Raw genomic sequence first — 241,867 nt, 5'->3', positions numbered from 1 at the left:
TATGGTTGGTCTTGTTTTAAAGAAGACATTTGCCAGATTATTGTTGAAGTGAAGTATTATGAAATTATGAAAGTGAAAGAGGAAAAAAGTTATAGAAGTTTGAGTTTATGAAAATGAACAATGTAAAAATATAATTATTTATATTTTATATAAAATATATATATATTACAAAATATATTTTACTCTAAAACGGCAAGAAAATGTAAGCAAAAAATTTGTGTTCCAAATTTTAGGTTGATATCTCAAAAAATGAGCTTTCAGTAAGATTTTATTTGGGCGCAGTACCAACATTTTTCACTAGATGGACAGCCAAGCTTCATTACAGAAGAAAAATAAACTACCGTGTGCACAGTTTTACAAAACTAGGCACAGTTTACCAATCTGTCCACATGGATGTAAATTGACAATCTGTACCCACAGTTTAAAACTATCCGTCCCCATGGACTGTAAAACCGTGCACACAGTTTATTTATTTTTCTCTTCCCGGAACCTAGGGGGGAAAGCTAGGAAAAAGCTCTTTCCTATAGAAAAAGCTATTTTACTGTCTATGAGAAAAAGTCGCTTGTTTTGGGCTTGTTTTCACGGGCCTGGTTGCTTATTTGTCTCGCGAGATCTGGCAACACTGAGATGGATACCATTCTTACATTTACACATCAAACACTCTTGAATCAGGACAATAAGTTGTGTTTAGAACCTTTAGATGTGTAAGGTGGCAATTTCTTTTGACAATAAATGATAGAAGGAGACAATATAAAAATATAGCTTGCTGCACCAAATGTGCAGGCTAGCAAAGTTAGTTAATTGAATTCAAGTTTTTTGTCAAATTTTGGCGCATATAATCATGTAAGGTAATACTAGGGGAGATTTTAAGGTTTTCAGTATTACATTAGCACACAACTATTATCCAACATTATAAATGTTCAGATGAAGAACGATGTTGCCAGAGTGGTTTGTTTTACAGCCTATTTGTTTAAAATCCACGCAAAATTATATAATAAACACCCAAATAAATCTATAATTAACAATACAAATTAATTCATAACTACTACATTTTGGCTCATCACAATTTTTCAATATGAAATAAAACAATTAATATGTATAATTAATGTAATAAGTAATGATATCATAACTTATTGACTGATTCATATATGAATTAATATAATGTTAGACCATATTTCTTGTCTAATTATTTTCTAAAATGTCATTAACAATATTAACTTCTCGTTTATTGAACTGTATAAAATGAATATCACATAAGTAGTTGATATAGGGTGGGTTATGTCAAAAATGATTTATGGCCCCCTTGATTGATGGTTTTGACAACTGTCTATGACAGGATATGAGGATGGGGAGGGGTTTATGACTATCAGGTGGTTTGTGTGACCTTTTGGCCATGCTTGGTTCCGGTGTGTTTATGATGTGTGTTTACAACCCTGCAATCTGCTTTGTGTGACTGTTAGGAATGTTTTTTTAGAAAAAGTTTTTATTATATCAGGAAAATGTTCACAGAACGCTGAAATTATGAACAGAGGATCCACGGATATGATTTTCTGATGGATCGGCATCGTCTGTGGGAGAGAATGAAACAAATGAGTTTAAAGAAATAGCATTGATGACAAATAAAGCTTATAAAATAAGACGTCATTATATATTTTAAAGCAAGTTTTAATCATGTGTTGAACTTAAAGGTATTGTAGGTAGGATTTTTATAAAAAACTTTTTTCCAAATTTGTTTAAACTTTCTGTATATATCAATGCATAATTAAAATGTAAGTACTCTGAAAAAGAAAGTATAAAAATCGAGTGTCTGTAGACCTCTCACGACTGTTTTAAAGACAGCTCATTATTCCATTCACTCCACCCCCTCCCTTCTGGGCTCCTTCCAAAGCCACGCCCCAAAAACACATGAACGCGCGACTCCGACCGCTGAGCTGAAGACGCATTATTTACCTGAGACGAGCGGAGAGGAAGGAGCGCAGTGCATGTAGTGACATCATGTCAGAATCCCATGTAATAAAAAAATCTAACTTTATCATTATGCAGATAAACAAATAAGATGTATTTTAGTACTCACTATCAAGCTAGCATATTGATATTGGTAAAGTTTAAAATATATATTTATTGATTCGCTAACGAGCTAGTTATCTATAAGGCAAAGCTAAAAACAGGTTGCATGATACACGTTTTTACATTGCCATCATTTACACTGTGATGAAGATGAATTTCGTGTATGATTCATTACATATATGGTGTTCTGCATGTAAGAGTTTCCATGATGAAAGCATTGTTGACTCTGATGAGGACTACACTCTAGAGACAAGTACCGCATCGTCAGCTCGAGGACAGATCCGGGGTCGAGGGCGAAGCAGAGGAGGTCGTGCAAGAGGCCGTGCAACTAGGGTCCGAGGAAGTAGAGGCCGAGGACGGGGTGGTCGAAGTGCAGGGCAAGGTGCACTTCTTGGACAAGAGGACCTGCGTCGAGTTTTGCATCTTCAAGCTCAAACAAGGGCATGTGAACAGGTATATATGATCTGGAGTGTAATGTGCACACAAGTCATCTCAGAGAACAATAAAGCTATATAAAAATAAAATAAAAAATTGAATCATGTTGACAAATGTTCTGTGTAATTACACCAATATTTAAATTTTTTGATATATTTTGTGATTATATATTCCATTGCAGGCCAGAATTCGAGGACTGAGCCTGGAACAAGCACATCAAGTCCTGGAGCTCTGCCTGACGCGAGACCCAAGTCTTACGTTTGATGTTCTGGAAAGGATGTCAGAAAATGCTCCTCCACCAGGCCCTCTTGTGTCAGGGCAACCCCCTTGGTGTGTCTGCCAGCGGTGCAGAGGAATGGCCACATTTGTAGAACAAAAGTGCTGTGGACAACATCCCGATTATTGTATTTCCATACTGCCACACATGGAAGCCTACATTTTGGAAGAGGGAGTTTTGCCAGACGCTTTGCCAGACGTATCTGGAATGACATTCGTGCATTGACTGATAATCCAGAACCAGGACTGAGTAATAGGCAGTTCCGTCATGCAGCATACAGGCAATTTGTAGTGTGGCAGTATGGAGCATTGGGACAGGGTCACAGAGTCGTGATACCAAGTTGCTGCGTCTGGAAGATACGCGATCGTTATCCTGATCCACTGCAACAGTACAGAGGTTTTATTCCTAGTAGATACTAAGAGTCTAGAGTGCTTTAGAAATCTATTGTGTGGATGAATACATGTACATAGTTTCTGTGTTTTACATTCTACAATATTAAAATATTGGTATGTTTTTGTTTGGTACACTATTTTCTTCTTTTATTTTTAAATATTTTTTTTTACTGAAAATGTGTTATTTCTGCAATAACGACAACCAAATGTAGAATGTCACTTTTTTATTTCTGTATTACTAAACCTAGAAACTATATCACAAATATAAAAAAACATTAACACAATCAAAAACAACAATATAAATGAATAAAGACATTGTGTTTCCAGAGGTATCTTGACTGGTAGACGGGTCAGACTTGGGACGTAGCATCACATCAGCTATGGTCCTGTGGAGATTATTCATTGTTTCGGCAGCGATTGACCTATACAAAGAATATAATAATTATCTCTCTGACATGATTACCACATTTCAAAATCAAACACAGTGCTGTTAAATATTATAACGTTATATATCTAATCTATTATGGGAGAAGAGTTTTATTTGATTGTGTGTTTATCTTGGCCAGAAATGATAGTTATTATACCCAATATTTTTATTTATTTAGTTTGCCGAAATCATATTTAGTACTACATTTGTCTTGGATGAAAAAGTCACCCACGTGATATTTGGATTGTATCATGACTTTTATATAACCACTTTAGATTCTAATAAAAGTTTCTGAGTTTCATATGTTACAGTTAAAATTGTGTTATATGTATTGTTGAAATTTAAATTCACATTTGAATTTTTTTCAATAAATCCATATAGCTCATAAAATAGCTGGTACTACTAGAGGTACCAGTATTTAAATAACTCACCTAACCCTCTGCTGACTTGAATTTGCAATAGCTCCTGTGTTGATGGAGCAGGTGCACCAGACAGTACGCCATGTTGACGGGGATCATCAGGTCTCCAGTAAAATGTCTTTCACATAGTTGATTTGACCATTTAAAATATAGAACTATATAAAGTAGCTTATGTACCTGAAATTCAGATACTTGGGGACGACCTTCAGCCAGCGTTCATCGAGAATAATTTCAGCCAGTCTGTCATGTGCCACTGAACCACTCTCAATCAATTCTTTATCTCTGTTGTCCAGCAAGGGGCCATGTTACACTCACCAAGAGCCCACGTGTGTTCTCCTGTGACATGGTGCAGGATTCCCACCCACATTTCCTGTGGTAAAACATTTACAACCTGATTGCAAATTCTAATTGCATAAACAAGTCACAACAAGATTTTACACAAACAGCATGACATTTTTTTATTTTTAGATTTAAAAAGTGATGGACTAAAGTAGGGCTGGGCGATATATCGCACGATATTGTTATGCGCATCTCGTCAGTAAAGCCGGTTCCTTGATTAGTAGTAAATCGCCTTCACCTGCTTTCAGATGGAAGATATGATGCAGATATGAGTGTTAAATTAACACTCAAGAGTGTTAAAGTTAATGAGATAATTAAGTGATTAATTTAGAGATGATTGAGCATTATTGAAGACACCTGATGATAACAAGCAGAATCACTGAAGGAGAAAATCTAAAATTGTAAGCCACCGTTATGGTGATCAGTGTTTGCTTTAGTTGGGCTCTTGACCCTTATACTTTCCATTTAAATTTTGTTTGTCTGTTGTTATTGATTTATAACAGTCAAATGAACAAAGAAAAGTGTGATCAGATGGTGTTGGTTATGTTTTGGCATAATCATGCTGTGATCTGAAAAATGAAACTTATTGCGATAGTTTGGTTTGACTTGTTAGCAATAGTTTTGTGATTCTACAGCATATGATAATCAGTAGTTTTCTTATAATTATAAATATTTAGTAAACATTGTTCTGATCAAAACACTTTCAAATTAATTTATTTAGAAACACAGACATCAATAATCAGCCTGTGAATCTCCACAATGGTGACAATAATAATGCATGTTGCAGTGGCTGCCACCAATCACAACTCATTAATGGCTCCCATCATGCATTGCGGTATGAATAAATTATGATCTGAATTGTCTATGTAATTTACTTTTCCTAATTGAATATTCTGCTCGTCACCATTGTTGAGATGCATAGACTGAATCTTGACGTCTGTGTGTGCCTAAAAGAAAGATTTTTTTTAAAACAGATTGTAAGAAAGCCTTGATATTATAGCTAAAATTCTGGATATTTATGCAGAATCACAGTTATGCTGTAACCAACAACATAAATCACAAACAAAGTTCAAATGATGATTGTGATAACATAACCAACAATAATTAGATCACTTTTTTTCTTTGTTCATATGGCAGTTATAACTCAGAAACAACAGCCAAACAAAATCTATAGTTAATAATATAAGGGTCAAGAGCCCAACTAAAGTAAACAATGATCGCCATAACGGTGGCTTACAATTTGAGATTTTCTCCTTCAGTGATTCTTCAGGTGTCTTCAATAATGCTCAATCATCACTAAATTAATCACTTAATTATCTCATTAATTTCAACACTCTTGAGTGGACTCATATACACTCCCAGGGGTGTTAATTTAACACTGGAGTTTTTGCTGTGTACAAAGAGCCGTAGTTAACTGACAAGCTGACCCATATCGCATTAATTATGGCTGGCGATACGTCCGCGATATTAATGCGATATGGCTCAGCTTGTCAGTGAACTACGGCTCTTTGTAGTAAATGCCGCTCCATCTGAAAGCAGGTGAAGGTGATTTACTACTAATCAAGGAACCGGCTTTACTGACGAGATGCGCATAACAATATGATGCGATATATCGCCCAGCCCTAGACTAAAGCATTATATATAACCCAAATAATATATATAAAAGAATTAATATTTGCAGGTCTTTAAAATCTTTTTACATTTCAGTTTTTGATGTTGCATCTTTACTAATAATTCTATATCACTGTTTTCTTGTTTTTGTATTTATTTATGACAACATAAAATCAAAATGGCTAATGAAAGTGGTGATGCATCAAGTACAACAGCAATATATAGCCTATATATATATATTAGAGGTGGGCATAGATTAATTTTTTAATCTAGATTAATCTCACTGTAATCTTGGAATTAATCTAGATTGATCAAGATTAAAATGGCTCATTTGAATTCTGCCGAAGGCATTCAGAATATGTGTGCTACCCATAATGACTAAAAGTAAGTCTTTGAGAATAGTTCACCTCGCGTAGGGATGTGAATTTCTGCCAAAAATGCCATTCGACAATAGAGGAGCAAAAGTCGAATATCGGTCAAAAAAAATTATAAAATAAATAAATAAAACGCACAATTACAATGACAGAAAGGGAGGCCAATTTCATCTTTAGCGATTTGTCATCAAACAAACTGTTTATTAATTGAACAAGTAACATGTTTTCGTCGTTTTTTTTTTTTTTTTTTTACATAGTAGGCTATTTAGAAGAAGAAAAAAACAATAAGCACGACGTAGCTACAGTCCGTTCTTGCATCGCCAAACCAGATGCTCGTTAGATCAAAAAATAATGTCATATGTCATAATGATTTTATGTGAACCTGCCTTTACCGGCAATAGCCTCCTCCTTTTTAAACAAATTAGTTTCAATCAATGTAAACTATTCGTGTGACTATGCCCCTGCGCAATACACACACATTACCGCGGGATGGCGGGTGTTCATTTCATAAACTGTACACAATGGTAACGTTAGCTTATTTAACCTGTTAACCTTTGCCAGTGCGCCGACGCTCTGAAGCGTTTTTTTTGTAGCCTATAAATTAATGTATATGTCCAAAATACGGATAATGTCATACTTTTTAGTAGTGCTATCGTGGCGTGATAATCTGTTTGGTTGTAAAATGTATTACCTGAATGAAATGAAATGGAATGTATCGTCCTGTGGAATCATTCATTCACAGACAGCATACGAAGATGTTCAACTAATAAAGATCTTCATCGCTGGCAAAAATATGATGCATTTGCGGATTTTATTTTCACTAGACTAAACTGTAGATCCACTGCCACTTCATCCAACGCTCTTGATGTTCTTAAATCTTCCTGTTACGAATCCGAGTCGAGTGTGAATTGAACGCGCTTCAGATGATTCAGTGCGTGAGGAACTGAACAGATCATTCAGACTGATTCGCGAACCGATTTAGACAGATCTGCCAACTTGTTTGATGAAGTCTTTGAACAGAATCGAATCAAAAGAGTGATTCATTTGTAAATTGAGCATCGCTCATGCTCATACAAAGATACAGCGCGCTTGGAATAAACTCATTTAACAACATGTAATTGCATTAAAATAAAGTAACGAGAGGAACGTCGCCCAACGTAACATGTAAAAGTATACACCTTGTGTCCCTGACAGGAAATACCCTGCAGCGCGATCTGTGACAGTAGGCGCGGCGTCAATTATGTCAAATATACTAGGCTACACATGGAATTGCGCGAAAATATAACGATATTCGAAAAAGCTATTTTATGATCCCAACCCAACTTTGAGAATAGATTAACGGCGATATTTATTTTATCGCCCGATAAGAGTCTCACGTTAACGCAGCACGTTAACGCCGATAACGGCCCACCACTGATATATATATATATATTATATATTATTATATGTACAATATTTTCTGTTATCTAGCTCTCTCAAAAAAATTATTTCTTGGGAAATAAAAAATATGTTACATAAATATTCATTGTATTTATTTTTATAAATCGTTTTTTTTATAAACAAGCTATTTTTTCCAATAACATCAAAACACATAATTTTGAGGAGAGAAAAGCTTAATGTTTATATTTATTTAATTGTTAAATTATATTCCTTTTCTTTCCTGGTGTAATCATTCATGTGTCAGAGGGTTCATAAAAGCAACATGTTTATTCTGGCATCTTGCAGTAACTGTATGAATAACTGAGGTGCATAAATGATGAATATAATGAAGCTCATTCCTCCTCTGAGATCTGCTTCAGCAGAAATCTAGAAAAGAAAATCATCATCATTAAACACATCACTGAGGGATCTTACAGCGCTTCTCCTGGATTCACTCAAGACTCACCGTTTTCCACTTGTCTTTGCATCACTTCTTCTTCAGGAGTTTGAGACCAGCTCAGAGTCACATTGGTGATTCCTCTCACAGCCAGCGCTGACGTCAACTGTAGTGAACACTCATTAATATCATATTAATGCATCAGAACAGGATAAGAGACTCACATCACACTCTCACCTCTTTAAGCACTTGATCCGCTACTGTCGGGTCGGTCAGATCAACGCTGGAGTTCAACGCTAGCTTCATGAACGATCGTTTATATAATCTAAAGAAACACAAACATTCAAAAATTGTATCAAACAAACACAAGAATCAGTCACACATACTTAATATTTATTATGATTATTGACTAAAACCCATATTAAAAAATTCAAATTAAGGTATGTACTGGGAGACTTTTAAAATGCTGTGACATTAGGGAAATTTCGTGTGCAAAAATGTTCAAGGTTAGTAGCATCAATAGCAATTTGCTGATTAATCTGGACCGAACAATCGGTTATCGGCAAAAGTCCATACCGCTAGTTATTCCGTGTTGGTGTGTTGCTGGAGCGGCTGGGAAGTGTGTGCTGTCGTTATACAGAGCGAGAGCGGCCACTAGAGGCCAAATAAAACCATCACTGACGCCTCGTGGAGTTTGTTTTGACACGTGAGGCTGTGCGCTGCATAGAGCGGGACACTTCAGATGTGGATTTACAGTTTTTTACAATCGCTATGACAATTTTTTCAATACTTTTAACAAATTTCTTAAACTCTTAACACAGTTAGCACTACATCCGTCTGTGTAAGCTATACTATTAACACATTTCTTGTTGCTTTAACACAAAATGCATACAATTAAATAAAAAACAAATGCTTGAACTTCTTTTAGAAGTTAAAACAAATCACACACAACTTCTTTTGTGTGTGATCACCTGTCTCATATACTTCCACCTCACACACCGACAGATTGTCCCACTTTGCAAGAATCGTGACGTACCGTCCCTCCAGTTTACCGCAAGAGTAGGTGATGGTGAAGGCTGCTTGATCACTTGAGATCACGGTACATCTACAGGACCACACACACACACACACAACACACACACACACACACACACACACACACACACACACACACACACACACACACACACACACACACACACACACACACACACACACACATACACAACCAATATCACCAATGATCTATTCCTTCACACTAGTTGCCAGTATTTTTTTATAAATAAAAAAGGTGAAAAACTGCTACTTCCACTGATAATCTGAAGTGTGCATACAATGGACACTTTACTATCCCATGAGGCCATGGGAGGTGATTTATGAATGGCAGTGAAGTGACTGACGCTGGTAGGTCACATGATAATGACATCATGAAGGATGTAGGATTGCATTCATACACACATTCTTTAGCGCTTACAATTTAAATAAGTACATACTCATGATAGTATGCGATTTCGGACACAGCCTTCGTCTTTACACTTGAGTCACTGAATCATTCATTCAAATCAATTTTAAAAAATGAATCAAAATTAAAAAAATAAATAAATAAACAGGCAATTAACATTATATCAGAACCTCAAGTAAATTACATGTTTAGTTTAATTTTTACTCCAGTGCAATGTTTCTCTCATGGTAATTTGAATGAATTCATGCATTTGTGAGTTAACTATGGTACCACTTTATATCTCTAATCCACTTCAAATATTCTACTGACTATAAGTAACTTTGGAAGTACATGTCATATTTTCTACTAGTCATAACCCTAACCTTATAGTCTACTAATACTCTAATGAGAGTTAGTTGTAAAGTTACTTATATACAGGTGGAGGGTTTCTGAAAGCACACTGATGCAACAGCAACCAATCAGCTGCTTTGTGCATGTAGATGTGAAGGACCTATCAGACAGCGCCATCTAGAGTTTCATGCCATAACTTGGTATTTTCTAGAATGTCTAAAGGGGACCATCGAAATAAAGTGTAACATCTGAAGCGCCTCACTTGAAATCTCCATAGATCTGCAGAGAGTTTCCAAAAAAAAGCTGGATTTGTCTCATTGTTCCTGGAAAGCTGTCGTCTCTGTAAGTGACAACCACGATGCTTGGAAGATACGCTGATCGGAGATCCAGCCTCCACCACGGGTTTTCCTCCCAACGGGTTGCGGCACAAGAACTAGAAGATGTAGAGAAGTCCTTCCCGCCATCGTTGGCGAGGTCCGCAGACTTAGCGCCGCTTGTCGTCGACTGTGTGGCAGTTCCTCTTCGTGCAAGATTCTCTGGAAAAGGCAAATTAATTTGATGTGGAGACAGTCAGGGAACTTTCAATAAAAATAGCTTTAAATGCCAGTGGATCTTAAGGTGATTTTTTTTGTGTATTTGAAAACCTCAATTCTGCCCAAAACAAGCTAAACAGTTGCTGCGAAAAGTTGCTCTACCTTTAGCGCAATCTGCCTGTTCCTGAACAGAAAACAGCCCTGCATGCACAAAAGATTGGCTATTATATAACAGAGCAATAACATAACAAACAATCAGATGTAAAGAGGCAAATGAGCATCCAAATGACATTAGATTTGTTTTGTAAAGCAGTGAATGAGCAATGAATCATGCACTGATGCACAAAAGTCAAAGTGCAATATGCAAATTAGGCCTTCTACAAACTAAAGTACTTGATGGGTGTAAATAGTGGGGGTTTTCTTATTCTAATAAAAAATACATTTATGCACACAGATAAACGTATTTATAAAAATTATTGAATGAGATCATTTTAATTAGCCTATAGTTTATAAAACTTTCATATCTTCTGGAACACCATACAAATCTGATGATTTTAGTATAGAAAAGAATCCTAAGGAAGTCAATGGGCCCATCAACTGTTTGTTTACCGACATTCTTCAAAATATCTTCTTTTGTTTCGACAAAGTTTAAATTTTTGGTTGAACTTTCCCTTTGAGGCCTGTTTACCTCAAGATAACCATACAGATAACAATATTGTACTGTTTTATTCTAAGCAATGCTCGAGCTCGTTACAGCATGATGGATTCTGATTGGCTTGTTTTTATCATTCATCAGCTAAAAAACGTTCTGAAAGTGTGTCCAAAGATATGTGCTGCGTCCCAATTCGCATACTATCCGTCCTAAATAGTATTCGAAATTAGAATTAGTCCGTCCCAAATCGTAGTATGTTGAAATGAGTGTCCCAAAGATACCCGGATGGTCTACTTTTTCCGGTCAGAATCCGAAGTGCAGATCGATGCGCACTCTAACGGCTGATATTGCCCACAACCCATCGCGCGTTGGACGAGGATTCGATTAGAACTACAAACACGAGTGAAAGGTGTTGAAAAACTACAGACATGGAGGACGCGCGAGTCCGGTGGTTATGTAGAAAGGTTTAGATAAAGGGGTTTGAGTGGGTAATTATCAGTATCTAACATGACGAAAAATTATTTATTCAATGTTGTCTACATTATATTGCATCTGCAGCAGCATTGTGAACTTTTGTAAAGATACGTTTAGCCATTAACTTTTAAATGCATCATTACATTCAAATTGCAAACACATGAGGAGAGTCACCGCATTAATGACCCACGGCTGCAGACCAAGGTGCCACAACATTTCTGTCCGAAACGGTAGGAAATTAAATTAGATTGAATGGAGGATTTTAACTGTGACAAGATGACTGACAGGGCAGTTTACGGTGGCTGGACGCGACAGAGCTGTCCGTTAAAGATGATGTGATAGTATGTCCCAAAGCTTGCCTACTCTTTTGCTACACACTCAAAAGTATGTACTTTTTCTTCACAAAAAGAGAACATACTTTTAGGTCGTAGTATAAGTAGGCGAATTGGGACGCAGCCATGGTTTCTATGTGCCGTTATAGTTGTGGTGCGGACTCTGGTATTTTATATTTTGAACGTTTTTTTTTAAAAAAAAACTAACGTTGTTATCGTTATAATTATCGTCCATCGTGTGAACAGGTCTTCTTTTACTGTTATTAATGAAAGTCTTACCTTACCCAATAATAACAGCCAGCACACGATGATCCCCTTCATCTCACAGAGAAGTCCTTATAAATATGTACTGTGTTGCTCTGTAATGTTGGGACAAAAGACAAAAAAAGTGAAATATGACAAATACTAATGTCATGGAGCCTAGAGGAACATTACTGTAAAATCTCAGTCTCAGTTTCCTGACAGACAGTAATGAGCGAGGGCCATCTGGAAGTGTTTCACAGGTCAGCTAAGTCAAACATTTCATTGCTTTTCATTTTGAACACATTAAAAACTTGTAAAACTTTCTGCAATTCAAGACATGGAACAACAACAACTATGAGAAAACAATCAGAGGACGAAGTTTCTTAATTGTATATTTATTTACAAGGCAATTTAATGTAATTTAATTATTAAAACTGGCTTAATAGTTTGTTATTATTAATAAAGGCATTTTTATTTTATGGTTTTGTTTTTATTGAAGTTTTTTTTAATCAGTTACTTTTGTTAATATCTGCAGTCATATTTGTTTTTATTATAAAAATGAAGTGAACTAACCTGTCCTGTCCTGTCCAGTGAAATCCGTACGTTGATGATGGAGTGGTTTTACAGTCAGTTTGAAATGTGGATGATTCCCGAAGGAGACTTATGTACTTTCTCTCCGTGTGACGTCACGAGGCAGGGAAATTTGGGCTGGGAGTTGGATTGAGAGTTTCTGTTCTGAGAGATACCAAATCCATAATGATTACAGATCCTAAATAAAATAATACACAGGAATATTGTAAATATATATATATATATATATATATATATATATATATATATATATATATATATATTGTTCATAGTTACGATTTACAAATTGGCCAATATATTGGAATAAAACTAAATGTTACAAATATTTAAATGAATTTTTGAGTTTTGCATGTGAAATCATTTAGGAAACTTTGCAAAGCTTTAACATGTTTGTTCTATTTGCATGTGCATAAATGAGTAATGTGACTTGTATATACTTTAATGCAAGACAAAGTGTCGAGACGCTGTGAAGTGAGCAGCCAAATTAGTCAGAACAGAAGCGGAATTAAAACACCACACTGTAAAATCTAATTTGTTAGACTTTCTTAAAAAAAAGCATGAAAAACGATTGCCTTAAAAACCAAGTAAAGTGAAATAGGAATAGGCAACCCACATGGAAAGAAACTATATGGGGATATATGCGCATATATGAAACCTATATGCAGTTTATATGCACATATATGCTACATATATACAGCATATATGCACATATATGCTAAATTATATGCTGCATATATGCGTATATATGGCACATATAGGCAAAACTGAGGTGCATATATGTGCATATACAGGCCATATAGGTCTCCTGTATTGCTTCTTTATATCCACATATAAGCCCTATATGTGCATACATGTCTCCTAGCTCATAGCAGGATCTGGTCATTTTTTAGCTCATACCTCACTTTGGCAACTGTCATACATGATGCCTAGCTCATATTTTCTATTATCAAGGCAATAAGAACTAACTAAAAAAAGAAATTATGCAAGAACTGTATGTGCAAACATGTGAAATTGGTATCACACGTAATTGGCATGTTATGGAATTTAATTATGGCAATTAAGTGAGAGGAGATGGAAAGCTATGGGAAAGCCATTTACAAGGTCAATTCTTTCTTGTATGAAGATAGTGGAAAAGAAGGAAATAACAAAATGGTTTGTCGTTTTTTTATTTTGTCAATCAAGCCCTTTTTCCAATTTCAGGTCACTTCCAGATTCACATTACAGCTCATAGGCCTACACATCCACACATTCACCGTTACATCCACCAAATGCAATGCAAAATGCAATGTTTTCTGTATTGTCTTAATGCAGTTTCTAGATGAATATGGCTGACAGGTCATTACAGTCTAAATGTAGCAACAACAAAAAAGAAAAAAAAAGAACATAGAACATACATTCAAGTAATCATCATCATCATAATCATCCCATCTATCTGAGCATTTCACTGTGGTTAATGAATTTGAAGACACGCATGTATTTTAGTCTGTAAAGTTTTTAAAAAATCGAAAAGCCCAAAGATCTGTATCTCTGCTAAATGAATTTAAAGGGTTAGTTCACCCAAAAATGAAAATTAAGTCATTAATTACTCACCCCCATGCTGTACCAACCCCGTAAGACCTTCGTTCATCTTCGGAACACAAATGAAGATATTTTTGATTAAATCTGAGAGGTGGATCACTGCTACATAGGCTGCCAGAGGGAATGAAACTTGACGGCCCAGAAAGTCATTAAAGAAAATGTTTAAATATTCCATGTGCCTACAGTGGCTCAACTATAAGTTTATCAAGCGACGAGACTACTTTTTTCCCGAAAAAAAAAAACATAATAACGACTTTATTCGACTATTCCTTTTCTTCCTTGTGGGCCTGAGACGAGAGTTCAAGAGATTTCCACGACGCATGCGCGAGAACTGAGAAGAGGACGTTCTTCTTCTAATACTTCTTGTTCAGTTCTCGCGCATGCGTCGTGGAAATCTCTTGAACTCTCGTCTCAGGCCCACAAGGAATGAAAAGGAATAGTCGAATAAAGTCGTTATTATGTTTTTTTTTTTCGGGAAAAAAGTAGTCTCGTCGCTTGATAAACTTATAGTTGAGCCACTGTAGGCACATGGATTATTTAAACATGTTCTTTAATGACTTTCTGGGCCGTCAAGTTTCATTCCCTCTGGCAGCCTATGGAGGAGTGATCCAGCTCTCAGATTTAATCAAAAATATCTTCATTTGTGTTCCGAAGATGAACGAAGGTCTTACGGGGTTGGTACAGCATGGGGGTGAGTAATTAATGACTTAATTTTCATTTTTGGGTGAACTAACCCTTTAATATGTTTGCGATGCCATTTATCTTTTCTTTTCTTTTCTTTTCTTTTTGTCCAAATTATTGTTGTTTCAAGTTATACTTATCAAATGTGAAAATGTGTAAAAGAAATGTGTCAAGAACTTGATATCAAACTCTGTAATTTTGAAAATTAAAAAAAAAAATCTCCACTCTGCTGCTACCATGGCTGCTAAAGCGCCGCGTAGTTGATGAATCATGACGTCACCCGCCTGACGTTTGACGATTCGCGCCGAAAGATATCGGCTGGGAGTGAAAATGGCGATGGAGCGTTGGAGATCTGCTATGTCCTACTTATCATCAATCGTAAGTATTCCTAATTTTAATATTTATTAGCAGGGTTTTTTTCTGGAGATGGATATTGCGGTGGCAGAGAAGTATAAACTTAGAAATTGTATGGGCTGAAAGTTTAACACGTGTTTGGCAAAATAAATGCTATTTTGTTAGCTGGTAGTGTGGGTGCTCATATAGCCGTTGATAAGATTCAAATTAGAATTATATTTATTTGTCTCTTTCTGGAGGAATTCGTAGAGGGTTCACAAAAGTCATGGCCTAGAGAATACAGTTCATGAGTACACACACTTCTCTGCCTTCAACGGCTCAAGAAGGCAATCGGCTCTAGAAAAAAACCCTGGGGAATTTGAATTTGGGAGAAATATATATATGTTTTAATTGCGTTCACAAACAGGTTTCCTCTGCAGAGCCTTATGAATGGGCTTTGGAGGGTTGTAGCTTGCGTTCACAGCTGCAGGAAATGTCTTTCGAAGAGTAACGTTAGAGTTGCTGGGTGCTATTTTGATTAAGTGATTGTAATTTATTTTTTATTTTTATATATAACCTCTTTCTAGAAATCCCTCAAATGAAAAGTGACCTCGCCATTATTGCTCAAAAGGTAAGTTCCTCTGTTTTTCATTGCTTTTTAAAATTGTTTCTCAAGCAGATCTATAGAGACTTGTGATGTTGGGCTGATTGATAGTATTACTAATTTGATGTATTTGCACTTTAATTTATTGAAGAGAATAACTATATTTTTCTTCTATGAACAAGACTGGAAGGAGTCCTGTGGAGGATCTAGATTCCCCCTTCTCGACTTTTGGAGAAGTGCAACCGGTGAGTAACCCCCTTGCATTTGTATTTATTTATTTAGTTTACTTGTTACTCAAACAGAGCTATATGGATTTTTATGATGTTTGGCTGATTACTTTTGCATGTAACTTTAATTTATTGACATGTTTGATGTTTTCCAAGCCCCCCCTGTAAATAAGAATCTATAGTGGCTTGCTTGGATGAATAAAAATTGTTGTGGAGTTTTACTAAGTTTCTTTCTTCTCTAATACCCCTTTTCCACCAACAAGAACCGGGTGCTGGTTCAGAGCCAGAGCCAAAGCTGGTTCAGAGTGGGTTCGACTGACGAGCTTAATAAGAACCGATTTGCCTTTCCACCGGCTAGAGAGCCACAACAGAGCCAGATCTTACGTCACTGTATACGTCTCATGTTGCCCAGCAACGCTAGTGCGGTAGCGCCAAACAGTACGCCAGGCTTGTTCGAGATGCATCGGCTTCTCGCAGATCGATCTCCGCATGACATCAAAACACTGCGATAGCGATCTAAAAGCACAAGGAGTCGTATGTTCTCCAAACACTCCCGCAGCTCCGATCGGTCCGCGCCGCTCCGATGCATCTCGAACAAGCCATCAACAATAACGGACGTTGCAATACTATGTATGCTCATGGGTTTACAAAATACATCGGAGTCCAACGCGTTTGTGCAGCTCGCCGTAACTTACATAGACGGATATTTATAATCGAGCTGCTATTAGCTCGACTAGCTGCTATTTAAAAATGGCGGTCACAAGTTTCTATTCGTCTTGTTGGTCACGGTAACCCCGCCCCCAGCCCCTGACGCATGTGGTTCTTACTTGGCTCTGTTCTAGACCAGCAATGATTTGGTGCTACTTAAGAACCACTTTTCCTGGTTCGGAGCTGGTGCTTTGCGTGTGGAAAACCAAAGAACCGAATTGAAACTAGGCTCTGGCTCCGAACCAGCACCAGCTCTGCCTTGGTGGAAAAGGGTTATAAGACTCCAGAGAGGAGACCGAGCCATTTAAAGAGAGTCCCATGGTGACTGAGTGCTTTCGAGAGACACCACAGGTGTGTGTAACCCTTTTATACCTCAGATTTTTCTGTACTTATTTTACTTAAGGCTCCAACTGAGCTATAGGGATTTTTATGTTGGGATAGTTAGTGGTAATATGTAATTTACTTGCCCCATATGCATAAAATTGTTGAAGTTTTACAATTGTTGAGTTTAACAATGTTTTTCTTCTCTAACAAGACTGCAGCAACAGCTGAGACATCAGCGAAAACACAGGTGAGTAACATTATTTAGTAAGGATGGGTATAAACTGTGTGTTTGTAGGAGCCAATTAGTGTTATACGAGACAATCATCCTTTCCTCCTGCACCCCTTCGCTCCTCTCCACCCACTGTCTTTTCTCCTTCCCTACTCTCCATCCAACCTCCTCCTCCCTATTATTATTATTATTAACTATTGGGAAGCTAAAAATAAGAATCAATATGAAACATAAAAACCTTTCTAAAAGTTGCCAATAAATTAATATTGTGATGTGAAATTATTTTTCAGATTGAAGTTATAAAGGGCTCTGGGGTGTTTTGCCAGGCCTTGCCACCTCTGCTACTGCCATGGTGTGGAATCTGCTGCTGGGCACCTTTTGATTTGGAGACTTTGCTAAAAAGCAACCTGAATGGTACAAAACATGTTCCTAATCTCTTCTGTCCTTGAAAAAAAAAAATAAACAAGTCAGTCATATTCTGTGGAATAAATTATGTTTGTGTGCGGGCATACCATTGCTTTTTTACTTGCCATTTTTGTATTTCCTTGCACCTCAAATAAAAGTGATGTGTATATAAAAAATAATCTCTTGTTTTCACCACCTTCATTTTACCCCCCTTTCATAATAATTTTGAAATATTACTTTAAGGTGGGAAGCCAACCAGAGGGGATGGGGAGCAGCTGGTCGCCCTTGACCAGATTAAAAAGGCAGCCATTATTGGTGAGTAAATGCATAATGCGTTGAGAAGGGAAAACAAACCTTTTAAGACTTTATAAGTTCACTACTTTAACCATAGCCTACTTGTATCAATGTTTATTAGGTATCAATGGAGACTGTATTAGATAGGGCACCCATTATTGTTACTGTATCTGCTTGTAACCTATAATACTAATTCATTGCTTGCTCATTTCTTGATCCTACCTTTCCTTTTCTAAAGCCACATTTCTGAATTTTTCCTATCCATGAATTTTCTCTGCTTTGGATGCACATGATTGACCGTGTGACTGTTAACAATGCAGTCCCCATGACGGACGTGCATATGAAAGAACGATGCCGCTAGAAAAAAGGGGGGGGTGATGTTTCCAATCAGAATTTCTTTCAGATTTAGCAGAATCCAATCAGAATCTTCCAATTGACGTGTTTACATGACGCATTTTTTATTATGATCAGCCCTTTATCCAAAATATGTGTCCAATCGCAGCTGTACTGTAAGCACTTTGGGTTCCTGATGAAGCACTATATTATTATTATTATACTGTCTTATTATTTTTGTCTTCTCTAGATGCTACATTGAAGAAGTGGCCGGCAGCCAGCCGAGGACAGATAGGCACATCTATCAATTCGAAGCTCACAGAGCTGAGAAGATCAACAAGATAAATTGGGTTTTTTTCTGTTCAGTTTTTTGTCTTATTTTTGTTCTTGTAATATTTGATTGTTCTTAAGTAAATAAATAATTAAAATTTCTACATCTTGGGCTATTATTTATGTTGCCTAGTAGCTATGGATTTTAATAATTATACTAATATATAGGTAACATATAGCTGCATATATGCACCTATATAGGTACATATATGCACATATATATATGCACCTATATAGGTACATATATGCAGCTATATATGCACATATATAGGTACATATATGCACCTATATAGGTACATATATGCACCTATATAGGTACATATATGCACCTATATAGGTACATATATGCACCTATATAGGTACATATATGCACATATATAGGTACATATATGCACCTATATATGTGTACATATATGCACGTATATATGTGTACATATATGCACGTATATATGTACAAATATATGTACATATATGCACATATAATATAGGAAAACGGCCAATTTTATATATGTCACATATATTAAAATCCTATATCAAAACCTATATTAAAACATATATGTTTATATAGGTTTTTTCCATGTGGGAAGGCAAGGCAAGTTTGTTTATATAGCACCAAACACAATGGTAATTCAAAATGCTTTACATACAAGAAATTAAAATAATCAAAAGAAATAAGAATAATTAAAGGTGCAAAACGCAAGTCTCTGAGTTTTTGCAGAACTACGCCCCCTCTGGCGACAAGCGAAACTGCAACCATAGTTGTGCACGCTCATGGACCACACGCACACGCACGCATGCACGAGCACGAGCTGTTCATAACTAAAGGAGCATCTGCCGCACAGATCTTTGGTGTACAGCCAAAATGTCTTCAGTGGTAATAAAGTTATAAATCTGCAAGTCATTTCAAAAATATGGAAGGAAAGACATTTGAGTAAATTACTCTTATGTGTGAGGGGAAAACGGGGGTAGTAGAAAACTTTGTTTATGTTTTTACTGTATCCACCTATGATTGTATTGTTATGAAAACACGTTCATGAACAATATAATTGATTACTTCGCAAAAGCTCAAAATAATAATCATACCATACACAGTTGGTCAACAACGTTCACTCAAATGTCTCAAGGTAATAACGTTAAACAATCAAATGTCACCATGACGTTTTCATAAAAGCCAAACAGGCTAATCCGCCGAAGACTTGCGGGATTCAGCCTGTTATTGATCTGCTAAGTAGAATATTCCAATAACAATACATCCTTTTTCTGTTATAATTTACTCAAAATTTCTGTCTAATTATCGGTCATTTTTTCAGCATGTTATATCACACTCAAGAATCTTGAACTGTTTTGCTAATCACTAAACTACATGTAGCGCTGATTTATTTAGTAGATATTTTGACAGGGACAATACACACTGACAAACATTAATGTGAAATGTGTCAATACTTTATTTAGTAAATAGTTAGTCTGCTAAACAGTATGAGTAAAGTAAAAATATTTACCCCTTTACCATTGCATTTCCCTTCCTGCAATGATCAGAATAAAACATGTATTTTATCACAATACCAAAATATTTTACGTTTTCCTCGTTTTGATAGAATACGAGCTCCCACATACCTCATATATACTACATACAAAATGTACCACATTCACGGGAACAATTTACTATTTTTACCGAAAAATACAATATAGCCAATGCAACGGCGTTCTTCCTTGTTGGTCAATGACATGAACACCTTAGCATGTTAGCAATGGACACAAGGCTAACGTTACCGGTAGGACATACACAAAAACATAGTTAGCATCTTTTATTGGATATGTTTTATGTTTCATGTTGTACTATTCTTCCGAATACAATTCCTAGTTTATGAAACTGTTCACTAACAATGGTAGTAAAACCAATTCTGATTGTACATGTATCTAGCTTACGCTAAAGCATTACACATTTTACGCATCGTCATTTGTTGTCATACATAGATTGCCCGTATCAAACATTAGAGACTGGGCTATATCTTACCGTTTTATCAAGAAAAAAGCCAACTGAGGATCCCGTTTGAGACCAAGAGCAGACCGGAGATCTCTCCATTTGTTGAATGCCTTCCCGAGGTAGACTCTCGTCTTACTCCGACGCCTGTCTGACTCCAATTTGGACCTTTTGGTGGCACTAGACGACAATTTTCTTTTCTTTACTTTACGTGGAGTTTGCGTTGGGGTTTGGAATGGACTACAAGCCGGTCTCTTTGAATCCATCTTCTACCTTTGACGCACGAGTTGTCTTCGCTGATGCGGAGAATGGCGGCGCCGGCGAAAACACAAACCTGCGAGACATAGCCTGGTGAGCGTGAACGCGCATGACGTCACGCCCAGTCTCAAATTCGAACCCGAATCCCTCTTATTTATTTTACTGTACAGGATTATAGAGGCAATTGCAGTGATCAGAGAAGGGCTCATTCAGTCCATCAGGCAATTGTTTATGCATGTATGGGTTAGAAAACGTGTATTTTTAACATGAATTGTTGCGCAATGCACCTTTAAAACAGTTTAGAATAAAAAAGTAAAATAAAATACAGTACAGGACAGTCGGACGCACAGTGGCACAGTGCTCATTCAGTAAATGCACAGATAAACAGATGTGTTTTGAGTCTGGATTTGACTGTAATGTAGGAGCACATCTGATCTCTTCTGGAAGCTGGTTCTAGCATGATAGCTAAAAGCAGACTCGCCATGCTTAGAGTGAACCCTTGGTGTTTCTAGCCGATGTGATCCTAATGATCTGAGTGATCTGTTGGGTTTATATTCACTGAGCATATCTGCAATATAGGCCACTGAATGATTTATTTACCACTAATAATACTTTAAAATCAATCCTAAATGTAACTGGCAGCCAGTGTAAAGACCTGAGGACTGGTGTGATGTGTTCATATGTTCTGGTTCTGCTCAGCGTTCTGTATGAGCTGCAACTGTCTTATGGTGTTTTTGGGAAGGCCAGTGAGAAGTCCATTACAATAATCCACCCTACTGGTGATGAAAGCATGCACAAGTTTCTCTAAGTCTTGACTGGAAACAAAGCATCTAATTCTTGCAATATTTTTCAGGTGATAATATGCTGATTTGGTTATTGCTTTCACATGACTACTGAAACTAAGGTCTGACTCTAGAGACACACCCAGATTCCTGACTTGATTTTTAGTTGTTTGACCCCTAGACTGAAGGTATGCGTTCACCTTGAGAACTTCATCTTTGTTTCCAAACGCAATGACTTCAGTTTTGTCTTTGTTTAACTGAAGAAAGTTTTGGCACATCCAATTGTTTACTTCATCAATGCATTGGCAAAGGGAGTCAATGGGGCTGTAATCGTTGGGCGATAGGGATAAGTAGAGCTGTGTGTCGTCTGCATAGCTATGGTAAGCGATTTGGTTCCTTCTCATTATTTGGCTCATTGGGAGCATGTACAGGTTGAATAGGAGTGGCGCAAGAATTGAGCCTTGAGGGACTCCGCATGTCATGGATGTCCATTCAGACTTATGGTCTCCTATACTCACATAATAACCTCTGCCTCCTAAGTATGACCTGAACCATTTTAGGACTATCCCAGAAAGCCCGACCCAGTTTTCCAGCCTGTCAAGAAGTATCTTGTGATCGACAGTGTCAAATGCAGCACTGAGGTCGAGTAGTACCAGCACTGATAATTTGCCTGTATCAGTATTTAAGCGAATATCATTTATTATCTTTATGACTGTCTCTGTACTGTGATGCGGTCGGAAACCAGATTGAAAATGGTCAAAGTATCCATTCGAGCTTAAGAATTTGTTCAGCTGATTGAAGACAACTTTTTCAATGATCTTGCCTATGAAAGGAAGATTTGAGATCGGTCTATAGTTGTTTAATATGGTCTTATCCAGATTGCTCTTTTTCAGGAGGGGCTTGACAACTGCAGTTTTCAGGGAGGTCGGAAAACTCCCAGAGAGAAGTGAGGCATTTACCACTTCTAGGAGATCTGCTTCTAAGCTGTGTAACACATTTTTGAAGAAAGATGTGGGAAGTGCATCAAGGGCGCAGGTTGATGTTTTAAGGTGCTGTACGGTTTCTTCAAAATTTTGCCGTCAATTTCTTCAAAATCAGACATAGTGACTAATTACTAAGGTTGTGGTCTGATCTGCCCCCCCCCCCCCCTTATTAAAAATACTTACAAATGATAAGTTTTTAATAAACTAAACAAAAAATTATCTTATAGTCTCTCCAAAACTTCAACAAGCAAATTATGACTTAAACTGTATTATAAATTGTTCATACAAATGCTACAAAGAACGTTCAATGATATTTCTACCATCCTACATAGTTGCATTGTACAAATACATTTTGTCTGACCATGTAACTTGTAGTATATACATTACAATTACTACCACCACTACTATTATTACTAATCTATTAGGCTGCTACAAGGCTAAGGGGGTTTCGGGGGTATGCCCCCCGTAAGAACATTTTGTGTATTTTAATGGTAAATTCATCAATCTGATGCACTTTGAGAGTTCAAAATGAAAAGCTCCAACCCATATTCAGTGTGCAAATTGAACAAAGAAAAATTCAAACCTCTTTTAGTTACAGTGTCTGTCTACATTACACTACTACATAATAATAGTTATAATATTAATCCCATGACAGCCATAGGCTATATTTTAAAACAAATGCACTGAAAAATAAAGGAAACTTTCATAATTAATTTTGTTCCTTGGAAGTAACCCAGCGCCGCCAATTAAACAAAACAAAACAAAACAAATGGGCCGATGTATGAGTTTTATGGGCCACTAAGACAAAAAAATAAAAAAGACAAAAAAAAGTATGACGTATCAGCCCAAAAAGCACATCGGCCCACCGGGAATCTCTACCATCCTGGGGGAAAATAATTCGCTCCCGGTAGTCCCGATGGCCAGCATGCCTGTGCACAATACTAAGTAAATTTATTTCGTTTGACACCTTAAGATGAGCCTTAAGACTGATATGAGAAGACTTACCTCTATACTGGGCTTTCTTTTTATCTTTTTGCTTTCTCCGTTTTCGTCCCTGTGCACCAGAGGGTTTCGATCAACGCGCCAGCAGCACTTGCCTAAGGCGCCAGCACTTGCCAGCACTTGCCTAAGGTGCCAGCACTTGCCTAACGCACCAGCACTTGCCAGCACTTGCCTAACGTAACGTAACGTAACGTTCGCCTATAGCAATCGCCGGCCCTGGTTATAATTGTTGTGTTTTGTATGCTGAATGTTGAAGTCTGTGTGTGACTCAAGCATGGTCAATTACATGATATTATCACAAATATAGAGGGATTATATCGACCCAATTAAAAGTTTCACAAGGTGTTCATCACAATTCAACATGAAAAATAGTCTAGCTAATGACTTCGTAAGAAGCTATAGCCTATCACCTTTTAAAAAGCAACCTATTTATTAATTCCCTTCCTTTGAAATCAAATAACTGTGATTTCTTGTTGCGTCTCTGCATCAAAAGAAAGAAAATTACAGTAATATAAATGAAGTTTCAATTGCCCAAACAATGGACACTGATCACCATAATGGGGAGTTGAAACTAAAACATTTTAGGAAAATCAACATCAATTTATGAAGTCAGCCTATGTGATGTTTTCTTTACTTTTTCAATTTTATTGACAATTCAACATTCAAGATGACTTTGGGAAATGAGTGAATGCAACTAGAGAAAGAGAACTGCATAAGTGGAACGTTTTTATTCTGAAACGTTTAGTTGCATGCTTGGCTAATGCTTTTCAAACAGTATGTTTTAAAAAGTTGCTACTTGTTTCAGAACGTTCAGAGAACATTCAAAAGTAATGTTCTCATAATATTTCCAAATGATAAAGGGAATGTTCCCCTAATGTTTTCGCATAACCAATACACATTTTAAAACATTCAGAAATAAAATTTTCATGGGAACGCTAGCAAAATATTGTCAGAACACGTGTTGGTCAGCTAGAGTTACGACTCGTGATGGTTCAGTCACCGGTTCTGTGGGTTTGATGTCTGATCGCATTTATGTGTTGAATGAGCACAACGTCCTGGTTGCGTATGCAACCCACCGTTCCCTGAAGGAGGGAACGGAGGACGTAGTCGACGCGACTGAAATGGGATCACGCTAGGGAGCCTATCATCTTCGAGTACTATTGAACGAGCCAATGTAATTGGCGTGCGTGATTCGCATCACACACTCCGCCCCCGCGGCGCGGGTATAAATACGGAAGTGGATGCACGCACTAGTTGCTTTTCGCTGAGGAGCCGAGAGTAACCCGGGGTCAGCGGTGGTCCAGCGGTAGTGGCAAGGGGACTACGTCCTCCGTTCCCTCCTTCAGGGAACGGTGGGTTGCATACGCAACCAGGACGTTCCCTTTCAGTCGATAACGTCGGACGTAGTCGACGCGACTGAAATGGGATCAACCATTGAACACGCCACTAACGCTGCCACCTTCCAGTGCCTAAACCAAAGCCTCCTGATGCCCCCGCAAACTTAAGGCGGGGAAGGACAGGGCTTAGGCCAGGGAAGTCACTGCTGTTCCTACAGGACCACTGGGAAAGCGTTCCCCGTACGTTGGAAGGAAGGGACGCTGCGGAAGCCACATCCAACCCAGAGGGAGGTAATGTGGAGAATACACATATGAACTGGGCGGAAACCGGGCAGTCTAACATATGGAATGTCACTGGGGTGGCTCCAGCCTAAGACGGGGGGAGACACACCGGACAGTGACGGCAGAGAGACTCTGCCGAGGGAAGACATGGGCTCACCGCAGGGAGCCGTATCGTGGAAGAATACACATATGGGGTCACCGAAGGGACCGCAACATATGGACCCAGCCTAACACAGGTTCCACACTGCTTACGAGTGGTAGGCCTAACACCAGACGTTCCGCACGTCCGACGTCGGAGGGGTGTGGAGGAACTCAACAGGGTTCAATTTTAAGGGAACTCAACTGGAGTAGAAAGGCGCACGTATCCAGTCCATAGGAGGGGAATGGCGCAGCAAGCCGACACTTGAACCGGGCTCACGGTGAAACTGGCTTCATGAGAAGGGAGCCCACGGGAAGCAGCGGTTCAACCAGGTGTCGTCCAGCCCCCAACTCTAGAATCTGTTTAGCAAAGTATATCGTCAACGCCCAGGCGGAGCACTTTACACTCATCATAGAGGAGCTCAACACCTAAGTGGACATGTTGCATCTCGGATCTTTACCGAAATGAAGGCAAGCACTAAGTGCAACTTTGCATGGAAACAGCCTTCCCTCTCTGCTGAATTCCAACAGATATTTGAAGAGCTGGTCTGAGGTCTATGACTTGCATTCTGTACACGTCCAAGCGAACGGACAGAGAAGCCAGGGCTGGATCTGCCTCCTCCAGGGCAGCGCTTGCAGGCTCACCACCTGCTCCTATTACGGGAGAGGTAGGAACCTTGGGCACAATCCGAGCCGGGGTCTCAGCTTGTGAGAGTTAGCCGGCCCAGACTCCAGGCACAATACGTTGACCGAAAGCGAGCAAGTCCCTACCCTCTAGTAGAGACCACGCGAGCAGGAGAACTGATATAACAGAATTTTTAACTCACTACCTGCAGTGGCTCAGGGGCGGTCTCTGCAGTGCAGTCGCACCAGGGACAAGGCCCAAGAGGATAAAGAGGGACACAAGGATCTACAAGACCTTGCTCCTCAGGAACCTGACGACCAGAACGTGCTTCTGCATACTTCTGCAACACGATGAGCGTCGTTTAAACACCGAGGCAACATCATTTTGAGGGTGATTTAGGAAAACAGCCTACTGCAACCCATTTTGCAGGAAAGAGAGCACTGAAGTGATCGAAAGCTTTCAGGATCTCCTCAGGAGAGAAGACGCACTCAACGACTAGGTTCCACTTCTAAAGGCGTAAGCACGCTACCCAATTCTAGGGGGTGCTCGCAGAAGTGATGGTAACTATCACATGTTCTTGTGATAGCCACCTGAACCTCCGCGTTCAGATGTAAGACCGCCCGGAATCTCCGGGGGAAGAACGCGTGTGCCATCGTGCCCCGTCCCCGAAAGAGTTTCCAGGGGAAGTCAGGAAGGCTGTTGAAGGGAACCAGGTCTAGTTGGGCCAATAAGGGGCAACTATGAAGACCTGTTCCTCTCCTGACATGGCACGTAGGTGCAAGTGACGGGCGCAAAAGACAGGAGCATTGCTCAACACAACATGTGAAGATCACTGGGCTTCAGGAGCATTTTCTGCTCAGCACTTGGGTGTGACAAGTTCACTGAGCTTCAGGAGCATTCCTGCTCAACACCTGAGTGTGATAAACTTACCGAGCTTCAGGAGCATTTCTGCTCAACACTTGAGTACGAAGAACCTCACTGAGCGACAGGAGCATTTCTGCTCAGCACTTGAGTGTGACAAGTTCACTGAACTTCAGGAGCATTCCTGCTCAACACCTGAGTGTGATAAACTCACTGAGTTTCAGGAGCATTTCTGCTCAACACTTGAGTGCGAAGAATTTCACTGAACGACAGGAGCATTTCTGCTCAGCACTTGAGTGTGACAAGTTCACTGAGCTTCAGGAGCATTACTGCTCAACACCTGAGTGTGATAAACTCACTGAGCTTCAGGAGCATTTCTGCTCAACACTTGAGTGCGAGGAACTTCACTGAGCACCAGGAGCATTTCTGCTCAACATGAAGAGTGATGATTTCACTGACTTGCAGGCGCAAGGCGACCATAAGTCGCAGTCACTTTTAGAAGGCTCACTGGGGCTAAACGTATTTCTGCGGGCCCCTGGGGCAGCTGAGTCCCAGTGTTTGTCCAAGGGTAGTCCGCTCGGTTTACCCAAACACTGGCGGAAAAATAAAACCGGGGGGGCAACTGAGCGGCCCCGGAATGGTCATGACCCAGCCGGACCCAGGGGATGGAGTCTCCACTTGCCCTGGCTATAACTGTCGTGAGGCTCGATGGCGGCACGATTGAGTAAGCGGGAGGAGTGGAACAAGGCGCCCTCAGAAGCGTCTGACTCCAAGGAGGAGGTGACGGGTGAGTTTGTGACATGCAGGGGAAGCTTGCGCAACGGTCGCAATGTCTAACAACTCGAGGCACGAATGCCCGTGTAGTCGGGGGTCGCCCAGGCCCCCGTTAAAACAGGCCCTTTGTACATGGCCCCTCTGTTGAAGAGGGTTTGGCAGCAGACCGGGATGAACTATAGTCACACAGGGTGAGCTGCTCTGCCACGGTCACCTCGGGACTCGATCGTGAAGCTAGCGCTGAAGCGGTCACATATGGAGGGAGCCAAAGGCTACGACTACCATATACCCCAGGAGCCTCTGAAAGTTCTTTCAGTGGGACCCTTTCTCACTTCAACACCAGCTGAACACATTCTCATTGGAGAGACATGTTGGACCGAGTACCTCTCCAAAACTAGAAAAGAGATACTCAGCCCGTGGGCGAGATTACTCTCTTCCAGTTGACCTGAAGACCCAACGGGCTCTGGAGCACTCGAGGGGAAGGACACTGTACTGACACTCCACCCTTAGACGCAACACACAGGATGGCCTGCGGTGCGGGAGGTGGCCTGCGGTGCGGGAGATCTGAAGCACATGTCTTTCAGGTCAAAGCTGCAGACCAATCTTGGGCCAAGATGGTCACGACCCACCACCTAGTAGCACGAAGAACGAGTTTACAACTGGCCTTCGTACCGGCTGGAGGAGCGGCTATATCAAATCCTTCGCCAGCAGGATAAGATAAGCACGCACAAGTCAGGAGCACTGCTCAACACTCGGTGTGATGAATATCACTGAATTTTCAGGAGCACGTCTGCTCAACACCTAATGTGATGACTATCACTGACTTGAGCGGGGTAGCCGAGCCTGAGGTGGGGCAGCAAAGTAGAGAGAGTGGTGTTAGTGTGCTGTGCAACACTTACCTGTCTCCACAAGCGGCAGGGGGCGCGTGAGAAGGCGGATGACCGGGTCCTCGAACGCACCAAGCTGCCTGCTGGCGACCAAGGGGGAGCTGAGGGGTGTAAGGCTATACAGGGTCACACCCGCCAGACTGGCCCTCTTGGGACCCAGGAACAGATGAAATTGCTCTCTCTTTGAAGCGTGGGTACCGCTTGCTCCGCTTTTTTTTTTTTTTTTTTTAGGGAGCCAGCGGCGGAACAGACACACACACAAACAAAGGCTCCACCCGGCCCTCACCCGGGGGGAGGGAGTGATCGTGCCACTCCAAGAGCATCTCATCCATTCATGGGCGGCCCGCTCCGGAATGCTTTCGCTGTCGCTTGCCACCTGGCTTGGCAGCGCCTGGAGCGGGCTGGGCGTCTCTACTGCGGCCGGCTCCCTGCTGAGGCCTGGGTGGAGGCTGCTGCGGAGGGCCAGCAGGAGCGGCGGCCGGAGAACGCCCACGGCGACGAGCAGGCGGAGGAGCTGCCACCGGCGGCGGGTGGAGGCAGCAGCTGGCCACCGGGGCAGGATGTGCCGGATGACCTCCGTCTGCGCTTGAGCGGCAGAGAACTGTTTGATGCAGTTCTCCACCGCGTCGCCGACCAGCCCAACCTGGGAAATTGGGGAGACCAGGAACCGAACCTTGTCCGCATCCGCCATACCAACCAGGCTGAGCCAACGAAGGCGCTACTGGACCACCAAGGTGGACATCGCCAGACCGATCACGCACGCTACGACGCCCGTACCCCGGAGGGTGAGGTCGGATGCAGTGCGGTGCTCACCTATGAGCGCACGGTCTGGATTACCCTCGTGCATGCCATGGGTGCCCTAGCCTGCAGCAACGCCATGGCACGCAAGAGGAAGGGGCTTGCCCACAGGCTTTGTAAGCTCTGCCCGTCGGAACGGACGAAACTCACAGGCCTTAGGGGGGAGACGAGGATCCCCCCAAAAGGCAGCGGCCGCCGGACACAGGTGCACCTGTGTCGACAGACCGCTCCAATGGAGGGACACCTCGCAACCCTTCACCGTTCCTCCATCAAGGGTAATGAGGGGGAAAAGCTATTCAGGCAGTTTCTGGCAGAGAAAGATGCTGTTCACCACCTGATAAGCTCTCCATGCATTTCGGGAAAGAAAGGCACTGGGGCGGCGAGCTGAGAACCAGCGCGGCCCGCCCCAAGATACCAAACTCCAGATTCCAACCGAGACTGAACGGGACACGGTGGAGGTTCCACTCGAGCCCGGCAGCCTCGGCGGCCCGTTTCAGCATAGCTGATAATTCTGGATCCGGCTCGGGCAACATTGAACTCCCGGAGGGAGACAATGCAGCCGAGTCATCATCTCTAGAAGTCAGCTCACCCTCCGATGCTGCAATCGGCGTCCTGTCCTCCAGGGGAGCCCCGAGTGAAACCGCTGGCCCACCCATTACAGATGGACCAGCAGACAACACAGGAGGCTCCAGTGGTTGCAGTGGAAGGGAGGAGTGAGGAGCCCACAGGGAATGGTTACCGGGCGGGACATCCAACACTATCCTCCGGTCACCCATCCCACACAGCACCCGAGGGTGGGGCATGGTAATGGGGACTCGCTCTCCGCGAACGAAGGCGAGTCTCGCCCTCAACACTGCGACAGTCATGTTCCCACAGTGAAAACACGAGCTGTCCACAAAAGCTGTCTCAGCGTGCTGTAAGCCAAACACGTGACACAACAGTTGTGACCATCAGAGAGAGACAGGGAACGACCGCACCCAGAAACGCACGGGCGGAATGACATCTTGAAAAAGACGCAAACGCACCCGTGTTGCTCTTTCAGAAAATAGGACCGTCACCAGTGCCGGAGCACACAGGGGAATGACCGCGGCAACACTGAACAGAGAACTGAAACAGTGAAGCACTCACTTTTCCGCCCTCTAACCAGCCATCAACACACACAAACATTTAGAAATTTGTTGCTGTTAAAACAGCAGTTGAGAGCTCAAAGCTCGCGATCACCGCTGCACTCGCGCTGTAGAACACCAGCACTGGGAGAGTCTTCCTGAAGAACACCGACACACTCGCTCGTTGTAGACAACAGCACTCTCAGAGACATCAAACGATCGGCTCCGAAGCGAAAGTTAACTAGTGCGTGCATCCACTTCCGTATTTATACCCGCGCCGCGGGGGCGGAGTGTGTGATGCGAATCACGCACGCCAATTACATTGGCTCGTTCAATAGTACTCGAAGATGATAGGCTCCCTAGCGTGATCCCATTTCAGTCGCGTCGACTACGTCCGACGTTATCGACTGAAAGGGAACTGTTAAATATTGGCAGCGGTTTTACTTTAACAAACACTGAGAAATATAGACTAGTTCCTCATTATTAGTTTGTAAGAGTGACTGAGACGGACAGACATTGGTTTGTTGCTGGGAAATTCAAAGAAACACAGATGTGACACGAGGACAAGGGAAAAGACTTTTGTTTTATTCTGCTCTTCAAGACAATATTAAAAGTGACACTGCATCACCCATCTAAGGATATTATATTTGACACACTATTAACACTAGATATTATATTGTGCTGATTTTGTATGATTGACCTGTAGATGATAACAGCTGTCACATGTAGAGTCTGGTAAAGTGGATAGAAATCTACAATAAATATATATTTACTTGTGTTTAGTTTCCAACTAATCCAAACAGCAAACAGCTTTATGCTGGTTTAAGAAATATTTCATATATTTCATATATAATATCAGGAATGACCTCATGGAATCTATTTCACCTAAAAGACTTTCTGCATATGCATATGTTTCCCCAAAACCATGCGTCTTACACATCAACAATAAAGACGAGCACAGTGACACAATTCTATGGCGAAATTATACATAAAACAGATAATTACACAGTTGAGTGACTGCATGAGCTATTTATAAAGATAAGGACAAATGCCTGATCCAATTGTGATATTAAGCAAAGACAAGAGTTTTGCCAAACGACAAGACAAATATATAATGAAAAACACACCAAGGCAAAAGATTATATATATATATATATAAATTACTTCATCTTTGTTTAAGCCCTATTAAACTATCTGATGCATGTCTAGTAAAGATGTAACATCACAAACTGAAATGTTTTTCATATATATATATATATTTATTATTATTATTATTATATTTACCATATTTTCTGTTATCTAGCTCTCTCAAAATACTTAAATTCTTGAGAAATATGGGAGAAAATCTTTTAATGTTAGTGTTAAATAAATATTCAGTGTATTTATTTATATATTTTTTTAATTATTAACAAGCTATTTTTTCCAATAACATGAAAATATATAATTTTGAGTAGAGAAACCCTTAATCTTTATAATTAGCGTATTATATATTAATAATTAAAATGATTATATAAAAAATCTAAATGTTTTTTTGGGGGAAATATAAGAAAATGTTTCTATAAGATCAAAATACATTATTTTAGTGAGAGAAAAGCTTGATTTCCTTTTCTTTCCTGGTGTAATCATTCATGTGTCAGAGGGTTCATAAAAGCAACATGTTTATTCTGGCATCTTGCAGTAACTGTATGAATAACTGAGGTGCATAAATGATGAATATAATGAAGCTCATTCCTCCTCTGAGATCTGCTTCAGCAGAAATCTAGAAATGAAAATCATCACCATTAAACACATCTCTGAGGGATCTTACAGCGCTTCTCCTGGATTCACTCAAGACTCACCGTTTTCCACTTGTCTTTGCATCACTTCTTCTTCAGGAGTTTGAGACCAGCTCAGAGTCACATTGGTGATTCCTCTCACAGCCAGCGCTGACGTCAACTGTAGTGAACACTCATTAATATCATATTAATGCATCAGAACAGGATAAGAGACTCACATCACACTCTCACCTCTTTAAGCACTTGATCCGCTACTGTCGGGTCGGTCAGATCGACGCTGGAGTTCAACGCTAGCTTCATGAACGATCGTTTATATAATCTAAAGAAACACAAACATTTTAATAACTGCATCAAACGCAGAGTTTCAGACACACATACTCATTCTTTTTTTGTAATTACTGACTAAAACATTAAAACATTTTATTCATCTGGATTCAGCTTTATTATTGTTTCTGAAAAGGAAAATAAAAATGGGCTAATTGGAAAAAAAACAAAGTTAGATTTTCATATCCCCAAAATTAAATGGTCACATATATATTTATTTTACATAGTAACCACAATCTGTATTCGTGTACAAATGTCAAGCATCTATGCAGGAGCCTTATACAGTCGTGCTCAAAAGTTGACATATCCTTTGCAGAATCTGCACAATGTTAATTATTTAAACAAAATAAGAGGGATAATACAAAATGCACGTGCTGCCCTGAATAAGATATTTTACATAAAAGATGTCTTCATATAGTCCACAAGACAAAAAGAATAGCTGAATTTATGACAATGTATAAACTTTTAAACAGGATGAAGATGTTAAAATTTTTCTTATTTTGTTTAAATTTCATATTTTTTTTATTTAGTTCTGCCCTTCGGAAGATAGAGAAGATACTTACATGTCTCCTGGAAGACAATTTAAGTACAATTTACCTTGATCTTCAAATTCATTAATGCATCGTGTTTTTTTCTTCTGGAGCATCAGTGAATGTTTGAACCTTTTGTAATACTCGCTCCTCAGTTGTCCTCAGTGTGAAAAGATGGATCTCAAAATCATACGGTCACTGCTGGAAAGGGTTCAAATATGCAAAAGATGCTGGAAAACCAAAGAATTTGTGGGACCTGGAGAATTTTTCTGAAGAATGTTGGGTAGTGTAACTGCTCAGGACAAACAAGGGACTCAAAAGATTGTTCAAGTAAAGACACACATTATTAAGAATCAAGGGTATGTAAACTTTTGAATGGGGTCATTTTTATAAATTCAGCCTTTTTTTAACTATATGTAAAGATCTTTCATGTAAAATATCTTATTCAGGACAGCGCTAAATAAAAAATAGCATGCATTTTGTATGATCCCTCTAACTTTGTTGAAATAACATTATGCAGATTCTGCAAGGGGTGTGTAAACTTTTGAGCATGACTATAAAAAAAGTTCTAATGATTCTCGAACACCAACAGCTGTATGATTGATGATCACCTGACTCGTATACTTCCACCTCGCACACCGGGAGGTAGTTCCACCATCCACGAAGGACGACGTTTACGTAGCGTCCACCATCCAGATCACCGCAGGAGTAGGTGACGCTGCTGGTTGCTGGATCAACGGAGATCACGGCACATCTGCAGGATCACACATGCAAATTCAATCAGTCTTTTACTTTACATGATTTACATTAACGAAAACTAACTATGTATAAAATTGCATGTAGGCCCTTTCTTTATGAAAACAAAGGGTTTAATTAAATGATTACGAGAGATAATAACCATCTCCACTGTCATTCGAGTGACATTTCCAACTTAAATTGTTATAAATCTTAAATATTTTAAAGCACAGATTAAAGTTTGGTCTCTTTTTAAAGAGGACACTAAACAGATTATTATACACAGCAAAATCTCCAGAGTTAAATTAACTCTGTTCAGAGTACATATGGTCCCACTATACAGAGTGTTGAAGTAACTTTAAATCATTGTTAAAGTTAATGGGATAATTATGTGATTAAGTAAGAGATGATTGAGCTTTAATGATGAACACCTGCTGTTAACAAGCGGAATCACTGTAAGAAAGAGAAACACAATAAATACCACTAACTTCCAGCCACAGTCTTAGATTAAATCAACTGAAGAGAAAAGACGACATTAAATCTGTGAAGATCTCAGCAGAGGAGGATTAAACAACTCCACAAACATCATTACCAGCTTCACTTATTATTAAACAGTTGACCTTATTTCTGTTATATGTCTACAGAAGTTCTTTGTGAAAATGAACAGAGGTTTATATGTTGATGTTTAATCGAAAATGTTTGGTCACCATTACCTTTAGTTGGTCAGTTTGACTCATGGCTTTTAATGTCAGTTTGAGTTTACCAAAACACATAATTTGTTACAAAGAAAGCCAAAAACAAAGATAAGAGAGGGAGATAGGCATAGAGTCACACACTGCCATCCATGACCTCTTGGGACCCAGAGATAGAGGAAGCTGCTTTTCTACTGGGAATTTATGTACCGTTGGCTGTCACACCAGTGGCGGAACAGAAATTGACTCAACAAAAGATTCTCCTCCGGGGGTAGAGCGTCTCCGAGATGTGAGATGGGAGCGTTGAGAAAGTGTGCTTTGTCGACATATCGCACCCCTACAAGGTTTAGCCAGGGGGAACTACTGGTCCACCAAATTCGACATCTTCCAGCCGAGTTCCTACATCACCTCGGCTCAGAACTACCCTCGTGCAAATGAGTGCTTTGGCCTTAGTAGACTTGCAGGGTGCCATCGCATCCAGTATTTCCATTACTTTTGTTTGATTTGTTCATTGCACACAGCTGAAAGTCTGTACATTTTGCCAATAAACCTGACTTGCAATAGGGGTTGAATAATTTTGAAATTTACCCGGGTAAGTGGATAAACTCAACTTTCTGTTGCACATTAATGCATTTGGCAGGTGCTTTTATGCAAAGCGACTTTCAAGGTCCACATTTACATTCTTATCAATTCTTGCTTTCCCTGGGAATTGAACCCATGACCTTGGCATTGCAAGCGTCAACGCTCTATTGTTTGAGCTTTTTGAAATATTGGTATTTCATTATACTTGGAACGGCACATTTCTGCTTCGAGATATGTATATTATATATCGCTTTTTTCACCTTTTTTCACCTTTGTTGCCATTGCCTTTTGGCTTGCTTAGTTGAGGACATTAAATTTAACATTAACTTTAAAATTCAACAATATTATTGATCTGCCTGCATTGACACCATTATATGAGAACTGAACTGAGCTGGACGATGACATCACAGTTTTCTCCGGAGCTGCTATATATAGAAATGAACTAAATGACTTAATAACTTTTAAAAACTAAATTAAACATCACTGGACTTAAAGGGATAGTTCGGCCAAAAAGGATATTTAACCCATGCATTACTCACCCTCAAGCCGTTCGAGATGCATATGTCAATCTTGTTTCAGACGAACACATTTTCAGTTATTTTAGAAAATGTCTTAGACCCTTCAGTGGATATAACGTGAAGCAATGGGGTCCACTTCCTTCAAGTCCCAAACTTTGCATATATCCTTCACAAAAGTAATCCAGGGGGATAAACGAAGGCCTTCTGAGGGTAATCCGTGCGGTTTTGTCGTAAAAATATACATATTTAAAACTTTATAAATGAAAATATCTGATTTCCGGCAACGATCGATGCGCGTTCACGGGTGATGGAAGTCGGCGTACGAGGTAGGACGTAGCGTAGGAACCGTCGTGACGTAGAACGAACGCGCCTGTGCAGCCAGAGAGCAGAGCAAAACAGTTTTGTGCTCTCTGGCTGCGCAGGCGCGTTCCTACGCTACGTCCTACCTCGTACGCCGACTTCCATCACCCGTGAATGCGCGTCGATCGTTGCCGGATCGTTTATCCCCCTGGATTACTTTTGTGAAGGATATATGCACATTTTGGGACTTGAAGGAGGTGGACCCCGTTGCTTCACATTATATCCACTGAAGGGTCTAAGACATTTTCTAAAATAACTGAAAATGTGTTCGTCTGAAACAAGATTGACATATGCATCTCGAACAGCTTGAGGGTGAGTAATGCATGGGTTAAATATCATTTTTGGCCAAACTATCCCTTTGAAGCTGGATTGTGACTCTATTTTCTTCTGGTAACAAACTTTGTTGCATTATTTTCCTGTTATCTCTGTAAAGCTGCTTTGAAACACTCTGTATTGTAAAAAGCGCTATATAAATAAATGTGACTTGACTTGACTTCGAGGTCTTGATTGTGGCATTTCTTTGTTGTTTAGAATCCAGTATTCCCATAATTATTTTGCCTTTTATGAGTTTAATAAAGAACCCTATCTCGTCTTCTGTCCAAACATACCGTGGAATCTACGTCATGTGACTGTAAACGCGAAAAAACCTTTTCCATTGCAGTTTTGCGAAAAATTCCTTTTTCGTATTGCCTGAAAAACCACCTCATTTGAGCGTAAAAACCTTTTTACGATATATAGGAGTTTTTGTGTTTCCATTGGGCGTATATTTAATTCGCAAGTTCAATTTGTGCAATTTGAAGGGTAATGGAAACGGAGCTACTGAAATCTACTGAAGCGATAAAAATAGAGCAAATCACCTTTTGAAATTAACTTGGCGCTTCAAATAATTGTATCGATTACATCGTTACACCAGTAGGTGGCAACAAGCAACTGTTAAAAAAATTATATTTCCATTGAATTCATTCCCCAGGAGTACGTTTATAGACTACATCACTCGCGACTGACCTGGGATTGTCATTTCCGTTGTCCCGCAGAGAGTTTCCGAAGTGAATTTCAACATCTTTCCATCTATCAAGACAGCAATCTTCTCTGTAAGTGACGACCACAGTGTTCACTCGATATGAAGCCTGGAGATCCAGCCTCCACCACGGGTATTGCCCCAAACTGGTTACGGCACAAGAGCTAGAAAGTGTAGAGAAATCCTTCACACCGTCAATGGCGAGGTCCGCTGACTTAACATCGGATGTCATCGCATAGTATGTCGTGAACTGAGCAACAGTTCCTCTTGGCGCCAGATTCTCTGGAAAAAGCAAATTAATTTGATGTGGAGAGAGGAAATTTCATTAAAAATTATCTTAAGATGCAAATGATGTGTAAGTGCAGCTATAACTATAATTTGGGTACAATGTTGTAGACACGGCTAAATCTGACAAAACTCATTTGTAAAAACGATATAAAAATGAATTGAACAATATTGTTGTTGTTGTTATAAAAGTACATAGCATTTATTTAGGTACTATTGCATGTCTGTGCATTTTAAAGCCCTAATTTTGGCCAAAAACAAAGTAAGAGTTGCCCTACCTTGAGCGCCACCTGCATACTCCTGAACACAAACCAGCCCTGTGTGAAAAATAAGCTTTCTTAATGACGGATCAATATAAAAAACAGTCAGATGTAAAGAGGCAAATGAGCAACTTTAGATTTGTTTTGTAAAGCAGCAATGAATCATGCTCTGATGCACAAAAGTCAAACAGAAATACTTGATGAATGTAAACTTGACTTTCTTAATTATAAAAAATAATAATAAGCTCAGATAAATGTCTTTATAAAAATGTAGTTTATACAACTTTTATATCTTCAGTATCACTGCATTGTTTTGACTCTTAAAGGGGTCCTATCATGCTTTTTCACTTATTCAACTTTAGTTAATCTGTAATGTTGCTGTTTGATCTTAAAAAAAGATCTGCAATGTCACAAAGCTCAAGGTCCAGTCCAAAGGGAGATATTTTAATATTTATTAATATTTAATATTTTATAGTAATGGAACGAACGACTCGTTTGGGCTATAACAGGTTTTTCTTTCCGGATCTTATGAATTCACAATGTAACTAATGTAAATAATCCCGGGGACGAGGCCTGGTGGAGCTGCATTAGTGTAGACAGTGTTGTTTTCACCCCGTGTCCAAAACTCATTTATTTGTCCTTCCTAAGGTTCATGAAAATTTATTTTAAACACTGTTCCTGAACATTATAACCCCAATGTTTATCTGTATGCTGCACATTTAACAGCTTCCATAACCCAGAGGTGGAAAGTAACTAATTACAAATACTTTCGTTACAGTACTTCAGTACATTTTTCCATTTTTTCTACTTTCTTGAGTACAATTATATTGTGGTACTTTTACTTTTACTTGAGTTGAATAAAAAGAAAGTATTCAACTTTACAACATTTCTTTTTCACCAAAAGCTTAATTTCTTTGATCGGACCTCTCACTTACCCTTCTTTGATTTTGCCTTTCTTAAAAAAAACATACTTTTCAAAATTAGCAATAACACAATTGCTCTTGGTGACAGGTATAGCCAACGCATTCTCATCCTTTGGCGTCATATAGGTGACGCCATATGACATTTCGTCGAAATCTTACGCACATGGCATCCTTTAGCGTCAATATAACACGCACTGTTATGGGTAGGTTTAGGTCTGGGGTAGAGTACGGTTATGACGCCTTGGGATCTGCGTCTCATATTCACGCTAAACGATGCCATGTGCGTCGGATTTAGACGAGCGTCACCTGTATGACGCCTTGGGTTCTGCGTCTCATATTGATGCTAAACGATGCCATGTGCGTAAGATTTCAACGAAATGTACAAAGCGTCACATGTATGACGCCGAAGGATGAGAACGGGCTGGTATAGCTAGTATGTTTGCTAAGCATAGTGTCAAACACAACAATTTATGAGATTAATATGTTTTGCTCCAAAATCCCTATACATGTCAGTCGAAATATCGTTTGAAATATCTTCTGTGGTCCCATGTTGCTGTGTGAATAATAATGTGTTTTTTGAACAATCAAACATGAAAGCATATTCTAGTACACCCAGAAAACACTTAGTAAAAGGGCGTAATAGGACTGCTTTAAGTTCATTAACTATAACGATAACTATATCAGCGTCCACACCTGCGCATAATATCGTTCCGTTTATTCTAAGCGCTCAGTTCTGTGTCTGTCACTTTAAATGCTGGACCTCATTAAAGCAGGATGGATTCTGATTGGCTGTCACTGTTTTTATCATTCATCAGTTAGAAAAAATAGTTTCCAATGATATCATTCCTCTGTGCTGTTATCGTTATAGTTGTGGTCCGGACTCTGCTATTCTTTTATATTGAAAACGATGTTTTTAATCTATAGTCTTTATCGTTATAGTTATTGTCCTTGTTGTGACAGGTCTTCTTTTACTGTTATTAATGAAAGTCTTACGTTACCCAATAATGTCAGCCAGCACACGATGATCCCCATCATCTCACAGAGAAGTCCTTATATTGCTCTGTAATTTGGGACAAAAGGTAAAGATGTGAAATATGACCAGTACAGATCACTTACAAATTGTAGTCCGTTACTGATTACAAATCACATGACAAAAATTTTAGTTAGTAACGTAACGGAGTAATGTATTATGACTACTTTTGATCTAACTCATTCATCAGATTTGAATAGAATTCTTCTGTACCATACGGATATGAAAATACATAGAGAAAGACAATATATTTCATTCTTTATTATCAGAAAAGACATTTATTTTCAAAACTGGAAGACTTTTCCAACTATGAGCGGTAGGCTTTATTTTATTTTTAAAGAAATTTGTCTGATTGATATGTAGCCTAATAAACAAAAAAATACCTGTAATCTGATTATGTGCATTTAAAAATGTAATATATTGATATAAATACCAATTACAAGTTCTTCATTTTTGGAATCTGATCATATAATCCATATTTGATTATGCAGCATTGATTATGACAAAGATTGATAATGTCATGGAGCCTAGAGGAACATTACTGTAAAATCTCAGTCTCAGACAGACAGTAATGAGCGAGGGCCATCTGGAAGTGTTTTACATGTCAGTTAAGTCAAACATTTCATTGATTTTCATTTTGAACACATTAAAAACATGTAAAATACACTATGAGACTGAACCCATCTGACAGACATTTTGGGACAAAGTTTCTTAATTGCATTTTTATTTTAGAAAAATAACAGTTGCATTGATAAATGCTTGTTTATTTTATGGTTTTAATCAGTAACTGTTGTCACTAATATCTGCAGTCATATTTGTTTTTATTAAAAATGAAGCAAACTAACCTGTCCTGTCCTGTGAAATCCGTACGTTGATGATGGAGTGGTTTTACAGTCCGTTTGAAATCTGTGGATGATTCCCGAAGGAGACTGATGTACTTTCTCTCCGTGTGACGTCACGAGGGCTGGGGGTCGGATTGAGAGTTTCTGTTCTGAGAGACTCGATTACAGATCAAACAGGGATCGGTTTCTGTACCAGACAGATCAAATAAAATAAAATACTGCAATTATAATGATTTACAATGATATTTTGAAATTAAGAAAAAAAATTAAAATATGTAAAGTGATTTTTGAGTTTTGCTTGTGAAATCGTTTAGGAAAATGTACAAAGCTTTAACATACTTGTTCCATTTGCATGTGGATGAATGAGTTCTGTGACTTGTTTGTACTTTACCTCAAGCATCTGAACACAAGACTATGTGTTGAGAAGTGAGCAGATCAAGTAGTCAGAACTCAGAATATAAAAATATAAACACCAGCATTCTCAGAAATGGCAAGATTCTCTGAACAAACGTTCTTCCACTATAGAATGTTTGTTCAAAGTTATCTGGTTTTTAATAAAGTTATCAAAATGTTACCACATCATTCATGGAGAGTTTTTATTCTGAAACATTTTAGATGGGTGTTTGTCTAGCATTTTTTAAATGTTACTACTTGTTTCAGAGCGTTCAGAGAACATTCAAAGAGTAACATTCACAAAATGTCAGAAGAATTATCAAATGGAACGTTCCCTTAACATTTGCATAACCCAAATTATCAGTATTATTTTTTTAACTGGATGTTTTGAATGTTCAGAGAACATTAAGTTTTCATGGAAATGTTGTCAGAACACGTGTTGGTCAGCTGGAGTTACGACTCGTGATGCTTCAGTCACCGGTTCTGTGGGTTTGATGTCTGATCGCATTTATGTGTTGAATGAGCAGAACTGTTAAATATTGGCAGCGGTTTTACTTTAAAAAACACTGAGAAATATAGACTAGTTCCTCATTATTAGTTTGTAAGAGTGACTGAGACGGACAGACATTGGTTTGTTGCTGGGAAATTCAAAGAAACACAGATGTGACACGAGGAAAAGGGAAAAGACTTTTGTTTTATTCTGCTCTTCAAGACAATATTAAAAGTGACACTGCATCACCCATCTAAGGATATTATATTTGACACACTATTAACACTAGATATTATATTGTGATGATTTTGTATGATTGACCTGTAGATGATAACAGCTGTCACATGTAGAGTCTGGTAAAGTGGATAGAAATCTACAATAAATATATATTTACTTGTGTTTAGTTTCCAACTAATCCAAAGAGCAAACAGCTTTATGCTGGTTTAAGAAATATTTTTTCCATCAGGAATGACCTCATGGAATCTATTTCAGCAAAACAACTTGCTGCATATGCATATGTTTCCCCAAAACCATGCGTCTTACACATCAACAATAAAGACGAGCACAGTGACACAATTCATGGCAATTCCTTACTGTTCAATGTTTTGGCGAATTGGTGGTTATGTTTAGGGGTTGTGCTTCATGATCACTTTTTCATACAATTCACATTGTACAAATTAATTCAAAATCGACACCTCATAAAATAGTTCTTTTTTTCCTGTGAGATACAGCGGTTATTCAACCTGAACTCAAGGGAAAACGTAAATATGCGACAAGGTGGCGATTTTGTGTGAATTTATATGAATTCATGTGAATCGCTCTATCCCAAACACTTTTCAACTTCGTCATAATAACGTCATGATTCTGACATTTATCAATTTCAACTTCTAATTAGTATGTCATAATTTCGACTTGTCCATTTTGACTGTCATAATTTCGACTTTTGTCAATTTCAACTTTGGCTAATTTACTTTTTATGTAAATATTTGCTGTCATAATTTCGACTTTTTCCAATTTCAACTTAGTATGACATAATTTTGACTTTTTAAGTTTTGTTCAAAGGTTTTAACATTTTCTTAAAGGGACTTGTGCATTACAGTGAATGTTTCTGGCTTTGTGTCGATGAAAATTACCCAGAGGACAAAGTAATAATCCAGTGTTATCAAGATTTCCATCCTAAGAATGAAAATCGGACAAAGAAATGATAGATTATGTAATTTGTGTCTATAGGTATGTGTGTTCGGCTCGAGTGTACAAAGTTACATCGCCAACTACTTGCATAATACAGCGTTATTAGTCGTTTTCGTGGATCCGTGTGAATGGGGATCGTTTTGATTACGTTTTCATCTGTACGAAGAAAAAATGTTTCCATTTTTAGCACATCGTTGTCGTGTAAAAGTACCCTAAGAATATCATATTTTTGGAGACAGATTTGGAAAAGCTAATGCAATGCTGTGAACTACAGTGTATATGTTTATCATAATTCACATGTGCAATTATGCACTTAGCAGATGCTTTTATCCAAAGCCATTGCAAAGGAGGAACATTGCAAGACATTTCTCCGAGACGAGAATTTTCATTGATATTTTCATTTGTTAAGCAATGCCAGATTTAGTAAAACTAACCGAGGCAAACAACAGAAAAGATCCGTAGATATTTGGGTAAATATTTATGCATGCCAAAAATTGCATGCAAATGCAGAATAAAATAGTAAAGAGAACTAACTTGCAATTATCTATATGATTAGACAATGCATGTAAGCAAATGCATCTATTATCTTAATAATAATAATAATAATAACGATATAAACCCGATGGCCCCTCAGGCTGATTTTACAGTTCTTCATCATGAGCTCTAGGCCTGTAGTTTGTCCTGCTTTCCACTCCATCTGGATCAGCTCGATCATTGATCATTTCCCTGTTGTTTTGTGTGTATTTGAATGATGTAAATCAGAGCTGGAGCTGCACAGGAGTCCAGCGTCATGAGACTCTCAATGAGGGTCCTAATTATGTGAGCATCCTTCCAAAAACTCCAACAGAAACTAACAGAAGATCGGATCTGACTTATATAGAGTTAAAAACATTTCACAATGTTTCTCGATCCACAGCCTTGCAACATTTCTCTTGGCCAATCAGATCGTAGTGATAGGGAAAGGCTTGGTTTGGAGTGATGACATACGAGATGGAAATACTGTAATGCAACTGCATGCACACAGACACTTGGTTGGGTTTTCATGTTTTATGGGGACATTTCATTGACATAATAATTTTTATACTGTACAAACTGTTTCATTTTCTGAGAGTGCAAACATGACGTTGAACCAACATCACTTTGAAACATTGAAAAAATGTTGAAATTTCATTCGAAAAATCAATGGTAATGGCATTTAATCAACCTTAATTGTGGGTGGAAAGTGATGTTGATTCAGTGCAACTAACGTTGACACATTAACATTGATTTAACATTGTTTCAATGGTTGCTTGCTATCGGGGCTGTTATCCTCACTATGCCACTATTTAATATTGTAAAAAAAAACTGTATTATTATGATATCCTAGTGGAGGATAAGCGCCACACTGTGGTGGTTTATTATTAAGGCTGCAAGTAAAGCATGAATGACTCTACAGTCTTTCTGTGATTTAAATATCTACAATCACAATCACATGCAAAGGTTTTACCAGTTTTCAGTATTCAGGTTAAACATTATATTCCATATGTTCTTTCTCCATAAAGGTAATATCTCTGTAGGATTTCTTTAAATAAATACAAATTTTAAGAAATCTAAGTAGTGGATACAAATTCAGGTAACAGCAAGGGATGATCATTTTCGATATGTGGAAAGAGAAACACCTGATGATTGGTTTTTGTGTGTGTGTGTGTGTGTGTGTGTGTGTGTGTGTGTGTGTGTGTGTGTGTGTGTGTGTGTGTGTGTGTGTGTGTGTGTGTTTATAAGCTCACCTGTGCCGCACTCCTGTTCCACCTCACTTCTCTGTATCGGCCCTTCATATAATCACAGGGGAAAGTCAATGTTTCCACCTGCTGGAGGACTTGATGCACAACAATAGAATGAGTGAGAATGCATGCCTAATGCATGACAAATCGGACTTTGCTCTTTGTAGGGATGTCTCAAATGTACAGTAGTCTCTTCAGTTCAAAATGACAATAATCCTATCTTCTTATGAATTGTAGTTGAAAGCATTTGTATGTTATGCATTAGAATCAGTGGCATGCAGTGGTGTTGAAATTGGAAGAAATAATCCTCACAGATTTTTAAAAATGTTTTTTCATATATATACAGTATATGTATGATTTTTATTTTTATTTTTTATTTTACCAGGAAGGTCCCATTGAGATACAATATCTCTTCTACCAGGGAGTCCTGGTCAAGATAGGCAGCACAAACAAAAATACAAAGTAATATGACACAACATAACTACCAAACAAGAGTACCCATATCTGAGAAGCAATATTAATCCTAATCAGCTGTTAAAACATTTACACCGTTCTTTAAAAACAGACTTTAAAAGGGTATTAAATGAAGCAAAAGATGGTAAATATTTCATGTTTGATATACCCTGAAGTTCATTCAATACATAAGGAGCGTAATTAGAAAAGGCTGATCTGCATAACTCTGTATGGAAATTTGGAATCGTAAGTAAAAGTTTGACTGTTGATCTGGTATTATAAATACTACTTTCAAAGTATTTAAAGACGCATGCATATATATTATATCACCATAGTCCAATACTGACAAAAAGGTACTTTCCACTAATCGTTTTCGAGCAACAAAGGAAAAACATTTTTTCAAGCGAAAATAAAACCCTAATCTTGGTCTCAATTTCTTTAAAAGATTATCAATATGAGTATCAAAAGTAAATGTATCATCCAGCCAGATTCCAAGATATTAATAGGATGCAACCCTCTCAAGCCGAGTACCTACAATAGTTGTAATCATAAAATACTTTAATGATAATCTGGAGCGGGTAAAAATCATATATTTAGTTTTTTTAGTATTCATTACTAATTTTAAATGATCAAGAGAAATCTTAAATTAATTAAAAGCATTCTGTAAAGAGTCCATTGCCACTTTTATAGATGAAGAGATTGAATAGATAATAGTATCATCTGCATAAAAGTGTACTTTTACTGTCTCTAATCCTACGCCTAATTCATTTCTATAGATGGGAAATAAAATTGGTCCCAAGATTGATCCTTGAGGAACACCTCTCTTCACTATTAATGGGTCAGAAATATAATTATCTATGGACACACGTTGAATTCTTCCAGTCAGATAATTTGAAAACCACTTTAAAACTTTACTACTAAAACCTACGCATTTAAGCCTCTGCAATAGTAGAGCGTGATCCACAGAATCAAATGCTTTGTATAAATCAATAAAAAGTGCAACACATGATTTTTTATTATCCAATCCAGTAATAATGTCGTTAGTGACTGACTTTGTGGCAGTTATAGTACTATGTCCTTGTCTGCTATCAGGTTCGCAGATATTTTTAAAAAATAAGGCTCTATGTGATCAGGACAGCTGACTTTTTACAATCAAGAGTTAACAGAGCTTTACAAACCTAAGATGGAGAAATGGGAAGAAAATTAAAATGATTTCTATTATAACTTAAGGGAATAGCCATTTTTCATTATGATCCACATGAAGATCTAATTGAGTTGTAGAGCTTAGTCCTGCATTATTAAAATATAAATTGAAAGCTTCTGCTATATCATGTTTATCATTAATTTCTTCATATTTGACCTTTAGTAAATTAGGAGCTGCAGGAACAGGCATAGACCCAATTGATGATTTGATCAGCTTCCAAAATCTACTAGGATCATTAAAATGTGTATTTATCATGTTAAGGTAATACTCACTTTTTGCATTTTTGATAATTTTAGTACAATTGTTTCTTAGTGCCCTATATTGTTCCCAGTCACTAGCTAGTTAGTTTTGCCTTAGCCCAAGCAATATTTCTATCTCTAATGGAAGAAGAGATTCAATTATTAAACCATGGATTATCTTTATGACGCACTCTCAATGTTCTTACAGGTGCATGCTTATTAATTAAGGTTAAAAAACTTGTTTGAAAATACTTCCATGCCAGATCAACATCAGCCATTTCACTGACACAGAACACCTCACTATTGTACAGGTCATGTAAAAAGGCTTGCTCATTAAAATGTTTATAATTTCTTCTAAAAATGAATTTGGGTATATATTTACGAAGTTTACAATTTCTAACACAGGCTATTGTACAGTGATCACTAACATCATTATTAAATATTCCAACTGAAGAATACTTCTGTGGAGAATTTGTAAGTATAACGTCAAGCAATGTGGACTTTTCCATGTGTTTTAAATTCAATCGGGTTGGATAGTTGATTAATTGCGAAACATTTAGGCCATCACATATGACCTTAAAAGCGTTTGAAGTTTTCGATAACCAGTCCCAATTTAGGTCTCCCAGTAATACAAAGTCATTGTCTGAGAACATTTTAATATAGTCCGACAGCAGTGTTAAAGCTTCGTAAGATGCCGATGGTGGACGATAGCATCCCATTACTGTAAAATCCACACCGTTGGGGAGATGTAACTTAACTACAGACAATTTAAAACACTTTGGTTTACTGATCGAGTCGATTCAAGTGCAGTTCAATGACATTTTGACATAGATCGCAACTCCCTCTCCTTTACTAGTGCGATCTGTCCTGTAAATGTTGTATCCATCCATGTTAATCATATTGTTTGTAACTGATGATTTTAGCCAAGTTTCTAACAAAACCATGATATCACAATCTGTCGTATTTGCCCAGACACGAACTGCATCAACTTGATTAATTAAACTGCGCACATTTAGATGAATAAACCTCAGTCCACTGCTGTTTTTAAGATCTTCTGGGGTTTCAAGTTGTGCCAGTTCAGGGCCTGGATTGGGGTGGATGTTACCTGATTGAAGAAGCAGAAGAATCAATAAGGGTTTCTTAACTGGAGCTAATCTCCGTCCTTGTCTGCAAGCAGCCGAAGATACAAACTGCCACACGCTCGTTGTTCCTCTACACCACTGCACGTGCTGCAACCGGCGATCATCCAATTGACACAGTACCGCAGAATGCGTTGCTGTAATCCAATGGTTTGATTCAAGTGGAGCCACATCCGAATGGAAAAAATCCACCATTACAAGGCGCAATAATCCACATCAAAGCACCCAGTCCATCGATATCCTCCAATCTGTCTGCCATTTGCGAAGACAGCACGATGCTACCCCATAGGCAGAGCACCCCGATTGGCCACAAGGTACTGAGATTGTTTATTTTATTTTCTTATATATTGTTGTTGTTGTTGTTGATAATGTTGTATCAAATCTTAGGTAGCCCCGCCTTCAAATAGCCCAAATTCACCATAAATTCATAAAACAAACTAAACAAGATAATCACAAAAACACAAGAAAAAGAAAAATATGAAACACATGTTCCGCCATCTTGATAACACTTTATAATAACTGCACGCAATTAATCATTAGTTAAGCATTAGTAAACAGTTAATCCATCATTTATAAAGCATTAGACATTAACAAGAAGTTAAAAATACAGTTATAAATGCTTAATTATTGATTTATAAGCAAATCTATAATGTGTTTAATAATTGTATTTTCATACTTTATTAATGATCAATTTATCATTTCTAAATGAAGTATTGCATTATTTACAAACCAGATATTTGGGAGTTTTCAGTTGTTCAAGATCTATTTAAATGTATATTTATACATCTTAAATATTTATATGTTCTGTATTACTGTGTTGTGTTTGTTTCATGTTTCTGTTTAGATAAATGAGCCTTTAAATCTCCTTCGTAAATTCTTTACAAGGCATAACTAGTCCTCACTTTATTTACTAAGAAGTCTAATTTCAAATATAATTTGTTTGAAGTGTTGGTGCTTAATGTAACAATATCTAGCGTAAATGATAAATCACATTTGAGATTTGTGCTGGATACTGTATACAGACCACCATACAGACTTTATCAAATAATTTGCTGACTTTCTATCAGAGTTAGTACTGGCTGCAGATAAAGTCCTAATGAAAAAGATGCATTGGGATTGGCATTTAAATATATTATTAACTCTATTGGAGTTAGACAACACGTGTCAGGACCTACTCATTGTTGTAATCATACACTAGATCTAATATTATCACATGGAATCAATGTTGATGCCGTTGAAATTCTGCAGCAGAGAGATGACATCTCAGATCATTATCTAGTCTCGTGTAAACTTCATTTAGCCAAGGCTGCAAAGTAGGGATGGCCCGATACCGATACTGGCATCGGAGATCGGGTCGATACTGTCCTCATATACTCGTACTCATAATAATTTGCTGATACCACGCCCCGATACCACGTACATTTTTCGAAACGAAACTGGCCGCCGCGAGTGCTTTGTCGAGGTGAACGTAGGCATAGGGACGTGCACTCCCAACGGAATAGAGTGCGGCGTGGCACTAGATCTGATGGCCGAGTGTGGGCGCGGGCAGTAATGCACTCACTCTGTGTGTGTGGGTTGCGGGAGGATAAAACGATTCGCGGGACTCCCGCAAACTTGAAATATCTATGAATGAAAGATATTAAAAATAATAGATTTTATTATTATCTGTTGCAGAAAAGCAAGAATAACAACTAAAACAAAATAGAAACGATTTACAGGCCAGAGTTTCTATTCATAACATTTTTGCAGCGTTGAGCGATGTAGCCAATCACAGTCATGATGATTTCTTGAACGCAAAGATAGACTCCTGTCACCGCTCAAAACTTTTTTGTTCAGTGCTGAATTCTGTATGCTGGCAAATCCTCTAATTATAACAGTGTGTGGATATTATGAAAGATTCATTGTGCAGTCAGCTTCATTGATAATAACAGAGATGTGTGAGATCGCTATGAACTGTCAGCTTTTTAGGAATTAGGCTATTAAGGGAGTGCACTTTGCGCGCATTCAGTCATTCGAGACCAGTAACTGCTTGCTTTTATGTTAAATTAACAGTGGTTTGTGTGTTAATACATTTATTATTTTACTCATTATTATTTATTTTTAGACTTGTTAAAACAAGCAGAGAAGAAAATAAAAACAGTCTTCTAACCTGTGTTCTAAAATAGTCTTCTGTCTTCTTTTCTGGGAGCCTATAGTTACTTTTGCGGTAGAAATATCGATATCGGTACTCGGTATCGGCAAGTACACACATGTAAATACTCGTACTCGTATCGGTTTGAAAAAAATGGTATCGGGCCATCCCTACTGCAAAGTCGACTCCGTGTTACAAGTATGTTAGACCTATCACTTCTGCCACTAAAGATTGCTTTTTAAATAATCTTCCTGATCAGTTTCATCATCTCAGCATCCCAGTTAGCTTAGAAGAACTCGATATTGCGACAGAAACCTTTAACTCTCTTTTTTCCAGCACTTTAGACACAGTTGTTCCTTTGCTCTTAAAGAAGATTAAAGAAAATAGTCCAATGCCATGATACAACGAGCACACTCAGGCCCTTAAGAGAGCAGCCAGAAAAATGGAGCACAACTGGAAGAAAACAAAACTAGAGGTATTTCGCATTTCATGGACAGAGAGCACATTTGCATAAAGAGAGGCCTTAAAAACTGCTAGATCTGCTTATTATTCAACCCTATTAGAAGAAAATAAACAAAACCCTAGGTATGTATTTGAAACAGTGGCTAAACTAACAAAAAATGAAGCTTCAAGCCCAAATGTTTCCAAGCAGCACAGCAGTAATGACTTTATGAACTCCTTTACTTACAAGATTGATAATATCAGGGAGAAAATTATAACTATGCAACTGTATACTACATTATTGCATCAGACAGTGCAGTGTAGTCTCCTTGACGAAAAATTTGATTCATGCATTGCTATAAGGAGAGGGTGAATTTTATAAATTTGTTAAATCATCTCAATCGACAACATGTATGTTAGACCCTATACCAACTAAACTACTGAAAGAGATGCTTCCAGAGGTCATAGATTAATCTTTGTCATTAGGATAAGTACCAAAAACATTTAAGCTGGCCATGATTAAATCACAGGCTATGATTAAACCGCTTGTTATGATAGAACTGAGACAGCTCTCATCAGAGTCACAAATTATTTGCTCTTATCATCCGATCGTGGTTGTATCTCTCTATAAAGGCCTCATTATGCTTCTGCGTCAACTCCACGGCGTAGCTACGCCGTCACTCCTACGGCGTCGTGGCCGTTTTATGGTTCTGCGTCAGGTTGCATTGCATCGCGGTGCATCTGACCAATCACAGTCCTTGTGGTCTGCGTCGCCTCGAAGCGTAGTTAAAGATTTTTGGAGGTGCACGTCGAGCGATGGCGGAGGGGTCGGAGAGGGGTTCGTGGCGTCGCAGAGGGGTCTGCGGGGGTACGCCGTCGATTCGACGCAGAAGCACACTTTAGTATTACTCGATCTTAGTGCTGCATTTGACACTATCGACCACAACATTCTTTTAAATGGACTCGAAAATTATGTTGGCATTATTGGAATTGCACTAGCATTAAATCATACTTATCTGACCATTATCAGTTTGTAGCAGTAAATGAAAAGATGTCTTATAGATCAAAAGTTCAGTATTGTGTACCACAAGGCTCAGTACTAGGACCGTTGCTGTTCACTCTGTACATACTACCCTTAGGAGATATCATTAGGAAGCATGGCATTAGTTTTCACTGTTATGCTGATGATACTCAGCTCTATATTTCTTCAAGCCATGACCAAACTTATCAATCCACAAAATTAACGGAATGCATAGCTGATATAAAAGAAGTGGATGACTAGCAATTTCCTACTACTTAATTCTGAAAAAACTGAGATTCTAATTATTGGACAGGAAATAACCTAGAATACTGTCTAACACTTGATGGCTGCTCTGTCAAGTCTTCGTCATCGCTTAGAAACCTCTGTGCGTGTGTGTGTGTGGGTGGGGGGGATGGTGGTGCTCTTTGATACCAATCTTTCATTTGAAAGTCACGTGTCTAGTATCTGTAAAACCCCATTTTTTCATCTTAAAAATATATCTAAATTACGTCATATGCTCTCAATGAAAAATGCAGAACAATTAGTTAATGCGTTGGGGATTTCGTGGGACAGGTACAGCATGAAAGAGGGGGTTTTGGGCTCAGTTTAGCTCCTCCTAAATGGCACAAGGCAGGCCCAGCTCAAAGGAGGAAGCTGGTAGTCAACGAGGTGCGAAAGCAGGAGGAGAGGATGAGATGTATAAAGGCCATTTCCCAGACCAAGCAGGGAGAGTGGATGAGATGAGAGAGTGTGGAACAACGCAAAATGGGCTGGCAAGACCTTTGGTCAATGGAAGAGAGTAGGATCAGTTTCCTTATTAGGTCAACATATTATGTTCTCCCATCACCTTAGAAACATTGCTAAGCTACGCAACATGCTATCTGTTTCTGATGCAGAAAAGTTAGTTCATACTTTCATGACCTCGAGACTAGATTACTGTAATGCTTTATTAGCTGGCTGTCCTACATCCTCAATTAACAAGCTACAGTTAGTGCAAAATGCAGCTGCTAGAGTTCTTACTAGATCAAGAAAATATGATCATATAACACCTATTTTATCATCTCTACACTGGTTACCTATTAAGTTACGTATCAATTACAAAGTATTCCTACTGACCTATAAAGCCCTAAATGGTTTAGCTCCTGTGTATTTAACAGACCTTCTATCGCCATACAATCCATCGCGCTCTTTAAGATCACTAAATTCGAGGCTTCTGGTCATTCCTAGGATATCTAAGTCCACTAAAGGAGGGAGGGCGTTCTCGCATTTAGCTCCTAAACTCTGGAATAGCCTTCCTGATATTGTACGAGCCTCAGACTCGCTGTCCCAGTTTAAAACTAGATTAAAGACGCATCTCTTTAACCAAGCATTCACTTAATGCTTAACCTTTGATACTGCTGAATCGGTTCGAATGCATTAACATTATGAACATCAGCTATGCTAATTATTTCCCATCTGCCTTTCTGCTGTTATCTCGGGACGCTAGTCCCGAGGTAAATAGCGTTCGTCAGCTCCAGTTTGTATCCAGCCTCTCACGGAGACTTCAGATGCCCCAACGCCTGTGAAGAGACGACTCGACGCCTGTGAAGAGACGACTCAAAGCCGGCGATATGTTATGCCATAAATTAATACTTGATTAACTAACTGTATTTTTCTATGTACATTTCCGAAATGCAATTTCTGTAAAGCTGCTTTGAGACAATGTGTATTGTGAAAAGCGCTATACAAATAAATTTGAATTGAATTGAATTGAATTGAATTGAATTGAATTGAATTGAATTGAATTGAATTGAATCACCGCAAAACCTAAACCTCTGGGTAGGAGAGGATCCCTCTCGTCCTTTGTGTTCATCACCTGCCACACTAAGGCACATTTTGACAGGATGTAAGGTGGCTCTTAGCCAAGGTCGGTTTACTTGGCACCATGACCAAGTATTGCGATGTTTGGCTTTAGCATTGGAAGGCAAGCGTAGTATGACCAATAAGTTGCCGCCTGTTCTAGCAAAACATTACACGCAGAAGACAATATTCCTCCGCCCAGGCGAGCAACCACCAAGAAAAGGTGCTAACACCAATTCTCGCCCAGGACAACTGGAAGCTGCTAGGGACTGGAAGATGCTGGCTGATCTTGATCAACGGCTTATTTTTCCACCGGAGATTGGCACCACTAACCTACGACCAGATATTGTTTTGTGGTCTGGATCAGCACGCATTGTTCAACTGATAGAGTTAACAGTGCCATGGGAGGATGCGGTAGATGAGGCATATGAGAGGAAGAAACTGCGGTATGCTCATCTGGCCACTGAAGCAGAACAGCGAGGATGGAGAGTCCAGGTTTATCCAGTGGAAGTGGGTTGTCGAGGTTTTGTGGCACACTCTACAACCCGGTTCCTCAGAGACGTCGGATTCAGTGGCCAAGAGTTGCGTCGCACAGTAAATAACTTATCTGAAGCGGCAGAAAGGAGCAGCAACTGGCTGTGGTTGAGACGGAAAGATTCTAGCTGGCTGTGTACAGGCCGCCATGCTACGGTTCGTAGAATTCTTGAAAACTTGAAGAGTCTGTTGGTTTATTTGTATAGGTTGTATGGTATTTACAGTCATTAGGTTCCTGTGTATATTGCGTGAATGACGGGTGGTTGGGCAGATATTGTGTTTTGCGGTAGGTGGTATGCCATACGGAACCATTGCCACTGAAACTGCATATTAACGCACCAGTGGGGCTCGACAGCCTTAGTCAAGCGGGTTGGCGCGTATGGTTGTGTTGCGGAGAGATTGTGAGATTGTGGTTAGGTCTCAGCAGCAGGAGGGATGTAGAGGTCAGTAAGCTGGGCTGAGTTGAGCAGGGGACGGAGGGGGGTGACTCTGGGACGCCAGAGTCACTGTCGAGCCCTCTTGAGGTGTCGTGGGCTAGTCGACGAAACACTGAGGACGGAAGGTCCCCACTTGAAGACCCTAGAGATTTCCCCTACTCAGCTCAATCCAGACGGTTGTCATGGGGGGACCGCACTGTGGCTGCAGCCGTTGTGTGTGCTGACGCGTGTTAACACTAGACAGAAGGAGATTTACATCACCATATGGAAAGAAGCGTAAATGTATGGAGAAGCATAGGTTACTGTAAAGCTATGTCTTAGTTGGTGCTTATATTGGCAAAAGCCGAGTACAAATCAGCATGAAGTTTTAACATCTACTCTCGTGTAATGGAAATCATGGCATCTAGGCTAGATTATTATAATGCTCTACTGGGTGGTTGCCCTGCACGTTTTATTTTTATTTTTTATATATAATAAAAAAACATCAGACAAGGCACAAATGAGGCAACATTAACCAAAAAAAAAACACACAAAAAAGAACACAACAACAACAACAACAAAAGAGAAAATACAAAAAGAAAAGATTAAGGGAGATACAAATTTAAGACGGTTAGAAAATTTACTTTATCAAATCAAGTCATGTGGTACTATATTTATAGAATTCAAAAAAAGGTTTCCAGATAATTCACCCTTGCTTTCATTGAATATGTGATCTTCTCCAAGGGTACACAGCTTCAAATCTCCGACAACCACAATCCAATTGGCACATCAGTGTCTGCTTTCCATTTCAAACCAATACTTTTTTTTAGCTATAATAAACAACATTTCAGTAAGCTTAATAGCTTGTCTGTTTCGGAGGCTAGAGTTGGTAAAATTGTCTTATAAACACACCTCTGGATCCATTGGAAAATCAATTCCATGAATCTGTCATATAATATCACATATTTGCACCCAAAACACCTTAACTTTAGGACACAACCAGATGGAATGCAAAACTGTCCCTTCTTCTGTATCTACATGTAATGTAATCTACATGGAGTGTAGTAGAGCTGGTGTAAAAAAACGAAACTGAATTAATCTATACCTAGAATTCAAGGTTGAGGTGACCCCATCTTTACATAATTGACCCCACAGGTCCCCATCTATTCTTACCCCCAAATCCTGCTCCCATCTCCTTCTGGATTTATCTGGGTCATCTAAAGGCTGATTTGAGATCAGAGCTTCATATATTCTAGAGATTGTTTTATATAGTGGTTTTTCAGAATAACAGAGTTGCTCAATAAATGTCAAATCCGGTATCTTAGGACAGGTTTTTGCTTTGACTCTTAAACAATCTCGTAATTGCAGATAACTAAAGAATTCTTATTACTAAAATTTTATCCATGTTTTAACTGTTCAAATGACATTAAAACATCACCATCAAAGCAATGCTCCAACAGTGTAATTCGTTTATCTGCCCATATCTTCAAATTTTTGTTTTGATGACACATTGGTAGCAATCTGTTCCCCCAAACTCCCCCATAAAGGTGTTTTAGGGAAAGAAAATTACCCTGTCCCAGCAGAGACCGCAGTTTATACCAAGTCTGAACTGAATGAATAATCATGGGATTGTTAGTTCTTGTGTTGATCAGTTTTTCATCCCATGTATGTAAAATATTGGCAGGACAATCTTCTTTTATCTCAGATTTCTCCATATTCAGCCAAGAGGGTATTGGCAAACATCTGAGCTAAGTACCTGGATATGGCTGCCTAATAATACATCTTAAAATTGGGAAGTCTCAGTCCTCCTTGCTTATAATCTAAAGCCAGTTTATCAAGGCTGACCGTAGGGGTTTTATGATGCCAAATAAATTATCTTATTAACCTATTAAGAGAAGTGAAAAATTAATTACGGATAAATATTGGAAGAGATTGAAACATGTATACAAATTTAATTAATTAAATTAATTGTGAATCATTAAAATTTAATTAAAATTAATTAATTTAATAAAAAGATTTTTTAATAAAAAGATTAATTTTAACGGCATTTATTCTACTAAGTAATGTGAGGAGTAGATCCATCCAATTGGTTAAATCTCTACCCACCTTCTCTAAAAGACTAACCAAATTAAGTTTATAGAGATTTTTTAAGTTACCATCTACCTGAATACCCATATATTTAATTCCAGTAGGAAAGCACTTAAAGGAAAAACCGTCAAGTGCAATATAGTCGAACCCTGATAATGGCAAAATGACACTTTTGTCAATATTAACTTTATATCCAGAGTAAGTGCTATACAATTGTAACACATTCTGTAGATTAGACAAAGAGTCCATGGGGTCGGTAAGAAATAAAAGAATATCATCGGCAAACAATGATATTTTATGCATTTCAGGGCCGATTCCAAAGCCCGATTCGAAAGTTGCATCTAATACGCTTATTTCACCCAGCCGCCATTTTGAAATCGAAAGTGAGGCTCCGGTGGGAAGAACCCCGGAAGTAAAGATAAACAACAATGCCTTGGACTACCAACCTGAAGCTGCTGCCGCGATTTACACTATTGGATGTTAATATCCAATATAGGATGTGTATATAGTTCGTTCCTGCTTCTTTTTTTACTTTCTGAAATATATATATATATATATATATATATATATATATATATATATATAAATTTATAAATTAATTTAACTGTATATAGTCTAAAGTATGAAAGTCAAGTATGTACAGTTTTAGAATAACTCATTTCAACATTAAACACAACAATACACGGTTTTCTTCCCACCGGAGCCTCGCTTTCGATTTCAAAATAACGGTATATAAATACAAATTATTCTTATTCTAGAGTGGGGTCTAAGATGTCATCTCTGGAAACCCAAGAGCGTTTCTTAGGGCCTTAACCTTCCTAGTCCACCAGATATTCTGCCGCCATATTGTCGGGAGTCCAGAATTTCGCTGACAGTGTAGATGGTGCCATCGTCCATGAGCGGCAGAAGGGGTTCCTCCATGGGATCCAACTCTGTGGAGTAAGAAACAGAGGAGTGATGAGGTTTTGGAAATGAGACATGGAAGGTGGAGTGAATGCTATAGTGAGCAGGGACTTGCAGTTCGTATGTGACTGGCTCTTTCGTCATCCTTCGTCAAGTAAACCTTAGGTATCTGGGACTCAATTTTCTGCAGGGCAGGCACAGCTTCATGTCCATCGTTGAGAGCCACACCATCAGCCAGTGCTGGTCTTCAGGTAGTATCCGGAGGAGAGGCTCACGGTCACACAGTCAATATATTATTTTATGTGAATGAGTGAGCTGGATGATTTTCACATCGTTTTGAAGCAATAATACTAGGCTATAAGATCCAGTTCTCAAAAGTCTTGTGAAGAAGATTTTGTCATGAAAATATTTTAATTTACAGAAATAAGAACAAATGGCAGGGCATGTCTCAAAGCATCTCCAGGGCCCAGAAAACACCTCAGACACCAGACGGTTCAATATAAAATTAACGGTCAGCACATGGTGGCAAGGTACTGTCTTAAGGAGTGGGACACTGAAACATTCATTCAACTGATTTATTCAAACGGCTGATTCATTAAGGAATGAAGCACATTAACGACTTCAGAAATGGGTCGTTGAATCACTCAAACGATTTGTTCAAATCACAGATTCATTCATTACCAAAATGCCGTTGCTCGATGAAACAACTGTTCTGCTTTGGCTTTGTTTGGAACTATTTTCATTGGCAAAAGAGAGCAAAAACCGACAATATATTTACAATATTGTGTTTAAAACCAACTCAAAATGAAGTCACTTCATTTTGTATTGTATTGTTGTATTAAAATCAATATCACAGTTAAAATTGTGCTGATATTCGGGGGAACAGCGCACTCTTGTTCACTGTCACAGACACCGTATCTGCACTTCATTCCCCATAATCCTTCCTGGCACTCACCTGCACGTAATTACTATCACACACACACACACACTCACACACCTGCACTGCATCTCCCTCATCTACAGTTCTGCTACTTAGGCCCTGTTTACACGAGAACGATTCTGGGTGAAAACGTTAAAATATTTTATCGGATGTGCCTTTCGTTTACACGGCGACGGCGTTTTGGAGGCTTAAAAACGCAAAAAAGTGAAACCACCCTCCAGAGTGGAAATCTTAAAAACAATCCACCGTCGTGTTCCCATCTAAACAGTAAAAACACCAATCTGCTCACTGTGGCTCTCGTCGCGTACGTGTTTACGTCACAGGCATGTGCCATTACAGGAAAATAACCCCAATATGTCGGATTATTTCCATACGTCGGACCTTCAAGTTGCCATTGCAGCTCTGATAAACGTACAATAGTCTTTTCAGCAGTTGTACAAAATATTCTCAGATATTGGTGTTGTTGTGTCGCAGTGCTTCACATTGCCACCTAGCTGCCTGGAGTGCATACTACATCGAATTTCACACACTTTTGCGTCATCATATGCACGTGGATTTCCCCCCGATAACGCTCGTCTAAACGCAGAATAAAAAGTGATAACGCAGCGCCACTTTTGCGTTTTCTCTTCAGATCGTTTCCGTGTAAACATAGCCTGAAGCACACACCTCGCACCAGTTCAGCGTCAGATCTTGTTTATAGACATAGTTTGGGCTAGTGTGAGTTCTCTCCAATGTTATACTCCAACGATTATTCTCCTACAAGTTTCTCAGGCATCTGATCCCATCAGTTCATCAAATAATTGATTTTAAGGTTCTTTTATTAGTTTATAAAACACTGCACAATCTGGCACCTCTATTCATTTCAGACTGTCTGTCGAGATATGACCCGAATCATAGTTTTAAGATCCTCTAGTGCTAGCCTTCTGGCACATTATACAAAAAATCATAAACGATCTGGTGGTACTTCTTTTAGCCACTATGCTCCAAAAATGTGGAATTGTCTGCCAGATGAAGTAAAAGAGGCTACTATCATTTATATTTTTAAAAAGCTGGTTAAAACATATTTTTTCATTCAATAAAACTCAGTTTTATGTTCTATTTTACCTACTAATTTTTTTATTAGTACATGTATTACTATCTCTGTTTGTTGACAATACACAATTACACAAGGTGTTTTATAGTTCTTAGATATGTGAATAACAGTAACAGGGAAGCAAGTAGAAGTCCTTTAAGAGTCTTTACATTGTAAACACATAATTATAAAGAAATGTAGAATCAGATTCATTGTCTTTAATGAATGTGAATTTAAGGAATTGAAGAAAGTCTTGATTTCCCGAGTGTTAATTTGCTTTACTGCAACGACCTGCAAATAAAACATTTGCTTATTACATCTCTTAACAATTTAATAATCATTCCTACTTGTGCAGCTTATTTTATAAGTCATTATAAGACTCACGTTTATCATTGTTCACCTTCTGGATAACCCGTTTAGGAGTTTGAGACCATCCAAGTGTCACATTTGTGAATCCTCTATCAGCAAGAGCAGATCCCAACTGAAAATAACATTCATACTAAAATTAGTACCAGTTGCATAAACCGCTTAGATTAATCTTACAAGATAGTCATACATTTTTTCCTTCAATAACTTTTTGAAGGCAGCTACATTTGGCCTCAGAATATGATGATATATGCTCAAATCTCAAACTAACTTTATCACATCGCTTTAATCCCATTCAACCTTCATGATCACTGTAAACTACCATTAGATCTATAAGGTTGAATTGGTTTCTTTCTCTCACCGGTTTCAGAACTTTTTCTCTCATTGAAGGGTCAGTCAAATCATTGATGGAGTTGAACTGCATTCTTACAAATGTCCTTTTTAAACAGGGACCTGAACAAAGATACATTCATGCATGTAAATATATGAATTAGTTGACTTTGTGTTCATTAAAACTTCTCACTGTGTCTTGTGGACAAAAAATATAATGATGTTTCACCTTCTCCATAAACCTCCAGCTCACAGAGAGTGAGTGTCTTCATGTCTCCAGGAATGATCAGATTCACAAAACGTCCGTCCATCCCACCACAGGAGTAATTGTAGGACTCGCCAGCTGGAATAGCAGGAATAACAGCACATCTACAGACAGAGAGAGAAACTGATGAAGGAGATAGTGTGTTGAGTCTTCGCATTTCTCTCATGTTCATTCAACCTCAAGAGTCTCACATGGGATTGTTGTTGCCGTTGTTCTCCAAAGAGTTCCCGATGCGAATCTCCGCTCCGTTTATTCGTTCTGCACAGCAGTCGTTTCTGTTAGTGACGACCACTCTACTAACTCTGTAAATCTGTTTCAGATCCAGCCTCCACCACGGATTAGTCTCATTAAGGGTTGAGGAGCATCCCGTGTACAACTGCTGGAGACCTCGATTACCATCAATGGCCTTTACAGCAAACCAGTGCCCAGATGTTGACGACTGTGTAGCGGCGCCATCTACTGCCAGATTTCCTAGAGAATAAATAAAAACTTGTCTTGACTTTTTTTGACTTCAACTTTTGTCTTTGTCTTTGAGTGAGCTAAGTTGAAAAGAAAAGCCTTTCCTTTTCTTCCGAGCTTATCAAAACTTCTATCTCTGCTGCAAATATACGTGATATATATATCTTTATATCAGTCATTAAATGCAAAGCTTCCGCAAAGAAAAACAATTCCTGGCATGCAGTGGCGGGTGGTGGGTAAAAGGCAGACAAAAGTTTAGCTGCTTTAAAATGTCCGTGTTAAAAGAGCACGTTCGGCCGTTTAGTGAAGCTGATTGTTCTATAGCCTATATCCAATTTAGGCATGAGGTCTTCCTTCATTTTTAATTTGTAGCTGTTGTTTGAATGGTAGTTTAGTTAATTTGTTTGCAATCAAAAATTCAATATCTCTACTCTCGATTGTTACATCAGCGGAAGCAGTTCAAACTAATATCAAGTAATTTACGTCTCTACCATGTTACTTTTCTAAACACTCATAATCGCTGAAAGTGAAATACTTGATGGTGATTTGCTAATTATTTTAGCAACGAAGGCACAAGTATCCGGCTATGGATTTGCCTCCCCCTCCTTTTCTCTATTCCCTCAGATTTTCATTTCGCAGCTTTGGCACATTCAGGGAAGAAGCTTGAGGTGGTTTCACTTACAGTGGTGAAATTACAATCAAGAAATACACATTCTGAGACATAACCTTAATAACTGGGAATTGTATTAGATTAAATCATCCTTCGGCCATTTTCACCTCAAACTTTTGGCTAGGCTGGCCTCCCTTCCCTCCCCCGACGAGCCGCCACTGGCTTTGAGCCAAGACGAGTCCAAACAAGACGGACATTTAAAAGAAAATGTTCAGTCGTACCACTTATTTCAGAGTTTTTCAGCAAAAAAAAAAAAAAAAATGACGGCGATGTGAAATAGAGTTTAGAAGAAATCCTTTAAATTCTTACCGGTTTATTAGCATGTCCAAAACAGTCATTCAGGCAACAAAAAGAACGTCCTGGTTGCGTATGCAACCCACCGTTCCCTGAAGGAGGGAACGGAGGACGTAGTCGACGCGACTGAAATGGGATCACGCTAGGGAGCCTGTCTTCTTCGAGTACTATTGAACGAGCCAATGTAATTGGCGTGCGTGATTCGCATCACACACTCCGCCCCCGCGGCGCGGGTATAAATACGGAAGTGGATGCACGCACTAGTTGCTTTTCGCTGAGGAGCCGAGAGTAACCCGGGGTCAGCGGTGGTCCAGCGGTAGTGGCAAGGGGACTACGTCCTCCGTTCCCTCCTTCAGGGAACGGTGGGTTGCATACGCAACCAGGACGTTCCCTTTCAGTCGATAACGTCGGACGTAGTCGACGCGACTGAAATGGGATCAACCATTGAACACGCCACTAACGCTGCCACCTTCCAGTGCCTAAACCAAAGCCTCCTGATGCCCCCGCAAACTTAAGGCGGGGAAGGACAGGGCTTAGGCCAGGGAAGTCACTGCTGTTCCTACAGGACCACTGGGAAAGCGTTCCCCGTACGTTGGAAGGAAGGGACGCTGCGGAAGCCACATCCAACCCAGAGGGAGGTAATGTGGAGAATACACATATGAACAGGGCGGAAACCGGGCAGTCTAACATATGGAATGTCACTGGGGTGGCTCCAGCCTAAGACGGGGGGAGACACACCGGACAGTGACGGCAGAGAGACTCTGCCGAGGGAAGACACGGGCTCACCGCAGGGAGCCGTATCGTGGAAGAATACACATATGGGGTCACCGAAGGGACCGCAACATATGGACCCAGCCTAACACAGGTTCCACACTGCTTACGAGTGGTAGGCCTAACACCAGACGTTCCGCACGTCCGACGTCGGAGGGGTGTGGAGGAACTCAACAGGGTTCAATTTTAAGGGAACTCAACTGGAGTAGAAAGGCGCACGTATCCAGTCCATAGGAGGGGAATGGCGCAGCAAGCCGACACTTGAACCGGGCTCACGGTGAAACTGGCTTCATGAGAAGGGAGCCCACGGGAAGCACCGGTTCAACCAGGTGTCGTCCAGCCCCCAACTCTAGAATCTGTTTAGCAAAGTATATCGTCAACGCCCAGGCGGAGCACTTTACACTCATCATAGAGGAGCTCAACACCTAAGTGGACATGTTGCATCTCGGATCTTTGCCGAAATGAAGGCAAGCACTAAGTGCAACTTTGCATGGAAACAGCCTTCCCTCTCTGCTGAATTCCAACAGATATTTGAAGAGCTGGTCTGAGATCTATGACTTGCATTCTGTACACGTCCAAGCGAACGGACAGAGAAGCCAGGGCTGGATCTGCCTCCTCCAGGGCAGCGCTTGCAGGCTCACCACCTGCTCCTATTACGGGAGAGGTAGGAACCTTGGGCACAATCCGAGCCGGGGTCTCAGCTTGTGAGAGTTAGCCGGCCCAGACTCCAGGCACAATACGTTGACCGAAAGCGAGCAAGTCCCTACCCTCTAGTAGAGACCACGCGAGCAGGAGAACTGATATAACAGAATTTTTAACTCACTACCTGCAGTGGCTCAGGGGCGGTCTCTGCAGTGCAGTCGCACCAGGGACAAGGCCCAAGAGGATAAAGAGGGACACAAGGATTTACAAGACCTTGCTCCTCAGGAACCTGACGACCAGAACGTGCTTCTGCATACTTCTGCAACACGATGAGAGTCGTTTAAACACCGAGGCAACATCATTTTGAGGGTGATTTAGGAAAACAGCCTACTGCAACCCATTTTGCAGGAAAGAGAGCACTGAAGTGATCGAAAGCTTTCAGGATCTCCTCAGGAGAGAAGACGCACTCAACGACTAGGTTTCACTTCTAAAGGCGTAAGCACGCTACCCAATTCTAGGGGGTGCTCGCAGAAGTGATGGTAACTATCACATGTTCTTGTGATAGCCACCTGAACCTCCGCGTTCAGATGTAAGACCGCCCGGAATCTCCGGGGGAAGAACGCGTGTGCCATCGTGCCCCGTCCCCGAAAGAGTTTCCAGGGGAAGTCAGGAAGGCTGTTGAAGGGAACCAGGTCTAGTTGGGCCAATAAGGGGCAACTATGAAGACCTGTTCCTCTCCTGACATGGCACGTAGGTGCAAGTGACGGGCGCAAAAGACAGGAGCATTGCTCAACACAACATGTGAAGATCACTGGGCTTCAGGAGCATTTTCTGCTCAGCACTTGGGTGTGACAAGTTCACTGAGCTTCAGGAGCATTCCTGCTCAACACCTGAGTGTGATAAACTCACCGAGCTTCAGGAGCATTTCTGCTCAACACTTGAGTACGAAGAACCTCACTGAGCGACAGGAGCATTTCTGCTCAGCACTTGAGTGTGACAAGTTCACTGAGCTTCAGGAGCATTCCTGCTCAACGCCTGAGTGTGATAAACTCACTGAGCTTCAGGAGCATTTCTGCTCAACACTTGAGTGCGAGGAACTTCACTGAGCACCAGGAGCATTTCTGCTCAGCACTGCGTGTGATGAATTCACTGAGCTACCTGTGATGGACTCACTGAGCTACAGGAGCATTGCTGCTCAACACCTGAGTGCGATGAACTTCACTGAGTTTCAGGAGCAATTCTGCTCAACATGAAGAGTGATGATTTCACTGACTTGCAGGCGCAAGGCGACCATGAGTCGCAGTCACTTTTAGAAGGCTCACTGGGGTTAAACGCATTTCTGCGGGCCCCTGGGGCCGCTGAGTCCCAGTGTTTGTCCAAGGGTAGTCCGCTCGGTTTACCCAAACACTGGCGGAAAAATAAAACCGGGGGGGCAACTGAGCGGCCCCGGAATGGTCATGACCCAGCCGGACCCAGGGGATGGAGTCTCCACTTGCCCTGGCTATAACTGTCGTGAGGCTCGATGGCGGCACGATTGAGTAAGCGGGAGGAGTGGAATAAGGCGCCCTCAGAAGCGTCTGACTCCAAGGAGGAGGTGACGGGTGAGTTTGTGACATGCAGGGGAAGCTTGCGCAACGGTCGCAATGTCTAACAACTCGAGGCACGAATGCCCGTGTAGTCGGGGGTCGCCCAGGCCCCCGTTAAAACACGCCCTTTGTACATGGCCGCTCTGTTGAAGAGGGTTTGGCAGCAGACCGGGATGAACTATAGTCACACAGGGTGAGCTGCTCTGCCACGGTCACCTCGGGACTCGATCGTGAAGCTAGCGCTGAAGCGGTCACATATGGAGGGAGCCAAAGGCTGCGACTACCATATACCCCAGGTATATGACCCTTTCTCACTTCAACACCAGCTGAACACATTCTCATTGGAGAGACATGTTGGACCGAGTACCTCTCCAAAACTAGAAAAGAGATACTCAGCCCGTGGGCGAGATTACTCTCTTCCAGTTGACCTGAAGACCCAACGGGCTCTGGAGCACTCGAGGGGAAGGACACTGTACCGATACTCCACCCTTAGACGCAACACACAGGATGGCCTGCGGTGCGGGAGGTAGAGATCTGAAGCACATGTCTTTCAGGTCAAAGCTGCAGACCAATCTTGGGCCAAGATGGTCACGACCCACCACCTAGTAGCACGAAGAACGAGTTTACAACTGGCCTTCGTACCGGCTGGAGGAGCGGCTATATCAAATCCTTCGCCAGCAGGATAAGATAAGCACGCACAAGTCAGGAGCACTGCTCAACACTCGGTGTGATGAATATCACTGAATTTTCAGGAGCACGTCTGCTCAACACCTAATGCGATGACTATCACTGACTTGAGCGGGGTAGCCGAGCCTGAGGTGGGGCAGCAAAGTAGAGAGAGTGGTGTTAGTGTGCTGTGCAACACTTACCTGTCTCCACAAGCGGCAGGGGGCGCGTGAGAAGGCGGATGACCGGGTCCTCGAACGCACCAAGCTGCCTGCTGGCGACCAAGGGGGAGCTGAGGGGTGTAAGGCTATACAGGGTCACACCCGCCAGACTGGCCCTCTTGGGACCCAGGAACAGATGAAATTGCTCTCTCTTTGAAGTGTGGGTACCGCTTGCTCCGCTTTTTTTTTTTTTTTTTTTTAGGGAGCCAGCGGCGGAACAGACACACACACAAACAAAGGCTCCACCCGGCCCTCACCCGGGGGGAGGGAGTGATCGTGCCACTCCAAGAGCATCTCATCCATTCCTGGGCGGCCCGCTCCGGAATGCTTTCGCTGTCGCTTGCCACCTGGCTTGGCAGCGCCTGGAGCGGGCTGGGCGTCTCTACTGCGGCCGGCTCCCTGCTGAGGCCTGGGTGGAGGCTGCTGCGGAGGGCCAGCAGGAGCGGTGGCCGGAGAACGCCCACGGCGACGAGCAGGCGGAGGTGCTGCCACCGGTGGCGGGTGGAGGCAGCAGCTGGCCACCGGGGCAGGATGTGCCGGATGACCTCCGTCTGCGCTTGAGCGGCAGAGAACTGTTTGATGCAGTTCTCCACCGCGTCGCCGACCAGCCCAACCTGGGAAATTGGGGAGACCAGGAACCGAACCTTGTCCGCATCCGCCATACCAACCAGGCTGAGCCAACGAAGGCGCTACTGGACCACCAAGGTGGACATCGCCAGACCGATCACGCACGCTACGACACCCGTACCCCGGAGGGTGAGGTCGGATGCAGTGCGGTGCTCACCTATGAGCGCACGGTCTGGATTACCCTCGTGCATGCCATGGGTGCCCTAGCCTGCAGCAACGCCATGGCACGCAAGAGGAAGGGGCTTGCCCACAGGCTTTGTAAGCTCTGCCCGTCGGAACGGACGAAACTCACAGGCCTTAGGGGGGAGACGAGGATCCCCCCAAAAGGCAGCGGCCGCCGGACACAGGTGCACCTGTGTCGACAGACCGCTCCAATGGAGGGACACCTCGCAACCCTTCACCGTTCCTCCATCAAGGGTAATGAGGGGGAAAAGCTATTCAGGCAGTTTCTGGCAGAGAAAGATGCTGTTCACCACCTGATAAGCTCTCCATGCATTTCGGGAAAGAAAGGCACTGGGGCGGCGAGCTGAGAACCAGCGCGGCCCGCCCCAAGATACCAAACTCCAGATTCCAACCGAGACTGAACGGGACACGGTGGAGGTTCCACTCGAGCCCGGCAGCCTCGGCGGCCCGTTTCAGCATAGCTGATAATTCTGGATCCGGCTCGGGCAACATTGAACTCCCGGAGGGAGACAATGCAGCCGAGTCATCATCTCTAGAAGTCAGCTCACCCTCCGATGCTGCAATCGGCGTCCTGTCCTCCAGGGGAGCCCCGAGTGAAACCGCTGGCCCACCCATTACAGATGGACCAGCAGACAACACAGGAGGCTCCAGTGGTTGCAGTGGAAGGGAGGAGTGAGGAGCCCACAGGGAATGGTTACCGGGCGGGACATCCAACACTATCCTCCGGTCACCCATCCCACACAGCACCCGAGGGTGGGGCATGGTAATGGGGACTCGCTCTCCGCGAACGAAGGCGAGTCTCGCCCTCAACACTGCGACAGTCATGTTCCCACAGTGAAAACATGAGCTGTCCACAAAAGCTGTCTCAGCGTGCTGTAAGCCAAACACGTGACACAACAGTTGTGACCATCAGAGAGAGACAGGGAACGACCGCACCCAGAAACGCACGGGCGGAATGACATCTTGAAAAAGACGCAAACGCACCCGTGTTGCTCTTTCAGAAAATAGGACCGTCACCAGTGCCGGAGCACACAGGGGAATGACCGCGGCAACACTGAACAGAGAACTGAAACAGTGAAGCACTCACTTTTCCGCCCTCTAACCAGCCATCAACACACACAAACATTTAGAAATTTCTTGCTGTTAAAACAGCAGTTGAGAGCTCAAAGCTCGCGATCACCGCTGCACTCGCGCTGTAGAACACCAGCACTGGGAGAGTCTTCCTGAAGAACACCGACACACTCGCTCGTTGTAGACAACAGCACTCTCAGAGACATCAAACGATCGGCTCCGAAGCGAAAGGCAACTAGTGCGTGCATCCACTTCCGTATTTATACCCGCGCCGCGGGGGCGGAGTGTGTGATGCGAATCACGCACGCCAATTACATTGGCTCGTTCAATAGTACTCGAAGAAGACAGGCTCCCTAGCGTGATCCCATTTCAGTCGCGTCGACTACGTCCGACGTTATCGACTGAAAGGGAACACTATGACAATATATCCGTAGGCCTACTCAAGTCCTCTGGTTTCATTTAAAAACAAAGAAAGACATGAAAGAATCGCCGGATGAGTGATTATTATACAGTGCTGCTACTGAAATTGGTAATGTCTTGATTGACCAATCAAGTTCAAGCATTTCAGAGAGCTGTGGAATACAAAAATTATTTATTACTTTCAATATTGAAAAGTGCTATACAACAATGAATTACCTGCCAAATACCCATAGACTCCAGCTTCAGATATACTAAGAATCTTCTGATCTCCAGGAATGTGGACAATCACATAACGTCCCTTCATCCCGCCGCATGAGTAAGTGCCCGTGGCACTGGCCGCAAGACTAGAAATTACAGCACATCTAGAGAGATAATCAGTTATTAGTTTCTGTTCATCTGCAGACACATTAATCAAAACAATCAAAGGAAGACTCACATGGTGTTGCTGTAAATGCCAAGGAAGTTCCCGACGCGAATCACAGCCCCGTTTATCCTGTTAGCATTGCTGATTCTGTTAGTGATAGTCACTCTGTTCACGCTGTAAACCTTCAGTAGATCCACTCTCCACCACGGGTCGGTCTCTGCGTTAGTGTGAGTCCAGCTGTTGATCGAACCATCAATGGCAAATTCAGGGAAAGAGTCTGCATAAATCGATGACTGAGTAGTTTTGCCCCAAAGTGCTGCATTCTCTGGAAAAGTTTTCAAAGACAAGGCAAAATTTTTGTCAAACAGAAAAAAAACAAAGGTTCAAAAAAATTATTGGTACATACCTTCTTGTCCATTTGCCCTTTCCACAATCAATACAAACCCTGGAATCGAGATTCAAGTAAGTATCAGAGAACCAGAATTTGTTGAATCACATTCAGATTTGTAGTTAATTTTCTTTGATATTGTCACTAACACAATATAGTCTGAATGATAATGGAAACATAAAACATTGATCTGTATAATGACCATGTTGGAGGAAACTACTGACAGAATAATAATAATAATAATAATAATAATAATAATAATAATATACTGCAACCAGCAAAATATTGTAATCTAAACTAAAGATTAGGAATTAGGAACCATTACCAAATATGCTTGACAAACACAGACAAAGACCGTCAGACCATTTACATTTCATAAATATTTATATATGCAAATATTTACCATTTACATAAGATTTGTTTGGTAAAGTAGGTAAAAAGAATAATAATCTGAGAAAAACTATCCCAGAGATCCACAAGCAAAACCTTAATCTATACCACCGTTGAACATTTGTTTAAAGAAACTGATACTTTTATTCATCACTGAGGCATTAAATTGATCCAAAGTGACAGTAAAGACATTTATAATGTTACAAAAGATTCCATTTCAAATTAATGCTGTTCTTTTGAACTTTCTATTCATCAAAGAATCCTGAAAAATAAAATGTATCACGATTTCCACAAACATATAACTGTTTTCAACATTAATAATAATCATAAATGTTGCTTGATCATCAAATCATCATATTAGAATGATTTCTGAAGGATTATGTGACACTGAAGACTGGAGTAATGATGCAGAAAACTTTGATCACAAGAGTAAATTACTCTTTACTATATATATATTCACATGGAACACTTTTAAAAAATATATATAATACTTCATTACTGGTTAAAAATGGCTTCAATATAGTCAAGCATGAATGTATGAAACAACAACTAATCTAGAATATTTCGATTTTTTTTTTTTGGCAAGAAATTTCAATACTATATGCTATAAATCCACAGTAGAGAGATGAGTGCAAACTAAACTACAAACACAGCAACATTCTGAACACAGCAGGAAATTGTAGAAACCGCAGAAAATAGTAGTGTGAATCTAGTAAAATAGCAGATCATGTATGTTGTACTTTACCCAGCGAGATCCACAGGGACTTCAAGAGCTTCTTCATGGTTGATTAAAGGCGTATGTCTTTCTTTAGTGATGGAGAGAGAGAGAGCGAAACTCGTTTTAGGTAGGACAATGCGCATCACATGATCATCCGTGTCTCTCCTCCCTTCTGTCACACTCGCCTGTCTTCAAGCAAATACTATTTATGTTTCATTAGTTAAGATTAGTTAACTACCTTAGTTAACATGAACTAAGAATGAACAATACTTCTACAGCATTTATTCATTTTAGTTCATATTAATTTCAACATTTACTAATACATTATTAAAATCAAAGGTTGTATTGTTAACATTAGTTAATGCACTGAAGTAATATAGTAACAACTGTATTGATCACTGTTAGTTAATGTTAGTTAATACATTAACTAATGTTAACTAATGAACCTTATTGTAAAGTGTTACCACCTTGTCCTAATGTCTGTTGAATCAATGTGATTTTTCTGCCATTGTTATTGTGTGCATCTTTATTTCATGTAGGATTCATGAACCTGTGTAAAGAACTGCACACACATATTGTGTTCAGCACAGATTTTCAGTGTGTTAGACCTGTTAGTTTACACAGACCTACTGGTTTCAAAAACACAGATAAACAAATAAGTGTCAAAGCAGCAGCTGCAGACTAAACCACCGATGCTTAAAGGTGATCATGTGTTCCCTTTCGTTGTCACTCCGAGTTCAACTTCGAGTATTACAAAACGAGCCAATGGCAAAAAAATGCCATGGGTCTGCGGAATTTGCATAGCGTATCTCCGCCCCACCTCGTGGGTATAAAATGAGGACGCCGGCAACATGCAGATATGTTTTCTCTTCGGAGCCAAGTTAATTCTTCACTCCACAAGCCATCTCTGAACTGTCAGCTTCTTACAAACGAGCGAGATTCTCTGGTGTTGATGTGACGGCGATCTCGCGGCGAGTGCGCGCTTCCTGCTTATCTGTGCAGTGGTTTGCCAGTGAGTGTGTTTCTCCCCGGGTGCTTCAACACTGTCAGAGTTTCTTTTCTCTCACAAAAGAGCTCGAACACGGCACGTCTTTTTAAGACACGCCCGTGCATTTCTGGTGGCGGTTGACTCATTTCCGATTTTGATGGGCACATTCTCTGCTCTGCGTGTTTGGGCTTGATCACGCTAGAGCAGCGTTTGTGGATGACTCACGTTCTCCCCGCGGGAACGTGACCATCGCGTTATTACGGTCGAGACTCAATGATCTCGTTTGAGAGAGAGTCCCCTCATCCACACCCCGATCTAACACTCTCCACGTGAAGTGCTACTTCGGCTGGTGGCCAGGGTGACCTGAGGGTGTTGGTGTGGAACAAGGCGCCGACTATCCTTCTGTGCCCCACGACCCCTCTTCATTGATGCAACCCGTGAACGATCATGTGACGCCTGCGGGACCGTCTTCGGACCCCCCACGGGTTTCCTTTGACGTTCCAGAATCGGATCTGTTGTCCATCGCAGCATCACAGGGCGGGCAAGAATCTTCAGGAAGTGAAGATTTGACAGTGCTGCCACTTTCGGGTGTGCATATGGCATTTGTCGAGTCACATCCGGAGATGACGGCCATGCTTTCCCTGGTCGCTGCGAGCATCGGACTAGGGTGGAAACCTCCACACTGTCCTGAGCGCTCGCTGCTGTACGATTGGTTTTGGGGTGGCCCCTGACTCTCGTCGCCGTTAACCCCAATACCTTTGTTCCTGGATGTGGATCAGGAGATCTCGAAATCCTCGAAGACCCCCATGTCTTCCAGCGATCTCTCGTTGATCTCCTCCGCCCTTCCTTCCCATGGCCGCTGCTCATGGGTACACTGGGGTCCCCCGGTTGAACGCTCTGTTGTGATACTAAAATAACTGTGTCCTCAGAGTGCTTCTTCTCGGCGCGATCCTAAGCACCCGTCCGAAGCCTGTAGTTTTTCGTCTACACTTGTGGCGAAATACTATAGCGCCCAGGACAGGCAGCCGCCTCACTGCATGCCATGGCCATTCTCCTGGTCTTCCTGGCCCTGTTGTTCATGGACATGCAGGAGGGCAGGACTGACCCAGGGCTCTTCATTGAGCTGAGCGCCGCCACTGACCTTGCTCCTCGAGCGACGAAAGTGGCCGCACGCTCCCTGGGTCAGGTGATGTACACCATTCAAGCCTGTGGCTAACCTCTTCGATGTGCAGGATGTCCGGCGGTCCCTTCTGCCCGACACCCTCATATCCCAAGTCAGCCCTTCGGCGGTGCGGTTCAGGGCTGTACAACAGTTCTCAACCGCCCATGAGCACCCCTCGTCCTCCTCTGTCCCAGAGCCGGTTGACAGTGCGCGCCGTCGCCGGGCCGTGCCGCTCACATCCGCCTCTGTTGCCAGCCCCCTGGCAGAGCCGACCCCCGGGGAACATTCATCCTTCCCTGGTCTCCTCTGTCAGGGCGCGGTTAATGACTGTGCCCCCACACCGGGCCGCTATGCCGTCCACGTCTGGGCCAGTCATTCCGCCTTGCTGCACCACCGGTGGGAAGTCTGTGGTTCATATCACCCCGCTGGTACAGTTCTTGGGAGCCTGGCTAGAGCTTTCCAACCTGTCCCGCTGGGTCGCACGGACAATCAGGCTCGGCTACGCGATTCAGTTTGCTCCACTATGGTCACTGGCAATGCCCCTATCATGAGAGTGGAGGTTACTACCCTCCTGGCGAAGGGTGCGATCGAGACTGTCCCTCCAGCCGAAATGAGGTCCGGCTTCTACAGCCCGTACTTTGTCCCGAAGAAAACCGTTGGGTTACGGCCAATCCTGGACCTGCGCGTTCTGAACCGCTCCCTTCACAGGCTGCCGTTCAAGATGCTCACGGCCAAACGCATTTTCGAATGTGTGCGGCGGCCCCAGCATTGGTTTGCAGCAATCGACCTGAAGGACGCCTACTTTCATGTCTCCATTCTCCCTCGACACAGACCGTTCCTACGGTTTGCTTTCGAGGGGCAGGCATATCAGTATGTGGTTCTCCCATTTGGGCTAGCCCTGTCTCCTCGCGTCTTCACGAAGGTCGTCAAGGCATCCCTTGTTCCCCTACGGGAACACGGGGTTCGCATTCTGAACTATCTCGATGACTGGCTGATCCTAGCTCACTCTAGAGACCAGGGTTGCGAACACAGGGACCTAGTGCTCCGGCACCTAGCCCGTCTGGGCCTTCGGGTCAACTTGGAAAAGAGCAAACTTTGCCCCGTGCAGAGTATCTCGTTTTCTCAGTATGGAAATCGACTCGGTCGCCATGTAAAAGGCACAGCTTGCGAGTGCGCGCGCAGTCACTGCTGACTTGCCTGAGACAGTTCGAGGGCAAGAGTGCGGTTCCACTGAAACCTTTCAGAGGCTCCTGGGGTATATGGCATCTGCAGCCGCGGCAACGCCGCTCGGATTGCTTCATATGAGACCGCTTCAGCTTTGGCTTCGCGACCGAGTCCCGAGGTGGGCATGGCAACACGAGTACCAGTTACTCCGACCTGCCATCAGACCTTCACCCCGTGGTCGAACCTCAGTTTTTCTACGGGCCGGAGTGCCCCTTGGAACGAGCTTCTCAGCATGTTGTCGTAACGACAGATGCCTCCACCACGGGCTGGGGCGCCATGTGCAATGGACGTGCTGCCACGGGATCCTGGACAGGACCCCACCACCTTCTGCACGTCAATTGCCTTGAGTTGCTGGCTGTACGTCTTGCTCTGCGCCGCTTCCGGGCCGTGCTCAAGAATCAACACGTACTAGTCCATTCAGACAATACCGCCACTGTAGCGTACATCAACCATCAAGGTGGTCTACGCTATCGTCGTATGTCGGGGACGCACAGATAGATCTGTTTGCCTCTCACGACTCAACCCATTGCGCCCTGTATTATTCCCTGACCGAGGGCACGCTCGGCACGGATGCACTGGCGCACAGCTGGCCACGGGGCCGCAAATATGCGTTTCCCCCAGTGAGCCTTCTTGCGCAGACCCTGCAAGCGCTGCCCCTGGAGGAGGCAGACCAGCCTTGGCACTGCTCTGTCCACTGACCACTGTCCACTCTGTTTCCCTGACAGGACGCAGTGTTTCAGGACCTCAGACCAGCTCTTTGTCTGTTATGGTGGGAAGCTGAAGGAAAAGGCTCTCTCCAAGCAAAGGTTGTCTCACTGGATAGTGGACGCCATTGCTTTGGCATACCAGCAGCAAGGTCGACCGTGCCCCCTTGGTGTGACTGCCCACTCCACCCGGAGTGTGACATCCTCTTGGGCTCTAGCGCATGGCGCCTCGCTAACAGACATCTGCAGAGCTGCAGGCTGGGGGACACCGAACACATTCGCCAGATTCTACAATCTCCGAGAGGAGCCAGTGTCCTCTCATGTACACACTTCAACCAGCTAGTACTGGACCCGCTCAGGTGTCTTCGCTTGCTCGCCATTCCACTCCACGGACTGGATACGTGCGATATTCTCCTCAGGTGAGCTTCCCCGAAAGTCCTGAGTTCCTCCAGCACTCCTGATGTTGGCGCCAGTGTCTATTGCCTGCGCGTCGGCTAGGTGCCCCCCGTGTGCATGGTCCCTCCTCCGAGCGACCCCCACATGTGTATTTCCACTGTAAGCCTCTCTGAGCATGTGTCTTTCCCTTGGCAAGCCACCTTGCCACCCCTGGGGTTGAAATATTCCACCTGAGGCTGGACACCCCAGTGTTCTCCATATGCATTCCTCCGGGTCATATGTGTATTTTCTAAGCCCCCCATCTGGGTTGCCAATAATTGCATATTTCCTCTAAGCTATGGGATATGCTCCCCAGTGTACCTTGGTATTCCTGTGCTAAATAGGAGTCCTTTGTCCGTGCCAGTCTCACGACAGGGATCTCAGATTTACGCAGGGCACTGGAAGACAGCCGAGAAGGTGGCGTGATTAGACTGGTAACCCCATTCGTCGTCATCCGAGGGAACTCGGAACAGTGCTTGCTTATTTATCCCAGAAATGAAATAGGGACTTGTTTTGTAATTTAAAAAGGTCTTCAACGTGTTAAAATATATAGGGGTCATTGAAGCCAATAGTTTAAGGGGCCATTTCTTTGTTAAAGTCTTATTTTCCAGTGTAAAGACTCTGGGGCGGATCTAATCTGTGGGGAATTTGCATATCATAATTAATAATTGGTAATTAATAATTATTCATACATGTTTGGATTAGATCAGTCTTACATGTTAAGGGATGATATGTCATTTTACCTGCATGCATGTCAGTGTATCCTTGCACTTAACCACAAGTTGATTGCAATTAACTACACGGACCACGTCTTACAAAACAGGCTAAATTAATTAGCTCAATTGTCAGACTAATATTTGTGGGACTCCACAATATCATCTTACTTTATAGGATTTCAGGAAAAGCAATTCTGTGGCCACAAGAATTGGGTTTCCTGCCCTATAAACACATACTCTTTAAAGTATCTTTAATTTGTAAGCTTGTTGCTATAAGATCTTTTGGCACTTAAGGGACTTGAAAATGAGCCAAAAGGCAGTACATCAATCAGATGAATATAATGAATTTAATAAGGCAGAACTACTTATGTATTTACTACGGTTACATGGGATATATGTATTTACAAACATAATAAACAACAATACACGATAAGGCATCGATGAACGAGAAATGCATAGAGTGTGGACAATGGAAACACGTGTGAGAGGGGAAGAGGAAGAGAGAGAGAGAGAGAGAGAGCATTGGCAACATTCCCCCTGACAGTCCCCTGTCTGTAACAACACGAAAACATCATCTTAATGCTTCTTAGAAGCTCTATAAAGAGATATACTTAAGTTTCTGGGTCTCTCTGTGTCGCGGCATTCCTGCGCGTGCGTGAGCGGAGTCCTTTAGGAAGCGTCACTGGGTGCTGCTTGGCGCGCGTGTTGAACGGAGTTTCCAAGTCTTTGGGGTAACATTACCAAAGGAAAATAGTTCGGCTAAGTTCGTTTCACTTTGTGGAAGTGAACAGAGTCGACTACGGAAAACAAAACTTTGACTAACAAAGAAAAGAAATAAAGATCTCTACGGGGAAATCACGCGGAGTTAACGTCACATCTTCGCATGGCTGGTGAAGAAGCGTGTGTGCGTCTCTCGCCACGTGGTCACGTGCGCGTGTTTCTCCTTCAAAACGAGCGCGCGCTCGTTTAAAGGTCCCTTGTAGATGGATTTGCTGAAGAGATATGTCACGCGGTGTTATTTTCACTCGTCGATTGGAATTAAACACGGAGACTTATCTAAGACTGAAAAACACAAACTAAACTAGAAACAAATAAAAGAAAGGCGAAGAGCTCGCCCGGAGGCGAGACTTTTACATTATGACAGTCGAAGTAACAGAGCACGAGCGGAGGGGGGAAGCGTCATTTATCACCTTGGAGAAATCCGGCCTCTTCCTGTTGACTTGGCCAATTAGAGGGTTGGAATTTCACAGGCGGGACTTTGGTTTTTATTGCTCTTTGTCTAGGAGAGAGACATTTGAAACCCTAATTTCGTCGGTGTTTAAGAGCAGAATCTTCACAATTCTTATAAGACTAATGTGTCACAAGTTTAGCAAAATGTAATGTCAATTAACAAATGGGGAATGAAGATTGGAGTTTATCGAGACCAAACTTGCCACAAATGGATTTGGTTAAACATTAGTTGGCAAAGTTTAAAACATTATCGCATTAGAGTTGTCGAGAAACATAGACCAAACCACAAAAAGGCAACTCATGAAATAGGGAACTTAGATACATTGTTCATACAATTCTCAAGTGGATATATAATAGCATATATATATATATGAATACAGGATTCATTTCTCCTCCTTGGTTAGAATTCAGAGAGAGCCACAGTTCTGTGAACATTCCTTTGGGTCGTAAACGCTGTTATCTAAGAACACCAGTGATGTTAGTTTTGGTCTCTTTTCACTCCAAAGATGGAAAACATAGTAAACTATATTTTACTGGATATTACTGTACGTATTCTGATTGATCACACCGAAAGCATTCTGGAGGTGTCCAGAACTATGTGTACAAGTTATGGTAATAGACAGTTATATTTAAAATGCATAATGAAGGTATTTATAATTCACCTTAAGCTATGATAAAATCATAGTCATTCCAATGTGACATGGGCAAATGGACACACAAAAAAAAACACATCGAATATATCTGGTTAAATGTCTTTTAAAGAAAAGAAGTTCCTTTTCGCTTTGGAATCCACTTCCTTTGGGACATTCCGATCAGTCATAAAATGTCTTGTAAGCGGACACCACGCTCTGTCCTGAGTGTGGTCTTCACTGGTGGGGGAATTTGTGTGTGTGTGTGTGTGTGTGTGTGTGTGTGTGTGTGTGTGTGTGTGTCTGTGTGTGTGTGTGTGTGTGTGTGTGTGTGTGTGTGTGTGTGTGTGTGTGTGTGTGTGTGTGTGTGTGTGTGTGTGTGTGTGTGTGTGTGTGTGTGTGTGTTTGGGTTAATTTACATTCAGAGATTTTTGGTCTTTAGCAGAATGTATTTAGTTATTCAGATTCACCCACTTAGCCCAGTCCTTACAGTATGATTTAGACGATGAGTGGGACCACTGACGTTTTGCATGAAAAACTACTGGTATGGCAGCATTATACAGTCATTTTTGCAGATCTGTGTGAACAGGGATCGTTTTCACAACATTGTCGACTGTTTTTGATACATTGTTGCCGTGTAAACACACCCTCAGTTTCCCCTGTCTGTTTGTTACCATAGTTACAGATTGATTTGAGTATTCAATTTAGGTGCTCCTCATTTAGTTACCCTTGTTTGCTCACTCTATTATACTCACAGTCCTGGTTCACCCTTGGCTCTGGTATTAGTCGTGTTTAGTCACAGTCACTCCAGTCCACTCCAGAGTCTGCTCCCAAACATTCATATGTACAGTAAATTGATGTCTAACGTATACTGAATTTATGTATACTGTAAACTATTATATATAGGCATATGTGATATGATTAATATATATTGTAATAAATATTGGAGAACAATTGAATATGAAGTCTTCTGATAAATCTTCTGCTGACAAACCTTCTTCTGAAAACTCTCCAGAAACTGTATATATTAAAGACTGGCTGAATGCATTGGCCCTCATTTATCATTCTTGCGTAGAAACGGGCGTATATGTTGGCGTAAGATTATGCTTACACTCCTCTCACCGCCTGATTTATGAAGCTGTGCGTACCTTTGAAATCCAGGTGTACGCAATACCTGCCCTTGATAAATGCCGCGTCTGAAAACGATCGTCATTAGAATAACAGGCCCCTATATATACAAGTATCCGCTTCCCCCACGCCCTCATTTTACGCCATGGACACACGGAAGACGGCAAAGAGGAGACACTTCTCTGGAGATCGAGACCATCACCATCATGAAAAATTATTATTAAATCAAACAACAATATTGTTGATGATAAATTCAAAGTTAATTGTATTTTTTTTTCAAAACGCTATAAATCCATCAATTTTTTGTCTAAAAAAACAACAACAAAAACAACGAGAAGAGAACATGCAAAATATAATCAGGGACTCATACTATAAATTAATATAAATTAAATAAGTGCAACTGCATGAAATAAATAAAAGTCAAACAAGTGCAACTGCATGAAATAAATAAAAGCCAAACAAAATAAATAGTAAAATAAATTAAATAGTAAAAATAAAATAAATATTTCCAATGTCACGTTCCAATATTGTCCACCACATAAAAAAAATAATTTAAAAATAACACACAAATACAGTCCTTAAATACAACAATGTTAAAATTACATTCAAATCATTTAGTAACACATTTAGTCTAATAGTAATTCGTGCCAAACTTGAAAAAAGTAATGATAACAATATTCAGGCCTACTATTAGGCTAGGTGTTGTAGCCATTAACTAAGTGCATTTAGTTTCATATTTGTTAAAAAATAACAATGTTATTTTTTCCCCATCTATGTTGATTATGAAAAGTGAACATAGGCTAAGATTAGGGATGCACGATATATCGACCATATATCGATATCGGCCGATAAATGGTATTTTTTGATGTTATCGTTATCGATCCGATAAGAAAATTTGGCCGATATATCAAAGCCGATAGATAATAGATTATTTACTTCAGTTGAGAGATGCCGCTGTTCGCCATGATGGTTCTGAATGATTGGATTCACTTCGAAAAGGAAGATACAGTTCAGTGCAACATGTGCAGCACAAATCTGTCACATAGGCTTCATAACACTATAATAAAAACGCCTGTAAAAGAATGTTGTGAATTCTTGTTCGCCAGTGTTTCAGCGCGACGAGCGCGTTGTGGTGGAAAGAGCGCATCTATGGAGTTAAGCCTTCATGACAAGCATAGTCAAGTTCTCTTGAGCATTCGCAGCATTCTGTGCCATTGTAAGTTGTAATATGTTTATTTTGTGTATATATATCTGTATTATTATATATATTATATATTATCCTATATTATTAATCTAATAATAGATTTTTTTAATAAAGAAAGTTGCCCATAGGAGTGTAAAATTTATTTTAAAAGTTAAGGAATCTTACACTGGTTCAAACTAGGCTGTACTGTATTGTATATGTTTGATTTATGTTAAAAGTGTTTGAGACAAGGCTTTTAATGGTGAGCCTTTTGTTTATGTATACAGGCTATCAAAGTATATACATTTTTTTAATTTAGATTTATCGCCCAATATATCGGTTATCGGCTTTCAAATGTAAAGAATTATCGGTTATCGGTATCGGCCAAAATGTTCATATCGGTGCATCCCTAGCTAAGATAGGATGCGCAATATATCGGGAGACATGCCCAGACATGATTTTGGCCACTTAATTAAGTTTTGTTTTGTAGAAAGCCTTTCTTTAAAGTGAATTTCGTTTTGTATAAATTGTATCTTAATTTTAATATTTTTTTCATCAACCAATTGCATGGATTTAATAAATAAGAAGCAAATAGCAGACAATATAATCATGAGTCATGACATGGAGGCACGGGCGCGGTCCCTTGCATTGCACGTGAACTGGAGCGCATCTCATCACAAATTAACCGAAACTCAGTATATGCCTCACAGACATGAGAAATATATCTATAAAGAAAGCTTGAAATGTCTTTAAACGAAACAATTATAAACAAAAAGAAATAGGCTAGTCTCTCTATAGGCGCGTTCACTACGGAGATGGTGATCATCAATTTCATCTTTGCAGACACAACACTAGTTTATTAATAGAAATAAAATACAAATTTATTTTTAAAAATTGCGTTTATTGCGTTTTGGAAAAGAGCTCCACATATCTTTTAGTTTGTCAGTGCGTTTTGTGGTGTTAGGAATTGTTTTTCGCCGCATTTCCGCACTAACTCAAAACGTGCGTACATGTACACCACCTCCTGACCTGGCGTAGGATTTGAGGTGCCGTACGCCAACGTCCATATTGATAAATATCAAAATTAACGTGGTTTTGGTTGTACTCCAGGTGTACGCTGGTGTACGCTGGAAATTTGGTGTAGGCACTTTTGATAAATGAGTGCCATTGAGTGTATCAGATAAAGATAACTTAGAAATAAGACATGTTAATGTCACAGACAAGGTTAAGATTTCTATGGACGATCTTATAGTTGAACACCTCAAGAGAGACAACGGGAAGAGAACTCGCAAGGCGGAGAGGAAGGAGAGAAAGGCGCTAGAGAAGATCCTCCACTAAGGCTCAACTTCCTCGAGACCAACTGAGTCATCGTGCACAGCAGTTAATAAAGATTATCAAACAAGCTGAAAGATTAAATGAGAAGATAATATACATTGCAAACAGTATTCTGTTAAAATGGTGACTATGTTTCAGGTATTACGGTGGCATATAGGTCTGCATATTTCACAACTTATCTTTAATAACCATATATTTCATTAAGTGATATAATGCTAATGATCTTATCGTCTAAGATGGCGCCGCTCAATGGCGACTCGGTACTACTCTCTGTTTTGTTTGTTTGTTTGGTGTTGTTCTGTACGTTCCTAGAACCCAGCCTCAGCATTGTACAGTATGACAGATATGCATTACTTCATGTTCGGGATAGCATGCCTGTTTTTTTACCCGATCTACCGCCGGATTTCCAACAACATAAGGAGCGGCTTAAACAATGTTGGAAGACTCGGAAGCGGGGTGTGAGGGGTGGCGCTCTTGTCCGGCTTAGGCGTCGCATCTACCGCCCAGCTCTACCAAGCCTGATTCTTTCCAATGTCCGCTCCCTGTCGAACAAAATGGATGAACTTTCTATGCTCATTCGCACACAGAGAGACTTTAAGGACGCCGCCGCTATCTGCCTGTCTGAGACTTGGTTGGTTGAAAGTTTCCTGGACTCCATGTTACAACTAGCCGGTTTTTCTCTTCACCGTGCAGACCGCACTGCGTGTTCACAAAAACTACGTGGAGGTGGAGTTGGCTGCTACATCAATAGCAACTGGTGTTCGGACTGCAAAAACTTGTCACAAACCTGCTCTCCAGAGTTGGAGTCTCTTACTGTGATGTGTAAGCCCTTCTACTTGCCTCGTGAGTTTTCTTCTGTTGTCCTGATGGTTATTTATATTCCCCCGGACGCCTCTGCTCCGGCGGCTCTGCAGCAACTTGTGTATAATATCACGGAGGTAGAAAACAATAATCCTGACGCTGCTATGTTTGTGCTGGGAGATTTCAACCATGTCTCCTTGAGGAAAGCACTCCCCCAATACAAACCCCAAATCCAGATCGCTACTAGGAAGGATAAAACACTGGATTAATGCTACTCTCCTATTCCTGAGGCATATCATGCTGTGGCCAGGGCCCCTTTGGGTGAGTCCGACCACAACACTATCTTCCTTATTCCAAAATATCGCCAGAGACTTAAAGTGGCAAAACCAACTGTCAAACTTTTTAGGAAATGGTCCCCACAAGCCATAGACACATTACAGGACTGCTTAGACTCCACGGTATGGAGTAACTTTTGGTCTGATGGTCAGGATATTAACATCTTTACTGATACCGTCACATCCTATATTCAATTCTGTGAGGATGTTTGTATTCCTGTAAGAGCTGTTTATGTCTTTAATAATAGTAAGCCCTGGTTTAATAATGAAGTGAGAGTGCTATGTAAGAAAAAACAGGCTGCTTTTAAGAGTGGTGATATGGTTCAATACAAATTACTGAAGTATGAATTTCGGCGAGCTGTGTTGAAATCCAAGGCTTCCTATAAAGCTAAGCTTGGAAATAAATTGCATGCAAATGACATTAAAGGTGTTTGGCGTGGGCTGCAGGGCATTACTGATTATAAAATCAAACACCATGCTGCAGTTAGTGACCCCTCTTTTTCTGGGAGGCTTAATGACTTCTACTGTCGCTTTGACAGTGGAAGTCACCTGCCTCCCCCCTGCTATAGAGAGCAGGGGGACCCTCCACCCACTATCTCTGAGCACGAGGTTAGAATCTTGCTCCGCCAGCAGAATATCAGGAAGGCGGCGGGGCCTGATGGCGTAATGACTGCTACTTTAAGACACTGTGCTGATCAATTAACATCTGTCCTCACTTTTATCTTTAACTGGTCTCTTCAAATTGGTATTGTGCCTGCTTGTTTTAAATCTGCTGTGATCATCCCAGTTCCAAAGAAAAATAGAATCTCGTGTCTTAATGATTATAGGCCTGTGGCCTTAACTTCTGTCATTATGAAAGTGTTTGAGCGTCTGATATGTAAACACCTATCCAGTATTTCACTTGACCCCCACCAATTTGGTTATAGAGCAAATAGGAGTGTTGATGACGCAGTTTCACTTTGTTTGCACTCTATTCTTCAACATCTGGAGTCTAAATCTATATATGCACGTGTCCTCTTTGTGGACTTTAGCTCTGCGTTCAACACCATCGTTCCTGTGAAGTTGATTAACACTTTACAGGAGCTAGGTGTTAGAACATCACTTTGCAAATGGATTTTCAACTTTTTATGCGATAGGAAGCAGGTGGTTAAAATGGGTGATTACGTCTCACAGTCAAGGTTTTTGAACACTGGCGCCCCACAGGGCTGCGGCCTTTCCCCACTTTTGTATTCTTTATACACACAATTCTGTCAGTCACACAGCAGTTCAGTTTTGTTGTTTAAGTTTGCTGACGATATTTCTGTAGTTGATCTTATTACTAGTGGAGATGAGTCTGACTACCGTAGAGAAGTGGAGGGGCTGGTTAAATGGTGCAAAGGCTTTAACTTGACACTTAACATCTCAAAAACCAAGGAACTTGTGGTGGATTTTAGAAGGTCCCCTAGTCCCCCCCCTATGCTCTCCATAAATGGGGTGGAGGTGGAGAGGGTCACTTCCTTCCAGTTCCTTGGTACCACAATCCAGGAATCCTTATCATGGGAGCTCAATACTAATATTAAGATCAGTAAAGCTCATCAGCGAATCCACTTTCTGCAGCAGCTCAAAAAGTTTGGAGTCAGCCGAGTTGCCATGACTCACTTTTATAGGTCAACTATTGAAAGCGTCCTTACTTTTTCCATGCTTGTCTGGTTTGGTCATACAACCGCTCAGGACAAAACTAGGATGGAAAGAGTAGTACGCAGAGCATCCAAAATCATAGGCTGTAGCCTCCCTTCACTTTCTTCACTCTTCTCCACTAGAATAATCAGAAAAGCTAAAAACATCATAGCGGACCACTCTCACCCTGCTCACTATCTCTTTAATCTCCTCCCATCAGGTAGAAGATATAGGAGCATTAAGACTTCCACATCACGTTTCAGAGACAGCACTTTCCCTCTGGCTATCAGATATCTGAATTTGCACTGACTGCTAGCATCATCTTATTAACTGTATGCACTGTGCACTTTCTTTGCCGTGGGGTATTGTCTTTTTGAATGTCTGTAGGGTTCTGGTCTAATGTCTTATTGTTGCTGGGGATTGTTGGTGTACATTGTTGGTGTACTTATGATGTCTGCCCTTTTGGTTATTTATGTCTGAGAGTTGTACCAAGACAAATTCCTATCAACTTGTTGACATGGCAATAAATTATTGAATTGAATTGCTAAAATAACAATCAACTTCACCTTCCATCCATTCTCCAAACCACTTGTCTCATAGAGTTATGGGGATGCTCGCTGTATCCCAGCATCTCGGGCTGAAGGCAGAAACACACCCTGGATGGATGGCCAGACCATCCCAGTACTAACACTCACAGACATACGCACATAAGGGCAATATAGTGTCTCCAATTCACCTATGGTGCATGTCTTTGGATTATAAGTGCCTTATAAGTGGCCTGTACAAGAAACATGGCCAATGATCATATATAGCTGGTGAGCAGGGTCATACTTACAAAGACAAAACCAGCCTGATCTCATGAAAGTGCTATCTATAACACAAATTATTTTTATCATGCAATTTATACGCAAAAAAGAGTTTTCATGTGCATATGATACGCACTTTATGGAGTGTAATAGGTACTTTATGGAGTGTAATACGTACATACCCCAAACCACTATACCTTCCCAAGCAGTTTACAGTGCATATCATATGCACGTAAAAACTATTTTTTGCGTATAAATTGCACGATTCGTGCTATAGATACGCATTTTTGATTGTGCTGACAAAACACGACACTAAAGTAATGCAGTTAATATTAAAGCAAAATAAGTTAAAGTACACAAATTGGCTAATGTACATTACTGATATTTTTTTATAAACAATACTATTTAAATAAAATATAATCACATGTGAAGTTTATCACAGACACTTCTGAAAATGTCCTTTTGTGGTTTTTCTATGTAAATTTTATGGTGCTTCGTAGTTTTTACTTATTAAAAACCATAAATTTGACAGTGTTTTACAGCAAAATGACATAGCGATGTTAAACCATATACATGTTCTCCAACATTTTTTTTTTCTTCAGCTATTTGTGTTTGGAGCTCCGTCGAATTGATTCATAAATCCTTGATTTTCTTCTTTACCACTCATTTATAAACAAGCACTTTCTATTTTTATAGCATGTGAATTTATCTTCGATACTTTTCCTTATAAAAACAATCGGATTGCTTTGATTTCGCTACTTAGATCCAACTTTTTGAATCTCCGCTACTAGCTTTTAGCCCGCTAGCATCGCACGCGTGGCCTCTCGCCTATTGATCATCTCATTTCCACCTGTTTCACTGAAAGGATACGGGTTATATCCAGGATTTCAGTCCTAAATTAGTAGTGATATTGGTAGTATCACTACTAAATTTACTGTTCATCTGTTATAATGGCAAATATATCAGATGTGTGTCTAACGTTACCTCTGAGTGCAGGTGAGGACACATTCAAGCTGCATTCGGTGCTGTTGGAGCTGGAGTCCGTGGAGAAGCAGATCCGTGGTCTGCTAGAGAGGCAAGCCGTGCTGCGAGATCGGCGTCCAGCGCTTGAAACATCACGTGCCGATGCTCACAAATCAATGGTTAGTAACTTTTTGACTCCGACCTCGTCTACTCCGTGTGCTTCTCTGCACAGGACGCAAGCACCCAGGACACGATCATCCCTGGCTTCATTAACTCCGGCACCGACACAACACCATGGACCCTGGGTGATCCCACAGCGGAAGACACGAGCCAGGACCAGAGCAAGAACCTCTCCGCCCCTCCCGGTCTTCGAGATCTCCACCCGGAACCGCTTCTCCCCTCTTCGCGAGTCGGAACGCGACGACGCCGTGATCATCGGCAGTTCCATCGTCCGTCATGTCCGTGTTACCTCAGGTAAGGGTAAGGTGCGCACTCACTGCTTTCCTGGTGCTCGTGTTCTAGATGTCGCTGCACAGGTTCCAGAGATCCTGAACGGTGACGAGCGCGTCGGAGCTGTTGTGCTGCACGCGGGAGTGAACGACATCAGGCTGCGGCAGACGGAGGTTCTGAAGAAGGGCTACAGGAGCCTGATCAAGACGGCACGCAGCACATCGCCTGAAGCAACGATCATCGTGTCTGGACCGCTTCCCACGTACCGACAAGGACAGGAAAGGTTCAGTAGATTATTTCCACTAAATGAATGGTTAATGTCATTGTGTCACAGAAATGTCACAGAAACTGCTCTTTGTAAATAATTGGCATCTGTTCTGGGAGTGACCTAGGCTCTACCAGGCTGATGGCCTGCACCCCAGCAGAATGGGAGCGGCTGTTCTGTCGGACAACATCTCCAAGACGTTACACACCATATGACTAGTAAGTCAAAGTCCAAATCACAGTCTTTGCTGTCCCAACTTAATTGATATAAGTAGTGTAGAACATTATATTGAAACTGTGTCTATTCCTCGTTTAGTGAGGCCAAACAATAAATCTACTGTAGGATTTAGGAAAAATCTTATTGTAATTAAACCAGAAAATCTCAATATCAGTGAACAAAAACAATTTCTAAAGCTAGGTCTTCTAAACATTAGATCGCTCACACCTAAGGCGGTTATTGTAAATGAAATGGTCACAGGTAATAGTTTCGATGTATTCTGCCTTACTGAAACCTGGCTTAAACCAAATGATTATTTCGGTCTAAATGAGTCCACTCCACCAGGATACTGTTATAAGCATGAGCCCCTTCTGATCGGTCGTGGCGGAGGTGTTGCAACAATCTATAATGTTACTCAGAAAACAGGTCACACGTTTAATTCATTTGAAGTACTTGTGCTACATTTACATTTATTCATTTAGCTGACGCTTTTATCCAAAGCGACTTACAATTTCTATAATTTCAGGTAGCACGCCTCTGGGGGTTAATGTCTTGCTCAGGGACACATTGGTGTCTCACAGTGGATTCGAACCCGGGTCTCTCAGACCAAAGGCATGTGTCTTATCCACTGCGCCATCACCACCCCAATGTTAAATGTTACGCTCTTAGATGTAAGAAAGAAATCCCTATTATCTCTAGCCTTGGCTACTGTATATAGACCTCCAGGGCCCTATGCTGATTTCCTAAAAGATTTTGCATACATACTCTCAGATCTATTGGTCAATGTCGATAAAGCAATAATTGTTGGAGATTTTAACATACATGTAGATAACACAAATGATGCGTTAGGGGCTGCGTTTACAGATCTATTAAACTCCTTTGGGGTCAAGCAAAACGTCAGTGGTCCCACTCATCGTCTAAATCATACTGTAAGGACTGGGCTAAGTGGGTGAATCTGAATAACTAAATACATTCTGCTAAAGACCAAAAATCTCTGAATGTAAATTAACCCAAACACACACACACACACACACACACACACACACACAAATTCCCCCACCAGTGAAGACCACACTCAGGACAGAGCGTGGTGTCCGCTTACAAGACATTTTATGACTGATCGGAATGTCCCAAAGGAAGTGGATTCCAAAGCGAAAAGGAACTTCTTTTCTTTAAAAGACATTTAACCAGATATATTCGATGTGTTTTTTTTTGTGTGTCCATTTGCCCATGTCACATTGGAATGACTATGATTTTATCATAGCTTAAGGTGAATTATAAATACCTTCATTATGCATTTTAAATATAACTGTCTATTACCATAACTTGTACACATAGTTCTGGACACCTCCAGAATGCTTTCGGTGTGATCAATCAGAATACGTACAGTAATATCCAGTAAAATATAGTTTACTATGTTTTCCATCTTTGGAGTGAAAAGAGACCAAAACTAACATCACTGGTGTTCTTAGATAACAGCGTTTACGACCCAAAGGAATGTTCACAGAACTGTGGCTCTCTCTGAATTCTAACCAAGGAGGAGAAATGAATCCTGTATTCATATATATATATATATGCTATTATATATCCACTTGAGAATTGTATGAACAATGTATCTAAGTTCCCTATTTCATGAGTTGCCTTTTTGTGGTTTGGTCTATGTTTCTCGACAACTCTAATGCGATAATGTTTTAAACTTTGCCAACTAATGTTCAACCAAATCCATTTGTGGCAAGTTTGGTCTCGATAAACTCCAATCTTCATTCCCCATTTGTTAATTGACATTACATTTTGCTAAACTTGTGACACATTAGTATTATAAGAATTGTGAAGATTCTGCTCTTAAACACCGATGAAATTAGGGTTTCACATGTCTCTCTCTTAGACAAAGAGCAATAAAAACCAAAGTCCCGCCTGTGAAATTTCAACCCTCTAATTGGCCAAGTCAACAGGAAGAGGCCGGATTTCTCCAAGGTGATAAATGACGCTTCCCCCCTCCGCTCGCTCTGTTACTTCGCCTGTCTTTGTGTCATAATGTAAGGTCTCGCCTCCGGGCGAGCTCTCTGCCTTTCTTTTATTTGTTTCTAGTTTAGTTTGTGTTTTTCAGTCTTAGATAAGTCTCCGTGTTTAATTCCAATCGACGAGTGAAAAGAACACCGCGTGACATATCTCTTCAGCAAATCCATCTACAAGGGACCTTTAAACGAGCGCGCGCTCGTTTTGAAGGAGAAACACGCGCACGTGACCACGTGGCGAGAGACGCACACACGCTTCTTCACCAGCCATGCGAAGATGTGACATTAACTCCGCGTGATTTCCCCGTAGAGATCTTTATTTCTTTTCTTTGTTAGTCAAAGTTTTGTTTTCCGTAGTCGACTCTGTTCACTTCCACAAAGTGAAACGAACTTAGCCGAACTATTTTCCTTTGGTAATGTTACCCCAAAGACTTGGAAACTCCGTTCAACACGCGCGCCAAGCAGCACCCAGTGACGCTTCCTAAAGGACTCCGCTCACGCACGCGCAGGAATGCCGCGACACAGAGAGACCCAGAAACTTAAGTATATCTCTTTATAGAGCTTCTAAGAAGCATTAAGATGATGTTTTCGTGTTGTCACAGGCAGGGGACTGTCAGGGGAATGTTGCCAATGCTCTCTCTCTCTTTCTCTCTCTCTCTCTCTCTCTTCCTCTTCCCCTCTCACAAATGTTTCCATTGTCCACACTCTATGCATTTCTCGTTCATCGATGCCTTATCGTGTATTGTTGTTTATTATGTTTGTAAATACATATATCCCATGTAACCGTAGTAAATACATAAGTAGTTCTGCCTTATTAAATTCATTATATTCATCTGATTGATGTACTGCCTTTTTGCTCATTTTTAAGTCCCTTAAGTGCCAAAAGATCTTATAGCAACAAGCTTACAAATTAAAGATACTTTAAAGAGTATGTGTTTATAGGGCAGGAAACCCAATTCTTGTGGCCACAGAATTGCTTTTCCTGAAATCCTATAAAGTAAGATGATATTGTGGAGTCCCACAAATATTAGTCTGACAATTGAGCTAATTAATTTAGCCTGTTTTGTAAGACATGGTCCGTGTAGTTAATTGCAATCAACTTGTGGTTAAGTGCAAGGATACACAGACATGCATGCAGGTAAAATGACATATCATCCCTTATCGGGAGTTTTATTAACATGTAAGACTGATCTAATCCAAACATGTATGAATAATTATTAATTACCAATTATTAATTATGATATGCAAATTCCCCACGGATTAGATCCGCCCCAGAGTCTTTACATAATTGGTGGAGAATAATGCGGGCACATTTTAAACTTGTTTTTGAGCAATTCAGTTTCAATCGATGTCTATATTGTGATTTAATATTGTACGTGCGCCTCGAGTGAGCGAACGCAACGCGAACTCACTGGCTGACTGATTAAAGGCACAAAGCCGAGTCCATTTCAGCACATTAACAGCTGCAAAATAAAGTCTAACATTCCTTTTGCCATTGTTAATAACTAAAAGTAAAACTACAGTTTCATAGTATTAAATTTGTCCAACAAAAGACGAAGAAACCGCCTTTGAATTGTGACATTTTAATGTTAAACTCCCCTGTCCGAACGAGATTCTTCTGTCAGGGTGAAGACTAGATTTAGTGAAACGATGCTCTTTCACTATTCTTAAGAAAGGCCTGATATTATAATCGTTAGATTAACGATGAACTCCTGGTTAAACATTGATGTAGCTGCTCAATTGTAAAAAACCTAAAGCATATTTAATCATAAGTGCTATTTGATAATATGTCATGGGAGTCGAAAAAACAGACGAATATTTCCTGTTTTATTTTGCACGACGCAGCGAAGCAATCCCGCCAGACGTGTTTGTTAAAATATAGCACCAAAAAAAATCCAAAACCTAAAAACATTTTTAATCATAAGTGCTATTTGATAAATGTTATTTGGATCCGAACGACAGACGTATAATTCCTGTTGTCCATATTAGTGTGTGGAAGCGAAGAAATCCTTCCGTGCACACGTGTGTCGAATAGAAAAAACCTGCCGAGGTTTAAAATTCATAAGCGAACACGTGTGAATCATAGCGCTAATTGTTGTATGTGGGAATCGAAAAACCGATGCCTAATTCCTGTTGTCCCTATGTGTGTGTGTAGGAAAAATTCCTGCCACGCCGTTTTGTGCAATATAGCCGGAAAAAAAAAAAGCCCGCTGAGATTTTATTTTGGATAAGTGTGATCTTACAGAAAACAGAGCGTCTGCACGCCCAAATTTGAATCACACATGGAAGCAGGCTGGTTGTTATTCCACTGACAAACACTAGAGGGCAGCACTGAGGCCTAAGTGCTTGACAGTTTTCGAATTACGCACCGCCCCCTGACTTTACCCTCCATGAGCGAAATAGCGCCATCTCGTGGACACTAGTAACGAGGTCGTCCTTTCCTAAACAATCTCTCTGATCACAATTTCAGATTTTTCCAGTGAATTTCTGAAATTGTGTTTCTAACTTTCAATGCATGTGCAAGATCCAGTTTTACTAACATGATTTCACTCCTGACTGTGTACACTTATTTTGAATTTGGTTCAAACCACAGTTGAATTTAAAATTTAAAAGTAAGCAGTAGCAGTTTCTGATGACCACTTAGGAGGAATGCGCCCCTTGTGGCCTCCCCCCCCCCTCTACGTCAGCTCATCACTTAGTTCCTAACATCATTCTTTTCTGAAGTGGCTTTCTCCCAGTTGGTTTTATTTTGGTTATTATCATTGATACCTCACCGTAGTCGTGATCATCATCAAATATAATGCCAACCTTTAATTTCCTACACTTAATCAAATTTGGTTTGAAACAAACAAATTTCAAGATCAATTTGAATTAAGTCTCCTTTCCTGTTGGGAATGGTTTTATGGCTTTATGTCTATATTTCCCTTTTCAAATTATTTTTAATAATTTTGATTTGATACGTTACGTTATGTATTTGATACGTTATGACAACTGTATCCTTACTATTCTAGAAGTTACTTAACATCTATGCATACGCTTGATTTGAATTGTATTTAAACCAGTTTGAATGCAATTTAAATCAAGTTCTCTGTCAGCCAGGTTGACCACTAGGAGGAAGTGGCCCAAACCCTTAGTGGCCCAAACGCGCCACTACAGCTTGCTTCCTCCTGTGCTCTTCCTGCTGCACTTAATCTCTTCTCTGAATGGAGGCTAGGTTGTTCTGATAATTAACATTGTCATAATTCCCTTTTTGTTTGTACCATAATTTTAGTAAAGCCGTTGCCTTTGATGACTTTTCTACAAAAAAAAAATTAGACACTCAACTTGATTTAGATAGAGAGAGCTTTAATTCACGTTGAGGTTCACTTGTCCTTCATCCTGTTTTGTGTTTGTAGGTAGAAATTTCTCTCGTGCTGTGGTGATTTGACAGTCATCTCTGCTTGGGGTCCAGCAAGCTGGTTCGTCTGACCTGCGTCACCAGCGCTGACTGAGCACGAGTCTCGGACTTTCCTGTATTTCTCCGTTGGTGCGGCCCGCAACACGACATCACCAATTTGGCACTGCCGGTTGTGTTCAAAGTCAAGTTGCGTGAGGGCACACATTGGTACAGATATACGGAAGGGCCCGAGAGACTGCTGTCAAGTGTTTGGGGACTACAGAAAGACCAACCACGATGCTGACTCTAACCTGAATGACCTCATTTCACCCCAGGGAAACTAGAAAAGGTATTAAATCCATCCACTTAGTATTGGCCACAGAATCTAGAGATTCCCCCGGTCATTGAAGTGTTTGACTCCCTCCTCCTCTCCGAGCCACAAATCGCAGGCTTAGGCCTCCTCTTCCCCTGTAACACTTCCTGTGTACTATTAACGCCATTTCATTACAGACCTTTCCATCTTGGATGGTTGCATGTTACGTAAAACTTTGCTATCTTGCCATTGCTGTTTTCTGTTGTGCTCTGTTCCTTTCAGTTCACCTAGAGACAGAACCTATCTGAGACAACAAGGAACGCTGAATAATAGTTTGACAACCAAGCCGTTAGCATCAACAGGTGACCCCTAAGCTACCGCCCCGTTAAAAATCTTTATTCAGGCCCATGCTGACCTACCCAAATTGTCCCACCAAATGATTTAACTGTCGGCATCAGTTAACCAAAATTTTCATACGTGGCATAGCCCGTTTTATAGCTTGTTAAACGTAGAACGAACCTGCATACAGATACAGATAGCTTTATTAATCCCCAAGGGGCAATTCAGTTCCATTGGTCTCTCTCTGTGTGTGTTGTGTTCCTCTCGCCCACAGTGAAGCCAGTATGTTCCGGTCCTACAGTCCCACAACCCGCTGGGACAACCTGGAGACATGGCTGAGATTCATGACACCTCCATTTCTGACCAAGGTCGCTAGTGACTCAGAGCCCCGAGCGAAGAGCATCGCAGACGTGGACAGGCTGATGGCGCACAAACCAAGCCAAAGCTCCCACGACAAAGACCGGTCAGACACGTCAACCTCACTTGCCAGCTCATCGCACAAGCACGTCTCCACGAAAGGAGCCGCATCACCCTGGAGCACGAAGTTGCAACGCTAAGGATGCAAGCCGAGGATGACAACGACCCAGAGCTACAGAAGGAAGTGGAAAGACTTCAAACTGCCCTATCTGATCTTCATCTGCACATAGACCAAAGAGTGCAGTCAGAGAAAAGAACCAGAGAGGAACTCAACGAGAAACTCAGACAAAAGTGAAGCCCCTTTGCAAAGAGCAGAGACTGAACTTAAAGAGACTCGAAAGCCACGGCCTGCGAAAGAAACTCGCAAGAGGCCCGTGCTACCATCCACAAGCTTGTTCAGCAGAGACAAGATCTCGAACACGAACTTGACACCGTTCACACAGAGTTGAAACCCTCTTATAGACTGCAGAAGGACCGGGAAGGGGAAACGCACACCACAAAGTTTCCCTGACCAGCCAGTCCGCACCTTTCAGCCAAGAACCCAGAGCTGTACAGGGGGGTGAAAGCCCACTGTTCAAAACATCACCAGCCAGCCCACAAGAACCCCCGTCAGCAGCGAGGGGGGAAGAGCCTTTCCAGGAGAGCCCCGGCCACTAACCACGGCATGGCTCCCAAAAGACTTAACAAGCTGGCCAGAAACATCCCTATGTTCACTCCGAACCATGCAGGAGGCAACAACGTGCACGGCACCCGCAGGACATTGACTTTCACTTACAAACTGTTACCAACGTCACCGCGTGGGACAGATTGTACCTGCTCAGAATCACGTCCAGTCGTGATGCGTGCAGCTTCCTCGACCGTCAACCAGAGACAGTCAAGTCGGACTACCAGCCGCTGCGGCAGGCCTTCACTAAAGAATTCTCTGATCCAGAATCAGACCAAAGACTAATCACAGCCATGGACCTCAATCAGTCCGGCATGGAGGATGATTTCAACTTCAGAACTTTGTCTCTCCGAAATCTGCACCCCACAGTGAGTCATCATCTAGACATCCTGGCCTGACCACATAGCATGACTACTCAACAGCTAAAAGAAGCTTACACAAAGCAAAAGACTGTGTCCGAAAAGACTTTGAAAAACCCCACAATCTACTCTGTCTCTGAGCCCTACTCAGAGCTGCCTCTAGAGGGCGCCCCACAACACCATAGCCCTGTTTACAAAGAGTCAAGACCGTTCCAGGCCAACAGAGGGCAGCACTACTGCGATGGTGCTCGTCCAAGACACCAGAGCGAGGGCTTTGACAGATTCTGGGACCTGCAACAACCACCCGACCACCCAAAAGGTGGAGCCACAGGGGAAACCGACCAATGGCCCAGAAAGAGCCGAGCCCCATCGACCAGACCATCAAGCCCAGACAGCCCCGAGCGGAACCCCTCTCGACATGCCACTGGTAAGCACAAGTCTGAACCCACATCAGAAAAAAAACAGTGCCGCCACATCTGAGACAGCTGAGACCCTGAAGTCGCTGAAAGAGCTTCTTCAAAAAAGACTTTCCAAAGGAGACAAGAGGGACAAGACAGACATCCTATGTCTAAGCGTAAGACCTGAACCAGGCAACCAGAACACTGCTCGTCAGCCTCAGAGCACAGAGCTAACTGTCACATCACAAAATGACAGCATCACCCAGCCACCACAGCTGACAGCTGCACAGCCTGAGCGACACAGCACAGTTTCCTACAGCTGGGTCCAAAAGCCCAAAATACCTAGAAATGCTGCTTGTCTGTCTGTCTTCGCAGAGAACTACACAAGACCGGCCCTAACCGCCCATCGATCACCACACCAGCCCCTACGCTAAGACTCCTGGGGAACCTGATCGAAAAGGGGGGTGGCCCGGAAACTCTACCTAGCCATCACTTTGGAAAATGAGGTGAGCCTGGAAGCCCTGGTAGACACCGGCTCAGACCTCACTTTAATGTCAGCTCAGCCCTTTGAAAGACTCAGTACTAAAGCTAAGAGCAAAGATCGAACTCTTATACCCCAAACGTGACAGCTGAACGTGCAGTCGTACAGCCAGACTCCAAGGTCACAGAGTTCCCAGGAACTCCAGCAGCCATCCATGGGTACACAGCCTCAGCACCAAGTCAAGATTCAAGTTCGCTACCCTGCACCTTCCAGCTCGCCAAAGACCAAGAAATGCTGCTCAACGATGCGTGAACTGAATACAGAAGGCCTCTAACACAGAAGGCCTCCTCAGAAAGGGTCCCTAAGATCCCATTGATTCCGAACTGCAAAACCAGAAGGCACACAGAATGAACACAATGCAAGACTCTGTAAAAGGGTCCCTGATCAGCATAGGACATAGAACTTGTAAAAGTAGATGAAAATGTGTGCTCAAAGAGTTGCAAAACTCTGCATTCGTAAAATTAGAATTTTACTGATTTAAAAATCTTAAATGGACGTGTAAATCTCAACGGCCAACAGACTATGAACGACTCTTTTGAAACAAACAGTTTCTAGATGCTGGTTGAATTGGCACTGCTAAACATTTCCATGACAATGAAAGGTTACAGGAAACACTAGCTCCAAATAAGGCATACGTCACCTTGACGCCATAGTGTAGGAAAACCACCTGAGTTTAAACTACTGTAAACCTACAGGTGTGCATTTGATCATTGCGATCCAAACGGAACACAACATGCGATAAGCATTTTGATCACTGGTTGCTGGCTTGTCTAAATGCAGATAAAACAATAGCTGGAATTGACATCTCTACTGTAAGTGAAAGAGTCTTAGATTTCCAACTAATATAAGTAAGTTCAGCAGTAAAGCGTAAGTCTGTTTGACACAAAAAAAAAATCTCATCTCAGCAGCTTGTAAACTGTACCGATATCTATCCTGCTTTGGTTAAAGAAATCCAAATTGCAGTATTGCTAAACCTGTTTCTGACAAAGAATTCTCAGGACAGTGTTATATATACGTAGACCTGGGTGATGCTCCCCTTTCTACAATGTAAAGGCCTTACAAATTATTGTTAGATTGATGTAATTCACCTAAAAATTTTAGCTGCATCTACAAGCAGAGAGCTACCTAGCGATCAAAACTGTTCACTCGCTGAAGAGCCAGCATTTATGCATGAGAGGGACGTAACTACATAGGCTTAGACAAGCTTTGACTTACAGCAAATCTATTTCCTTACTCTGTAAACAAATAGAATAAGTTGTGTAAAGTAAAGAGAAGAGTTCCATGAGTAAAATTAGCAAATGCCAAAACACATTTGCATTTTACTAAATGTAACATCAAGTTCTTGAAAGACTTAAAGTATAGGCGCTCCCTTTTAACCCGTTTAAACATGCATAACTCATTAAAAAGGTGCAGACATTCTTCAGGTACTGTCGAATTGTTCTGACATGCTCTGGTTCCCATGACAACGACTTGTCACAGGAAGTGCTAACTCGTGATGTCACTTTGTAAACAATCCAGCCTAGGTGGCTAAGCTAACCTAACCTAGCGTCCACCCAGCTTAGGCTAAGCTAACCTAACCTAGCATCCATCCATCCAGCTTAGGCTAAGCTAACCTAACCTAGCATCCATCTAGCTTAGGCTAGGCTAACCTAACCTAACATCCATCCAGCTTAGGCTAAGCTAAATAATAACTTCTACAGTTAGCAGTTAGCATCATTTACTTGAAGCCTTAATTACAGCTGCTGTTTATACAGCCCAAAGTATTCTAGAATACTTTCTTTAACCCCAGTTAGGGTTTGTAATTCTTCACTTTCCGTACTTTCAATTCTGCTCAGCTAAAGTTCACCTTCACTAGTTTAGGCATAGTCCTTGCTGAGCACTGTAGGCTAAATCGCCAATTAAACTTAAGCTTAAGTACATGTAAAATGTGTAGCTAAAGAAGAATCTGTATAGTAATGAGAATTTTCATCAGCATGTTGACTAAACCTTTGAAGGGACACACAGAGTGGTCGTGAACAAGCAACCGCTGTAACCAACCATGGAGTGTTGGTCCAAGCGAATTCAAAGTTTAGTCACTAGTGCTACTGACTATTCTCACATTCAGATCATTCCCGCTGTTTTGACCACTCACCTACGTTTTATTTTTATTTTTACTTTAATAATAATAGCAGTCAGCTATTACCTTGTCTTTTCGGTCATCTATATGATCCAATTCCATTTCCTCTCTTGTTGGAATGTGGTTCCATTTCCCATAGGGCCCAGAAAGGAAACAGAGACACCTTTATTTGTGATTTTGTTTATTTTCAACAAGTGCACTCATTTTTATGACCCTGCAACACAAGTAATTTCAACAATTACTAGGGCATAACTATAGTCCTGAGGATTGATAAGCATAATTTGAATAGGAAAGCTGTCCTTTTTCCCCCTATCATTCACTTCGTCAACCCGTAGTGAACCACTACAAAAGTCCAGAGAAATAATTTAGTCATAAGAACCATCTTAAGTCATTTATTTATTCTCGGATAGGCCCTTTCCAGGAAATACTATCGGAACCAACATAAGTCTTAGCCTCCTAACATCCACAGCTAAGATAAGGATACAAGACACACTTCACTAGCTAGATACACGTGAAACGCATAGCTTTATGCTACATTCCTAGCGAACCCATTAAACCTTGGTTCTGAACTTTTAGGGTCATGCATTAGTCTCACCACAAGTGCGACAAAATGTCACAGAGCCTCTGCTTAACCTGACCTTAACGTTCCAGCTTACCAAAGACTATGACAAACAATGGACACTATGAGAAACCACCTCTCATACCCCTCCAACCACCCACGAACGCCGTCTGCACCCACCGACAACCAATGCCCCAGACAACCGACGTCAACCGGCACATGCTGCGTGCACAAGACAACATTCAGCGTTCTGCACCTGATGCCATCTCTGCGCCACAGCTTGTGGTGCCACAGTGCAAAAGGGGGGTCATGCCAATGTATGCCCATGATGCACCATGTGCTGCACACCGCAGCACCAGAGACACTTGCAAGACATCGAACCAAGTGGCATACCGGCGTCCTCAAAAGCGGAAAGACTGTCCTAGCCAACCAAGGACGACACTCGCTGAAATTTTTCCTCCCTTTCTCTTTCTCTCTCCCTTTCACTTTTACCAGGATGCTGCTGTGCCTCCAGCCAACCAGAGGGCAGCCGCAATCAGACATCTCACCAGGTCCGGCATCAGGCATCGTCCTAAGGGAACAACCAGGACTCCTTTTCTGCCGGACCCGCACTCAGAAAGTGTATGTGCCACCTGATCCTCGCAACGCCTACAGAACACAATACAGCTGGGTAGGGGCCGATGGACAGAAGACACCCTCACTCACGCTGAGGCCGATGTCGAGCACATGCTCAACGAACCTGAGAAAATGACTATCACACAAGCGGAGTTAGGTGGACACAACCACCACTCCAAACAGTTCCGGGGAGCTTTGCCCGGAGCCGCCGCCACTCTGTTTAACACTTGTATGTCCAGTGTGAATACAGTGAACCTAGCCACCGTGAGGCAGCATGCAGCCGAAATCCAGACAGAGATTCCACAGATAAAAGAGCAACTCGCAACACAGAGTGCATCCCTGCAGACCATCGACAAGACACTAAAGGGGATTGTGGTAATTTTCAACACTCACAGCGTTCTGCTGACCCAGAGAGTGAACTCCATGAAACAGCTGTTTACTGTCTTCCAGAATGACTTTGCTCAAACTCAGCTGGTAACAGCCCTGATAATAGACACGCTGCTGGAGGTGAACTCCTCCATTGACAGCCTAGCCATGGGTAGAATTCCACCGCACCGGATACCCTTAAGCCTTGTGCAAACCATGCTGGCTTCCGCCATCACCACGCCAGCTGTCTCTCTAAAAATACACCTTGCCTACTCGCTGGGTAGTGCCAGCCCACTCTGCGTCGACCCCAAGCAGAGAGAAGTGGGTTTTGCTCCGGAACTTACCCATCATAGAGCCAAGCCGAATCTACCGGCTCAAGAACATTGTCGATGTCAGATTTTGAAAAGTAACACTCACATCAAGATCCGCACGCCGGACGTGGTTGACTTCAACGACAGCTACACAAAGCTGTCCTTAGCTCCGAACCCGTACATGTGCACATTGACCAAAGACACTCACTATCTCTGCCCTAACAAACCCTTCCTCGGAGACAACACTGACGGAATCTGCAGGCTGCAGATCAGCAACACCTGCTGCCCTGCCAAAGCTAAGCCTCGCACTCAAATCATCGAGACCCAAGCAGAGATTGTAGGTGACAGGGCTCGTTAACACTCCTGTGCGCACAGCTGCACTCAATTACGACCAGAATGACACTGACACCTGTGTCACCTCGCTCCACCAGAGCATGTGAATCCAAGTACCGAAAGGCGCCGGGGGGGGGGGGGGGGGGGGGGGGGGACAAAAAGGGGGACTGTAAGGACTGGGCTAAGTGGGTGAATCTGAATAACTAAATACATTCTGCTAAAGACCAAAAATCTCTGAATGTAAATTAACCCAAACACACACACACACACACACACACACACAAACACATTCCCCCACCAGTGAAGACCACACTCAGGACAGAGCGTGGTGTCCGCTTACAAGACATTTTATGACTGATCGGAATGTCCCAAAGGAAGTGGATTCCAAAGCGAAAAGGAACTTCTTTTCTTTAAAAGACATTTAACCAGATATATTCGATGTGTTTTTTTTGTGTGTCCATTTGCCCATGTCACATTGGAATGACTATGATTTTATCGTAGCTTAAGGTGAATTATAAATACCTTCATTATGCATTTTAAATATAACTGTCTATTCCCATAACTTGTACACATAGTTCTGGACACCTCCAGAATGCTTTCGGTGTGATCAATCAGAATACGTACAGTAATATCCAGTAAAATATAGTTTACTATGTTTTCCATCTTTGGAGTGAAAAGAGACCAAAACTAACATCACTGGTGTTCTTAGATAACAGCGTTTACGACCCAAAGGAATGTTCACAGAACTGTGGCTCTCTCTGAATTCTAACCAAGGAGGAGAAATGAATCCTGTATTCATATATATATATATATATATGCTATTATATATCCACTTGAGAATTGTATGAACAATGTATCTAAGTTCCCTATTTCATGAGTTGCCTTTTTGTGGTTTGGTCTATGTTTCTCGACAACTCTAATGCGATAATGTTTTAAACTTTGCCAACTAATGTTTAACCAAATCCATTTGTGGCAAGTTTGGTCTCGATAAACTCCAATCTTCATTCCCCATTTGTTAATTGACATTACATTTTGCTAAACTTGTGACACATTAGTATTATAAGAATTGTGAAGATTCTGCTCTTAAACACCGACGAAATTAGGGTTTCAAATGTCTCTCTCTTAGACAAAGAGCAATAAAAACCAAAGTCCCGCCTGTGAAATTTCAACCCTCTAATTGGCCAAGTCAACAGGAAGAGGCCGGATTTCTCCAAGGTGATAAATGACGCTTCTCCCCTCCGCTCGCTCTGTTACTTCGCCTGTCTTTGTGTCATAATGTAAGGTCTCGCCTCCGGGCGAGCTCTTCGCCTTTCTATTATTTGTTTCTAGTTTAGTTTGTGTTTTTCAGTCTTAGATAAGTCTCCGTGTTTAATTCCAATCGACGAGTGAAAAGAACACCGCGTGACATATCTCTTCAGCAAATCCATCTACAAGGGACCTTTAAACGAGCGCGCGCTCGTTTTGAAGGAGAAACACGCGCACGTGACCACGTGGCGAGAGACGCACACACGCTTCTTCACCAGCCATGCGAAGATGTGACGTTAACTCCGCGTGATTTCCCCGTAGAGATCTTTATTTCTTTTCTTTGTTAGTCAAAGTTTTGTTTTCCGTAGTCGACTCTGTTCACTTCCACAAAGTGAAACGAACATAGCCGAACTATTTTCCTTTGGTAATGTTACCCCAAAGACTTGGAAACTCCGTTCAACACGCGCGCCAAGCAGCACCCAGTGACGCTTCCTAAAGGACTCCGCTCACGCACGCGCAGGAATGCCGCCACACAGAGAGACCCAGAAACTTAAGTATATCTCTTTATAGAGCTTCTAAGAAGCATTAAGATGATGTTTTCGTGTTGTTACAGACAGGGGACTGTCAGGGGGAATGTTGCCAATGCTCTCTCTCTCTCTCTCTCTCTCTCTCTTCCTCTTCCCCTCTCACACGTGTTTCCATTGTCCACACTCTATGCATTTCTCGTTCATCGATGCCTTATCGTGTATTGTTGTTTATTATGTTTGTAAATACATATATCCCATGTAACCGTAGTAAATACATAAGTAGTTCTGCCTTATTAAATTCATTATATTCATCTGATTGATGTACTGCCTTTTTGCTCATTTTCAAGTCCCTTAAGTGCCAAAAGATCTTATAGCAACAAGCTTACAAATTAAAGATACTTTAAAGAGTATGTGTTTATAGGGCAGGAAACCCAATTCTTGTGGCCACAGAATTGCTTTTCCTGAAATCCTATAAAGTAAGATGATATTGTGGAGTCCCACAAATTTTAGTCTGACAATTGAGCTAATTAATTTACCCTGTTTTGTAAGACGTGGTCCGTGTAGTTAATTGCAATCAACTTGTGGTTAAGTGCAAGGATACACAGACATGCATGCAGGTAAAATGACATATCATCCCTTATCGGGAGTTTTATTAACATGTAAGACTGATCTAATCCAAACATGTATGAATAATTATTAATTACCAATTATTAATTATGATATGCAAATTCCCCACGGATTAGATCCGCCCCAGAGTCTTTACATACACTAGATTTAATTATATCATATGGAACCCATCCAACCGATATAGATATTGTACCGCAAAGTGATGATGTCACTGATCATTACATGATAACTTGCATGATAACTTGTGGGTGGTGATGGCGCAGTGGATAAGACACATGCCTTTGGTGTGAGAGACCCGGGTTCGAATCCACTGTGACACACCAATGTGTCCCTGAGCAGGACACTTAACCCCTAGTTGCTCCAGAGGCGTGCGACCTCTGAAATATAGCAATTGTAAGTCGCTTTGGATAAAAGCGTCAGCTAAATGAATAAATGTAAATGTAAATAATACGTACTGCTGAAATTTGTCATGTTGCGCCACGTTATCGACTAGACAGAACAATCCTTCCAACCACTATAGATAGATTCTCAAATAGCTTACCTGATCTATCTCAGCTGCTCAGTGAACCCAAACAAACAGATGAACTAGAGGAAATGACTAGCAGTTTGAGCACCATTTTCTCTAGTACACTAGAAATTGTTGCACCAATTAGATTAAAAAAGGTTAGAGAGAAAACTAAAGCACCATGGTACAACAGTGCTACGCATGTTATCAAGAGAGAAACTCGTAACTTAGAGCGTAAATGGAAACAAACTAATTTAGAGGTCTTTAGAATCGCGTGGAAAGACAGTATGTCACGTTATAAAAAGGCTCTAAAAGCAGCCAGGGCTGAGCACCTCCGCAAACTAATAGAAAATAACCAAAATAATCCAAGGTTTTTATTCAACACCATGGCTAAACTAACAAATAAACAAACATCACCAGTGCAAAATATTCCGTTACAGTATAGTAGTAATGATTTTATGAATTTATTCAATGAGAAAATAGAAAGCATCAGAAACACAATTGTAAATGTACAATCTTTTATGGTGTCTTATGATTCAGCCTCAATTATCGCCCCTCAAGAACAACTACACCGCTTTACAACTATAGGACAGGAAGAGTTAAATAAACGTATCATTGCATCTAAATCAACAACATGTTTATTAGATACAATACCCACTAAACTACTGAAAGAAGTGTTACCTGTAGTGGAAGAGCCTCTTCTCAATATTATTAACTCGTCTTTATCTTTAGGTCATGTTCCAAGAATATTCAAACTGGCAGTAATAAAACCTCTCATTAAGAAACTGCAATTAGATCCAAATAACCTAGCAAATTACAGACCCATTTCAAATCTTCCATTTATGTCTAAAATTCTAGAAAAATTTGTGTCCGCTCAATTGTGCTCTTTCTTTGAAGAAAATGATATCTATGAAAAATTTCAGACAGGATTCAGACCGCATCGTAGAACAGAAACTGCGCTAGTTAAAATTACAAATGATTTACTTACAGCTTCTGACCAAGGCTGTATCTCAATACTAGTTCTACTCGATCTTAGCGCTGCGTTCGACACTATAGATCATAAAATACTCTTGGATCGACTACAAAACTACACTGGTGTTCAGGGACAGGCATTAAGCTGGTTTAGATCGTACTTATCAGACCGTTATCATTTTGTCTGTTTAAATGGGGAAAAATCGAAAAAAAAACATTAGTAGACTATGGCGTGCCGCAAGGATCGGTGTTAGGCCCTCTGCTATTCTGAATATATATGCTGCCACTTGGTAATATTATAAGAAAACATGGAATTCATTTCCACTGTTATGCTGATGACACTCAATTATATATTTCATCACGACCAGATGGAAACACTAACTCATCTAAATTGACAGTGTCTCAAAGATATAAAATGCTGGATAACGTGTAATTTCCTGCTATTAAATTCAGATAAAACGGAGGTATTACTTATTGGTCCAAAAAACTACCCACGAAACCTTGTACAATACAACTTTAATTCAGAAGGATTGTCCTGTTACTTTATCCACTACAGTAAAAGGCTTAAAACCATACCCTACCAGAGGGAGGAGGGGTTGGAGACACGGACATGGACGCGGACAAGGAGGGAGCAGGGACAGGAGCAAAGGAAGAGGAGAACAAGGAGAGGTAGAAGGACACGAAGAACCCAGATGGACACGGAGCAGAACCAGACCCAGGCAGTAATCAACATCTCGGGCAAGACCTTGTCAGAGGAGAGCATCCGGGTCTTGTCCAAAGGATTGTCCTTCGCACCAGCCCACCCGGGAAAGGAATTTGACACGAAAATTGACCTTTTCCGATTTTACAGAAATCTACATCTCAAAACTTGGTACAAGCAGCAGACCTCAACTTCTACAAGCTCCACAGATACAGGTCAGACAGACACCTTTCCCCGTTTTAAGCCAAAATCTACCTTTTGCCCTTTGGTACAAAATGCTTCTTTACATACATTTGCTAAAAAAGTGAACTTTGATATTGAGAATTTGTTTAAGAATAAAAGGACATCTAAACAAAGTAACCTTTCTCACAAAGAAAAAAGTGCTTTGGAAGCACTATCCAAAGACGGAGATTTAGTGATTAAAAGAGCAGACAAAGGGGGTGCGATTGTGGTTTGGAGCAAAGACTTATTGTAAAAGAGGCTTCCCGTCAGTTAAATAATACAGAGTTCTATCAGCTACTGACCTATAACCCCACGGAGTCTCTTAAAGAGGAATTGGGAAAGATTTTACATCAGGATAAAACTAGGGGTTGGATCTCAGACCCAGAACTCAGATTTTTGTTCAATGAGAACCCTAGAATGTTGCCCAAGATTCATAAATGTCTGGAGAACCCCCCAGGTAGACCTGTGATTTCAGGCAATGAAAGCCTTACTGAAGCAGTGTCTAAGTATATTGACCATTTCATTAAACCTTTTCTACCTTTAATCCCTGCATATGTCCAGGATACTACTGATGTTTTGAACAAGAATAAAGAACTACAAGATATAGACTCTGAAACCTTCCTTGTAACTATGGACGTGGAAGCATTATATACAAATATCGACCACCAACAGGGACTAGCAGCACTTAGACATTTTTTGAGAGGACGTCCTGAACATGAAATGCCACCCACTGCTTTTTTGTTGTCATTAACAGAATGGACCTTGACTAATAACATTTTTGTCTTTCAAGATAAGATCTTTAAACAGACAAAAGGTTGTGCCATGGGGGCATGCTATAGTCCTTCCTATGCAGGTCTGTATCTGGGCAAATGGGAGGAAGACTTTGTTTTCAACCTAGAAAATAATGTGTTTCACAAGTTTATTATTTGGTGGGGACGTTATATTGATGATATATGTCTGTTTTGGTCTGGCTCGGAAACAGAGTTGAAGGAATTCCATGGTTATCTGAATAGTATTAACCCAAACATCAAGTTGTCTTTAGAGTATACAGGGAAACAGGTCGAGGCGTCTGCCCGGCCGGCTGGGTGGAGGCAGCAGCGGGCCGGCGGGGCAGAATGTGTTTGATGGCCTCGGTCTGAAAACTGTTGGGCAAAATCTTCAACTGCACCGCCGAAGAGGCCGGCCTGGGACAAGGGGGCGTTAAGCAGACGGGTCCGCTCCACGTCCCGCATGTCAGCCAGGTTCAGCCACAGATGTCTCTCCTGGACCACAGCTGTGGACATCACCAGACCCAGGGAGCGCGCGGTAACCTTCGTCGCCCGGAGAGCAAGGTCGGTAGCGGCGCGCAGCTCATCAAAGAGCCCTGGGTCTGTCCTACCCTCGTGCATGTCTCTGAGCATCTGGGCCTGGTAGACCTGCAGAGTGGCCATAGCATGCAGTGAAGCAGCCGCCTGTCCCGCCGCTCTGTAAGACTTCAGAGCGAAAATCTACAGGCTTTGGATAGGTGCTTAGGCTCGCCCCGAGAAGAAGCACTCTGAGGACATAGTTGCATGGCAACAGAGCGTTCAACCGGGGGAAGCCCAGTGTACCCACTGGCAGCTGCCTCATCGAGGGGAGGAGAGGCGGATGAGACCAGTGAGCGGTCCCGAGAAGACAGGGGGGTCTTCCAGGACTTTGAGATCTCATCATGCACATCCGGGAAGAAAGGTATTGGGGTTTGCCGAGGACGAGGGTCGGCGGCCTTACCCAAAAACCAATCGTCCAGCTGCGAGCGCTCAGGACAGGGTGGAGGCCTCCACTCAAGTCCGATGCTCGCGGCTGCCCGGGAAAGCATGGCCGTCATCTCTGGATCAGACTCGAGCACAGCCGTATGCACACCGGAAGGTGGCAGCTGTGACGAGCCCTCACTTCCAGAAGACTCAAACCCGCCTAGTGATGCTGCAACAGACGTGGCATCTTCCTCTGTAGCTTCAACTGAAACACGCGGGCAACCAGAGGGTAGACCCGTGGGAATCAGCAGTTCGCTAGCGGGCACCGTCATTGAAGAGGGGGGCTGGGGTCGCGGGCACATAGTCGGCGCCTTGTTCCAGACCGTAACCCTCAGGTCACCCTGGCCACCAGCCACAGGGCGGGGGGTGGATGAGGGGACTCTCACTCTTGCGAGTTCACGGAGTCTCGACCGTAATGACGCGATGGTCATGTTCCCACAGAGAGAACATGAGTCATCCACGAGCGCTGCTCTAGCATGATCAATGCCCAATCATACTATGCAACGCTCTTGCCCATCAGAGTCCGATACCAATCTGCCGCAACCAGAAGTACACGGGCGAGACATCTTTAAAAAGACGTGCCACGTGTAAGCTCTTTTTGTGAGAGAAAACTCAAGTGTTGAAGCACCCGGGGAGAAACGCACCGACTGGCAGACCACTGCAACAGATCAGCAGGAAGCACGCTCTCGCCGTAGATCGCCGTCACACCAACACTCGAGGTACTCGTTTGTAAAGCTGACAATTCAGAGATGGCTTGTGGAGAGAAGAATACACTTGGCTCCGAAGCGAAAACATATCTGCTTGCTGCCGGCTTCCTCCTTTTATACCCATGAGGTGGGGCGGAGTTACGCCATGCAAATTCCGCAGACCCATGGCATTTCTTTGCCATTGGCTCGTTTTGTAATACTCGAAGTTGATAGGCTTTCTAAGCGAAACCCCATTCGTCGTCATCCGACGTAACTCGGAGTGACAACGAAAGGGAACCAGGGTTACATACGTAACCTGAGACGTTTCTAATGTACTAGATAAGATAGTGCCTGTACTGCTAGTCCTTTCATCAGTTTCATTTGTGTGTGTGGGTACACTGAGCATTTGCTAGTTCCTGGCCAATAATATTGAACCCGGTTCAATTTACAATAACCAGCTTTGGTGTGAGAGATCTGATTTTTAGGAGCCCAAGCTTTAGAAATAGTTTTCCCACTTATTTGGGGTTTTTCTGGTTTAATCACGATCAGTTTTTTTCTAGATCCTGTTGTAAATGTATTACTTGACCTCACTATTCGGGGAACAGTCACAGTCTGTGAGAATAGTGAGAATCCAGCCATGCTCCGTTTACATCCATTGTTATGCAAACTCTTCATTGTCAACTCTCAAACATGTACATAAAGGTTTATGTACTAGGCTGAGCTGGATTTTTTGGAGTTTTGAAAAAGTCAATTGAAAACAAAGCAAATGCTATTTGTGACAGGTATTTTTTTTATTTTTTGTAGATTTAAAAAAAAATCTAAATATCCTGAAACCAAGATATATTTACTTAAATGGAATGTTTCCATTTTTGTGTTTGGAATGTTTATCTTTGTGTTATTCTGATTATGAAATGAACAACCGCCATCGCGCGGTAATGTGTGTGTATTGCGCAGGGGCATAGTCACACGAATAGTTTACATTGATTGAAACTAATTCGTTTAAAAAGGAGGAGGCTATTGTCACGCGTCAATATTATCCATTTTTAGGTCCGGTATTCTGTCACGAGGGTGGTTCAGGGAAGACGTAGGCAGAAGATAGAATCCAAAAACGTACTTTAATCCACAGACAGGAAACAGGCAAACAGGCAGACGGGTGTAACAGCGTGTAAACACAAACAATACCGGACAACGAAGTGAAGACAGGCAGGAACTTAAATACACAGTGAAGATGATTACAAAATGACAGGCAGCTGTGAGGGAGGTGATCAGTGTCCATGGATACAGATTGGTGGCGGGAAACTCAGACTGGGGAACACACGTGGCAAATCAAAACAAACTGAAAGTCAAACAGAAGCCTAATGGTGACAGCTATTGCCGGTAAAGACAGGTTCACATAAAATCATTATGACATATGACATTATTTTTTGATCTAACGAGCATCTGGTTTGGCGATGCAAAACGGACTGTAGCTACGTCGTGCTTATTGTTTTTTTCTTCTTCCAATTAGCCTACTATGTTAAAAAAAAAACGACGAAAACATGTTACTTGTTCAATTAATAAACAGTTTGTTTGATGACAAATCGCTAAAGATGAAATTGGCCTCCCTTTCTGTCATTGTAATTGTGCGTTTTATTTATTTATTTTATTTTATAACATTTTTTGACCGATATTCGACTTTTGCTCCTCTATTGTCGAATGGCATTTTTGGCAGAAATTCACATCCCTACGCTAGGTGAACTATTCTCAAAGACTTACTTTTAGTCATTATTTGGGTAGCACACATATTCTGAATGCCTTCTGCAGAATTCAAATGAGCCATTTTAATCTAGATTAATCTAGATTAATTCCAAGATTCCAGTGAGATTAATCTAGATTAAAAAAAATGAATCCATGCCCACCTCTATTAAAAACTTTTTTCCATCTTCGTAATAGTGCACGTCTTCGATCTTCTCTCACTCTAGCTGATGCTGAAACCTTAAATCATGCATTAATCACATCACGTCTGGATTATTGCAATGCTCTATTTCTTGGTCTGCCCCAAAAACTTATTGCAAGATTACAGTATGTTCAAAACTCAGCAGCAAGAGTTCTGTCCTCCACCAGTTCTGCTCACATTACTTCTCTGCTTCATGACCTTCGCTGGCTACCCATGGCAACACATATTCACTTGAAGGTATTGCTTCTAACGTTTAAGGCATTAAATGGTCTTGCACCTCCATATCTGTCTGATCTACTGTACTCTTAGCACCCTGCCCGGTCCCTTAGATCAGCTGAACTTGGTTTATTGTCCATCCCTCATTTACGGTTTTTCTTGAGTAGGTGGAAGGCCATTTAGTCTTAATGCTCCTAAATGGCATATTAAGCCAATAAGTAGTATTTTACTGCCCCCTGCTGTTTAAAATATGAATTATACTTGAATAGCGTGACAAAATTACTATTTAGACTTCATAAAATTACTATTTTAACATTTACAATCACATTAAGTCAAATTTCATCTATTGAAGTATCACTATTGACAATTCTGTCACATTGACAAATGTGAATCCTGAATGAGACATAGTTCAAATGTCTGTATCTACAACAGAATGTGTGTGTAGTCCTATGTTTCTGAATAAATTCGGAATAATCTGATTCATAGTTTGCAAAGACATGTATGAAATACCATTCAAATATATTTTCATAATGATTGTGTGTGTGTGTGTGTGTGTGTGTGTGTGTGTGTGTGTGTGTGTGTGTGTGTGTGTGTGTGTGTGTGTGTGTGTGTGTGTGTGTTTGTGTGTGTGTGTAAGCTTGCATAAAGGAGTTAAAATGGAAAAACTGGTTTGCTTTAGTGCAGAATACTGGTGAAAATCAAGCCTGTCAAAATGAAAGTGGCCAGCAGAGGGCAGTAGAAGACCACTTATTGGCTCATTCTACTTATTAATGAAGTCTTTTAACAGGCGCATTCATATTTAGACACTAGAAACCACTTGTATAACAATTACTATTATAACACAATCATATTTTGTCAGAGTTTATCACTTCATTTGTACTGACACTTCACATCAATGCCAGCAATGTGGTAAATCATGATAAACTATGGTAAATCATGCTAGAATCACGGCACTATATGGCAGTGTTGGGAACCCTAATCAAACACACCTGATTCAACTCATCAGCTCATAATCGAATAGGTTAATGAGCTGATGAGTTGAATCAGGTGAGATTGATTAGAGAGACAGAGAAAACGGGTCCTTCAGGACAGGTTTGGGAACCACTGCTCTATGGTAAAGCATCCTAGAACGTAATAAATCATACTAGAACGTGGTAAATCATGGTAAATTATGCTAGATTCATGGTAAATAATACTGGAACATGGTAAATCATGAAAAATACCTCTAAAATGTGGTATATCATGGGAAATCATGCTAAAACATGGTCTATTCCATCTATGATGTCAGTGGTTAAATGTTTGCTACATAAAACTTAATGTCTTTTGATGCTTGTGTGGTTAAAAATCTTAAATGCCCTTAACTGCTTGAACACCGATAAATGCTGCTTGCAGCTTTAATTATTATTATTATTATTATTATTATTATTGTTATTCTATTCTGTATTATTATATAATAATTTCGATACGCTGTTACTTGAAAATTCTAATGCTGCTTATAGCTTTTGAGATACGGTTTTCTCCTGATTAAACATTTACTATAACTGAATAAATGACAGAGTAATACCGTTTTTTAAAGTTATTGTTTTATCGATATACTGAAAAACCATTTATCTATTCACAAAACTTAGTTTACTCTGTGTATCGTTTTCTTTAGGTACACGTTTGTCTTACACACACAAAATAGCATCGAACTAACTGGCTACTATAAACAAACAGCGTTGGTATTGGTTTACGTTCTTGATCAAATCGAAAAATTACGTCATAAAGTATACATGGAAAATATTTTACAAAATTAGTACATAATTAGAAAATGTTTGTACGCGTTTGTCATAGACACACAAAATACCATAACTAAGTGGCTACTAAAGCCAGCGCTGGCATTTGTTTACGTCCTTGATAAAGCTAAAACATTACGCCTGAAATTATACATGAAAATACATTTAAAATTTATTAAGTCTTACAGGTTGTGGCCCAACAACTGCTGCCTCTGGTTTTAAAGTTGGAACTGCTTCATGTTTTAGTAACAGTTTGTTGTTGAATCCGGCATTGAATTCGTGGAGATACTGGAAGCTGTCTTCCGTAAAATGCGCAGCACAGAGAGCTAAATTACGATTGTCATATTCAGGAACATAATCAAGCATAAATTGTAGCCATTGTTGACGAACTACAGCGTCCGTAGGAAGCCCGAACACAGAAGACCTGACAGCTGGGTGAAAATAACACACTTTCGATGGCATGGCTACCTACTGCTCTCCACTATAACTCTTCCTCTTCGACAAAGCCGCAGAAAAATGGCCATACCCCCTTTTTTGAATATTCCGGAGGGAGGGTTGATTATGGGTTAGTTACGTATAAAACCCGGGAGTATCTCGTTGTAGTCCAATTCGAGTCGTTTTTGTAGGCATTAAACTTCCTGATTTTTAAAAGACAATATCTTTGCTTACATTGAACTTTCAGTGCAGCAACTTTGGAAATACTGTTCATGCACCAACAGCAACATTACACACTATTTAAAATGAAAAAAGTGAAATCGCAATAAACCACCCCTTTAAATAAAACGAAATCATGTTGTGATGATTCGTAAAACTTCTTAAATAAGACTGAGTAATTTTTCTCTAACAAAATTTCAAGAATTTTTGTAATGAAATATTAATACTGGATATTAGAACCGACCCCAGACTGAACTGACTGGAGGCCCCGCTGGGGACCCTGGATCGACATCCCACTTCTATAATTCAGAGGTAAGGGCAATATTTGATCGCGGAGGATTATGGAATTGTTTTTAGAAGTATCTAGTGGTTACAGCGGGATAGAAATACAACAATATATATATATATATATATATATATATATATATATATATATATATATATATATATATATATATATATATCAATGCATTTTTCAAATACATCCTTCATTTATAGAAGTGTTTGATTGTGTTAATGGTTGCCCTTTAAAAATATACATGATACAATAAGTCACTGGCTATTTTTGTGCTCTGCATAGCCATTTGAATGAAGAGCCTTATGTTGTTGCAAAGTTCAAATGGAAATGAGTGTCTCCATACTGAAAGATTTTGCATTTGTGACAGACAACAGGTTTTGCATTAACTTGAGTAACTTGAGTAACTTGAGGATGCCTACAAAAGTGGGGATAAAATCTTGTATAACCAGGCCAGAAACAGACTGACAAAGGAGATCAGAGTTGCTAAAAGAAGCTACTCTGAAAAACTGAAAAATCAGTTTTCATCCAACGACCCATCATCAGTCTGGAATGGCCTGAGGAACATCACCAACTACAAGTCACCATCCCCCCGATCTGTGAACAATCAACACCTGGCTGACGATTTAAACACATTTTATTGCAGGTTTGAAAAGCCCTCATTCACACCACACACCCGGTCTGATCTGCACTTCACACATTCACCATCACCTCCTGCACCCCCATTATCCCCCCTCTCACGTCTGTGGTCATGAAGTCGTTTGAAAGACTGGTGCTGGCCCACCTGAAGGACATCACTGGACCCCTGCTGGATCCCTTTCAGTTTACTTACAGAGCAAACAGGTCTGTGGATGATGCAGTCAACGTGGGACTGCATTATATCCTGCAACATCTCGACAGACCAGGGACTTATGCAAGGATCCTCTTTGTGGACTTCAGTTCGGCCATCAATACCATCATGCCTGGTCTTCTCACAGCCAAACTGACCCAGCTCTCCATTCCATCTTCGATCTGTCAGTGGATCTCCACCTTACTGACGGACTGGCAGCAGCGAGTGAGACTGGGGAAACTCACATCCAGGACTCTCACCACCAGCACTGGCGCCCCCCAAGGGTGCGTTCCCTCCCCACTGCTCTTCTCCCTGTACACTAATGACTGCACTTCTAAAGACCCCACTGCCAAGCTCCTGAAAATTGCAGACGACACCACTGTCATAGGTCTCATCCAAAACGGTGACGAGTCTGCTTAAAGACTGGAGGTTGAACAGCTGGCTGTCTGGTGCAGTTATAACAACCTTGAGCTGAACACGCTCAAAACCGTGGAGATGATCGTGGACTTCAGGAGGAACAGCCCAGCACTCCCCCACTCACCATCATGAACAGCACTGTGGAAGCAGTGGAGTCATTCGGGTTCCAGGGCATTTCCATCACTGTCTGGTTTGGTTCAGCTACCAAATCCGACATCAGGAGACTACAACGGACAGTCCGGACTGCGGAGAGGATCATTGGTGCCCCCCTGCCATCCCTCCAGGACCTGTACTCTTCCAGAGTGAGGAAGAGAGCAGGTAAAATCATCACAGACTCCACTCACCCTGGACACCACCTGTTTGAACTGTTACCGTCAAGACGGCGACTCAGATCACTGGCCACTAGAACATCTCGGCACAGGAACAGTTTCTTCCCACAGACCATTTCCCTTCTGAACAGTTAACATACCTCCCAAGGCATATGCCTGTAAGTGCAATACTCCCACTGTTTAGTGCAATATCTTAAAAATGCAGGTGATATTTATATTTATTTATATTTATTCATACTTTTCAAAATACTGTATGTTCATAATCTGTAAATGTTTATTCTCACAAAACCCAACTGTGATCATATATTTTTATATGTTTTTCATATTTTTTTTAAATAATTTTATTTGTAGAATTTGTATTACTACGTTTCTTGTTGTATCCGTATTTGTATATGTGCACTGGAAGCTTCAGTACTAATGAAAATTCCTTGTGTGTGCAAGCACACTTGGCAATAAAGCTCTTTCTGATTCTGATTCTGAGTAAGAACGGATAAGAATGCTTCATCAACCTCCAGTCTGTCCACTGCTGCAGGTAAATGATCATCATGTTTATTTGTTCAGTGTGTTGAAGAAGGTGGTCTTCTTTGAAAAAGCTCTTTTTATCATAATCTCTAATTATTGAGGTTAAAGTTGAGATTTGAGGGAACAGACAAACATTCTAGTGATTGTATCAAAGTACAATGGATTTGGATCCTAACAAAATCACATATGTTTCTCTGAGAGGGAAATGGAAGCAGTTCTGCTGGATGTTTAAACTGTGTTTGTCACCATTCGGCTTCTTTGGACTTTCTGTTTGTTTTGATTTGCCACGTGTGTTCCCCGTCTGAGTTGCCTGCCACCAATCTGTATCCATGGACACTGATCACCTCCCTCACAGCTGCCTGTCATTTTGTAATCATCTTCACTGTGTATTTAAGTTCCTGCCTGTCTTCACTTCAATGTCCAGTATTGTTTGTGTTATACATGCTGTCTCACCCGTTTGCCTGTTCCTGAGTTTGCTATATTAAAGAAAGTGTTATTCCCACTTTCATCTCCGTCATCCTTCCTACGAGCCGTGACAGAATACCGGACCAAAATTAAGATGGATTTTGAGTTCATCGCCCTAGCTCAGAAGGGCCAGGATTTTTTGTCTTTCACCACAAACTTCTTTTACCTTGCAGTCACCAGCCCCCTCGACGACAAAATCCTGAAGACCCTGTTCTGGATCGGGGCAAACTTCCACCATCCGATCGACCTCCCAGACACCTCGAACCTGAACTGGAAGGAGGCCATCATCAGGCGTCTGGAGAGTGTCGCAGCCCGATCCAGAACACAGCCAGACCCAGAGCCCGGATTACCACCCTCGACCGCGGAGATCCCTTGCGTGCCCCCGCAGATGGAGAGCTACCACCCGCCACGACGCGTCAGCCAGAGCCCGAGACGAAGAGGACAGAGCTGACCCTCGCCCCGGAGGAGGAGCTCCAACAGGAGTCTGACCAGAGGTGTGAGCCCACGACATCTGCGGACGAGGGGATCCAGTCTACGGAACAAGAGGACTGGCTGATAAACTTCAGTGATGAAATAACTTTTCCCGCCCTATCCCACCCGTCATCTGCATCTTCGTCGTCTTCCGATTTGTCCAGTGACTCTATCTACCCTGTCATCTGTCAGTTCAATACCAACTTAAAACCCAGCTCAGCCAGTCCTCCAGCCCCGCCGCTGCTGGATGTACGAAGCCCTGCACCGTCTCCGAGGAGTTTCCCCGACGTCGAGCTGCAGGTCAGCTCACATTCCGCAGCGCCTGTACATGAGGATCCTATGGCTTCGCCTCCAGCCTCGGTCCTCTGCACTCCATCTCGGCCTGTCGACCTGCCGGCTCCGTCTTGGCTCCTCCCACCTACGCTTCCACCAGAGACCCTCGAACCATCGGCTGCAGCAAGTTCCCTCGTCCTGCCGGCTCCCCCTTGGTCAGTCGTCACTCTGCCTTCGCCACGGACTTACGGTCCGTCCGCTACGCTCCATCCCTCCACCCCTTTGGCTTCAGCGGGCTCCTCCTTCCCTTCGGCTTCACCTCTGTCCTCCCTCACTCCACCTCCGCCTCTGCTCTCGGGCACTCTGGCTCCATCTCCAGCACTCGTCGCTGCAATGTCGCCGGGGTCTCCTAATCCTGCGACGTCGTTGGAGTCCACTGGCTCTCCGTCTGTGTAAATGGATCCTGCCGCCGAGTCTCCGTCGGTCATTCCCCAGCTACCGTCAGTCTCCTCGCCATCTGGTCTCTTTCCTTCATCTACTCTGCCGGGGGCTGTCGGTACTGGATGGCTCTGGGTCTGCGCCACCAGGCCATCTCCATCTGTGCCGTCAGGGAATCGTCGTCGTCCCTTAACCACCCTGTCACTCCAGCCTCTCTCCTGCAACCCCAAACTAATTTAGAGGTCTTTAGAATCGCGTGGAAAGACAGTATGTCACGTTATAAAAAGGCTCTAAAAGCAGCCAGGGCTGAGCACCTCCGCAAACTAATAGAAAATAACCAAAATAATCCAAGGTTTTTATTCAACACCGTGGCAAAAACTAACAAATAAACAAACATCACCAGAGCAAAATATTCCGTTACAGTATAGTAGTAATGATTTTATGAATTTATTCAATGAGAAAATAGAAAGCATCAGAAACACAATTGTAAATGTACAATCTTTTATGGTGTCTTATGATTCAGCCTCAATTATCGCCCCTCAAGAACAACTACACCGCTTTACAACTATAGGACAGGAAGAGTTAAATAAACTTATCATTGCATCTAAACCAACAACATGTTTATTAGATCCAATACCCACTAAACTACTGAAAGAAGTGTTACCTGTAGTGGAAGAGCCTCTTCTCAATATTATTAACTCGTCTTTATCTTTAGGTCATGTTCCAAGAATATTCAAACTGGCAGTAATAAAACCTCTCATTAAGAAACTGCAATTAGATCCAAATAACCTAGCAAATTACAGACCCATTTCAAATCTTCCATTTATGTCTAAAATTCTAGAAAAAGTTGTGTCCGCTCAATTGTGCTCTTTCTTGCAAGAAAATGAGATATATGAAAAATTCCAGTCAGGATTCAGACCGCATCATAGCACAGAAACTGCGCTAGTTAAAATTACATTGATTTCCTCTCAGCTTCTGACCAAGGCTGTATCTAAATACTAGTTCTACTCGATCTTAGCGCTGCGTTCGACACTATAGATCATAAAATACTCTTGGATCGACTACAAAACTACACTGGTGTTCAGGGACAGGCATTAAGCTGGTTTAGATCGTACTTATCAGACCGTTATCATTTTGTCTGTTTAAATGGGGAAAAATCGAAAATAACATCAGTAGACTATGGAGTGCCGCAAGGATCGGTGTTAGGCCCTCTGCTATTCTCAATATATATGCTGCCACTTGGTAATATTATAAGAAAACATGGAATTCATTTCCACTGTTATGCTGATGACACTCAATTATATATTTCATCACGACCAGATGGAAACACTAACTCTTCTAAATTGACAGAGTGTCTCAAAGATATAAAATGCTAGATAACGTGTAATTTCCTGCTATTAAATTCAGATAAAACTGAGGTATTACTTATTGGTCCAAAAAACTACCCACAAAACCTTGTACAATACAACTTTAATTTAGAAGGATGTCCTGTTACTTTATCCACTACAGTAAAAGACCTGGGTGTTATACTAGACCGCAACTTGTCTTTCGAAAATAATATTTCATATGTTACAAGAACAGCCTTTATCCACCTTAGAAATATTGCTAAGCTACGTAACATGCTATCTGTTTCTGATGCAGAAAAGTTATTTCATGCATTCATGACCTCGAGACTAGATTACTGTAATGCTTTATTAGCTGGCTCTCCTGCATCCTCAATAAACAAGCTACAGTTAGTGCAAAATGCAGCTGCTAGAGTTCTTACTAGGTCAAGAAAATATGATCATATAACACCAATTTTATCATCTCTACACTGGTTACCTATTAAGTTCCGTATCAATTACAAAGTATTACTACTGACATATAAAGTCCTAAATTGTCTAGCTCCTGTGTATTTAATGGACTTTCTATCGCCCTACAATCACTAAATTCGAGGCTTCTGGTCATTCCTAGGATATCTAAGTCCACTAGAGGAGGGAGGGCGTTATCGCATTTAGCTCCTAAACTCTGGAACAGCCTTCCTGATATTGTTCGAGGCTCAGACTCGCTGTCCCACTTTAAAACTAGATTAAAGACGCATCTCTTTAGCCAAGCATTCACATAATGCTTACCTTTTATACTACTGTTGAATCAGATCGAATGCATTAATATTAGAACAGCAGCTATGCTAATTATTTCCCATATGCTCTTCTGCTGTTATCTCGGGACGCTAGCTCCAGTTTGTATCCAGCCTCTCACGGAGACTTCAGATCCCCTAACACCTGCGATAAGATGACTAAACGGCTGTGAAGAGACGACTCAACGCCGGCGATATGTTATGCCCTAAATTACTACATGATTAACTAACTGTATTTTTTCTATGTACATTTCTGAAATGCACTTTCTGTAAAGCTGCTTTGAAACAATATGTATTGTGAAAAGCGCTATACAAATAAATTTGAATTGAATTTGAATTTAATTGAATTGTAAATTTTCGTCTCTCCAATGAGAGTGTGTTCAGCTGGTGTTTGAAGTGAGAAAGGGTCCCACTGAAAGAACTTTCAGAGGCTCCACAGGCATTTGGTAGATGCAGCCATTGGCTTCCTCCATATGATGTCCACTCAATCGTGCCGCCAACGGGCCTCATGACAGTTATAGCCAGGGCAAGTGGAGACTCCATCCCCTGGGGTCCAGCTGGGTCATGACAACTCCGGGGCCACTCAGTTGCCTCTCCGGTTTCGTCTTCCTGCCAGTGTTTCTGTCCGAGCGGACTACCCTTGGACTGACACTGGCTTGCAGCTGCCCCGGGTAGCTGGCTAGCCACTGTACTGAGTAAAACCCCTTTGTGGTTATTTTCTATGAGTTTGCAGAGATGCTCGGCCTTGGTGGCTTTTTTACACACGATTCTAAAGATCTCTAAATGGGTTTCTCTCTTGAGATCATGAGTAATACTGTTGTACCATGGCGCAGAGTTTTCTCTCCAAGCTTTTTAATCTGATGGGTGCAATAGTTCCCACCAAGGTGTCAGTGTCCCCAAACGATCCTCCGAGGAGGGTCGTAGAGCAGTCAGTTCGGTCTCCCTGCCGGTTCGCCGTTTCAGGGTGCCGAGGTGCCTGCTTTTTCCTACGATCCTCCGAGGAGGATCTTAGGAAATAAGCTAGTTAGAGGTAGGAAAGATCTGAGGACTGTCGTCATCTCTAATAAAGCTTAGACAAGAAGTCGCAAAAAACGAGGCTATCAGGCTTCTGAGGGCTCCACCGGAGCAGGGACGGTTTTGAGAAATTGTTTCTCCTCGGCGCCCTCTGGGGTGCGACTCTCTGAGGAGGGTCGCAGTGCTGCCAGTTCGGTTGTTCCCTGCCGGTTCGCCGTTCAGGGCACCGAGGTGTCAGTGTCCCCATACGATCCTCCGAGGAGGGTTGTAGAACGGTCAGTTCGGTTGTTCCCTGCCGGTTCGCCGCTTTAGGGCACCGTAGTGACTGTTCAACCAAATCCAGAGGCCAGTCTTGAGAGACTGGTTCCCCTAGTAGAATTTAATGCGATCAATTGTATATTTCTCCATAATAATGGCCAAAAGAACTCAACATACACCATAATTGTTTGTCCTACAGAAACGACTAATACATCATTTGAAACTACTTTTGTGTACACCCACAATAACAACAAAACCTTGTACTTTTGTAAAATAAAGAAAACAGGGTGCGCTTTCTGCTGTCTCAGTTGCGAACTTCTTTCTGAAATACATCATAAAAATAAACCAAAAACTTCCCACACAGACATGAGAGATATGTCTTTAGAAAGCTTGACATGCTTGACTTTTAAATAAAGTAAGTCATATTGAAAACAAATATTATCTGTTTATATAATCCGTATCAAGCCAAGGAGCGGTATTTTTGAATTTGGCCACACCCACGCACTGTGCAAGCCAATCATACAGTTATCGTCCATGTGTGCCTGTAAATGCCCCATCACCTTGATAAACAAAGCATCAAGCTTCGTCAGGTTCATCTACTTTTCAGTTTGGAAGACTTGGAAGTTTGGAAGACATCAAGTAACGAATAAGCCTTGAATTTACCTTGAATGCGATTGATCCAGCAGAGGATATCATTTCTAACAAGCAAATAATTTATTCTTACATTAGTTCACGTGTTTTTACATAAACTTGTACACATTTTACTAGTTGAACTATTGCCAAACTAAAATGTGTGAAATCACCTGAAACATTGAAATAGGTTAAAAAGGCAAGTAGACAACCTTTCATTGCTAAATGTTTAAATAAATCTAAGTGGTGATGGCGCAGTGGATAAGACACATGCCTTTGCTGTGAGAGACCCGGGTTCGAATCCACTGTGAGACACTTAATCCCTAGTTGCTCCAGAGGCGTGCGACCTCTGAAATATTGCAATTGTAAGTCGCTTTGGATAAAAAGCGTCAGCTAAATGAATAAATGTAAAATGTAAATGTAAGTGTTGTATGACACAAGGATGTTTTTATGCTCTACAATATAAATCACAGTATGATTTAATATGAGCGTTTACAGTGTAACAGGATGAATATTACAATGTTTAGACCAGTGTTTACTGTGAACTGGTACTTCTTTTAGCCACTATGCTCCAAAAATGTGGAATTGTCTGCCAGATGAATTAAAAGAGGCTACTATCATTTATATTTTTAAAAAGCTGGTTAAAACATATTTTTTCATTCAATAAAACTCAGTTTTATGTTCTATTTTACCTACAAATGTTTTTATTAGTACATTTATTACTATCTCTGTTTGTTGACAATACACAATTACACAAGGTGTTTTATAGTTCTTAGATATGTGAATAACAGTAACAGGGAAGCAAGCAGAAGTCCTTTAAGAGTCTTTACATTGTAAACACATAATTATAAAGAAATGTAGAATCAGATTCATTGTCTTTAATGAATGTGAATTTAAGGAATTGAAGAAAGTCTTGATTTCCCGAGTGTTAATTTGCTTTACTGCAACGACCTGCAAATAAAACATTTGCTTATTACATCTCTTAACAATTTAATAATCATTCCTACTTGTGCAGCTTATTTTATAAGTCATTATAAGACTCACGTTTATCATTGTTCACCTTCTGGATAACCCGTTTAGGAGTTTGAGACCATCCAAGTGTCACATTTGTGATTCCTCTATCAGCAAGAGCAGATCCCAACTGAAAATAACATTCATACTAAAATTAGTACCAGTTGCATAAACCGCTTAGATTAATCTTACAAGATAGTCATACATTTTTTCCTTCAATAACTTTTTGAAGGCAGCTACATTTGGCCTCAGAATATGATGATATATGCTCAAATCTCAAACTAACTTTATCACATCACTTTAATCCCATTCAACCTTCATGATCACTGTAAAATACCATTAGATCTATAAGGTTGAATTGGTTTCTTTCTCTCACCGGTTTCAGAACTTTTTCTCTCATTGAAGGGTCAGTCAAATCATTGATGGAGTTGAACTGCATTCTTACAAATGTCCTTTTTAAACAGGGACCTGAACAAAGATACATTCATGCATGTAAATATATGAATTAGTTGACTTTGTGTTCATTAAAACTTCTCACTGTGTCTTGTGGACAAAAAATATAATGATGTTTCACCTTCTCCATAAACCTCCAGCTCACAGAGAGTGAGTGTCTTCATGTCTCCAGGAATGATCAGATTCACGAAACGTCCGTCCATCCCACCACAGGAGTAATTGTAGGACTCGCCAGCTGGAATAGCAGGAATAACAGCACATCTACAGACAGAGAGAGAAACTGATGAAGGAGATAGTGTGTTGAGTCTTCGCATTTCTCTCATGTTCATTCAACCTCAAGAGTCTCACATGGGATTGTTGTTGCCGTTGTTCTCCAAAGAGTTCCCGATGTGAATCTCCGCTCCGTTTATTCGTTCTGCACAGCAGTCGTTTCTGTTAGTGACGACCACTCTACTAACTCTGTAAATCTGTTTCAGATCCAGCCTCCACCACGGGTTAGTCTCATTAAGGGTTGAGGAGCATCCCGTGTACAACTGCTGGAGACCTCGATTACCATCAATGGCCTTTACAGCAAACCAGTGCCCAGATGTTGACGACTGTGTAGCGGCGCCATCTACTGCCAGATTTCCTGGGAAAAGAATTAAGGTCTGACACTCAAAGTTTGAACATGCACTTGTGTGAATGAGATTTGAGAACTACAGGACTATTGATGAACAACAACTTGACGTGAATTGAGTAATTTCCTCACCAACTTTTTTGTATTTCCTATGTTAATATTTTCCCCACTTCCTGTAGTTAGAATTAAACAAACACTGACCTTCCTCACAACAGGGAAACATGCATTTATCTGAATAATCTGACTGTAAGATGCCAATAGAGTTTGAATATCGTCATACTGGATTGGGAGGATATGAATAAAGTGTAACAATTTTCAGTTTTATATGGCATGATATATTGAAAAGTGTTCTACAACTATGAATTACCTGCTAAATACCCATACACTTCAACCTCAGCAAGAGCAAGAATCTTCTCATTTCCAGGAATATGGACAATCACGTAACGTCCCTCCATCCCACCGCATGAGAAAGTGGCCGTGGCTCCAGAATGAATAGTAGAAATTACAGCACATCTACAGACAGAGAGATCATCTGTTATCAGTTTCTGTTCATCTGAAGCTTTATTAATCTAAACAGTCAAAGAAAGCCTCACATGGTGTTGCTGTAAATGTTCAGGAAGTTCCCGACTCGAATCACTGCTCCGTTTATCCTGCTATAAAAAGATGCGGTCAGTCTGTTAGTGATGGCTACTCTGTTCACTCTGTACACTTTCATCAGATCCACTCTCCACCACGGGTCAGTCTCCGGGTTAGTGTCGGAAAAGCTGTCACGTACACCATCGACTGCATATTCGGCATAACTGGTCCCGTATGTGGACGACTGGGTGGATGTTTGCCTTAATGCTACGTTCTCTGAAAGAAGACCAGTAAATAGATAGTTTTATTCATTATTGTTGAAGATTATAGGCAAGAGGTCTTTAAAAGCATTTCATTGAAATAAAATGCCATAGTGTTTTTATCTGTTATCTTTAACCAGGTTTATTACCATTAACTAAAACCATTAAAAAAACATTTGAAATGAAACAAACAACTGAATGGTGATGGTAATAATTACTAAAACTTAACTATATAGACATATCTAAAAAAATAAAATAATATATATATATATATATATATATATATATATATATATATATATATATATATATATATATATATCAAAAACCAAAATTAAAAAAAAATTCAAATTAGAATGAAAACAGAAAATAGGAAAAAAAACATTCCCTATCAGTCGGACACTCTCAACGTACGAATAGGAATCTCTCTAGAGATCAGTCTACTTCGAGTGAAGCTACGAGTCAATGTACATCAGCTTTCAATCATTTGCATCGGCTGCTCAGCCACGCAGCACCTCGAAATTAGGAATAGGAATCTATTTCTTGGTCACAACGTACGTACCCGTTCCCTCCTTCAGGGACTTTTTTTTATGTGGTTTGGGAAGAAAAAGTCCCTGAAAAGATAAAAATGCCCCTGAAATTAAATCCAAATCTGATACTAAAATTATGTCTGGCAAATCACTATTAGTCAAGTCAAGTCACCTTAATTTATATACCGTTTTTAACTATACTGTTTCAAAGCAGCTTTACAGTGATAATAGGAAATGAAAGTAACAGAGATTGTTTTGGCTGTACAGCAGCTCTAGAATAAAGTTATTGTCCAGAAAAAGTTAGTTTTGATTGATTCACTTCCGTCGCAACGATCATTAGTTATTAGTTATTATAACTGGGAGTTCAAACAAAAAGAATACAATAAAGATAAAAACCTATTTGAAACCAGAGAGATCTTACCTTCTGCTCCATTCACCATTTCTTGAATCAATAAAAGTCCTGGGTAAAAAACAGATTCAAATGAGTTCACATAACCAGGTTCTGCAGCGCTGTGAATTAAAGTAAAACTTTTCTCCAAATAATTCACTTTAATAGTCACTAATAAATTGCACATCATCTGAATTATAAAGGCATTGTAAAACATTAATCTGTGTATTAATAGCCAAGCTGGAGGAAACTACTGACACATCAACAATAATCTGCACTATACAAAATACTGTCATCTGAAGTGTGACCAGAAGACGCTCCTGTGAATCACGACTTTCTGGAGAAATCATTTGCATACACAAATGACCGATTTCAAGATTTGTTTTGAAAAGCAGAATCAGAATAACAAAGAAACAAAAAACACTCCAGAGATCCAGTGATGAAGTGAATTTACAATCTATACATTGAGAGAAGTATTTTATGCTAACCATGACAAAAGTAACATGCATGGAAAGAAAATGTGCAGTAAATCCACAGCAGAGAGCGAGATGAGTGCAAACTATACTAGAAACATTGTTTAATACACTGTTAATATTAGTGTGAATCTAGTAAAATAGCAGATCATGTATGTTGTACTTTACCCAGTAAGATCCACAGGGACTTGAAGAGCTTCTTCATGGTTGATCAAAGGCGTCTGTCTTTCTTTAGTGATGGAGAGTGTGTGTGAGTTATATACTTTTAGAGGATGAGCCATTTAAGTGTGCGTCACATGATCAACCTTGTCTCTCCTCCTTTCTCTCTCTCTCTCTCTCTCTCTCTCTCTCTCTCTCTCTCTCTCTCTCTCCCTCCCTCCCTCTCTCTCTCTCTCTCTCTCTCTCTCTCTCTCTCTCTCTCTCTCTCTCTCTCTCTCTCTCTCTCTCTCTCTCTCTCTCTCTCTCTCTCACACACACACCTACACACAAAACATAGAACATATAGAAGTTTTGACTTAAAATGTAATTAATCTATTGTACACTATTTAATTTTAAAAAATGTGCTATTCTAAATAAACATTTTCCTTTTTGCATGACAAATATTATTTGTATTAAAAATGGACCTCTATGAACCCTTCTTTACTGAATAGGCTATCAGGAACTGTGATTCAGCCACAGCTGATCACAGATGAATATTTATCTTATTTAAAAGTTAATAAAATGCATCTTAACTTTCGATTACAAAGAAACTAATTTGTTTAAATGCCCCGAAAGAAGAGCCAGAATGGTCTAAAAAAAAATACAGACTAAATACAACAAACAGAATAAATTAAAATTGCATCCCTCGATGGATATAATGGCTATCAGGAGCAGGAGTAATTTAAATAATTAAAAAAATATTACAATAAAATATAGCAGAAACCTATATTTTATAAGATTTGATCAAAATATATGTGGTGTATGTGTATGTGACTCATATTCAACATTTAAATTTATATTAAACACATCTTACAGTTTTTCTCAGTCGCTTTGGTGCATTTCTTAGATCAAAAGTGCAATTCTTGATACTACTTGTACACATTCCAAATCATCTAGTCACTTGTGCACATCATTAAAGCAATTTCTTATTCCTTTGAACAAATTGCAATTGCTTTTGTACATATTGCAATTGATAATGTACAAGTGTCAGCTTTTTTCCACATTTTCAATTGCTCATGTCATGTTGATCAAAACATAGTATATGGTTCTCTGTTGAATAATCTTACCCCTAAAAACATCTAAGCATTAGTTCCTTGCATAAGCCATTACATGCAAAATTGTTGAACTATTTGTCATAACTGTCAAGCATAGTTTTACACAATTCTATTAGACCTTTTGTAAAAAAACGTGAATTGATGAATCGTGCAGGTGAAATTGACTCTCACTCATGAAGGAATGTAAAGTCTTAGTTCAACCAACAATCAACCAGTTGTCTAAATTACTCAAAGGTGCATCTCATGAATACAGTAATCAATTAGCAAGCATATAGACAGACCACAACTTAGGGGTGTTTCCTGTGTTTCTTTCTAATTTAGTTTTTTTTTTCTTTGTGCCCCTTGTCTTTTTCTTACTGTAAATTATTTAGTTTTTTTCTTTCATAAAGTAGCACTAGTAAAAGCTAGGGGTGTAACGATTCCCTCATGTCACAATATGATACATATCTCGATACTGAACTCACAATACGATATTACAGTATTGCGATACTCCAAGACATTTGATAAAAAAATTAACAAAAAATGAACTGTTGATTAAAATGCTAATTTTGGTATCACATTGTGTGTGTGTAAATGAATAGTGCTGGAAATACAGGACAATAGAGACACCAGAATAACAATATTCATGATTCTGAAGCTGAAAATACAGAATTATTTTAGATGAATATGCTTGAACTGACTAGATATATTTAAAATAATGTTGGACACTTTTACTGGTAACATTAGACATTTGGCATTATCAGGATCCACAAATATTCCTCCATTGCAGTATTATACATTATATTCAACATTATATATATATATATATATATATATATATATATATATATATATATATATATATATATATATAGTATTTTACGTAATGTAGTACTGACACTACAACTCTTTTTGAAATTTTTTACAGTATTTTGGGTGAACTACACACAATACAGATTGTCACGATCCACGATACATCTTGTTGGATTTTTGTATTGCGATATATTGTGACATGATATATTGTTACATCCCTAGTACAGTAAAAGCTGTGAAAAACAAAATCCTGTCCATTCTCTTTCTATCAATAACCCACATACAGTAATATGTAAATAGTACTGTTGAAATTGATATATGCCATTGAAGTGCAGCCTTGTGCAATTTCAATACAGTAACTGTCATCCAAACTGAAGCCTACTGTAAGTTTACATCAGGTAATACTGTCAAAGTACACAGTTACAATTGACAACATGCCTAAACATTTTGACGACCTTGTTCGTGAACAATGACTCAATGACTTATCATTCTGATGACACTGACATGATCATTGGCATGGATATTTACTTTTGAGAGATGTACTAAGGATTTTTAGTGACGGACTAGCTTTAGAAACATATCTATAATATATTGCAGTTTGTACAAATTGTTCTGAGAAATGCACTTATTATTTTACACATGTTAGGGATGATCTGAAAAACGCACCAAAGCGACTGAGAAAAACTGTAAACAAGAATTTAGATTCTGTCACACATGGTTACGGAGTTATAAGTTCAAATGTAAAGTTTCTTATTATAGTGCCACCTTGAGGTGGATTTTCAAAAGATTTGGTACATATGTTCAGTTTCACACAATATGCACATACACCCATTTTTTGTGAAGGTGGGCCATTCACATTTGCTGTAATTAGCCGCTGATTTTATTTTAAGTATACAAGTCATATTAGAGGATATGTTAGGGCGTCCACCAAAAGATCACTACAGATTTTCAACTTCATGGATCAAACGGTTGCAGAGTTATAATGATTTTTCAGTTGTAAAGCCCCCTAGTGGCAGAATTGTACACAACTTGGTGTGCATCCTCAGAATGTCCTGTTGTCTATGTGAGCAATTCATTCATAAAATTTCCAGTATATCTCAACTATATTTTTATCACATGTCAATATCTTCTATACGTTTTATGTTAAGTATGGTAAGGTTTGTTAAATTCAGTACTTAATTAATGATAAATTATGAATATGACAAGCATGTCAGAAGGCTGCGGTTTTGCTTCTCCTTTGCATCCAGCCCTAGAGAAAGACAGAGAGATAGACAGATAGTTAGAGAGACAGACAGAGCGATAGACAGATAGTTAGAGAGAAAGACAGAGAGACAGACAGATAGTTAGAGAGAAAGACAGAGAGACAGACAGATAGTTAGAGAGAAAGACAGAGCGATAGACAGATAGTTAGAGAGAAAGACAGAGAGACAGACAGATAGTTAGAGAGACAGACAGAGAGACAGACAGATAGTTAGAGAGAAAGACAGAGAGACAGACAGATAGTTAGAGAGACAGACAGAGAGACAGACAGATAGTTAGAGAGAAAGACAGAGAGACAGACAGATAGTTAGAGAGAAAGACAGAGAGACAGACAGATAGTTAGAGAGAAAGACAGAGCGATAGACAGATAGTTAGAGAGAAAGACAGAGAGACAGACAGATAGTTAGAGAGAAAGACAGAGAGACAGACAGATAGTTAGAGAGAAAGACAGAGACAGACAGATAGTTAGAGAGAAAGACAGAGAGACAGACAGATAGTTAGAGAGAAAGACCGAGAGACAGACAGATAGTTAGAGAGACAGACAGACAGATAGATAGTTAGAGAGAAAGACCGAGAGACAGACAGATAGTTAGAGAGACAGACAGACAGATAGTTAGAGAGAAAGACAGAGAGACAGACAGATAGAGAGAAAGACAGAGAGACAGACAGATAGTTAGAGAGAAAGACAGAGGCAGACAGATAGTTAGAGAGAAAGACAGAGAGACAGACAGATAGTTAGAGAGAAAGACAGAGCGATAGACAGATAGTTAGAGAGAAAGACAGAGAGACAGACAGATAGTTAGAGAGAAAGACAGAGAGATAGACAGATAGTTAGAGAGACAGACAGAGCGATAGACAGATAGTTAGAGAGAAAGACAGAGAGGCAGACAGATAGTTAGAGAGAAAGACAGAGAGACAGACAGATAGTTAGAGAGAAAGACCGAGAGACAGACAGATAGTTAGAGAGACAGACAGACAGATAGTTAGAGAGAAAGACAGAGAGACAGACAGATAGTTAGAGAGACAGACAGACAGATAGTTAAAGAGAAAGACAGAGACAGACAGATAGTTAGAGAGAAAGACAGAGCGATAGACAGATAGTTAGAGAGAAAGACAGAGACAGACAGATAGTTAGAGAGAAAGACAGAGCGATAGACAGATAGTTAGAGAGAAAGACAGAGACAGACAGATAGTTAGAGAGAAAGACAGAGCAATAGACAGATAGTTAGAGAGTAAGACAGAGAGACAGACAGATAGTTAGAGAGAAAGACAGAGAGGCAGACAGATAGTTAGAGAGAAAGACAGAGAGACAGACAGATAGTTAGAGAGAAAGACAGAGCGATAGACAGATAGTTAGAGAGAAAGACAGAGAGACAGACAGATAGTTAGAGAGAAAGACAGAGCGATAGACAGATAGTTAGAGAGAAAGACAGACAGATAGTTAGAGAGACAGACAGAGAGACAGACAGATAGTTAGAAAGACAGACAGATAGTTAGAGAGAAAGACAGAGAGACAGACAGATAGAGAGAAAGACAGAGAGACAGACAGATAGTTAGAGAGAAAGACAGTGTGGCGAACAGGACGGCCGAGGGACGTGAGAGAACGGCGCGAGGCCGGTGGTGCGATTGCTAATGAGCAGCACCTGTATAGCACACCGGTCTCGCATCTCTCACGGAGGAGCGGAAGCATAAAGGGGGAGCGACGACATTAATGATCGAGAGAGGAACAGGCCTGTATTTTAGTTGTTCCAATAAAGACCCACAGTCTCCGCAAGCCGACCCTGTCCTCTTCCTTCCCAGAACCCGTGAGAGATGCGAGACCGGTGTGCTATACAGGTGCTGCTCATTAGCAATCGCACCACCGGCCTCGCGCCGTTCTCTCACGTCCCTCGGCCGACCTGTTCGCCACAGACAGAGAGACAGACAGATAGTTAGAGAGAAAGACAGAGTGATAGACAGATAGTTAGAGAGAAAGACAGAGAGACAGACAGATAGTTAGAGAGAAAGACAGAGCGACAGACAGATAGTTAGAGAGACAGACAGATAGTTAGAGAGAAAGACAGAGAGACAGACAGATAGAGAGAAAGACAGAGAGACAGACAGATAGTTAGAGAGAAAGACAGAGAGACAGACAGATAGTTAGAGAGAAAGACAGAGAGACAGACAGATAGTTAGAGAGAAAGACAGAGACAGACAGATAGTTTGAGAGACAGACAGAGCAATAGACAGATAGTTAGAGAGAAAGACAGAGAGACAGACAGATAGTTAGAGAGAAAGACAGAGAGACAGACAGATAGTTAGAGAGAAAGAGAGAGACAGACAGATAGTTTGAGAGACAGACAGAGAGACAGACAGATAGTTAGAGAGAAAGACAGAGAGACAGACAGATAGTTTGAGAGACAGATAGAGCAATAGACAGATAGTTAGAGAGAAAGACAGAGAGACAGACAGATAGTTAGAGAGAAAGACAGAGCAATAGACAGATAGTTAGAGAGAAAGACAGAGACAGACAGATAGTTAGAGAGAAAGACAGAGCGATAGACAGATAGTTAGAGAGAAAGACAGAGACAGACAGATAGTTAGAGAGAAAGACAGAGCGATAGACAGATAGTTAGAGAGAAAGACTGAGAGACAGACAGATAGTTAGAGAGAAAGACAGAGCGATAGACAGATAGTTAGAGAGAAAGACAGAGAGACAGACAGATAGTTAGAGAGAAAGACAGAGCGATAGACAGATAGTTAGAGAGAAAGACAGAGCGATAGACAGATAGTTAGAGAGAAAGACAGAGAGACAGACAGATAGTTAGAGAGACAGACAGTCAGTGTGATTTAAGTGGACATGGAAATCTCTGCTGAAATTGTTTGAATATTATGTTCAATGTAAAACAAGTGTCAACACTGATGCGTCACTATCAAGCACTTAAACAGGGCAACAGACTCATGAAACAAGCTTTACAAAGTGAAATAATTCCACAGTAGCCTGGCTAACGTCAGACCTCGTCTCATTGAGATGTGGGTCTGGGAACCACATGTTCATTTTCTAGTTGCTCTCCCCTTATTTATCGTTTATTTTATTGCCAATGCTATTTACTGTTATTTCTTATTTTAATATTGTCATTGTTGCTGCTACATGATGTATGGTGACCTTGAGTGATTTGAAAGGCACCTTAAATAAAATGCATTATTATTCTCATTATTATAATGGGAGTGAATGGTACCTGAGATTTGAAGCCCAAAAAGCACATACATCCATCATAAAATGGATGTATAAAAAATCCAGCGGAAGAGTGATCTACTCTCACATGACCTTGTGCTACTCCTACATCCTACATCATGCGTCGGGTCAGAGGTCATCTACTCTCACATGACCTTGTGCTACTCCTACATCCTACGTCGGGTCAGAGGTCATTTACTCTCACCTGAGCTTATGCTACTCCTACATCTTACATCATGCGTCGGGTCAGAGGTCATCTACTCTCACATGAGCTTATGCTACTCCTATATACTACGGCATGCGTCGGGTCACAGGTCATCTACACTCACATGAGCTTGTGCTACTCCTACATCCTACGTCATGCGTCGGGTCAGAGGTCATCTACTCTCACATGAGCTTATGCTACTCCTACACCCTACATCGTGTGTCAGGTCAGAGGTCATCTACACTCACCTGAGCTTATGCTACTCCTACATCCTACGTCATGCGTCGGGTCAGAGGTCATCTACTCTCACCTGAGTTTACGCTACTCCTACACCCTACATCATGAGTCAGGTCAGAGGTCATCTACACTCACCTGAGTTTACCCTACTCCTACACCCTACATCATGCGTCAGGTCAGAGGTCATCTACTCTCACCTGAGTTTACGCTACTCCTACACCCTACATCATGTGTCGGGTCAGAGGTCATCTACACTCACCTGAGCTTATGCTACTCCTACACCCTACATCATGTGTCAGGTCAGAGGTCATCTACTCTCACCTGAGTTTACGCTTCTCCTACACCCTACATCATGTGTCGGGTCAGAGGTCATCTACACTCACCTGAGCTTATGCTACTCCTACACCCTACATCATGTGTCAGGTCAGAGGTCATCTACACTCACCTGAGCTTATGCTACTCCTACACCCTACACTTTGTGTCAGGTCAGAGGTCATCTACACTCACCTGAGCTTATGCTTCTCCTACATCCTACGTCATGCGTCGGGTCAGAGGTAATCTACTCTCACCTGAGTTTACGCTACTCCTATACCCTACATCATGTGTCAGGTCAGAGGTCATCTACACTCACCTGAGTTTATGCTACTCCTACACCCTACATCATGTGTCAGGTCAGAGGTCATCTACACTCACCTGAGTTTACGCTACTGCTACATCAGGTCAGAGGTCACTCGCCATGCGTCGGGTCAAAGGTTATCTACTCTCACTTAAGTCAGTGATTATAGTCACTTTATTATAGTCTATAATAAAGAATATTTTTCTTTGCTTCAGACGGCCTTTTTTAACACCTGGAGCCGTATGGACTACTGTAACGCAGTTAGATGTTATGGGAAGGAGACGATGGGAACCAGGGAATATTCAACAACTTTTAATAATATAAATAAACAAATAAGAAACGAAAGTAAAGGCAGCAGTCCCTCACGGACGACTGCTGCCACATATAATAAAACAGAAACAAAACACAACATAAAGTCCAGGCCTGTCCTCTCTCATCCTTCACTGTCGTTGCTCCACCTTTTATGCTTCCACTCCTCCGTGAGAGATACGAGACTGGTGTATCGCGCAGGCGTCGCTCATCATCAATCACGCCACCGGCCTCGTCCTGCTCGCCACAATTACTTTATGATGGATTGATCTTTTGGGGCTTCAAAATCTAAGGTACCATGCACTCCCATTATAAAGCTTCGAAGAGCCTGGATATTTTTTTTATATAATTCTATTATTTTCATTTTTGGCTGAAATAACCTTTAACAGGGACAATTTAAAAGGATGTTAGTATAAAAAACTCACTTGGCTGTTACTGTACCTGATTTTAGAAATGTTTGCATAAATATCTGAAAAGAAGAGACACTTCAGTAAAACCTTATAAAACGGCGTATTTTAAAACAAGGGAGCAGTCAGACTGTTGTTAGCAAATAAAAGTCACAGATGTCTGTAAATAAACCTTTAAAACCAAATAAAAAATTCAGTAGTCATTGTCAATAAGTCTTTTTAAGAGGTTTATTTACTAGCCTCGAGCTAAGCAATTTGAGTATCCCTGCCCTGACAGGAATTAGTTTACAAACACTGATTTGCATTTTGACCTGTAAACTTTCATTTTGACTTACAGATGAGCCTATGACGGGCTAGTCAAAGCAGGCAGTGAAGAAGGGGATGTAGGGACAGGACCAAAAACAAGTCACCTAAATAAACATCCACTCACTAGCCTCAGGATAAAGTGGTTAGGGACAGAAAAAACTGTCCGAAATGCAATGCACTCAACTATTTTTCCTGTTGAAAGAAACTTATTGTGAAAGGAGAACTTTTTTCAATATAGGACATATACTGGATAAATTTTGAATAGACCCCTTTTCACATTTCCAGGTTTCTCGTCATAGTTGGGAATACTTCTGTTGAGCAGTGCAGGTATGACATAATTTTGTAGGCCAACCGGCAGTTCGCATCACACTGGTTCCCTCAATAAAAACCCAATAGGATTTTCCCATAGGCTTTTGGATTATCGCTAAAAACAAGCTCTGTGATCAACAAAGGTTTATGGTACTTAGTTGCACCTTTTGTCCATCAAGATAATTATCACAGATGAACACAACTTTTATGAATTTTGAAGCCTAAATGCAGTCGCCAGAGAAGCTGAAACGAATAACACAACGGTCCAACGAATTCAACGTCACCATCACTAAAGCTTCCGACAACTCTTTGATCTAAAAACATTTTCCCAGAAAGTTTGAGTTAGAATAGTGTATAAGAGCAGAATTATAAGCATGATTAGGCAGTAAAAGCTGAGTTTACCTGTTCGGTGTGATGACGTTTAATTTCCTCGACAGCCTATGTAGTCCCATTTAGCCACTTGTTAGCAACAGCCTTTTTCAAGACACGTAACAGATTAAAAAATCACGAGAGGGGTAATATTGATGTATGTTATGTCGTAGAATAAAACGTGAAAGTGTCTTGAGCATGTGTTCACCACAGACCTTATTTTAGCCTTTAAACCAAAGCCCGTTCAAAAAACCCATCGACTTCCTTTGGCCTACAAAGTGATCTCATACTGAGAGACTACATTCATTATATATTTGTTGTGTTCCAATATGCTCAAATAGGAAAAGAAAAACTCCACTATAGTTTTAAGAACTTTCGAAAAGAGTAAAAAAAAAATTAAAGAGAGAGAGAGAGAGATAGAGAGAGAGAGAGAGAGAGAGAGAGAGAGAGAGAGAGATTGATAACGGCAGTCAGGAGAGAGAAAGATGTCAGCTTTACCATCTCTCCCACAGCCACTGTATTCGAAACAAATTCAGAGCAATGTTAACTCGTTTTTTGTAATTTGATGCAAAGGTAATATGATACAAAGTAGTTATAAACGAACATATATTTTAAAAAAATAATGAAAATATAAAACACTTTGCAGGATTTATGATACTGATGACCGTTAAAAAGCGTCATCACAGCTCAAATGAAACGCTCACAGCTCGTTCACATTGCACACGAGTCTATTTTTGCTGTGGTAAACGATGAATTCGGTAGAAAAAAAAACAACTAAAATGCAGTATAAGCAATTGTAACAGAGTGTAAAATGTTAAATAACTCCATAAATGGGACAGCGCCCTCTGTCTGATGCCTGATGGCATTTAGTGTACGGAATAGTGCACTTCATCGATGGCGAAGAGGCCTACAGAGTAAGAGAGATTCTCGACTCAAGGCGCCGAGGCAGGGAGTTGCAGTACTGATCGACTGGGAGGGGTACGGTCCAGAAGAGAGATCCTTAAACTACTTCAAACATGCCAAAAAAAGCGGCCAAGGAGAAGAAAGCGATAGAGAGTTGTGAGGATGGAGGCCAGGATTCATGCCAGGAGCTAGTTGAAGGGGAGCCAGGGTCACTGAATCAGGCAACCGCTGCTGTTCCCGCGGACGTCGAACAAGTCATAAATATGGATAATCCTTCAACAGAAGACCTTATGCTGGCCATAACCTCATTCAAACAAGTTTTTAACAGAATTGACGGGGTACTGACGGAAATACGAAATGTCCAAACGGACATTAAAGACTGCAGTGGGCGTATCATGGATACAATTCCTGAAAGAAACTATAGAAAATCTTGAGAGCAAGGCAAAAAACCTCACTAACAAAGTCGAAGATCTAGAAGGGAGATGCAGACATAATAACTTGCATGTACTGGGTATACCGAGAAAGTAGAAGGCAATGACACCTGTTCTTTTATGGAAAAATGGATAGCGGATATTCTGAAGATAACGCCACCGGTTTTGGAGAGAGCGCACCGGATAACAGCGAGCCAAAATTTCTATCACCCATGGATTTTAGTCGGGAATGCGGAACAATTAAAAGGCCAGCTTCCAAAGAACGGAGATCACGTGCTGGTGTGTAGGGTGTTAAAAATTCAGTTAGATAATGAGGTGTCAGTCCATGCAAGGCCTTATAAGTATAAAGATTTTAAAATCAACACGGAATCTGACAGGGAGCCAGTGTAAAGATTCCAGTACCGGAGTAATATGATCCCTTGTCCCGTTTCCAGACAGAATTCGAGTGGCAGAATTTTGTACCAACTGTAGTTTGTTAAGGGTAGCTTTTGAAACCCCAGCCAACAAAGCATTACAGTAATCAATACGAGAATATTCATAAATGTTAATTAGCTTTTCAGCCACTGGGAGTGACAATATGGGACGCAATCTGGCTATATTTTTTAGATGAAAAAATGATGTCCTGACAGTGCTCTGAACATGAGGAACAAATGTCAAATTATTATCAAATATCACCCCCAGATTTTTTAATTTAGTCTGAAATTGAAGTGTAGAACCTTCTACACTAAAAGTGGGGAACCAGCCTTCCGTTGCTGGTGAGGTGAACCAATGAGCATTACTTCCGTCTTGTCACTGTTTAGACATAAAACATTTCTAGACATCCATTCTTTTATCTCAGAAATACAAAAGGAAAGATGAGACACTGCCACATTTACATCAGGTTTTGAAACTAAGAGGTATGTAGGGCCTAATTCTGGTGGAAACTTGACATGGTAATACTTACAGACTTGATTATCTTAAAATACAAGTATAAAGTATTAATAAGCCCTGTTTAAAGCTCCACCTTATTTTATTTTTTCTTTGGTTTTCTGTTTAAAGTGCAATTAGTTGCTTCTCAAGTGAGTGCTGAAAGATAGCTATGTGCATGTAGTAGCCTATGGCGCACATTCTATTTCCAGTTGATAGATAAATTAGTTTATCTGGATTATTTTTGGTATATAAATAAGCAATTGAGTCGAGTTTTTGATTACAGGAGAATAGTTCCTCAGTATAGCGTGGACCTATTCCCGATAAAAAAGGGAAGTTATTCAGGGGTTTGGGGGAGCCTGTATGTTCCAGGGAATCAGGCTTGGGTTTTGGGTGGGTCACTCTCTTCCTTTTCTTTTTGGCTTTATTCCAATTGGTACCCTTTTATGATTTTTATTGCTATGCTTACACTAAGGAAATTTACCTCTCTTTATGAAATAAAATTGTTTTCCTACAGGAGACACACATGCTAGATCATGAGCAAATCAAAATTAAACGTAGATGGCCAGGTCAGGTACTGTCTTCAGCTCACTTTTCTAATTCTAGAGGAGTTATAATTATGATACACAAGTCTATTCCTTTGCGCATTGATAAAATAACTAAAGATCTTAACGGTAGATTTTTGATTGTACAGGGAAACATTCTATCAACTCGGATTAATCTGGTTAATGTGTATGGACCTAACAAGGATAACGCAGATTTCTATAATGACTTATTTCTGAGAATCTCCACAATGCCCGGAAAACACATTGTGTCAGGTGATTTTAATTGTGTTTTGCAGCCCATTAAGGACCGGTCATCTGGTATCGATTACACTCATGTAAGGTCTAGGAAAGCTATACAACATTTTATAAAGGAACTTAACTTGGTGGATATATGGAGGGCTCAAAACCCACTAAAAAGGGAATATTCATGTTGGTCGAGTGCTTCTAAAGGATACTCAAGAATGGATTACTTTCTGATATCAGCTGAACTAATTTCCTGTATCAGAAAGTGTCAATACAGTGGTATTCTTATATCAGATCACGCTCTTGTATCTTTGACATATGTTGAACCAAAGCTTATTCATAATTGTACTAAATGGAGATTTCAAGTACACTGGATGCATGACAAAAGATTTCTTGAGTTTTTAGGGGAACAAATTTAGTACTATTTTGAACACAACACCACCCAAACATCAGCTACAATTAGATGGGAAGCCTTTAAGGCCTTTATACGAAGACAAATTATAAGCTATACGAACAGAAAGACAAAAGAGAAACAGGAGAAATCTAAAACCCTTGAAACAAAAATTCGCTTACTTGAGGAAAAGAGCTTACAAACAGGCCAAAATACTGATAATGTTTTAAAAGAATTACTAGTGTTAAGAACCCAATATAATGAAATAACGCATGAAAAAGCAGCGGACAATTTATTAAGATTAAAGCAACAATTTTACGATCAGGGAGAAAAACCAGGCAGACTTCTTGCTTGGCGTATAAAACAACAGGAATCAGAAAGAGCAATTACTAATATTGAGGATGAACATGGAAATGTGACTGTAGATCCGATGGAAATTAATAAAGTGTTTAGAAATTTCTACGAAAAACTATACTGAATCCATGTTTTTTGATAATCTTAACATTCCTAAAATATCTGAGGAACTAACAATCAAGTTAGATAGTGAGCTTACTGAAGCTGAAACTATGGAAGCTATAACTACATTAAAAGGGGGCAAAACAGCAGGACCTCATGGCCTGCCCATCAACCTATATAAATATTTCAAAGATAAACTGGTTAAGCCAATCCATGATATGTATGAATGTTATAATAGTGCCGATCTTCCTACTTCTATGAGAGAGGCTTTAATCATTCTTTTACCAAAACCAGGAAAACCGAACACCAAATGAGGGCATATGAGGTGATTTCTGAGCCATTTAATATTACAAGTGGGTGCCCCTCAAGCCTCTCCACTGTCTCCACTTTTATTCATTTTGGCTATCGAAACGCTAGCAATTGCCATAAGGTCTAATAACCACATACAAGGGATAACAATGGGTGGCAAGTGTAGTGTCTTGCTTTGTTTGATGAACGAAAACTCATATACACAGGAAGAGTTCTTCTCGAACTTGCAGTTTACTCTTTTTTTTTTTTTTTTTTCTATTACGTGATCAATACGTACTTACATCACTGTCTGACGTTAAACAGAAAACATGGACCAGGAGTTACACGTAAAAACTACATTCCTCCCTTATTCAAAATGAAGATGTACCTACAGCATAAAATTTAAAGTATGCCATATTGTGTACAGTATAATCAAAACGAAAATAAAAAACAAACTAAGATTAAGGTCCTTAAGCTATCATTGTTGGAACATGTCAAAACCTGACAACAGGAACAGTTAGCAAAATAAAATGAATACTTGTGGACCATTGTTTCAATCAAGTTGAAAACAACATCTTACATTTCCTCAATCAAATATCTTGGTGCCCTGCGATTTGGTCTCAGGTCGTATCGAGGGGTATTTGAAAAGTCAGAGTGTCTTGGATCGGCGGTAGTGTGCCATGTGCTTCGTGGTACATTGTCCTGAAACACATCAGAATTTGGACCTTCTCCTCTGACGTCATCTTCGTCATCAGAGATTTCGTTCTGCTCAACTGAGAGATGAGATGGAAGTCTTTTGAAAATGAGGAATTTCGTGTAATGCATCTTCCTGAACGACTTGCTGTCACCATTGACCCTTTGACCTTGATTACCTTGTAGGGTTTTATCTCATATGGAGTCGTCAACTTTCCTGTCGAGGGTTGTCGGCAGAGTACAATGTCACCTGTCTTGATATTGCTCTGTTCTGAAGATCTGCATACCTTTTGATCCGTTGCTTAGCAGCATGATCAATGTCGCTGAGGTCAGTTTTTGGTGACTTGTGGATTCGAAGGTAATGTGGTGTTAATCTTTCTTCCGAACAGTAGTTCTGCTGGAGGCTTTTGGGTGGTCCCATGTGGTGTTGCTCTGTAATTTCTTAGGAAACTATACAGGTACTGCTTCCATGGTTTACCTTCTGCATTGCTGGTCATGACTGTCTTTTTAAGTGTTCTCATGAATCGTTCTACTTCTCTGTTCGCTTTAGGCCAGTACGGGGTTATCTTTCTGTGTTTGAAACCAAGATATGAACTGAAATCTGCAAAACAGTGACCCCTGAATGGTGGGCCATTGTCAGTTTTGACTGTCCTGGGTATGCCAAAAGTCGAGAATATCTTGTCCAGTTTGGGAATCACAGCAGTTGCTGCTGTAGACTTAACTATCTCCACTTCTGGATACCTGGAATGATCATCAACTACTACCAGCAAATAGTCACCAGAAGGAAACGGACCAGCAAAATCCACAGAGACCTCCGACCATGGTTCTATTGGCAGATCAGACATGTTGAGGGGTTCCGAGTGATGCTGGAGCGTGGCTGCTTGACATGGAACGCATCCTTGCACATCTTTTTCCACTTCTGCATCGATACCAGGGAACCATACCTTTTCTCTGACCAGCTATTTAGTCTTCACAATGCCCATGTGTCCTACGTGTGCAAGTTGGATGGCTTTTTGATACAAAGAGGCAGGTAAAACAAGTCTATTCCCTCTAAGGACAGTGTCTTGTGACGCGTTAACTGTGAGCTCATGTCTCCGCTTATGAAATGCCTTCAGTTTTGCGTGGCACGCGCCTGACATCGTCTGCTTCAAACGTGTCCAGGCTTTACCTTTCAACTCTTTTATCACTGTTTGTAGGAAAGAGTCTTTCATCGTTTCATGTCGTACTTCATCTAACGTCATTGCTTTTGGGACTGTGTTGTTAATTATGAAGTTGACGTGTCTTTCTGCGTTTTCTGAACAGTTGTCCGTGTGTTGTCCATCCACAGGATGCCTTGACATGTAATCAGCAGGATTGTCTTTTCCGGGCTTGTATTGGACTGTGAACGTATACAGTATATTGTTGCAGTCTCAGTCTCCAGTGTTCAAGTCTGGCTTGTGAGGATGCTCGAGGGTTATTGAAAATGAGCTCTAGCAGTTTGTGATCCGTAATGACTGTGAAGTGTGAACCATAGAGATATAAGTGGAAATGTTCACATGCCCATATTATTGCTAGAGCTTCCCTCTCGGTTTGCGAGTAGCGTTGTTCTACAGCTGTGAGCGCTCTACTGGCATACGCAATTGCTTTGTTACCGGAACTGTCTTTGTCTGGTTGACTTAGTATGGCACCAAGACCAACCGGACTTGCATCAACAAGTAGTGTGGACTTCTTCTTTTGATCGAAGTATGCCATTGTAGCATTCTGGATAAGTTGAGATGTAAGCTTGTCCAGTGCTGCTTGATATTCCGGCCCCCAATTTGGTCTTTCCGGATGAGTTCACGCAATGGCTGTGTGGTTGTTGCGTAGTCTTGAATGAACCGAGAACAATATGTTGTCATTCCGAGCAGACTGCGTAATTCGGACACATTCTGTGGGGCTGGGAGGTTCTTGATGGCTGTTATCTTCTTTGGATCTGCAGAAATTCCTTTGTCTGAAAACACATATCCAAAGAAGTCTAGTTTTGTCTTACTGTACTCACACTTATCTCTGTTTAGGGTGAGATTTTTCTCTCTAAGTCTCTTGAAGACCGCTTGCAGACAGGCGTTGTGTTCGTCTCGCGATTTACCAAAAACTATGATGTCGTCACTCATTTTTTTGACGTTTGGGATGCCATGAAGGACCTGTTGAATCGTGTTTTGAAACCCCTCAGCTGCTGAACTAATCCCAAAATTCAAACGAGTGTACCTCCAGAGACCTGCATGAGTCGTGAATGTTGTTATATACCTGGAATCAGGATTTAGTTCAAGCTGATGATATCCAGCATTCAGATCTAGTTTTGTGAAGAGTACAGCTCCGTTTAAGTCATGTATCAGATCATCCACCGTCGGGGTGATATGACGTTCTCTTTGAATGGCGCAATTGGGCATTCTCATATCCACGCATATGCGCACGCTGTCAGGATTTTTGGGTTTTGGTGCAACAACTATAGGTGATACCCATGGTGTCGGGCCGTTGACTTTTTCAAATGATACCTTGTTGTTCAAGTTTTTCAAGTTCTTGCTCCACTTTCTTTCTGATATGGAATGGAATTCGTCGGTGTGGTTGCACTGTAGGCTTTACGGACTCATCTATGTGTAACTTCAATTGAAAATCTTTCAGCTTTCCGATTCCTTCAAAAGGGTCTTTGTATTCTTCGAGTAATTGAGTCACAGTGGGAGCTTCATTCCAAGTTCTGTTGCAGTGTTGTATCTCAGCAGAGAACCTGAGTGACCATCAATCACATAGAACGTGGTTGCTGTGTCCGTGCTGTTGAAACAGACTTTGGCTTGCAATTTTCCTTTCAGTGGAAGTGGAGTGGAAGAGCCATATGTGAAAATCTTTGCATCTGATGGTTTTAATGTGATCTTTTGTTTTATTTTGTGATATGCAGTGTCATCAACAATATTTACGCTTGCACCAGAATCGATGATGACCTTCACTGGCACCTCTGCGATCTCCACTTGTGACTTGGGTTGTTGTTGCGAATGTTGAACTGTGTGTATGACATATACATAGTCTTCATCTGAACTCGCTGACATTTCAGGGAGTGTTTTGGATGCTATACCACTTGTATGCACAGTATTAACTTTTTGTTTGAACTTTTGAAACTTAGACTTTGCTGGATGTGGGAAATTTGTTGTATAGTGTGTTGACCTGCAGCATTTTTGAAAATGATTCAACTTTCCACAGGCTTTACAGGTTTTTCCTTTTGCGGGACAGTTTCTCTGACCTCCATCGTGTGGAAAATGTCCTCCACAATTGTTGCATGTCAAACTGTCATTAGTCTTTGTTTTAAAATGTCTTTGCTTGTCTCTGTTCAGAGTTTTCTTATTTATTACATGTGCTTTGAATGAGTTGGATGATTTTGCATGTATTTCTTCTATGCCAGCTGCTTGTTTATCTGCTGTTTCAAGTGTCATTGTAGCGTCACGGAGTGCCATCTTGCGGAGACGCGATGAACTGCAGCTTAGGATTATCTGTGATTTGATTTCTTTGTCCACATTTGTGAACTCGCATTTTGTTGCTATCTGCCTCAATTTAGTGTGATAAGCATCCAATGTTTCATCTTCGCGCTGTCTTGTTTGTCTGAATAAATATGTTTCATATTCAGGATTGGCTTTTGGACAGAAATACGCGTCTAGCTTTCTCACCGCTGTAGCGTAGTCGTCTCCCGTTTCTGGCAGCGTTTCAAAAATGTCGAACACATCGGGTCCCGCGTGATGTAGTAAGAGGGCTCGTTTCTGCTTGTCCTCCTCAATATTGAATGCTTGTAGATAGTTATCGAATCGACTCTGCCATTTTTTCCATCTCGAGCCGACTGAGCTGGGTTCGGAGTGAAATTCTAACATAGGAAAATGAGGGAGAGTCGTCATCTCGCGATCCGTGCGATTTAAACAGCAGTTTTTGTTTTGATTGTCATGTTAAACTTACATCTCTCATCACTCGTCGCCAAAATGTAGTGTCTTGCTTTGTTTGATGAACGAAAACACACATACACAGGAAGAGTTCTTCTCGAACTTGCAGTTTACTCTTTTTTTTTCTTTTTTCTTTCCTGTCACGTGATCAATACCTACTTACAACACAGTCTGACATTAAACAGAAAACATGGACCAGGAGTTACACGTAAACACTACAGCAAGGAAAATAAAGTAGCTTTATTCGCTGACGATGTAGTGCTATTCTTAAAACAGTCAAACATCTCTCTACCAGCACTTTTACATCTTATAAATCAATTCGGAAATATATCTGGATATAAAGTGAACACATCAAAGTCATTGTTAATGCTGCTTAATAAAGACAGCTGTCCAAATACATCACATTTATTTACCTTGAAAATTTCAAACAGCTTTACATATTTGGGTATCAAAATAGTTCCCCAATTAGAAAATATAATATCTACAAATTATAATGCTATAATGGAATCAACATCTAAAGATCTAGAGAGATGGTTATCTTTACCAATTTATTTGATAGGAAGGATAAATATATTGAAGATGAAAATTTTGCCTAAATTCATGTATTTATTTCAAAACATCCCTTTGGCGCCACCTACTGGATTGTTCTCGAAGTTTAATTCATTAATCAGGAAATTTATTTGGAACAAGAAATGCCCTCGAGTTCGTCTTTCTCTTCTTTATCTTCCATTTGACACTGGAGGGTTAAAATGTCCCAACCTGTACTGGTACTATTTAGCTGCACAATTAAGAACAATAATGTTTTGTTTTTTTTCTCTGGAAACAAACCATCCTGGGTGGATATGGAGTCATGTGGTTTTGCGTTGCCATTTAACTATTTATTCAGATGAGTTGAAACAATTGAAAACAGTCACCACGCATCCCATTGTTTGTAATATGATTAGAGTTTGGTATGAAGTTAGAGAGTATATGAAAATAGCTGACTCTTTATCCCAGTTTAGCCCCATTTGGGGCAACACATTATTCAAACCAGGCACGAAGGACTCAGGATTCTGGTTGTGGGTTGAAAAACGATTAAGCAAAATTAGTGATCTTTTTGAGGAAGGAACGTTGATGTCGTTTGAGCAGGTAGTTACTAAGTACAATATTCCTTCTTTAAATAAATCTTTAAATATTTACAGATAAGGAGTTTTGTTCTCTCTATGCAGAACCAATCATTAAACTTGCCAGTATTTTCTTCTTTGGAGGAATTAATTACCAAGAAATGCAATAATAAAGGATTAATATCAGTTTTTTTTTACAACTGGCTTGCATCAGGGTCTACAGAATCAACAATCCCGAAACTTGAAATATGGAAGATGGAACTGAGAAAGGATATATCTGAGGATGAATGGAGACAAATCTGTAAAAAACTCTCAGAAACAGTCAGTTAACGTTAGCTTAAAACTACTCCAATATAATTGGCTGATGCAGACTTACATAACTCCTGTCAAACCAAATAGGTTTAATAAAAAAATATACATGTTTTAAATGTAATGAAGCTCAGGGATCATTTGCACACTGTGTTTGGGAGTGCAGCATTATTAAAGACTTTTGGGTGGAAGTGATTAATATTACAAAGATAATTTTATCCTTGAATATTCCTTTAGATGCAAGAATGATTTTGCTACACTTATACCCAAAGCACCTTAAACTGAATCACCAGCAGCGTAAATTTATAGATTTTGCTTTACTGCAAGCTAAAAGAATGATAGCTCTTAGTTGGAAAATGTCTAATCCACCAGTTATAGGAGTTTGGATTACTTGCATGGCACAGTGTATGGCCCTGGAAAAAATAACATATATTAAAAACAAAATAGATGTATATGAAGAAATCTGGAAGCCGTTTGAGTACTACATTGACAACAATAATATTGGTCATTTATTACAGGGGGTGTAACTATGTATTAGTGTTTTATTTCTATTTTTTATTTCTTTTTTTCTTTTTAATTTTTTTAATATAGTGTCTTGCTGGAAATGTAACTTTTATGTGTAAAGTAATGTATATCTGGTTTCTGGGTACCTTGCATTGTCTTTTTTGCATTTAGGTTGACTCTTGTCTGATACTTTTGTGTATTTCTGCATGGGAGAAGGGAGGGATGTGTTCTCTTGTTGGGGTGGGAAATAACTGTGACGGACTGGAAAAGTGTTTTTCTGTTAAATGTCTTGTATAATCAAAATAATAAGCACATTGTTCAACAAAAAAAAAAAGAGAGATTCTGCACTGTAAAAAATATTTTAGCAATTTAGTTATTTCAACTTTTTTTTTTTGAGTAGAGATAACTAGATTGTCCAGACAAAATGAATTTTAAGTTTTCTTGTCCTCAACTAGACTGAAAGTTGAATGAACAAGTAAAATTGTTATTTTAACTCAAAAATGTGAGTTGAAACAACTGCACTACATTTTCTGCAGGTTTTACTTCAATTATACTCTAATGCTTTGATAGTAAACTAAACTTAATTCATCTATCTATCTTGCTGTCTGGTAGACAATATGGTCTTAAAAACTAAACTTCAACCTTTTAAAACCGCTTCGAACATAAATTTTCAACTCCAACAATGTTTTTACAATTATGAGCACATATTTATTAAATTACACAAAAAAAAATTCTGTATGGGAGAAGGGAGGGATGTGTTCTCTTGTTGGGGTGGGAAATAACTGTGACGGACTGGAAAAGTGTTTTTCTGTTAAATGTCTTGTATAATCAAAATAATAAACACATTGTTCAACAAAAAAAAAAAAAAAGAAGAGAGATCCTGGGTGAGACATACTGGATCCTACACTTACCACTGAGTTTCATCAGAACCACCCTGAGACCTGCCCCTCGACCCCGCGGAAGACCTCGGCGCCGCGCTAGCCCTCGTCGCTTCAGGAGCCGCTCGCGGGGGGGTGTTCTGTCATAGATGGCATTGACATAGATTATGTCAATGACTCGTCTGCCCCCTGCCCCGACCCTTGCCTGGTATTGTTTATGATTCTGGATTTCCTCTGACATTCCTGTTCTCTGTATTTTGCCTGCCTGACTCATCTCCAATAAAATACTGCAAATGGATCCGAACGTCTCTGACTCTGCATCACACCAACAGGACAACAAAACTAAACTTTTTTTATGCTAAATAATTCTAATTAATTAAAAAAAATGACTTATTTCTTAAAGTAATGAGTAGGTGAATGGCATTACCTTGAGTCTTTGTCATTTTACATACTTTGCATGTTTGCAAAAGATATCAAAATTCAGAGATTTGCGTGTCACGAATTTCATATTATACACCAACACATCAATCACTGCCAACTCAACCCATCCAGTTGATATTTCACTGGTTTTGTCCGTCCTTCTGTTAGACTCTCACACATGAATTATGTTGAATATCTGTCAGCTGTTAAATTTAACTACACAATTAGATAATACCAGTTTAGCTCAACCAGTTACCAAGCAATGCTTCATGTTGTTCAGTATGTGCTGTAAAAAGGTGCATTAGTTATTAAAGAAAAAACACTTCAGCAAAACATGATCAGCTCAAAGTGTCCCAATCATTTTTGGCCGCAAATTTGTATACATTTTACTGGTAGTCACTAAATGAAGAATTTGTGGGTATAATGTCACAGTTTACTTTCTTTTGCTCTCCTCACTTACATAAATGAACTATAGAGTCCTGCACACACTAGTAAAACAAATATCACAAATTATATCTGATGTCTGACAAATTTTGGGTTTGACTGTACATCTTCCCTAACGCCAGACAGATATAAATGATAAATAATATATACACATTAATTTTCTCTGTATTGTTCTTCAGTTAAACTACTTTAGCATTGTGCTGAGCTCAAAAAGCATCTCAAAAACTATTTTCACCAGTTGTCTCTATGATCAACTTTTGAGAAATGCAGCCCTGGTCTAAGAGAACAAAAAAACAAAAAAACAACAAAAAAACATGCACATCCCCTAAAAATGTCACTTTAGGTGTGAAATCATACATTTTATAGTATAAAGTACATTCCTCATATTTGTTGGCTCCAAATCTAATTGCTTGTGTTTTCCCTGATTTGTAAGTTGCTTTGAATAAAGCAGAGGCTAAATGCATGCAAATGTGGTGAAGCCTGTGGTCAGAATTATGAGCACAATATTCAGTTTATAAAAGATGAACAGAAATCAGGAGGCCAGTTATAAACAGCCATAATCTGCTCAAATCATAATCATCATAACTGATGGATGTGATCAAACTTTTATTGTGTTTTAGTAGATGGCCATTTCCCACACACACCCCCTCACTTCCCTCCCACTACTGGACCGGACATGTGCTGTACTTCTGTTATGAGGGATTGACTTGTTCAATGTAAAAATGTTCAAAATGGTGAAAAAACATTCAAAACAATATATTTTCATCTTTTTAAAAAAGTTTGAATTGTATTTTCTTAAAGTTTCAAAATGTGTTAGTATTAAAACATATAAAACAATATTTTAAAAATGTTAAAAAGTATGAATTGCAAATATGTCCTAGAATTAAAACATGTAGGCTATTAAAATTATATCATGCCAATAGTTTTATTTTCTAACATACGTTTGAAGAAAAGTTGTATTTTTACAATTACCTAGTGTTTAAAGGTATTAAAAAAACGTTGAATAAAGTTAAAATACACGTCTTTAGCGTTCATACATTTGTAAAATGTTAAAAACGTTAAAACATCAATGAAAAAGTTTAAATTGCATTTTCTTAAAGTTATCAAAAATGTTTTAGTATTAAAACATAAAACAACATTTTAAAAATGTTAATTACAAAAAGATACATTTTTAAAAAATGTTGATCCGTAAGTATTTAACTTTCACACATTATTTGTAAAATGTTACATTTTGCATAAAACATGTACTTTTTTAAAACCACATTAAAACAGACTTACGTTTTTTTACAAATCCGTTTGCTGAAAGAACAACAAAAACTAATTTGGTTTGCAAAAAGATCCCTTTTGTATTTTCTCCAAAGTTCAAGTAAAGTAATCTCCTGGGAGCAGGGGCGCTGTAAAGGGGGGGTAAACGATGACGATTCTCGGGGCCCATGACTAAGAGGTGGCCCAGAGAAGCCACCAATAAAATTGTAGTGCTAAAAAAATATATTTGATAGTAAATATTATTAACTTTAAATTATTCTATTTGCTGTTTCCTGGTGTAAATTTTTTTTATTTGTTTAGGGAACGTCTCGGTTACGTATGTAACCCTCGTTCCCTGAGTAGGGAACGGAGACGTTACGTCGGATGACGGCGAATGGGGGGTTTCGCCTAGAAAGCCAATCATCTTCGTATATTATAAAACGAGCCAATGGCGATGAAATGCCATGGGTCTGCGGAATTTGCATAGCGTATCTCCGCCCCACCGCGTGGGTATAAAAGGAGAGACGCCGGCAAAGGCAGATCATGTCTTCGCTGAGGACCCGAGACTGAACTCAGGCGTCTACCCAGCGGTACAGCGGAAGTGGCAGGGAGACGTAACGTCTCCGTTCCCTACTCAGGGAACGAGGGTTACATGCTTAACCGAGACATTCCCTTTCGTAGTCACTCCGAGTTACGTCGGATGACGACGAATGGGGGTCCACGTGAAATCACGCCACCTTCACAGCTGTCTTCCAGTGCCCTGCGAAAGTCTGATCCCCCTGTCGTGATACTGGCACGGACGAAGGAGTCCTACTTAACACAGGAATACCAAGGTACACTGGGAAGCATATCTCAGAGGAAATATGCCGCAGCATGCCTACCCCGTAGGGAGGACTTCAGAATACACATATGGTCGGAGGGCTACATATGGAGGAACGCTGGAGTGACCAGCCCGTGGGGTGGCAGCTTTCAACTCCAGGAGGGGCAAGGTGGCTTGCTGAGGGAAAGACACATGCTCAAGGAGGCTTACAGTGGAAATACACATGTGGGGGTTACTCAGGGAGGAACCATGCACACGGAGGCACCTAGCCGACGCACAGGCAATAGACACTGGCGCCAGCGTCAACAGTGCTGGAGGACTCAGGGCTTTAGAGAGGAGGCTACCTGAGGAAATATCGCACGTATCCAGTCCGTGGAGTGGAATGGCGAGCAAGCGAAGACACCTGAGCGGGTCCAGTACTAGCTGGTTGAAGCGAGTACATGAGAGAACACTGGCTCCACTCGGAGATTGTAGAATCTGGCGAATGTGTTGGGTGTCGCCCAGCCTGCAGCTCTACAGATGTCTGCCAGCGAGGCGCCATGCGCTACAGCCCAAGAGGAAGCCACACTCCGGGTGGAGTGGGCTGTCACACCAAGGGGGCACGGTCGGCCTTGCTGTTGGTAAGCCAAAGCAATGGCGTCCACTATCCAGTGGGACAACCTCTGCTTTGAGAGAGCCTTTCCCTTCAGTCTCCCACCATAACAGACAAAGAGCTGGTCTGAGGTCCTGAAACACTGCGTCCTGTCTACGTAAGCACGGAGAGCGCGTACTGGACAGAGCAGTGCCAAGAATGGGTCTGCCTCCTCCAGGGGCAGTGCTTGCAGGTTCACCACCTGGTCCCGGAAGGGAGTGGTGGGAACCTTGGGCACATATCCAGGCCGGGGTCTCAGGATCACGTGAGAGTGACCGGGCCCGAATTCCAGGCACGCTTCGTCAACGGAAAATGCGTGCAGGTCCCCTACCCTCTTGATGGAGGCCAATGCAACCAGGAGCGCTGTCTTCATAGACAGGAACTTAAGCTCAACTGACTGCAAAGGCTCGAAGGGACCCCTCTGCACATTTCACACCACTGAGAGGTCCCAAGAGGGAACGAGAGGAGGGCAAGGAGGATTCAGTCTCCTCGCTCCTCTCAGGAACCTGACGATCAGGTCGTGCTTCCCCAGAGACTTACCTTCAACTGATATGCGGCGATAGCGGCTACATACACCTTCAGGGTGGAGGGAGACAGCCTTCGCTCCAGCCCATCTTGCAGGAAGGAAAGCACAACACTGATCGAGCATCTCCTGGGGTCTTCTCGGCGAGAAGAGCACCAGTTGACGAAGAGGTTCCACTTCAACGCATAGACATGTCTCGTGGACGATGCTCTAGCGGAAGTGATGGTAGCCGCCACCGCTGGTGGCAGGGTACTCAAACCTGCCTCGTCCCGTCCAGGAGCCACACATGGAGCCTCCAAAGGTCGGGTCGAGGGTGCCAGAGGGTGCCCCGTCTCTGAGAAAGGAGATCCTTCCTCAGAGGAATTGGCCAAGGAGGTGCTGTCGCGAGGAGTATCAGTTCGGAGAACCAGGTCCGGGTGGGCCAGTACGGCGCAACCAGAATGACCTGCTCCTCGTCCTCCTTGATCTTGCACAAGGTCTGTGCGGGAAGGCTCACTGGGGGAAACGCATATTTGCGTAGACCCCGCGGCCAGCTGTGCGCCAGTGCATCCGTGCCGAGGGTGCCCTCGGACAGGGAGTAATACAGGGCGCAATGGGATGAGCCGTGGGAGGCAAACAGGTCGATCTGTGCGTCCCCGAACTGGTCCCAAATCAGCTGGACCGACTGGGGATGGAGTCGCCATTCGCCGGAGATGGGCCGAAACCGTGACAGCTCGTCGGCTGCAAAGTTCCGATCTCCCGGAATGTAGATAGCACGAAGGGACCTCAGGTGCTTCTGACTCCATAAGAGGAGGTGGCGTGCGAGTTGCGACATACGGCGGGAGCGTAGACCACCCTGATGGTTGATGTACGCTACTGTCGCAGTATTGTCTGAGCGGACTAGTACGTGTTGACCCCTGAGCAACGTGTGAAAACGGTGCAGGGCAAGGCGTACTGCCAGCAACTCGAGGCAATTGACGTGCAGAAGGCGCTGGGGTCCTGTCCAGGAGCCTGCGGCCGCATGTCCATTGCACATGGCGCCCCAGCCCGTGGAAGAGGCATCTGTGGAGACAACAACATGCCCGGAAACTCGTTCTAGGGGAACTCCGGGGGTCGAGGTTCCACCACGGGGTGAAGGTCTGACGGCAGGTCGGAGTCACTGGGACTCGGAGCGTGCCATGATGCCATGCCCACCTCGGGACTCGATCGCGAAGCCACAGCTGAATCGGTCTCATATGAAGCAATCCGAGTGGCGTAGCCGCGGCTGCAGATGCCATATGCCCCAGGAGCCTCTGAAACAATTTCAGTGGGACCGCACTCTTGCCATCGAACTGTCGAAGACAAGTCAGCAGTGAGTGTGCGCGCTCGCTCGTAAGCTGCGCGGACATGGCGACCGAGTCGATCTCCATATCGAGAAAAGAGATCCTCTGCACGGGGCAGAGTTTGCTCTTCTCCCAGTTGACCCGAAGGCCCAGACGGGCTAGGTGCCGGAGCACTAAGTCTCTGTGTTCGCAAACCTGATCTCGAGAGTGCGCTAATATTAGCCAGTCGTCGAGGTAATTCAGGATGCGAACCCCGTGTTCGCGTAAGGGAACAAGGGCTGCCTCGACGACCTTCGTAAAGACGCGAGGAGACAGAGCCAACCCGAATGGGAGAACCGCGTACTGGTATGCCTGCCCCTCGAAAGCAAACCGGAGAAACGGTCTGTGTCGAGGTAAAATGGAGACACGAAAGTAGGCGTCCTTCAGGTCTATCACTGCAAACCAATCCTGTGGCCGCACGCATTCGAAAATGCGTTTGGCCGTGAGCATCTTGAACGGCAGCCTGTGAAGGGAGCGGTTCAAGACGCGCAGATCCAGGATCGGCCGTAACCCACCGGTCTTCTTGGGGACAATGAAGTACGGGCTGTAAAACCCTGACTTCATCTCGGCTGGAGGGACAGTCTCGATTGCACCCTTCGCCAGCAGGGTAGCAACCTCCGCTCTCATGATAGGGGCATTGCCACCGACCATAGTGAAGCGAACTCCCCTGAAACGGGGAGGAGACCGTGCGAACTGAATCGCATAGCCAAGCCTGATAGTCCGGGCGACCCAGCGGGACAGGCTGGGAAGCTCTAACCAAGCTGCCAGGAACTGAACGAGCGGGGTCATGCGAACCACAGACGTCCACCCGGAGGGGCAGCGAAGCGGAGTGACCGGCCCCGACGTGGGTGGCATAGCGGCCCGGTGCGGGGGCACGGTCATTCTCCGCTTCCTGACAGAGGAGACCAGGGAGGGACCAGCGTTCCACGGGGGTCTGCTCTGCCAGGGGTCTGGCGACAGAGGGGGACGAGAGTGGTGAGGTCCGGAGACGGCGCACACTGCGGTCCGAGCACTCTGTGACAGAGAGGGATGAGAGCGGCGAGGACCGGGGGCGTTGCGCACTGTCAACCAGCTCTGTGTGCTCAGTGATAGATGTATCGGTTCTTTCTTTAACCATGATAGGGTACTGCCCACCCGTGGGTGAGCAGCGGGAGAACAAAAGATTCTCCCCCGGCCCTCCGCCGGGGGAAGGAGGGGGCCTGCAACCACCTCCTGGGGAAAAACCGACACCATCACTGAGCTGCCCGTCTCAGGAGCGCCGCTTAGCCTGGCGTTTAGCGGGGCGCGGGGCTGGAGAGGGCTGAGGCGCGTTCCTGCGGCCTCCTCCGCGACGCGGCCCGGGTGAAGGCTGCTGCTGGGGCCGTGCGGGAGGGGAGGGAGTCACAGGAGGGCGCCCTCGGCGGCGAGCAGGCTGAGGCGTCTGTACCGACGGCTGGGTGGAGGTAGCAGCAGGCCGTCGGGGCAGAATGTGTTTGATCGCCTCAGACTGCTTCTGTGCGGTTGAGAACTGCTGGGCAAAGTCCTCAACCGCTCCGCCGAAGAGGCCGGCATGGGATATGGGGGCGTCGAGCAGGCGAGTGCGCTCAGCGTCCCGCATATCAGCCAGGTTCAGCCACAGGTGACGCTCCTGGACCACAGAGGTGGCCATCACCTGACCCAGGGAGCGTGAGGCCACTTTCGTCGCTCGGAGAGCGAGGTCAGTGGCGGCACGCAGCTCATCGAAGAGCCCTGGGTCAGTCCCCGCCTCGTGCATATCTCTGAGCAGCTGGGCCTGGTAGACCTGTAAGGTGCTCATCGCATGCAGAGCGGCGGCCGCCTGTCCTGCAGCTCTGTGAGATCTCGCCACGAGGTTAGACGAAAATCTACAGGCCTTGGACGGGTGCTTAGGATTACCAAGAGATGAAGCACTCTGAGGACACAGTTGCATGGCAACAGAGCGTTCAACCGGGGGAATCCCAGTGTACCCATGGGCGTCCGCCCCATCGAGGGGGGGAAAGGCGGAGAAAGCTGACGAACGTACATGGGAGGTCAAGGGAGCCTTCCATGACTTCGCCAGCTCCTCATGCACTTCCGGGAAGAATGGTATTGGGGTTGGCTGTGGCCGAGAGGCGGCAGCCGCACCCAAAAACCAGTCATCCAACCGCGAGCGCTCAGGGCAGGGCGGAGGGTTCCACTCAAGCCCGATGCTCGCGGCGGCCCTGGAGATACGGGCAACGTACCCTGATACGGGCAACGCTTGTACTCCAGAAGGAGGCAACGCTGCCGCATCGTCACTTCCCGATGACTCTTGCCCGCCTTGTGATACGCGATCGACATCGAGTCGTTCTCTGGAGCGCCGAATGAAACACGCGGGGCATCAGTAGATGGACCCGGTAGAATCACCGCAGCACTCGCGGGTTGCAACACTGTAGAGGGGGGCGTGGTCCGAGGACGCATCGTCGGATTGTTCCACACCGTCACCCTCAAGTCACCCTGTCCACCAGCCGAAGTACCACCTCTCGTGGAGGGTGTAGATCGGGGTGTGGATGAGGGGACTCTCTCTCGAAAGAGATCATTGAGTCTCGACCTTAGTGTTGCGATGGCCATGTTCCCACAGAAGGAACATGAGTCATCCACAAGCGCTGCTTTAGCGTGTTCTAAGCCCAAACACGCAAAGCAGCGATTGTGCCCATCAAAGGAAGACAGGAATCGACCGCACCCAGAAGAACACGGGCGAGACATCTTTAAAAAGATGTGCCACGTGCAGCTCTTTTAGAGAGGAAAACTCAGCGATGCTGAGGCGACCAGGGAGAAGTACACAGACTGGCAGATCACTGCTCAGATCGCAGGCAATGTGAAACTCGCTGGGTACCGCCGTCACACCAACACCGGAGAGTTCGCTCGTCTCAAAGAAAATGATGTCACAGAAACTCAGGATTTGGCTTGTGGAGTGAAGAGAAGCTCTTGGCTCCGAAGCGAAAACATGATCTGCCTTTGCCGGCGTCTCTCCTTTCATACCCACGCGGTGGGGCGGAGATACGCTATGCAAATTCCGCAGACCCATGGCATTTCATCGCCATTGGCTCGTTTTATAATATACGAAGATGATTGGCTTTCTAGGCGAAACCCCCCAATTCGTCGTCATCCGACGTAACTCGGAGTGACTACGAAAGGGAACACAAACGTCCGTGGGCCCCTCTCCCCCTCTCGATTATCATAAAATGGTTCAGTCCGCCCAAATTGTATCCAGGCAACACAAACAGCTTGACTTCACTTATAGCGCCGGCAGAATATCAACTTGACGGAAGAGGAAGTGAAAATGCCTCAAAAATCTGGAAGTCAAAAACGGAAAGGAAAAAAATAAGTGAAGTGAAAGAGGCAAAGGGTTGACAGTATGTTACCCAATATTTCACAAGAAAAGGTGGGTTTGTAAGTAGGCCTAAATTGTTAGTGGACCGCCCGTGACAATGATCGTAGCCTACGGCACTTTTCTGTGCGTACGCTCGCTTTGTACATGAGGCCCCAGGTCTCTACGGTAGCATTTTTCGACAAGTTAGCACGTTTCGATAGAGCAGGGTGCATCGAGTACACCGTGCACGGCTTTGCCTCACGTGCAGCCGGTGTCGGCATCTTTGTACGAGGCTCCGCCCACTTTCAGCACGCTGCTGCGGTCCACGCTGTTGCACCTGTCTTGCAAGCAGTCTAACTTCATGAACTCTGATAAAAAAAATCCTCTGCCAGCTACTGTACAAACTAATATCAGCTGTTTGTGAGGTTTCAGTGCATCTCTTGAAGATGATGTGGAGTTGTATTACTACTACAATGTATATTGTCAAATACAGCATGATTCATCTCTGCCAACCATCTTCACATAATACTTTCAAATTATCTGATCCAGACCGTCGGCAAAACTCAATTTAAACAGCGCAAAATGACTGCCTGTGGACGTTATAGGTAGAAATTATTATATTTCTGTTTTTATTCACACAATAAATATTTAAACTAGAATGAAAATTCATGTAGTTTTAGGAAAAGTCAGGAAGCAGCAAGGCTTTGTGATTTATTTAGACAAAGATATTGACTATGCAAATTTCAAAACGGTCAAAATGACGCCTTGTTCGTTCTAGTGTTAAAGATAATTACCATACGTTTAAATGTTGCGGTTAAAATGACTGCTGGTGGCCGTTCTAGTGTTAAAATTGCATAAGGGAACTCAATTTTTTAAATATATGAGAATGATAGTCAAAATACCATAAAAGCGCATGATTTTATGTAAATTAATATGAAAAAAGTCTCTGCTGTGTTGGGGGCCCTGTCAAGATTCTTTTCATGGGGCCCAAAATCCTTAGCAGCGCCCCTGCCTGGTCACTCCAGAGGTCTGACCGAAAAAAGGGAGACTGAAATTTTGCTCAGAGCCAGACACAGACTCCTCCCATGACACGCCCACGCCAGGTGTCTAACAATCCTGGGAAAAGACAACACACATCTCGCGCACACCGGAGAATTGTGAAACGCGTCCGTGTCCTTCCAGACAAAGTTAGGAATGACTCTTGAAACAAAACGGAACGAGCCGGGCCGGCCACACCCACCACACCCACATAATGAAAGAAGAGCCGCCCCGTATCATGCAGCGGCCTGTTTAAAAAACCACAAACTCAACGTGCACTCACTTGTTTTTGCTTTTTTACCTAGTGGATAACTATTCAGCTACAATGGCTACGCTACTACTATGGAAGGATTTGACTCTAGCTCCACGAAAAATACATGGACCCTCTTTATTTAACGAGGTTTCTCCATGAACCGACGGAACATGCGGAATATGGTTTTCATTTGTAAAGTTAGATTGATCAATGTGGATAACGATGAGAGATTTACATGGAATACAACAGAGGACCCCCAATTTGGTTTTCACAAAGCGAGACTGGAATTTATTTTTTTACCAGGTTCTGGGGAGACTTACAGGCGATTTTCATAGCGGAGTGGAGTGGATTAACAAATGCCCACAAGATACAGACTGCTCGTGGACCACGTTAAATACCCAGAGGATTATACATTCTTTGCAGTGAAGCTGAGAGGGTGAAAAGTAGATGACTATATGCCTAAACATTATATTGTTTTAAGCGGACATCCCGTACCCATTCAATTTCTCCGAAGCAGAAAAGTTAAAAGTGAACAACATGGTCTATCGAAACGGACAAACATGCCCGTACATGTTCCCTGATATACGGTCGAAGTCTACACGACATGCATAGCATTACATTCTGTACAGATAAATAACACGGGAGGATCATGTGACATCTTACGTAACGTTGATAATATAAGTGTAAACATTTAAGGCCAATTTATACTTCTGCGTCGGGTTCGCGTAGTAGGTACGGCATAGCATACAAACAGACGTGTACCATATGGCGTATCCTTCGCCGTAACCTGACGCGCACCTCATCAAAAATGTAACTACACGTCGCGACGACGCGGACTGCAAGATCTGTGATTGGTCGGCTTGGTAGCATCGTATTTCCTCCTACGCATTTTCGGCGTGATCTTCTGCACCGCCCGCCATTTTTAAATTCAGAAGTTCAGCGAAAGAAACATGGAAATGGACCAAGTGACCAGGTGGACAAGGAGCGGGGATCCAGGATGGAAAAAAGTCCCGGCGTTTTATTTATTTCTATCTTGGCTGGCACTTCATGTTGAAACACTTCAAACTTTGACGATAAGGTAATTAATGCTCGTCCTTTGTGAACCTCTGTTGTGTTTAGGTTAGCTAACTTAACTAGCAATGCTACCACGCCATAAATGGAGTATTGATTTGTGCAAAAATAATATCTCTGTGAAACAAAAAGCATGTGTAATAGGTTGTAATTATGTGTAATGGGTTGTATTTATTTTATATGTAATAGATTGTAATTATATCTGGCATAATTGCCAAAAAAAAAAAGCGCAAAGCGCCCTCATTGGACGTGACGTCACGCGCGAGGCTCAGTGGTAGGTTGCAGCAGTTGCCGCAGGGCAACCAATGAGCACGCGATATGGCCTGCTCTAGGTCTGCTAGCTGCTGCACTGCGTTGACAATAAATACAAAATTAAGGATAATTTTTTGGCTTCAATATCTCGAGCAAAGATGACTTTACCCGTAGCGTAAGCTAGCTTACGCAATACTTGTTCCCTCTTCTAGAGAGAACCGAGGTTACGTTAGTAACCGAGTATCGTTTTAGATCATCATCCATGAACCCCTAAAAATAAAATATTCAGAAAGGCTTCAAAATCTCACAAAAACAACAGGTCCAGACCTTTTTTTTTTCAACATTGTATTTATTGATTTTAGAAACATTTACATAAAAAACAAGCACAGAAAAATTAAAAAATAAAAAATAAAAAAAGACAACATCTATACTATACAAATATCAAGACAATGGTACATTAATATCATAACATGGCATATGTTATTCCTGGTTACACCGAAAATAAACTATTTGGTTCAGCTTCCTTCAAAAATTCTATAAAGGGGTTCCATACTTTGAAAAACTTTCCAGATTTTCCTTTAACAATATATGTGAGTTTCTCCAAAGCCAAACAACCTGACATTTCTTGTAACCATTGTTTAAAATCAGGGGTTACTGTGTTTTTCCAATGATGAGCAACTACAAGTTTTGCTTGTAATAAACAGAAGGTCAACATTTTCTTATTAGAGTTAGTTAGAGTGCAAGTTACAGGGAAATATTAAATATACAAAGTTTAGGACATTTGGGGACATTCTGTTTCACCACCAGTGACAAAAAGTCCAAAACCTTTTCCCAATAAAGTTGAACTTGAGGGCACTTCCATAAGCAATGGTATAAAGTTCCTATCTCTAAGTTGCATTTTATACATTGATTGGGGAAGTTGGGATTAAATTTATGAAGCAATTCTGGAGTTATGTATACTCTCATTATCCACTTGTACTGCAGAATTTTAAACCTGGTATTAATTGTCTGGGTTTGGGCCTTTAAGCAGATACTCTGCCATTCTTTTTCTGTTATATTCTCACTTATATCTTGACACCAAGCCAATTGCTTTTTCTCCGTATTTTCTTTACAGTTAGTGGAGATCAGTTTATAAAACAAGGAAACTTGCCTAGCACCATTAAGGTGGTTTAAAGTAATTCTTTCTAAAGGGGACAGCTCTGGTAAGAGAAGAGAAAGATGCTGTGTTTTATTGATAAAATTCCCAATTTGAAGATATTTAAAAAAAAATTGCTATCAATCCGTATCCAAGGTATAGAATTATCATGTGCAAACCAAAACATTGCTGCTCTTAGCTGAGCTGCCCAGTAGTACCACTTAAGATTAGGCAACTGCAACCCTCCCCTTTCATATGGTAAATACAAAAGAGAGAGCCTCAGCCTGGGACGTGGATTTGCCCAAATAATTGGTAAACCGCTTCTTCATATTACAGAAAAAATTATGTGGTGGGGGCAGAGGGATTGATTGGAATAAATATAAGAATTTTGGGAGAACATTCATTTTTAATTAGTGCTGTCAAACGATTAAAATATTTAATCGCGATTAATCGCATTAATGCCATAGTTAACTCGCGATTAATCGCACATTTTTATCTATTCTAAATGTCCCTTGATTTCTATTTGTCTCATTATTTTTTCTAATTTTAATGCTCTTATCAACATGGAAAAGTGGATCAGCAGTAAGTCTGTTCTTAGCTGTGGTATCCATGTGCTTCTGTCTGAAGTCATCCATTGTAGAGCTTAGATCGGCCCAAAAAATCAAGCCCGACCCGAGCCCGTGCGCATTGTGTCCGAGCCCGGCCCGACACATAAACTGTAATTATGAGCCCGAGCCCGATTTAAACCCGTCCATTTTTTTAATACGTGGGTCGTTATAACTGACGTTCTCAACTACTTTCTATGTTACTTTCTCCCGCCCGCAACATTTTTGTCCCGCTCCCGCCCGCAAATAGACTCTTTTTTTTGTAGGCTACCTCCAAATACTTTCACCTACGTGTCGCCACCATACACATCAGCATAAATGCTCCTGATAAATTATTTGTTATTAAAGCATTAACACACAAACCACTGTTATAACATAAAAGCAAGCAGGCTACTGAGTGCATGGTTTGGCATTACTGAATGCGCGCAAAGTGTGCTCCCTTAATAATTCCTAAAAAGCTGACGTCAGTTCATCGCAATCTCACACATCTGTTATTATCAATGAAGCTGACTCCACAATGCATCTTTCATAATATATACACTTTGTTTGTTATAATTTGAGGATTTGCCAGTATACAGAATTCAGCACTGAACAAAAAGTCAGTTTTGAGCGGTGAGGGGAGTCTATTTTAAATGCTTCTGATTGGCCATTGCGTTCAAGAAATCAACACATATGTCTGTGATTGGCTACATCCCTCAACGCTGCAAACAGGTTATAAAAAGAAACTCTGGCCTGTAAATTGTTTCTATTTAGTTTTAGTTGTTCTTGTTGCTTTTCTGCAACATATGAATAAAAATGTATTAGTTTTTATGTTTTATTCATAGATATTTCTAGTTTGCGGGAGTCCCGCGAATCTTTTTATTCTCCCGTATCTGCACACAGAGTGAGTGCATTACCGCTCGAGCCCGCCCTCGCACACGGCCATCAAATCTAGTCCCGCGCCGCACTCTATTGCGTTGAGAGTGCACGTCTCTAGATCGGCTTCTCACGCTCGCGCCATCCACTCAAAACGTAACGTTAGCCTACTACTCTTTGGCCGGCGCGCAAGCCCAAACAAGTACGTGCGGCGTGCCTGTTGTTTTGTTTCCGGTCTAGCTATCCGGTGTGATGTTGTAGTTGTTCTAACGTTACTAGTTGTTGTAACAGCATTTGATAAAAATACAAAGTTTGCTTGGCCAAAAAGAGCGTTAATTTGCGATAAAAAAAATTGACGCCGTTAAAATGTGTTTGCGTTAACGCCGTTAATAACGCGTTTAACGCACAGCACTAATATATTAATACGTCCAATCTGAGAAATTGGTAGGGATGACCATTTATTAATTGATTCAGTGATTAATTTAGTTGTATAATTATAATTACTGGTAACCAAATTCCTTATGTCTGCGGTGATATTAATACCAAGATATTTAAAATCTTCATGAGCATTTTTAAAGGGGGTCTGGAAGGGAGGTGTGAGACGTTCCGTTTCTTTTAGAAATAGGATCATAGATTTTGACTCATACACTTTATAACCTGACAAGGATCCAAATGATTTAATTAGGCACAATAAAGAAGGCACAGATGTACTTAAATTGGATAGAAATAATATAATGTCATCAGCATATAAAGCTATTTTATTTTCAAGACCGGCAATTGTAATCCCTGAGATGTCTCCACTTCTTCGTACTGCAATAGCCAAAGGCTCAATAGCCAATGTCAAAAGGAGCGGAGAAAGGGGCCATCCCTGACGTGTGCCTCGAGATAGTGGAAAAGATTTAGAAATTATATTATTAGTCAATATCTCTGCTGTGGGTTTTGAATATAAAATTTTTATCCATTTTATAAAATACGGACCTATACCAAAATAAGAGAGTGTATCAAAAAGATAGTCCCACTCCACTCTATCAAAAGCACACGCCGTATATTATGAAAAGCTTGTCTACCTTTTACAAAGCCATTTTGATCAGGATCAAACAGTAAAGGTAAATACTTATCAAGTCTACTGGTTAAAACTTTAGCAATTATCTTTGTGTCAGAATTTAAAAGACTAATGGGCCTGTAAGAGCCACATTTCGTAGGATCTTTCCCTGGCTTAGGAATTAAAGTTATGAGGGCTGAACGCAAGGAAGAGGGAAGTTCTACAATTTTGAATGATTCATTTATCATGTCAATCATTGGGGTTATCAATTTGTCACGAAAGATCTTATAGATGTCTATAGGTAGACCATCGGGACCTGCTGCTTTCCCGCTAGTCATACAATTAATGGCTGCATTCAGATCTGTTACTTCAATTGGTTGATCCAATACTTTGGAGTCTTCCTCAGACAATGACTGTATCTGGATCTCGTCCATAAATGTTTTATAATGATGGGTATTCTGCAGGGGTGTCGATTTATAAAGATCTTCATAATATTTTCTAAAAGCATTATTAATTTCAGTTGGGATTGTTCTGTCCATCTATAGTTTCTATCTTGTTAATCCCCCCTTCATTTTGTTGAGTCTTAATTCGCCATGCCAATAACCTCCCAGCCTTTTCTCCTTGGTCATAATATGTTTGTTTTAGCCTAGTTATATTAGCCGCAGCTTTATTAGTAGAGATGTCATTAAATTCTGCTTTAAGTAGCAAAAGTTTATGTCTCAGTTCAGGAGTATCTTGTTTGGAATTTTCTCGCTTCTATTGAAGCGGACGTCTGGTTTGTATTAAACTCAAAAAATATGTCAATTTGATTTCCAACAAAATCCAGAAAATCACTGTAAAAATGAATACGAATGAATACGCTAAATCTAATCAATAAAATTGAGGCAACAGATTACAAGCAATTTTATTAATTAAATTTAACAAATTAGAATTGAGTAATAATTAACGAAATTAATTCCTTAAAAGTTAACCATTTAAAATGAGTAAAATTTACACATTTTCTTAAACAAAAATATCGGAATAACAGACTGACGTCAAAGATGATTTAAGAACACTTTTTTTTGAAGATTGAACATTGAAGACACCTGATGTTAACAAGCCGAATCACTGAAGGAGAAAACCGTAATTGGTATGTTACCATTATGGAGATTAGTGTTTGCTTAAGTTGGGCTCTTGACTCTTAAATCATTGACTTTAGATTTTGTTTGGTTGTTGTACTTCAGTTATAACAGCCAGATGAACAACCAGAAAAGGTGATCTGATGGTGTTGGTTGTGTTTTAACATAATCATTATTTCACAATCATTTGACCTGAGTCACTGAGCTCATATAGAGTCCTATTTCTCAGTTAAGTTTATTTTATATTAAAAAGTAAATAATTATTGGAGCCCTGTCCTTGTACAGCTTCATATTTTTAGCTTTTTCAATGAGACCAAATCAATAAGACATTTTTAAAGGTACTTTATGTTGACACACACAGACATCAAGAATTAGCGTATAAATCTCAACAATGGTGACAAACAGATCAACTCTGAACACAAGCTCATTATTTATTCATGCAGCAATGCATGATGGGAGCCATGAATGAGTTTTGATTGGTGGCATGCAGAATGCACTGCAACATGCTTTATAATTGTCACCATTGTTGAGATTCACAGGCTGATTCTTGATGTTTGTGTGTCTAAAAACTAAAAAACAAATGTTTTATTTGAGATATGTTTAAAAAATTCTTAGGATTACATTGTAAAGGTTACAAATATTATGCTGTACAAGGACAGTGCTGCTATAATTAATAAAGTAAACCTAAATTGGGCTCTATATGAGTTCCATGACTCAGGTCAAATGATTGTGAAATAATGGTTATGTTAAAACACAACCAACACCATCAGATCCTAGTTCCGGCTGGCCTGTCCGGAACCCATCTACCACCTGGAGGTTCCTCCCGAGGATTTCCCCAAGTATTTTTTGGGGGGGGCAGAAGGTACTCCGCGAGGGCCATGGAGACGACGTCGACATGGTCCTCATCCTCGTCTGAGTCTGCTCCGACCTGGCCACCATCTCATCGTGCTCCGCCCTGGCCTTTGCCACGCCATGCTCCACCCTGGCCTTTGCCACGCCATGCTCCACCCTGGCCTTTGCCACGCCATGCTCCACCCTGGCCTTTGCCACGCCATGCTCCACCCTGGCCTTCGCCTCGTCCTGCTCCGCCCTGGCCTTCGCCTCATCCTGCTCCGCCCTGGCCGCCGTCACGTCCTGCCACGCCCTCGTCAGCCTCCAGGGCGCCCACCCTCCCGCCCCTATTTGATGTTCATTCGGCGCGGGGTCGCGCCTTATGGAAGGGGGGGATAATGTTACGGTGTTTATTCATTTTGTCATGTTTCTGGTTTGTGGTTTCTCTGTCTTTGGTCTTTTATTCAGTTTGTGCCTTGTTAATTGTAGTCTGTTATCCTAGTCATGTCATTATTAGGTCCCTTGTTTCAGTTGTGTTGTCTTGTTAGGTTGTATGGTCCCGCTCTGTGTTCTGATTTGCCCCAGCTGTGTCTTGTTCCCTCATCCCGTCTGTGTATTTAAATCCTGTCTGCTCTTTTGTTCGTGGTCAGTTATTGAATGTATGTTTTAATGTGCGTACCACGAGTATCTTGTCTGTTCCGAATCTGTAATTAAAGTCTACTGCTGCATTTAGATCCGCCTACTGCCTTTGCTTCCACGCAAATTCGTAACAGCGAGCTATATGATGCTGCTATAACCTGCCCCGGCCATCTTCTACGCAGTTTAATGACTTCGCCGGACAATAAATGTGTTTCTTGCAGGAATACTATTTTAGGATGGAGGTAGTTAACTCTGTTCATCACTTGTTTCAATTTAGTAAGGTTACAAAGCCCCCGCACATTCCAAGATGTCCATGTAAGACTAGAATCCCCTGACATTTGCAACAAAGTTGAATATTCAAATTTTTCTTGGTAGCCCAAACATTAATGATCTGTTCCAATAAACACCCTGTAACCTTTTTGTAAAGTACAAAGATGTACCAGAAAACTGAAATGCAAGTATAAATGTATAGTAGTTAAAAAATTATTTTTTTTAAAACACAACAACAACACAATCCCCAGCACATGCACTAGATAGAACACACAGATGCACAGCGAACCTCCCTTTTTCTTCGACTAGAACTGTAGTTACGTACTCTTGCGGTCCTCTAATAGGAACGCTATTAGGTTACTGAATTAAGAGAAAAAAAGACAAAAGAATATTGTCCAAAACAAAAATAATAAACACACGCTCTTAAAGGCCAAGTATTATGACCTATTAACCAAAAGAAAATCAGCTTACTTAATGATTCTGCTTAGTATTCAAATCAAAGCCAACCTTTTATGAAATATGAAAACCAAAAAAAGCCCAACCTTACGTTTTATAGGGCATTTTCAGACTAAGCATCCAACAAAATTTTAAATGAAAGTTCAGTACTAAAGTGAACGATTAAACTTTAATGCAAAAGTGTCAAAAAGAACAAATGAGTTACTCAGACGTTGGCTGCTCCGCTTCCCGAACATCCTCTGGCAAGGTCGCGATGAATTTGCCTTCTTCTTCAGGAGAGTCAAAGAAATGATGACGGTCTCCGAAGATAACCAGAAGCTTGGCGGGGAAAATCATCCCGTACTTAATCTTCCTCTTTCGAAGCTCTAGCTTTACCTCCTCAAATCGCTTTCATTGTTTTAACACCTCGGACGACAGATCAGGAAAAAACATAATAATATGGTGATCCTGGAACATCACTGTACCTCTTGCCCGGGCTGCTCTCAGTATTCTGTCTTTGTCAGCATAGTTGAGTAATTTCAGTATCATTGTTTTTGGCCTTGACGATGCGTTTCCACCAGCTTGTTTGCCACTACTGGGTAGCCTGTGTGCCCTCTCAATGATCACTGGCGCCGGGAAGGTATCCGCACCTAGAAGCTGTGGAAACTTTCCAAAAAACGAAACAAGATTATTTCCTTCGATTCCATTTGGAAGTCCCAAAATCCGAATGTTAGAGCGCCGGCTTCTGCATTCTGCCATGTCAAGAGCAGAGGCAAGATCCGATGCGGATTTTTCGAGTTTAACAACCCTTCCTTGAAGGCCGCTAATGTCATCCTCGGCTTGGCTGATTCAGCTCTCCGCTTCGGTAAGTCTTTCAGTAGAGGTAAAGAAATCCTCTTTAACTTCTTTAATCACTGCCAGAACCTCCTTGTATTGCGACCGAAACTCACTCTTCAAACCGTTTATAGCTGAAAGAATTACGCTATTATCGGGTTGAGTATCAGCCTCGGTGTGAGTGTTGGCACCAACTGGAGTGCTATCAGCTTCAGACGTGAGTCCTAGGTCGTCGACAGCCGAATCTGTATTATCTTTTTTCATTTCTTTTTCTTTGCGGACGTGAAGACATGCTGACTGTTTTGCAGAGCCACCGTCGAAAAACAAAAACGTTTCTTTTGGTTATCGGGTCTAGATAAAGGTTTAAAAACAGGATTACCCGAGAGCGTTGAAAAACGTGACCGTTCAGCAACCCGACATAACCGGAAGTCCAGCCTGGACCTTTACTCTTTTCAAATGTTAAACTTTTAAGAACCTGTAACTTAGATTATACACACAATATTGCAGGTTGCTATTTTTGCTGTACACATGTATAAATTACATTTGATTATATTTTTGTCATACTGTATGTATACTGTATGTGTGTCTCACAGTGAAGAAGAGAATCACAGCAAGACTGGAGGTGAATTCAAATCAACATGTAAATGATCCTTCGGTGAAGGCAGAGATTCTGGTGAAGGCGTGTTCATAATGTACAGTTTGTTGAAAGTATACGGATAACGGAGGAACTTAGTATGGATTAATAAATGTGTGTTTGTGTTCTTCAGATACAGCAGATACTGAAGGAGAAGGGACTGACAGAAGATGCAAAACTGCTGTGGAAAATCAAATTAGATGGAAATGTCTTCCAGAAGAACTGGAAGAGTGACGCCACTCAACAGACTTGCCTTTGAAAGTGAAGAAATAAAACTTTACTGGCTGTTTATTTATAAAATAAGATGAAACGTATTATAGTATAGTTTTTTTTTTTTAAATTTAAAAAAAATTAAAAAAGTATATTATAGTTAAAAATGATTTGATAATTACTCACCAATTTTAGCTAATTAGGTGAATGATTGTGCGATTGTGTTTCTGAAAGTTTATCACCACATCTTTAATAAACCATAACAATGCAACATTAAAGCTACAATATGAAAGATTTTTCTAATAAAATATCCAAAAATCACTTGCACAGTGTGATATATTTCTTGCAGTTGTGTACTTACAATATACCAAAAGTTCCCAAAAATGTTTAATTTCAGAGAAATTCCAATTTTAAATAATGGCTCGTTCATGTTCACTTGTCACCGGTCAATGACGTAATATTCACATTGTCCCTGGTGTCCGCTCGTACTGCCATAGTAACCATGGCGACAGACGTGGACAACTAATTACATCTAGCGGCACGCTCACGCTGTTGTTGTTTCATTCAAACATTATGGATCATGGCAAGCAGACTTAGGCTCAAAAGGAGAACTAAAACGAGGTTCAATATCATCGTGGCGTTTCCGAGATGCCGAGAGCTCCACGTCCGTGACAAACTTCGATTTGACAGAGATACGTTATTAAACAGGTGAGCAAATGTACATAAAACGAATCAATGTTATATAGTTCAACCTAATGGAATGTTAGAATATGATCAGTATGTTATTCTTATGTTGATCTAGCTTACTGCTAGTCTCATACAGACAAGCTAACACATAGAATAACATTATAACTTTCAACACACTCAAACGCAGTTTAGCGTGATAGTGTAGACCATGTGACACAGCGCTGCGTTACCTCACAAGTTTCATTCGTCTAATAAACGGTCCTGTGTCAGTAGTAATTCAGCACTTGTGGGTAGTTCGGTAGAATGAAATGTCCTTTTTCCTTTATATCCACAGGACTCGCAAACGATATCTGTCACTCATTAGCAATCACGTCCCGCTTCATACCACAGTCATGCTAAAAACATTAATGTATTTACTCATCCATAAACATTATTAGATCCATCAGCATGACGACAAGTTCCATAATTCTGCTTATGCGTCATCAAACTACGTCTTTGTTATTGTAAGAGGTTAGCGACCCCTAGCGGCGAAAACAATTACGTATTGTAGCTTTAATAGTAATATAATTTATAATAACATTTAAAAATCCATCAAATTGTGCCATATGCCATTTTTCAGTAGATCTGGTCTTAAATAGATATTAATTTTGGTAAAATAAACATGAAATAAAATTAAAAAGTCAATCTCCATCTTTAAGTCTACAGAAACATGAGTCTGGGCAAACCTATCCATACAGCCAAGCCAGGACAGAACAGCATCGAAGCCCCAAACAAAACCATATCTCAAACATCTGGCCATGAAATACTGCTGATCAACACTAATGGTCATTATAAATCCCTTCAAAACAAGCCACAAATTTGGCTTCACATTGAGTAGAAGAATGAAATTTCTAAAGAGACAATGCACCCTTAATGGTACATATAGCGACACAATCAATAAATATTAAATCATAAAATTCAATTGTTATCATTCAAATACATCAGATAATTGATCATAAAATAAATTATATGTATATTTTTGGTGTGGTGCCTTGACAAGATACACTGGTTATCTGAGATTAATGACTCTTTCCCTTTACTTTCCCTGAGGTCAACTTCAGTAAGGTTTAAGTCTTGTATTAGTAATAAATAATAATTTCCACCTTCATGTGAATGGCATGCTCGCTGTTGTTGATTGATCTCCTTTAAGACTTCAATGTGAACAGACATTGTTGATTAACTAAGATCTTTGCTTTGGAAAAGCACCCCTGCCTCAACATGTGCAGAACTGGTTTGAAACTCTGCATGGTGAACAATAATTACTGAAAAATATGATCCTGAATCAGCTCCATAGGGAAAAAACAAAACAAAAACATACAACAGACTGTATCCAAATACAGCTGGTGGCTTCAAGTCTGTTTCTACTTTTACCTAATTTTAAAGACATAACATTTTTTTAGGGTTATTGGTACAAAAATTAATTAAACTGTTTACTGGGTTCTGGTGAAAACCATTCAAATAATCTGAGGAACATGTGGTAGATTCTTCTTCTTGTGTACATGACTCCTAATTACCTGGGGCGTCTCCAATCGACACCCAAGCGTCTACAGTCGACACTTTATATCTATATCTGGGGCATCTCCAATCGACACCCAAGCGTCTACAGTCGACACTTAATATCTATATCTGGGGCGTCTCCAATCGACACCCAAGCGTCTACAGTCGACACTTAATATCTATATCTGGGGTGTTTCCAATCGACACCCAAGCGTCTTCAGTCGACACTTAATATCTATATCTAGGGTGTTTCCAATCGACACCCAAGCATCTACAGTCGACACTTAATATCTATATCTGGGGCGTCTCCAATCGACACCCAAGCGTCTACAGTCGACACTTTATATCTATATCTGGGGCATCTCCAATCGACACCCAAGCGTCTACAGTCGACACTTAATATCTATATCTGGGGCGTCTCCAATCGACACCCAAGCGTCTACAGTCGACACTTAATATCTATATCTGGGGTGTTTCCAATCGACACCCAAGCGTCTTCAGTCGACACTTAATATCTATATCTGGGGTGTTTCCAATCGACACCCAAGCGTCTTCAGTCGACACTTAATATCTATATCTGGGGTGTTTCCAATCGACACCCAAGCGTCTACAGTCGACACTTAATATCTATATCTGGGGTGTTTCCAATCGACACCCAAGCGTCTACAATCGACACTTAATATCTATATCTGGGGTGTTTCCAATCGACACCCAAGCGTCTTCAGTCGACACTTAATATCTATATCTGTATATCTGTACATCAGTTTCAACTCTGGAGGAGTTTTTTTGTTAATATTGTTATTGTCACATATAGTTTTGCATAATTTTACAACTCATTAAACGTATTTTTTGTTTTATCACTACTTACAGGGCAGGAGTTAACCTGCAGGTGTCATGTCTTGCTTTCCCAGTTTACATTTAATTTGCAGTTTGTTTGGTTATTTTAGGTCAGAACAAGACTCAACTAACAATGCAAACGCATTCAAAGTGTGGCTAAACCATCAGTGTAAGATGTAAGGATGATTTATTGTTATACAAAATATATAAATCCTATTTTTGCAGCTGTAGAGAGTTGCACATATGACAGACAGCAGATACCCAGCTAACATAAACATCTGCTACGGACGTTTTGTTAATGCAAGCTAAAAAACGTTATTTCTGAATGTTCTGTAAACGTTCAAAATAAACGTTCAAAAGCTCATGCTTCTTCCTACTCCTTTTTGGGCATGTATAAGTTAATATTATTTTCATTGTTTTCTTTTATTGTTTTCTGTTTTAACATTGTTTTTTGCTTTCTGTTTTGATGAGTATTTGTTGTTATTAGGTTTTTGTTTTTGTCATTGTTTTTTTATTTTGTTTCCTATACATGTTTGAAATAAATAAATAAATAAATACAAATAAAACATCCTGTTTTTTAAATATTTTAAAAGCGCTTTTTCTTGGTTACACGGACATTCGATTTCATCATAATGCAAACAGGAACGTTACTTTTGAATGTTCTCTGGATGTTCTGAAACAAGTATTATCATTGAAAAAATGTTAGACTAACATCCAACTAAACGTTTAAACTATGTTTTTGTGCTAAAGTTTTGAGAATATTATTAAAGACCAGATAACTTTGAACAAACGTTTTATTAACGTTACTGGAAGGTTTGTTCATAACTTTCCCAGCCAGAACTTTCCCTGTTATCTGGATATACTTCAACTACAATTACACAAGAAATGCCATTATGAGACGGTCAGTTCCTGATTCTTCTGCAGGGCGTCTGAGAAACTTCATTCTTCTGATACCACATTCTCTGAAAGACATTTTCTCCAGAAATCAGATTCCACGACAGTTTGGCTTCTTCTGTCAGTCCTTCCTCTTTCAGTGTCTGCTCTATCTGAAGAACACAGACCTTTATCACACAAGGCTTTTGGTAAGTCATTAATATATTTTCAATGTTCAGTATATTGAACTAACCTTCGCTAAAATCTTTTTCTTCAGTTCAGGATCATTCAAAATCAAAATTTGACTTGATTTCACCTCGAATCTCACGATCTGTCTCTTCATGTCTGTGAGAGAAACACACAAGATGAAGTTCTCAGGCTAATAAAGAAGTTAAAATAAGTGATAATGACAAGCAGCTCCAACATTTTTTCAAATTTCCTTAAAACACTTTACAGTAAGGTCTCATTTGTTCAGATTAGTTAAGTATTAGTTCATCTGAACTAACAATGAACTTTACTTGTACAGCATTTATCATGTTCAATTCTAACAAAAATCTGTTAACATAAGTTAATGCAGTGTTTCCTTGTTTCCTTATTCCTTGTTATTTTCCTCGTTATCATTGTGCCATGACAGGCTGTCAGGTGTGCCGTGGAGAATTATCAAATAATGAAAAAAGAAAACAATAAATAAAAATAAATGCTACAAATAAGAATATATCGTTCCTGTCAGGTGGAAACCTTGTATCTCTATATTTGGTAATTTTTGTTTTATTATATTTTTTAAAATCAATCCGATGAGCCGATGTAGTTAAATTGCAAACAACTCACCATAGCAGATAAATGGCATTTTTTCCAGACAATCCCAGTCGTTCCAGGATCCATCAGGAGAAATGTACACACAAAACTGGATGCCACCATAATTGTTTGGCTGTTTGCTAGCCCAAAGTCTGAACACGGATTTGCTCTGATCGGACCAGATCCAGGGAGAAGTCCCTGTCTGCTGATAGAGTCCAATCCACATGTTTTCTTTAAACTTGGGGAAAGTTTTTAACTCAGCGATGTCCGCCTGGTCGTCAAGAGTGGCGAGATCAGTGTGTTTCTGTCTGCAGTACGTCTGTGCCTCTGACCAGCTCATTCTCTCAGGAATAATGTAAAATACACGGGAATTCACACTGGAGTTCAGAGCTGTGGAGAAACGTTAACCCGTCACACGGCATTTATGTCTTAAGTGAATGTAAACAGATGAGAAAGAAAACGCACGAGTATATTAGATCTGTGCAGTCGGTCTTAAAGTGACAGCAGCCTAATAAACCTGCTGTCGTTATTAATGTTAATCAAACAACAAAAAAGGGAGAAAATCTCTCACTGCTCTCTCACTTTTGTAACTTTAACAAGAATAAATGTATATTTAATATACACGGTGAAGACTATGCAGTGTTTTTATATATTTGATTACTTTATACAATTTATGTAGCAGCCTATTTGTTCTATTCTTTTTCCTATATACTTGTAATTTATTTCTTTGTTCTTTCTTTATCACTGTTTACTTTTCTTCAGTAAGCTTGAGGTTTTTTCACACTTAGACTAGTACTTTTTGTGATATTGAAAATGGTGATAAGAATTATGAAATTTCAATGGTTTAAAAAATGTTGATATCATAAAAACCTTATTTAAAGCAAAAATAACTATATTGTGATATATATTGTTATCGTGAAATAAAATTACTCGTATCTTGTTATAAGATTTTCTCATTTTGCCATCAAGGCCAAGGGTAAATATTTTAAGTCAAAAGGGTTCATCTGACAAAAACAAATTGGGAATCATAAACTCACCTGACAACAGCACAAAGATCAAATCAATCCTCATCATGACGACACGCCAACAAATGATCACACTGATGCACAACTGAACTGCTCTTTTCAGGGACAAGAAAGGTTGTGTGGGATCTGTCCACTTTGTAAAGCGTGTGTTGCTCTGTTTGGAAACTTTTTACGTCTGTAGACATGCATATTTTACATTGAAAATAATATTCAAAGAGTGTCAGCAGAGATTTCCATTTCCATGACACCCGAGCTCTGTCTGGCTAATGTTAACAGATGTATTTTCCCTGACAACTTTTAACCCTTCAGCCACCAAATACAAAATATGGCAAAAACAAGCCCAGCTAACGACACGTTTGGTTAATTGACCGTCTAGTTTTTTAAATATTTTCCTTGGCTGTGCGAACATTGAGGAAACATTTCCTTTTGTCATTTTCCAAACAATATGGGAATGTTACTTTTGAATGTTATCTGAAACAAGCATTAACATTAAAAAAATGTAAGTGAACATCTAACTAAAAGGGACACAGTTTACACGGTTTCTGATTTCTTTTTTCCACAAACGATGTATAAAGGACATTTGACATTTGAGAGAACCACGCCAGAACGTTAGCCAAGCTTCTGAGAAATGTACCTTTTTATAAGGTTAGTTCACCAAACATTTTAAATTACCCCATAATTTACTCACCTTCAAGCCAGCCTAGGTCTACATGACTTTCTTCTTTCAGCCGAACACAATCAGTTATATTAAACAAATATCCTGGCTCTTCCAGGATTTAAATATTTTATTCTACAATTCTCTACTTCTGCTTAACTCTGCAGTCGACTGACACAATGTGGATTCACCATCCTTTCTCACGTGTCACCATTGTTTGGATTGTTTTATCGTCATTGTTCCACTCAGCGACTTCGCCGTTTCTGTATACAGCGACTGAACTTCACCGCTATTCTGCCGAGCCTCCGCCTTCACTCTACCCCTATCAGGATATTGTTCATCGTCCCCGTCCGAAATACATCCATCGCGGGTCTCGACAGGGTTTTCAGTACGATGACTCGAAGGCTAGGTCATTCTGGACTTCGGCTCCACGAGCAGCAAGGAAAACACGGCGGACTGATGACCAGAGCGCGCTAACTAGCGTATCCAGATCGGCCAGCTCTTCGCTCAGTGGAAATGAGCTCAAAGTTAGACTTCTCAACATTTGTTCACTTTCCAACAAGGGTCTCTTCATCAGCGACATTATCAACAATCGTAAGTTTGACTTCTTCTGCTTGGTTGAGACCTGGCAGCAAGAAAATTACTACTTAGAGTTGAATCATGCATGTCCTCCTGGGTTTGTTTACATTTCACAACCTCGTATATCCAGACGCGGGGGAGGTCTCGCGATACTTCACAACTCAATCTATAAAGCATCTCCGCTGACTGGTCAAATGTATGCTCAATGTAAATGTATGCTCAATGTAACCACGACGGGCCATAGGGCCTTTAGCCATGCTTCTCCTCACCTGTCAACATCCATAATTCAGGATCAATATCTCAATTTGATGTCAAACTTAAATCTAATTTATTCATAATTGCCTCTCCTCCATGATTATTTTGTGCACTCAAATCTAGTACTTTTTTTTACTATTTATTTATTTTTTTAGTTGTCATGTTTGTAATTGTCGCTCTCCCCTTATTTATCGTTTATTTTATTGCCATTACTATTTACTGTTATTTCTTATTTTAATATTGTTATTGTTGCTGCTACACGATGTAATGGTAATGGGAGTGAATGATACCTGAGATTTGAAGCCCAAAAAAGCACATACATCCATCATAAAATTCCAACGGAAGAGTGTCCTCTGACCAGACACATGACGTATGGACGAACGAGGAAAAAAAAAAAGAATAGAGCAAAACAAAACACAGGTAAAGAGAAATGTGGGAGGAGCTTGAATTTGTTGTTTGAATGTACATCCTACGTCATGCGTTGGGTCAGAGGTCATCTACACTCACCTGAGCTTCTGGTACTTCCACAACCTGCGTCATGTGTCGGGTCAGATGTCATGTACTCTCACCTGAGCTTCTGCTACTCCTACATCCTACGTCAGGTCAGAGGTCATCTACTCTCACCTGAGTTTACGCTACTCCTATATCCTACGTCAGGTCAGAGGTCATCTACTCTCACCTGAGTTTACGCTACTCCTATATCCTACGTCAGGTCAGAGGTCATCTACTCTCAGATGTTAGAGAACATAGCGTTAGGCCTAATGCCTTGTAAAACCTCATTTATTTTAACGATGTTACTCTGAGGGGTTCAACAGAAATTTTTGAACCTGTACTGATCAATAGGTAAATTTATTCATTTAGCTGACGCTTTTATCCAAAGCGACTTACAATTGCTATATTTCAGAGGTCGCACGCCTCTGGAGCAACTAGGGGTTAAGTGTCTTGCTCAGGGACACATTGGTGTCTCACAGTGGATTCGAACCCGGGTCTCTCACACCAAAGGCATGTGTTTTATCCACTGCGCCATCACCACCCCATGCACCCCAATGCATAAACGAGATCCACCATCCTTCTTATCTACTACCATGACAGGTGAGGCCCATGGAGACGTGGAAGGTCTAATGATATTCTGTTGCAGCAGTTCCTTGATTTGTTCTTCAATAAAATCACTCTTGACTCTTGAGACTCGATAAGGTCTCTTTCTTTCGGGACATTCATCAGTTGTTTTTATTTCATGTTTGATGCAGTTTGTACGTCCTAGCTTGTGAGTGCAAACTGATGACCAATCATACATCAGAGATTTCAACTGATTCTTTACCTTGATGGAGGCATGAGAATTTTCCACCGCTTGATCAACGAGCTTCAAGTCCTCCTCTTTTGAGATCAATTCGACATCCTTTTTTGCAGCATAAAACTGGATGGAAGCGTTCTCCTGAAGTTCATTCAAACAAATGGGGTGACTGGTGTTGGAAACAGGCAGGTAAACACGTGAAGAATTAAAATCAATGGTTACTTTGTATTCCCTTAGAAAATCCAGTCCCAGGATGACAGGAACTGCCAAGTCTACATCATCCATCACGTAAAATGTTACAGCAAGTTTCACTCCATATATCTCACTTTCCCAGATAACCTTTCCCTGAGTTCTCTGACTCTGACCATTAGCAAGCATGAAAGTTTGAGTTCTTTTGGTCAGATGCTCATCATCTCTTCTCAACCTCTGCCAAACTTTCCACTGTATCAAAGAGAAGGTGCTTCCAGTGTCAATTACAGCATTAAAGTAAGAGTGATTTAAAATGATTGAACTTTGCAGCACATTATTATATTGAGAGTTGAGAGTTGGATCAACGAGCATGAGGTGACTTTGTTGCCCTCTTTCACCAGATGATTTCTTCCTCTGTTCCTCTTCTTTTCCTTGATGCCATCTCTTTTTACTCTCAATCCAATCCTTCTCTATCTGAGTACCGAGTCGGACAAGATCATCAACGGTCTTCACCTTTCCCCTTAACAACTAAGCCAATCGAGGGTTGCAATGTCTTGAAGTCGCTTGAAATATCTCAGTTTCAGACATCTCAGAATTATTTTTCAGGCACAGTGCTCTGTAATTGAAAACAAAATCTCTAATATTCTCATTTACCCCTTGACGATAGTTTGCTAACTTTTGGGCAGCAACTTCTTTATGATCTTCATTTAAAAAGGAAAAAAGGAATTTTTCTTTGAAAGAAGACCAATCTCTTATTTTGTGTTTCTCCGCTCTCCACCAGCTCTTAGCAGTACCTTTCAGACTCACAGATAATGATGCGAACAGCTCTTCAGAATACAATGGTCTCAGCTCCTTATATTCTTCAAATCGATCAATGAAATCAATTGGGTCTTCTGCATCAAGATTACTGAAGGTAGGTAGTTCAATTTTAACTGGAGGATTAGTAGATGAGGAAAAATATGTTACTTGCTTTGAGTGGTTTTGTGTAACTGGGTGAGTCTTGAATGGGGATTGGGACATCTTATGAGTAGTAGTAGTACTGGAGTGCATGGGAGTAGAAATAAGAGGTCTGATGGTTTTAAATTGTTGCTCTAATTGCCGGTCTTGTCGCTTTAAGCAATCCACCATACTTTGACCCAAATCGTCGATTTTTGAAAGGAACAGCTGCTTAACGCGATCCACCTCTCTCTCTGCACACAATAGTTAATTCTGTCTTCACATGCTTGAAACTTTGCATTCATAGCTTCCGTGGTAACCAGTCCACTAACACAATGTTCAAGATCAGCAAGGTGCTCCTCAATGCTACCCATGTGCTGGGCAATTTCTTCATTGTCAGATTGCAATCGGTCCTCATGAAACTCAAGTGGAGGAGGAGGTAATGGCACGTCATGAAACTCAAGTGGAGGAGGAGCTAATGGCACGTCATGAAACTCAAGTGGAGGAGGAGGAGGTAATGGCACGTCATCGGGATGAGCTCTCTGATCAGTGGCTACATCTTGGAATTCTTTCTCTTCCTCAGAGTCTATGTATAACTCACTTAATGCATCAATGAGATTAACTACTGAATCTCTGTGCTGAACAAAAGTTTCACCTGAGAAATCTGTGACCGTTGTACCCTCTGTCATAGTGGATGATGGTTTATATTACCTGCTTGTGAAGATTAATCAGTACAGTCAAAAATATTTCTTTCTTTTTTTTAAAAGACTCCATAAAGTTTAATGTAGAGTCCCTGTTCAGGCGCCATTCTGTAACACCTCATTTATTTTAACGATGTTACTCTGAGGGGTTCAACAGAAAGTTTTGAACCTGTACTGATCAAGAAATATCCTCACAAACAAATTAACATTGAACCTCTTTTATTTACACCACTGTGCTAAATCCATGTGCCAAACTCTCAATAAACAAACTACCAACCACTCTCAAGATCTCTGTCTCTTCAACAATGAATCCATTCAATGAAGTAAACTTAACTCTGAAATATCCTATCTTTTGAGAAGTTACGTTGACGATGACGACGATGATGATGATGATGATGATGATGATGATGATGACGACGACGACGATGATGAAGACGAAATGAGCATATACTCCACACGGTCAATTTTGAGTGCGATGCAATGATTTTAATCCAACTATCCACAATGTGAGAAAAGATCCTACATCACATTAGCCAATGAATTGTTTTTTCCCTGTGCCCCGATGCTGTCCATGTGCTGTAGCCTCATTGCCCATGGAGTTTCCACTTGGCTTTACTGTCCATTTCTCTGCTCAGTGTTCATAACAGAACATGTGAATAAAAAGTCCTTTCTAGAAAGAAAACACATCTAACATCAGTGAACTTAAGAAATAAATACAACATCAAGAATATAAACCATCCATACTTACAGTTGAGCAGAAACTCAGGGTTCTCAACAAAGGACTATAAACACAAGCCAGTAGGTTGCATGAGTTCAACCAAACATTGGATTTCCCTCTACCAAACAAACTCTCTTCCTCTGTGGTAGGTGTGTTTATATACTAGGTTACCACCCGGCAATAGCACCCTCAAGTGGCTCTTGTTGTAACTACATGTGACCCAAAACATCACACTAGTGCCCCAGCAACAATAAAATACAAGTAACAAGTTCTGTCCGTTACAGCCTAATCGACTTAAATTGAGAAATCTAAAGAAACAGATCCAAATTCAGCCCTTTATCCAGCGATATTCATCTCCATTCCCAGCAGTGGCCATAAACGTCAAATCCCGCGCTCAAAAAATGCGCCCTCAAGAAAGCGTTACGACATATTTAACATTTTCATATTTAACATTTTCATCGATTAATAATTTAAATTCTGCTCTGTACCTCATACAAAACTATTAGCCTATTTACTGCCAAAGAGGACTGCAACACATCGTGTGAACGACTTTTGGTACCGGTTTGACATTTTTGCAATAAATAAATTATTGTGATTACATTATTGTGATTAGTCTGTCTGTTATGTTGTACGTCCATAAAATACATTTCAGCATCTATCCAAACGTACAAAAAAGTACGTTTTCTATCTTTGAAAACTGCGTATTAATACCTAACGTTACGTATTAACAATGAGACCAGGCTGGTCCATCCAAGTCAGGGCTCGACAGTGCGACCATTTCACTCACATTTGCAACTAAAAATAGATGTGTGCGAACTGTAAAATGTAGTTTGGAGCACGTGTGCGAATAAAACAATCCCTGCGGATCAGTTTTCTTAAATGTAAGATCATAAAAAGTCTTCAATACCTTAAATGGTAGAACAAGCCATAATTTTAAGGCATCTTATATTCTGTGGATGAAAAAATATAAATTACGATACTGCCTAATGTGATTATTCAAATTCAAAAGGCTATGATTTCATGATTTCACATTTCAATTCCTGAACGTGGCGCTGTTGTGCGTTCTACAGGCTTGCGCCTATTTTATATATATATATATATATATATATATATATATATATATGCAGAAATAATTCGTAGCACCCCTAAAGTTTCTAAATGAGCTCCTAAATTTTTTCCACTTAGGAGCCGAAAGCCTAGTCTGTACGAATCACGGATAAACTACGATCTGTTAAAAACATTATCTACTGTTCACTAATGAAACCTCATTTTAAGCCTTATTGTTAACACTGCTACAATAAGAATTTATCAGTTTATTTTTTTAAATTAAGAAGGAAATGTGCTCAATTCTGTGAAACCTTTACTAGCCTACCTCTGGGAAAATGTTATTGCTTTAAAACTAATGCATTATTTTTTTATATTTTACAGATATCAGATTCATCTTCTCTATGCTCTATAGAGATTGCTAATGTGACGTCATCGTGACGTTTTACCAGTGGTGAACGCAAAGCATTTTGGGAATCCTCGGCACAAACAGAAGGCGCCAGACTTGATTGCATGGAGGGAAGAACGCAGTGTTCAAGATGCCGTCTACCTGCTGTGTTATAAACCGCAATAGTCCTTCTTGCACAGTTTTGAAAACGAACATTACGGGTTGTTTTAAGGACATGTTTGTGTGTGCTGGTAGACAGCCACTCTGAAGCGGTCAGAGGCGATTCTAAAAGATTCAAAAAGTCGAGACAGGACCATCGTCAAAATTCTACCCACCACTCTAACTTAGTTCATCCAAAACTAACTAGAAAATAGACTCAAAGTGCTAAATACCTGAATTATCCTTTAAGAACGGATCAATATATTTGTTTTCCTTAATTTTAATGAACCCTAACTTTATTCTCATCTGAATGGTAAATAATTGATTTTCGTATAAAATAATACTACCATTAAAAACACATTTGATTTTCTTTTTTAATCAATGTAGAATATGTAACTGCTCTGAAGAAAAGAAATGAAAACCAATGCAATATGATTAATATCCAAAAGATGACAAACTTTTTTGAAATGGGGTTGGATAAATATGTTGCTTTTAAAACTGTATGTGTTTGGTTGGGTGACAGTTGTAGGTTACAGCTTGAGTTGTGTGACAAAAGCGCAATGTTGTGTTTTATTGCGAGTGTAAGTTACACAGATAAGTAAACACTTTGCAGTTTTAATGATAACCTCGATGAACAAAATAACGGAGTATGTTTTTATGTTTCCACTGTTCGATCGCGCGATTCGCGCCCGCGCCTCTCTCTCTCTCTCTCACACACACACACAGTTCGATCGCGTCTCTCTCTCTCTCTCTCTCTCTCTCTCACACACACACACACAGTTCGATCGCGTCTCTCTCTCTCTCTCTCACACACACACACACAGTTCGATCGCGTCTCTCTCTCTCTCTCTCTCTCTCTCACACACACACACACAGTTCGATCGCGTCTCTCTCTCTCTCTCTCACACACACACACACAGTTCGATCGCGTCTCTCTCTCTCTCTCTCTCTCTCTCTCTCTCACACACACACACACAGTTCGATCGCGTCTCTCTCTCTCTCTCTCTCTCTCTCTCTCTCACACACACACACACACAGTTCGATCGCGTCTCTCTCTCTCTCTCTCTCTCTCTCTCTCTCACACACACACACACACACACAGTTCGATCGCGTCTCTCTCTCTCTCTCTCTCTCTCTCTCTCTCTCTCTCTCTCTCTCTCTCTCACACACGCACACAGTTCGATCGCGTCTCTCTCTCTCTCTCTCTCTCTTTAACACACGCACACAGTTCGATCGCGTCTCTCTCTCTCTCTCTCAATCTCTCTCTCTCTATCTCTCTCTCTCTCTCTCACACACACACACACAAACTCGCAAACACACAGTTCGATCGCGTCTCTCTCTCTCTCTCTCTCTCTCTCTCTCTCTCTCTCTCACACACACACACACACACACACACTCCAGCATGCATTGCAATCTTGACATGAATTCTGACTGCATGCAGATAGATGAGAGAGAGCGAGGAGTGTGGTGCTTAAAACATTAGCATGCTTTTGAACGGACGACAGTTTTCTGGTATGGTCCGACAATGTTTTCTTTAGCCCGCTGCATTTTGTAGGATTATATTCTGTTTTCACGCTATTTTTTTTTTCATGCCAGAACCATAGAACGTAAAAAAATAGGCCAGAACACTAGCCTGCTATGCCAGCCCATGTAAACGGGCCAAACATACCCATAATTCTTTGCGTTCTGATGACGTTGCCGCCCAGTTGGTCACATGTCTTAGCGATCTCTATAGTAGTGGTGAGTATTTTTGTAAATCTACTGCAAGTATATTTGATTGCTTTTTCTATTTTCAGAATTCCTCTCTATGCAAACGTTAAAATTAATTAATTTATTTTTTCTGTCTTCCTCTCCATTGATTGTGGCAGTGTAAAGGGTGCTCAGTAGCAGTTCCAAGTAAATTGAGTAAAGTGATGCGAGATACGAGTTAAGTGAAATGAGTTAAGTGATACGAGTAAAGTGATACGAGATACGAGTAAAGTGATATGAGTTATGAGTTAAGTGATACGAGTAAAATGATATGAGTTATGAGTTAAGTGATACGAGTAAAATGATATGAGTTATGAGTTAAGTGATACGAGTTAAGTGATACGAGTTAAGTGATATGAGTTATGATTTAAGTGATACGAGTAAAGTCATACGAGATACGAGTAGTGATACGAGATAGGAGTAAAGTGATACGCGATACGAGTAAACTGATACGAGTTATGACTTAAGTGATACGAGTAAAGTGAAATAATTCAATTCAAATTCAATTCAAATTTATTTGTATAGCGCTTTTCACAATACATATTGTTTCAAAGCAGCTTTACAGAAAGTGCATTTCAGAAACTGTATTTCTGTGCATAGAAAAATACAGTTAGTTAATCGTGTATTAATTTAGGGCATAACATATCGCCGGCGTTGAGTCGTCTCTTCACAGGCCTCGAGTCGTCTCTTCACAGGCGTCGAGTCACGTCTCTTCACAGGCGTCGAGTCACGTCTCTTCACAGGCGTCGAGTCGTCTCTTCACAGGCGTCGAGTCACGTCTCTTCACAGGCGTCGAGTCGTCTCTTCACAGGCGTCGAGTCGTCTCTTCACAGGCGCCGAGTCGTCTCTTCACAGGCGTCGAGTCACGTCTCTTCACAGGCGTCGAGTCGTCTCTTCACAGGCGTCGAGTCGTCTCTTCACAGGCGTCGAGTCACGTCTCTTCACAGGCGTCGAGTCACGTCTCTTCACAGGCGTCGAGTCACGTCTCTTCACAGGCGTCGAGTCGTCTCTTCACAGGCGTCGAGTCACGTCTCTTCACGGGCGTCGAGTCACGTCTCTTCACAGGCGTCGAGTCGTCTCTTCACAGGCGTCGAGTCGTCTCTTCACAGGCGTCGAGTCACGTCTCTTCACAGGCGTCGAGTCGTCTCTTCACAGGCGTCGAGTCACGTCTCTTCACAGGCGTCGAGTCGTCTCTTCACAGGCGTCGAGTCACGTCTCTTCACAGGCGTCGAGTCGTCTCTTCACAGGCGTCGAGTCACGTCTCTTCACAGGCGTCGAGTCGTCTCTTCACAGGCGTCGAGTTGTCTCTTCACAGGCGTCGAGTCGTCTCTTCACAGGCGTTTAGTAATCTCAACGCAGGTGTTGGGGGATCTGAAGTCTCCGTGAGAGGCTGGATACAAACTGGAGCTCACGAACACCATTTACCTCGGAGCAGAAAAGCAAATGGGAAATATTTAGCATAGCTGCTGTTCATAAAATTAATGCATTCGATCTGATTCAACAGTGGTATAAAAGGTAAGCATTATGTGAATGCTTGGCTAAAGAGATGCGTCTTTAATCTAGTTTTAAACTGGGACAGCGAGTCTGAGCCTCGAACAATATCAGGAAGGCTATTCCAGAGTTTAGGAGCTAAATGCGAGAACTCCCTCCTTTAGTGGACTTAGATATCCTAGGAATGACCAGAAGCCTCGAATTTAGTGATCTTAAAGAGCGCGATGGATTGTATGGCGATAGAAGGTCTGTTAAATACACAGGAGCTAAACCATTTAGGGCTTTATAGGTCAGTAATAGTACTTTGTAATTGATACGGAACTTGATAGGTAACCAGTGTAGAGATGATAAAATTGGTGTTATATGATAATATTTTCTTGATCTAGTAAGAACTCTAGCGGCTGCATTTTGCACTAACTGTAGCTGGTTTATTGAGGATGCAGGACAGCCAGCTAATAAAGCATTACAGTAATCTAGTCTCGAGGTCATGAATGCATGAAATAACTTTTCTGCATCAGAAACAGATAGCATGTTGCGTAGCTTAGCAATGTTTCTAAGGTGGAAAAAGGCTGTTCTTGTAACATATGAAATATGATTTTCGAAAGACAAGTTGCGGTCTAGTATAACACCCAGGTCTTTTACTGTAGTGGATAAAGTAACAGGACATCCTTCTAAATTAAAGTTGTATTGTACAAGGTTTTGTGGGTAGTTTTTTGGACCAATAAGTAATACCTCAGTTTTATCTGAATTTAATAGCAGGAAATTACACGTTATCCAGCATTTTATATCTTTGAGACACTCTGACAATTTAGATGAGTTAGTGTTTCCATCTGGTCGTGATGAAATATATAATTGAGTGTCATCAGCATAACAGTGGAAATTAATTCCATGTTTTCTTATAATATTATAAGTAAAGTGATACGAGTAAAGTGATACGAGTAAAGTGATATGAGTTAAAGTGATATGAGTAAAGGGATATGAGTAAAGTGATACGAGATACAAGTAAAATGATACGAGTAAAGTGATACAAGTAAAGGGATAAGAGTAAAGTGATATGAGTAAAGGGATAAGAGTAAAGTGATACGAGATACAAGTAAAGTGATACGAGATACGAGTAAAGTGATGTAAGTATAACTGATATGTTACTGTTCACCTTTTCCACAACATGTTTGACTGTGTCTTGTCTTTTACTTAAAGTGATATGAGTATAACTGATATGCTGTCCAGAGATGTATAGTAATGAAGTGGAACTACTTCACTACTGTACTAAAGTACTAAAAGGCTGTATCTGTACTCTACTAGAGTTTTATTATTTTTCTCCTTCTTCCACTTTTACTTCAGTACATATTTTCGATGAGTTTAATACTTTTACTCCGATACATTTTTTATGTGCTGCATCGTTACTCGTTATTATAAAAATGTTACGAATCATTCCAAACCCACATTATCACTGCCAGAGCGGTAGATGGCTCTGTCACCAGGTTTGATCATGACGCTGGCTCATCATTCAGCGAATCAAGCGATCAAGGGTACCGCGCATGCTCCCGTTCTGCCTTTCTCTCTGCTGCTTGCATCCATAGAGAACACTTGAGCTTTTTGTTTCGTGATGGAAGAAATAAAAACACCACCTTCAACACCTTCCACTTCGAGTGATCATGGCGGTGAGGGTGAGGAAGGAGACCACCCCTGGCCCTACTTAGAGTCAATGTTTTCATTTATCGGAGTGAAAGACAATTCATATCGAATGAAGTGCTTACTCTGCCTCCCGAAAGATTGTGAAATAATGGCCTTAAAAAATTCACCGTCGAATCTGAAGAAACATATCAAGGTAAGTTATATAATATACTTACTAAATATATACTTATAATATAATATATAATATAATATACTTAATATAATATACAAATCACACCAGCTTGAGCTATCAGTAAGCGCTAGCTAACTAGCAGCTACCCGCGGTTCATGACATGCTGGGGTGTTCACTTAACGTTAACTAGCTAGCTGGCTATCATAAAGGCTGTGTCACGCTGAATGATGTTATAAAAACACCTGTGGGTAAACGCAGGGCTGTAGGCCTATTAATGTTTTTTTTTGTATGTAATGTAGCATCAAGTGAGTTATCCGTTCGCGCTACCAGAATGCCCCAACATGCCTTAGTGAATGTCAACCTTGAACCTTACATTCTGTTAATCCGCTACAAGTTGCTAATGGCTTGTTAGGGCTGTGTTAAGGCTACATGCATTTTGTGATACATGTAGACTAGGCCAATTTGTGACCACATTTCTCTTCTGACTTTTTTGGTAATGAAACCAGAGTCCTGACAAATTATGGTGGATAGTAGGTGGACTTTAATTGAATTAATTTAGCTTTAACTACACTCACCTATAATGTTGCTCATGGTATAATTCAGTGAAGGTAAAACTATATATTTTTTGTCTCTTTTCAGAGCAAGCATGACTGCCACTTGAGTAGATACGAGGAACTCACATCTGCAAAGCGAAAGAAGAAGCCTGCGATTCCCTCCCCCTCCATCAAGCAGCCCACATTAATGGGTAGCTGGACCATGATGCCCCAGAGATTTATCGACAAGGCAATCATGAAGTTTGTTGTCCAAGGATTTCAGCCTTTCAACATTGTAGAGCAAGAAGCTTTCCGCGACTTTGTGTTAGACCTGGTCCCATATAGCAAAATAATGACAAGAATCACACTCACATTTATCATTGATGATGCTGCCAAACAGATGAAGATCAAGATTACTCAGGCCATGAAAACTGTTGACCACATCGCAACAACCACTGACTTCTGGTCAGCCAGGCGCCGTAGTTTCACTGGGGTCACGGCTCACTGGATTGACCCCGAAAGTTTAAAAGTTGCTCAGTGGCCCTGGCCTGTAAAAGATTAGGAGGCTCTCACACTTTCGACCTTCTGGCAAATGAGAGACTTCTGTGGAGAGACTGCTGAGGATAGTGAAAGAAAAGGGAGACGCAACAATGAGAGTTTTCTGCACAGATTTGAAGGTTCCAATGTAAGTTTAAAAATGTTTCATATGATACTCTTTCTGTCAAACTATAATTTTGCAAGCTGAAACCAATGTGCAGATGGGGTGGCTGCACCCAACCGTCAAGCTCCTGAAAATCAAGCTGAACAGGATCAAGCTACCACTGAAGTACTGCAAGCCGCTTGTGGATGCCTTGCGGGTGGACATTGAGGATCGCTTTGGCCCTATGTTGTAAGACCCAGAGCTGGTGGCCGCTGCTATTCTGCTTCCAAAATTCAAGAAAAATTGGACACAGGAAGATGAGACAATCAAAATAGGTAAGAAATAATAGTGTATGGGTGCATTATGTTTGTATTTGACCAATTTACAATTACGAGTCACACATACATTACCGCTCAAAAGTTTGGGATTACTTTGAATTATCTTTTTTTTTAATGGAAACACACATGAGCTTGTCCTGCGTAGAAAATATAGCAAACCGAAATTATGATTTTAATGGAAATTGTGTCTTTATATTTCAAACACTGCCTTCATCAAAAAAGCCACCTTTTGCGCATTTACAGCCTGGCAGACCATAGATATTATAATTTTCAATTTTTCTAGATGACCTCCACCATGGTTGATAGACAGCTTAAAGCATTGGTCTTGCATCTGAGGTGGTGAAATTGTAGATCTGAATAGAGTGAAAAGGGGTCTTGAAGGTAGGCTACCAAACCCACGTCATGCCATACCCTGTGGACAGCACTCGGTTAGGGCCACTTTTCTATCCCCCAATGAAGTGCTGTCCACAAAGTATCGTGTGGGTATGGGAGCCTTGCTTCATAGCCTAGTAGTATGGCAGCCAAGCCTTCCTGTCTAAGGTCTGCCAGGCTGTAAATGCTGCAAAAGGTGGCTTTTTGTTTAAGCAGGGCCGGCGCTCCGCACACGCACATCACGCACTGCGCGTAGGGCACCAAGTGCTTGGGGGGGCACCAAAAAATCTGGGTCGTGAAAAATCATCACAACAGGCTACTAGTATAAATAACAAATAAATGTCTAAAGCATGTTAATATACAAAAGCAATACAAAAGTAATATAGGCCTAGACCAAATTAGTCGAGAAAAAGGTTAATCTCCTGTGCCAGTCTCCCTCTGGTGCCCACCCTTCCCCACCTCCCAGTGGTCTGTTCATGCCTCAATCAATGTCAAATTTGGCAGACACCGACCTCAGACATGGCCTCGAAAATGCACCAAGAGTCGGGGGCGGAAAAAGGAAAAAGAAGAGACAGCGGCATGAATACTCGTGCATCGCTTGCAGGTAAGACAATGTTTTAAATAAAAATGTTAGTTTTGTAGCGCGGGCGCCCTTGCGTCGTGTATGCATGTCCAGGGGGGCGTCGCTAGTAGTGCAAATGATCCGGGGCAGGCTTTTTTAGCCCTGCATGTTGAATATTTTATTTTAACGGGGGTCCGGGGGTTTCTCCCCCGGGAAATTTTGAAACTTGGGCTGTTTAAGATGCAGTTAGTTTGTTTGAGAAGAAAAGGAAGACCGCTTAGATACGTTTTTTCGTTGTTGTTCTATGCGGTTAATGCGGTCGTTTTCAAGAGGTTCATAGGCCAAGGCCCAAGGGCGACATCTGTTGGTGAAACTGCAATTAGGAAAAAAAAAAACCCAATCTCAGTGTTTGTATATTTTCATATTCACAGAGTTGTCAAATTATTAGGGCTGGGAAAAGATTAATCGCATCCAAAATAAAAGTTTTTGTTTACATGATATATGTGTGTGTACTGTGTATAATTATTTTGTATATATAAATACACACACATATGCACGTATATATTTAAGAAATATTTGCATGTATATACTGTTTATATTTATATATAATTTATATTATATATACATTTAAATATTTTATACATAAATAACAAATATTTCTTAAATACATACATGCAAATGTGTATTTATATATATATACAAAATAATTATACACAGTACACACACATATATCATTCATGTAGACACATGCTTAGGGCACCCAAATGGCTAGCGCCGGCCCTGTGTTTAAGGGAATTATTGAAAGTATAAAGTCATCATTTCCATTAAAATCATTATCTTACTGACAATGTCATCATGTCAAATCTGTGGTTACTGTCATGATGGGTTGAAACTATTATTATTGTTTATAGAACACTCTTATATTTCAGGAATGAACTATATCAAACGACGCATTGAAGACCCCTCGTTGCAGTCCGGTGAGGTCAAACAGGTCCAGCTCATCCGATGAGGACGACTTCTTTTCTGGCATGCAGGGTTCGAAGCCACAAGACGGCGCCAAACAGCTAGATGCGTACTTGTCCTGTTCAGCAGATAACATGGACTTGCTCAAGTATTTTCCAGCGTTGTGCAAGTTGTCTGTTAACTTAAACACACCCCCTCCAGCATCAGCAGCCTGCGAGAGGCTTTTTAGTATCGCAGGATTAGTCTTTAGCCCTAGAAGAGCGAGACTGAATACATTCAATTTTGAAAACCAACTACTTTTGAGGATAAACAAAAGGTTTCCAACTTCCTAAAAATGACTGCTTTATGCATACCAGTTTAAGAAGGGAATAAGCTGTGGATAAAAAAGCACAAGCAGGGAAGAGAGGGGAGGGATGCTTTAACCCAGCCAGCACAGCCATTGATTTAATCTAAGGCTGTGGCTGGAAGTAGTTCTTGTGTTTCTCTTTTCTTCAGTGATTGTGCTTGTTAATAATAGCTGTTCATCAATAATACTCAATCATTATTCAATCAATGAATTGTCTCATTAACTCCAACACTGATCAGTGTTACATTTAACAGCCTGTAGTGTGCACACTGAGCAGTGTTCATTTCATCTGGGCAAACCCATGTGGGGCCTACATGGAAACCGTGGACAAAACTGGCTGGGTCCCAGTAAAGGCGGGCATACACTGTGCGATGTCTGTGCGATTTCAGCAAGGTACCTACTCACACTGAACGAGTAAATCGCATGCGATGTAAAACCAAAGCTCGGGATTTATGTGCTCACACTATACGGTCCGAACGTCGAGCTGCGACTTCACTGCTCACACTATACGTGTGAAATATGTGCGATAAACCCCCGTGCTGGGTTGCGCATTGACCATATCATCCAGAGAGATATTGTCAAAACAAGCATCAGCTATCAATATCAAGATGATTTAGCACTTCCAATTTATGTATTAAATTAGACAATTTTCAAATGAGAATGACAATGAGGATCCTCATTGAAAATTGTCTAAAACATTTAGGTCGATTACAATGAATTATAGGCATATAATTATATTAACAGTCTATAATATGTCCGAACACTGCAATAATTAGTCATCAATGAAAATTAAAAACAGGTTTATTTCAAAAACAATGTTTAACAAATTAATAAAAGAGGCATGGTCCTACATCGCAGCTTGGAAGACGTGGGAAACTGGAGGTAAGCAACAGTAATTTGTAGCTAGTTTGAACTACAGAACTTAAAGAGTTCCCTCTTTTCGTTTTTTTTTCTTTCTGCAGATTGAAATGGTTAAAATCTGTTTTCGCGCAGGCGCAGTGAGGTAAAAAACACTGAGTTTAGGGCAATCGGTTCGTAGCTCTGCTTCAACTGTACGATATAGTCACGAGGAGTGACCAAAATTTCTGACATGCCAGAAATTCATCCGACCATCTGATTGCCGATCGGGAGAGGTTAATCGCCTCTCGTTTCCCCTTGTATACCGCACGAACACTGCACGACAACCGACGCGCGACAAAGCTGAAAATCGGCCCGACCCGAAAAAGAGTCGCACGAGTCAGAATTCGGCTCAAAATCGGACGAAATTCGCACAGTGTATGCCCGCCTTTAGATAGCCCAGGTCAAACCCATGTGGGCCCCACATGGCTGTGCTGGCTGGGAAAGGGGGAAGGGCATACTTAATCTGTTTTTGTTTACAAAGAGTTAAGCTCAGTGTTTTTAGGTGCTCTAATCACTTTTGTTTTTACATAAGAAATACTTGAACGTGGCCTACTGAACTTTGAGATCTTTAGTTGCCCTAACAAGTTGAGGATGAAAAGAAAATGTGTAACTTCCAAAAAATTACTGCTTTTATGCACACTAGTTTAAGAAGGGAATAAGCTGTGGATAAAAAACACAAGCAGTGAAGAGAGGGGAGGGATGCTTTAAAGGGGGAAGGGCATACTTAATCTGTTTTTATTTACAAAGAGTTAAGCTCAGTGTTTTTAGGTGCTCTAATCACTTTTGTTTTTACATAAGTAGTACATGTATGTGGCCACTTTGGCCTACTGGCTAAACATTTGAAATAAACAATATGATGTTCAAACTTTTGACTGCTTTCTTTAATAACACAATACTTTTACTTTTACTTTCAGTACTTGAGTAGTACATTTTAAAATAAACTACTTGCAATACTTAAGTACAAAAAATGTTGAATACTTTAATACTTCCACTTAAGTATGGTGCTTAAAGAGCACTTCAACTTCTACTCAAGTCACTTTTTTGATTTCAAGTCGTAGAGACTTGAAACTTTGGGGGCTGGTAGTACTCACACCGCCTACAACGTCACCAAGGCCCGCCCCGATCGGCCTGACGGGGGCTCTACAGCGGTCAAAAGTATGAAATGGCTCATAACTCCTAAACCGTTAGGCGTAGGCTCAAGTGTCTTACATCGTTGGCTCAAGGCGGATTCGGCGTGATGACGTTTAAGCTCCTCGACAGCCTCTGTAGTCCCATTTAGCCACTTGTCAGCAACATCCTTTTTCAAGACACGTAACAGCTTAAAAAAAAACTTTGTAAAAATCACAAGTGGGGTAATATTCATGTATTTTATGTTGTAGAATAAAACGTGAAAGTGTCTTGAGCATGTGTTCACCAAAGACCTTATTTCAGTCGTTTAACCAAAGCCCCATTCAACAAAAACCCATTGACTTCCTTTGGCCTACAAAGTGTTCTCATGCTGTGAATGAGAGACTACAGTCATTATATATTTGTTGTGTTCCCATGTGCTCTAATAGCAAAAGAAAAATAAAGAGTAATAAAAAAAGAGAGAGAGAGAATGATAACGAAAGAAAGATGTCAACTTTACCTTCTATCCCACAGCCACTGTATTAGAAACACATTCAAAGCAACTGTGGCGAACAGGACGGCCGAGGGACGTGAGAGAACGGCGCGAGGCCGGTGGTGCGATTGCTAATGAGCAACACCTATGAAGCACACCGGTCTCGCATCTCTCATGGAGGAGCGGAAGCATAAAGGAGGAGCGACGACGTTGATGATCGAGAGAGGAACAGGCCTGTATTTTAGTTGAGTTTTATTTTTTGTATTTGTGTTTTATTTTAGCCAGCAGTCGTCCGCGAGGGGCTGCTGGCCGTTATGTTATTTTAGGTAAGCCAGCAGTCGTCCGCGAGGGGCTGCTGGCGGTATTTTAGTTTGGTTTGTTTTATTTTAATAAAGTTTATTTGAATGTTCGCCGGTTCCCGCCTCCTTCTTCCCTGAACATTGCTACACTGGTGCCGAAACCCGGGAAGAGGGAGGAACGCGCTGTCAGAGAGTCCTCGCCGCTGTGGGGAATCCGTGGTGCCATCGAGCATGGTGCGCGAGTCGCCGCCGCTCGCCGTGGGCCGGAGCTTGCTGCCATCCGCCAGAAGGGGAGGAGCAGGGAGCGGGGGACTCGCGGCCATGGACGCTCGAGGTGGTGCGCTGGAGTGAGTTTCCGGTGGGGCGGTCGAGCTCGCTGCCGGCTGCCTGGGTATCGGAGGGGCGGCTGCCATCCGGGAGGGAGAGGAGGAGTCGGCGCCGCTCGCCGTGGGCCGGAGCCTGCTGCCGTCCACCAATGGAGGGGAGGAGCAGGGAGCGGGGGACTCCTACCGTCTGCCCAAGGCACCCGAGGAGCCGTTGCCGTCCACCGGGCGGCGGAGGAGCGTCGAGCCGTCCACCAAGGGCTATCCAGCATCACCGCCAGGCACCGCGGAGAAGATCGCCCAGCTGGTGGAGGACCAGATGGCAGCACGCTGTGGGAACCGGACCAATTTTATTTTTTTTCCTCTCTCCCCTCTCTCGATCTGTCGCTCCTCATGCTTCCGTCTCCGTTTCCCTCGGCTTGTCGGTCCATACCCCCCAGGAATCGCCGCCGCCGGGGGGGGGAGTTAGACGTTTGATTGATGCATCGATCCATATCGATGTATTGTTACACCCCTAGTCTCTACGCTCTTAAGTGGTCTGTTTTCTCTGACTGGTGCTCAGTCCAGAACCAGAACCCTTTTTCATGCGCAGTACCCCTGGTACTCTCCTCCTTGCAAGAGCTTAATGGACGCGAGTCGCACCCCCTCCACGCTCAATATAGTGGCCATAGCAGCTCTCCATGCTCCTGTGGCCGGCCAATCGCCGGGGAGAAGTGACCTGGTCGTCTGCTTTCTGAAAGAGCCAAAGAGGCTAAACCTGCCTCGTCCTCTTACCATACCCTCTCGGGATCTATCAACTGTCCTTAAGGCCCTCCATTCGAGACAGTTGCCCGAGCTCCGCTTAAGACCACACTACTGCTAGCATTAGCATCGGTCAAGAAAGTGGGCGACCAAGGAAGTGGGCAAGCGTTCTCCGTTAGCGCTTCCTGCCTCGAGTTCGGGCCTAACTACACCGAGGTCGCCCTCAAGCCGAGGCATGGCTACGTGCCCAAATAGCTCTCTAACCCGTTCAGAGCACAAGTTATTACACTGTCCGTCTTCCCGATTCGGAAGAGAAGCGTCAAATTCACTTACTTTAAGACTATACATACAGCGCTCTGCCCATTTTAGATGGTCAGAGAAGCTCCTTGTATGCTTGGGCGGCCACACCAAAGGGCTTCCGGTCACGAAGCAGAGACTATCCCGCTGGATAGTGGACCTTCAATGCCCCATCGACTTAAGTAACCGAGACATTTGTGTACTAGAACATGACATTAAGAAAATGACATTAGCAGTATACTCAATAATCGGAAGATACCCTTGATTGTCAATATCAAGTCACATTTATTTTAAGAAGGAAATAGTTAATTCTAGCATTAAATACATTTAATATTTAACTGTTTGCCTATGGAAGCCAATATCTGTCACAAAAGAAGAAAAAATCATGCTTTGGTAAATCTGAAGACTTAAGTCATATGCATTTAATGACTAAGTAATTTAAAATTTAAAAGTGAAATTATTAACCTTTTGTATCAACATAATTTCAACTTTTTATGTCATAGTGAATTTATCAAATACGTCAATTACATCAAGTGCAGTGAATTGATCAATTACAACAGATTATAGATTATTAAATGCAGAAACAATATCCAGCATTGAATAAAAATCCATACTAAGAACCTGAAAGCTGAAACACAAATACAACATCCCTGAACCAAAGATGTGGAAATAGTGATAGACTTCAGCTACCATTTCTGCATTTGCTCTGTAAACCGCTAAAATGAGAGTATTGATACATATCCATGTTCAGTTGTACCTGTAAAATGAAAAAATACCTGTAAAATAGTGTTTTTCTGTAAAACGTTTAATGATAAGTTCTGAATTTTTTTCACTTTTTTGAAATTAGGACATTAGGAATTACTGTAATTTGTCATTAATGGAATAGTATTTAAAATAACAGCCGAATAGTTAATTTTACAGGTATTGTTTGTAATTTTAGGTTTTGAGTACAACTTAAAAGAAAAGAAAACGATTAGTAAAAAAAAATGTGAGTCATTTTCCGCAAAATTAGGAAACGCAAGTCTGTTTAGTGGCGTCACTCTTCTGGTCCTTCTTTTGGAAGACATTCCCATCGGATTGGATTCTCCATGAAAGTTTAGCTTCTCCTGACACTCCCTTCTCCTTCAGGATCTGCTCCATCTGAAGAACACAAACAGACTTTTGAACAATATTTCTGCAGTGGAATTATGGCTGATAAGCAGAGAGAAACTCACCTTGGCTAAAATCTTGTTCATCACTTCCAGATCATTCATATTTTGACTTGATTTCACCTCCAGTTTCACAATCTGTCTCTTCCGATCTGTGGGACAAACACACTGATGAGAAATTCAGTCATAAAGAACAGTGTACAATCAATAATTCAGCAGAACTTCTTCAATCAAATTAATTCATAAATAAAATGTCTTGCTCTGTTATACGTATATGATTTGCTTAACACAAACTAAATAAACATTTAATGTTTAAACATTATTTTCAGACTTTTGACCAGCAGATCTCATGATCATGATCTGATTTAAAGTTATCCCCGCTGTGAAAATTTTATGTTATTTTTAAATGTTATAAAAACTTTATTTTTGAATGTTATTTTTGAATGTTTGAATGCAAATATTATGGGAACGTTTCAGAAGGTTTAGAGAACATGGAAAAGTAGCAAAATAAAATAAAAACATTCAAAAGGTATTAGCTTAAAACGATGACAATTTGGATTAAATCTAAGCATGTGTAAGGCAAAACACAATGAAATTATGGAGAAAGAAAAACATATATTAAGATCATATCTCACCAAAATAACACGCAAAAGGATTAGAGTTTATACAGTTGCTGTCATACCAAACACCCTCAAAAACTTTAGCACACAATTGATCACTCGGTTTTCCAGGTTTCCATTGTGTGAATGTGGAGCTACTCTGATCTGACCAGGTGTAGAGTCCAGGATATGTAGTGCGAGACAATCCAAGCCATACATGTCCCATTCCCACAGTTTTCAGCAGCTGATCGTGATCCTCCTGGTCATCGACGGTGGCGAGATCCGTGTAGCGCTGTCTGCAGTACTTCTGCGCATTCATCCAGTTCCTGGACTCGGACACATAGACAAACTCATGAAGCCTAGAGAAGGTCATGTGCAACAGAGCTGTAGATAGAAGAAAGATGCCATTAGTTCACGTTCAGGTTATAAGACAGTGGACATGATTCAGCCATTAAAGACCCGTTAATCGGTTAATCACACGGGTTCACGAACAATAATTACAAATATATTAGACTTCACACCAGCTTAAAAAGATATTGTTCTGTTTATTATAAGCGCCTGCTCGTGTGTCCCTTTAAATGCTCAAGCTCGTTACAGCAGGATGGATTCTGATTGGCTGTCAATGTTTTTATTTCTCATCAGCTAGATAAAATCGCTCTGAAAGTGATTCCAACGATATCGTTTCTCTGTGCCGTTATCGTTATAGCTGTGCTGTGAACTCTGCTTTTCTTTTCTTAATATCTTTATCGTTATCTTAATATTTATAGTCCTTGGTGTGAACGAGCCTTAAAATAATTAAAATATTCGTTTCACCTTCCTTTCCTCAGCTAACAAAAATATGTCAAAGCGTCATGCTAATGTTTCTGTTCCCTTTCGAGAACGTTAACTTCGTATTGCGTAGCTATACGCAGTGGAAAACTCCTTTTCTCTAGAATATTGAAGCCATTATTTTAAAACGCAGTGCAGGTGCACAGCGAGCACAGAGCAGAGCATCTAGCTCACTCATTGGCTGCACTGCAGCAACTGCACGAACATATGGTGAGGCGGCTGAGACGCGTGAACCAATCGGGTCACTTCGGGCCCAGGCCGCGTCAGAACCCGCCAGAAAGGGTGTGGCTTATGCCTATATAAGCAGACCATTTCGCCATAGAATCAGATTTAATCTCCTTCAGCGAACACCTTCTTCGCTGATCTCCGAGCCTTCCACATCGTCGAGCCCCTGCAGCGGAATGAGCGTCCCTCAACTCGGCGCCACCTTTCCATGAATCATTGTTAAACTGCGCCCATCCGGCGAAAGAGAACCCTTATATCCTTTTTGGCTACTTCTGTGTGTTCGCCATCGCGACTCTAGAAGCTGAAAGAGCAAATTTTCTAAACGCCGTTGTTTCACCAACTTCCTTGATCATTTCAGGTGACTGGAGATGTGTTAACTGTAGTAAATGGGCCTGTTACAAAACCCGCACCCGACAAACAAACGCTGTTTTAACAGCGACCCAAATAAAGCACAAAAAGAGCACTTTTCTATTAACCCCCCATATAACTGCAGTCAATGGGCCCGCTGTAAGGCGCGTGTAACGGAGTGTAAAATGTTAAATTACTGAATAAATGGGGACAGCGCCATCTAGCTGATGCGTAATGGCATTTAGTGTACGGAATAGGGATCGCCCACAGCAGAGATAAGGAAACACGCTGTGGGTAAGTTGCACGTTTCAAGCAGACGGAGAATTATCAGGTAAAAGTGTCCAAAACACATAAAAACTACTTTATTGTGGATTGATCTTGCATTGAACTAGTTAGGCACCCTTTGATATGTGTTTGGCGTTGAGTGTTATTTTACATTGAGTTATTTTGACTTTGTATTACGAGGCACAATCGTAATTAATTTGTACATTGTCTTGTGTTTTATGTAGAACTGATTTTTCTCTATGAAGTGAAACCCCTATTTCCACGTTTCATATCTCCATTGTGCAGGTAATGTGTATAAGTTATAATGTTGAATGGATTAATTGTTTTATTCATGTTGTTTTGTGCATATTCACCACTAGGTGGGGATGTATCTTTTCTTTGTTTAATTGAGTTGTTCATTTCATTGAGTTGATTTGTGATTAATTCACTGAAAATTTATTATAATTGTCAGTCTGCAAAATTGTACTGACTATACGATCACAACGCAAAAAGATTACATTGATTTAAAAAGACTAAAAGGAAACAGTACTGTTTTAAATAAACAAAAAAGCAGAGATAACGAGACATGCTGTGGAACTGATTTTTCTCTATGAAGTGAAACCCCTATTTCCACGTTTCATATCTCCATTGTGCAGCTCCACTCAGCGGGAAGACCGCACAGGCAAGACCGTCACATTGGTGCCGTGAAGTTGTGATGCCGCCGTGTTGCTATGGGTCGCAGTCTTTAAGCAAGTTGATGGAAATCACCGTGCTGCTGCATAAGGATTGGAAGCATCCGTCATCAGTTTAACAGCTCGTCCTTGGTTCACAGCCTTTCGAGATCAAGAGACTCTTCCACTTTATCCTTTTTCAATTTATGGGATATTTCACTCTGATCATTGACATAGAGTTTATGTTTGTTTATGTGTATGAACTTGCAGCATATTTTATCGCTCATAATGAGTAACAGCAAGAGATATTTGCCTGATCAATTCACTCCTAGTCCAGTAGGCAGAGGGGTTTTAGGTGTACTAATTCCCTTTTCGATGGAAAGCCCCAATACTGGGAATAGTGATAGCAGACCTGGCATTACAAGAAGGGTGTGTACTGTAAGAGAGTATGATGTAGCAGACATGCAGTCATATGTCAATCAAAAGTCTAGAGATTTCAGCACGTCAACACTAATGGTGAACATGGTGTGCCTGATATGTTAGGGCAAATGAGTTCAATTGTCCATCAGATTGGTCAACAGTTAGCAGACAACATTATGTCCCATCTTAGTCCTTTTAGCCTGAACACTGACATACCAAATAAAAAACACCCTGACGATTCTAAGGCTAATAATAGCCCTTCAGGCATGGTTAATCTGTCGCAAAGTCAAGTAATTCAGCACAGAAAAGTCAAAGAGCCACCTTCATTCAGAGGCGATAGTTCTGACAATTGAAATTGAGGAATGGGAGGATCTGATGAGGACATCTGTAAAAAAAGAGCAGCATGAATGCTAATGAACACATGGAGGAAATCCTTGTGCACCTGCGTGGTAAAGCAAAAGATGTGGTCAAATTCTGGATCAGGAACTGTGATTCTGCCACCACTGTCTGTCCAAATTCTGTTTATAGCCTGTTGCGCAAACATTTCAGTTGTAATCATTACTCACCTGTCCCACTTACTGATTTTTACACTACCTTGCCTGAGGAGGAAATGGAAGTGGTCCACATGTTTATCAGATGCTGCCCGAGTAAAGACTTAGCCCTAACCTTTAGGTCCAAACTGATCGGCAATTTGTCAGCACATGAAATATCAGTCTGATTTGTCTTTCAAAGCCACCAGTATAGTGCATCGTAGCCAAAGTGAAAAGGTTTCAGTCAACAAGATTGATTTTAATACAGTTCCCGTGCCCGCTCCCACAGTGTGCGAACACTAACAGACCTCAGTCTCTTCCAAAACGGCAGTCTTATAGGAGTCTCCCTAGGATTGAAGGTTTTGATGCTTTACCGTGTGCTGTCTGCAAAGATGCTGCTCACTCTGCCTTAACGCATTGTCGTGAGCAATGACTGTGTTTCCAGTGTCAGTCACGAGGTCACTCTAGAAGTTTCTGTCCTGATTCTGATTTTTTATTCTTTATGATTCTGAGCTGATTCTTTATTTTACACAACTGTATCTGTTGAAAATGGCCCTTCTTTCACTCCATTACTCGACAGTGGTTCAATGGCCTGCACTCTCAGCGAGGCTGCTGAAGCTAGTTTGTTGACAAGTGCTCCCACGCTGACAAAGTGAAAAGTGATGACTACTGGAAATTGATCTCACTTCCAAGCGGTAATGGAGAGAACGAGAGTTTAGAGTTCATTTCTTTGCTGTCCAACATGCAGAGATGGAGAGGTGATCATGCACCTGAAAAAGTAGGTACTGTTAAGCTCAAGCGCTGTGTGATACTGCAGCCTCAGAGTGAACATCTTGTTTGGGGCAAGCTTCCTGTCAACGCTGAAATGTCTGTGGGAAGTACATTGCTTGTGGAACCCACCCAATCCAAATGTGGCCCTAAACAGATCATGGTAGGCCGAGTCATTACACCTTTATGGGGCGACGGATGGGTACCTGTGAAAGTTATAAATCCTACGAATAATGTGTTGACACTAAGAAGAAATGCAAAGATAGCAGACGTTTCTCCATGCATCGCAGTGGAAGATCTTCCAGAGAGTGACTATACTGTATTAAGTCTCAAGTTCAACACTTTCAACATGAGGAAGCTTCTCAGGAATCTGAGGATGAGATGAGTGCATATCTTGAATGACTTGGGTTCGAAAGACCTGGATCTCACAGCGTGTGAAGTGTCTTCAGCATGGAAACTTGAGTTACTTCATCTCATAGAGAAATACGAGTCCATATTTTCAAGGGACAAGATGGACTGTGGTGAAGCCAAAGATTTTGTACATCGGATCCGCCGAGTGGACGACAAACCTTTTTGTCTCCCCTACCGTCGTGTACCTCCAAGTCATTATGAGAAGCTGAGAGTAGAGCTGGATGAGATGGAAGAGAAGGGTATTATCAGAAAATCAAATAGTTAGTATGCTTCTCCTCTTGTCCTGGTGTGGAAAAAGAACAGTGATCTGAGGGTCTGTACCGACTTTCGATGGTTGAACGCCAGGACCGTGAAAGATGCTCATCCTCTGCCACACCAGTCAGATTCCTTAGCTGCTCTTGGGGGGAATGCTTTCTTCTCCACTATGGACCTTACCTCAGGCTTCTATAATGTTCCGTTACACAAGGACGATAAGAAATATACTGCTTTCTCGTCGCCATTTGGACTGCATGAATATAAGAGGATGCCCAGGGCCTCTGCAATAGTCCAGCTACGTTCATGCGCATGATGATGTCAATCTTTGGTGACAAGAACTTCACGTTTACTGTGCTATCTTGATTATCTCATGGTCTTTGCTCCCAACGAGCAGGTTGCACTTAACAGGCTGGAGTTAGTGTTCTCAAGACTCAAGGCCCACAATCTCAAGCTCTCCCATAAAAAGTGCCATTTCTTGAGAAAGTCAGTAAAGTTTCTTGGACATGTCATTTGTGGAGATGGTGTTAAGACAGACTCTGAGAAAGTAAAGGCCATTACAGATGTTCAAGCAGTGGACTTAATGATGGAATCACTCCATGCCACAAAAAAAATCAGATCGTTGTTAGGTATGGTGTTATACTACCAACATTTTATGGAGAGATGTTCTGTTAAAGCCAAACCCTTGTTCGATCTTATCTCTAAGACAGACACTAAGGGCTCCAGAGTCAGAAGGAGGAAACTCACCTGAAAGGCTGTGTGCGTTAAACTCTCACCAACAGACTGGACGGACAAATGCCAGAAAGCATTTGACACTTTGAAGGAGGACCTTCTCACAGGTGTAACGCTAGCACACCCAGACTTCGAACGCAACTTCATACTGGCCGTAGATGCCTCGTTTGATGGATTGGGTGCTGTTCTTTCCCAGATCCCAGAGGGTAGTACTATGACCAGGCCAGTGGCATTTTCTAGCAAGACGCTGTCTCGTTCTCAGATGAACGACCCAGCTCACAGGCTAGAATTCCTCGCACTTAAGTGGGCGATATGCCACAAGTTCCATTATTGGTTGAAGTGGCATCATTTTACAGCTTGGACGGATAATAATCCCCTCACCTACATACTCACCAAGCCGAGACTCGATGCTTGCGAGCAATGCTGGGTTGCTAAGCTAGCCTCCTTCAGCTTTGACCTGAAATTTGTACCCGGTTCTAAAAAACATAGTCGCAGACTCGTTGAGCAGGGAACCTTTTGTCCAATCCAGTGTAAGTCATCGACTCGTGACTGAACGTTACCAGTCTTTGCTCAATCAGGTTGATGAAGTTGTAGATCAGGTCGTCCAAGATTCCTTCCGACTTACCACCAACTGTCAAGTGCTGAGTCCTGATTATCATCAACCTTATCATCAGAGATGGCATGTTTTTTAAAGTCAAAAGAGACAATCAAATGAACAAGAAGTTGCATCAATTCATTGTCCCAGATGCTTTGAAACAACAAGTGCTTCATGGTCTGCATGATGTGGCTGGCCATCAAGGGCGCTCCAGGACTCTCTCATTGGCCAGACAACGGTTCTTTTGGACTGGTATGGAATACGACATAGCGAATTATGTGAGAAACTGCATGCAATGTATTGTAGGCAAGACACCTGAACCGAAAGATTGTGCCTCCCTTGAGAACATACACACCTCTGAGCCGATGGAACTCATCTGCATTGATTTTTGGACAGCAGAGCAGGGTGATAAGAGTGTGGATGTCCTGGTAGCAACGGACCATTTCACCAAATTAGCCTACGCTTTTCCCTGTAAGCAAATCAGAGCAAACTGATGAAGGAGTTGGTGAATATGGCGGGTGTCAATAAATCACAAACCACTCCTTACCACCCAATGGGAAACGGGATCACTGAAAGCTTCAACAGAACCTTAGGGAACATGATAAGAGCCTTACCTCCCCGGTCCAAAGCCAAGTGGCCACAGTCTTTGCAGATGCTGACATTCTGTTATAACTGCACCATTCACGAGACCACAGGCTTTGCACCTTTCTATCTGATGTTTGGGAGAGCTCCGCGTCTTCCAATCTATGTGATGTTCCAAAATGTTCTGAAGGACGATGCTGTTGTGAAGTATTTTTTGTATCCAAGCTTAAATGTGACCTTGGTGAAGCTGCAAAAATTGCACAGAAGCACAGTTCAACTGAACAAGCCCGTCATGCAAGGATCTACAATCGGAAAGTGAAGGGATCACCTTTGACCATGGGCGACAGAGTCCTTCTGGCAAATCGCGGTGAGCGTGGCAAACGGAAAATTGCAGACAAATGGGAGTCCAAACGCTACGAAGTGATGTCAGTGTAATCACCCATTAATGTCTATCGGATAAGAGACACTGAAACCGGCAGAGAAAAGATTGTGCACCGGAATCTCTTACTCCCTGTTAACTTTCTGTACAAAGATGGAGTCGATTTACCATCTAAGTCGCATTCAAGTGATTCGACTGCAAACTTACCTGATTTTCCTGAGAGTGAAGCAAGAACGGCTCAATGGGTTATGCAGTCTGATCAGCACGACTGCCCTGATTATGACAGTGACTCAGTTGCTTTGTCTAGAGTTCAGTGTTCTTTGGATGTGCGGAATTCCATTTCAAAGGCAGACTCTGACACCTGTGACCACTCTGTACGCATTGAACTGGGATGTGACGTTCTGGGACGTACTGACGATGAGTTAGATAAGAGTTCCTCTCAGCACTCCTTGACAATGCCAGTTTTTCCACTTTCACATTTAGTCAACAACACTGTTCCGGATACAGTTAATGTAATTTGTACATTAACTGTAATTTGTAATCAACCAGAACACATTCAGACAGGCACACTTAGTACTAGGGCTGGTAGGACCATTAAACCTCCACAAAGATTGATCTGTGAGATGAATAGTCAGTTTGTGCATGATTCATCATCATCATCAGTGATTTCTCTTTTTGATGTGGTGAAAAGCCATTTCCATGGGTAAATTATGAGTCGGACTTCTTTCTGAGTGGAGATTTAGTCTCTTAAGAAGTTATTTCAATCCTTGAACTGTGTATGTGAAGAGAGATGTTTAGGGCATCTCTTTATTCTATGTTAAGTCTGGATTTTGGTACCGGTCAATACTTGCATACTTCCTATGGAGGAATTTTGTAATTTATATGTATGCTGCAATTCAATTCAATTCAATTCAATTTTTATTTATATAGCGCTATTACAACAACCAGAAAGGTGCACAAAGTGCTTTCCATAAAACACACAAAAAAGACAGCAGTACTTAAAAGTTGCAAGTTAAAACTAATTTAAGCAGTTAAAACAAAATAGCCAACAATGTTGAAAGCCTTCCTGAAAAGAAACGTTTTCAACTGCGATTTAAAAACACTAAACATAGTTATGTTACGAAGGGTAGTAGGTAAAGCATTTCACAAAATAGGACCCTAGATGGCAAAAGATCGACCTCCAAACTTTTTACATCTAAACTTAGGGACAATCAAAGAGGTGTTCTTAGAGGAGCGGAGGGTTCTGGCAGGTTGGTATACAGTGACCAGCTCGGAAAGGTATGCCGGGGCCAGACCATTGATGGCCTTAAAAACAAACATCAAAACCTTATACTCCACCCTAAATCGTACCGGGAGCCAGTGACGTGAGCAAAGAACGGGGGTGATGTGTGAGCGTTTATGGGTATTGGTAAGGAGACGTGCTGCTGCGTTTTGAACCATCTGAAGACAGTTGGAGAGTGATTGGTTAAGTCCAATATAGAGGGCATTACAGTAATCCAGCCTTGAGCTGTTAAAGGCATGAATGGCTTTTTCTAGATCAGCACGGGACAGGAATGATTTCACCTTACTGAGGAGCCTTAGCTGGAAAAAGCTAGTCTTAACAACTGCACCAATCTGTTTATCAAAATGCAATCTATTGTCGAAAACCACACCCAGGTTACGAACAGTGGATGCAAACTGGGGCGTGAGAGGGCCAACACTAAGAGGGCTACGAGTTGAGTCCGGGGTAAATAATATATACTCGGTCTTACCTTCATTCAAATGAAGAAAGTTTTGAGAAACCCACCGTTTAATGTCCTAGGTGCAGTAATGGATGGGGTCTAATGCCGAACGATTGTTCAAAACATCAGGAAGGTAGACTTGAAGGTCATCAGCATAGAAATGAAACTGAACGTTGTGTTTTGAAATGAGTTGACCAAGTGGCAACATATAAAGGGAGAACAGTATAGGACCAAGAATAGAACCCTGGGGCACACCAGATGTTAAAGGAGCAGCTGAGGAGGAGAAGTCATCCAGCATAACTGAGAATGTTCTATTGGTGAGATATGACGAGAATGAGTTTAGCACCGTGCCCTGTAGACCCACAACATGTTGTAGACGGGCGATGAGGATTGCGTGGTCCACGGTGTCAAAAGCAGCGGTAAGGTCAAGCAGCACCAGAACCACTGAGTTTTTATCATCCAAGGCTCTAAGAATGTCGTTATGAACCCTCAGTAAGGCTGACTCTGTACTATGTCTAGACCTAAAGCCAGATTGAAATTTGTCCCCCATACCATGCAGATTGAGGTATGACTGAAGCTGGGAGAAGACAAGCTTTTCCATAAGCTTAGCCAAAAATGACAAATGGGATATGGGGCGAAAATTAGACATTACCAAAGGATCAAGATTAGGTTTCTGAAGTAACGGTCTAACAATGGCGTGCTTGAGAGGAGTAGGAACAACGCCCAGACTAAGACAACAATTTATGAAGGAGACCAGGAAAGGGCCTATGATGTCGATGGCTTCTTTCAGAATCCTAGCAGGAACAATATAGGGGGCAGGAGGTTGGCTTCACCTCATGAATAGCTTTTTTGAGATCAACAAAAGAAACCACCTCAAATTTCTCCAGCACACATTGTGTCGTTTGGGAAGGAGTACTGACAACAGGGGCTGGTATGATGGTTTGCCTAACTGACAAAACCTTATCAATAAAATATTTTTTAAATGCATTGTATGTATTTACTGAAGCATCATTCAAAACTACAGGAACTGGATTTATAACAGAGTTAATAGTACTGAACAAAATACCAGGGCGGTGGCTATTGTTATTAATGATCTTGGAGAGATACTGAATTTTGGCTTCCTTCACGGCTCTCTGATAGGTGACAAGGCAGTCTCTAAAAATCTCCAATGATACCTGCAGCCTGCAATGTGTCAAGGAGTTTCACACCTTTTCTCTTTTCCATTCATCTTTTTTTCCCTCTCCTTTACTGGTTCTTGTATTGCATTCTATTGTTCATGCGGTTCCCCAGTTTAGCATGATTTGAGGGGGGTGCATGTAACGGAGTGTAAAATGTTAAATTACTGCATAAATGGGGACAGCGCCATCTAGCTGATGCGTAATGGCATTTAGTGTACGGAATAGTGATCGCCCACAGCAGAGATAACGAGACATGCTGTGGGTAAGTTGCACATTTCAAGCAGACGGAAATTATCAGTTAAAAGTGTCCAAAACAACTAAAAAACTACTTTATTGTGGATTGATCTTGCATTGAACTAGTTAGGCACCCTTTGATATGTGTTTGGCGTCGAGTGTGTTATTTTACATTGAGTTATTTTGACTTTGTATTACGAGGCAGTTAATAATTATAATCGTAATTAATTTGTACATTGTCTTGTGTTTTATGTAGAACTGATTTTTCTCTATGAAGTGAAACCCCTAATTCCACATTCCATATCTCCATTGTGCGGGTAATGTGTATATGTTATATAATATTGAATGGATTAATTGTTTTATTCATGTTGTATTGTGCATATTCACCACTAGGTGGGGATGTTTCTCTTCTTTGTTTAATTGAGTTGTTCATCATTTCATTGAGTTGATTTGTGATTAATTCACTGAAAATGTATTTTAATTGTCAGTCTGCAAAATTGTACTCACTATACGATCACAACGCAAAAAGATTACATTGATTTAAAAAGACTAAAAGGAAACCTTACTGTTTTAAATAAACAAAAAAGCAGAGATAACGAGACATGCCGCGGATCTGATTTTTCTCTATGAAGTGAAACCCCTATTTCCACGTTTCATATCTCCATTGTGCAGCTCCACTCAGCGGGAAGACCGTCACACGCGCACCACTTCAGAAAAACACTGTTTTTACAGCAGCTCAAACAGAGCGAGAACTGAGTGTTTTCCTAACAGCCCCCTCACAGTTCGGCCAGCTTGAAATGTTAAAAAAATCAGTCACCAGGCCCATACAAAGCACACACCACTGATAACAAAAGCTGCCTTAATAGCAAACCCAAGCACACTAGAAAAGAATATATTTCTAGCTCCCAAAGTTCGGGCGGTCGGTTCCCCGTCACACGGCCACACGGGCCAAGGCCTGCCAGACCATGCCGGGGTATCAGACTGGGTAATGAAAACAATAAAGCGAGGCTACTCGCTCCAGGTCGCTCGCAGACCCCGCGCTTTTGCGCAGTAGTTGAGACAATGATGGGAAGCAACGCAGCTCGCGTCCTTCACACCGAAGTGTCAAACCTACTAATGAAAGGAGCTGTCGAGACAGTTCCTCCATCATTAAGCAAATCGGCTTTTACAGTTGCTACTTCCTCGTTCTGAAGAAGGACAGCGGCCTCAGGCCAATTCTAGATCTCAGACACCTGAACAAGGCCCTTGAGGTGTGAAGTCCAGGTTCAGAAAGTAAAAGTCCTCCTCAGTATGTTGTTCCAATAACCTGGATTTGCTAATCAGCACAGTTTTTCAGCCAAGAGATCTAATTAGTGAAATCAGCTGGCTGAGTTTATGGGGGGAATAAACATATGGCAGGACTTTTACTTTCTGACCCCTGGACTTAACACCTCTTAAATTAACACATTTACAAAAAACATAAACTAACCTGAGAAAAGCAGAAACTGTAAGCTGTTCCTCATGATGAGACACCTATGAGAAAAACCAACACGGCGACTTATTAAACTGCTCAAATGCTTGTATTTAACAACGTTTTAATTTCAGAATGCTCAAATTGCTTTTTCATTAGTCAAAACATGTTTACTTGTAGTTTTCACTCTTCTGAACGTCCGAGATTGCAAGAGATTCCTGACGTCTCTGTGAAAGCGAATCGCAGTGCCTAAATATTTCTTGTCTAAGTGTTTAATTCAATGAGATCTTCATGTCATAATCTCAGCATGATGGGAAATAAAGGTCTATTGTTAAAATCACAAAAGGCCAATCAGAGATTTAATTAAAACCAAAAACACCTTTCAAAGTGACCAAAGAGTTTAACTTACATCCAGAAACGCTTTCAAAGTCCAGCAGAACTGCTTGAGCGTTTCCAGGATCCTGTTAGATTCTCAGAATCAAAACTTCTTTAAACAACAGTTTTAAAACACAGATAGCTTCCTCAAATAAGCATGAGCATCATTTACCAGCAGCGGACAGACTGAAGGACGTTTTAGTCTCAATTTGTAAGTTATCACATATGGACTATGCAAAAACCTGTCGTCTCAAATGCAAAATCTTTTTGTATGAATACAGACATTGATTTACATTTAGAATTTGCTAAAGCAATTTAAATGGATTTGCAGAGCGAATACCCACTATAGCCATATATAGAAAATAGCCACTAACTGCTTACAAAATAGGCCTATATCTTAAAGCTTGGCCATTAATATTGAATTTTGTCTTACATTTGCTGCATGTTACGGCTCCATCTGAAAGGTCAACCCATGTATTCCTACAGACAGTGGCTTGCAGTTTACAACACAGATGAAATCAAATAACACAATAGATGCAATGAAGACTTAGTGAAACACACCCAGAAGTCATTTTTTGTTGAATCATCTGACGCAGAGTATGGAAGGATGTAGTCGTGCTTTGCCGTGGTACAACGAGCACACTTGGGCCCTAAAGAGAGCAGCCAGAAAAATGGAGCAAAGCTGGAAGAAAACAAAATTTAAATTTTTTGCATTTCGTGGAGAGAGAGCATGTACAGAAAGGTCTTAAAAACTGCTAGATCTGCTTATTTTTCAACACTCTTAGAAGAAAACAAACACAACCCTAGGTATTTATTTGAAACAGTAGCTAAATTAATGAAAACTTCAACACCGGATGTTTCCAAACAGCACAGTAGTAATGACTTTATGAACTTCTTTACTTACAAGATTGATAATATTAAAGAGAAAATTATAACTATGCAACCGTCTACTACAGTATCGCATCAGACAGTGCAGTGTAGTCTCCCTGACGAAACATTCGATTCATTCATTGCTATAGGAGAGGAAGAATTGTTTAAAGGGGCATTTCACCCATGGGAACATTCATCTTAATTAAAAGTGGGTCATATATGTTGTGGAAATGTAACAAAAATTTTGAATTTGGTGCCTTCGTGACCGAGTATAGACAGAAAGAAACTTTAGGGCGCATTTGTATTGAAAACCACAACTCCCACAATGCATCACATTGCACAGCTCCACAAGCCACTACAACGAATCCAGAACAACGCCTATGATGTATCCGCCTATCAGATTCAGAGAAAGCACTCTTCCATTTACAAGGCTAGCTACCGCCAGAGTTTGAAATTCATTTCACAGAAAAAAAAAATAGAGTGGCAAACGGGAGAATCGGGACTGTTAGTGGTGGGCCGGTAGTGTTTCGAGGCCCAGTCTGATAATAGTTATACATTGCAAGTTGTTGGGGGACAGTTGGGGGACAATATCGATCCTGAGAAAAAGTGGTGGGACACGACTTCACTGGATCTAAACAAATCAATTAACCATAGATGTGACCAGTAGTGGTGGCTTTCTTAATCTATTTAAAATAATTTTGCAAGGGTTCTTGGTAAAAAAAATTTTTTACCAAAAAATAGTCGTAACTACCCATCTGTCTCCATAGCCCTTCTTAGCTTAGCTTCCAAACAAGATGGCGGATATTGCTTTTAGTTTCTGCAAGTGAAGTCCCACCCACTGATCTCTAATAGGTCTGTAGTGTGAGTGAGTGAGTGAGTGAGTGAGTGAGTGAGTGAGTGAGCGATTTTTACGTCATTATAAGCAGGAACTGCAACACTGCAAATCCTTATTTCTCCCATCTTAGGGGAAAATGAGGGAATAATGCATGACCATTCAAAAATATGACTGTTTCTAACAATACAAAGCTTAATGCAAATGGGTGAAGTGCCCCTTTAAACTCGTTAAATCATCTAAATCAACAACATGTATGTTAGACCCTATACCGACTAAGCTATTGAAAGAGATGCTTCCAGAGGTCATAGATCCTCTTCTTCATATCATTAATTCATCTTTGTCACTAGGATATGTACCGAAAACTTTTAAGCTGACTATGATTAAACCTCTTATTAAAAAAAGGGCAACTTGTTCCTAGAGAATTAGTCAATTATAGGCCAATCTCAAATCTACCTTTTCTGTCACAATTACTAGAAAGGCAGTATCCTCACAACTATGTTCCTTTTTAGAAAATTGTATCTGCAAGGATTTCCAGTCAGGAATTAGACCATAATACTGAGACTGCTCTCATTAGAGTTACAAATGATTTGGTAGCTAATTTAATTTTTGGATTGGTAGTTAATTTTCAAGATGGCACCTGTGTGTTTGGCTTGCCGTCTGTTGCTCTCGTGGTTTCTTCTCTGCTTGTTTGCTGTGTCTGTAACCTGCTGTACGCATCTAGTCAAGCTCTCCTAGACATCCGCTTCTCTGTTATGGACTCATTCACAAACTCATTCACGAAGTCTTACACCTTGGACATGGACTGCCCCTTCTACAAACCGCACGAGTCACTCCGGATGGTCATACTGCACGATATCCGCTGATGGCCGCTTAAAAACCTCACGGAGAAAGCGAAGGAGGAAACGAGGAATCCGCGGAGGATACATCGCAAAACTGAAGGCTTATTTACGAGCTGGCATTTTGTTTCGGTGCAGCTCTGCTGTCTGGCGCCCGCTGGATGCGGTTTACCAGTGACTCCGTCCTGTTGTTCCCCTGCACTTGAGTCCTTTCGCTTGGGCTGATCTCTACAGAGCTGGCCTCTCCTCCCGGCGGCAAGGAGTTAATCACGAAAATCTGTGCTCATTGAGAAAAGCTTCTTCATCTCACATTACTATTCCTCCACCTAAGATGGCATTAATAAACGCCAGCTCTGTAGTGAATAAGACCTTTTTATTAAATGACTTCTATTCTTTACATAACTTGGATTTTATGTTCATCACAGAATCCTGGATAAAAGTTGGTGATTTAACTCCCTTCTCAGAACTGGTTCCAGCAAACTGCCAATTTTATTCTCACTGTCTCTTCCGGACCTTTCTCAACTCACTATTGCACCTGTAACATTGTCACGGTTCTACTCTCCACAGTTTAGCCCAAACTTTGATCTGTGCTTTGCTGAACTATGCTCACACTTGCACTTGAATCAACCACTATCTGACCTGGATGCAGATCAACATCTTAGCCTTTTAAATTCTGCCTGGCTTAAAGTAGCAAATGTGATTGATCCTCTTAAGCCTCACAAGTGCAAACCAAAATCTGAACTGTGGCAAAACTCTGACACTCGTCACCAAAGGCAAATTTGTAGAAAGGCTGAACGCAAATGGAAATGGGACAGGCTAATTGTCTCATTCCAAACGTTTAAAGACTCTCTTACATCATACCAGAATGCTGCTAAGTCTGCGAAAGATGCTTATTTTTCTAACTTTTTTAGAAAAAAGAAAATATCTCCCCCTCCTCCTCTGCCACAGCGCCAGGGCCCACACCCTCCTCCAGCGGCTCGAGGTGAACCAAAAACAACTGATACCAGCTCTAAGTGATATGTGTCAGGTTCCCGCTATAACAATAACTTTCTCAAATGTTTACAGAACAAGCGGGAACCCAGTGTGCCTGTATCTTTCTCTATTGCTGTTCGATTACATGATAGAAAAGTCTAAGGCCTTCAAAAGCCGTACAGCAAACCCATCTAATCTGGTGCCTATTACACACCAAACTAAGATTGCTGTGAGGACAAAAAGTAAGACTGTTAAGTTAGCACCCTTAAACATCCGCTCACTTAAAAATAAGTCACTTCTAGTCAACCACTTACAACCTGGATTTTATGTTGCTAAATGAAACTTGGCTAGAAGACAGCTGCAGTGCAACAGTCCTCAATGAAACATCCCCTCCTAACTTTACTTTTATGAGTGTCTGCAGAGCTGTCAGAAGAGGCGGAGGTTTAGCTGCTCTTTTTAAAGATGTCTATCAATGCAAGCAAATATCATTTGGGAATTACCCAATATCTTTGGAATTACTTTCGAATATCTGGGTATTGTGTTAAAAGGTGCTCCACGCATTTTACTTATCATTGTTTACAGGCCTCCAAAATACTCTCCAGCTTTTGCTGAGAACTTAACAGAACTGTTATCAACAATTTCCTCAGAGTTTGACTGCTTTGCCATTGCTGGAGATTTTAACATTCACATAGATAATGCAGAAACCAATATGGCAAAAGAAATCAAAACTGTTTTAAAAACTTTTGATCTGACTCAGCATGTACATGGACCCACACATAATCGTGGACACACTCTAGATTTACTTATCAGTAAGGGTCTAAACATTTCATCAATTGTTATTAAGGATGTAGCACTGTCTGATCATTTTTGTATTTTCTTTGATATATTGATCTCTCCTGCCATTGAAGCTAGATCTGTGTCTGTCAAGAAGAGATGCTTAAATGAGAACACTAGTGTACTATTTATGAAGGCTATATCTTTAACACCAAGCATATCTGCTGACTCTGTTGATTTTCTCCTTGATTCTTTTAACTCAAAAGTTAAGAGTGTAATTGATGATATTGCTCCTGTGAAAGTCAGGAAGAAGAGTGGCAGACAAAAAGCACCTTGGAGAAACTCAACAGCAGTGCAAAATATGAAAAGACAATGCAGAAAAGCAGAGCGCATGTGGCGGAAGACAAAACTTGTAGTCCATTATAACATCTACAAAGACAGCATCAATGCGTTCAATAAGGAACTAGGCAAAGCTAGACAGACTTTCTTATCAAATATTATAAACAGCAACATAAACACACGCACTCTTTTTGCTACTGTAGAGAGACTGACAAACCCCCCAAGCCAGATTCCCAGTGAAATGCTCTCAGACAGCAAGTGCAGTGAGTTTGCTTCTTTCTTCTCTGAGAAAATCAATAATATCAGAAAGGTGATCAGCTCATCCTTGAGTTGCGCTGGGGTCAGGAAGATCAGACAACAGCCTGAGAAAATAGTCACCATGTCTGATTTCGAAGAAATTGATGGCAAAATTTTGAAGAAACCGTACAGCACCTAAAAACATCGACCTGCGCCCTAGACGCACTTCCCACATCTTTCTTCAAAAATGTGTTACACAGCTTAGAAGCAGATCTCCTAGAAGTGGTAAATGCCTCACTTCTCTATGGGAGTTTTCCAAACTCCCTGAAAACTGCAGTTGTCAAGCCCCTCCTTAAAAAGAGCAATCTGGATGAGACCATATTAAACAACTATAGACCGATCTCAAATCTTCCTTTCATTGGCAAGATCATTGAAAAAGTTGTCTTCAATCAGCTGAACAAATTCTTAAGCTCGAATGGATCCTTTGACAGTTTTCAATCTGGTTTCCGACCGCACCACAGCACAGAGACAGCGCTCATAAAGATAATAAACGATATTCGCTTAAATACTGATACAGGCAAATTATCAGTGCTGGTACTACTCGACCTGAGTGCTGCATTTGACACTGTCGATCACAACATACTTCTTGACAGGCTGGAAAACTGGGTCGGGCTTTCTTGGATAGTCCTAAAATGGTTCAGGTCATACTTAGGAGGCAGAGGTTATTATGTGAGTATAGGAGACCATAAGTCTGAGTGGACATCCATGACATGCGGAGTCCCTCAAGGCTCAATTCTTGCGCCACTCCTATTCAACCTGTACATGCTCCCAATGAGCCAAATAATGAGAAAGAACCAAATCGCTTACCATAGCTATGCAGACGACACACAGCTCTACTTAGCCCTATCGCCTAACGACTACAGCCCCATTGACTCCCTTTGCCAATGCATTGATGAAGTAAACAATTGGATGTGCCATAACTTTCTTCAGTTAAACAAAGACAAAACTGAAGTCATTGCATTTGGAAACAAAGATGAAGTTCTCAAGGTGAACGCATACCTTCAGTCTAGGGATCAAACAACTAAAAATCAAGTCAGGAATCTGGGTGTGTCTTTAGAGTCAGACCTTAGTTTCAGTAGTCATGTCAAAGCAATAACTAAATCAGCATATTATCACCTGAAAAATATTGCAAGAATTAGATGCTTTGTTTCCAATCAAGACTTAGAGAAACTTGTGCATGCTTTCATCACCAGTAGGGTGGATTATTGTAATGGACTCGTCACTGGCCTTCCCAAAAAGACCATAAGACAGTTGCAGCTCATACAGACCGCTGAGCAGAACCAGAACATATGAACACATCACACAGGTCCTCAGGCCTTTACACTGGCTGCCAGTTACATTTAGGATTGATTTTAAAGTATTATTACTGGTATATAAATCATTCAATGGCCTAGGACCTCAATACATTGCAGATATGCTCAGTGAATATAAACCCAACAGATCACTCAGATCATTAGGATCACATAGGCTAGAAACACCAAGGGTTCACTCTAAGCATGGCGAGTCCGCTTTTAGCTACTATGCCGGAACCAGGTTCCAGAAGAGATCAGATGTGCTCCTACAGTCACAGTCAAATCCAGACTCAAAACACTTCTGTTTATCTGTGCATTTACTGAATGAGCACTGTGCCACTGTTCGTCCGACTGTTTGTACTGTATTTTATTTATTTATTTATATTTTTTTTATTCAAAACTGTTTTAATTACTCTGATTTCCTTTGATTATTTTAATTTCTTCTATGTAAAGCACTTTGAATTACCATTGTGTATGAAATGTGCTATATAAATAATCTTGCCTTTCCTTGCCTAACTTAATTGAATCCAATCACTCTGACCCAAAGGTTCTGTTTTCAGTCCTTCAGTTTGTTGTTAAATCCATTTAACACATTGTCTGTTGACTCAGATGTGAAGACTTCCAAGTATTTTTTATTAACAAAATCACTAAATTAAGACTTAAGCGTCTGCCCTAATTTAACTGCCCCCCCCCCCCCCCAATCTTGACACCTGCTTCTGGTTTTTGGAAGGTTTTTGATCCTATCAAACTCCAGACACTGAAGGACGTGACTGTCAAGCTCAAACCTTCATTTTTTCCTATATATCATTCACCCAAGATTTTTAAAATTAATCATTGATTCAGTTGGGCCAGGTATGGTATCTCTTATCAACAAGTGTCTCAAAACAGGCTCTGTTCATGCCAGTCTTAAAGTGACTATGGTCACTCTTCTGATCAAGAAGCCTTCACTAGATCCTTCTGTTTTAAAAAATTACCAGTGTAGCAAATTAGCTCTATGAAATATTAATAACCAATCATAACTTGTTATAATTGATTATGAATATTTGGGTCAGTTAATCAGATTAACTTGATGTAGCTACATTAACATTACAACCAATTACTCAGTTCATCCTGTGAACCCTCAATATTGGTTATTAATTAATTAATAGAAATTTTCATTTCCGGGGCATGGGAAATGTCTTTCTTACTTGTCTTTTTCTTGACTACTTGCTCTTACTACTAAGAGCAAGTAGTCAAGATCGATATGATTAGTGACTCCAGATATGAGCTCCAGACACGGACAACTTTACGTGTGACATGAACAAGATTTTATTAACTACACTAAACATTTAAACTACTCTAACTTACACATACATACATGTGATACAGTTTACCAAGGGAAAGAGAGCTGATGCAGAATACAGGGAAGCAAGAAGCTATTTAGCATTGTTTGGAATTCAGCAGATCAACAGCCTTGAGCAAACCATCAGTTTAGTTCTAACACGCTCTCCTTTAAAAGTGGTAAGGATACTTAATGTATCAAATAATGAGACTACGTTTGATACTTGCATGTCTCGCCCATTTGATTGATCTTTGGTGAATGGAAAGACAAGGCCACAGCCTGGCACAAGCTCGGTGTCCTTAGAAAACTTCTAGTTCAGCATCATCTTCACATCAGGACTTCAGAAAAGGACTAAGAGTAAGAGAGTAGTAAGAGAGGGGCTGATCTTGTGTTCAGTGAATTTAAAGTGTGAAGATGTCACACCCTCTGGAGGTGTGTCAGCCAATAAGAAGTTGTCCCTTTGGAGGGAGATTTTATGACATTTCAGGACATTTGAATCTGTAATGTCATTGGGTGTTTAAGAAAAAGAATCTTCAAGATGCTTATACATCCATCCGCGTGCAAATTCAAAATACATCATTAGTTTAAATAAATGTTTTTGTGTGTGTGGGAGAGTTTCAGGCATGGTTAGATTACTATAAAAGACTTCACATATTCACTTTTCTTGAAAATATTTAGCTATTAGATCTATTTAAATGCTTCAGTTTGTTTTCATATTATAATAATGTGTCAACAAATTGAAGCATTTAAACTGATATTTCACTTCAAATACTTAAATTCGTATTTTTATATTATATTATATTATATTATGCCTATATTTTATTATATTATAAGCCTAAATAAAGAATCTCACAAGGGTATTGTTTAGGTTATATTTTATTATATTATAAGCCTAAATAATCTCACAAAGGTATTGTTTAGGTTATATTAGGCCTATAGTTTATTATATTATAAGCCTAAATAATCTCACAAAGGTATTGTTTAGGTTATATTAGGCCTATAGTTTATTATATTATAAGCCTAAATAAAGAATCTCACAAGGGTATGGTTTAGGTTATATTTTATTATATTATAAGCCTAAATAATCTCACCAAGGTATTGTTTAGGTTATATTAGGCCTATAGTTTATTATATTATAAGCCTAAATAAAGAATCTCACAAGGGTATGGTTTAGGGCTCATTGCCATTAAAAAGTTTGAAACCCCCTGCTAAAGAAAATATTGGAAATTCATAAGCAATAAACAATCATTTAACTTTGATGGTTTAATGCTTCCTGTACACAATTAATTGACTGAACAAAAACACTTTATGGTTTTCCCAAACCATCTCAGTGTACCAGCTTACTTTTCTTTCATACTATATTCTATTATTATAAAGAATTGAACTGTCCTGCAGAAGATTTTGTAAATTATTTTATATAGGATTTCTTGGTAAAGACTGTACAGTTAACAAATGTTATGAAGCAAACCTAAAATGTGCTTCATTTAGTGACTTCTTAATTAACTGCTTGTTTTTCAAAAATATGATTTAATACCAATAAGTTACATCAAGGGTGAAATACAATAGAAATGGAACATTCAAGATAAAAGTTGCAACTGAATGTTAAAACCATTGTGTTTCTACGTATCCTGTACAGGTCAGGTATAAAGAATATTTTTGCTCAGGTGGCGAAAAATGTCCGCCCAATAGAAAACAGTATTGCTCAGCAAAAAAGAAATTAGAGGGAACATTGATCCTTACACTCCGTCCAGAAGCCTAAGATCCCAGTGCCAGGCTCTGCTGGTAGTTCCTCGCGTAAGACTCAAGCGTAGAGGGGAGCGTGCATTTGTGGTGGCAGTGCCCCGACTCTGGAACACCCTGTCTCTAGAGATTAGAGCGACCCCTACCCTGTCTGTCTTCACATCTCTGTTATAAACCTACCTGTTTTCTTTAGCACATTGATCTCTTTTCTTAGGCTGGTTTTACTATTTTATATTTGAGTCTGATATTGTTTTGCCACTCCTGTTGTTTCATCCTATATTTGAGTCTGATACTGCTTTGCCACTTCTGATTTACTATTTTATATTAGAGTCTGACAATGTTTTGCTACTCCTGTTTTAAGGTTGCTCTTAACTTTGCTGCTTTTATTTGTTTAATGTGTTATGTAGGTATTATTTTCTTATCATTTATATGGTTGTTCTGTAAAGCACATTGGTCAGCCTAGTGGCTGTTGTAAATGTGCTATATAAATAAAATGAACTTGAACTTGCTCTTAGCATCCGATCGTGGTTGTATCTCTCTATTAGTGTTACTTGATCTTAGTGCAGCAGTTGATACCATCAACCACAACATTCTTTTGAATAGATTCGAAAATTATGTTGGCATTAGTGGAATTGCATTAGCATGGTTCAAATCATACTTATCTGACCGTTATCAGTGTATAGCAGTAAACGAAGAGATGTCATATCAATCAAAAGTTCAGTATGGTGTACCACAAGGCTCAGTACTAGGACAGCTGCTGTTCACTCTGTACATGCTACTCTTAGGAGATATCATTAGGAAGCATGGCATTAGTTTTCACTGTTATGCTGATGATACTCAGCTCTATATTTCTTCACGCCCTGACGAAACTTACAAATCCACAAAATAACGGAATGCATAGCTGATATAAAAATTTGGATGACTAGTAATTTCCTACTACTTAATTCTGAAAAAAAATGAAATTCTAATTATTTGACAGAAAACTTCTTCACATAATAACCTAGAATACTGTCTAACACTTGATGGCTGCTCTGTTAAGTCTTCGCCGTCGGTTAGGAACCTGGGTGTGCTCTTTGATACCAATCTTTCATTTGAAATTCACGTGTCTAGTATCTGTAAAACAGCATTTTTCCATCTTAAAAATATATCTAAATTACGTCATATGCTCTCATTGACAAATGCGGAACAACTAGTTCATGCGTTCATAACCTCAAGGCTAGATTATTGTAATGCTCTACTGGGTGGTTGCCCTGTACGCTTAATAAACAAACTACAGCTAGTCCAAAACGCAGCCGCTAGAGTTCTTACCAGAACCAGGAAGTACGACCATATTAGCCCGGTTCTGTCAACACTGCATTGGCTCCCTATTAAACATCGTATACATTTTAAAATATTGCTGATTACTTACAAAGCACTAAATGGTTTAGCTCTGCATTACTTGAGCGAGCTCTTAACGCATTAAAGTCCTTCACGTCTATTGCGATCTCGAAACTCCGGCCAGTTGATAATACCTAGAATATCAAAATCAACTGCAGCCGGAATAGCATTTTACTATTTAGCACCAAAACTCTGGAATAGTCTTCCTAACATTGTCCAGGAAGCAGACACAGTCTGTCAGTTCAAATCTAGACTAAAAACACATCTCTTTTACCTGGCATTCACATAGAACATCACAGGTCCTTCTCTAAAAAATTAGCATATTGTGATAAAGTTCATTATTTTCCATAATGTAATGATAAAAATTAAACTTTCATATATTTTAGATTCATTGCACACCAACTGAAATATTTCAGGTCTTTTATTGTTTTAATACTGATGATTTTGGCATACAGCTCATGAAAACCCAAAATTCCTGTCTCAAAAAATTAGCATATTTCATCCGACCAATAAAATAAGTGTTTTTAATACAAAAAAAGTCAACCTTCAAATAATTATGTTCAGTTATGCACTCAATACTTGGTCGGGAATCCTTTTGCAGAAATGACTGCTTCAATGCGGCGTGGCATGGAGGCAATCAGCCTGTGGCACTGCTGAGGTGTTATGGAGGCCCAGGATGCTTCGATAGCGGCCTTAAGCTCATCCAGAGTGTTGGGTCTTGCGTCTCTCAACTTTCTCTTCACAATATCCCACAGATTCTCTATGGGGTTCAGGTCAGGAGAGTTGGCGGGCCAATTGAACACAGTAATACCATGGTCAGTAAACCATTTACCAGTGGTTTTGGCACTGTGAGCAGGTGCTGAAAAATGAAATCTTCATCTCCATAAAGCTTTTCAGCAGATGGAAGCATGAAGTGCTCCAAAATCTCCTGATAGCTAGCTGCATTGGCCCTGCCCTTGATAAAACACAGTGGACCAACACCAGCAGCTGACATGGCACCCCAGACCATCACTGACTGTGGGTACTTGACACTGGACTTCAGGCATTTCCTTCTCCCCAGTCTTCCTCCAGACTCTGGCACCTTGATTTCTGAATGACATGCAAAATTTGCTTTCATCCGAAAGAAGTACTTTGGACCACTGAGCAACAGTCCAGTGCTGCTTCTCTGTAGCCCAGGTCAGGCGCTTCTGCCGCTGTTTCTGGTTCAAAAGTGGCTTGACCTGGGGAATGCGGCACCTGTAGCCCATTTCCTGCACACGCCTGTGCACGGTGGCTCTGGATGTTTCTACTCCAGACTCAGTCCACTGCTTCCGCAGGTCCCCCAAGGTCTGGAATCGGTCCTTCTCCACAATCTTCCTCAGGGTCCGGTCACCTCTTCTCGTTGTGCAGCGGTTTTTGCCACACTTTTTCCTTCCCACAGACTTCCCACTGAGGTGCCTTGATACAGCACTCTGGGAACAGCCTATTTGTTCAGAAATTTCTTTCTGTGTCTTACCCTCTTGCTTGAGGGTGTCAATGATGGCCTTCTGGACAGCAGTCAGGTCGGCAGTCTTACCCATGATTGCGGTTTTGAGTAATGAAACAGGCTGGGAGTTTTTAAAAGCCTCAGGAATCTTTTGCAGGTGTTTAGAGTTAATTAGTTGGTTCAGATGATATGGTTAATAGCTCGTTTAGAGACCCTTTTCATGATATGCTAATTTTTTGAGATAGGAATTTTGGGTTTTCATGAGCTGTATGCCAAAATCATCCGTATTAAAACAATAAAAGACATGAAATATTTCAGTTGGTGTGCAATGAATCTAAAATATATGAAAGTTTAATTTTATCATTACATTATGGAAAATAATGAACTTTATCACAATATGCTAATTTTTTTAGAAGGACCTGTATACATTTCTATTATTCAAGTCAGTTAAATGATTATTAGGCTGCATAGATTAGGTCAGCCGGAACCGGGAACACTTCCTATAACACCTGATGTACTCGTTACATCATAAGAAGTTTGAAATTTGGAAGACATTCCCATCGGATTGGTTTCTACATGTCAGTTTAACATCAAAATTTTCCAAACATCTCATTTTTTTATCCCACGGAAGAAAGCCATAGAATGACATGGAAACTAATTGATGAAAAAAAAATCTTTTTAGGCGAACTAAACACCAGCTGACTAAAAAGACAAAATGCAAATGAAGAAAAGCGAATGTTAGCAAAAAGAAAAGAGACATGCAGATATTGCTTTGATATTCTGTTCTCTAATACAACTACATTTACACATTTTTAAGTGTCCAGATAATTTTGGGGTCACTATATATTAACTACACTGCATTTCCACTCACCATTGATAAAATGTGTTTCTTTACTTCAGAATCATTCACATTTTGACTTGATTTGACCATCAGCCTCACTGTATGTGTCCTCCTCTCTGTGAAACACACATAAAACACATTAAAGTGCTTAGTGGACAAAAGTGGGGAAGCAAAATGGCTCCTCTATGGCATTACTGTGAAAAAACTCTTTTTTTTAACCTTTATTTTTGAGAGTGTACCAATTTTTTACGATAAAGTTCATTGCAACCAAGCTGCCGGGATTTAAAGGTGCACTGTGTAATATTTAGGAGGCTCTGTTTACAGAAATGCAATATCATATATGTTACGTCCCTTACGTCCCTTTTTATGTTGTCTAGGGAATAAGGGAATAACATTTTTAAAAATTGTGTGTGTACCTCAATGTGCAGGACAGAGCAAGAAAAGAAACCGATCTCAAAACTCAGCTCGAAAGGATTTATTAATCCACAGTGCCATGATAAATGAGTGAAGAAAATTATATTTACAATATATACAAACAATGAATGAGAACAATAATCAAAATAAACATAATAAACAAACAAACAAAACCCATGGTGGGAAGGCGAGCACGAGAGATGCCAAATCAAACAAATCAATAAAACAGAACAAACTAGCTGGTTAATTCAACTAAACTAACTACCAAACATAAAATGTAGAAAAGAAAAAGTCTTCGGCGTCAAGACGCTCTAACCAAAACTATGCTAACTATATTATAACAAAACTTACAAGATGGGCACTCTCCTAAACTAGTGTTTCCAACATTCAACAGTACAATAACACTTAACCACTATTTGAGAATAGATTGAACAAATGACAGACACACAGAATGTCAGTGACAGCGAGACAAACAAGTATGCCAACGTGAACAAACAGCTGTCGACATGGAAGTGATCATGGGTATTTGAATGAAGTGGTGAGATGTGATTGGATGAGGTGAACCGAACGTGATCGTCCTTCATGAAGATTGACAGGTGGTAGATTGATCCAACGAACACCTGAAACACACGCACAACAACAACACACTACCCACATTTCCATATTGAAACACTTTGAATACATACGAGTACGTAACAATTACATAACTATGTTTTCAGTGGTGTATAAAGACCTTACATAATGAACCGTTATGTTTTTATTACCTTAGAATGAGCCGTTTCTGTCTACACACCTCCTTACATCGACATGTTTCTACAGTGGCCCTGAACGGACAAACGCGTTTCTTCACTGTTGTTGTTCTTGAAGCTAGCTAAAGTCAGCGAATAAAACACTGACACAATGATGATCAAGCAACAATAATATTCACAATAACATCGTTTTACTGAATAATTAAGTAAACCTAATTTCTTAACTAATCTTTGTAAAGAAACTTAATTGCTTAAAGGAGAACTCCAGGCAATTTTTAAGTTAATCTTGATCGTTACACCTTTGTGAGTACTGTCTATAGAAATAAAACCGAACCGGATTGGTGCTTGCAACACGAGCTGTTAACTCAGCTAAAACGGCAGTTATGGGGGCATATACATAAAGAGTGTCTTTGTGCCTTTTAACAGACACAAAATGCAATTAAAATGTCTGTCCAACATGAACAGGGCCCTTACATGTGAACAAGATGTGTTTAGCAACTTAGCCATTGTTTAAATTCACCTACATAGTGTTTTAGACGGCTAGCTGTAGTCTCGCGCTGAAGTCCCGTGGGAACTCAGTTGTAGCCAAAGGTAAATAGCAGTGTGTAGGTGAAGAAGAAATGGTTCATGTTTGTGCCGTACAAGGATGACTACACAGACACAACACAGCGCCCAAATGGAAGGATAAATAAAGTTTACATTACCTACAGTGGTTGCACACGTCTTCGTCCACGGAATCGCTTTTATCTTCAAACGGCCCCGCTGTGTTGTGTCTGTGTAGTCATCCTTGTCAAAGTGTTCGCTGCAAATGCGGTAATCTGTAGCGTGTAGTTCTTGTTTGGGGGTTTGCGCATCAAGTTGAAGTAAAACTAGCCACAACTGCAGAATCTCGAGGTCATGGAAAGGAAGACGATGAAAATAAGTTCTTGTATTTTCGCATTCTGTTGCCATAATTCGGAACGGCACAAACGCGAACCATTTCTTCTTCACTTGCGAGCAACTCTCCGATCATCACTCTTCACACACTACGCTCCCCCCACCTGCACACTGCTATTCACCACGATCAGCGCCGTTTTGCTACAGCGATTCTCAAGAATTGTTGCAGTTTCGAATCACCAGTACACTGAACCGAAAACTGTTTCTTTCAGACCCGTCATCTGAGAACTGATGATCCCCGCGGGATGAAAATGTACGTCATTGCGTCACTCTAAATGAAGTCATTGCGTGATGACGTAAAAGAACCGGTGAACGAGTTTTTTGAACCGGTTCATTGAAACGAACTGTCCGAAAGAACTGGTTCCCATCATTACTATCTACCTTTGGCTACAACTGAGTTCCCACGGGACTTCAGCGCGAGACTACAGCTAGCCGACTAGTGGCTCGTTTCCACTGAGCGGTACGGTACGGTTCGGTACGGTACGCAATTATTTGCGTTTCCACTGTCAAAAGTTGTGAATGGTACCAAAAAGCCGAACCGTACCGTACCACTTTTTGGGTACCCTTCCGTTGGGGTACCTAGCACAGTGGTACGGTACTAAAGGGAGGAGCTAGACTCTCTGCAGAACGCTGATTGGTTGACAGAGTATCGTCACTTGCGCGTGCTACAAGGGGAATGAAAACATAAGCAGCGCCATTTTTTTAATATCCACCTTATTCCTGACGACCTTACTGCGTTTTGAATTATGGGTGGCACTTCCAGTTTGGGGAACTTCCATTCAAAAAGGCTGAAAGGAATCATTTCAAATCATAAGGTTGTCCTACAAATAAAGCTGATCCGTCAGTTTGACTGGATGAGCTGTCAATTTTCTTTCATGATTTATTTTAAGACATCATGAGAATAACGTTATACTTGGTATTTTAACGTTACATGTTATAACAAAAACATCTATGGCAAGAGCTCTTTTCAGACGCTGCTTTCTTTTCCTCATGATTATTTTCTTTTTTCCCTTACAATCCACTGTAAAAATATGAAAAAGGACATATACTGCACATTTGTTGTCTGTTCTCCTAAATTAATTTACCATATATTCCATTAATAATTCACTGGAATGCATGAAGAATCACTCGTTATACTCCTCAAATCCTCACGTCTATTTCCAGGTTTGTTTTCACAGGTAAATGCAAATTATAATCTGTCAGAATTATGGAAATTACTTTGAAATAGTATCACGTCATGCTGAAGTTAATGAACATTTTTGATTAAGGCAACCAAAGACTCGCGATGTTGGGGTTATTTGGTCTGTTGAAAGTGTTGATGCTTTTACACTTTTAAATTTCCTTTGAATGTTCGATGGTTGAAGGGTGAGTAGATTAATGTAATCTCATTGTGACACTTTTTTAACCTATTGCGTTCATAGAGCGAGCCTTTCTGATTGTTAACAGTTTAACGGAAGTTACACCCATAATTCGCGCAAAGCGTCATGGGGCGTAGGAATACTGTGGATACAGTTGTAATATAATACTACGGTTATTCTTTCAAGAAATGTAGTTTTAAATGTTTTTCGGGCGAGAATGTAGTTGTTTAAAGCTCAAATCTATCTGTGGTTTATTTATAATGATTTATGATAATTTGATCCATTCCAGGGATCACCGGGCGCTCGGCGCTCATGTTCCCCGCCTGGAACAGCCTTTGCTCGGCTAGTCATTCTGACGTTTGCCGCTGACTCTGTAGTGGTAATTCGTCTTGTGTAAATTTAACGGGTGATCTTTGGTCTCGTGAATCGATAATTCGTTCCCTGGCCAATCGTTTTGGCTGAGGGCTAAGTGAAGTTTCGTATATTTAGGCTATTTAACTTTTCCGTAGTAACGTTAACGTTAGACTAGCGCTGAATTTGTATATTTGACTGAATTGTTTGCTTTAATTCTTATTGTATAGCTTCTTGTAACGTTACCTTTTACTTATACTTTTATAATGGCTATTATTGCTAAAGCTGAAATTTAACTGGGTTGAGTTTTGTCAATTTTTATTTTATTACAAGATTATCACTGTAATGTTGTTTATTGCAACATTTGTACAAATGCACATATTGCCTGGAATATGTTTAATATTTTGAAAATTTAAACGAAAAGATGCAGGGTTGCGTTTTATATTTCGTTTTGTTATAAATAGGCTAACGTTAAACACATGCAGTAAATAACATAATCAGGTCTATGCATTGCCTGAACCACATTTGTGTGCCTATAATGTTTAATATGTATATAAATGAAAACGAAAAGGGACAGAGTGGTGTTTTATAATAGATTTCGTTTTATTGTTGCCTAAAATGTACATGCAGAGCGAGCTGAGTGACGCTTTCAAGAACGCGCTGTTCCATTTGCAGAATTACCGGACTCGCGTCCTCGGGAGTCATTCTGCTCAGAACTTTGCGTACTTGGTATTGAGAAATGCCTAATGTCGGCGCTTCTCTTATTTTGACAAACATGCCAAGCAAGGACAATATCTGCTGTATGCCACCCATTGGTGTTTACTTTGTCGCTTTCTTCTTCGCGCGGAAATGACGTTGATGGCTTCTTTCCGGCAAACACCACGCCTATCAAGAAGGTAGCTGTTGGCGGTGGAAACGCTAGCTGGATCATGGTTTACTGACCCGAACCGAACCGTACTGTACCGTACTGCTCAGTGGAAACGAGCCATAAAACACTATGTAGGTGAATTTAAACAATGGCTAAGTTGCTAAACGCATCTTGTTCACATGTAAGGGCCCTGTTCATGTTGGACAGACATTTTAATTGCATTTTGTGTCTGTTAAAAGGCACAAAGACACTCTTTATGTATATGTCCCCATAACTGCCGTTTTAGCTGAGTGAGCTCTGGGCATTCGCTGTAACAGCTCCGTGTTGCAAGCACCAATCCGGTTCGGTTTTTTTTTTCTATAGACAGTACTCACAAAGGTATAACGATCAAGATTAACTTAAAAATTGCCCGGAGTTCTCCTTTAACTGGCTACTCTCTGCTGTCTCAGACGACGACATCACTTCCTGTCGGCCACCGTAACTTCTGTTGATAGCAATTCACAACCTCACCACTAGATGCCGCTAAAAATCACACACTGCACCTTTCATGTAAATTTCACGGATTCTCTATTTCATGTTCAATGTTTAATTGGTTTTACTTGCATTTTGAAGTTAGGAGGTAAAATGTGCAATAATACTCACTATTGTAGCAGACAGCAGCATATTTAAGGTAACATTCTCCATCATTAAACATTCCAGTAAGAGACTTCTCGCACAAAACTGTCTGCCACCATTATTGTTTGGCTGTCCGATGGCCCATGGTCTGAATGTGGATTCGCTCTGATCGGACCAGATCCAGGGAGCAGCGGCATCCATCCGATAGAGTCCAGTCCAGATCCATTCTGCTTCGAAACCAGCACGCAGTGTTCAGAAGCTCTTGATGATCCGTAAGATCATCAATGGTGGCGAGGTCAGTGTAATGCTGTCTGCAGTGTGTCTGAGCCTCGGACCAGCTCATGTTCTCAGGCACAAAGTAAAACATATGAGTCTGTGTGAGCGTCGCGTGCATCAGAGCTGAAGGAGGAAGATACCAACACTTCAACATCTTATGCCTTTATTTTGTCATTTCTGTGCATAAAGTAGGCTAAAGGTATTTGTCATTTTGGATGATGATTGATGCAATCTTGTTTCACCCACAGAATAAAAAATAAATACTCACAATCTCACAATTCTGCAAAATAAAAATTCTGAATTGCGAGATATAAACGTGCAAATACAAGAAATAAAAGTCTAAATTCCAAGATTTAAATTCACAATTGCTAGAAATAGTCCAAATTGCGAGATACAAACTTGCAAATACAAGAAATAGTCTGAATTGCGAGATATAAAATCAAATACAAGAAATAAAATCTGAATTGCAAGATCTAAACCCGCAAATACAAGAAATAAAGCCCGAATTGCGAGATCTAAATTCGCAAATACAAGAAATAAAAGTCTAAATTGCGAGATTTAAATTCACAATTGCTAGAAATAGTCCAAATTGCAAGAGATAAACGTGCAAATACAAGAAATAAAGTCTGAATTGCGAGATATAATCTTGCGAATACAGGAAATAAAGTCAGAATTGCTAGATATAAACTCGCAAATACAATAAAGTCAGAATTGAGAGATATTAACTTGCAAATACAAGAAATAAAGTCTGAATTGCAAGATATAAACTCTGCAAGAAACGAACAACTGCAAGAAATAAGTCTGATTTGTGAGATTTAAATTTGGAATTGTGAGAAATTGCCAGAATTGTGAGATATAAACTATATAAAGATACATATGCGAGATATAAAGATACAAATGCGAGAAAAGACAGAAATGCGAATATATCGCAGAAATATCAAATATATATATATCTTTTTTTCTACAAATTGTGATAAACTCGCAAATGCAAGTTTTTAAGCCTGAATTGTGAGAAATAAACTCACAATTGTTAGAAAAAGTCTGAATTGCGAGCTGAGTTTAACTATATCTCACAATTATATCTTTTTTCTCCTAATTGTGATAAACTATGCAATAAACTCGCAACTATGAGGAAAAAGTCAGAATTGTGATATAAACATGGATTTTTGAGGAAAAAAGACAGAATTGCGAGTTTAGATATATATTGTATTTATTTATAAATAATATATAACAATTATGACTTTTTATTCAAAATTGTGATAAACAGTCAATTCAGAGTTATAAAGTGTATGACATAAACGTGCAATTCTGAGAAAGTCATAAATGTGAGAATTAAAAACGCAATTGCTAGGAAAAAGTCTGAATTGCGAGTTTAGCTATATCTCACAATTTACTTTTTTCCACAAATTATGAAATAAAATCAAAATTGAGAGTTATAAAGTCTGAACTGTGACAAACTCGCAATAATGATAAAGTCTGAATTGAAAGATAAGTCGCAATTACCTTTTTTATGTGGAAGAAACAAGCTTTCATACTTAATCCCTTATTAAAAGATTATAAAATTTTGTAAAAAACAAAACTAACCTGGAAAAAGAACCAAGAGCAAAACATTCTTCATCACGAAGGACCTACTGTACGAGATAACCAAACTACTTAAACCCACTGCACTCTTCAGCCGATCACAAACCATCAATAAATAAACGTTAGTTATTCCGTGTCTAACAGTCTGTGTAGTACGTTTTCTTTTCCTCTCATGTGTTGCTGAATGACATTCACATGACCTGCTTTATCATTTTACACACTTTGCAAAAGATATTGAAATTCAATGAGTGACATCAGAGATTTGCATGTTAGAATCATTTAGATTGCATAACTCACACAGTTGAAGCATGAGCAATATGTTGAATATTTACAATTTAAAGTCAAAGCATGCCAAACAACATAGTGGAGTAAAAAAAAGATTATATATATATAAAAAAAATTATTTCCATTACACGAGAGTAGATGTTAAAACTTCATGCTGATTTGTACTCGGCTTTTGCCAAGATAAGCACCAATTAAGACGTAGCTTTACAGTAACCTATGCTTCTCCATACATTTACTCTTCTTTCCATATGGTGACGTGAATCTCCTTTTGTCTAGTGTTAATAGCTGCTGTATTTTGCGCGTCGGCACACACAACGGCTGCAACCACAGTGCGGTCCCCCCATAACAACTCTCTGGATTGAGCGGAGTAGGGAACATCTCTAGGGTCTTCAAGTGGGCACCTTCTGTCCTCAGTGTTTCGTCGACTAGCCAAAGACACCTCAAGAGGGCTCGACAGTGACTCTGGCGTCCCAGAGTCACCCCCCTCCGTCCCCCACTCAACTCAGCCCAGCTTACTGACCTTTACCTCCCTCCTGCTGCTGAGACCTAACCACAATCTCACAATCTCTCCGCAACCCAACCATACGCGCCAACCCGCTTGACTAAGGCTGTCGAGCCCCACTGCCGTCGTTAAAGCAGGTCAGTGGCAACGGTTCCGTATGGTATACTGCTGCAAAACACAATATCTGTCCAAACACCAATCCTCATTCACGCAAAATACACAGGAACGTAATAACTGTAATTACTATGCAAACTATACAAATAAACCAACAGACTCTTCAAGTTTTCAAGAATTCTACGAAACCGTAGCATGGCGGCCTGTACACAGCCAGCTAGAATCTTTCAGTCTCAACCACAGCCGGTTGCTGCTCCTTTCTGCTGCTTCAGATAAGTTCTTTACTGTACGACGCAACTCTTGGCCACTGAATCCGACGTCTCTGAGGAACCGGGTTGTAGAGTGTGCCACAAATCCTCGACAACCCACTTCCACTGGATAAACTCGGACTCTCCATCCTCGCTGTTCTGCTTCAGTGGCCAGATGAGCATACCGCAGTTTCTTCCTCTCATATGCCTCATCTACCGCATCCTCCCATGGCACTGTTAACTCAATGCGTGGTGTATATATACACACATATGGCGCTTTTCCACTGCATGGTACGGTACGGCTCGCTTTAAATGGTACCACCTCTGTTGAGGTTCCAAGCGTACCGTACCGATACTAAAATGTGACGTGAAAACACTACAGATCACGGATTGGTCAGACAGACAGAATCGTCACTACCAGCGTCATTGTATTTGCGAGACATCAAACCCGCTAGATTTAAATAGCCAGTAACAGCCACCGCTGTAGCACCCGTTTTAAAACTACTTGCTTGACTTGCTTGAAGAAAAAAAACTTCCCAAAAAGAAATGGCTGAATCGTGGTCAGTGGAAGAAGTGGAGACGTTCCTCTTGTTGGTTGCCGAGGAGCGGATAAACTATAATGATCAGTCATAATCACACCCACTTTGAAGCGGTACTAACTGCAGTGGAAAAGCAACCGAGCTAAAGCGAACCGAGCCGTGCCGCGCCGAGTCGTACCACGCAGTGGAAAAGCGAAGCAAGCCGAACCATGCCGCGCAGAGCCGAACCGTACTGAGCCGTACCGAGCCGTACCATGCAGTGGAAAAGCGCCAATACATACATACATACAGGTGCTGGTCATATAATTAGAATATCATTAAAAAGTTTATTTCAGTAATTCCATTCAAAAAGTGAAATTTGGATATTATATTCATTCATTACACACAGACTGATATATTACAAGTGTTCATTCCTTTTAATTTTGATGATTAAAACTGACAACTAATGAAAACCCCAAAATCAGTATCTCAGAAAATCTGAATATTGTGAAAAAGTTCAATATTGAAGACACCTGGTGCCACACTCTAATCAGCTAATTAACTCAAAACACCTGCAAAGGCCTTTAAATGGTCTCTCAGTCTAGTTCTGTAGGCTACACCATCATGGGAAGACTGCTGACTGACAGCTGTCCAAAAGACACCCATTGGCATCTTGCACAAGGAGGGCAAGACACAAAAGGTCATTGCTAAAGAGGCTGGCTGTTCACAGAGCTCTGTGTCCAAGCACATTAATAGAGAGGCAAAGGGAAGGAAAAGATGTGGTAGAAAAAAAAGTGTACAAGCAATAGGGATAACCGCACCCTGGAGAGGATTGTGAAACAAAACCCATTCAAAAATGTGGGGAGATTCACAAAGAGTGGACTGCAGCTGGAGTCAGTGCTTCAAGAACCACCACGCACAGACGTATGCAAGACATGGGTTTCAGCTGTCGCATTCCTTTTGTCAAGCCACTCTTGAACAAGACACAGCGTCAGAAGCGTCTCGCCTGGGCTAAAGACAAAAAGGACTGGACTGCTGCTGAGTGGTCCAAAGTTATGTTCTCTGATGAAAGTAAATTTTGCATTTCCTTTGGAAATCAAGGTCCCAGAGTCTGGAGGAAGAGAGGAGAGGCACAGAATTCACGTTGCTTGAAGTCCAGTGTAAAGTTTCCACAGTCAGTGATGGTTTGGGGTGCTATGTCATCTGCTGGTGTTGCTCCACTGTTTTCTTAGGTCCAAGGTCAACGCAGCCGTCTATCAGGAAGTTTTAGAGCACTTCATGCTTCCTGCTGCTGACCAACTTTATGGAGATGCAGATTTCATTTTCCAACAGGACTTGGCACCTGCACACAGTGCCAAAGCTACCAGTACCTGGTTTAAGGACCATGGTATCCCTGTTCTTAATTGGCCAGCAAACTCGCCTGACCTTAACCCTATAGAAAATCTATGGGGTATTGTGAAGACTCATACTTTTCATGTTCATACTTTTCAGTTGGCAAACATTTCTAAAAATCCTTTTTTTGTATTGGTCTTAAGTAATATTCTAATTTTCGGAGATACTGAATTTGGGATTTTCATTAGTTGTCAGTTTTGATCATCACAATTAAATGAAATAAACATTTGAAATATATCAGTCTGTGTGTAATGAATGAATATAATATCCAAATTTGATATGAAAAATGAATGGAATTACTGAAATAAATCAACTTTTTGATGATATTCTAATTATATGACCAGCTCCTGCACGCACGCACACACACACACACACACTTCTAAAAGTTAAGTTACTTTGATGCACAAAGTATGTACGGCTGTACTGAAACTCAAACCAGCATCCTGAAAACCTGGAAAGATTTTACCTGATATTTAAAATGTATGTTAAAACTGGCTCTAAAATTGAAAAAACATTTGATAAGAGATTTAAAGAAAGCTTTCAGGTTAAATGCAGTAAAATATATATATATATATATATATATATATATATATATAACATATATGTACACACATACACACACCAACAGGACACCAAAACTAAACTTTGATTAAAATATTCTTAAATTAGTAGCGCATTACATAGAATTATTTAGCGTAAAGAGAATTTGATTCTCTAATTAATAAAAAAAAAAATACAAATAGGGGAATGGCATTACCTTGAGTCTGTCATTTTACATACTTTGCATGTTTGCAAAAGATATTAAAATTCTGAGATTTGCGTGTCACCAATTTCATATTATACACCAACACATCAATCACTGCCAACTCAACCCATCCAAGTCATCAATTTAGATTGAAAATAGGTCAATGCACATTATCAATATCAATATCAATATCAACTTTATTTGTATAGCACACTTAAAACAACCAAGGTTGACCAAGGTGCTTCACAGGATAAAAATACAACAAGGCACACAGTAAAACTACAACCAAAAACATTATAATATACAGTATATGATATATAGTGAAATTAAGTTTAAAATTTGCCCGGAAAGATAACAAACTTAGCTGAGAGGAAATGCCAGAGAAAAGAAATGTGTTTTTAACAGTAATTTAAAGCGTGCGAGAGTTGGGGCAGTTCTAATCTGGAGTGGCAAGTTGTTCCATAAGCTTGGGGCAGCTACACTGAAGGCTCTATCGCCTCTAGTTTTAAGTCTGCTTCTGGGCACGTCCAGGAGGAGGAGATTGGTGGATCTCAACACTCTAGTTGGAGTGTGAACATTAAGAAGCTCTGTTAAATACAATGGAGCCAATCCATTTAGGCATTTAAAAGTTAAGAGTAAGATTTTAAAATCAATCCTGTAATGAACGGGAAGCCAGTGGAGGGAGCGCAACACAGGTGTGATGTGGTCTCTTATTTTTTCCTGTTAGGAGGCGGGCAGCAGCATTTTGTACCAACTGCAGGCGCTGAATAGATGTCTTGTCTAAGCCCACATATAAGGAGTTGCAGTAGTCAAGGCGAGAAGTAATAAAGGCATTAATCACCCTCTCTAAATCTTTATGCGGGAGATAGGCCTTTACCTTGGCTATAGTTCTCAACTGGAAGAAGCAGGATCTAACAGTGGTGGATATCTGTTTATCAAGTTTAAATGCACTATCAAATATAACACCAAGACTCCTCACAGTTGAGCGGTTGTTTGAAGTTAGAGGGCCAAGAGAGTCCACATCAAACAGTTCAGGATGTCCGAACACTATGACCTCTGTCTTGTCTTCGTTTAGGTTGAGGAAATTTAGGTTCATCCACGTTTTGATATCCTTCATACAGTCAAGCAGGGGCTGTAATGAGCTCTTTCTTTTCAGGGGCAGGTAAATTTGAATGTCGTCTGCAAAACAATGGAAGGAGATCTCATACTTCTCAAAAATGGAGGCTAGGGGCAGCATATACAACGAAAATAGTATGGGGCCCAAGACAGAACCTTGAGGGACACCACAGGTAAATGGTGCTGTCTCAGAGGAATAATCGCCAAGATGGACAGAGAAGCTCCTATCTGTTAGGCAGGACTGAAACCACCTAAGTGCAGTACCTTTGATTCCCACACAATTCTCCAACCTTGACAAGAGGATTGAGTGGTCAACAGTGTCAAAGGCAGCAGTGAGGTCTAAGAGCACTAGGACAGCAGAGACTCCTGAGTCAATAGTTAAAAGCAAGTCATTAAAAACTCTTAAAAGTGCAGTTTCAGTGCTGTGACGGGGTTTGAAGCCGGACTGGAACTTTTCATAAACATTATTATTAATTAAAAATGTTTGCAGCTGGTTATAAACTACTTTCTCCAGGACTTTAGATAAGAAGGACAGTTTTGAGATAGGCCTGAAGTTAGAGAAAACAGTGGGGTCAAGATTTTCCTTTTTTAGTAAGGGCTGTACAACGGCGTGTTTGAAGGCAGACGGAACATAACCAGAGACCAAACAGGTATTCATCAATGATAAAATACAAGGTCCAATGGTATCAAAAACTTCTCTAATAAGACGAGAGGGAATGCTGTCTGAAGGACAATTTGTGGGCCGCAAATGATTGACCACCTCAAATAGGGAGGAGATTGATATGGGCTCAAACTGATGTAGAACTGCAAGGCACATTGGAGGAACAGAGGGATCTAGGTCCGAAGAGGTGGTTACAGAAGATCGAAGAGCAAAAATCTTCTCAACAAAGAATTTTAGGATGAGTCACAGAGTTCCGCTGTAGGTGTAAAAGGAGCAGAGTTACGGGGGTTTGTAATTGTAGTAAACATATTGAAAAGAACCTGTGGCCTATGACAGTTGTTGGTGACCAGCTTAGAAATAAAATCAGACTTTGCAAATTTTACAGCTCTCTGATAGTCAGATAAATATTGCTGTAGGATTTCATATGACACTCTGAGTTTATCTTTTTTCCACCTTCTCTCAGCTTGCCGACATGCACGTCTGAGCGAGCGGGTGGTATCATTTAACCAGGGCTCTGAAAGTGCTTTAGTGCGTTTTATCCTCAAAGGAGCCACAGAGTCCAAAATGTTTGTGCAAGTTGAATTAAAAAGGTTCATAAGTTCATCAGCACCAGTAGCATCACCTCCATCCAAGTTATAGAGCACAGAGTCTTTGAAGGCAGCAGAGAACTGTACTGGAGTTTGGCTGTTAATTACACGACGACAGCGTGCAGCAGGAGATTTAACAACAGAACATGGGACTGTGATCGTAAATAAAACAGGATAGTGATCCGAAATACAAACGTTACAGATTTCATTTACATGAACACACAATCCATGAGACAGCACAAGGTCTAATGTGTGTCCCTTTTCATTGTTGGGCCAGACACCGATTGAGTGAGATTAAAAGAGTTTAGAAAATTTAAAAAGTCTTTCACCATAGGTTTGTTTTCACAGCATAAGTGTAAATTAAAATCACCACAAATTATAAAATGGTCATAGTTTAACCTGGTATCTGCTACAAAACCAGCAAACTCTTGCATAAAATCTTTGTTGAATTTCGGTGAACGATACACAACTGCACACAGTATGGGCAGGGAGGAATTTAATTCAAACAGCTGCAGCTCAAAACTAGAGTAGGTGACAGACGCAGACAGCCGACACTGGAAGGTGGATTTAAACACAGTGGCAAGTCCTCCACCTTTGCCAGTGGTCCGAGGAGAGCTAAAAAATGTACAGTTTGGAGGGAGGAGCTCAGAAAAGGGAGCGGACTCACCAACATGAAGCCACGTCTCGGTCAGCAGCATAAAGTCCAATTTGCGGGTTGTAAAAAAGTCATTCAGCACAAATGTTTTGTTGGTCAGTGATCTGACATTAATCAGGGCCATACGAAGAGTTAAGTCCAAGCTGTCTGGTATTGAGGCCCGCTGCAGTGAGCGCAGATTAGCCGAATTCACACCACGTCGACAGTCCGGCCGAAGTTTCCTCCCAACGCCGGGTTTTCCCAGCCCGGTGTCGGCCCCCAGGGCACCGCGTCACGCCGCGAGGAAGGCGGAACAGCTTCGGAGGAGCAGCACCCGAACCAGACGCTGTCACTAAGGCAGCAGAGGCCCGGCCCACCAGCAGACGCTGTGAGGCCAAGTCGGCAGGAGAAAAGCCCACCAGACCCCGGCAAACGGGCCGGGGAAGACAGGTCGAATCCATCGCAGGCGCGCGTCCTCCGAACCCCGGCAGCCACAGACAGCGGGGCGACAGCCGCCCCCGCTGCAGAGGAGACGAGGACGAGGCACATCCAAAGACCCCAGGTAAGCCTTGAGGCGAGCAAGCACTCCGGCACGCTTTCCACGTCTCCTGTGGCGCTTTTTTCGGCGAAGATCACACGGGAAACAGCGCAGGTAGTCTGGGATGTTAGATAATCATGGGGGGAGGCCTCCAGCCTGTTCTCCCAAGCCATCCGTAGACAGCCCCAAGCCCTCACAGGACGCTCGGATGTCAAACAAAGTTTCGCGATTATAAACGAGAAGGCTAGTTACATCCCGGCAGCAGAAACACAGAAATAAAACAGCAGCAAACAAAAGACAGATGCAGCGTGAAGCTGGCTGACGGCTTGCCCAACACACTGGCGCCATCTTGCCCTTACACACTGTTCACCGTTCATTACTCAAATAAATAAACCTTCAACATCCCCTAAAAATGTCATTTTAGGTGACACTTATTTTGAAAAATCATATATTACATTCCTCATATTTGTTGGCTCCAAATCTAATTGCTTGTGTTTTCCCTGATTTGTAAGTTGCTTTGAATAAAGCAGAGGCTAAACGCATGCAAATGCGGTGAAGCCTGTGGTCAGAATTATGAGCACAATATTCAGTTTATAAAAGATAAACAGATATCAGGCCAGTTATAAAAAGCCATAATCTGCTCTAATCATAATCATCATAACTGATGGATGTGATCAAACTCCACTTATTGTGTTTTAGTAGATGGCCATTGCTGTGGAAATACTGTACTAGACTCATGCAAACCAAGCTTGTTTGAATCTGGATTTGACTAATAGAGCGTGTGATGACCAGCCTCTGTGACTAATGCATCTCTTACACGCACACACAGTATTCCAGTACAGATGTGTAGGAAATCATGGTCAATTTATACAGTTAATGCCATTATGAAAACATATAGACCCATAGAAAGACGCCACTGGCCAACACACTCCCAGAAGAGAAGTTTCCATGTTTGGCTTTTTAACAATGAACCTATAGATACCAAATCTAAAGGCATATAGGGTTCATGTACATTTCGTGACAGAACATCCAAAACAATGCTGTGTTCTGGGCGTAATGTGCTTGTTGTTGTGTGTGTGTAGCCTATATATGATGGTATTTAACCCAGCTGAGAACTCCGTAGACATGGCAAAGCCTCAGAATGGGAGTAGGGACTCTATAGCGCCACCTTTTGACTAAAGTGGGAAGCTGGTTTGTACAACTCTGTACATATATTGTTCTCATTGAGCCGGACAACTTTCTAATTTAGAGTCATTGACTCTGATCAACAGGAAGTCAGATATTTATATCTGGAGTGGATTTTTTTTTTTGTCATATGATTCGCACCAAACTTTCTCAACATGATGCCAACTGCAAACGTGTATTGGATATGCTGAACGGTGTTGTCCGGGAGAGGGATTAAAGGAAGGACAAAAGGGAAACTGGAAGCCTCACAGATCTTCGAAATTAACTATATACCATTTTACTTCTATGTAAAACAATGCAAGTCATGGATAATTGTTTGAAAGGTATGATTTAGTTTATGGCACTTCAATGGAATCCGAATATTTTATAGATCCGTAAAAAAAGATATAAAGGTATCCAAAATACAACTTACAATGCATTTAATAATATACATTAAATACAGTTTATAATGGCTATTATTGTTCAATAAATAATATTTTATATTATAATGTTGGCGTATCTAGAAGAGGTCTGATGGGGGTTTATCGGTGTTAACTTTGAGTGAAAAGGTTGTATTTGTGTTTTTTTTAATGAAATTTCATATACAGCAGTCGAGATTTGAAGTGGATCAAAACCTTTCATCAAAGTTATAGAGGAATCTTGAACAACACCGGTTCTTGCCTTACGACAACTTTAATGAACTCTTTTTGATCCACTTCAAACGTTAACTACTGTAATATTGTATTTCAAATAATTCAAGCTTTTTTCCCCAAGAACCGTAAATATGGCTGTGTTCAAGGGATTTCCCGGACTTAAATTTCAAAAAGTCAAATTCAATGTATGAATGTCTTTGTACGAACCCTGCTTCATGCTGTGCAAATACACACCGCTGAAAAGGGGCGGAGCTTCACAAGGTCTATATAAAGAGCAAATTAAATACTAGTAAGACATGAAATTACAAAAAAAAAGTATAAATAAATTGGGCGTCTGGTACGTCCTGTGTTAGTTGGGAAGGATTTGCACGCATTTATAGTGTTCATCATGTTTTATTAACAGTTCATGCTAGTTTGGGGTATTCACCAGTGGAACTGGCTTCTATAACCTTCTTCATGTGTTATTTTCTATATTTTTGATGACTGTGGTGGATAACTCACTAACTTTATTGTAGGAACAGAAACTAGTTTGGGACTGTTATTTAATAGCCTTACCTTATAATATTTATTCATCAGTGTACTTTAAATAATGTTAACTAATGAACCTTATTGTAACTACATTAGTTAGCATGAACTATTAATGACCTGCACTTATACTTCATTTATTAATCTTTGTTGATTTCAACATTGACTAATGTTATTACGATATTAGTCAATGCACTGTGAACTAACATGAACAGCTGGATTTTTATTAACTAACATTAACAAAAACAGTAACAAATGCATGTCATGGTTAGTTCATGTTAGTTAATACATTAACTAATGAACCTTATTGTAAAGTGTTACTGTATTAGTAATATTCTTACAATTTAAGTGTATGTTAATAATAGGGGTGCAACGGATCAAAACTCACGGTTCGGATCGTTTCTCGGATCAGAGTCACGGATCGGATCAGCAAAAAAAAAAAAAAAAAAAGGCCTCATGTCTGCACCTATAAACACACCGATAGCGTTTGTGATGGCGTTAGCCCGGTCTGATTGTGCAACGAGGGGCTGGTTTAAATGCCGCGGTGATAAGCGGTTGTTGAACAGCCTTCGTTTTCACTCCGGTCAGTGAAACACCGGGGTGATGTCGCTTCAAATGCGTGGCCATGCTCCCACAATGCCTACACACGTCACGGGTTTATCCACTAACTTCTTTCCTTCATCATTATATTTGACAGGGAAGCCAAAATGCTCAGGGGATTTAAATGGCGCGGGGCGTTCAAGCTCCTCCGCTCGCAATGACCACGCTGTGTGTGGACTGACATGCGCACAAGCTTTTTTTCCATAAATCAATCCGCGGATCACGTGTGTGCCGAACTGAAGATATTGATCCGAACGGATCACGGATCAATGAAGATCTGTTGCACCACTAGTTAATAAAAGCGGTACGGTGCTCGTGCGCGTCAACCATTTTTGAAAATTAAATTAGCTTTGTTTAAATTCCTAAAAAATGTGGGTCACGGTTTAATGACCTCGACCAAACCAGTCGAGAACCACGTCAACAGAACACTGATGTGACGAGAAAACCCTTGACCCAGAAATAAGGTTTAAATGATAAACAAACAAGTTTTTTTTTTATTTCACTTAACTTTTATTAAAAAAAAAGAAAGGAACTTTTTTGATTGAACAATACAAGACTACCAATCCAGAATGAGCAAAAGAGTATTAAAGGGAAAACATAAGTGTATGTTTACAATGTGTGTATGTGTGTGTGTTTGCGTCCCCTCGAATTAGAAAAACAGAAAAAGCACAAAGTGAATCATTATGTGCTAACATAAAAGCCATGAACTATTCAGAAACGAGCAGGACTGGCGAGAGCGAGAGAGAGAGAGAGAGAGAGAGAGAGAGAGAGAGAGAGAGAGAGAGAGAGATGAGCCGGAAGGATGAGTGTTACTTAAACACCAACACTACGTCACATCTACGCTTCAGAACAGAGCTCACGCGCGCACACACACACACACACCTGAGGGATGCAACGCAGGAAAATCCACGTCCATCCGCTGATATGAAACCCACTGTCCTACAGCACACACCAGCGCTGGCCGACGCCATTTACATCAGACAGTGTGTGTGTGTGTGTGTGTGTGTGTGGGGGGGGGGGCAGTAAAAGAGGATTGTGGGAAACGTGTATGTGTGTGTGTGTTTTTAATGTCGCCTCTTCTTCTTGCTGCTGGGCGGTGGAGCTGACGAACGGCCTTTCCTCTTCCGGTTTGTCGTCTCCTCTGTGTCCTCATATTGACTCTCTCGATCAGCTGATGGCAACAAGCAAAAAACACCAATCACTGTGTTGTGTAGTGTGATAAAGATGTGTGAATTTTTTGTTGTTTTTTCATGCACTGTAAATTTTGGGCTGATTTATATGGAAGTTTGATTCCGCCACAGAATAAAAAATAAAAACGCTAATTGCGACATCTTACAATTCTGACTTATCTCAGAATTGTGATATAAAGTCATAACTGCGTGATATATATTGTCAGAATTAATTGCGTGATATAAAGTCAGAATTGCCTGACAAAGACACAATTGCGTGATAGTCAGAATTGCGCGATATATATATACACATAGTCAGAATTGCGCGATATATATATAGTCAGAATTACGTTATATATATATAGTCAGAATTGCGCGATATATATATATATACACAGTCAGAATTGCGTGATATATATATATAGTCAGAATTACGTTATATATATAGTCAGAATTGCGCGATATATATATACACAGTCAGAATTGCGTGATATATATATAGTCAGAATTACGTTATATATATATAGTCAGAATTGCGTGATATATAGTCAGAATTGCGTGATATATATAGTCAGAATTGCGTGATATATATAGTCAGAATTGCGTGATATATATAGTCAGAATTGCGTGATATATAGTCAGAATTGCGTGATATATAATCAGAATTGCGTGATATATAAAGTCAGGATTGCGTGATATATAGTCAGAATTGCGTGATATATAAAGTCAGGATTGCGTGATATATAGTCAGAATTGCGTGATATATAAAGTCAGGATTGCGTGATATATAGTCAGAATTGCGTGATATATAGTCAGAATTGCGTGATATAGTCAGAATTGCGTGATATATAAAGTCAGAATTGCGTGATATATAATCAGAATTGCGTGATATATAAAGTCAGAATTGCGTGACTTATATAAAGTCAGAATTGCGTGATATATAAAGTCAGAATTGCGTGATATATAAAGTCAGAATTGCGTGATTTATAAAGTCAGAATTGCGTGATATATAAAGTCAGAATTGCGTGATTTATAAAGTCAGAATTGCGTGATATATAAAGTCAGAATTGCGTGATATATAAAGTCAGAATTGCGTGATATATAAAGTCAGAATTGCGTGATATATAAAGTCAGAATTGCGTGATTTATAAAGTCAGAATTGCGTGATATATAAAGTCAGAATTGCGTGATATATAAAGTCAGAATTGCGTGATATATAAAGTCAGAATTGCGTGATATATATAGTCAGAATTGCGTGATATATAGTCAGAATTGCGTGATATATAGTCAGAATTGCGTGATATATATAGTCAGAATTGCGTGATATATATAGTCAGAATTGCGTGATATATAGTCAGAATTGCGTGATATATAAAGTCAGAATTGCGTGATATATAGTCAAAATTGCGTGATATATATATATAGTCAGAATTGCGTAATATATATATATAGTCAGAATTGCGTGATATATAAAGTCAGAATTGCGTGATATACGTATATAGTCAGAATTGCGTGATCTATATAATTAATAATAATTTGTTACATGTATATAGCGCTTTTTCTGGGACCAAGTCTGGTACTTGAAAGCGCTTTACATAGAAGGAGGAATCTCCTCAACCACCACCAATGTGCAGCTCCACCTGGATGATGCGACGGCAGCCATATTGCGCCAGAACGCCCACCACACACCAGCTTACTGGTGGAGAGGAGACAGTGATGAAGCCAATCAGTATATGGGGATGATTAGGAGGCCATGATGGACAGTGGCCAAGGGGCAAATTTGGCCAGGATGCCGGGGTTACACCCCTACTCTTTATCGAAGGACATCCTGGGATTTTTATGAGCACAGAGAGTCAGGACCTCGGTTTAACGTCTCATCTGAAGGACGATGCTCTTTGACAGTATAGTGTCCCCGTCACTATACTGGGGCGTTAGGACCAAACAGACCACAGGGTGAGCGCCCCCTGCTGGCCTCACTCACACCTCTTCCAGCAGCAACCTGGTTTTCTCAGGAGTCTCCCATCCAGACACTGACCAGACTCAGCCCTGCTTAGCTTCAGTGCGCAACCAGTCTTGGGCTACAGGGTGATATGGCTGCTGGTACAGTCACAATTGTGTGATATAAATATATATATAGTCAGAACTGCGTGATATAAAGTCAGAATTATCTTTTAAAATGTTTTATTCTGTGGCGGAAACAAGCTTCCATAGATTTGTCTATTCAGATTAGTGGAAAGAAAATACCCAAAACACACAATTAAGTGTTAAATGTTTAAATGGTAAGCGTTGAACACTTAAAAAATGAAGTGTTAAAACGCATTGAACTTCTATTTGAGTCTGTAGATTTCAATTACAATTCATATCATTAAAGGCTCAAATCGAGTTTTCCAAACTCCTCTGACAGAGGGAAACACTACTATTAATAGTGTTAAGCTTAATAATACTACCACATTATAGTTTTTATTACTTCAAATAAGATTAATATTAATTTATCTAAAGAACATTTTATTCCTAAAACTTTTTTTTCTTTTTCTGTTTTTTTACAGTATTGATAAAGGTGATAAAAAGGAATTTTGAACTTGGCTTTATCCAAAGTTTAGATTTCTGTTCTGGAAATGTGTGCAAATTAATGCATATTTAATTAAATAACGCATCATTCGCATATTTAAACATAACATTCGAGAAAACTCGTAATACAAAACTCGTCTTAAATGTACTGTGATTGATTAACTAGGGAAGAATAGCGATATCTATTATTCTACATTTTTACCCTAGTATTCACATGTGCCGTCTTGCCAATACATATCGCTATAACATAACTCACAAATCCTCCAGGAAGTGACATCATTCTGGAGGGAAACGGTAGATTGAACTCACCTTTCCTGGCTTCCTCCTCCAGTTCGTCCCAGTCTTTCCCACTCTCCTCCTCGCTGCCCAGTGACGCGCTGTAATCTGAGATCAACAATCACATGATCACTCAGACAACCAATTACACAGGGTTCGTACAGACACTGTAAAATGAAATTCCAGGACTTTCAACGACTACAATCAGAGATTTCACTTATCAAACAATATCATTTTTATCTTTCAAGTTCTAAAAAAGGCAAACAGATAAATAAAAATATACTAAGAAAACAAAATGGTACGAATGCACACTTTTTAAAGTCAAATTTAAGGCTTTTTAAGACCTGAAGAAATCAAAATTAATACCGTACATTAGGGGTGTGCAATATTGACAAAAATATATCTTGATATTTTCAACGTTTTGTTGATAATAATTAGATGATATTTTACTGATTGTGTTTTTGTGCTGGTGCCATGGCTGGTTTAGGCCTGTTTTTAACAGCAGACTCACAAAGATATTCATATTTTTCATATTCTATGCAGTGGTCAGTTCACAGCAGTGACAGACATTATTTTTTAAACATAATGTGCAATATTTGCCACCTTAAATTGATTTCCAGGGGCATTTTCAACTATATATGGACATTTTTTCTAAAATTATTTAGAGTTATGCATCACCTTTTATGTCAAATACTAACATTCAAAATAAATTATGCAATAGTACTTAATAACACAATAATTGTACAGTACCACGGTTACCAGTCAAATTAAATCATTCAATCAAAATCCATCTTTGCAGTGCAGAGGTGACACAGAAGCGGCATTAATATATTTACACTCCATTTACAATTGCATAAATAAAGCTATGAGAGTTTCTTTTAAAATCAATAATCCATATTTAAATATGAAATGATTTCTAATTTTAACGGTTTTAATTAAAGGGTACTTTAAATATGAAACTAAAACCGCCATTAGGCGACGGCAAGTCACACTCGCGGCAGACGTTATTCTGCCGCGAGTGTGATGCGAATTGTCACGTGAACAACCAAATCCACAAAGATAGAATAATAAAAAATAATACGTACGCTAATTAGATAGTTTTAATTTGGAAAACATTTAGATATGTCTAAGTCGAAGTGTCATCTAAAATTTAAGACCTTTCATAAGTAGAAATAAGACTTTATAAGACTTTTTATGGCCTTATATTTTAAAAATCTAATTTAAGACTTTTTAAGGATCCGCGTGCAATAACTGTGGTAACTTTAACCATTGAAAGGATACTGAAGAAATCGCTTTCCTTATTCAAACTGATTTTTGTCCCCATTAATTATGATGGACCTGAATTATGAAAGCTGTATCGTATACTTGGATATTTATATGAGCAATATCACGTTCATAGCCGTGCGAAACGTCTCTATATCAGACGGACTGAAGCGTTCATTTTTTCATGAAAATATTGTCTCATCGAAAAAATGAAGCAGTAATTTCTCATATATTGTCTTTCAATAATTCAAGCACTCTGTAACATTCAAGTAGCTCTGCATAAATACAGCAGCTTTCAAGGGATTCCAGGACTTACATTTCAAAAAGTTTGAACGCCTCTGGAGTGACGCAAGACTCGCTTGTTGAGACTTTTATTTTCGACAGCGCTCACATTCTCCGTGTTCATTACTTTACGATCTGTCTAACGGTCCTAATACGTTACTAGATAGAACTGTGACACATAGAAAGTTATTAGCGTGTGCTGTGTTTGATATCCAGTGTTGCTGAGCAGAAATACATAATCATGTTTCTCTCGGTCTCCTCAAAGTCACGTAGGATTTTCTCCTCAGCGTAAAGGCTAAGAGCTTCATCTATTACTGTTTTACATGTTCGTAGAGATAGTTTATGGAGTAAATAAAAAGCTAAACAGACAGATTACAGCCTATATTTTTAAATGGCAGGTTCTGGTGTTTTGCGTGCGTTCGGTCAATCAGAGAACACTAACGCCACTGTAGTTCCTATAGCGCTGGTTTAGACCGACTCTGAAGTAGGAGTAAATTAGTTCCTCAAAAGGAGGTTCTAGAACTGAAATCGTTTCTAGTTCCTGCGGTGCGAACAAACACGCAAAACTCCGGGAACTTTCTCCAATAGTTCTGGGAACGAGGAAAAGAAAGCCCCTATTGTAGCAAAAGTGAACCTAGCCTTACCATTACAGGAGTCCTCGGTCTCAGAGGAGTAGTCTTCATCACTGTCCTCCTCCTCCTCCTCCTCCTCATCAGCCGAGGGGTTGAAGGTCTCGTCCTCCATCTCAGACTCAGAGTCGTCCTCCGCTCCGCTTCCCTGAGACACACGGCATAAACACCAACACCGTTAATAACCGCACAAACAACAACACTGTTAATCACCACAAAAAAACTCTTTTACATTAACCCCCAAAAAGCATCTTTTGCGCTAACCCCCAAAAACCTCTTTTACGTTAACCTTCAAAAACCTCTTTTGCGTTAACCCCCTAAAAATGTCTTTTGTGCTAACCCCCCCAAAAAAACACTTTTGCGTTAACCCCCCAAAAACGTTTGCGTTAACCCCCAAAAAACGTATTTTGTGTTAACCCCCCAAAAAAAACCTTTTGCGTTAACCCCCAAAAAACGTATTTTGTGTTAACCCCCCAAAAAAAACCTTTTGCGTTAACCCCCAAAAAACGTCTTTTGTGCTAACCCCCCCAAAAAAACACTTTTGCGTTAACCCCCAAAAAACGTTTGCGTTAACCCCCAAAAAACGTATTTTGTGCTAACCCCCCCAAAAAAACCCTTTTGCGTTAACCCCCAAAAAACGTCTTTTGTGCTAACCCCCCCCAAAAAACACTTTTGTGTTAAACCCCAAAAAACGTTTGCGTTAACCCCCAAAAAACGTATTTTGTGCTAACCCCCCCAAAAAAACACTTTTGCGTTAACCCCCAAAAAACGTTTGCGTTAACCCCCAAAAAACGTCTTTTGTGCTAACCCCCCCAAAAAAACACTTTTGTGTTAACCCCCAAAAAACGTTTGCGTTAACCCCCAAAAAACGTATTTTGTGCTAACCCCCCCAAAAAAACACTTTTGCGTTAACCCCCAAAAAACGTCTTTTGTGTTAACCCCCCCAAAAATTTTTTCCGTTAACCCCCAAAAACCTCTTTTGTGCTAACCCCCAAAAACCTTTTGCGTTAACCCCCCAAAAAACTCTTTTGCGCTAACCCCCCAAAAAACACTTTTGCGCTAACCCCCAAAACTTTTTATGTTAAACCCCAAAAACCTCTTTTGCGTTAACCCCTAAAAAAACTCTTTTGCGCTAACCCCCTAAAAACGTCTTTTGTGCTAACCCCCCAAAAAAACACTTTCGCGTTAACCCCCCAAAAAAACACTTTCGCGTTAACCCCCCAAAAAACACTTTTGTGCTAACCCCCCAAAAAAACACTTTCGCGTTAACCCCCCAAAAAACACTTTTGCGCTAACCCCCCAAAAAACACTTTTGCGCTAACCCCCCAAAAAACACTTTTGCGCTAACCCCCAAAACGTTTTATGTTAAACCCCAAAAACCTCTTTTGCGTTAACCCCTAAAAAAACATTTTTGCGCTAACCCCAAAAAACCTCTTTTGCGCTAACCCCAAAAAACCTCTTTTGCGTTAACCCCGAAAAACCTCTATTACGTTATCCTTCAAAAACCTCTATTACGTTAACCTTCAAAAACCTCTTTTGCGTTAACCCCCTAAAAATGTCTTTTGTGCTAACCCCCCCAAAAAAACACTTTTGTGTTAACCCCCAAAAAACGTTTGCGTTAACCCCCAAAAAACGTATTTTGTGCTAACCCCCCCAAAAAAACACTTTTGCGTTAACCCCCAAAAAACGTTTGCGTTAACCCCCAAAAAACGTATTTTGTGCTAACCCCCCCAAAAAAACCCTTTTGCGTTAACCCCCAAAAAACGTCTTTTGTGCTAACCCCCCCAAAAAAACACTTTTGTGTTAACCCCCAAAAAACGTTTGCGTTAACCCCCAAAAAACGTATTTTGTGCTAACCCCCCCAAAAAAACACTTTTGTGTTAACCCCCAAAAAACGTTTGCGTTAACCCCCAAAAAACGTATTTTGTGCTAACCCCCCCAAAAAAACACTTTTGCGTTAACCCCCAAAAAACGTCTTTTGTGTTAACCCCCCCAAAAAAATTTTCCGTTAACCCCCAAAAACCTCTTTTGTGCTAACCCCCAAAAACCTTTTGCGTTAACCCCCAAAAAACGTTTGCGTTAACCCCCAAAAAACGTATTTTGTGCTAACCCCCCCAAAAAAACCCTTTTGCGTTAACCCCCAAAAACGTCTTTTGTGCTAACCCCCCCAAAAAAACACTTTTGTGTTAACCCCCAAAAAACGTTTGCGTTAACCCCCAAAAAACGTATTTTGTGCTAACCCCCCCAAAAAAACACTTTTGCGTTAACCCCCAAAAAACGTCTTTTGTGTTAACCCCCCCAAAAAAATTTTCCGTTAACCCCCAAAAACCTCTTTTGCGCTAACCCCCCAAAAACCACTTTTGCGCTAACCCCCCAAAAAACACTTTTGCGCTAACCCCCAAAACTTTTTATGTTAAACCCCAAAAACCTCTTTTGCGTTAACCCCTAAAAAAACTCTTTTGCGCTAACCCCCTAAAAACGTCTTTTGTGCTAACCCCCCAAAAAAACACTTTCGCGTTAACCCCCCAAAAAACACTTTTGCGCTAACCCCCCAAAAAACACTTTTGCGCTAACCCCCCAAAAAACACTTTTGCGCTAACCCCCAAAACTTTTTATGTTAAACCCCAAAAACCTCTTTTGCGTTAACCCCTAAAAAAACTCTTTTGCGCTAACCCCCTAAAAACGTCTTTTGTGCTAACCCCCCAAAAAAACACTTTCGCGTTAACCCCCCAAAAAACACTTTTGCGCTAACCCCCCAAAAAACACTTTTGCGCTAACCCC

General features: G+C 40.8%; 3 protein-coding genes, 1 long non-coding RNA gene and 1 pseudogene across 4 annotated transcripts in view; all 5 read right to left on the bottom strand.

Annotated features, from left to right (window-relative positions):
- Positions 1–32,243: 32,243 nt before the first annotated feature.
- LOC143736448 (uncharacterized) lies at positions 32,244–32,722 on the bottom strand. Its single transcript, XR_013203449.1, has 3 exons — positions 32,641–32,722; positions 32,473–32,569; positions 32,244–32,393 (listed from the first exon to the last, which is right to left on the bottom strand). It is a non-coding gene; the product is annotated as an uncharacterized LOC143736448 (long non-coding RNA).
- A 1,053-nt stretch (positions 32,723–33,775) lies between these two features.
- LOC143737868 (fucolectin-5 pseudogene) lies at positions 33,776–37,400 on the bottom strand (annotated as a pseudogene).
- Positions 37,401–58,481: 21,081 nt separating this feature from the next.
- On the bottom strand, positions 58,482–122,584 carry LOC143736761 (uncharacterized). The gene is made up of 14 exons (XM_077227452.1): positions 122,508–122,584; positions 121,900–121,938; positions 120,706–120,964; positions 120,480–120,625; positions 119,845–120,124; positions 119,623–119,757; positions 71,735–71,754; positions 67,774–68,022; positions 67,550–67,705; positions 59,915–60,194; positions 59,688–59,827; positions 59,490–59,581; positions 59,147–59,243; positions 58,482–59,053 (listed from the first exon to the last, which is right to left on the bottom strand). The coding sequence occupies exons 1-14, from the start codon at positions 122,542–122,544 to the stop codon at positions 59,031–59,033; spliced, it is 1,953 nt and encodes a 650-aa protein (XP_077083567.1). The 5' UTR covers positions 122,545–122,584; the 3' UTR covers positions 58,482–59,030.
- A 44,423-nt stretch (positions 122,585–167,007) lies between these two features.
- Positions 167,008–169,062, bottom strand: LOC143736780 (C-type lectin LmsL-like). The gene is made up of 4 exons (XM_077227481.1): positions 168,937–169,062; positions 167,933–168,289; positions 167,358–167,449; positions 167,008–167,277 (listed from the first exon to the last, which is right to left on the bottom strand). Exons 1-4 carry the CDS (start codon positions 168,971–168,973, stop codon positions 167,134–167,136), a joined length of 630 nt encoding a protein of 209 aa, XP_077083596.1. The 5' UTR covers positions 168,974–169,062; the 3' UTR covers positions 167,008–167,133.
- Positions 169,063–233,385: 64,323 nt separating this feature from the next.
- supt16h (SPT16 homolog, facilitates chromatin remodeling subunit) overlaps positions 233,386–241,867 on the bottom strand; it is a 33,138-nt gene continuing 24,656 nt past the window's right edge. The window contains exons 22-24 of the mRNA XM_077227433.1: positions 239,102–239,234; positions 236,946–237,020; positions 233,386–234,070 (exon numbers count right to left, since the gene is read on the bottom strand). Of these exons, the coding sequence (XP_077083548.1) occupies positions 233,964–234,070; positions 236,946–237,020; positions 239,102–239,234 (315 nt within the window). The 3' untranslated portion in view covers positions 233,386–233,963. The remainder of the gene's footprint in view (positions 234,071–236,945; positions 237,021–239,101; positions 239,235–241,867) is intronic.

This window comes from Siphateles boraxobius, unplaced genomic scaffold, assembly GCF_051911475.1.
Source record: "Siphateles boraxobius isolate OS27281-9 unplaced genomic scaffold, OSU_SipBor_1 130, whole genome shotgun sequence".
NCBI classification, from domain to species: Eukaryota; Metazoa; Chordata; class Actinopteri; order Cypriniformes; family Leuciscidae; genus Siphateles; species Siphateles boraxobius.
The sequence above is the reverse complement of the archived record's forward strand: the minus strand, read 5'-3'. Positions and strand labels throughout refer to the sequence as shown.

Coding starts and splice junctions, on each gene's coding strand:
- LOC143736780 (XM_077227481.1), bottom strand. CDS start 168,973: ATGATGAGGATTGATTTGATCTTTGTGCTGTTGTCAG. Junction 168,290..168,936: donor GATCTTTGTGCTGTTGTCAG/GTGAGTTTATGA, acceptor GTTTCTCCACAG/CTCTGAACTCCAGTGTGAAT. Junction 167,278..167,357: donor AGAAAAAGATTTTAGCGAAG/GTTAGTTCAATA, acceptor TGTGTTCTTCAG/ATAGAGCAGACACTGAAAGA.
- LOC143736761 (XM_077227452.1), bottom strand. CDS start 122,544: ATGAAGAAGCTCTTCAAGTCCCTGTGGATCTTACTGG. Junction 119,758..119,844: donor AACGGCAACAACAATCCCAT/GTGAGACTCTTG, acceptor CTCTGTCTGTAG/ATGTGCTGTTATTCCTGCTA. Junction 59,054..59,146: donor GAAGGTGAACAATGATAAAC/GTGAGTCTTATA, acceptor TTTTATTTGCAG/GTCGTTGCAGTAAAGCAAAT.